The sequence below is a fragment of the Poecilia mexicana genome, unplaced genomic scaffold, assembly GCF_051168715.1.
Source record: "Poecilia mexicana isolate PSO_F unplaced genomic scaffold, ASM5116871v1 scaffold_3, whole genome shotgun sequence".
NCBI classification, from domain to species: domain Eukaryota; kingdom Metazoa; phylum Chordata; class Actinopteri; order Cyprinodontiformes; family Poeciliidae; genus Poecilia; species Poecilia mexicana.
The window spans coordinates 10,622,398-10,881,817 of NW_028263372.1; the positions used below are offsets into that span (position 1 = coordinate 10,622,398).

Consider the following 259,420-nt stretch of genomic DNA (forward strand, 5'->3'; position numbering starts at 1 on the left):
AATGATTTGTTTTCAGCCCTGACTTTTGAAACCCCTAGTACAGAACGGTACAGTACATCATGCCTTTTAATTTTAATTCAAAGTTGCACATGTAGCGTTCTGTATTTCAATCCCAGAGAGATTATCTAGAATGTAAGAACAAAGAATATTTAATGTACATTGCAGACAAAGCCACAGTCTCTGATGGGCTGAGGCTGTACTATTGCAACTTATTCTCTGGAAACCAATTTTCACTTTCCACTTATCTCCACTGATAGGATTCCGAATGAGTTCTGCCGAGAAGAGAATCTACTCAAATTGTGCTCAAGTTTCCCCTTTTTAACCAAATATGCTGCAGAGTCGTCCTACAGAGGCGTGTCTGCAGATCCGACGGTAGTTCATGTTAAAATACTCGTGACCGGGGATGTGGGGATCCAGTTATTTGTCATTCCCCTTTCTTAATTCTTGCATCATTACTCTCTAATGGGATGATACAGGCAATACCTCGTGGGCATTAGTAAGTCATTTGAGCATCAACTCTGGCTCACGAGGAGGATGGACGCTTCATTTATCAAATCTCAACATGCAGATGTCGGGGTGTTGGCTGTGCGAAATGACAAGCAGCCCCCCAATTGGTGATCACCACTCGTTAAACACAAAGGTTTTTTTTTTCTCATCAGTTTGTCCAGATAGAGTCATATCTCACATACCACAGTCAAGCATAATAGCACATATTAGGAGCTTCACAGCAGAATGTGATAAGCACATACCGTCAGAGATCCCATTTAATATGAAAGTAGGACTGGACAATAAATCAATAACGATATATATTGTGGTAGAGACGTTATCGATATCAATAGATAATACATCCCAATGGAATATTCAACTAGAAACCAAAGCTGCACAGCATTCTGGGGGATGTAGGCAGAGGAAAGGCTTTAGCTTCTCGACCGCTTTCAGTCAGCTGAACAAGTTGGGTGGCGTCAACTACCTCATCCATTGTTTGGTTACCTAGCAACAACCTGTTGAGTAGCCGGCGCAGCAGCAGTTTAAGGTTTTCGCCACCGTGCCTCATAGCTGCTTAACAATAAAAAGAACGGTGTGGAATGGAAGCTATTTAAAACAGAAATAAAAAAGGCAAAACGATATTGATTGATATGAAATCGTGATTTATTTTCTAGCCATATCGTCCAGCCGTAGATGAAAGGTATATAGAAAAGGTATAGAATAGAATAGGAATAGCCTTTATTGTCCCATAGAGGGGAGATTCTATGGTTAGACAACAACACAGAGTCCCTGAGATCGACTATTATCTTTAGCTGTTCAAATCAGAAAAAGCTATCTGCAACGTGCAACAGCAGTCTAGATTAATTATATTTCCAGACCAGTTCTAGATCAGACTCTTCCATAAAAAAGCTCTAGAGGTGACATCGCTTCGGTCTATCCATCTGCTGCATCTCAAGTAAGGATTTAAGGGCCGGGTATTTTGTTAGAACGCCCTGACATCCAGTCGCTTTCCAGGTCAGAGGTCCTCAAGAGCTACTCTCCTGCAACTTTTAGATGCATCCCTTTTTCCAACGCTCCTGAATTGTTGCTGAATTCTCTGAATCAGCAGGTCATTCATGGGCCTAGTAATGAGCCATTCGATAAAGAAGGGACACATCTGAAGGTTTCTGAAAAGTAGCTCTCGAAGACCAGAACTTGGGTTGTCTTTCGATGGTGCCATACTCGTCCATTTTCAGAAGACAGATGGAACAGGTGTGCTTGAGATGTTAAAAGGCTCAGATAGTGAGTTTTTAAAATAAAATCTGATTCGTCACCTTTAGAAGTCACCCCTGTCAGGTGCTAAATAATGTTAATCGGTTTTATCAGAGTAAAGGTGGTCGGGTGCAGATGTTTTTAGTTGTACGTTTTCCTTACGTTCCATTGTTATACACTATTTTGTTGTGTTTTATCACATGAAATCCAAGAAAAATACTTTGCAGTTCGTGGTTGTAACGTGACAAAAAATGTTCAATTAGCAAGACGTTGTAAAGGAAGCTCAACCTGGTTTCTAAACCTTGATATTTAAAGGCCAGGACCATTGTTACATCCTTAAAACATTGAAAGAGACAGAAGGACCTAATACCAAATTCAGTTTTAACGAGACGTTTGCTGTCGTATCTGTCTACATCGTTTATTCTGTTTTGCTAAACGAAAAAAGAAAACATTTGCAGATGGTGCGTTGCATCACCTTGAATCACAGAATATTTATTTTGTTTTCTGTCAGTTTATATTCATTGCTAATGTATGACATTCTCCTTTTTAGGTTTTACATTTTACTTATTAGTTAAGCTTACTGGTATTCAGTTTGATAAGAAGAAAGATGACATTGTAACTTATTAGTGTAAGAAAGTAAAAAAAAAAAAGAAAAAAAAATCAATCTCCAGGAAATGCATGCTTCCTTTCATAGTGTTTAATATTTTGTGCAGATTGGGACTACTGTGCCTGTAACTGTAGAACAGCAAAAAATAAAAAGAATCAGCGTTTTTTTTGGCAGCTTTAAAAAATATTACACAAACTTGGAAGCCCTTTCAAGAAAAATAAATAATCCATCAGATTTTATGTGCATTTCAAATATACTAATGGATCAACGTCATCACGATGCATCCCCCCCGCCACCTCGTGTTTGCTTTCAGCGTCTAGCTTATGTTGCACGATATAAGTCAAAGGTTTATCACGCAAATATACAATTAATTTGAGATCCCCAGGAGCTCTGATGGAAACAGTTGAGGCAATCTGTGGACATATGCTGCTCATGGGTGGACTGTTTTAGATCATGACCCATCAGCTGCAGAAAGGCTGCCTCTGGCTATACGCCAGTATGTGAGTAAGTAAGCTGAGTCAGGAAACTCCTGCTACCAACTATGGACGCTTTTATTCATTCATTTTGGATTGCAAAAAAACCCAAAAAACCTCAATAGATGCCAACATTTGACTTGTATTGTTAATTAGGAGGGCTTTAACGACTTTGTTAATAGTTGGACGACAGCTTGAGTAAACTACATGTAGATATATCTGAGTTTTAGAAACATGAATTCATACCGGATTCAGTCTATCATGCAGTGGCTATGAAAAACAACAAGAAAAAAAATCCGAACATAAACCAGTAACCAGTATTTTTACGTTCTGTCAGCTAATGCATCGTCCTTCTTCTGAGCCCTACAATAATAGCTACCTGTGAAGCTGCGTTTCACAGCTCATTTGAAGTGAGCATCTCTCTGTGGTCATGAGACTGTAGACAGATCAAGCTCTAAAGCCCAGAACTAATGCAGAGCAGCTGTCAGATCCTCTGAACAACACAACATCCCTCTTTTTTTTTCTTTCTTTTTGACTCAGTTGACCAGTTGCAATCTAAAAACACACACACACACCTCTCAGAGCTGCCCGGAGCTGACTGAAGCTTAAACAAATGCATGACTCAATGCCGCTTTTTTTTTTTTTTTTTTCCCCAAGTATTGAAAGATTGTTATTTTCTCTTCTGTTCAACTATATTGTAAGCGTAGGTGCTGAACCGTACTAATTAAACTAATTGGAACATCAAGCGTTCGACAGTGTAAGTGAATCACCACTTTAATTAGTAATGACGCCCACATCTTTCATTCCAAGTCAGTATGTGGCAAACATAAATGTGCATTGTGTCTTAACTCAAAGCCAAACTTTTTTTCTTTTTCTATGCTTCTAAGTTTAATATAACATCTTAAAAACAAAAGGATGTAATAAAAGTCTGAGTGTATAAATCTAAAATATCACCTTAAACATTCCTTATTAAACCAAATTCAAACTTTCACATTAAAGCATATTGTTGCTGTCTGTACTGCAGACACTTACAACAGTATTGTTGCGCTGAAGCCATTAGAATGATTGGCCAGCTTCTTGCTCTTAAAGCTGAATACATCAATGTAGCCACTGGCTGTATTGACCTTTAGTGACACATACACACATACTTGATTAAACGCAGCGTGACGTTTTTCACTTTAAGTTTTAAAGTGCCTTTAGCATATAACCAATCAGTTTTGATCTAATTTCGAGTGTAGTGCATTTTGTACAAAATTGTATTTCATATTTAACTGTAGGAAAAGCTTAAAAAGCTGCAAATTAGTATTTTTCTTCACACTTCAAATGATTCTGTATGTTTTTGGGGGAAAAAAAACACTCAACGAGGGACAATAACAAAGATTTCGGTCATGGCATTTTCCTCAGTTATACCGTTATTTAAAATTACAGGGTAATAACTTTGATGAATGGAAATGATATATTTTAAGAGTGTTGCAGGTACAGTGGGGAAAGACTTGGACTCGAGTTACACTGGAGTGGACAAAGCAAACACTTGAGGCGGTTAATAGATAATAAAAACATGTTTATGCTAGCTGTAGCGACATAACATTCAAACTAATCGCTGTATTGTCGATTAAATGATATGTTGTTTACTTAAATTACAACTTCTTTCTCTCTTGCTGATAGGCTAGCTCTGCCACCACAAAAAACGTCTGGATTATTTAAACTTCCTGTTCATACAGAAAGTCAACATTTTCTGACATTGACTCCCTAAGCAGGGCCTTGCACATTCTGTTGTGATTTATAGCTCTGGAACATGTTTAGTGTTCAGACTTGACAACAAAGCGTTTAAATTTAGATTTAGAACATGATTGTCTGCTAATATTAAAATTTTCTCTCTCTGCTTTAGAGAGAAAACAAAACTCTAAACCAGAGATAGGGAAGAAATAAGCACTTTGATTTATTACTTGTCTTAATGTTCTGCTGTCTTTCTTTGAGAATAAATACATTTTTATTTTTGTTCTATATTGGATAAATATCATGCTTCATAAGTTTTAAGCATATTTTAGTGCAGCTGGTAACAGTGTTTGTATGTTGATTTTTAAAGAGGATGTTTTATGCATTTCCCAAGCACACAGTGCCACTTTATAGCACAACCAAGCAACTGTGTTACTTGGAAACACTGCTTAAATCAAAAAATAACTTTTTATTGTTCTCTGATGCTTTAAAATTGGAAGCTCCAACTCTTTCCAACCATACCACCAACCATACCACCATATGCTGATATCATTACTATGATATCAGCATATCATAACAACAACATTATGCAAACAGTACAGTTTGAATTCGTATCCAGGAGAAAGGTTATAGATTGAATACATTCCATGGATTTAATGACTTGAAGCAAAAGACTTGAGACTAGATTTTAACACTGGATTTAGACTCCAATCAGTAGATACCATCTTGCAAACTCGAACTGTAATAGGTGGGTTTTAAAAATGTACATATGTTTGAACTTTGTATTTACTCTTGCATGAACCATTTTCCTTTTGTTATTTTTTTTGTCTTACAGAGAACTGTTCTTTTTCCTGTGGAAGGCAACTGGATTTAAAAGTCTTTCAGCCTCTGGACAAACTGTGGTTCTAGTGATTGTGAACTGGGCTTCTGTTCTGTCATTCAGCGCCTGAATATGCTCGGCTCGCCCATGCTCCGTTACAAGCCAACCTCTTCTTTCACCCGATGATAAAAACAATCCACAGGATTGCCATCCATGGTTTCTGCGCTAATCAAGACTGTGTTATTCTATATTGAAAAGATTTGCAAAGGAATGTTTACAAAGAAATTGGCAAACCCAATTAAGAAGAAAGAAAGAAGTGAAAATAAAGAGCCCAAATTAGCCGCTGATTTGCAAGCACATAATCAAACTCTCTCAACCACTTTAAAGACAACTGTCAAAAAGATTTCCAAATGCTCTTCGGCACGTAACATATCGCTTGAAGAGGACGACGGAAAGAACGACTGCTCATCGTTGTCACCCACTTTCAGCTATCGTGTAGCTATAGCAAATGGACTCCCAAAAAGTTCTCTTTTTTTAAATAATAATGAAAGTATCTTTCCTGAGGTTCTTTCGATTGACAGCAGTTACTCTGACTCCTTGAGTGAGACAAAACCTGTCCGGAGACTAGATGAGCATAAATCACACACTATGCCAGTAAGACGAAACAGGAAGAGCCTCATCAGTTTAGCTCCCTCTGATGGCAGTTCGGAGGGGGAACGGGTGGAACGCTCTAGTTTACATACGCTTAGGCTGGGGGCTCTACGCAAGTTAAGGAAATGGAAAAAGAGCCAGGAATGTGTCTCCTCAGACTCCGACGTGAGCAATTGGAGGAAAACCCTGGGCATACGAAGCAAATCTCTGGATCGTGCTGGACGACAACAAAAGAGCTCTACCCTAGAGCCTGGCTCTTCCTCAACAGGTTGCATCAGTCAGACGCAGGATGTAATGGAAATGATTTTTAAGGAGCTTCAGGGGATCAGTCAGATAGAAACTGAACTATCTGAGCTTCGTGGCCATGTAAATGCCCTTAAGAGCTCAATTGATGAGATCTCCAGCAGTGTGGAGGTAGTTCAGAGTGAAATTGAACAGCTTAGATCAGGATTTGTCCAGTCAAGAAGGGAAACAAGGGATATCCATGACTACATTAAACAGATTAGCCACCAAGCTAATAATTCAACCTTGCGGTTTCTCAATGTTCCTGAAGAGAGATCAGAAAAGACAGAGAGTGTAATATACAAAATATTGAAAGAGAAAATGGGTTTCACAGATGCCCATAAAACAATTAAAATTGAGCTCGCTCACAGGTTAGGGCAACAAAGAGAATGTTCTAATGCAAAGCCTCGTCCTATTATTGTCATTTTTGCAACACCCCAAGACAGAGACGTAGTCCTTAAGAAATGCTACAAACTCAAAGGTACAGGGATTACAGTATCTACTGATAGTTTAACAAATGATGGAAAAGACAGGAAAGACAAAACAATGTCATCCTCTCAAACATATGAAAGTATGGATATAAAAGTCTCAGGAAAGGAGAAAGTAGTAGAAAGTGACGACTGGGATTCAATGGACAGTGATAAAGAGCTGGATGAGTTAAGCAGGAATAAATATGCAATGGTTATTTCAAAGCCTGTTCACAAGTCCAAATCAGAGAAGAGGCGGTCCCATGACCACAGCAGGTCAGGAGACGTAGCAGGCTACTCAGGAACAGTCCACTATGCTGACGACTCGTACTATGACACAGACAAGCATGCAAAGGCTTACTACTCTGATATGACCCCTGGATGGCTTTCTCAGAGTGATTATTCAACTCCAAAACTTAGTCGTTCAGAGTCTGACTGTTCAAAACTTTGCCAGTCGTACTCTGAAGATTTTTCAGAAAGTCAATACTTCACACGAGCAAATGGTGGCTCCCTCCTCTCCTCCTCAGATCAAGAACTGTGGCAGAGAAAACAAGAGGACATGGCCTCCTCTTGGTATGCTAGTCCCAGCCATCCTCATGATAGTCAAACATATGAACATAATGAGGTTGAGACTACAGAAACTATTGATAGTGGGGTTAGCAACGGACTTGTCTGCATGTCTGGGGATAGAAGCCACTACAGTGGTTCACAGGTATCATTACAAGGTGATCTTTCACCATGGAAAGACTGGCATCATTTGGAGCAAGGAGCTGACTCTGGCTTAGAAGCTTCAATAGAGGTCAGTAGCCCTTTTGACCCATCAACTATTCCTGGATTTCCAGAGAACATTACCAAGTGTCAGGAGGTTGATTTGCAGTTTGAAGGAGATGAGGAGTTTATGATGCTTGACAGAGAAGCTTCTTTACCTCCTATCACCACCCATATTATTCCTCCCATCACAGAACGGGAAGCTGTCAAGACTTCTTCCAGGCAGTCAAGGGAAGGATGTAAGGTGATCGCAAAAGAAAGCACAAAGATATCATCAAAAGAAGCCTCTAAAGCTGCAGCAAAAGTGACGCCCAAATCAAGTAAAGTCACTACTCCTAAAGAGGAGACATCTAAAATATCGGCAAAAGAAAACACAAAGGTTTCTGCTAAAGGTTCACCTAAAGTGACATCTAAAGCGTCCCCTAAAGAATTACAGAAAGAAACATTAAAATCAGCTGTTAAAGAAAGCTCTCAAGTCGTCCATAAAGACAATTCTAAATTTATACCCAAAGAAACCACTAAGCCTATAGGTAAGGAAGTATCTAAAGTGACATCAAAGTTAAGTTCCATTGAAACTGCTAAGGTCACTCCTAAAGCAATCTCAAAAGACAGCCCTGTAATCACACCTAGAGAAAGCCCTAAAGAGTCACCGAAAGAGAGCCCTAAAATAACTCCAATTGATACCCCTGTCTTGACTCCAGATTCAACCCCTAGAGAGTCCCCTAAAGAATCCCCTAAAGTCATTCCTAAGGAATCCCCCAAAGTCATTCCTAAGGAATCCCCCAAAGTCATTCCTAAGGAATCCCCCAAAGTCATTCCTAAGGAATCCCCTAAAATCATTCCTAAGGAATCCCCCAAAGTCATTCCTAAAGAATCCCCCAAAGTAATTGCTAAAGAGCCCCAGAAAGTCATTTCTAAAGAGGGTGTAAAGGCTGTTACTAAAGAAGTTACCAAAGAAGCTTTAAAACCACCCCCAAAAGAGGTTCCAAAAGAGGTGGCTAAAGCGCCACCTAAGGAAACAACTACAGTACCCACTCAGGAGGTTTCTAAGATTCCACCTAAGGAAGTTTCAAACATAGCTCCTAAAGAGCCTTCTAAAGTGACCCCCAAAGAGCCTTCTAAAGTGACCCCCAAAGAGCCTTCTAAAGTATCTCCAACAGATGTTTCCTTGGTAGCACCTAAATCAGTTTCTAAAGATGTTGCCAAGGAACCCTCAAAAACAGGTGCCAGTGAAAAATTCCCTGAACTTGATGTTAATCATAGCTTTCACCAGGCTCCGAGCAAGTCCTCAAGCATGTACCGTAGCCAGAGTGAGATACGAACAGAGAAAGTGGAGGAGGTTCCAAAAACCTGGAGTAGTAGACTTAGTATCGATCTAAGTGAAAAGTCCTTTGGCTTTGGCTTTGGATCCACTCTCCAAAGAGCTAAGTCTGCTCTGGAGGTTGTTTGGAAATCTGGCTCCCAAGGCACCCCTGCTCCTCCAGAGGAACAAACAAACTCTTCTTCCTCATTCATGGGGCGTTTTCGAACACTCTCCACCTCTACTGCAAATAATTCCCCTGCTGCAACAGAACCGGATGTTCGTGCGGAACCTGTCTTCAGCAAGGCAGAGGAGGAAAATACAAGTGCAGAAACAGGAGAGCTATCTGTGGACAGTGAGACTCACTACGTTGAAGTGATGGAGCAGGTACTAGCTAACCTGGAAAACAGGACTAATGTTAACGAGAACCAGGACACGGACGAGCTTGCACAGGAATGTGAGACTTCTCAGGACTATGATGTGTCTGATGACATTGAGCCCTCTCAAGACAATGATGCCTCGCAGGATCTTGAGGCGATGCACGATTTGGAGGCCCCGGGTGATTTTGATGCAAGTAATGAAACCCGAGTTTTGGAGTATGATTGCAGCTTGGATGATCAGTACGAAGAAGAGTACAGTGAGGATTATGACAACCAACTCACCGAGGACACTCCTGAATACGATGCAATGGTTGAGTATGTGGATGTTGAAGAGCCTGATGAGACTGAGGATAACGATGTAACAGAGGAGATGGAAGAGGGTGCAGAAGAGTTGTATGAGGTAGAGGAAATAGCCGAGGAGGCTGTTGAAGTCTCTGAAATAGAGGAACAACAACAACAACAACAACAGGAGGATGAAAACAAGAATGTTCCAGAGGAGAAGCCGGTGGAGACGCCACCCAAGAAGCGTGTTCGACCCACATTCAAGGAGGCAGCACTGAGAGCCTACAGGAAACAGATGGCTGAACTGGAGCAGCAGATTCTGGCAGGAGGTATGACTTTTCCCTTCTTAACCTTTATTATACCATCACTTTGATTTTTTTTTTAAGTTCATGAAGCCTCAAAAAAGTTGTAGTATGTCTATAATTTAAAGGTACTGAAAAGTGAGAACCCCAACTAAATCTTAGTTATGCATTCAAATTGTCTTCAAGTTTTGTACTTACTTATTAGGTAAGTACATACAGTATATATACATACATACTGACAAAAGGAAGAAACTGTTGATTAAGACTTATTTATTTTTAAAGGTAATGTGAAAGTGGGTTAGCTTGAATGCAGAAAACACTGCTTGTATGTCATTTGAACCTGTACCATTTATTGAGTCCTCAGCATTCTGTGGTCATAAGAAAAGTTACAAGTATATATTTAAAATCTCACAATGTTGATCTGGTGCATTTACAACAAGTTGCACAATGGCATCAGTCAAAATTATAATGTTGATTGCTAAAGAAATTACCTGGCAGGAGTGTTTTTTAATTAAAACCAAGTCATCGAGCTTGAGTGTCATTTTTGCATGGGGTACATTCAACTTGTGGGCTCCTTAACATAACTATTTCAAAAGTAATGCAGGAAGGAAACCTCTATGGGATGTAAATCTAATAAATGACCATTATGTATGGTATGAATTGTTGATAATTTTACACGTTTTAGTGAAATCAGTAGTAATCTTACAGTTGATAAACCTTTTGAGTTGAAAGACTGAAAAGAGATAGCTATGTGTTACAGGCACCTTTTCTTTTTTAGATTAATGCTTTATAGTTTGTTACTGAAAGAGCAAAGCTAAAAGCACCATTGTGGCTGTTGCCCAAATGAATATTCAGAAAAACGTAACTACCCTTCTAGCAGAAGATTTTAATAACATAAGCAAGAGATTATCATATACCTTATGTGATCTTATAATATTCACCTTTTGCCCTTAATTTAATGGTGGGCCACTTTTCTAATTCATCTGGTTGCATTAAGCTTTTGTCTCTCTCCAGCCTTTCTTACCTTAAATCAAGATGGAGTATAGATGACAAGTAGAGGTGTGCCGATCGATCGGTCACCGATCATAATCAGGCCGATTTTTGTGAAAAAGTGCATGATCAGTGATCGGCGATCATTGGCTATTGTTGCCGATACCGATCGTCTCATTTCCAACCTGCCTGTGCAGCTGGTCTCCTCTTTCCTTCACTCTGCGGAAATGCGCAGCAACAAATCCTAAGCGATGTGTAACTATAACACACTGAGTGAATGGGGAAGCTTGCGTGTTGCGGCGGAAAATTGAAGCAGTCAAAATGCATCAACACAACAAAGCTAATACGACATAAAAACAATGAGATACTTGATGGAGTTTGGCTACATCGAGGCTCACTGCAGTAAAAAAGACATACAGAGGATCAGATAGCAGGTAAAGCAGCGCACAGCTACAAACACTCACCCGGATTAGCATGACGGTCAGAAAGCTAAACAAATAACCCGCAAAATTATTTAAGTCTTCGAGCTGCGATGTAAGACGCTGGTTCTGCTCTCGCTGTTGAACCGCTGCTACGCTACAGGTAGTAATATTTCACAGACGGAGCGCCGCTTCTGCTCCACCTGGTAGTGACTCTCACCGAACCTCTGCTTAAAGCTGCAGCATCTAACCTAAAAAAATAAATTTTACATACGCATTAAAACTTTCGCTGTCCTAACATGAGACAGATAATCTCTAAAAAAATAATCGATCTCCTCCCTGATCTGCATAATTACTCCGCTCAGTCAGAAACAGCCACTCAGAGCTAGCAGTAATCAGCTAGCCGCCATGCTATCAGGAAGTTTTCATTCAGTAACTCTGGATTGTTTATTGTAATGGATCCTGTTTTTGCCTTTGAATGTTAAGTTTTATACTTGAATTTTTTTGGCAATGCTGAGAGGTTTTATTTTGGCTCTTTGTATTATTTAGCCTCTTCAGAGCCTTCATATGTTATCAGTCTGTTAAAGATAGTATTATCAATACCAGTACAATTTGCACAATGCCTGTTTTGTTTAGTTTTCTTCTTGAAAAAAGTTATTAAAAACAAGTTTTTGTCTAAATTAAGGTGAATTCATGGTTCCTTTTTCCACATAATGTAACCGGTAGTGTTTATGATAAAAAATAAATAAATAATAATTATGTGATCGGTATCGGTGATCGGTATCGGTGATCGGCCCTCATGGGTGATCAGTATCGGTATCGGGAGGAAAAAACCTGATCGGCACATCCCTAATGACAAGGTCAAGTTTAACAAATAAAATTGACTCATTGATGAAACTGTTTTCAACAGGGCATGAAAAAAAACCTTCCGCTACAAAATTTTCTGTTCCTGCTGCAGATCAAAAGTTCTTGACCCACCTGGTCCCACCATGATACTCACAGTAAGGTAGTTTAGGTCAGCAATACAGCTTGCAAATCAAATCTCGCCATCCCACAGGCTGCATGGAATAAACATAGTAGGAGTGAGAATAATCGGACTCTGAGAGCTTCGTGTATTCTTTTTTCACCTCCTAACATGGACTTGTTTATATTCTAATTTTATGGGGCAATGGACTGACTCTGTTCTTTTTTTTTTCCAAATACGTTGTTGAAAGAAAACACATCCTGGTAAAAATCCCTGTTTTTTTACATAATGAAAGAAACTGAAAAAAATAAATAAAACTTTTTACACATCTTTAATGAGACATATAACCTGTACAATTCAACCAAAGAAATGTTTCATTGAAAAATGACTGCTAGATGGAACTGAATATTGTTACAGTCACCATGACAACACTCCAGTTCTATTTGAAGAAGGGAAACCCCACATCATGATTCGGCTGCCGCCGTGTTTTACTTCATTTGGTCTTCTACCAGTGATGGACTGTTGGAAGGGCAGTAAAAATAACTTTTCAAATTGTTTCTTAAAAAATGAGGTTTGCTTTCAGCACACCATAGCATGGAATCACAGAAAGGCTTTTATTTATGCTGGGTCCCACATGTTTTCTTTGGTACAAAATATTTCTGTCTTTAGCGCTACAGGAGTTTGTTGTCACACGTCGAACACAACTAATACTTATCAAAAATTCTTTCAGCTCCTTTTACGATACCATCAGTGCCTCTCGGCTGCCCCACTCTCCAGTTTCTTTCTGTCTCATTTCTTTCAATCAATTTTGAAGTCCAGTACTTACAATATATGATGCTGGGAAATTGTTCTGTCCCTTTGTACTGCCTGAAAAAATAAAATGTTCCTCTGTTACTTTACACACTTACCCTGGCAAGTTATTGCGGCCTTTATTTTTTAAATATATTTTTCCTTTAATAGATTACTTTCTGGCTTTAATTGAATTGTAAACAATATTAGAATGAAACCTAAAATTATTCATACTCCTGGTCACTATGTTTCCTTTGACTAAAAGTTATAGGTTTTGTTTTTAGTAATGTCCAAAAAAAGGTTTATTTCACTGATCGTTTACTAAGAATTTTTTTTTTGTGTAAATAAACATAAATATATTTTCAGTCAAAAAACTTTTACATTGTTTTGTTCTCCCATCTCCCATCGGCTGAATGAAAATACATTTAAAAATCTGGCAAACAGAAATAAGTTTGGGGCTAAATTGTGTCCAATTTGCTACCAATCAAATTCCTCACAGCCACCGCACTCGCCTCTCGCTCATGGTCCAGAGAGCCCCGTCTGGCCTGACTGCGAGCTACGCAGGGAGTCTCAGCGGCGTTGCTGTACTCTTACATCTGTCTTCAACCGGCTACAGTAGAGTCTGCATTCAGATGCTAATTTACACCCCTCAAGGGCATTTTGTAACCAGGTCAGCCTCGCTAGGAATATTTATAAAGGCCTGATGCGAGTAAAGTTTGTTGTTTGCTCCTCGGGGAGCATAGGAGGTAGACCCTCTTTATGCTTAGTGCATCACTTCCTGATACAGTGTGGATATGAAAAATGCATATGCAGAGAATCCGATGTACTGTATTTCCATCCAGTTCAGCACATTGTCTGATTTGGTATGTGGGAGGACAAGGAGAAAATCTGTGTATACCTTACACACAATGTGGGGAAGTTGTGCCTTTCAGATTAAATATTAATATGTACGCCATCATAGCCTATAGATGAGTCGCTACTGCACATGATGCCTGTAATTATTTGTTGGGAGAACTTACTTTTACCTTCTGGGCATAAAGTCTGAACTGAACCTGTGAAGAAATCTGTGCAGTTTTCTGCAGAAACACACCAACCTAAAGCAGATGTTGTCATGAAATGTTTCGGAGACCGTTCTTTACTGATTTTGAGAATTTTCTTCTTGTTAAAATATTTCACCACATGTTGTTTTCAGAAAACATTTTAATAGGATTTGGATAAGAATGATCAGAAACATGGCATTTGTGCAGTTGAAACCTGATATTTGCATGCACTTTGTGAAAAAGGTGACTGTCTTTTTCTTTTACATACACTGTGTGAAAAAACAATACATTTTTTTCCTCTTGCTGCCTGACATTAAAAAAAATTACTTCAAGAGCAGTACAAAAATAAAGATTTCCGATTGCAAATGTACTCGAGGGAATGCCTGCTGATGCTAACGCTAAAGTGTTTCGCTATAATGAGTATTTCTACAGCGTGAGGAATAAGGGGAACACTTTCAACCCTGAGAACATCTTCATAAGAAAAGGAAATTAAGTATGAATGTTGAAGAAACATTGCCCTGCGACACACTGGCGACCTGTCCAGCGTGTACCCCGCCTCTCGCCCGGAACGTTAGCTGGAGAGAGGCACCAGAAACCCTCCTGACCTCATTAAGGGACAAGGGAGTAAGAAAATGGATGGATGTATGGATTGAAGAAACATCTCAAAACATCCGTTAGGTCACGTTTCAGATTGGGCACAGATTTGTCCTCCAGCTGGAAAATGACCCAAAGCGCACTGTCGAACTTGTCACAGAGTGATGCAGTGACAACAAAGCCAATGTTTTTGGTGTGGTCATCACAAAGGGCTGATCTCAATCCCATAGGAACAATAACCTACAACCTTAATCTGTTACACGAGTTATCTCAGCCCAAACCTTTCACAAACTGTTGAGAGAAGTTTTGAGACAGATAACTTGAAGCGTTTGACCAAAGCCATGGAGTTTAAAGGGCAAATTTAGACGTATGTAAGCTTTTGAACTTTATAGAAGTTAAATAATTATTTAGAAATGATTATTTATTTTCATTCCTTAGTCATTAAGCAAATAGTATTTTGACTGTGTAGTGCTTTGATTTAGTGTCAGGCAGTGATGAAAAACAAATGGCTGGCATATTTTTACGTACAAAATGTTCAGAAGTTCGGGTTTGAAATATGTGCCTATTATAAGCTCAGTTTCCTCCGTTTTATCTTCCAAATTACCATGGTAATTATCATCAGTTTCAAGACATTTTAAAGCTTTTTTATTTGATTAAGTATCAGAATAAGGTTTTGGAATAACTAAAGCTGTTTTAGGCGGGGGGTGGGGGGGAGTTCACTCAACACTAGTTTTTCTTTTGTTAACGTGCAACATTAGAGACAGACGCGGTGACATTACCTCTGCTAAGGACTTGGAGTTACATGCAGCCAATGAAGCCAGGTAGAGTTTTGTGTTAATCTCCAGTCATGAATGACTTTCTAATGGAGTCTATTGGATCTTACTTTCTGCAAAAGCCAGTCATATGTGAGCCTTACTGGTTTGAGATCAGAGATTCTTGTTGCTAATTGTATGGAGAATGAAAAGCTTCTTTGACAAAGTAAAATTCTGGATTAAGTAGGGTAAACAACAGACTTCTAGTTATGCTTCTAGCATTGACTGACGGGATTGAGTAGAAATGATGATATTTAACTTGCACTCTAATGCTGAGAAGCCAATAAACTACACTGCTCAAAAAAAATAAAGGGAACACTCAAATAACACATCCTAGATCTGAATGAATGAAATATTCTCATTGAATACTTTGTTCTGTACAAAGTTGAATGTGCTGACAACAAAATCACACAAAAATCATCAATGGAAATCAAATTTATTAACCAATGGAGGCCTGAATTTGGAGCCACACACAAAATTAAAGTGAAATGTTCCCTTTATTTTTTTGAGCAGTATATAATTTACTTTGTGCGCCACAGAATCTCCCTGATATATCGGTATTTTAGAAGAGCTCAATATCAAATCATGTGATTTTCTTATACTTAAAAAAAAAAAAAAAAAAACTTCTGTAACTTTTTTCTTGACTCTTAAAATATGGTAGCAATATCGGTCATTTTGAGCAGCCTGGGGAAACCCATATCACCTGCATATAATCTTCCCACTTAGAAGGAATTGATATCCATTTTTAAACTACACTGCAGACACATCATCACTTTCAAAAAGGTCTCTTCCCCCCAAAAAAATTATCTTATATCAAATTTGCTTTACAGGAATATGGATCTTAAATTAAAGCAATAAATTATTAATCATGCAGAGATTAAAAAGCATATTGCATCTCATTTCCTGTATTAGGTTAATTTAACGTAATTCTGAATTTGGTGTAAGAGCTGGAGTGAAGTGTTGGCCTCTATGCTGTCTGGGAGGAACTTTTTAGGACTTTAAGGAGTTGTCATACAGCCTGCTAGAAAATGCACAATAAGAAATGCCACCATACTTTTATAGTAGAGCATAAAGTGTTTAGGGCTGTTGAACTGCTGGAATATGAATCTCTGCTCCAGTCTTAGCACTTTTGGAGCCCTTAACAGTCTTTTTTTTTTTTTTTTTTGTGGCGTCATGCTGCTTTGTGAACAATGACCTACTTTGTGCTGGGGTGAAACACAAAGTGTTCTAACAAATTACATTTAAGTTTGTGGTTGAACCTTGATAAAATGTAGAAAAGCTTCAAGGGTATAAAGACGATTGCAGTCTCTTAAAGTGGTAGTATTATGTATTTTCCAGGCACATAGTGCTTTACTTTATACCACAATCAAGTAACTTTGTTGCGTTCAGTCAAATTGACACCTTGAAATTGGGCTCTGTCTCTGTCTGATTCAAGGATTCCTCAAACATGCACAAAACAAATATCAAAGCAAAACTCCAGGTATGTTTTTGATGAAGGAGTAATATTATAGCATGTTTTTTTGGAGTGATAATATACTGCAGGCTTTCAGAGACTATCATAGAACCCGTCCTGTTTTTATGTAGCTGCTTGAAAAAACCTTCATGCCCTGCAGCGATGACATAGTTGGATGGTAACTGTAGCATACCTTGTCAAAGCACTGACAGCTGAAAATCTGTAAAAAAAAAATATATATGTATATATTCCATGAAAACACTTGTCACATTGATTTTACAAATCTGGTGATGAGATACCGTTTTTTTCTCCCTGTACAGGCATTTGTATTTGTAAGCAAAGGAAAGGGTATATTGCACCGCTACATCTGGACTCGTGTCAGTCCCCCTGGTTGCGTTCGGGGAGACATTGGTCAGTTCTGGTAATGCTGCCAGCCAGGTGCAAGTTTTACTGCTCCACAGAGCTGTGATCTATGTAAGGTGTGTTCCTGTGTGTCAGCAATGAGACTGAAAGAAGGATTTGTTACTGCAGCTGTCACCTCCACAACACTTCGTCCCTTAGCACACACACACACACACGCACACACACACACACACACACACACACACACACACACACACACACACACACACACACACACACACACACACACCCCACACGCACACACACGCACACACACACACACACACACGCAATCACACACACTGAGGGTTTCTATCAATCAATTACATTTTTGTTCCACAGATTTAAGGCTCCTGTGAAATTAGGTTTATATCAGCAGCCTACAGCCTATCTTTGTAACCTGGCTTTATCTGGTGCTGCTGCAGACTTACAGGTAGAGTAATGCCTCTATCTTATAAGGCTCTGCTGAAAGGGACTCAGTTGATTGCTGTCCGTAGTACGGCTGGCAGCTTACCTCTCCTTGAGATGCAGTTTTCTCAGCTCGCCTTCGGAGTTCATGTCACAAACAACATGATTGCAAAGAACAAAACAACAACAGAAAAAAAACCCCAACAAAATCCCTCACAGAGTCAACCTTTTAATTAGTATTTACAATCTACCATGTGCTGACTGGGAGACGTTTATCGCAGCGCTGTTATCGCAGAGCTTCCATGAGGGTCACTCATCTTAAAAAGATCTGGACTTGCGGTGAGCAGTAATGGCAGTAAAGCTCTATCACTGCCCTCTGGGTCGATATGCAGGTTCAGTGTAATGGTTACGTGAAAGAGTTATTGACGAATATTGTTTTATCCAACAGTTTTTGCTTTTAATTAAACCGATCAAGCACGATGGAATGCAACGCATTAAAAATTGAACACCAAAGCTACTCCGGCTCGCGCCCTTGTTTATGAAGCAAACTTATAACGACGAACAGCCTGCTGGGCTGTTATAATCAGAATTAAAATTTGATCTTTCTCTTGCGAGCAGCTGTAGTCTCTTAGTGACGCATTATGTCCTGATTATGCTGTCGTAAAATCACCTATGGATCACCAGGACAACAATTAGACATTTGCTTTCCTAATCTCCTGCTTTGGTCTTTAAAATTGTAACATGAGTCTAAGTGATTATACCTGCCTAATGTTCCATATCTACATGAATATGAGGTTTGACTCAGGTGATGCTATCGATTAGAGGCCAACACTTTTAATGACGATTCTGCAATTCCTTAGTTAAAAATACCAATCGGGCATTACATTATGATCACCTTGTTTTGCTCCAAAACCACCCTGATCCACCAAGGTCTTGACTCCACTGGACACACTGAAGAAGTACCATGGCAACCAGCACCAAGATGCATCATAGCAACTAGCATCAGATGCTATGGCATCTGCTGTCATACTTGGTCCAAGTCTGGTCCAGAACTGGATGGACCATAACTCAAATGCTAAATTTCACTGAGATCTCTGTGGCTTCTGGAATTTGGTATCAACATCTTGAATTCATTGTTTTGCTGCACAAACACTTCCTGAGTCACCTTACACACAGAGGCCATTATCCTTCTGAACTTTGCTGCATTCCTAAAAAAAATGTTGAAGAAAAATTTAAAATCCCTACTACTCTTTTTTTTTTTATCTCGCTCTCTGTGTTGGTTACGCTATACACAGACCCGTTTCTATAGCAACTGACTGAAAACAACTCCACTAATTTTTAAGGATTTAACACCAAAAAACACCAACATTTCCCACACAAAGAACAGTATCACGTTTTCACGCTTGATGTTTATTCTGTGATTATTAATAAAGGATTGTCTGAACACAGCAATGGATTAGCTGATTTAAAGAGAGTTGGGTTGTGTGTCACCTTTTTTTGTTTTTAACTGAACCGAAACACACGAAATTCCACAGCACATCTACATGGTAAGGTAGTCAAAGTCAAGCTAGCATAACTGACCTACTTCCCTCTCCCTTGCCATTTTCTTTACTAAAACATTTTACTGACCTTTGACTTGTGACATCCTTGGAACTTGTTATCTAGTTGTGTTGCCAATTAGTAGCAAAGCACTGCATCCATTTTTCTTTTGTATATATCATGCGTACATATAAGATTTAATGTGTTGTCAACTTGACAGCAAAATCAGTGCTAGTCATCGTCCGTAAGCAGTTTGTTTGGGATTTTGGCTGGGTGACGTTGCAGCTTGTCTTTTGTGACTATTGTGTACCAGGAATACCCTAACCTACATCTTAGCCAATTATGTGACCTTATTATCAAACTATCACAATTTGGTCCTGGCTTGCCCATTTCTTCTACTTTCAGCTATGCATTATGAGGAAATTCAGGTTTATTAATTTCACCTGTAATGATTTTTAAATGTAAGCCAGTAAGTATTTCAGGTGTTGCTACAGTCTTCTCCTCACTAGGTTTTTGTCCCTCTCCATGCACTTTGGAAGTAGTTGTGCAGTTGTACCAGAAATGTTTAGATCTTGCTAATCTTCCACCAAAAATGCCTGCTTTACAAAAGTCCTCTGTTGGTTTCAAGCTGCTCTTCTCTCCAGAGATAATTTCTCTAAGTCGCCTGTCTCCGTCTCCGTTTCTGCAAAAGTTTCTTGTGAAGACATAACTGTGTCGTCAAACGACGAAAAGTGACAAAGTTTCCAAAAGCCCCTGGCATTTTCCAGCTAGCTAATCCCTTCTAACATTTTCTCCTCTTGTCATTCTCTCCTTCCAGACGCCAGTGCTTTGGATACTCAGGTTTTGCTATTTTACATCATCTAATTGGACACGTGTGATTTTCTTGCATGTGCATGTGTCCTTGTGTCAATGTGGTGACAACTTTTGTACCCATTGTCCATGTGCACGTAGCTGTGAGTGTTTTCTTTAAGCTCGGTGAAAGGTGAAATTTGTATGGATTGAAGAGAACGCAGCATGTACCATTTTGTAGTCATTTTAAGCTGATTTTTCCTTTATTCAGCATATATGTATTTTTTTAAATGATGTGTTTTAAAATAGGCTCTTGTCCAGTGAGGAGGGAGAGTTACACAATAGGCGAATCTTGCCTGAAGCATCTAGTGCAGCAAAGCTCTCAGTCTTGAGTCCACAAATTACACCGTTGTGGAATAATTTGGACCTCGCCTGTAGTGATTCCCTCCTTTCTCCCTGTTCTGTGCCACTCTCCCCCCCTCCTCCAGTCCTTTATCCAGTCCTGAACTGACATGCAGTTTCCCAAGCGTTGTCATGCTGTGTATTTTTCATTTCCTTTTTTTTTTTATTTTGCCACTGTTTGTTCTTGTTCTGTGTGCTCTCCTTGTACGTCTAGTCTTACACTGTGTCTCTCTTCTCTACAGCCTCGCAGTATTTTGGATCCCAAATTGCTTGGTTTGCAGACCGGAGGGTGAGTGGTGGCTCATGTCATGATCTGATTGGTTCGCCATTACACAAATGGGACTTCCTGTGTTCTGTGTACTGTGAACTGTTCCTTTCAGTCTCAGGATCAGATCACTGAAATAGTGCAAGCAGAGAGTTTTTCCAACTGGAGGATCATGTTTCCTGTTTTTGACACACGACAGTTAAAGTGAAATAAAAATACTAAGGCCTTTACAATGTAGTGATGTGCAGACATTTTAAACCACGTTGCTTCTAAAATGTCAAAAAACTGAAAAGTGGATAGATGATTTTTTTTTTAAATTATTTGGAAAACATCCGATTGTGCTATTTTTATTTTTTTTATTGAACTGTGATGTTGCCAACCCTTTTTTTAAATTTATTTTAGCTCAGATCACTCAATTTGTGGATGCCAATGACAGTAAAAGTCAATTCAGCAGATCAAATATCAATGTATAACTAATATTTAGAGGTGCTTCAGTCAGAAATCGAAATAAATTTTTGCTAATTGGATCTGACTTGGATCTGTCATTGGAAGGACAAATACAGAGAACTTTTTGTTTACCTAAAAAAAAAAATGCTCCAAAACAAATAAGTCTCACTATTTGGATCCTAAGCAAACATAATAGCACTTTTATGCCTTTTTTTTTTTTTTTTTACTTTATTCTAAAAGTTAAAGCTGTTAAAGGCTTAGGTCATTTGCTTTGACAAAACAGAACCCTAAAATTCACACAATATTGGTATCGGTCAAGAAAATTTCAAATCTGTGCATCTCTAAAATGTACTATTCCCACTGATTGTGTCATGGCTTCAGTCTTTTGTGATTGTAATATTGCACACAATGATATTGTGTCGATTGTGATACAGTATATTGTGGAGCTCTATCAAAAAATTTGCTTTTGTCTGATTTGTCTGTCACACTATAACTTTTTTCTTTTTTACCAGGCTTTCAAAATACTGCCACTCCACTGATTTAAAAGCGGTGTCGTTTCTTTCAGTGTTTCTGCATTTAGCCCAGTTGGCGCAAGCACCGAGCCAACCAACACCTCAAGAAAACAACTCAATAACTACAAACTCTTATACTTCCTAATAAGAGTCAGGAACAAGTAACAAATCTTTAGTATCGCAAGAAATGTCACGGCATCTTAACGTCGCGGAATCTCACGGCACGAGATCCCGTTACGCCCATGCCGAGCAGCTGGGCTGCTTCCTCGGATAGAGTCAGCCCAGAAGCCAGAGCAAACGCACCGCTCGGCGTGTCACGACACAGGCTGACAGAAGAGCTTCAGGAGCTTTATCTGTGTGGAGGCATTGGGGCCCCCGATGTCATGTTGAGGTCATTAAAGAGGCTTTGAGTGACAGTTAAGGTGATGCCGGTAAAAGTAAGTCTGTAAAGGCAGGGGGACAAAAAAAAAAAAAAAAATCACTTAGAAGACAGAGAGACAGATGGAGTGTTGAGCTGCAGTAGATCCTCTCTGTTCCTCTGAGATTTTTTAGAGTACTGTAGGAGGTTCGCACCATGCAAAGCGAAGGGAATGTGGGGGTACGGCAGGTTCGGAAGGAGGCATGATCCATGGCGTTTGCTGGCTGCGTAAATCACGGTCCCCCTCCCCTTTCGCCGTAGTAATGTTCGCCCAGCATGGCATTATTATGATATTAATACCCCTTAAATCTGTCCACTTCTACAGGGCTGGCAGTATTCTTTATGGTATTGACAGCATGCCAGATCTGCGCCGCAAAAGGACAGTGCCTCTTGTCCGAGACCTGGTGAGTCATCTGCCTCAACAAGGTTACATGTGATTTATGTCAAATCTATCAGCGTGACCCTATGTTATACCACAGTCGGGGAATTCTGTGCCGTGTGAGTTTTGGCCTCTGCTGAGCACAACAATATCGTCTCTGACACCTTGATAGAACGCTGCTCTGCTTTACAGAAGCAGATTTAGTTTGCGGTAACTATAGGAGACAATGTTATCGGTGCTGAAGTGAGATCTTGCACAGTGTGGTTTCAGGTCACTATTAAAACACAAGATTGATTTTAAAAACTTGGATCAATCATGGTGTAGGAAGTAACTCCAATGACTGGAAAATGTATAAATATACACACTGTACAGATGCCACACTTCAGTGCATAAGAACATCAGACTAATTCTTAAAATTAAAAATAGCCTTAGTAAACATGAAGTACGCTTTTTAAATGGTGAAAACTGTCCAAACCAACCTCGTCCGATCTAAAATTCATCAGCTAACTTTCATTAGACGCATTTCAGTTTTACAAAAAAGGCACAGGCCAGATTACAGTTACACCTGAGGAATCAAGATGTCACCTAAACGGTGCCCGTCTGACAACATGAAGTAGGCAAAAAAGTCTTAATAATGAAATTGTATTTGGTTTGGAAAGGGTTTCATGCCATTTTCTAAGACTTTGAGACACCAGTGAATGATTGTCCACTAAACATTAGCATATGTGACCTCAAACTCACTTATCAAGCTACAAGACAATAACCTGAAATGTAGCAAGAAGTCCATAAACATAATAGCTGATAAATGACCTGTTCAAGTATGGGCTCAGTTGATCATGTGGCATGCTTTTAAACAGGCTGCTTAACCCTCCACTGTGGCTCAACCAAACTATTTCTACAAGAAAAAACTTAGAAGACGCTCAGTGGCAGTTGTTGCCATCAAGTTTGGAAATCCCATTTGTTACATTTAGGAGGCTTTTATTTTGTTCACATGTGGCCGGGTTGGTTTGGATCGCCTTTTCACCCCATGAAATTCAGATCATCATTTGGACACTGTCTGACAAGAAACAGAAAACTAAAGGAATCTGTAAGAGGGCAAATACTTTTTCACAGCACCGCATGTTAAAATAATAAACCTTGGAATATTATTAGACTTACATAATGTCAGTTAAAAGCTGAAGTATTAATGGAAGACTCCTGAGGTGCAGGAACGTTAACCGTAGCTGTGTAACTCTTTTGCTTGATTAATTAGCCCAGAATGAGTAGTTAAAAAAAAAAATGCATCACAGTGAAGCTCCACCATTTGTGTTTTTTTATTGCAACATAATGTGTCGTAAAATGTCCCACAGAGAAGCTTGTTGCGGCGAGGCCCACTTTAGCACTGTGCCACATGGTTACTCTTTCTGAGAGGCGGCAGGCTGCGGCGATGCCAGTAATAATATTCATGTCTGTTTCTGTCTGTATCTGTCTATTACATGCCACAACACGCGTTTGTCTCACATGTGTCCGTTTCTCCATCTTCATGTACCCAGAGCCTAAAAACCAAAACGATAGTACGACTCAAATCTGGAATAAATCTGTTTGGTGTTCTCTCCCAGTTTCGATCGATCAAAGTCGTTGCAAAATGCTTTTATTTTTTTAACGCAGATGATAATGCAGCTTGATGTCATGCATATGGATGCTGATGAATGTTTTGTACCACAGTGAACAACATGAGTTGATGCTGTATTTGTTCATATCTCTCATTAAATTTAATAACCAACAATGTCTTGGTAAGTATGGGTTGCCGTTTTTTTTATTTTTTTATTTTAATTTTCTTTTTTAATCTTATTGGATTATTTATATCTTTTTTTTTTTTTTTTTACGTGTATATTTGCCATTCCTACATGAACCCATAAAAGCTATGGGTGATATTTTTCAGTGAGTTGTCAGATTTCAACGTAGCTCTCGCCAGTTGTCGTCTTTTATCGCTCGGCAGGTGTCGGGGTGGGGAGGGGGGGAAAAAGACCCCAAAAGAAAGTAAATAAAAAAAAATAAAAACACACTATTTACCTCGAAATGTTGACAACTCAACCCAAAAATATATCCAAAGAGACTTCATTGACTTCTGATTTAACTGTGTGAGGCTTTTAAATCATGTAAAAGTGACACTGAGCAAAGCCTTTTACACGTGGGATGAAGTCAGTGGTCAGCAAACGAATTGGTCCCCCTCTCATGCCTCCCCTTTGTCAATGTCCCCCATTTGCTGTGTGATTGCTTCAGGGCAGCAACAGCGCCTTTTTTTTTTTCTTTTTATTTTGGTTATTTATTTTTTTGTCTTTGTTTTTGATTGGAACGGTCAGCAGGGATTCCCCGCTTTTATGATGGAAAATTAATAACAAAAGTACATAAAAAAAGAAAAAGAAAAAAGTTAATCATCCATTCTCAAAGCACTGACAGATTATTACCTCTGGACGCACGGTCTTTTTATATTGTATTGCCCGCAGCAACCTCAGCAGTGCTGGTGCATGTTGATAAACTTACATCAACACTCACGGTTCATGTAGAGGTCACATTCCTCCCCACATTCTCCATGGCTACCATGGATCTTTACCATAGCTGGGCCGCGGAGACGAGAGGGTCGTGGTAAAGACAGATCCAGTATTGTCAGCTGTCCATGTCTGCATTCCTCTGTTACATAACTCCCCTCAGTCTGGGACTTATTGACCTTACGCTCACCCAAACGCAGTAAATTTTGTAATATGAGAGCTTATTAACACGTGTGTGTGTGTGCGTGTGTGTGTGTGTGTATCAGTGTGTGTGTGTGATTTGTGTTTATTTTGTGTGGGCGTGCACAAGTGTATATTTTTGACTGTCTGAGCTGAAGAGTGTGTGCATATATGTACAGAGATGTGAGAAAGCATTGGTCTACTTAAAGATTTCTCCTGTTTTTGGCTTTTACCTTGCACTTTAGTTACTCAGATCATCAATAAAAACTTTGTGCCACACAAAGATAATCAAACTTGGGCAGCTCTTCCCCTTAATCCATGCAAAGTCTGGTTCTAAAATGATCATTTCACACATTTTATATATATATATATATATATATATATATATATATATATATATATATATATATATATATATATGTGTGTGTGTGTGTGTGTGTGTGTGTGTGTGTGTGTGTGTGTGTGTGGGAAAAAGTTGCCTAAATCAACCAATACCTCAACGTTTAGAATTAAGACCCATGTCTGAGAACATGAGGAAGGCCAAAGATTTTAAAGAGCAACACAACACGATAATCTAAAATGAGGAAACATCTGAGTGGCGCCACCTATCAGTCTGGAGTGGAATGCAAAGCCATTTCCATGAGGCTCCAGTAAAGCAGTGAGTCATTACTAGGTCTGTCACAATAACTAATTTTGCTGGATGTTGGAAGTTATTGCAATAAACAATTACATTGTTGCCTTTTGAGACCATTTTCAAATAATATAGTGGTAATGGCGTAATAAAGCAAGAACACATTATCAAGGATCAAGAGACTTTTAAGTTCTTATCAACATTTAACACTGGAACTGAAGGACATTTTCAATATCCAAAATAAGCACAAAAAAAAAAAACAAATAAAAGTAATTATGGAGTCTCTGTAAACAAAAATGTCCTTCAAAAAGAAAAAGGGGGGTGGGGGGTTATAGTTGAGACCAAAGCATCAGACTGAAGACTTTTAACATCCAGTTTTTGGTAGAAAGAGAGAGAGAAAATAGAAAAGCAATAAATCATACAAATGGAAATTATTGAGCTTGTTTTTAATTTATCATGTGATTAATTGATTTATTGCTCATATTGTGACAGGCCTAGTCATTACCTGCATCCATTTCCTATTGGAGAAAACATAGACAGAGGAGCGCCTTCACAGGAGTGGCCAGCCTATTAAGATTATTCCAACAGAGCGTCATTGACTGATCCAGGAGGCCGAGGAGGAAATTCAAGACCTAAACCACTGCTTGGAAAACCATCATATTAAACAAGGTGCCTTTGTGTTTTCACCTGAGTTCCCCCACCAGGAAATCCTAAATTAGGATGTCTGGTCATCAGTCTGCAAAACTTCAAGCCCCGGCACCTTATGCAGCAGGACAAGGAAGACTTCTCAAATTGAAGGTTTTGGAGTGGCCTAGTTGAAGTCTGTACTCGAATTCGAATGGCAAACAGACCTTAAAAAGACAATTTGCAATTCTGCAAAGTGTTGACCAAGCTCCCTTGGGAGCAAAAAACACTCGCTGCCAGTTGGAAGTTGCTGCTGAACAACAAATTTATGAATAATTTTTTAAAATATATTTTATGTATTATTATTATTATTATTATTTATTTTATTTTTTTTTATGAAAGACCAGGTTGATTTGGATAACTTTTACCCCTTACTAAACTTAAAAGCATTATTCAAACCCTGCAGTTTCTTTCAATTAAGGTTATCTTTGTCTGAGAATATAAAAAAATAGAGACAAACTTGTAATTAAGCTTTTTATAAAATATCGCGTGTGACAAAAACAAAACCAGGAGAAATCAGCAAAGGCGGCTCAATCACTTTTTTTCTCACAACACTGTGTGCGAGTCTGCTCAAAGTGTGTGTCTGCGTACGTACATCTGGCTTCACCCATTCACGAACGTGTGCGTCTCGTGTGTGTTTCTCTTCGTGTCAAACCAATGTGCAGAGCAGACAGCAGAAAATATGATCAAAGCTTCATCCAACAGACAAATGAACAGAGATGCCAAGCATGACTGCAGTTCGGTTGCGTCCACTGCATGAGTGGATAAACAATCTCTCTTTATGCATAGCTGAATTGTTCTGGAGAGCTCTATGCCTCCACCAGCAGTCCTGCATGGCGGTTAAGACACCTCTGCTCTCAGTAACAATGAACAAGTTTAAGTCTGTCTGCTGTTTGTGTTTTCAGCCATGACACTCGTGCTACTTCTCTAAGTCAGTCTCTCTCTCTCTTTGTTTTTAATTTCCATTCACGAACACTTGGAAATCCCAGGCTTTGGTAAGGACACTTGTTTCCAGAGTCAATTTGGTTTAAATATCTTTTGGCAAAATGATCCCACGTAATCGCTTGATTTCGTCATGAAAACGTCTTAATAACAGAATGCACCATATCATGTTGAAATTGGACCCTGGTTTTCTCTCCCTCCGACAGACCCTCACTGCTCGAAAGGCAGGCATCTCGTTTGCTCTGGTGAACAGGTCAACCCTGAACAACGAGGAACTGGTGAGTATGCGGAAACCGCTGTTTTTCTGTCCATCTACCTTGTTGACAAAGCGTTGATGTTTATGCAATCCATGGCCAGGTCCTCCGTCTCTCACGGGGCAAGCAGAGGGCGAATTCAGAGTTGCTAGTTGAGCCAAAGAGCATTTTGTTTTTGCCTTGTTAGAAAAAGACAGAGTAACTTTAGGCACAGTGAAAACACACAAACGGATACAAAAACTGTTTATTAAGCCTTTGCAGCTGCAAATTGTTTTGTTTTACTCATGTCTTTACAAAATAATTGACTTATTCCTGTACATAAGTGCTATATTGCTAAAAGTATTAAGACAGACTTGTAAATCAGCTCTCAGTAGCTCAAAGAGTTTGGGCCTCAATAGCTGTGTGTCCATTGATCATATAATCGCACAATTTGATATTTCAAAAATCAATTTACTTGATGGAAACTCGGCAATTTAGAAAAAAAAACTAATCTTTTGATAAAATCCTTTGCCTCAAGGATGAGTTGTTTATTTTTTTGTCCCCACGAAGAAGACGACGACAGGAAGTAGTTGGGGCATCACGGCATTGTGTTTTTTTAATGACTTATCAACATGCGACTTTAATTGTGTTTCTTATTTAAGGGAAACTCTGCAATTGTGAAATTGTGTTTTTCCAACAATAGCAAAATGCTGAGCAAAGTTTTTGCTCACATTTGTAATGAAAACGCATCTATGCAAAGTTAGGATATCAGCTTTGCAGAGGGTTCATTGCTGAAATGTCCTACCTTAGTCATCCACATAATTAACTGTAATGTGTATCATTAGAAAATAGAAGAAATGAGAAAGATCAGCAACTTAAGTAAAGGGTCAGGAATGTCAGAACAATAGTGTAATCATAGCACAACTGGACGTTATCGTGTTTAAAACCTGCTGTCTGGAGAAATGATTCACATTTCCCTGTCCGGAAAACTAAGAAATCGTGGTTAGATGATTCTTTTATGTTGCAACATGGCTGCACACCAGTCCACAAAACAGTCGATAAGGACACAGATGACCAAGTTTGGTGTGTGTCCATTGATCGTTGACCTCAACTAGACAGGATGAAGTTAAGTGGAGATGGAGAGAGTCGGGCCTTCTCGTTCAACATTGATGAAATGCTAAACCTTGTTACAGCTGAAAAGGGTGACCTAACTTTATATAAAAGCCTGTGTATTGAGGACCGGACTGTCATTAAAGTTCATTTATCTGTAAAAGCCAGTGTCTCAGTGGTCTTGGCAATAAATCCAATCTCTTTTTCTTTCTCTTGATCTGAGATAAATGCAGCAGTTTAACAAATTGGCCCCTGTAGAAAGCATTTCCTTCCATCTGCTGTGCTCTTAACAATTTGGGCGAATTCGGAAAATTAAGTTAAAGCTCTGACATTATTTACACAACGCTCGGCGCTCAAAAAAATAAAAAACAAACAAACAAAATAAAAAAACTGTGCAGTGAGGGTGACTGAGCAATGGAGAAAGGGCAGAATGTCTCAGTCGATGGTGTGAGACACTTTTGTGTTGACCTCTAAAGCTATCTCGGCATTAATTGATTCTTCCCTCCCTGAGGGAAAGATGGCGTAACAGGAGGCAAACAGTAGGAGAGCGAGCAGTTCCTCGGTGAGAGAAAGAAGCGCGCGGTTTTATATCCGCTGATGTGCAGCAAGCAGCTGGCTAAGCCTGAAAGATTACTAGATTTAAATGAGCTCGGCGCGCACGCATTTCATCTTTTCAAGAGACCTCGGTGTGGCCTTCATTGGTGGAAACCGACTTGTGTGTGTGTGTGTGTGTGTGTGTGTGTGTGTGTGTGTGTGTGTGTGTGTGTGTGTGTGTGTGTGTGTGTGTGTCCCACTTACGTGATCAACTTGTGAGACGTGGCCACCTTAACATCCTGCCGACTGACTCAGTAGAGATGTGACTCTTTCAATGTAGATCTGATTCTTGGGTTCACAGTTTGATTCAGAATAGGGCTGGACAATACGGCTGAGCAACATATCACGATATACGTGTTTCTTATCAGTCGATATCGATAATTATTGATTTGTTTCTTTTGTTTTAAATAAACAAAACAAACGAAGGTCATGCCTAACTGGTGGCATGACCTTTCCTGTTTTATCCTCAGTTTTCACTCGAGGCCGTTTTATTTGTAAGCTGTGGCGAAACTTAAACAAGCGGTTGCTAGGTAACCAAACAGTGAATGAGTTAGTTGATGCCACCAACCTTGCTTATTAGCTCACTGTGAGAGGTTGAATAGCTAAAGTTTTTCCTCTGCCTACATCCCCCACAATGCTGTGCAGTTCCGGATCGGAGTTCAGTGAATATTCTACATATTGCATCTTGTATCAGATCTATTGTTTATCAATATTGATAACATGTCTGTCGTGATGTATTATTGATTCATCATCCAGTCCTGCAATTTTTAATTCAGAAACCAATTTTTTCAACTCAAATGCTCTGAATATTCTAGTTAAATGCAGTGAGTGACAACAGAATGACAGTGTAAACAAATAGCACATTTATATAAAACAATTACTTAATATCAGAGTCAATCAAAATACACACACGGCCCTTTACAGTGGCCAAGTGGATGCGACTTCCTGCACACTCGCAAATGCGAGCCGCGAAGGTGTACAACTAAAATAGATTTTTTTTTAGCATTTTACAATCGATTCAAAACTCCCAGGACTAGGATTTACGATTTCCCTGCACCTCTGTTGCAAAGTCATAGTCATCGGTGCGATAATAGCTGAGGAAGCAAAAACGACGTGCACGAAACGCACGCCTCATCTGATGTTTTGGAAAACGAAGAAGAAGAAGAAAAAAGGCTGACTCTTGGTGATCTTTGGCGTCTGTGCTGCACTGCGAACTTGACATCCAGGGATTCTGATTCGGGGCCACCGAGGGGAAGAGGTTTATAATTGGTCGAGGCGAACTGGCTTCCGAGAAAAGCTTTAGATTGTGTGCGCTCTTGGTAAGTAGGACAAGCAGATGTCAGAGTTTTTATCAGTTGCAATAAGTCCAGCAGAATGTTTCGAGCTGAGGGAATACACTCCACAGCACGCCGCTTAATAGGAGGAGACGGGAAAGAGAGCGAGGAAAGGACAGAAATTAGGAGAGGAGGATAGAAAGCAGAGTAGGAAATTATTTGTCATCGTGAACCCCCCCTCCTACCCCTGGCCATGTTGAACAAACTGCCTTCCCTGGAGAAACGTTTGAATCTATTCAGTCCTTTCTTCTTCCAGCTGCTTCTTTGCTTTTCTTGCCTCATCTTCGATTTCTGCTCTTATCCTTTATATTTCAAACGTGATTAAAATGTCCGTCATTATTGACGCGGGGTCCCGTCTGTTGGCGTGTTTCTGTAGAGCAGAAGGGGACTCTGCGCGTTGGGCCAGAATAGCTCGGCCCGCGCATCCGGTCCAGGTTCTGACGTGACCACAGCAGCCTTTTAACAATGCCTGTCGACAAAAAACAGAGAGGTCGTGTTTACCTGTCCGGACGAGGCTCCGACTCTCACGGAGTGGGGAAGGAAGCTGCGGTCTGACAGAAGCCAACGAGTATCTGGGAATAAGACGTGATGTGCTCCTGTAAGTCTGTTCAGATATCATCAGACATCTTGTTAGCGACAAAACGGACCAGGCTGAGTGGAGGATGCTGGCGCGAGAAATCTTCCCAAGTTTTCTTTCTTTTTTTTTTTTTTTCTGTGTGTGTGTAATGTGCTGAACAGAAAAAGAAATTGGCCAGAAGGTTTTACTTTTCAATAGGGATCAGACGAGTGATCAGGATGTTGTGTCTGATGTCTGAGTTTAAAATTTTGTAAAGGTTTCACCTGATCTGTTCTGAACTCTCATCAAGAACTAAATACAAGTGGATATAAGAATAGTATTTTCAATTTTAGTTTTCTTTTTAGCCATTTTGGACATTAGCGGGCATTAATTATTTATATTTGCACATTTACCAGTGAAAACTGTAATACATTATAATTTTCTAGTATGATACACAAAAAACATCAAAGAGAATTAAGAGAAACATGTACAAAGATACTTGAATTACGTCAATAAAAATAGTCAAATAATAGCTATATTACAGTAAACCTATGTTTACACCAACTACAATATCACTTTCCCTTTGAAATTTAAAAGTTTAATGTTAGTCCAACTTATTTCTGTAGGTGAAAGATTCCAAAAGTATGTCCTTTTTACCGAGAAAAACAGCATTAGATGATCCTGTTGGTCTTCAGTAAAAAAATAAATAATAATAATTTAGAAGTAAACCTAAGCCAAGGAGAAATTGATCACAAATTCAAAAAGTTAATTTGATACATGGAAACTTAATAAAACAATCAACACTGAGTGTATTTTGTATGTTCCAGTATAAAATCATCAAACAGGGCTTTTCACTTACACTTTAAAACACGAGTCTACGCAAAATTTAAAGTAGAGATTTTTGTTTTTTAAAGGTCTCATTTCTGGCGTTTTGTATTTGCCATTAACTGTATCATCATGTCTAATTTTACTAACACACCATTATGTAGGGATGCGTTAGTGTTGGGCTCCATAAAGTCTGCCAGCATTTCTACATCTGGTTTGTCCCAGACAGACAGACTGAAAGCTCAAAACCGACGAAACGGAGACAGTCCTCTTGAAATCCGCTGAACATCTTGCTCTCACGCGTTTTTGTTGAGAACAGACATATTGGACCGTCTGGCTGCAACGTTGCTACCAACTGCGCCACCATTCAGTCGTCAACAAAGTCTTCTGCGCCAAAAACGTATTACCATACTTACAAACAGTCCATTCTGGTCAGCAGCTAATTTCTCTATGCAGTGCAGGGCAACGGGGGAGAAAAGGAAAAAAAATAGCATGACTTGTGCTTAATGAGGGGAAATTGCAAAAATAGTTAAATCCAAATAGGCTGCAACAGGATGAGGTGACTAGCACTGTTGGTGGAGAGGTTGACGAGGACAACGGGTGGCGAAATCGGAAAGGACAGCAAGATTAGATCTTTTGTTTTTTTCTCTCTGTCGTGTTGCTCCCGGGCGCAGGCTACAGCTGTTGACCACCTCTCACCGTGTTTGGTACAAATCTCCAGGGTTACCTCACAGGGTAACACGTCAGACTGGCACGTGCAACACTCTCCACGTATCTGCTGCACAGCTAGAGAGACGGAGCGAGTGAGAGAGATTGGGAAGAGAAAACTCACACCATCCGTGCGGTGATCAGAGATGCATTAACACAGATCCGACGTTCACACACTATCACCGAAGCAGTTGGTTTGCTGGTTGGAAATGACGGGCTGCTTAGCGGCCCAGACATTTCATTGAGGCAAACAGAAATGGAGAGGGCTCCGTGATTTCCCAAACTCGTCAAAAATTGAATTTGCTCCTCGCTCGCCCACAGGCGCTGTTGTTCGGTGCTACATTTGGTGAGTGGCGGTGCTCCCGGGCCGCGGCCCCCTGGTCTAACATATGCGCCTGCCTTGGCCGAATCCCTGTCATCTGCTCGACTCTTAGACGTCGGATTAAATGCGGGAATCTCCCCCGTCTCCGTTTTATTAGAGGTTCTGATGCGTCGGGCCGTCTCTCTGTTGTGTCAGTGAAGCTTCACCGTGGCGTTGCTATGCCTTGCTAGCCGTGTCATTTAATCATCTCTGCAAGTGAGGGTATTTCAAATTGCATGTGTGTATGCGTGTGTGTGTGTGTGTTTCTGTGTGCATGAACAGCATTTGTGCTGAAGTAAAAAAAGGTACTATTCAAGTGTCAAAGCGCTTGAAGGTGGAGGGTTGGTGGTTGAGCAGCCTAGCTCAGTAAAAGTAAAAAATGAGCACCTTTCAGAGATTTATTCAACTTTCATACATCTCTCACTCACTCTCTTTTTTTTTATTCTTGCTCTCCCTCTCAATCTGTTTATTGCTCACTTTTAAAAACCTTATTTACAACATCCATTGATTCAGCCTTCAGGAACTGGCAAGACTTTTCCCGTTTTCTGGTCCTGGTGGAAGGCGAGACTCCTGCAGAGACGCATTCAATTTGAGGAGAGGCTTCGGTTCTGGACATTTCTCTTGCTTTAGCCTCGAAGCCACTCAATGGAAACAAAGCCTGTGAACAAAATGTGCTGTGAATCTTGAGTAATCTGTTGTAAGTAATCAGTTATGAGACTTTTCAAGAGAGCGCCCTCTGAACCCCCCTGATGGGATACGTTTGGGAAATTTGATTTGATTTGTTCCACAGTTAGCATTAGACACAGATAACCTCAGTAAGTACACTCTAACCCTTTACTTATTTAGGAGCAACACTAACCTGGAATGTTGTAAAAATGCGATCGGCCCTTAAATCCTGGTTGTGCCAATCTTGGCAGCAGGAACTGCCATTAAGTGTTGGCAGCAGCTGACGTTGAGTCTTTCACGTCAGTGTGGATGACTTTTGGCCCGCTCTTCTTTGCTGAAAGTTTTATCTCAAGCACAAATCATTGGTTTTAGGTCACGCCACAGCATCTCAGGCCAGACTTTGACTGGGACAGTAAAACTTTTGTTTTGGCCTTTTTTGACTCATTTCTGTGTCCTTTTTCTCCCAGTCTTTAGTTCTTATTGTTGAATCATGAACCCTGACCTTAACTGATATTAAGCTGTTGCTCACAAATCATGTCGAAGAACAACGTTTTTTTTTTTTCAGTTATCCAGATTTGTTTTGTTTTCCTAAATTCGTTTTATGATCTGAAACATTTCACTTTGACATGAAAACAAAAATAAAATGAAATCTATTATGTACCAAAGTGGACTTTGATCAGGATTTAAGTTTTAAGCTGCAGCACTGAGAACGTAATATTTCTTTTAACTGAAGCTACTGAAGATATTTTCGTTTGGACTCCAACTATGACTTTATTGTTTAAAAATCTGTTTTCTTGTTGTGTACTGATAAATACTGAGGGCTTCACAATATGCTGGACATCTCAATTTAGCTACCACTTGCTTTTATTAACTTCTGGAGGTTTTATGAAACATATTTTCCCCAGCTCACTGTGCCGTGCTAGTTTAATGACATCAGCCGAGTCCCTTCTCGTTTCTCGTGGCAACGGATCTTTTTTTAATCACCGCCATCACTTCTTCTTACTTTCCCCCTCCCTCCCCGTTCTGTCGCTTTCAGAAACTGCATGTCTTCAAGAAAACCCTCCAGGCCTTGATCTACCCAATTTCCTCAACTACACCCCACAATTTTGAGGTATGGACGGCGACCGCTCCCACCTACTGCCACGAGTGCGAAGGCCTGCTGTGGGGGATCGCCCGTCAGGGCATGCGCTGCTCGGAGTGCGGCGTCAAATGCCATGAGAAGTGCCAGGACCTGCTCAATGCGGATTGTTTACAAAGTAAGGGAGCACTGCAATTCACACTGCAACAACTCCAAAGTCTCCGGCAAAGCTTGTTTAGTTTTGTGCAAACGAATTTCAAAGGTGTTCTAATTAAGAAGCCAGTCTTACACTTTTATTGGCAAGCTCATAATCACACAGGAGTATTTTCTCCTTTAATTTAGGGATTTTGATTCTGTACAGTTTACAGACTCGGATAATGATGGAAACAATAATTAATGATCAATAAATTCCTGATACTCTGATATCTCATGATGACACTTGAGTGACTCACCGAGATGCATTTATCATCTTTGTGGCTAATTTCTGTTCTATAAAGCCATTACTTGATTATGAAAGAGGTGGAGGCAATGTCACACTGTGCGAGAGAGGGAAGTGACTGTAAAGCACTGCATGGAAGGCACCTATTACTCTACACTGCTGCTTCCTAACGATCTGTCACAAAGTATAAATCAGATTTTTACTTTTGTGTTGAATGTCTGTTTTATACTTACCACCAATGACAAAAAAAAATCTTTTCTGAAAAATTCACTAACTGCATAATTCTTGTTAAGTAGAATAAGATAAGTAGTATTTGAAAAGAGCAGAAGAAATCTTATGTTTTCAGAACAATATTTGTTGTTAATCTGTTGCTAGGAGATGAGCGTGTCTTTTTGGTAACCAAGTGCCACGAAGTAAACATTTTACTTTTGCAAAAGTAAAAATCAGATGCAGTGCATTAACACGACATCAGCTTTCTGCTCTGTAGTACATTAAACATCTGCCAGCAATGTGCTTCTGATCACGAACAGTCTTCTGATCATAATCAGGAGTTTGTTCACCCAACCAACTCCCTACATGTAATGGGTGGTGCAAGTTGCTACAATCGATAGTAGCCACACAGGCTCAACCGCTAGAAGGAAACAAACACACCCAGTACAACGCTTTCATTCTGTTGGGGGAGAGGTTGCCAGGCGACTGTGCCAATAGGCGTTTCCAAAAGCCAGCAGAGAGTCCGAGCAGAGACTGTGAGCGCGAGGAGAAGTTTTGAGTACAAGCGTCACAAGTTTTGAGAAGAAAGACATGAAGTCCTGCTTTCAAAATAAAAATGCAAGTAAAAGTGTTAAAAGTTTTGAGACCAAAATCATGAAATCCTGCTTTAAGACTGAAAATGTGTGCTCTTGGATTATAGCAAAAAAAAAAAAAAAAAAAAAAAATCCCACCTATACATGGTGTGTCACCGTGTGAGCCACTCTGCTCATTACAGCATCCAATCAGCTCTGGTTGTGAGGCACTCCCTTGTTGTTACCGGGTAGAACGCTACCCGGTAAGAACAATGTGACTCTTCGGGATGGTCCCCTCAGCAACGCGCGCACGCTCTAAGTGGATTATCTACGCCCTGGCTGTTCTAAAACTCTGTGTTTCAGAACACTTTCATACACGTACAGAAATGCCATTTGTAGTTTGAACTCTGAGTTATCTTCAATCTATGCTCATTACCACACAGCAGATAGATAACACTCTTATCAGATATTAGTAAGAGGCCATTGTTACATGTGCCTCCTTTGTCACACAGACAGATCCAAAAAAAAAAACATTTTAGATCTGATAAACACGCCAGAACTAACGCGCACTTTGTGCACAGATCAGATCGCTGAGAAAGTAAAGAAAATAAAGAAAAAAAAGAAGGAAAAACTAACTAACACTATGCATTAGATCTTGTACTCAACCAAATCTTCTGGACCAATTTTTAGGGGCTGTGGAGAAAAGTTCCAAGCATGGGGCAGAAGACAAGACTCAAAATATCATCATGGCTATGAAGGAGCGTATGAAGATCAGGGAGAAGAACCGCCCGGAGGTGTTTGAGGTGATCCAGGAGATGTTCCACGTCTCCAAAGAAGAATTTACTTCCCATCTGAAGACAGCCAAGCAGGCTGTGCTGGACGGGACCTCCAAGTGGTCTGCCAAAATCACCATAACAGGTGGGGCCTGCTTTCTTAGGACAATGCACAAACATCTGCCAGTGTTTGGTAATTCAGTAATACATGCAGTCAACAGAAAAGTGAGATGAATTTGTACCGATAGACTACCAACAGTGATCTGAAATGGAAAATGTTTTTATACTGATTGACTTTAATTTCTAATGAGTCCCTGTCCACTTGGTCATTAACCTCTAACACAATATCACCAAGTTCTATGCACATTTAATTAGAGTTTGACTTGGCTGTTTTGCAGAAGGGGTTAAAAAATTTAAAAAAATTTAAAAAATCATTGAGATCGATGGTTTATTGGTCTGCTCAAGGTTTATTGGTCCTCTCTGTCATTTTGTGGAACCTGTGGAAGCACAGGATGCACTTATTTATTTTCATATATCTATAGCTGTGATTTAAAGAAAAAAGACACAAAGTAAGCAGTGGGAAGGTTTATCAAGTTGTCCTTGTGTTTGACAAATCTTAAGTGGTTGTATGTTAATTACAGAACAGGCTGCCATAAAAATAGCTATTTTAATCAATGAGAGTCTGCTTGTGTCAACACAAATTAATTACGTTTTCATTCATGCTTTACGTAGAGTCCGGTTTTATTTTTGTATATTTATTCAACTTCTGCATGACAAAAATACCACCTACTGAAATGTGGAGGTGGCAAATTAACACAGATAGAAACTAAAAACCAATTTTATCAATTAATACGCGAGAAAAGCAGATTATAGTAAAAGTTTCTGTTTTACCTGACGAACATTAAGAGTTAGCAGTGCTTATGTTTGTATAGACTATAAGTAGCAATTTTACAATCAGATTGTTTGTTTATTTATGAGTTCATTTTATCTGTTGCTGATGGTTGTCTTTAAATTATTGATTCTTGATAAACCTGTAATACAAGTTTTGCTTCCATGCTTTACTTTTTTTAAACAAGCAGCCTCGGTACTTAAATGCTTTCAGAAATAATTTTATTAAAATAAGCAAACAAACAAAACAAAAAAACAGCTTTTTCTATCCAAAGAGGTTCAATAGGTGCTTCTAGGTTTAATTTAGTGATTCAGTGAGACGTTCATGTTTGGATCTCCTAGTCAAGGATCGCTTGTGGTTATTTAAATGAGCGACTTTGAACACACGCACTTCCTCATTTGCCGCCTGCTGTGGGACGGATGAAATCCCAACACAATTCAGATGAAGTAGCCACTGACAAGTAGTTCAGCATTTAGTTTGAAGCGTCCTAACACCTTTCTGCACTGGACTCGCTGTTCCTTCAGGAGGCGTTTGATTTTGAGATTTCCTGAAGCAATCAGGCCCCAGACCCCCATCCCACTAGATCCTACCCCCCCCTCCACACCCCCAACTCCTGTCAGCTTTTGGGCTGAATGATATATATATGTACCTTGAATAATTTAGTCGGTGACTTATGCATATTTAATGCTGCAGTGTCCTTTTTCCCTTTTTATGGTGCTTGTGAAATACTACAGTCTTTCTGTCTCTGCACCTACTAGTCTGAATCACTGCCCTTTATTTGAAGCCAGGAACCAACTCAGCAGTAAGTGCACTGTAGCAGAGGGAACTCACACACTGGCCAGAATCTGCTTTCAGCTTAGATTTAAGAAAAGGGTTACAAATAACATTATGAATGAAAGTGCAATTATTGAATCAAGGGCTAAAGTGTATTTATTTTGCATGAGGTATAGCACTGGTGTTCTTTTTACTCTGTGTTTTCTTTATGTTTCTGCTTTATGTCTGTGTTTCCCTGACTTGAAATGTTCACTATAAAAATTATTCACCCTTTTTGGGTAGTCCTTTTTATTGATTTTAAAAATAAGTCATGATCATCATAATTTAGCTTTTCTGACAAAAAATATTGCAAAAATCAAACTAGATGACCAAAGTTAAAACAGATTTCTACAAAATATTGATGGTTTAATAAAAAAAATATGTAGCATCAATTAAGCGATGCTCGCTCTTCAGTCTGAGATTTGGCCACTAGAACATCCACCTTGATGCCAAAGTTTTGAAATCAGGGAACTTTTCCCCGAATTGAAGTGAATAGTTTTCAAATGCGTCGTGTTTGCTTGCGTCAGAGAGCTTTACGATAACAGTCTTGTTATCAGAGATATCCACTATTGTATTCCAAAATAAAAGTAAATAAAATAAATGTGCTAGTATCACTGGAAATCAGTCTGAGTGTTACATAAGCAACCCAAATGTGCAACTCTTCCCCTTCTGCTTTCTGGTAGACTGATTATTGTATGTGGGTCACAAAGACGTGAATTGTAGGTCAGTAAGACACAGCTGGCACTCTAAAAATCCGGCTTGATTTAAGCAACGCATTCCATGTGCAAGCGCATCTCGGTAAATTTGTTCATTCGCTAGATTGATTCAGTAACTCAGGTCAAATTCATATGGATTCATTTCACACAGAGTGATATATTTCAGTAGTTTATTCTGAATTTCGATAGCAAGGCTTGCAGGTGTTGAAAACCGAAAAAGTTTAGCTTCTCAAGGAATGTGATTGCATAAGACCGACAGAAAAATACAGTTTGTTCTTTGTGTTTAAGTCGGTTCCATGGCCAATCAAATTCATTGAAGCAGGTGTTGGTACTGTAGTAATGAGGTACCAAATCCTGCTGGAACATCCAATCCATACTTCCATCTCTGACTCCCTGTGCTTTGTGAATTTAACCCAAACTCTTGTGTAGGTATTTTTCTTCACAGTCCTCATCTGCTGTCCTCACATTTTACTTTCTGTCACACTTTTTTATCTTCCACTCAACTTTCTATTAATTGGCTTAGTTTTGGGTCGCTGTATTAGGGCTCAGAATACTGGGCTTGATGATGGCAGACTTTAAAATCAAATACTTTGAGATTGATCCTAAAATTTATTTTTGTGAGTATTCCACATAATTGTGTTCTATATGAATATTTCCATATTAAATTTTTTTATATGGAATTTTTAAGACCCTTAATTGTGTGTTTTCATTAGCTCAGTCCCCAGAATTAACAGGAAAACACACCAATAACTTTCAACTCTGTGTGGAATGAAACTATACAATATATGAGTTTTACATTTTGGACTGGATAAAGAAAAACATTGGATGATAATCTTATTTTTTGAGATGGAAATATACGCTGGTCCACTGAGTAAGGTGAGCGGCTGATCTCAGCTGAACCGTGTGAAGCTCTGAGGTCAGTAATTATATCAGAAATGAAATTAGAATGACAACAAACTGAAATGATGCCGTTGTGGAAAACAAAAGGATTATTGTTGCTTCTCTCAGGGGAATTATTAAACCAAGCTGCATGTGTTAGAATGAAAATAAAAAAAAGGTCTACAAATACTTTGCAGTGTCATCTCCAGCTTGCTGTAAATTGTCATCATTCTGTCCAATATCTACATTCTAGCACACAAAGGAAGAAATGGCGTTTCACATAAAACGGCTGTTTTTGTCAGACAGCTCGAGTTTTATGTAAAAATCACACAGCACTGGCAACTGTGTGAAATTTAAATCCCGCTGAAGGATGGTCAACACTGTAACTTTTTATTAGAAAGTCGGGAGAGGGAAAAAAATTACGGCGCCTTAAAGCGCTTCTATTGTTTTATCTGCACCATCTGCAGTTTTATACGTCTCATCCTTCTCTGGAAAGAAACAACAGCCCCGGTTCCTCTACGTCGTCCCTTTGTTTACGACTTTCCAAATTATTTCCCGAAGACTTGGTTAAATTCTACATCTGCGATGTCACCGGCATGAAAAGATGTTACGACGCTTCACATAGCGTGTTGATACGACGTCTTCCTGTCTTGTGTTCAGTCATGTGTGCGCAGGGATTACAGGCCAAGGATAAGACGGGATCCAGCGACCCATATGTCACGGTCCAGGTGGGGAAGACCAAACGCAGAACCAAGACCATCTTCGGCAACCTCAACCCCGTCTGGGATGAAAAGTTCCACTTGTGAGTGCTTTTTAATAACGCGACATTTCTTTGACCGGCTAATCCGTCCCCCGCCGGCGGGATTAGGAGTCTGTTTTTGTGAACCTGGAGTCGTTCGCAAAAAAGTTGTTTCCTCTTTCATGATTAACCAGCAGAGCGACGCCACATGCCAGCTGTGGTTTTAGAAATTCAGTTTGTTTTTTTCGGGGTTTTTTCCATTGGTTTGCTGCTGCTGCTGCTGCTGCTGCTGCTGCTGCTTTGGGTTTATGTCTTTGGCGAGTAAAAATGTATCTCAGTAATCTTTTACTTTTAGATTGACTCCACACTGTAGTATTTCATTTCTGATAAATTTGATGATTATGACTTGCAGCTTTTGAAAACCAAACATGCAGTGCAGCGCTGTGGCCCCCCGGGGCTCCCCATGCGGTGGCCCTCTAAAGAGCATTAGTTTCTGATCGGGGAACCCCACTTTGCCCAACCACAGACAATGTTCAATGTTAATATGTACACAAACATCAACTTCTAGAATGTTTTCCTTGAATTTTGTTCAATATTTAATAACTATCACATTTTCTTGCAGCGTGAATGCTGCCTCATACCTTCTGATTTAAGTCGGCCAGGCACTGTTAGATGTTTTTTATCTTTTTACAACAGCAGGACAGTGAATCTGATAAATCTGACGGGCATCCAATCAGAAAGATGGGGATGGTAAATAACATTTAAATTCTGGTAAATATGGTAAATGATATTTAAGTTATTCTAATACATATTTTATAGTAATGCTTAAAAAACAGATTAGATTCTGTGCAAAAAAACCAAAGAAAAAAATGTGATTTAAAAAATGATGAATTCCATTTTTTGCTCATTTCTTCCCTCCATCTTCCTGAGCTCCCCCTAGAACACTCCTGGAGCCCACACTGAAACAAAAAGATCCCCGACCAAGTATTAATACAACATGTTTTTTATTAAAAATTATATTAAAAATCATTTTACTTTATTCTTATTTGATCATTTTCTCAGAAGCTGAAGTTGGAATGTTAATCAATTGTTAGCAAGGATCCTTTAAATGAACAGAAAACATAGTTTGAATGAAAATGACTTGAAAAATGGAGAAAATAAAAATCAGTAATTTAGTTATTTATTTAGAAAAGCCTGCAGTAGACACAGAAGCATTATTACTTCCCGTCCATCATTTGTTTTGTGTTTTTACTTTTTCTCCCCATAGCAACCTGAATGTGTTGCTGGATTCTACCGGTGTGCAAGTTTCTAGGAAACGACTTTGAAATTTCTCTTCATCCCCTAACGAGAGGCTTTGGCTTCACATCGAAAAAGGTTGCTATGGTTACCTTAGCGCATGCTGCTAATTATTATTATTATTATTTTTTTCTTTTCAGGAGCTTCTGAGTTAAATAATGTTTTTCTTAAAACTATTTCCAGTTTATTACCTAAATCATGAGCACAGCATCAATAGCTTCTCTCCTTTGGGCCTGTTCCAGCACTAATATTAACGCTTTAAAGCAAAGCAACGCAGCATGGCTGGGTTGGTCTAGACAGGTGCAAGAAAACCGCAGGCGATGCCAAGGCTTTGTTTTGAATGTCTTCATTAGGACGTCGTTTGCTGCCATTTCTTTTTCTTTTCTTTTTTTTTTTTTTTTTTTTAATTTAGCGTAACAATGAACTCTTTCCCACAATGAGCCTACCGGGTATTTATTTGTCTTACGAGCCAGTGGAATTATTTCTCTTTTTATCACAGGGGCCGACTTTAATATTAATTTAAAATTGATGCGAGGCTCCTCCACGTCTTCTCCTCATGCAGTTGGTCAGTAAAGCAGCATCTGTTACGACAAACAATTTTTGTATACCACGGAGATTTTCTGAATGTTTCGTGTTTGCAGGCTAGCCTCCTCGCATGTAAAAAAGACTCCTGTGGTGGCTCCAATAAAACGCTTTTCCTTTACTACAGGGATGCAGATTAATAGTGCGATATATTACTGTGTGCTTAGCAGAGACTCTGGCCCCAGTGCAGCAGCAGCAAGCAGCCTGTGCTTCTCCTAGAAAGAGATTAGTTAAAATAAACCCAGTGACAGTCAGAGGTGGGTAGACTACCCAGAAATTGTATTAAAAGCAAAATGTAGCCGTCTGAGAAATGAGTCAACTATCAAGTAAGAGTAAAGAAGTGTTTGGTGAAAAAGTCTATATTCAAGTACTGAGTAACTGAGGAAATTATCAATCATTTAACATTTAAAAATTACATCATGAGATGGAGCAAAACATAAAGTTAAGTGGAAAAGTTGGTATCTGTAAGGACAAAAATGACGACCATTCATAAACGTAACAAAATCAGGCGAAACAAAATTTTTCCAAATCAGTTTCTTTAAATAAGAAAAAAATGTTTGAAACTTCAACATAAACTGCAGGTGTGTGTCTGTGTCTGGTCGTGCTTGTCCCTTCATTCAGTGGGGAGAGAATCCAGGAATATTACTGAAGAGTAGAGAAACTTCATAATGACGTTACTCAAGTAAAATTTAAACGTGCAGCGTAGTGAAAATACTTCTAAAAGCAAATATAATTGAGTAAATGTAACTAGTTACTACCCAAAGTTGGTGACGTTCTCACACGGCACGTAATCGAAGAGAAATGCAATCTGTTGGTTTCAGTTCTGGAGCATCAGAGCCCGACTCTGTCTAACGTTTCAGTCTGAGTTAAGTTACAGAAAAACGATTAGGGACGAGAATTTGACAAGTGTTTTGCCAACACGTTCATGTCCCATTAGCATTTTAACATTTTGTTAGGATGCAGCCTTAACTGCAGTGTATTTCTTAGATAAATTGGCCCCAATTTTCTTAATTTTGGGAGTTTATGATTGGCTGATACCAATATATGAAGTCGATTTTATCTGCATCAGCAAAAGTCTAAAAATCAGCCACTGTCTTCTTCTGCTCTGCTGTGAGAGAAGTTTGACTGACAGACCGGCCATGTCTGCACATTTACATTTATCAATAGTCACCCCACTGTTCTTGCTATGTTTAGTGAAATTTAAAATAATAATAATAATAATAATAATAATAATAATAATAATAATAATAATAATAATAATAATAATAATAATAATAATAAAATAATAATAATAAAATAATACGTGGTATCGGCTAAAATCAGATTACAACACATCAGGCTTTTTTATTGACAATTGGCCAGGAAACTGCAATCGGTGAACCGCTAGAATTAATTTGGACTTTTCAGAGGACATACTAACAAAGTGGTGCACAAAAGTAAAGAACCTTAGCCAATTGAGACCAGATTTGACATTTTCTTTATTTGATTTTTTTTTACCTACACACAAAATGCTTTCCATGGCAGAAAACAGGCTCTTCATATGACCAGATCCTACAGTTATTCTGCTGTATCTCTCTGGAGACATGGTACATTTGGTTTGCAAAGCAGAACTGAAAAAAGAAACAAACCCCAAATAAACTAAGGGTATTTTAAAAGTTGCACTACTTAAAAAGTTATCAGTCAGTGTCTGAACCTAAACATGCGATTTAGCTTCGCTCTGTTGATTACCCCGACCTGAAAAGCTTCGACTCTCAGTGGCGTGGCGTTTCGGTTGCTGTGATTGCGATTTAGCTAACCTGGTGAAATCGTCTTCTGACCCACAGCGAATGCCACAACGCTACCGACCGCATAAAGGTGCGCGTTTGGGATGAAGATGACGACATCAAGTCACGGGTGAAGCAACATTTCAAGCGCGAGTCAGACGACTTCCTGGGCCAGACCATCATCGAGGTTCGCACGCTCAGCGGAGAGATGGATGTTTGGTACAATCTGGGTATGCTGCCTTTTAATCTGACGAACACACGGCGTTCTGACGAACCGATTGCTTTTTGAGTTGTGTGTCATAGCTGATATTATGATGGCACTGTGTTTTTCCATTAGATGACAAGTTCACAAACATCAGGAGACATGCTGTCCGTTACAATTCTAAATACAGGATCTGAGGAAAAAATAGTGAGATGTTTTTTATTTAATCGAAAAAAAAAACTAACAATACAAACTCAATTTGAAATTTTAAAATAAAGGAAAGTGAGCGTTACTCACTAGTGATGTGTTTTTCTTTCAAGCCAATTTTTGTCACGCTAAAGCACATTTTTATATGCATATACTTTTTTACAATTTCCTAGAAAACTGTAAAAATTAGAATATTATCAAAAAGTGATTCGGGGAGAAAAGTTAAAATCATGTGTAGATTCACATTTCACAGAATGAATTATTACAAGCTTTTATTTCTACGCTGAAACTCAATTTCTAGAAAGTCTTGAATTACTTGTGACCAACAAGAACATCATTTAATACAAAAATGTATTAAGAAATACATCTATTTTTTGCATGATGTACACAGTTATGGGGAAAGCCTACTGATATGAGGCTTGACAAGCAGACAGTCATTGGTAAGTAAGGCTGTTTATAGGACGGCGTATGACAGCACGGAAAGTTGAGTGGAAGGAAAAAAAGTAGAAAATGGTGCACAAGAGCAGGGATAACTTGAGCCTTGAGGGGATTGTTGTAGAAAGAAAAATACATGCAAGATTTCAGGGGAAACTTACAAGTAAAAACTTTAAGACCCATTAATACAGACACACACAAGTGTAACTTTGAAATCCCAAGTGTTGATCCACTCCCGAGCTACTTTAGATCCAGTGAAAAGTTTCCAGTTTAGCGATTATTGCAGGAGCTTCCGCAACACCTCAGCAGAGCCACAGGCTGATGACCTCCATATGTACCACACCTCATTAGAGCAGCAATTCATGCAAAAGATCCAAGTAACGAGTTCATACACTCTGCAGTGCATGCACGTCCTGTTCAGTGGGACAACTTGTCTGTTAGCAAAGCCGTTACTGTTCTGTTTGTCTTATGTGGTATTCTAAAGCTTAAAGAGGAGGAGCGGTTCACATCTGTCTGTGTGTGGCGAGCGCACGAGATCTGTCTGAATCGAGTCGGTAAAATAAATATGCGCTCCAGTGATATTGGGACGTATGGAGATGCTGCTGATCGCCGTTCGGGTGTCACACGTAAACCTGTCACAATGATCAATAAATCAATTAATCGTATAAGTTAAAACAAATTCAATAATTTCCATCGGCATGATTTATCATTTACCTCTTTTCTACCAAAAACTGGAGGGTAAAAGTTTTCAGTTTGGTGTTTTGGTCCAAATTGGCTCCTTTTTTTGTGGAGGACAAATTTGTTTACAAAGACCTCAAAATCCATTTTATTTGTTGTTTTGTTCACTTATTTTGGATATTTAAAATGTCTTCCAGACATAGAATTTAAAGTGTATTAATCTTTGAGAATATGTTCTCGCGTTATTATTACGCTATTACCATTACATCGCTTAAAAATAAATGGTCTCAAAACAACAATATTATCGTTTATCGCAATAACGTCTGGAACAATATATCGCCCAACAGCATTTGTTACGTGACACATGCATGAGGTCAAACGCCATCATAATGAATTCTTCCACTTCCATTAAAGTCCAATGACTGGCGGCTCCTCTCTTTATTTGCCTCTCCAGCTAAAAGGAAGCAATTTGTGGCAGCAGTGGCCCCTGGCCGCCACCGCCGCTGAGCGCCTTTTTAAACGTTCACAGCGAATGTTTAAACAGGACGCTGCTGCTATCGGCGCCCTCCTCTCTGAGCCTCTTGAGCCCCTCTTCAATCTGGAGATTCAGTTTTTTTTTGTTTTTTTTTTCTGCATTTGAAGCTCTGTTCTCTGTCACTTTGTCGTGATATTATGTTTCACTTTCCTGACTCTTGACTAACTATCTCCAGAGGAAATTTGGCCCATTAGACAAGGAGAAGATCTGAGGGCTGTTTCAAGCCCCCGCAGTTGTGAGAACGTTGCGTGTTTAAGGTCTTCGTTTGTGCGCGTGTTTGTGTCGTTTGTGTGTGGGGGTTTTTCTCTACGCTTTCCGAAACACGAAGTGTTTGTAGATTTTAAAGCTGTGAAGCTGTGAGTAGAGATGTCTTTTAGGGCTATCAGCTTGTGATGACACTGTTTTTTTTTTCTAGCATGTTTAAGGACTTTTACATTGTAACATTGAGAGATTTGGATTTTAATCTCTTAGTGGTTTATATATCTTGTTTTTTATGTTGGCAAGGATGTTTTAACGTCACTTCTCCGACTGGAGACATTTGCTGGCCTGTTTTCCATATAAAACGTGGTTTTTACTGTAGGACTTTAGAGGATTCTTGTCTTGCTCTACCATCTCCAAGTTCACGAAAATGTAAAAAAGCCGTAAAAAGACAAACAGCTAAGTGGAAGCGTGTTTCAGAAAATGGTAAAATGCTGTCAGATGGGTGTCGGCCATTTTCCTTTCTCATTTATTTTATACCCAATGTTTTTTTGTTGTTGTTTTTTGTTATATTTCTGTTTCATGCAGGATGTTTTGCATTGAGAATTTGTCAAGCAGCACCTACGTTGGGAAAAAAAAACTATTCAGAGCCAATTACAATTTTCTACAATCAATTGTCTCCAATTAAGCTGCACCTTAAGGACCGATTGAGACTTTAGCAACAGTCTCAATTAGTAATAATTAAATCCTTATTTATTACCGAGGGCACCACTGCTGTTTTAAGTTCTACAAACATAATGACAAATAAAACATCTTACTTCTGAATCCACTGAGTCTGTTTCAATAAAACTTTTTCTTTTTCTTTTTTTTATAAATAATATCTTCCAGCAGGTCAATTAAATTGGTTTATTGCTTTAGAGTTAACAAGTCCCACAAACAGATCAGAACCAACACAAAGGGCAGTAGAGTGTTATGCAAAATATCCAGGACAACAAATCAAACACAGACACAGAAGTGGTGCTTGTGTTGCCGTCCCATTAGGGTTCTTTTTGTGAATTTTTCACTGGAACGTAGCTCTAAATTATTAATGGAAGATTTGCCTTTGTTTTTTTTTGTCATGGAGCATATGAAGAATATATATTTTTTTAAAATGCAGCTTAAGAAGAAGAAATACCCGAGTGCAGTGCTACTTGACATGTTATTGGCTGGTGCTTGCAAAGCAGTCGGCCATTTTCCTTGAAGCTGATTGGCTGTAGTGTCTCTCTGGTGGACATGAGGAAGACTTAGATGATAGCTTGTCTCGTAGCTATCATGAGACAAGACTGTTTCCACGTTGCATATTAATGCATCTTAACGTATACTTGGTGGCGCGCTGCATGGTGTGGTGGAAGAGCAGCCGCCACACATACAGAAACTAGTCGTCAACGTGGCCGTCCTGGGTTCGGTTCCCAACCTTGAGGCCTTCACTGCATGTCTTTCCAACTCGAGAGCATTTCCACTGACGTTTCCCGTCTTTCTCACGTGTAACAGATAAGAGGACCGACAAGTCTGCAGTGTCTGGTGCCATCAGACTCAAGATCAGTGTTGAAATGAAAGGGGAGGAGAACGTGGCGCCCCCTCATGGCCAGTACACGTGTCTACATGAGGTAAGTGGCAGAAGTGATTTTGTTTCTGCTAATTTTGAGCTCTTGCTCCGGTTCAGTCACTCTTGAGGCTTAGCTGGGCCTGGGCTGAGATGAGATCCCTGCAAAAACTCAAGATTTTACCATTTATTTTTTGTCTAGTTTCTAGTGTAAATATCTGAGTACACCTGAAGTGGACTGAAGTAAAATTTCAGTAAGATTTAGGAGGTCGTTCTAAATCAATATTTCTGTAATGTTGTTTTAAACAGTACTGGATCCACTGGAAGATATGTTCCCCTTACAATAAGACATTTTCCCCATAAGTGAAATGATCGACCAGTGGAATGAGCACTTTTTAAAAAAAATATTGTGAAGGAGTTATTGACTTAAAGCAAGGTAAAATAGCTTACTGAAAAGTTGTTTGCAAGTTAGTTTTGTTCTGTTTCATGTTTACTGAGATATTTGACTAAAAATTAAACAAGAATAATTTTTCCAATAATTTTTCTACATCTACATAATTAAACTGCTTTCTTTAAAATAAATATACCACAAACAACAACTATTGATATTGCTGTTGAAATAATATCTTTACTATTACAGTTTTGACAACATCTGACGCTTGTTTTTATTTTAATATTGACACATAGATATATGCAAAGACATAGAAACACACCATCTAATTTCCATAGTTTGTGATTTCTACCGGAAAATATTTCCAAATGGCAAAACTTACTTTCCTCATCTTTCTTGTAAATGAGGGAGAAGAACAGCAACCCTCTCTTCAGCCAGCTGACTGGCAGTACGCATTAACATTTTGGTTGTTTTGAAATCGTAGCGTTGTAAAACCTCATCACCGGCCTAGCATTGAAAACTCTGTTGCAAAAAGTTTCAAATCTCTTTTTCTCTTGTCGTTGTTGTTTTTTCCTCAACAGAACCTGTTCCACTACCTGACCGAAGTGAAGAGCGGCGGCGTGGTGAAGATCCCGCAGGTGAAAGGGGACGACGCGTGGAAGGTCTACTTTGACGACGTGTCTCAGGAGATAGTGGACGAATTTGCCATGAGATACGGGGTGGAGTCCATCTATCAGGCTATGACGTTAGTACCTCCCTGATCTATGGCCTTTTACCTCGTCAATCCGTCATTGTCTCATCGGGCAGAGTGGAGGGGAGCGTGGGACGTTGGGAGGAGAGCTGAAGGAACAGAGGAGCTGTAAAGATGTCTCCTCAGCAGAATCGGAGCAGGGAGAGACAATCGAGCTCCTCTGTCCGTCTGATTGATTAGTTGTTGGTTAGTGGAGGAGGGGGAAAAACTTCAAACCGGGCCCTGGTCGCATTGATCACGGGAACCCGTTAACGGCCTCGTTTCCCCCTCTGGCTGTCTCTCTGATCAAGCGTTACCTTGGCCTTCCACAAATGTCAATTTACTTTTTCTTTTTTTTCTCTTCCATTCCCACACACAAACACAAAGAGACATGAAAAACTCTACTTTAAGAAATAAATTATGGCTAAGCTAACTATTTATCAATAGCTAACTATATTACATTACACTACATGTAATAATTTTGTTGAAGTAATGAGTAATGATGCCGTCATACATGTACCTCATTTTCTAGATTTTTTTTTTTTGGGACTTGAATCACACTTTGAAAAGTTTGCCTCTGCCATCTGTAATGCGTCTTGACCATTTACTCGTGTGTACCCTTAAGTGGCTGATAAAATTAGTTAATTTAGAAGCAATCCTCTATTTTCAGACCACTGATCAGAACAGTACTGGAAGCATTTGAAGCATTTGGCCGTTTCCCTGGAGCTTTACGCTGCTCATTCAGCTGCATCACTGTGGCTACACATGTGGGGTTTTTTCCATTATTTGAAAGCTTAAAGGATGATTTAGGTCAGGGGTGTCAAAGTCAAATGGATGGAGGGCCAAATAAAAAATTTAGCTACAAGCTGAGGGCCGGACTGATCGAATGTTCATTGAAATTTTTTTAAATGACGCATATAGTCTAGTGAACCTAATTGAACCTACTGAAAACCTAACAAATATATTCCAATATGATCAGATAGATAAAGCAATATTTTCTTATGGCTCTGTCAGTAATCTTTAATTTTCAACAGACACAACTGAAATATTTTTAAAATATAATTGGATTGAAATACAATAAAATAAAGTGCAAAAATCTATTAATCCACATATGTCAGAGTCAAGGCATTTAGATGTGTCGCCGGCGACACATCTAAATTTGCAGTACCGTAATTCCGCCACACGTAGCGCTAAGTGGAAAAATTCCAACGGTTTCTGAAAGGGGAGACGTTGCACTTTCCAGCAAGTATCGGGTTAATACGGTAACTTCGCAGCTGCAGCTGCAGAGAGTGTAATTAATCCGGGGGGCACTCTTTAATAGACGGTATATTTCGGCAATAACTTGGTGGATATTGAAAGTTCCGGTTGTTATGGATACATGGGTAAGTACATCATCTCACAGAACATTTAAAGAACTACTTACAGTTCAAATAAGGAAGATATTTTTTTTCAGACGGGGTGCCGGCTTGCTGCGGTCTGCGGGCCGGTTCTAATAATAAATCAAGATCATCCCAGGGGCCGTAAAAAACCTTCTCGCGGGCCGGATGTGGCCCGCGGGCCTTGACTCTGACATATGTGATTTAGGTCCTTCAAATTATGACAGTAAGTTGGCGTCAATATCCTCCATTGTGAAGATTTGTTGTCTTTTTAAAAGTTTCTGTTTCTTCTCTTAGTTTTGTTGAATCTTATAGTAGAAGTATTGCATTTTTTAGTTTACATCAAATTTCTTATTTAGTCAGAGCACTTGTATTCAAACCTCCTGAAAGTTGAAGTGGAAGACTTTAATTTACTTAATTTAGCTTTCAATCTAGTAAAATACGACCTAAATTGTTATTATAAGTCTTGTTACATATGTGAATCAAATTTTTCTACACACAGTTTTTGTCACTTTAACACCTAAACTGTAGAGACCTGTAAGTTCAGGGTGCTAGTTTTAGCTAAATGCTAGCGTGAATGTTTTCAAGCCAAAAAGATATTCATCTATAATGAAAATAGTTAACAACACAGCATGACTGGTTTGATTTAAATAGTTTAAAGTCACAGTACATCCAGTTTCAGGAGTGTAACAGTAGATTTGTATGGAAAGCTAATCTTGTGACAGATTTCCTTTTTCATATATCACCTCCCTGTTACTTCTGTCACAAACAGCTAAAAGTTTGAAAGTTCACATCATGGAGCAAACTAATGCCAACAGTACATTTCTTAAAAAGAAAAACATCTACAAGGAAGAAGCAACGAAAGAACAAAAATATGAATTCAAGATGTAAATGTGACGTAAGCCCTTCTATATAAAGTGTAAATGTCTCTTCCTCTCCTTTTAAGGCCTAAAATTATGATAATTTGTTTCTTTTATTGCTTTCTAGGACTTTGTGGGAATCCTGTTCAGAATAGTGTTCAATCCTTAGTGCAGGGACAGACATTTTGAACTTTGTTAGCAGCCTTTTTTTCTAGTTTTCTCCTGGTAAAAACACTTGGTAGGCAGTACCAGCCACTAGCTTTGCAGTCAGTATTCATGAAACGTCTTGCTCTTATTTGGACTGCCATCAGAATTCATGTAATAAAAGTTTTTTAGAGCTAAAACTAAACAAATGAATGTTGGAAACGTGGAGCACTTTTCTCACCACAGGTTGACTAAAGATGTTGCATTAGCAGGTCTTTTAAAGCCTTGTGTACTTAACCATGTTTCAGAGTTTTATTGCCCATTTCCCATTAGACCCTGAGCATATTTGATTCTCCTCACAGCAGCTCCTTTATCAATCGGCCTGCTTTCCCTGTAGGGCCATCATGTCATTGGCTTTCCTGTTAGCTCTGCAAAGCTGCTTTTAACAATCTCTAATCCGTCTCAATAAAAACAAAAACAAAAAACAAAAAAACATCTCTCATTAATAGCCACAAGAAATGAGTGCAGCTGCTGCAGCATTACAAATAATAAGTAATCCGATATCACTAAACAGAATAATCACTGTTTTGGTAGAATTTCTGTTTTATTTCCCTCAATAAGAGTGGAAAAGTTTGCAAAAGTAACGTAAAAATTTTCTTAAACTCTTAAATGAATGTGTCTAAAAGTTACCAAAGTAATCCTAATTCCACATGTAATAATGAATAACAGATTTTTTTCCAAACTTAAGTATATTCTAACCGCCTGCAGAAAATAAACTGTCAAGTACATCAGTGAGCTTTACTTACATAGCACCTTTTACAGGTCAGAAACCACAAAGTGTTTTACAAAATATAAGACAGAAAATAAGAAAAGGAGAGATAAAATGGTGTACATGTGACATAAAACAAAAATAAAGCTAATTGAAAGGCAGTCTAAAGAAATGTGATTTTTAAAAGTTAAAATTCAACATAAATGGCCGCAGCAGCTGGAGGCATCCCATTTCTGTCAGTCCATGAATGCATCACAATTTAACAGGACAATATCCACAAACAAGCAGCGTCTGCATTCCCACTAATGATTAATCTCAGGAATCCTCCGATCTTAATCAGATAGAAAACTCATACGGTGTCATCAAAACCAAGAACCGCAGAGAACACAAAGAACCTGGTGATACCTGTTCACAGCTGGCAGAACTTGGTCGGCTTCGTAAGTCACAGAAAATGTCCATCTTGAAGCATTTTAATGTTTTTTTTTACAGTAAATACTTTACTTTGTTCATAAAACACAGTTTTTTCCAACACCTTTATTACTTTCCATCGCTTAGAAACAGATTTGCACATTTTTTCCCCTCGCATCATGATGTAGAACAGGATGCTTAGTGTTCCCAGAGCATTTACGTGTATAGAAATCGAAGCCAATATAATAATTGATGGTTTAATCATGTTTTTAAAATTCACTGCTTCGCTTTTCAACACAAACATACATCATCTCCTTTGCTGCTTCGGTACGGTGTGCAGTTTTTTTTTTGTTTTTTTTTTTTGAGGAGGAGTTGTTTCGGGTTTGGCGTTCGACGCATGCTGGACTGTTTTGTTTCTCTTACATAAAGAGAAGTGAGGGGATGGGGCGGGGTGGAGGCGCTTTTTACCGGCTCCATCGGGTGGAGTTAATGCTCCGGGCCAGAAACTTGTTCAGAATCGCTGTTCCTTCTCCGGAGCGTTTATTACGCTTCGTCGGGAATGCGTGATCGCCCTCACCGTTACAATTTCTGCTTTCATCAAAAAGCCTCGACTCCCAGTCGCTCCTAACATGACGGCCGCATAAATCAGAGCAGCTGTGAGGAGTCGCTCTCTCTCTCTCTCTCTCTCTCCCCCCCACCCACACACCCACTCATAAGAACTGCAAGCGCGCACTCCTTCATTATCCCTCATCTCTCTCCATCACTGCTCCCCACCAGCTGCCCTCACCTCCCAACCCTCACTCCTCATTTCATAATATCTTTTTCTCATTTCTCTCCCCCTGACCTCCTGCCGTCGGAAACCCTAATATCCCGTGCGAAGGCGTTCTCATTGGCCGCTGAAGACCGTAGCAGGGAAGCCACCGGGTTACACAATGCGACCCGTCTCGAAAATTGGCTCAGGAAATCCAGCTCTAAAAGCATCATGGGAATTCGGCGGATGCCATCATCACTCTCCCTGCATCACTCTCTTAGCTTGCCTTACCCCAAGTGCTGCTGGGTAATTTGGAGGCTGAAAGCAGAGTAATTAAATAGGCCTTCCAATGAGAGCATATTTGTGTTTGCGTGTGTGTGTGTGTGTGTGGGTGGGTGTGTGTGCATGGACTGCACTCAGAAAAGGGAAGGGAATCTATAATCGTTACCCCACATAACTCATGAGGCAATGACTCACTGTGTGCGAGATATTCTTGGTTTTGAAACCTGTTTTTATTTTCCCGTCCGGCACCTGGCTTCGCAGCGCCGCTTTAAAATATTTATAAAGAAATGTACTACAACAGTCATCGGGTGTTGTGTAAAAAAGATTCTCTTTCGTGCGATGAGTAAACGTGAGCCTCAAAATAAACTTTGCTCAGCCTTCGGTTTTCTGCGTTCAGTGTCTCAAACATTCAGGTGTTTGGTTGCTGCGGGTCATGCCGGAGGCTCGTGAGACGCCTCGGATGTGTGTTGTTTACTTAAACAATAAAGAAACTATTATCTCTGCATTTTCTGGCGCAGGGTGTTATCTGTAATAATTAGACTGGATTTCCTCTGCCAGGATTCATGAATGTGACATAAACAGGCGTTTCATGTGGCTTGTAAAGCAGCACGATTGTTTGGAGTTGTTCAGAGGAATCTGCTCTCTTCGCTCATTAAAGTGCACTTATCTGTTAAAGCAAGAAATGTGCCAGGTCAGAGTTTTTGCACAATTAGCGTGGTTCTCAATGCTAGCCGTAAACACCGGTTTATACCCCGGTTTATAAAATGTGGACTGTTACCGCAACTGTGAGATTTTCAAAATGCTGAAAACTTTTCAAACTATCGTGTTTCATGAAAGAAAGAGGTTGGAAAGTTCAGATGGATAAAGCAGAAAACCTTTGCCATGGAGCATCCAGCCTTCCTGTTATCTCCTGAACCCACATAGTTTTTGTTGGGGGATGGGGGAAGAGGCTTCTGCTATGAACCCAAAAAGAGACAAAACCCACTCTGAGATGCCTCTGGTTTTCCATAATTTTACAATCAAGCCGACGACGTGCATGTTCACATCAACTTTCAAAAATCAGGCTGGCACAGCCACATTTCATAGTTGAGTGTACCGATTGCAGACATTTCTTAAGACAGATTCCTTCATTTCCCACAATCCAAGTGGATACTCTTAAGCTTGGTGAACAAGTTGGGTGCCTAGCCCCATTTTTTTTCTCCACCTGCAGCCGCCGTACGCCTGTTAGTGCAGCACAAAGTTACAGTCTGGCTGATGTACGTCCTCGCCACTGGCTCAACCTCATCATCGTCTTGGTGACGCATAAAAAACAGTCTGATGTGAACACCATTTCCCGTTGAGCTGTTTATTATTGGAACACCAAGTACGCGGTCGTAAAACTTTACCTGTGGCCAGACAGTAAGTCTGCATTGAGCAAATGCAGACCTCTGCGGACTGAAGTACTCCTGAGTGTCTTGGTGGCCTTAAGAGTGGCTGATATATGAAGAGTTGCACATAGTTTGTGCGTTGGACACCTCACTTTCTAAAGGGTTTTATTTTCTGTTTAGTTCCTACTCTCAAACATCACCGCTAATGAAAAAAAACTCCATAGATTGTGTCTAGTGATGTGCCTGTATACTATCGTAGTGGCAAGAAATGATTTTTGTCCAGTAGGCTTAGTGCAGAGGTGTTTTCTGTGTGTTTTCACCTCAAATCTGTCTATAATCAATACATCACGCAGTCAAGCTTCAGCGCCAGTTCACTCCTACACAATCCAGCTGATATGGGGGCTTTGACTTCCTCGCTCAACAAGTCAGAGGCCTGTCGATAGAAAGTTAACTTCGGACACGCTTCCCACCTTTGCCGTTTCACCCAACGCACATAAACACCAAAACGTAGCGGTCTAAACTACCTGTTATCCTGTCTTTTAAATAGCTTCTCCATTAACCTGGGTTCGTTTTGAAGAGCCAGAGAGCGTCAACGTTAGCGCATCCGGTTAACGCTAGCGGGCACACCAGTCCTGGCCGGTCAGGATGAAAATGTCCCACTCATCTCACTGAATATCTCTTGCTAAAACATTTTAGCTTCAGGAATCCACATCTTGGTAGAAATCTCTGACAGGTTACTTTGAGAAAAATAGCGGCGATAATTGGTTTAAAAGTGCTAATTACAGCTTTTGGAGTTGCTCTAATTCTTCAAAAGACGCCTCAGTCCACTTGCACAAAAACAGCCTTGAGTCCTCCCCGCCAGCCCCAAAAATAAAATAAAAACCGTTTAGAAGGTGTTGACTTCCAGAGAAAACCTGAAATCCCTCCCTTAGACAGCTGAACTCTCTTCACACCTTGACATCCTACTCTGACAGCTCACATATGACCTTGATGGGCTAATGACCCCACAAGAGGTTTAATGCTCAGGGCTCCCTTTTGCTATCAGTTACAATAAAAAAAAGAAAGACAAAGGCCTCTTGAATGGAAAAAAAAGATTTGTCTTCAGTGAACTCGAGTGTGTCTGGTTTGCTTTGTTTAGCTCTCAGGTTGACTGATTATCTGCACAGCGATACAATTCTTCCCCGTACAGTGGGAGGTCTGAATGTCTCCGAGTTAAAAAGCAGCCGACACGGAAGAAAGATTAAGCGTTTGAATGATAAAACCTCTTTCAAGATGCAACACTGTGTGAATGTCTACATTAATACAAAGAAAAGGAAACTTTTTTTTTTTTTAGCCTTCAGCCCTCTTGGTGTTTTGGTTCATGCATTATGCAGCCCCCTCATGTCATTACCAGTATTTGACAACATCTCTGATTAATGATATGATTTGTTTTGGCCACTGAAGAGACTTTTTTGGACTCCTGGCATTCCACCTCTTCTGGCAAAGGTAATTGTTCAGAACATTAACAAGAATCCTGTGACAGTCGGCGGTGTGAAGGTGAAAATACAGCGCTCCAGGACTATTAAGCAATGCGTCTTGTTGTTTCTTTGCCTTCAACATTTTCATGCATTATGAGGCTGTGACATTATATTTTAGAAATAATAATAATAATAACAAAAAACTCCCACAGATATTTAAAGGTATATGATGGTTTTTCGATGCAGATGTATATCGCATCTAATCAATGCTTTCTAGAACAAGGTTTTGCTCTAATTATTGCTGCAAGTACTCTGAGAAAGATTGGAGTTAGGTCTGGACTTTGACTGGGCCAATCTAAAACATAAATATGTTTCGATTTCATTTCATTAGGCGATAGAATCAACAAGAGTGATTTAACAGCGTACGATAATCCTCCGAATTGAAAACCTCTTCTTTCCCCTACGTACCTGCCAATATGACTCGACGCCGATGGCATTCATTGACGTTTGCGTCTGTAGTTTGTAAAAAACGTTGAAAGGGGTTCATGAGATGAGGATGACTCTTTCAAGGCGCTCTGCGTGCGTCTCCCTGTCCGGTATTTCTGCACGTGGTCGTCGTCTATTTCTTGGCAGCCAACGGATAAAAGCGTTTCTCTTCGACTCTCTGAGACTCTTACAGTAAGCTGATGGCTGTTTGTTCTCCTCTGCAGGCATTTCTCCTGTCTGTCTGCCAAGTACATGTGTCCCGGCGTGCCCGCCGTGATGAGCAACCTGCTCGCCAACATCAACGCCTACTTTGCTCACACGACCACCACCACCATCACCACCGCCTCCGCGTCTGACCGCTTCGCCGCCTCCAACTTTGGGGTGAGTGTTTTTTTTTTTTTTTCTGCCGCTGAATTGTCAGTTGTCTTTTTTTTTTTTTTTTTTACAAGCTTGTTAAACTTTCTGGTCTTTTTCTGACACCTTTGTTATTCCTGTGCTAGTTTACGTTCAACGTTCTTAAAGGAATTTATACTCCTTCAAATCAAAACTATTTGGCACGCCTCCCAAAGTCATTCATTCAAACTTTTTAATAAGCTAATGTTGCAAGACCCCAAATAATATTTTCGGGCTCCGAGCCGAGTCTGGCAGCATCGCTAAACAACTTCATTTTACTCCAAGAAGTAAGAATGAATCACTGCAGAAAGGCAATACCACAGACCAGGCGGTGTTATAATTTTTTTTTTGGCATGGAGCTTTGGGTGGAAGCTGAATTATTCAATTCTGATCCCAACAGAGGGAAAAATTCGTCAAATTGCTGGACCAGCTGCATAACTCTCTGAGGATCGACCTTTCGAAATACCGGGTATGTAAGAATTTTTTTTCTTAAAAAAAATAATAAATAAAAGTATTGGTGTTTACGTGTGTTTGCAATGAGATTTTATAAAAAGAATTTATTGAAAAATTGTGAGATTTTTGATATTTTCAACATTTAAACCTTGAAAAATGACAAGCGCCTGCTGTGTATTTCTATTATATCCAACTGTTCATTCAATGCAGCCCTTTGCGAACGTATTCATGTCCATTTATGTTTTTATTTTTTTTCCACATCTTGTCTTAGAACTGTGCTGTGTTTGTATGTATTCACCCTCCTGCGTTGTTACTGTGTGGAGCCGCTGCAGTCACAGCAGAAAGTCTTTGTCTGCGTCAGATTTGCAGAGATTTTTGCCTTTTATGCAGAATTGCTCCAAATCAGATCAGATTAGAGAAGATTTGCAAACATCCATTTTAAAGTCTAAACATTATTATCCTCTTCTATGATTAAATAGACTTTCTCTGGTTGTTGATTGGTTTTGTTCTGCTGGAGGGTGAACTTCATCCACATCTTTTGATATTCAGCTCCATCCATCTCATCAGCTTCCTCATCCCCACAGCACAATACTGCCACCACCGTGTTTTCCTCTGGCGATGACACACAGTAATTTACAGATTTAGTTTTCCTCCGTATGTTACTAAAATGTATCCGGATCACCATCCTATACCTACTTTTTTTCTTCTTTTTTTAAATAAAATGCATAAAAAAAATACCCGGTTGCTATTCAATAAATCTAACTCATAATTAAATCGCCATCTGATATATAATCCGACACAACCCGTTTAGTAACAAACTCCCAAGACTTTGCCATAGATGCTGCTTTTTCACATCCGCTCAAGTTTTAAGTAATAATAGAAAAATGCAATAAAACAGTAAAATCTATTCCTGCCTCACTTTTCAGGTTGTTTCTTTTCAAAAGAAAATGAAAACTATATGCCGTTTTATATCCACACCACTGTTAGATGTAACCTTTAAAAGGATTTATCGCGATAAAGCTCAATAAAAGAGAATAAAATATGGGGCTACGTTGGGTGTAAATGTAAAAACGCCCAAGAGGTGTAAGTGCTTGAATGTGCTGCCTTTGTTTGTTTTTTTTTGTTGTTGTTTTTTTTTTTTAGCCGCTTGGAAAAGTGGAATCTGTATGCTTACATTACTATATATATATATATATATATATATATATATATATATATATATATATATATATATATATATTCATGTCCATGAATATATATATAATATATATATATTATTTGTTGTGCTAAATTATGACGTGTAAGACAGCAGCACACGTTGGTAGTGCCGGTGCATGATCGTTGCTAGTTATGGCTCGTCTGCAGAAGCAGAAGGTGTGATAAACGCGGCGGATAAAGGTTGTTGTTTCAGATTAAAAATTCAAATTGAGATGAATTGCTCCGCAAATGCCTCCGCAGACCCACCGGATGCCGTAAATCAAACGACATCAGCTGAAGTGTAATTTGAAATATTTATGTCGCTGAAATGCTGATAAAAAAACAAAAAAAAAAAGGAGATTTTGCAACTACAGTGTGGTGATGAGAGGCAGTCATGTTTCCCTCCCAGCCATAGGGGCTCTTCTGTTTGTGGTTGAGCTGCAGTGTCATCATCATCATCATCACACCGTGCAAGAGCTGTAAACAGGAGCTGCTGCTGCTGCGAAGTTGGAAACTTTAACGTCCTGCAGCGGCGAAGCAGCTCTTCCAGTGGGAATCGCCCGCCGGTGATTATCTCAAGAATATTTACCAGAGCAACATATCACAAAGCAGCTCGCCGTGTGTGTGCGTGCGTGTGTTACGTGATACCTGAAGTTAATCCAGTGCAATAACAAATCTTTATTGGAGATAACAGCTTTTATTGAACGGGTTATCTGAAAACAGAGATGTATTGATCCACGCCTGCAAAATTATTCATTTGAAAGTCTGTGGGGGCATTCTCGAGGCCGCCCGCGCTGTGCTGTAGGGAAACGCGCGTGACCTCACGCTCACACCGACTGACTGGGAGAAATATTGTCACTTTACAAGGTGTCGTAAAATGCCGTCGCCCAGCGGGGGGCACTCTCACTTGTTAGCCCATATACGGGATGACACGGGTTCATTTGTCATGGCCATTACTTCAGTGATTGCTGCTGAGTGATAAGCCTCGGGGAGCACCTCTCTGCGCTTAATTATGGCGCTTTATATAGGATTTTCTGGTTGACTTGTTGCAGAAATGGCACAAATGTGTTTGATTTAACCTGCTGTCACCTTCATGTATTAATATGATGAATGCTCAGGCTGCGCGGCGTTGCCGCCGCCCCTCGCATGACATGCAGCCTTTATTTTTTATCATCTTGTTCGACGGCGGATAAGATCCATCGGCTGAGGTTAAACGGTGGCGGGATGTTTTATGCAAACAGGATTCCAGAGCAGCCAAGTCTTTATGATGTAAGAGGTGAGAGGAAGTTCATCGTTTTGAACTTTGGAAGTTTTACTTTACGAGAGTTATGGAGAATCTGAGGATTTTTTTTTTTTTTTTTACACGTGTGTAAAACTAATATTCACGTAACCGAGAAAGTTTTTTATTGCAGAGACTCGACGCTGTAAATTGCTGTTGAATATGTGCAATTTTTTTTTCCATTTCTATAATAAATCACTTCATTTTTAATAGCAAACTCAGGCATTTACTATATATGAGTCCATAAATTATAAACAAAGGTTTTCTTGATAAAGAATGAATTAAAGATTTATTGTGCCACCTCCAGAATGAGATTATTAACAGAAAATTGAAGCTCCTGTTATGTGGAGTTTGCGGATGTATAATTTGTCCATAATCTTTATCCTTCTTTTAGACATTAGGTAAAACTGGAGCTAAGCAAGAATCAGACTAATTATGGTTATAAATCCAACCGCAAAAAGTAAAAAAAAAAAACTTTTCAATTTTGGACTTCATTAAAATTATGAGACAATCAGAAGTAAAGTAAGTAGAATATTGTAGATATCAAATAACTTATCAAATCAGTCGCTGATTGGTTTTCCATGACATAAACATTTGGGCTTAAAGAGACAGTAATCATTTTGTAGATACACATCTGACTTCAACAACTTTAATGACTAAATCTGACATATTGTTTCTCTTATTACTGTGAGATTTAGCAAGTAGAAATAACTTTGGTAATCCTTCCCAGCCGAATACAAGTTTGTACTGACTTAACTTCAAACAGTGAGAAGGAAAAAAGGTGCATTTGTCTCTTCATTCAGGAGACAGAGAGAAAAAGAGAGAGAGATTAATCGCACTCTAGCGCTGTGATTAATCACAATTAATCACTACGCCTAACTTTGTAAGCTTGAAATGTAGAAAAATGCACATAAAAAAAGAGCTTAAAGCCTTACATCTTAGTTTCCCAAACTTTCACCCTCAGGAAGGTTTAAAGAAGCAATTTTGCTTCAAACTTAATTTAGAAACGTTGAGCTTCACCGGAAGGATATTTCATCATCATAACAAGTCAGCTACGAACTACCTTGATTTTATCCAAACATCTATCGCAAGTGAAATTTACCTCTGAGTACATCAGTCTGACTCTCCTTACTCCTCCTTTCACACCCATTTTAAACTCTGCATTGTTGACCGCAGTACAAGACCGTGTAATGTGCTTCTGTGAACTAGTTAACTAGTGTTAGCTAGTCTCTCTAGCTAGTTAACCCTTGTCTCTGTAGCTAGCTTACCTTGAGGTTAGCTAGAGAGGTTTTTAAGTCAAAATAGGTAAACGGTAACACATTTATCATTGACAGCCCTGTCTGCTCATGACAATTAATGTAAAGAATTGATGTAAAGAACTTCATTTCCAGAATAATCCCTAAAGAGTTAATCCTGTTAGACAGCCAAACCCGTCCCGTATTCCTCACACGCTGTTTTATATATACACACACCGTCTGAATTCATCTCCTGCTCATTCATTTGTTGTTGTGAAGAGCAGATATTACAGTATGCGGGCACAATCCAGCGCACACTGTGTGCACAGCGTTGTGCATGTTCCCCCGCTGACAGCATGACAGCGTGACAGTAAGCTGAAGCTGAAGGATGACCCATTCACCTTTAACATGGCACAAAAAGCAACACGTTGTCGACTCGGGGGTTTTTCTGGGGGGGTGGGGGGTCGGGCATCGCTTTTGTTCCTCTGTTTTGCGCAACAGTGTGAAGTCCCCAGTGATTACAGAGCAGCAGGTACGACGTTTTTTCCGAGGTGGGCTGAAGTCACCAATAGTGAGGGGTACGACTAAGAGGATTTGGCAACGGAGGTGGATCTGAAATGGATGAAGAAGAAAAAACAAAAAGTGTGGAAGGATGACAGGGAAGGAGAAGGGGGTGAAGTGAAGGAGAGACGGCCCCTGCTATCGTCACACGGCCCCGGCTGTCTGCCTGCGAGAGAAAAGCCTCGGCATATCACGTCGCGTTCACCTGCCAGCCCTGCCCTGCTCTTGTCAACGTCGCCACAGACCAGCGGTTCACGCACACCCGCCAATCCACAAGGCGTTCCGTTTTTTTTTTTTTTTCGTGGCGTCCCGCAGAGCCGACCTGCCACTATTCCTCTGTAATAAGATTCAGATCTGGCTGCTCCGCTCACTCACCATATGGATTTCCCTATAATGTCATTCTGAGGGAGATTGAGTTTGCTTTTGTAAAACAGAGGGGCTTGAATCAGCAGAGAGAGGGAGCTGGGAGTGCAGCTGTCGCTCCACATTTTACCACATATGCATTTTTTTTTCCTCCTCCTCCTTCAGCTTTGCTTCCGACGGCGCTGATGCATGGTGACACCTTGTATAGCAAATCTCTGCTAGCTGGGATTTTGCAAGTCTCATTCTGGGTAGAGCATTAAATCGCTGGGTGTGTGTGTGGGGTGGGGGTGGATTCACGAAGCAGCGTGGTCTTTGCCAAGTTTTTTTTTTTTTTTTTGTGGTTTTCCACGAGCCGTTTGTTTATTTCCGCACTTGGAAGCAGATTTAGATTCTAACTACAGGCAGAAGCAAACACGAACCAATAAGTCCAGGAAATGAGAGCAACTTGCACGGACCTGGTGTCAGGTCACAGTTCTTTAGCCACAAACACAACAAATGGAATAAAATCGTTAAAGAAATATAACAAAAAAAAGTTACATTTTTAATAACAAACAACTCCAGGTACTAAACTGACCCTCGTTAAAGGAGGAGGAACTATATATTTTGCTATATATAGACAGACAGATACTTTTATTCCCCATTGGGTAATTGATTTGTGTGCCTCCATCACACCCTTCAAACACAATTTTGATAATTTATTCCTCCAAAAAAATTATTTTGCAAAAATATCAAGCACATTTACTGCAAAAAGGTCATTTATAGCTTCTGTTTTTCATGAAAGTTTCTCTCTTCCTTCTGCTGTGCTTTTAGCCGTTGGTATTTTTTTCTCCTGTGCCATCTACGTAACAGATATGTGGCTTTGGTGTTTCAGAAAGTAAGACTCTCTTTCTGAGGCTTTAAATTACATTGACATAGAAAGACTTTCCTTTACATTTAAACGCAGAAAAACTCATTTAAATGTGGGCTAACCGAAAGTTGCTATTTTACGTCAGATCTGTATGCACACCTTGTTTCAGATTTAAACAGATGCACAATGTTTGCACACATTTAGCGCCTTTAAATCGACCCAAGAAATATCAGTGTTCAGAGGAAACAGTAAGGATCTGTCTTCTGTTGGTTTTGTATCTGCGACATTTTCTTAAAAAGGAGTTCAATGATTTTTATTTGCTGCTTTCAACGTTTTCTTTTGCTTCCTGTACTGACAAAGAGAAAGCAAACCACAAGTCATCCCAGTTGCACAATTATCCCGGTTTTCTCATCCTCACAAGAGAGGCGCACGAGAGAAAACATCATTTTATCGTTTCTCGAGGAAAGAATTGTTTGGGAAAACAAAAGCTTCGTCTGCACAGTAAGTATTTGGGATTATCTAGTTCTTTGTTGAACAAAACCTGCATAATCCAGATCTTGCCTTTGGAAATGCATGACAGACAATGTGGAGAATCCCACCAGTGTAGACGGGTTTTTATCACCTGTCACGGAGGGCGGGAGATAAGACGCCTTCCCGGCAAAACCGTCGAGAAAAACGTGAAAACCTCAGAAGTCGCTGAAATGATTGAATGTGTAAAGTTTTTTGAATGTGGAAAAAGAAAAGAACGAGCTACAGAACCATATTTACGGCGCCATTGATGAGTATTTGCAACGAGAGACGAGGAATTCTCCGCTTAACGCAGAAGTGGGTCACGGTGGCTGCAGCTATTTGCATCTGAGTCATCACGCCTCTCTCTGTATCCGTTTTCCTTTTTTTTTTTTTTTTTTTTTTGCGGGAGATCCCTTGAGCTTCCCGGTTCAGATGAGACCACCACATGCGCACGCTGGTTCTGCTTTGAATCTGGCAGTTTTATGTTGGTTGAACAATCTTATTAACCACAAAACACACAGCTATCAGAGCGCTGTTTCAGATCAAATATACCCATAAACACTCAGTGGATTCAAGCAAAAACACGACTACGTAAATGTTTGGAAATACTACTCAGCAGAAAATTGTTACATGTTGCATTTCTGGGTTAAAAACTTTTTTTTTTATAGCTGATATTTTGAACGATTGTTCAGTTCAATAACTTTTTTTTTCAAATACCACTTCACAACAAAGTAAATTAAATAAATAACCAACTAAAACTTCAACCTATATTCAGTAGTTTAATCCAATTACTACTTAATGCAGCGTGTTTATTTTTGAGACTAAAAACTGTGATTTTGTCACATCACAGCCACAAACTTCAATCTACATTATTGACTGAAGAAGACACTTTGGTAAAATGAGACCAAGCGTAACTTTTTCTTTTTGGTCTACAACAAACTTCTCTTACTCTTTATGCTCATTAAAATGACACATCTGTGGCATAACTTGGTAACTGAGATATTTTACAGTCTGTAGTTGTGTAAAACAATGAAGGTATGCACTATTAAGAATTGATTCAGATTATAATTGTATATCACACTTTAAAAAAAAGACAAAAAAACAGTCTAAACTGTAGATACCTTACCTTACAATTACCTGTTTTGCACAGCTTTTTTAAATTTATTTTTTGCATTAAATATCTTTTAAACTTCTGAAGGATTCAGTTTTAATTGAAAAAACATAAAAAAGTTCAAGTTTTAAAGATATCTCAGCAAACCACTGTACAGACAGCCCTGATCTGATCATCGTAAATTAAGATCGAATTCAGGGAATCATACAGTGGCAGATGTTTCCGCGCCGATATTTAGCATGCTGTTTAAATTACAATGGCCTGACTAAGAGTCGTTTCCACACATTAGCTTCAAAGCTCCATATGGTAAATCGCATAGGCCTGCATAAACTCTGGAGGTGGAACTGTGAAACAGTTTGAAGTTGGTGATGATTTGCTTCCTCTTCCTCGCTGTGTGAACTGGGTTTTTTTTTTGTTTTTGTTTTTGATGATAAGCAGTTGCTGCTGCTGCTGCTGCTGCTGCTGCTGCTGCTGCTGCTGCTGCTGCAGAGTTTGGGCGCTGGTCCAAAATAAGATCCGGCGCCGACAACACCAGAGACAAACACCTCAAAGCTCATCAGCATCACTTGCTCCCTGTCATCTTTCTAAGGCACTGATGATGTTTGTCTTGACTTTTGGCTCACAGATGGATTCCCTGCTTTAGTTTACTCATCTGCTGGTGCCAAAAAAAATAAGTTATTTTTTTCTCAATCTCTCCTGTGTTTTTGTTTGTTTGTTTCTCTTCCTGTTTCTTCTACTGAGGTTGCTTCTTGCTGTCACCGTCTCTTTTCAGACAACAGCTCAGATAGCTCTAGCTCTCTTTTTGACGTTATTGTTAACATCTGGAAAAAGAACCCTCTAATGTACAGCGTTTTTCAGACAGCATATCATTTATTCCCCTCTAGCGTTTTCACATCATGTCAAGTTGCAGTCAGCTCCATGAAGTTTATCAGAAATTGTAAACCAGTGCTGTAATAGTTTTTCACTGTAGTTTAGTTTTATTTCATTGTGACTTTTTCTTTGTCTAATTCAGTTTTTAGGGTGGGTTTGCTAGTTTTCACATTATTAGTTAAACGTTGCTTAGTTATTGTCGTAGTTTTAGTTTTTTCCATACTTTTATCACAATACTTAATACTGAAAGTATTGGGATGATGCATAATAGGGTAGGGTTATAAATACTCAGGAAAAGATACCAAAAAAAAAAGTATTAAATCATTGATGGGACAACATATCCCAACTATAAACTATATTTGTGGCCATTTTGCGGATTAGCATAATCAATTTCACATCACGGAACCAAAGGATGTTGTATCTATAATTTCAGTATGTTTTAGTTAGTTTTATAAATGCACAATATAGTTGCACCTAGTTTTGTTTTTGTTTTCTTCCCATTAATTACTGTTTTTATTCATTTCAGCTATTGGAAATGTTTTCTCAATTTCAATTTTTGTTATTTCATTAGCGTTAGCTAACCAGTTATCAGTAAAACTTGTTTTCCTGAATCTATCACACTTTATGCACACACTTAAAAGCTAAACCCTGAGGCCTTTTTTCGTCCAAACGGAAGTAGAAAATAAGACTTTATTTTTAGTGCGTAGATTTAAATTCATCGTTACGTGATGGGTCAGATGGAAGGCAGAGCGAAAAATGTGAAAACCACGTATTTTGGAGTGCGGCTTCAGCTCTTTTCGATGTCATTTCTTATTTCATATAAATGCTAATGTCACCATCAATATATTCTCTGTAAAATCAGGAGAGCTTTTTCTTACTTTACATGAAAATGCTCCAAACTTAGAGAATTACCCTATCATGCCTCTTTGAAATATGCACAACAGACTTAAGTCAGTGTATTAAAGCTGCACTGAGTGTGATACTATGAGTGTCTCTGACGCGTCTAATATTCAAATTGTTCATTTGTATGCGGAAAGGGAAACAATGCAGTTCTCTCCATCTATACTGTGTCAATTTCTAGGTTAACGAGAATTTCTCTTGAATACAAGCTGACCTAAAAGTAATTTTTTAAATAAAAAACAAAACAACCAGTATGGTTTTGCATGTTCATAAATGCAAAACCATATTTTCGGTGTAATCAGTCAGTCGCATTCCTTAGATCTGTTAAAATAATATTATATTTATATATTTTTTAAAAACAACCTTTATTAGGTCTTTAACGCCCTTTTGGATTCAGCTGCAGAACCAGCTGAATCGTCTCAGGCTGTTTTGTCTAAATTAAGGGAATTTAAAAAGACTTGCAGGCAGCCACATCTGGCTGGAAATGATATGATTGGCTATTATTGTCCCTTTTTTTTCTTTTACTTAGTGGCTGGTAAATGTACTATTTTTTTTCTACACTTCGGAGAAGATGAAAAGTAATGGACGATGTGGGAATAGCTGTGTAAATCATTTGTATATTTTATAGTGCTTTTGATTTCACGCTCAGATTTTGACAATGCTGCAGTCAAAGACATAAATAGTCCTTGTTAGATATTCAGTAGTGAAAAAAAGAAAAATCCTCTTTGAACAGATATAGCACATATGGTCTCTGTGGCAGCAAACAAAGACTGAGGAAGTGGATTATATGGAGGGCAAAAAATCTAATCTTGCCATTTTATAAAAAGACATCAGCTATTGATTCTTGCAATAAATAGATTTTTAGTTTTAATCTTCTCAATATTAAACTTTCCACTAGGAAGAATCAGCAGAATAACAACTCCTCCTCTAACAGCCTAGCAGTTAACGTGACGTAGCTTGACGTTTAGCTTGATGCTAACATTCTTCATAATGGTTTGGTTATTCTGCGTAACTCGTTACCAGCTCGTCAGATTTTTTTTAATCAAGTGCTATTTTTTAAGGGGTCGGTGTATCTTCAAGAAAAAAAACAATTCATAATGACATTATTTTTGCCTGAAGAAAACGAGGTTGCTACTTTATAGCGTCAACACAACAGATCAACTGAAACATAAATATATGCAGCTCTGGAAAAAAATTGAGAGACCACTTTAAACTAGAAAATTCCTGAAGGAATTTAAATGGGGCCTGCAGAAGCTACAGCTCGCACATCTGTGCAGTACTGACATGCTTGACACTGTTCATCACCAAAGTGCAATGATTGAAACTTTTGCCAGGTCCCTACGACTAACCAGGTTCACTGTTACGATGTACTGATTGAACGTCATGCACAGCGAAATCCACTCCGACTGACGATTATAAGCTTCCCACATGTGATTCTCACTCACTGTCCGACAAAAAAATAGAGAGTGGGTAGTTGTTTATTTCTAGAAGTTTTTCAACCTTCATACTAAGGATTTTTATTCACACTCAAAAATTCAGAGGAATAATAATTTTATGTAAGCAAAATATGGATAGTCACAGGAAATATGTATTCTTCCCAAAATGCATTGTGAGACCTGTCACTGCGCCTGCTTGTGAGACTACACACTATACCGCTCTCTGGGCCCCGTTGCTATGGTAATTAATTATCTGCACCTGGGCTGGCTCTCTCTGTCAGACAGTATGTTGGAGACAGTTTCTATACTTGTGAGACACCCAGCGTTGGTCTCAAGGACCCTGACACAAAAGCACAAGGCCTAGCAAAATTTTGAAAACATTTTACAGGAGCAGGCATGTGTATCTATGTCATGACCGACTTTTAGACCAATAGGGCGATATTTGTGCCTGTGAGGGGGAGTTAAAAAGAGTTTTGGAGTTAGAAATCCACTGTGCTGTGTGTGTGTGTTTCAGAGATAAAGATTACTGATTCTGTGAGACACTCAGCCTCGATTTTTCTCGTTTTTCTCAATTTATTTCGTCATTTTAACTCAGAATCCCACTAAAAGTAAAGCTCCCTTCTCAGGATCAAGCTGAACGTTTTGATACCACTTTTGTGGAGGTGCACGCAGCGGTACGGGCTGCATTAACGGTGATGGGGAAAAAAAAAAACTATAATAATAAAGAGACATTCTATTGGGTGTGGAACAATAGGTTCCTGCCATGCATTGCATAGCAGGACCCAATGATCAGTTTCTCTGATTTTACTTTTTATAGATCATTTATAGTAAAATGAACATTGTTCTTTTATTCTATGAACTACTAACATCGTGTCTTCCAAATACCAAGCAAACATTTAGTGTTTATTTGCAGAAAATGAGAAATGGTCAAAATGGCGAAAGAGATGCAGCGCTCTCAGACCTCAAATAATACAAAGACAACAAGTTCATATTCATTTAGAAGCAACAATCCTGATGTTTTAACTCAGAAATGAATATTTGGTGGAATAACCAGGAGGTTTTCAATGGGGTTCAGTCCAGCGGTCTCTTCATTTTTTCCAGAATTGTTGGAAAAAAAATATGTACTCCCCTATGAATAAAAATAAATTAATGTTGGGTATGCGTTGCTGTTAATAGGGAGAATCATAACACAATAGCATTTACGCTTCTGGAAAATGGGAGCAGTACTACTGGCTATAACCTCATTTCATAATAATGCCGTTTGCATATTTTTAACACGCTGATAACCATGACGAATTTTCTCACAACAATCATGTTGTGCAATTTTCATCTCGCTACGTCTTCACCAGGGACTCACAGAAGCCTCTTGCAGCGTCTTGCAGACAAACCATGATGAAACACTTCAAGAATAGAGCAGTTCCTGTAAAAGCGGTGATGCGAAACGGCATCAGTAAGGCAGAAAAAACAAACAACAGCAGAAGCCTCTATTGATTTTTCCTTTTCTTTTCGACATCAACAGCCAAATATAGCATATTTGCTCATAAGGATGCGTGTTGTGCTCGTTTGCCCGGCGGCTGTTTACTACTCTTTCACCTCTAAATTCGACTCTTCCTATTAATCATGAACACGGAGGACAGAAACTGTAATTTCTCAGCAGGCCGCTGACTGTTTGTGAGACATTTAAAGGGCCTGCGCACTGCTTTCTTTCCACTAGCTTTTTTTAGACCCTTCTGCAGTTGTTGTCAATCATCTGTATCCGTTTCTTCCGTCAGCTCTCGTCCTGAAGACGTCGGGGCAAGTCTGCCTGGGCTGCTCGTCGTTAATGTCAGATCTCCCCGGCGCTCCCGTCGTAGACCTCGGAGGCCACTGTTGAGATGGGGCGCTCTGTTTTCCGAGCCCCTGATGTGAATTTATTGACGCCGTCGAGGAAGAGATGCAACAAGAACGTTTTTATTAGAGCCCGGTGAGAGCCGGAGAAGTAGGATAATGCATGGAGCAGTAATGTGTTTCCTCTGAGCTGTCAGAGCTTTATATGCTCCCCCCCCTCCCCGTCACGCTGCTCTGCGCCGCCTGATGACTTCATGGCCCTAAAATAGGGATTTTCATCAGTAGAGGCCTCCCCTGTCCACTAAATGATTAGACAGACTGTCATGTCGCCATGATTGCTTGGCATTCCTCGGTAATCAATTTTCCTGTTTTTTCTTTTTGGCCGTCTAAGTGATATGACGTGTCAGGTGGAGTTGTGTGACGGTGCAAGGCTGCTTCCAGAAAGATGTCCTCCTCCCCTCATGTTGTGTGTGTTTTTTGCTCTCTTTGCTTGACTGCAGGACAACTTCCCGGCAGGAAACCCGGAGCGTCTCCAGGACCTGAAGTCCACTGTTGACCTGCTTACGAGCATCACTTTCTTCAGAATGAAGGTAACGTCCACATTTGAGAATCTAAAAATCCAGACATTAAGGGGGGCAGTATTGTGTATTTTCCAGGTATCATCATTTAGCATCATTTTATAGCACAATCAAGTAACTGTGTTGCCTTCAGTTGTTCTAGAAATTTGACTTCATGGTTTAACACCTTGAAATTGGCCCTTGGTCGCTTTAGGAAGTCGGCACATCTCTCCTGCTTCAACAACATTTTTTACCAGTGTTGCACTAAGAAGTAGCTCCTATAATGAGCTCAGCAGAAGCGTAGTTCCACTGGGTGTTTGCTAATTGCTTCTGGCTAGTCTGAAGGAGCTGAGTGGGGGAACAGCTGCTCTTGGAAGCTTGGGAACTGCAGCTACTCACAGCATCTTCGTCTCAAAGACAGAGCTAGGTCCAGTGATGCGTTTTGCTCAGCTGAATGGTTGCCATGGGAGATTAAAAGGTTTCTCAAACATGCATGAAAGAACCAAGGCAACACCCCAGGAATTATTTTGATGAGGGAATAACATTATAACATGAAGTAAAGCTAAAAAAAAAAGTCGATTTTACACAATACTGCCCCTTTAACACAGCTTGTACTTAAAATATGACAGGAATGTATGTGCTGTATGTTATATTTGACTCTGACAGTTCCATTGCCATGACGATTTCTTACATTTTCTGACACAAACTGATTGTGTTGCTCCTCTTGAGGCGAGTGGTGGTGCAGGGGCTAAGCAGCGTTGGCACACACACAAAACTGTCACAGTTTTGTGTGTATTCTGCAACTGAATACTTTCTGTTGCAGAAAGAAACCAACTACGATTCCAGCTAATTCTGAATAAATCCATTTAAAATCTGAACATTTATTATCTTATTACTTTGTTGTTGCACAAAGCTAATAAATTGAGCGTCTGCTCCAGAGCTGCTGTCTTTCTCTGAGGTGTTGACCTGTTTTCAACAAACAACCCTCATAGTGTGTTTAAAATTATCCCTGCCATGGTTCCAGTGGCCCTTTGAAATGCCAGTGGAGGTTATTTTGACCCAGTGTCAGAGGAGCCTTAGAAATGACAAGTGTGACATTTAAAAAAGGGCTACTCTTGCTAAATTTCTCTCTTTGTTTTATGTATTTGTAGTAGAATAACAGTGGAATTAAAAAAATAAAAAATAAAACAAAAACTTCCCATTGAAAAGTTAATCTCACAGCTACTTCTGGCTCGTTGTGTATTGTACACAGAGGTACTAATGAGTTCCCATCATCCATTAATGTTATGCCTGGATCCTGGTGTTTTAATTCATTTTAATGAGACCAAGAAAGATCATTTAAACCTGAAAAATTGTATTCGATGATACAGGATTATTCTAAATGTGAAAACCACCACTCTCACTCACATATAAAATGTAATTATTTAAGACCCATTTCATTTATTTTGCTAGTCGAGATCGAGATGCACGTCCTCCTTTAAAACAGCTTCACAGTCCTACAGATGCTCTGCGGGTCGTAGCGACCGCTCGACCGCTCTGGAGTCAAAACGTTCCCACCCTTTCCTCATTCCTCCTCCTCCGGCAAACTACAGGATGCTGACTTGTTTCCAGGCTACAAGAAAAGCTCGGCTCCTTCCAGCTCCTTTCTGTGGGTGGGTTCGGCGCACTGAGGCAGAGCTGAGATGGCAGCTGTGAGCGGAGGAATGAAAACTGTCACTTTAGGTCATCAGAGCCTTCACTCCGGGCCGTACCAATGCTGAGCCCTACTGTGTGTACATGGTGCACCGCTGCTCACACACAGCCACGGCCTCTGCCTATATGCTGTGACCCGCAGATGCACCTAAACGCTGGAGCATCCAACACTGGTTGGGGTTCATTTATTAATTAGTGGATCAAAAGACTCCCGATTTGTTTAAACATTTAAACAAGAATTGTTGCTACCGCTTCAAAATAAGGCTCCCCTTAGAGAGCCTTAATAAATAGCTCATGGATATGTTATTAATTCACTTCTAGACGCATTATAAATCATAAATAAGTGTTTATTATGCATTAATTAAGGGCGAGAAGGTGAAAAATCTACTGTTTCTTGCCAAATAATGAAACAAGTCTATTCACTTCTTTATTTGACCTAGAGTTGTCATGCTAAACGTTTTAGACTACATTATAAGCACAATAAGCATTTGTAAACATTTTTTTTTTAGCAGAAAGTCTCTTCCTCACTGTTGTAAACAATTATTTTATTAAATGAGTATTCTATTGGTTATTCTGATGATTACTTGAGTAATCGAATAAAAATTTAATAAAAAGAAAAATATTGGTAAATTCTTTAACCAGTTATTTTAAGGATAGTTATTGGTCCCCAGAAAAACAATACAAACCTGGACATTATTATAAATCAATGAAATTCCCCTTGAACTTGAAAATTGAACGTTATGCTGCTAACACTTAGCTTTCGTCAGCGGCTCAGAGGCGGAAGTGAGAGCTCTGCGCAACATAAATAACACGGTGCGCTAAATAATAAAACGGAATTTGACGAAGCTTCGAGGCAGGTAAATTCTCCTCGAGGAATTTTAATAATTGAGGTTCTCGAATCATTCGAGGAATCGCTACAGCCCTAAACCATTATTAGTGATTTATAAACTGTTTATTCATGAATGGATAACATATCTGTAAACTATTTATTAGCGATGAATAAGGAGAGCCTTTTTGAAAAGTGGTAATGAATTATTGCACTGTTAATACCTTGTTATGAAGTGTGAACAGTGGCACAAAAAAAAGTCCTTTAAAACTGCTTTGTGGTTGTGCACACCTTTAATAGAGAAAGAAATTAGAATTGCATCAACCAAAACCATGTTTTTATCAACTTTTATCTCCTGGACCGAGTGATTAACTTCCCCGTGTTTTCTGGATGGCTGTCAAACCGAACCACCAGGTGATTACTCCTCCTACAGTGACTCTCTTTTATCATCTCCTGATTGTCTCTGACGTAAATTAAAATAATTCTGGCCACTGAGCCGCCGCCGGAGTGATTTTAGCACGGCGCTCTATAAGCCGTCGTGTCACTGCCCCGAAGCTGTTGCTAGGCAACTGAGTTGCACTAGGAGCAGGTGACACAAAGATTGGCCCCAAAAACATCCACAACAAAATTTTTCCGGTTTAATCTGTCGAATGGATTTCGATAAGATTTACAATGTTAACAATTGAAATGTTTCACAGGTTAAATAAAAACACGTGGAACCAAATAATGGATGAAAAAGGGTAGTCTGAGCATAAACACATAAAAAACTGTCGGGCCTGTCCAATGTGCTTCAAACATTTTTGTTTTTATTTTGGGGTAACCAAGGAAAGTGTTTGTCCCCCCTGTCAGCGCTGCTTTACACTATATAGCATATCTTTGAAAGCTGAAACAAATTACAGAAAAGTTTCCCACGATACAAAGCCAGCAGAAAGTTAATACTTGCTGTTCTTTCCCACGTTCTTTCCAACTGTGTTTTTTAAATGATTTCAATCTTGTATAAATTCTTCAGAGACCGTTTTGTATTTATGCTTCTGCAGGTACAAGAGCTCCAGAGTCCACCCAGGGCCAGCATGGTCGTAAAGGACTGCGTGAAAGCTTGTTTAGACTCGACGTACAAATACATTTTTGACAACTGTCATGAGCTCTACAACCAGCTTCTCGACCAGGTAATCCCGGTTTGGTTTTGTGTTTCTACCTCGACATTCAATGACAGAGATCGTCATGGGAACCAAGCCGCAGTCTAGAGACAAAGATCAAGTTGTGGATCTTACGTTTATGGAGGAGAGAAAACACTTCCTGTTTAAAGTTTGGTGAAAAATGTTTGTCTTCAGTTAAGGAAAATGAAGTTTTGATTGAGCTAAGTTGACAAAGTAAAGAAAAGAAGCTGCAAAAGATATGATGGCATATGTTGACGAATCAACAAAGTAATCACGTTTCTTTATAAATGTAATGTATTACTTATAAAAATATTCCTATTTATCCAAATGTTTTGATGTTTCCCGTGATAGTTTGCTTCAATACTGGTAGCATTTTGCTTCCGTAAAACTTGGCAGTCTTATTTTACCGTAGCCGTAGCTTAAACCTGACATTCGCAACAAGTCCAGGTTGTGCTTTTTATACGTTTTTGCAGCCGCTCCATTTTTCCCAAAGTGGAATCAGCACTTTGCTCGACCTCTTTTGATTTATCCTATTTAGCTGCAGTTGGCACTTTTTTTTTTTTTTTTTTTTTACAGCTGAGACTTTTGGTAAGTGGGTGAGAAGACAGCTTCACTGACACCGGTGTTCAGACTGTTAGAAAAAAAAAGGTTTCCTGCTTGTCTTTTGACAGAAGGGGGAATGTCCCTTGTTTTAATACTATTTCTTATAAACAACGAAAAATGAAGAGAAATTTGTCTTTAATAGCTCGCCGTCGCGCTCTCGTCAAAATACTTTTATCAACATAAACCTTCACACCGTCATAAAAGTTACATCTTCTCTCTCAGTTTCAGTGTGTTTGTATTGATAGGTGGCAGTGTTGTGTGGGCGGGGGGTATAAATCCATCCCATCATGGCTGGAAATCAATAGTCTGTATGTCGCACCTGGCATTTACCAGGCTGTAAAATGTTCAGCGTTTATTGCAACTTTGACTTGAAGAGTCTGGAGCCAAGTTGAAAGCAGGTTGGGGGTGGGGAAGCCTTTCTCAGACAAATTTATTTAACTGATTTCATCCTTTTAGGGACCATGTTGATTTCTCAAGAGCACAAAAACTTCTTTAGGAGTGATCAAGGGCCATTCCACCATGGCCCGCATAGCTCCCAGTCATATCTGTTTCCATCTGTGAAATTGAGGGATGTGCAAAACAGTTTGGGAGAAATGAAGTTAGCAAACAGAAGCTATGAAAACAAGTGGAGGTTGCTGAAAGGGGGATGAAGCTGCATTTGGAATGCTGAACTCTGGCACCCTAAAAGAAAATTGGTGATAAGTGAGGATTTATGTTATGTTTGGAGGAGAAAATTTAAAAAATCTGGTACCACAGAAAAGTAGCTCGGAGACCAGCACCCTTCCCAGATATTTAAAAGTGGTAAACCCATTGTACTTGTCCCTCACAAAAGTAATAAATGACCTTTGCTTAATACGACTGTGACGGGTGGGAAAGGCTTAAATACTGACATTGCTACGCAATAAGACAAAAACTGCTAAATATTATTGTTCTTGTTTGTTTTGCTCATTTCGACAAGGTACTGACAAAAAAAGAGAGTTGTGGCTGAAATTATGTTTTACGGAAAATAATGTTTGTTTGATACAATGTGTGTACATACAACCAGATGTTCTGTACTGACAGAGGACACATAAGGAAAATCTTTCAGCTACACAAATAACAACTGCAGTGACCTTGGTGGTGTGGCTGTCGACTCCCTGCCTGAGCTGTCTGCCCTCGCAGTAGCAGAAACCGTAGCAGTTATGAAAGATAAAAGGAAAAAGTGCAATGAAGAAAACAGATTTTGATGAGTTGGGATAAATTCATTCTTCTCAACCCCGTTTACTTAGCTATGTTTCCTGGATTCTTATTATTTTCCACTGGACATGTTCCGATTAGAAATGTTGGTTTTGTCAAAGGAAAAAAAAAGTTCTCTTTTTACAGTCTTTGATTTGATAGAAATTTTTCGTAACCTCCTTTTTTGTTGAGAAACGTGTATTTTATAATTACTAGTATGCTTAGATAAACAACAGCAGAGCAGATTTAGTTATGTTTTGCTCTAAATCAATTTTGCAGGGCTTTTAATGCTAGGCTTTTAAAACGTTAACCACCACTGATAGGGAAAAAAAAAAAGGCTTATTAAAACATCTGAATGATCTGAATGAGAGCAGTTTTCAGATTATGTTGTTCAGCCGCAAAATGCTTTTTGTCACCTCGGTTTCCTGCTCTTTTGGTTTCACTTCAGAAAGTAATCAGTCAAAACGCAGGGCCGCCCAACTAGTTTTACGGCTTAATTCTTAAAACGAATAGCCTTCGCAATGACAGCGATAACGTCGTCTTAGGTTGCGAGAGGCTGGAGTCTCCTCAAAAGCTGAATAATACGCTTCCTTTGTTTAGAAAAGCCGAAGGGGTTGTAAGCAATTACCAAACTTCTGCGACAGACACTTGTACTAATTACATTCTCATCTGCCGCCGTTTCACAGTAGAGAGACTCTCTATCAACGTTTTACTGCGTGGATGAGAAAATAACACATCAGCCTCAACCTACAGCAAGCCCCGACGATAAATGATTATGTTCACATATACTAGGTAGCCTCTGACACGGCAGAGAAAACCCATTCCAGACCCCAATTCCCAAATCGCTAACTGTGACTGAGTGTGGCGACATGAGAGCAGACGTCCAGGCAGGCGGGGAAATATCTGGGCCAACAATGAGGCATCTTGCATACCAAAACAGCGAAGATGTGTGCCATTTGTGGACTGCAGGAAAGGGGGATGTAGTTTAAATCATACAGAAAAGAGAGGACTTGACAAAAATGACAACAACAAGAATGAGAATGGAAGCAGACAAAAGGAGCGCATGCTTGTTTTTATCGGGTTCACCCACTTCAAAAGAGTCAAAATGACAGAGTATACAACAGAGAAACGTGGAAGAAAGGCAGCATGTGCATTTCCTAAGCTTTCAGAGGCAGTTGGCTGATAGATATGCAGAAGGGATCCACATTTCTTCCTTCATTCTTAAAAAATGAATAAAAGAGAAAGATGAAGACTTCTTTCATTAGAAAGTCTCTTTTTCTTTCTTAATCCTCCTGTGGTTTTAAGAGATGGGGTCGTTAAGACCCTACGAGCTTTTTACTCTGTGCGCAGTCTGGCAGGGTTGCGCTGACCCCATGTGTGCTTTTACGAGTTTTTTTTGTTGTTGTTTTTTTTGTTTTGTGAGTGCGCGGTTTCGGAAGTTGACAGTCTGACGGGACAATCACACCACTTCCCAGCTGTCCGACTGACATTTTCCGCGCTCCTGGTGAGCATTGGGCGAAGACCGTGGCAGGGTTAAAGAAAAAAAACAACATAAAATTCCTCAAAGAAGTGTTAAATCTGGTAGAAGAAACAAAGCTTTGTATCCCTGACAAATTAATAAAACTGGAAACATATCATGAAGGAAATTGGTTTACTGATTCAGTGTTGAGGGATAGTTTCACATCATTGCAAGATCACTTCCAAGCCAGGAAGTCCACCAACACCCAGAGTTTGAGGCAATTTCTACAATTTTCTGCAACAAGTAATGTAATCTCCAGATCAATAGCTATGGAAGAACAAACATAACAAAACGAAGTGTAACACGCCTCACTCTGACGTGAATTTGTACTTGAAACCACATTATTTATTTATTTGTTCGTATTTGTAGGCTATGTTCTTAGATGTACATGGTGAGATAATAACAACAAACAGTGCATAGTATAATATTTAACACAACTACAGCTATATAAATCCAAGCAATACACATTTAATACATCAATAAGACAACTTGTAGGAGTTTCAGTTCTACACATTGCCGATGCTCCTGGGAATTTGATTATACTCCGTGAGACCAACCTTTAATCAGAAATCCAATATTTCGTGACACGTTGGTAGAATTGATCAGAAGCTCGATGTATGCTAATGCCGAATCTTCCCACTCCAGGAGCCTGAACAAGCAAATAATCATTTTAAACCGCTATGTACGCAACAGAGGAGTTACAGACAAGGACCGTTTCGACGTGCCAACACTACCCACTAAAGTGTGGAAACTTAGCTTAGACTCTGTGCTTTTTTTTTTTTTTTGCTTCCTACCATAAGTGCAATTGGAGGTGGTGTATTCTTGGCTGTATAAAGACAGCAGACCACTCAATCACCCCTGACAATGTATGTGGGCTTGCCGCAAGTGAATACCAATGAGGGAAGGGATTCTACTGCACATTTTAGTGGGATGTACACTCTGTTCCACTTAATGGCGATGACACGACCTTCAGTGTCCTTTATGTATGCATATCATTAGACTAAGATGCTCTCACACACACTGGCAAAGACACTCACCTCCTGGAGAGACATTATTTTACTTTCTTTCCCCTAATCACATGGGATGGAAACCACAATTACAAGTTAGAGCTCTCTAAAGTAACCACCTGTTATTTATCATTAAATTATTTGTTTTCTTCTTTTTTTTCATTGTTATTTAAAAGGGACGATGCGGATTACTTAGCACTTCAGTCCACTGTGTAAATATGTCACGTTTAGTTATAAGTGCTCATTTCTATATGCGTTCTCTGGCAGTTTAAACGTATAAAAATTGCATGTGCAGTAAGTTAGTGTGTTGCACATGATCTATAACGATTGAATTTGGAAATTGATTGACGCAAATCTGATTCTGGTTAATTAATTGCATTTTGGGTGGTAAGTCATTACATTTGTATTCCCTCCTCCTAGATTTTTGTAATTTTTGATGACCACCATATGTTTTACATATTCATGAGGCTGGTATGCTGGTCGATTTTGCAATCTTGTTTTGTGTGTTGTTTGTAGATCAGGTTTGCATGTGCTATCAAGTTTGCACCTGTTTGTGTACCTGCAAACCTTTGAGAGATCAGGACCAAAGTGAATATAGTATTCTTACATGGTTGCTACTACAGTTTTTGTGTGTACAGTATGTCCTCCCTAAACAACATGCATTTATCAAACCTTATAAATTGCTAACAGTCTTTTTTAAATTTTTTTTTTATCCATGTTTACAATTGCTTCCACGATTTTTACCTCTAAATTCTTGCAAAATTGTGCATGGGTCAAAAGTTCAACACAAGCTATCATGGATCCACTTGATGTTGTGATTGTCATTTTCATCTTTATTCAGGAAAAAAAAAAATTGGAAAATACAATTGTTGGTAAATAAAACTTGGATGAATTTGATCCTCTGTTGGAATGGAGTAAACTCACTCCAGGTCATCAAAGAAGAAGAAATACCTAACCTGCTCCGGCTAAGGAGATTAGTGAGGAATGTCTTGACTTTTGCAGAATCAGCTGTGAACTCTCTCTCTCTTTGTTTCTTGTCGGTGTGAGATTGAATTCCTAAATGCAAAGTCAGCAAGGTAACGTATCAGCATGACGAGGTGGAATCTCCATATATTTAAAGCATCAATCCAGAGACTAGTTGATTATCTTGGGAATCAATTGCAGTCAAAAAGATTATGTTGAGATTAAATTAATTTATTTCACCAGACACACACAGACACAGTGTCAGTGTTGTTGGTATTGTCAAATAACATAAACATGGGTTATTCAAGAGCTAATTTGAATATGTTTTGTTTTAATAGAATATATCTGCCTCCAGAAATACAATAGTCACCGCCCTGTCATGTATAGAAACAAGAAAACTCACCCAGGATCCATTTGAAGGGTTTACTCTTAAAGTCTAGATGGTCTATAAATTTTATGTTCTCCAACTAGTTTGTGCAAGTGCATAAAGTGTAGTGATGTGCTTAGTGAATGGTTCTGTTCAGTGTGCAGAATTAATTATGCAAACCAGTACCTGTGTTTTCTGCAGAGTAGACTTTTCCCTCTCTGATATGCAACCTGCTTATGGCAGATTGAGCGACTGGGATGGTTACTTTCTAATTGGGGAGCAGTGCAGTCATACACAGTGTGGGGGTGACAGATGGCAGTGCCAGTGAGCGGTTTTGGATTTCACACCTTTCACCGTAACGTTGGAAGAGAGATTTCCGCAACAGGCTGTGACAAAACATCCACATATACAACGTACAAATACAGCATCGGTGAAAATACCTTTAACAGTCAATAAAAAAGTTATAATCCAGAAGATATTAGAGCTTATTGATTTAACAACAGACCATGTCTATATCTAATGTAGGCAAAAAGTGTGTTGGGGTCAGGACTGCATCAGAGTGTGGTTTGTTACCTTTGCTGTGATGTCACTGTCTCATTGACTTATTTATGTATTTATTATCTACAATAATTGTCTCGAGAATGAGATTCCAATGTTCTACCGTTTCCCCCAGTTGGTCAGATGATCGTGAGCTGAATTATTCAGAAAACAGGTCAGGCTGTCAGTTTCACTTTTAGTTGGACGCATTCTGCATCACTGTATAAAGACAGAACAATGGTATTACTGCGTTTTTGCTGTCATAGTTATGTGTGTCACATTAATTCTGTAGCAGTGTCTCAGATTTGCATCATACATGGGATGTGAAACCTATTGCAGTTATGTGTAGGAATTTTGTCTAAAGATTGTAGCACTCTGACTCATGTAGTGATCAAATTGTGTATGCTAGTTTCAGCTGCATTGTGAGGTGATTCCAGAATTTTATGTTCCCATAGAAACATGAAATGAAAGGCATATATGCATTAGCATAATTGGGATATAATATGTTGCTTTCTATTCAGCCGGATAGCCTTATTATAATAGCAGAGATATAACAGGGGTTTTTTGTTATGCAGCTCTTCATTGTATAACTCATATGTCACTCAGTGAAGCATTTAAAATCAACCTCTGTTGTAAGACCATTTTCATAAACTGTGTTCTTTTGACCACGAGAGGAATAGAATAGAGTTTATTTCTACTTTAAGATATTATACTTTTTTGGGTCCCCACAGTGTACTGTAAGCCTGGCGGGCCACCAGGCTTCACTTGTTCCCCCACCAGGCCCTAGGCCCTATATACATCTATCTATCTATCTATCTATCTATCTATCTATCTATCTATCTATCTATCTATCTATCTATCTATCTATCTATCTATCTATCTATCTATCTATCTAGATAGATAGATAGATAGATAGATAGATAGATAGATCTAGATAGATCTATCTATCTATCTATCTATCTATCTATCTATCTATCTAGATAGATAGATAGATAGATAGATAGATAGATAGATAGATATAGATATAGTTTGCATAGGTTCAACCAATAAGTGTCTGCAATGGGTTAGAAGGCAAGATGCAAAATTTTGCTTACAAACTGCAGTAGGAAAAATACATTCAGCAATTGTGCAATTGAAATATTATAAATTTTTGTGTTTCTCCTAACTAGTTTGTGGGAATAACGTAGCCAATTAATCTGGATGATCTGTTAACGTCAAATCAAGTCCGACGATCCCATCTCGATGTTTCTCATTATCACTGATGTCAGACTTTCAGCACACCAACTACCTTTAACCCAGTTTTTTTTTTTTTTTATTTTAGCAATTTGCATATGAATGTCAAGTATCAGATACATGCACACACCCTGCAAAACACTGCAATTACCCATGCAATTCCATTCTTTGTCTCTTTGCTAATTCGGTGCTCAGTGAAGCACTGCTTCACCCCTCTTTATCTAAATTTCCTTCTCCACAGAGCCGGAAACAGGAGCTTCCCAGAGAGGAGCAGGGTCCGTCTATAAAGAACCTGGACTTCTGGCCAAAACTCATCACTCTTATGGTATCTGTAATCGATGAGGACCGCACAGCCTACACACCAGTCATTAATCAGTATGTACTTCTTCATTTTATTTCACTTTGCTTTTTCTTTTTTTCCTTTTGCCAAGGCACCCAGTCATTGATTAGTATTGTGTTTAATCAAATACGTGTTCAAACTGCATTTAGGTCGATGCCGACGTGTTTTATGGGTGAATGCTAATCTTATTTGGGATTAAACACCTTTGTCAATTTCACCTGAGATCTGCTGAATACTTCCTAATTGAAGAAAGTATATAAATATGTATAAGTTGGTAAAATATTGACAAACATGTCAATAAATTTTACCATATAAGTCTGATTTTTTTCTTACTATATGATTAGTAAACTAAAGGACAGAAAATGTCACTCTAAAAAAAATACAAGTAGGCCTGTCACAATAACACATTTTACTGGCCAATAAATTGTCCCAGGAGTTATTGCGATATACGATAATGTTGTTGTTTTGAGACCATTTTCAAGTAACATAATGCTAATGTCATAATGACGCAAGAAAAAATGATCAAAGATCAATAAACTCTCATTTCTAATGATCATTTAACACTGGAACCGGAAGACATTTTAAATGCCAAAATAAATAAACAACACAGGAACAACAAATAAAACGAATTATGAAGTCTGTGAACAAAATTGTACTTCAAAAGAAAAAAGTACTAGTTGAAACCAATGAACTAGACTGAAGGATTTTGTCATAAAATTTTTGGTAAAAAGGGAGAGAGAGAAAAGCTATAAATAATGCAAAAGGAAATTATTGAATTTCTTTTCATTTATGATGCCATTAATTGATTTATTTCTTATTGCGACGGGCCTGTGCACAGTCTGTATTGGAAGGGGCACAGACTGGTAGCGGTGGTCCCATTTTTATTAAACAATGCTCTGTGGAGAAAACCTGCATTGTGACATCCGTATGGATATCACTGCAGCAGTTGTCACGTGCAACGTATGACAGAAAAGAAATGCCTTGAAGAAATCTGAGCTGATCCCCTGGACCGTTCGCCACTCCGATACCAATCTGATGGGATATGATTGCATCGGCAGGAAATGGGTTCGGCCCACAGAGAGCGAGCCTCTGAAACCACAGGGCCAAAAGGAACTCCTGTTAACATCCTGCCTCTATCAGATGCTTTATCACACCTCCCTTATGCTTGTTGTTAATTCTCCGACTGGTCCGATGTGTGTTGGTGGCAACGCATTCAGTACTGGGTCTGTTGTTAAAATGTAATGGCTGATGGTCGTATGGTATTATCGGGTTAATGAAACGTGGCCAATGATTGTGTTTCTAGTCACTGCTGTTTTTTTTTTGTTGTTTTTTTTTTTTTTAGAGCTGAACTATTGTAAAAGCAGTAGTAAAAACTGCCCAGCCTCCATGAGCATTCGTTAATTATTTATATTTGGAGCAGAGTTGAAGTTGCACCATGTGTGTGACAGCGGTTGCTGTAAAACAGGGTTTTACTGGGAAAGGTGAAATGACCTCAGTGCTCTGAGAGTTTTGCCTGTCATGTTTGTGATTGTTGTCAAAGCATTTCCAGATGCAACATGTTTCATGGCGGACAGGAGTCTGTAGCTCAGTAGGATAAAACAAAGCATTTTTCTGTAGCTTCGTTCGTTCGGTGAGGTGTGAATGCCCAATCAAACTCTGACGTGGACCAAAAAAGCGAACTCTGCCTAGAAACCTTAGTCTTGATTCGGTCAAAATGAACTCCGGCACGGTTTGAACATGTATGTAGATGCAAGCGAACCGGAGACCGCTCCAAAAGCAGGAAGTGAACGACAGCCGTGGGGCATTTTGGGGTCAACGGAGACTAAATAAATGCACGAGTCTTGCACTGTGGGGAGAAATAGCTTGTGATCTTTAAACTTGAGATAAAAGAGAAATCCTACAACCGCTAAAATTTGACTCCACTCCATAGATGTGAAGAAGGAAGTCGCACTGGTCTTCTCCTGAGGTTTCTGTCTCGTTTCCTTCAGTAGTTCTTGGTGCAGCGCCACCACAGGCAAGGAGTTTGGATGGTTTGACGCAGTGCAGTGTCAAAGCAAACCGCACCTGCTGAAAATGTAACAAAATGTCGCAATTTTGGTTCCCAGTCCAACCGAGTCTACCAAACTGTCAGGTGTGAAAAAAGCCCTGAATCAACAGCAGACATTTCAGACGATGCTGTTTCCTTTTAAATAGCTCTTACACCCTAATTATAATATGTTTGTTAGCGTTTCGTTTTAATGACACGGGAAGTTATCAGGTAAATAACACTCTCATGTCACTTTCCTGCAAATCTTAACATTGCAGGATGCAAAGTTTGATTTCAAGACTTCCAAAAATTCCCAACATAAACTGTAACAGCTCTTATGTATCGTATACTCAAATGTCCCATCTGTACTCTTACACTTTATGCAGACAAGTTAATTTTTCCACTAATTAGTTGACCTCTGGTCCTTTATCATACACAGAACAAAACTTCATGCTGCAATATTAATTGTGAGTCTGACCCGGTAGCAGACATGCGTTGTGCCGTCGCTCACTAAATGCAAAACACGTTTCATTTTCCAGTGCAGGCCAGCTGATCGCTGGTCATCAAGCTAGAAATCATCATATTCAGGTCACCAGCTGATTTCTCTGGGCAACTCTAAAAATAATCTTATTAGGACCACAGCGAGCCTCTGTGTTATTTATTAAAACAGGAGGGAGAAAATAAAACTGTTTCCTGTTGTAGGGAAACAAGTCTTGTCCTATTCATATGGTTTGGTGTAATGTGATGAACAATTTACATGGCTTGGGAAAAAAACAAAACAAAAAAAACCACATTAAAATGTTAGCATGTTTGTGTCCCTCGTACACACGCAGCGCCGCTCTCCTTTTTCCTTCTCCTTCTTCTCGCTGATTTACGATGCTTATTAGGACTTTGTTTATGCCTTGAGCTTTCTTCTGCTATACCAGCTAATGACAGCTTTGCAATATTCATGCTCGGTGTATCCACCTTTTTTTTTTCTTTTTTGGTCAAGTTGAAGATTGACAGTGAGTGTGATGCTTTCCTTTTTTTTTCTTTTTTTTTTTTTTCCCTCCACAAACTTGTGAGTGGACTTGTTGCCTTTAAATAATAGGCTCTGCAGCCAGAGGGAAATAGCTGTCAGTCTGTTGCTCTCTGCTGAGAATATTTATGTGGGAACAAAGCCGCTGGAAATTTGAGGCAGTAAACTGATCCGCAGAATTGATCTCATGATAGGAAATATAAAACAGAATGCTGCAGTTGTTTTTCAAAGTTAAAGAAAGAAGAAGAAGAAGCTGCAGCATGCCGGGATGTCCTTAAAAAAAAAAATCTTGCTTCAGATAATGCTTCTCTCCGGCAAAAAGTAAATTGTGAAGCAATTCCAAACATGTGCACTGACTGCAGATTCATATTCATTTCCACTATAAAGCGTTTTCATTGCATGCCTCAGCCGTAATGCGCCCGAGCGGGTGTATGACGAGACTGAGGAATAATATCGGAAGGCAGAAAGGTTTTCGAAATGGTAGGAGAAGGACAACACCAACAGTGACTGGCAAAAATAAATCAAAATTGTTTATATTTAGTTTCATTAGAAGCTCAAACTTTATGTAGTTTATTAGGATTTTAAGTGGTAGGTTATAAAAATGAAACGCACGATTGGCAAGTAGAATAAAATTAACTCAGGTTTATTTATTTTTTTAACCAATAGCATTTGTCGTTGTGACATGTTTGTGTGTTTAGTGTCCCTGAATCAATAAAACCCGAGTCAATAATTCAATCACAGTAACACCTGTGGATATTTCGGGGTGAGTCTCCATGACAATAAAGGCTTACCCAGTCTTTCTTTCTAAGATGTCTCAAACTTTGTCAGGTTGGCTGTGAAGAGACCTCTTCAAATCGTTCCACATATTTAGAATTTGAGTTAAGTCTGGATTTTTATTGGGTCAGTCCTTCCAACAACGGATTTGAGCGCTTCTTAAAAGGTGCACCGCTTCCAGTCTACGCACTCTCTCCCTCTGCCAAAGCGAGTTGCCACAGGCAACTCCGGCAGGTCAGTTTGAGTGAAAGGCCGCGTCTTGGTAGGTTTGAAGTCCTGCTGTCTTCCCTCGCACTTTTTTTTTAAGAGATGCTTTGAATAATTCCTCTTGAGGCCTTCAAATATTAAACCGTCCCGTAACCCGGTTGTACATTTGAATGCAAATGTACAACACAGTTTTCAGATCGTTGTTAAAAGAAATGATAAGGTTGTGTTTTCAGAGTGACAAAATGTGACAAAATTTCAAGGATGTGAACACTGTTTAATGGCACTTTATGTACACTGTAAAAAAAAAAAAAAAAAATCTGAGTTATGGTAAAATACCGGCAGCTGTAGTTGCCAGAATTTTACTGTATTTATACAGTATTTTACCATAAATTCTTTACTCCTTCTCCATATGACTTCTATTAGATGATTAATCTTGCAAGAGGATTTTGTTCTTTTTTTTTTTTTGGCAGGGGAGGGCATTTCATTTGCTGTACGACACAACATAGTCTCCATAAATAAGTGAAATATTTCCAGATAAAATCACCATCTTCGGGGCCGGCTCGGCCATCCATAAATGTCCTCCCATCGCTTCGCCAACCCACGGATAATTAAACCGACGACATCTCGCATTCAAGCTCTGACTGGAAATCCATACACATTCAAAACAGATTACTTGCCAATTAGGCCGCCGCCGTCTCTGTCTCTCCCTAAACGCGTTGATGTTTCCTCCCACACTTGCTCTCACGCCTCGCCGTTTCTCTCCCACTTGCCCCTCGGCTCAACCAAAAGTTTTGGGAGTGGCAAAACGGGGGTTGAGACTGAGAGACAGAGAGACCAAATCCACTTCCACATCTGCTAAGAGAGCTGCTGGAAAGCCGGAGGAAAGGGGGGGGGGCAGGACGTCAGCGTCGTCCGGTGACCGTCACGTGGAAGCATGAGGCTGATTGGAATTTCTCTCCATCCCGACAGGTTTCCGCAGGAATTGAACGCGGGGAAAATCAGCGCCGAGATCATGTGGAACCTGTTTGCACAGGATATGAAGTACGCGATGGAAGGTCAGTAAATCTGTCAATCCGTTATCACGTGTGTGTGTGTGTGTGTGCAAGTCTGATGGAGCGAAAGAATCAGATAAAAGAGCTCCACCGAATGGATGTTGGTCAGGAGTGTATTGTGTCAGCTAATTAGCAGCTTTACTGCCATCTCATTTCACTCGGCCCTGCTACGGTTTGAATGTGCCACTCTGCTGTGTTCCCTTAATTGGCTGCTGCTGAGAAGTGTTTCTTTTTCTCGGCTTTGTCCCGCATGTGGTCAGCTTTACTGCCTATCTAGATTACACTTCCCCCTACTTATCGATCCCTGCAGAGAAAAAAGGAAACTTCTTTAAATCAAGATAAACAGTTGATCAAAGGCACAGCGAAAAACTGATCCGACGCTCTGCTTTTTTCTTTGTTTCCCTTCCTGCGTATTTTTGTGCCTGTGTAGTCCAGCAGCTCTTGCAAGTAATTTTAGATGGGGAAATAGAAAAAAAAAAAAATCAACAAAGAAGAACCGTTTTGTGCTTGATAAGGGGACCTGGGTGAGATTTGTGTTGTTCACTTTAACTGTGACGAGAGGGCTATGTGAAGCGTCAGTGGGTAACAATACGTCGGTAGTCATGAGTCACGAGGTTTAAAATCCGAAAATGTGTGACAGAAACGCAGCAGCCATTGCAAACAGTTCCCCTTGCATTGTCCTGTGTGTTGTGGAGATGAAATAAGATATTTAATACACTATAAAATGTTGAAACTTTTTTTTTTTCTTCACCTTCTGAGATGAAATTACATTCAACAATTTCTGTTTTAAGTCAGTCGGGAATACCGACGTTATTTCCATTTGCCTAATTCAAGAGGAAATAGAGAGAATTTTAGATTTTTTTTTCCCTCAGTGTTGGGAAATGTACATAAACTGATACTTCTATGCATTTAAACAACTTGAGTTTGTGTAGATAAAGTCACAGCTTTGTGATCTTTCACGTCAGTGAACCTTGAGCACACTGCATCTTGAGTCAGCATCTCAAACACGCTGCTTGTGTTTCCGTACAGTAAACACTATTTTTGCTTCGGCCGTAGCGATTTAATACCAAATTCACCTTACATAAAATCCACTTTTTTTTTATATGCCTCCCTCTCATAAGCTTTGAAAGTTAAGTATTGATTTTGTTTTAATGTCTCCATCCCGAAGAGAGCAGGGAATCAAACGCTAAATCTCAAATTGCTTTGCTGCTATGAGGGTGTTTCTTTTTTTGTCGTGAGCGTTGACTTTAATCCCTAACTCCTACTTTTTTATTTTTTACTTTTTTCCAAACCCAAACTCCCAGAAGTCGTTTGCCTCCTGAGTTTGGTCTTTTAAGTTGCTCACTTCTGAATGTAACTTTGTTTAACATGCAGTGTGGAGGTGGAAGGCTGAGCCGATTTATTAGGATTTGGGCTGCGAATGTATGAAAATAGGCGTTTATCCAACGCAGATAGAAGATCAGTTCTTCAGTATGAGCTACTAGGGTAACATTTGTGAAACTGAAATTGTCACTTTATGAGGACGAGCTTCAACATATGATGAATTACCATGAATCATGGCTGTCGACGTGAATTTTGCGGCTTCAAGAAGGATCGAGAATTCACATCGAGAAAGTCCATTTTGAATATCTTAATGTGGCTGAAGTTAGTTGAAATCCTTATTTACATCTTGAGTGTCTAACAACTGAGTTACTTTGACAATTATTTTGTTTGGTAAATCTAAAAACTGGCTATTTTTTTTACTGATCATTGTGAGGAGAGATGAGAAAGACTTTGAACCAGTTCTTTCTAATGTAGTTGTATAACAAAGAAACAAAAAAACTGACTCATACAGAAGAGCTAAAACCTTATCATCATTTATTTATTTCTCCTTAACATCTCAGTTGTTTGTGTTTCTACTATATTTTATGTTTATTGAGATATACTTAATTTCTTAACGTCTTATTCAGTTATTTGACTTGGCTTGGAGAGTTGCTGTTTTTTGTGCAACAAAATTCTGATTCTATTTGGAGACCCGATTCAGAAGCCTCACGTTTTGTTTTCATGAGTCTCTTCTTCTGTTCTAACGCCAATGATCCTAAATATAATGTAACAAGGACGCCTCAGCGTCATCTTGGAATATTTACAACTTTTTTATTTATTTATTTATTTTTATTTTTTTAAGTCAACCAAGTCTATGCACAATTTGGAGACGTGTGCTCCACTCCACGGAGTGCCTTTCACATACTGACGTCTCTTCACCGTCGGCCCCTTTGTTGAACAGTATTTATTAGAATAGATTTATGATTCGCTCAAAATTAATTTAACCGTAATGTCCATAGCATCCTTGCTGCCGAGTGTGTTTAATCAATTTACTTTGATTGCTGCCAGCCTAGTGTGAGCTTGATGAGGTTGTAGCCTTGGTAGGAGGCCAGCGTAGCTAATCGCCACAGATAAGCTGCTGCTAACAGACACCTAGGAACAGTGTGTTCCAAGCCATGATGCCGCCACAGTAATAAACCCCCACAAAGCCACAGCAGATGTTGTGTGCACGCAGAAAACAGCAGGGGAACTATCATTGTTAAGACAGTGAGCTGTTAATGCATCCCCCCCCCCCCCCCGTACCCCGAAGACTTCTTTATGATTCTGCAGAGACCCTTAATGTTCTGGCAGACTCCTGATGTTGTGCTGACATCTTTGTCTGGCAGGAATGGGAGCCAAAAGAGAACAGAAACCATGTTGCTTCTCAGAAAACCAAAACGCAGTCGGTGATTTGTGGGTTTGGTTGTTCTGCTAATTGAACTCATATTCGCCCTCCGTGCCGACTGAAGCCGGACAGAGAGCGTGATATTTGATGCCTTGATGGGTGCGTAGTAGAAGGGGCAGGAGCAGGTCTGCGGTGAGCGTTGATGTTCTTGAAATTGCTGTTTAAACCACCAGGAAGTGATTAGCAGAACCAAGCAACCGGCTCGTGGTCGGCGCTCTAAGTGCTTTGCCTTGAACTACAGCGTTGCAACGTTTACATGTCGAGGCAGCAAATGAGATGCTTATCAACCCCTTACACCTGCCGAGTTTTCTTACAAGGTTTTAAATGTAATTCGCTTTAGGTTAGAATGAGAGGGTAGGAGTCAGGATGCAGATGACCTTCTTTTGCGTGTAATTTATGTGTTTTATGAACTCCAAATTTGGTCTGTGGGAATATTTTAGAGCACTTCCTACTCCCTCTGCTGCCAAGCTTTATGAAGATGCTGATTTCCTTTTTGCAGTAGGACTTGGCACCTGCCTGCACAGCTGATAATACCAAGACCTGCTGTAATGCCAGAGGTATGGAGCGTTATGCTGTAGAACACATGGACAGACGTTTCAGCAGGTAAACAGTTCAGCAGAAAAAAGGTGTGATCCATTAGGTTTTATGTAATTTATAGCTCTGGAAAACATTAAAATGATCAGTTTCTCTGATTTTACTTTTCATAGGTCTATGTTTGAGTAAAATGAACGTTATGTTATTTCTATGAACTAGTTACATGCAGAAAATGAGAAATGGACAAATTACCACAAAAAGATGCAGCATTTTCAGAACTCAAATAATGTAAAGAAAATTACATTGATGCAATACTCCACAGTGTTTGTGTCACTCACGCTGTTTCTGCTGCGGTTTGTTTCATTCTTCTTGCAGATTTGTCGACCTCTACCACACGCGCCCCAAACCACCGACTGAGCGCTCTGTGCATGTTGCTATTGATCTCATGTAGTTGTGTTTTTGCATCTGCTTTGGAGCTCCAGCGGCCCAGCGTTCAGAGCATTTTCAGCAAACGAAGCCTAATTGGTCTTCTGATTCCAATTTAGAAACGGCAACACCTCCGAACTACTCGTCGAAGCAACGCAGTGGAACAATTTCAAATTGCGGCATGATGTCCGTCCGCGTCACTTCTCTTCGCAGTCAGGGATCGTTTGTAGGAATTACAGTAAATCAGTGGCGAATAACACAGAGAAAGTAGTTGCATCTCTCTCTCTTTTTTTTTTCTTTTCTCCCAGTGCATGTCTGAGTCAGGGCAGGAGAACATGTGACCACACAGGGTGCCTCTGACTGCTGTCACGGCAGGTTTACGTTGTGTGTGTGCTTGTGTGCGATTTGCCCCGAGGGCGTCCGCGTTACAAAAGGAGATAAGAATCATAGATGCACTCAGTCACATACACCCTCCCTCTCGCTCCGTGAGCCCGACTCCTCTCTCCCTGCTCGGCCTCCTCTTGCCTCCACTTGTCATTGGCCCACAGTGACACGTGCCAGGAGGAAGACATGACTGTCATGTTCCTCCGAGGAGCACTTTGTCTGAATTACTGCTCATTTCTGGTTCATGGTGCTTGGCTTGTTGTACTTTGGGGTTTTGATTTGTTGTTGGTGACGGGCTTGCGTGCGTCTGAAGGACAGTTTGACGTCTCGTAAACCCCAACGTGACGCGGCTGCAGATACTCCGAAACGTATCGTCGTCTCCGCTGTGAAGGTCTTTTAAAAAACCAAAAAACCAAATGAAGATAAAAATGTCTTGGCTAATTGAGTTCATGTTCAATGTTCAGAGTAAATAATGTACGTAATGTGGCAGAATGTGATGCAGGTTCAACATATGGACAGAAGAAAAGAAACATTGATCTGAATAATTGTTGCAAATAAAAATATATATAGGGAAACTGTCTTCTTTTATTATTATTTTGTGAAATGACTCATAAGTCAGACTAGATGCACTTTTTGTGGAACATCACAATGCCGAAAGTTGAACTTGTGAAGCATACTTTGAAAAATGCCTGAAGCTAAACAAATTGCTTTACAGCTAATCTGAAACAAAACAGATCAGACAAAGAAAAAATACAATAAATGTTTAGATAGAAAACTGAAAACGGCGAGATACACACTGCTTTTATATTCTATTGGAATAAAATGCCGAGGTATAAAGACGAGTCTGGAGTCGTGATTTAAGCGTCTCTGTGGTCTGAGCAGCAGCAGCAGCTACGTTTAGTTTTGCAAACGTCCTGTCACCTTCAGTTTTCAGTCTGGAGCTTAGAATATCTAAACGAGACGGGCCGCCTGACCGGAGCGCTCTTACGTTTGTGTGAATGTTGGGGAAGATCCATTAGCCCTAAACCGGACCGGGCCATGCTGCTTGAAACATTACAAGGAAATAAAAAGCCTGTGCAGAGATTCACTCAGACTGGAGAAATGTGTTCATGCTTTCTGGTGCCAGTTTGAAGATGAGCTGCAGAAATCTGGAATATCAATATCTTGCCACGGACTCTCAGTTGGAACTAGATCTGAACTTTGGCTCCTTCCTCTGCAAGTCGTTGAGTGTTGTAGTTTGGGTGCAACACATTATCTTTGTTTTTGCTTCTTTTTGGAGAAGTTAGAGCTGTGGAACTTAATGTAACTTTGAAGCAGGGTTGGTGTTTGTGCAAAGAAGGAGGCAACAGACAGAGAGTGGGGCGTCTCCACGGGAATCTCTAATGAGACGCTTCAGGAGCTCGGGTTTCCCACAGAATTAGAGGGAGGTGGCTGCAACATTTATGAAAGAGAATTACTCTACATAAAAGGACTGCTGAAACAAAACCTCTGGAATAGCTCTGTTGTGTTTGTAATCTCTGCACCACCTCCTGTTTAGAGGAGGTGATGAGCAGTGTGTTGTCTTTTCGCCTATTGATCTGATGACCAAAATCGGAAGAACTTTCCCTTGTCCTTCTCTGACCAATGATTGGCAGATCAAAGGTTGTCCTGCTCAGTTTCAAGGGATTTTGACCTCTTAGGATATTGGAATACGACTTAAAGATATATAGACTGATTGGCGTAGTCTGGGAAACTTTCCCTTAGCTTCATACACAAACTGACTGCGGCGGCCAAACACAGAAACAACAATCCTGCTTTCATTTGTCCTCAAAAATATTAAACCATTTCTCTTCTTGCCAGTTAATGTTTTTTTTTTTTTTTTTTTGCTAATTGTTACATCGACAGCACAGAGTTCTTGACAATACCTTGACTTCACATAAATGCCTTAGTTTGTATATCTTCTTTATTTAACCCCTTTGTTCTGAAGAGCCTTTTGGAATCAGTGCAATTGGACCCAAATTTGGGGCGAGAGTTTTAAGCTAGTGCTAATCACTGAGTGTTTAGCATTTTGGCTTTTCTTTGACCCATTAAATTCAATTAAAAAATACTTTAGTGAACCAAAAAGGCAAATTAAATGTTGTTGTCACTCATATTAATTCAAGAGTTTTCAAATTGTATTTGTTTTTTCTTTTTTACATTTTTCTTCCATTTAAAAGCTATTTTTTGTTTTGAATAGCTTTAAATAAGTATCATTTCTGACACTTATTTATACGATTTCCTCTTGTCGGTCAACCTTTTAATTAAAGACTGCTGTTTTTCTGAATAACACCTGGAAACAAACCATTTTACTCACATTTTCAGACAGAAGTGCACTGCAGTATTTGCTGCCTTTGTCCTTAAATAAGGGTCGCTGGTCCTCACTGACTGAACTCAACACCACTGTTATTTTCAATACGCACCTTTCAATTAACAATTCAGTGAGATCAAATCATCAGCAGGCGTTTTATGACTGTTGCTGTTTTTTTTATAGTACCCTATTATACTAGACGAGTATTTACCATGAATACATATAATCTGTATCAATAACAGTGACTCATCTGGTTAATGACATTCGACATTATTTTTAACAAACCTGCATAACTGATAGATTCTTAAATGTTTCCATGTAAATAAAGAATGAAAATATAACAGTTATTAATTTTCTTACCTTTTTTTTATATATCTAAACAACATTCATTCACAAATGAGTCTCTTACTCTCCACAGTCATTCACATTTGTAATAAGATGCTGGTAAAGTAATTTAGACCAAGGGGGACATTTTTGTTCACTCCCACATGAATAAATGTACAATGTTGACTATTTGAGTGACAACCTAGGAAAGCTTTTTCAAGTGCCCCCTCTCACTGGGGGCAAACTGGTGTTGCATTTTGCATGCAAGCCAGGCGTTTTATCACGTATACACATGTATTTACGGTAAACATGTAAACACGTATGTATTGGGCTTGTGCATGTCTGGTTGCGTGGGTCGTGCGGCGTCGTTCGCATTAAGACAAATGGAAAAGGAAAAGAAAAAAAATAAACCCTCACAGTGACCTGTTTACATAATAGGGCACACAAGACTGTCAGAGCGGCTGACAGAAAGCCTGAAGGAGGTGGGCTGGAATGGTCCTGCTTTGTTCCTCTGTAGGCATGTTTGTCTGCGCATTTGTTCAAGCGTTCAGTTCTACATGAATGGATGGGAATAAAAAAAAAAAAAGGGAAAATGTGTGTACGTCTGTGCTGTGCATGCACACAAGCTCGCGGATCACCTAATGAAGTCTTTGATGCATCCTCTGCTTCCTGCTCCGAGGCCTTTCGAGCCGGTGCCGATGCAGAAATGGATGCTGCTAATTTTAGAATCTCTTGAATGTGTGAGGGAATGTGCAAATGAGAGAGGTAGCCAGGAAGACGCAAAAAAAAAAAAAAAAATGAAAGAGGATTTATCGGCGACGGGGTGATGGGTCTTTATCAGAGCTTATTCTGTCGTTCGTTCAGCCACAGTGTCACAGAGAGTGGGTGCTAGAGGAGCGAAACGCTGAAAAACCGAGGCGGTATGCAAGAACAGAGATTAATGTAAATGAACTGGGAAAGCTTGCAGGACTTTTGAGAATACAAGTTTATTTTGCCACCATGCAGAGTAATAATGGATAGTAAGTATGGTAAGAAAACAAATCAAAACGCATCTCTAATGCGGACATGTCAGAGAACTGCGACATGCCCGGGGGAAATTGCTGCTTGCATTTGTTTTGTTCTCTGAAATCAAATTTTGCAGTCAGAAGCTCAACAATAATTTCCCTGAAGTGAAAATTGTGTTGGGGAAACTCAGACCAAATTCCAACAAGGATTGATATTCAATATGGCTGCTTTACATATATTTAGGTGAAAAAGAAATAAAAAATATCTACACTTATATTTGTGAATGTGTTTCATGTGTATGTAACTGGATAGGATTAGCTGTAAGTAGAAATAGAATAGAATAGTTGGCACCAGAAAAACAAGAAAATGCTTCCAATGTTCCCAAAGCTCCGACTTTCAACACAAATTGAATGCAGTGAAAAATTTCTTTAAAGCTATGTAATTATTGTCCCTTTCATTATTATTGGAGGAATTTAAAAGTGTGCGTTCACGAGGTTGATTGACATCGCTAAGCCCCTCCTCCTGGGTCTGATTGGTTGTTTTTCACCGGGAGCTGTGCGTTTCCTCAGACGCCAATAGCAGCACAGGGAGGAGCTGGAGGAGATCGGTCTTTTCACAGATTATCTGTCTCATATTACACCGTCAAGACATGGTGACAGCTTTAACAAACACACATAAAAAAAAACCCCATATTTTTCAAAAAATAAAAGTTACAGACAGCAGCTGTAAGGAGTTGTATACATTTGAACCAGGGACACCGACATTTTTGGAGGCTGCCACTTATCTCAACAGATTTAAATCTTAATTCTTCTTGAAGTTTCCTCAACAAGAAGACAAGTGGCAGCAGAAGAGTTTCACCGTACACAGTGTATATCCTCTTGCGGCAGTCTCTGGGGCATGTCATTAAAGCAGCAGCGCTTCAGCAGCCCATTAACTCATCCTCACACACCAAGTTGTGCCTCACTCCATAGAATATTTTTGATTGAATATCAATAATGTAACTGAGCAGTGGCAGATTTGTGTCCACGCAAAGCAGTGCTTACAGGGCTGGAGCCGGGGCTTTGATTTTAATGTTCCCGTTCCACTTCTTTGTGCCGAAGCCATTATATCACCGGAGTTTATGGAGCACTGACGTGCCGTTTAAGCCTTGCAGGTGCTGCGGTTAGTTCGCTCATGGAGAGTTCATTAATTCTTTATAAATCTTTCCGGTGAATCTAATAAAGTCTGTCAATCTGCTGAGAAAAAAAGAAGAAGAAAAAAATAACCAGGCTTTATAAAATGTGCCTCTTTATAACCCCGTTGTTAATGATAATAAGCAATCCATTTGTCACATGACCATTAGCGACTCGCACGTTTGCTTACTCCTGAATTCATCATGCTTCTGTTGAGCCCCATCTGTGGGGCTCGGTGTCTCCTCGTGTTCCCCGCGCTTCAGCTGAGCCGTGTCAGTAGGCCCTGGCGACGCTGCTGAGGAGGAACCACGCGACAGAACTGGGTCAGAAACTAAAGATGAATGAATTATGTCACAAAGGAAACCTGGGCTGCCACGGGGTAGGAACTCTTCTCGCTCAAGTCCTTTGTCTTAAGCAAATCTGGCCAACCTTGAGCTCCCGTAAACGCGTTCGTCGAGCGGTAATTGTCGGACGGAAGAGCCGCGGTGGCGTTGCAGTTCATCATATTATCCACGGCGTTTAAATCAATGAGGCAGAGAGAGTGAGTGAGTGTCCCCCGTGAGCCTGCCGGTCCCCGTGGGCCGCCTCACACGAGATGACATCCTCACCAGGGATCTTGAGCCGACTCTTCCCCCAGGACAGCCCGCAGAGTTTAGCACCGGGAGGGCGGCCGCTACCGCACACATGCATCAGTCTGCGAGCGAACAGATGTAAGCGTTCGAGCCTACACACGTACATACAGGAGCAGATGGAAGGTCCAGATTTAACAAAAAAAAGTGATTAAGGTGCAGTCTTACTGAACTGTTTCATCATGCATAGTTCTGGTCATTTACATACACTTATCCTTGATAACACTGATGTCATGTTATAATTAGACAAACCTTTTATTATGACTTTGTACTTTTTTCTTACTTTTTCTTTTTTTTGACAATGGCTTCATAAGGGTATATATATAATTCACACATATATACATGTAGAGTTTAGGGGGGAAAAAGACCACAGCACTTGTTTTCTTTTAATTAATTTCAGGTCTGAGAGCACTGCGTCTTTTTTGTTATTTTGACAGTTTCTCATTTCCTGCAAATAAATACTCGATTTTTGCTTGGAGTTTCAGAGACATGTTGTCAGTTGTTCATAGAATAAAAGAACAATGTTCGTTTTACTCAAACATAGACCTATAAACAGAGGTGTGCCGATCGATCGGTCACCGATCATAATCGGGCCGATTTTCGTGAAAAAGTGCATGATCGGTGATCGGCGATCATTGTCTCTTTACCGATACCGATCACCTGCTTCTCATTTCGCAGCCTGCTTGTGCAGCTGGTCTCCTCTTTCCTTCACTCTGCGCAAACGCGCAGCAACAAATCCTAAGCGATGTGGAACTATAACGCACTGAGTGAATGGGGAAGTTTGCGTGTTGTGGGGAAAATTGAAGCACGTCAAAAATGCATCAACACAACGAAGCTAATACGGCATAAAAACAGTGCCATACTTGACGGAGTTTGGCTACATCGAGGCTCACTGCAGTAAAAAAGAAATACGGAGGATCAGACAGCAGGTAAAGCAGCGCACAGCTACAAACACTCACCCGGATTAGCATGACGGTCAGAAAGCTAAACAAATAACCCGCAAAATTATTTAAGTCTTCGAGCTGCGATGTCAGACGCTGGTTCTGCTCTCGCTGTTGAACCGCTGCTACGCTACAGGTAGTAATATTTGACAGACGGAGCTTCGCTTCTGCTCCACCTGGTAGTGACTCTCACACCGAACCTGCTTAAAGCTGCAGCATCTAACTTAAAAAATACATTTTACATACGCATTAAAACTTTAGTTGTCCTAACATGAGACAGATAATCTCTAAAAAAATAATCGATCTCCCTGTTCTGCATAATTACTCCGCTCAGTCAGAAACAGCCAATCAGAGCTAGCAGTAATCAGCTAGCCGCCATGCTATCAGGAAGTTTTCATTCAGTAACTCTGGATTGTTTATTGTATGGATCCTGTTTTTGCCTTTGAATGTTAAGTTTTATACTTGAACTTCTTGGCAATGTTGAGAGGTTTTATTTTGGCTCTTTGCATTATTTAGCCTCTTCAGAGCCTTCATATGTTATCAGTCTGTTAAAGATAGTATTATCAATACCAGTACAATTTGCACAATGCCTGTTTTGTTTAGTTTTCTTCTTGGAAAAAGTTATTAAAAACAAGTGTTTGTCTAAATTAAGGTGAATTCATGGTTCCTTTTTCCACATAATGTAACCGGTAGTGTTTATGATAAAAAATAAATAAATAATAATTATGTGATCGGTATCGGTGTATCGGCCCTCATGGGTGATCGGTATCGGTATCGGGAGGAAAAAACCTGATCGGCACATCCCTACCTATAAAATATAAAATCAGAGAAACTTATCATTTTAAGTGGTCTCTTAATTTTTTACGGAGCTGTATGTCAGTTTAAGCAATAATAAAAATGTTCTGAAATGTAACTAAGTAATAAAAAGTTAAAGCTGCAGAATGTAATTTTGATAAAAAAATATCTTTTATTACATATTTATTGAAACTGTCACTTATATCGTGACAGTTTGGTGTGAGACACATATTGTGTGAATGAACTTGAGCTCCTCTCTGTGCTCCCAGTGCAAACTAGAAACAACCAATCAAAGTCAGGAGGCGGGTCTAAGTGCTGTCAATCACAGTATCGTATGATGCTGCTCATCCACCCCAATCTCCCCCCTTGCTTTTCTTTCTGCTACTTTAGCAAATCCTGTCATGAATGCTCAGGCTAGTTAGCATAGCCACCAATAACAACGGATAAATGTTGCGTTAGCACAAGTAGGAATAATTTTGCCTTATGTGAAAAGAAGAGTGATTATGTCACACTGTTTTTAATTCTTGATTTATTTATTTATTAATATAATTGTTTTTTTTTTTATTGAAAGTTTGAAGTTGCGCAGATCTCTGCCTTTCAGTGAAAGGTCGGTGAAAGGCAGAGACCTAAAACCAAAATTGAGTTTAGTTCTGAATTATCACCATCTGCATGCAGACTCTGTGCCACTTTGTCTTTCTGTGAGATTTTGCATCATTTATATCTCACAGTGAGCATGAATGATAAAACACATTTCAAGGCAAATACCAGTGCCGACAGCTTTAAATCACACACACATTAAAACATGCACAAACGTGGTGATTTGCAAATTTTTTTTATTTAATTTTCTTTTTTTTTTTTTGTGACGGTTTATGCGAAAACCACCAGGCAATCTCTGGAACCTGGATTTGCATAAATCAACGCCGAAGTTCTCATTAATATGAATGGAATTGCTTCCTACCATTACAGCTTTCCAAAGACAAACACTTTCTCCTGTCCTGCAGAGTGAACTGTGGTCCAGGAGTCCACAGTTCATCAGTAAACGCTGAATGAATTTGTATTTACATCGAGGTCATTTGGAAACTGTGGAAATGTTTATATTAGTTCAAATAGTCATTTGAGATGTAAAAGATTTAAGAGCAAATCTCCTTTCATGGTAAAGTCAGCCAGTCCCAGTGTGTTCTGTTGTAGTATTTCTAAAAAAAAAAAAAAAACTGCTCTCTGGGGTCTCGTTTCATCAGGTCTCTCCTTTATTCAACAGTCACATTTGGCCAAGTGAATAGGAAATCAAATCTTAGGACTTGCTTTCAGAATATGCCGAGAGCCAATCTCTGTCTCCATTTTCTGGCGAAATAAAATCATCTTTTTTTGCTCCTATGCTAAAGCATTTCGAAATACAAAGGCTTCAATTGACAGATTGCCATTACTACAGGCCATTTGAAGCCACTGTATGAGAGGGTTCATTCTTTATCCATGGCATTTATCTGCGATGATGCACTTGTTTGCGAAGGCTAATGATTCCTTACTGTCGATCATCTTTGAACGTGGAGAGCCCTCGTCCAGCTTTAATTCCACCCTGTCCTCAACGCCAGGGAGGCGATTTGACTGGGAGACAAAAGACAGAAACACTTTTAATAAGAATTTTAATTAGCTTTACATTAAAAATGCATGATCTCCAGAAGTTGAACATGTCGGCGCTTCATGAATCCTTTCCAAGCAAGTCTTGGAACAAATTTGACTTTTAGGGGGCAGCATTATGTGTTTTATGGCACCATCAAATGCTGCATAGTATTAAATATGACTGAAACAATTCAACTTTGTAATTTAACACCTCGAAATTGAGCAATTATCTCCTTTAAAAACTCCCGCTCTTTCTGAAACTCCACCTTCAGGAAGTGGCCACAACGTGGCTCTTCTAAAAACCCTCTAATAATGTTTTTCTGCACAATCACTCAGCTGACCCAACAGGTGTTTGCTAATTGCTGCTGGCTAGTCTGAAGGAGCTGAGTGGAGTAGATGGGTGGGATGGGAGCTGCTTGGTGAGGAAACGGCAGCTCAGAAGAGGAGCTTTGTCCTCAGAGGCGGCGCTCGGTCCTACACAGTCCTACACAAGCTCAAAAATTTAGATTTTTACACAATACTGTCACTTTCATCTCTGTCACAAGGAAACAATGCTGCTCCACTGGTCCAGTGGAGGTCCAGCATCGACTCCACTGGACTGTGAAGGAGTCCTGTTGTGTCTTGTTTAACAGCAGATTGTTTATGTTCTGTACCTTTGCAAAGTGGAGCCTCCATTTAATGGGATTTGTTTCTCCAGCACATTCCACAGATCAGGAATCTGGAAGACAAGTCAACACCTCAGATTGTTGTGCTCCAGAAACCATTCCTTGACCATTCCTTTCTTTGTGCCACGGCTAATTAGCCTGCTAAAAAATAATCCACAGCCACCAGCCACTACCTGTGTTCATCAAAGTGGAGGACATTTTTTTATTCTGACACTTCTCTGTCAGAACCAGCAGTCATTTCTTCAGTGGTTGGAATTAGAAAAGCAGGCAGCACCGAACAAAACACGTGCTGATCTCTAATTTTCTCTCTCTGACCTGACCTCCATGTGCTTCCTTTACTTTAGGTGATGGAATGAGGGTGTGTGAAGTCAGAGCCCACTGCAGAAAGGTCGCTTTGTGTGTGTGTGTGTGCGTGTGTGTGTGTGTGTGCGTGTGTGTGTGTGTGTACCTAAGCTGTACATGCAAAGCTAGCAATGCCTGTGTGCTGGCTTAGTTATTAAAGTGACACAGCCACAGTAGATCCTTCGGTGCAGGCGCTGTATTACACATTCTCTGCAGCCGGATGAGCGCCCGTCCTTCCCACCGAAACAATCTGGACTCATATTCACAAGGTTTAGGCCACCTGCTCCCTCAGTGACACACGCTGAACCTGTGAATCCAGGTGAGACCTGGGCAATTTCAGCCCACAAGACTGCTTCAGCTAAGAAGGTTAGGTGCTGATGGGAGCAGTGACATTTACGAGGGTTTATTTTTGAGACGGCAAATTCACAGTGAATGACATCACTGAAGTTTTACCTTTCTACAATGTCCAGATTGTGTCTAATCTTCTAGGTTTTGTTCAAATTTGCTTGACTTGTATTGTGTTTTTTTTCTAATGGCTTCAGTAGAAGTGCTTCTCCAGGCACCCAAATGTTACTCATGTTATGGGACTAGCGAAGGCTTGTTACGGCCCCAACCAGAGGTTGCTCTGTTTAACCACGTATTGCTTGAGAGAAGAGTCAGGTTCACCGAATCTGAGGCTAAATTTCTTAACCAAATTAAAAGCGTATTGATCCCTCCGGTTTTGGGGGTAAGTCTTTGCGTCAAGTAAGGATGTTCATGGTGTTAGACACGTCAACCAATTTACTGATGCGATAAACCTGATCTGGAAGTCAGTTTGGTGCAAATACTCAAAATATGTTACAGCTAACGAGCAAAGTGTCATCAGGAAAGTATACGACTACACAAATATGTACAGTGCTTTTAAAAAGACCCTGAAAAAAACCAAGATTGCTAAACAGAACCGCTGGAAGAAGGAACCTGAGGCGGTTCTGGTATCTGATCTGGTTACACCTTGACTAGATCCGTTTGGAGATATTCCAGGATATTCCATGAGGAGGAGCTCAAACCTGGCTGTAGGAAGTATACATCCTTTCATGGCCTTGGCCAGAACATCCACTGAGGGGAGATTTCAGTATTTTACTTCTGTGCCCGTTACCTCAGCAATGATACGATAGTTGGTTCATAGTCTTCTTCATTTTTGGTGGGTAAAAGTGTTGCATTGCACCTTTTGACTGAATTGAGATACAGGTACATTAATAAATATGCATGTGTAAATATTTCCTTTTGCGCTCCGGGTGACAGGCTGCTATTCATCACTGTAAGCACCGAAGCACTTATCGGGATTAAGGGGCGCCAGCCGAGGTGCCAGGCTCCGGATTCAAACGAGGCTTTGATGTCGGTGTGGATGCATGGCCGGGGTTTATGAACTCTATTCGTGTTTGTGAAAATGCTGCCTTTATTTCTGCTAATCAAAGAGGCGGTGTCGTAATGGCGGCGCGCTAAATTACACTTTACGCTGTTGGAATTAATAAATGTTTTCCAAGGCCTTTAATTTGACCTTTTTGTATTTAGCATTTTGATCCAGGCCAAACTGCAGCAGACACTCTACCAAAAAAATATTGGCGTCTGCATTCTGAATAAAGTGCTGTCTGTGCATAAATGTGAAAGAAGACCCTGTGCAACACGGTGAAATAAGATGATGCTCATAGAGCGAGGGGGTGGGGAGGGGAGTTGCCCTGCAGATAGAGGCTGGAGGAATGTCGACCCGCCTCAGGTAAACACAGAGATTACGACATTTGTTCTTCACCTCATCAGTGCTTTATGGAAATCATCACCTGTTACTGCCGTTTGCAGACATGAAGAGGCAATGTCCTTCAGCAGCTATAAGAAAGCCTTGGTCAGGCATTCTCCTCCATTCTGTTCTGCAATACAGAGATCCTTCCTCTGCAGTAATTTAAAACAGAAACATACTCCCCAGTTGTCTGTTTTCCCAACACAGGCCTGATTAATGGTGCCAAGTTTAAAATGTTGGCCTAACTCTGAGTGGTAAGTAGCTACAGTGAATTTTCCTTATTATTTTCTTTGAAACAGACCATGAGGTGTTGAGATTCTTTTTCCTTACTTTGTGTTGTCAAACAGGTTCTGTTCCTCTGAGTGTACTGGACTTAATATTCTATTAGTGGCTGCAGTTCCGGAAACCTTCTAGTGCCACATAGCAGTGAACTAAAGTACCGTTATGTTTTAGGTCCATGTTTTGTCATATGGATGTCTCCATAGAGGGATTATTTGTTTGTAAGCCCTGCGGATTGCGCGCGCAACTCGACTGCAGAAATAGCCGTGCGGGGCTTTGAGCGCTCACTGGTTACCATGGTTACTTACATTTATCTTGCTGTTTTAACATTAACGTTTTAACATTAGCATGTTGTCAGTCAGTGTTTGTCACAGCGTGATGAAGTGACTTATTCTACCAAACTGACATTAGTGAATGAGAAGCGTCTTAATGACCAGTAAGCATTAAATACAGCCGAGAGAAAATGGCACAAATGTCACTAACTAGCAATAATAAAGCAACTTTCTTCATGGTGAGGTAATCAGCTTTCAATGACGTATGCTGAGTCCTTCTAAAACCAACATGGTGAGCAATAAGGGCACTGGAATATGGTTTTCCTAAAATGTTAAGTTTTTATTCATGTATATAAAAAAGAAATTCATATTTAGCATGTGAAGGACAAATAAAATACAATAATTTCTTCCTGATTTTGGTCACAATTAGGGGGATTATGAAGATATAGCTGCATCCATCAAGGCAGGTGATAAACGAAGCCTTCAGGAAATAAAAATGCAGAGGATTGAACGGGAGGCAGAGCGAGGTACAGAGACCTCTGACAACTACCACATAGTCTACTGTTGTATTTTCTACCGTAACCCTGCTTTAAACATCACCACTTCCTCCGTGACCTCTCTGTTTCGTTTCTGTTGAAAGTATTTGCTTGGACTGGGTTTAGTGTGGGGCATCGGGACAAAGGGGTTCAATATTTACACTTTTTCAGAATTCACCTTTTTTCTTTTTTCTTTGTGGCCTTTACCTTCCACTTCTGTCTGATATAAAATCCCAGTATAAAAAAAAAATCACCCCAAGTCTTTGCAGCTGTAACGTGACCAAATCTGACAAAGTCAGAGCGATTACTTTTTCAAGGTCTTCCAAGAGGAGAAATGGAAACTTCTCCATAAAAGCGGCGATACAGCTTACCTGAGGTGCTTCATCAGATAACGGCACCAGAAGAAAATGTCTTACCTCTTGCAAAGTCCCTGTTAACAATAAAACGTACAGCAATGGGATTCAGTGCTATATCAAACCAGCAGGATTTTGTATTATTTAAGAGCCGAAACCATTTACATTACGGCTCTGCCTTTTGTGTGCCCGCGCTTTATAAAATGGATAATTCCCTTTTGGCTTAAGCTGTCATTCATATTCAAAGTACCTCCTGGTGTGAGTCCTTCTCTTTAATTTTTATTTAGTTTCTTTAAAATGCCATATTTCAGTCAAACTGCTGCGGTTTTGTCTCAAAGCCCCCCCGCCTCCTCGTCAAACATCTGTCTCCCGCTGATCCGAGGATAGTAACTCTTTCTCTCTCTCTCTCTCTCTTTTTTATTTTTGCTTCTTTCCATTCTGAATTACACCGGTATCTACGCTCTGAGTTACCCTCCATCTGAAGTTCTTTGAACAAATTGCAGATTTATTCTGTTTTGCCCTTTTTTGTCCAACTTCTGTGTTTCGACTCATCGAATTTTAACATCAGACAAAGACAAGCCGAGTAAAATCTAAAACAGAATTTTGGAACTTAATTAAAAATGTAGCAAAAGGGGAAAACAACAACAAAAAAAGATCTTCAAGTCAATCTGGTTCTTAAATTTAAGAAGTAATTCTCCCTTCATTTTAATAATCGGTTGTGCCACTCTTGGCGGCAACAGATGCCATCAAGCGTCTGTCGAGGAACTCTTCTTCTTCTTCTTCTTGGCAGAATTGTGTGAAATCGGTCTCAGCGCTTGGAAGGTTTTCAAAGCATCTCAATCAAAATCAAAAACGCTGGTCAATCCAAAAGCTTCGCTTTGTGTTTCTGAGTCAGTCAGAGGTGAACCGGCTGCCACAGGATTATCGTCTTGCAGTCCAACCCAAATGTGCTGAAACCCGACCGTCATGAAGTCACGGTTGGACTTTCTCGTTGAGGATAACTTGCAGGAGAAAGGAAAGTTCGAGGTTCCAAGTCGTCAAGGTCTTAAAGATGCAAAGCAAACCCAAAAGAGCCCAGTACTGAAAAAAAACGTTTCTTTGAACCAGCTTTAAAAATTTATTCTAAATTGCTACAGCTAATTTTATTGGTTTTGCTCCAGCTATAATGGTGAAATCATTATTGTAGTTAAGCAAAAGTAATAAAGTAGAGTATTTTTTGCTTCAAAGAAACATTTTTTCAGTGTGCTGCCAAAATTATATTTGAAAGTAAAAAAAAAAAAAAAGTGTTAGTGTTACTTTAGCTGCATCTTCACTCAAACAGCTGCACTTTTTTCTTCTTGAGAGTTCGCAGAGTAATTCCCCCCCCCCCCAAAAAAAAAAAATCTTGAGATTCATTGAAATGTGCTTTGGTCATTTGACTTGGAATAAATGATTAAAAGTAAAGAAAAAAAATCATTCAAGCTGCACAGCATTCAAAATCAAAATAAATAGAACTTTTTCTGCCAGAAACAGGAATTAAAGAAAATAGAAACCAAAATGTAAGTAACAGAACTACTCCAACATGCTGTCAATATGAGTGGCGTGATTCTGCAAAACATAAAACTCGCCTTTGTACAACATATATCAGTGTTTTTTTCTTCTCTAAGTGCCTTTCCTGCATGGCTCGCTTTCTCCCTCGGTTCTTCCTCTTTTGTCTGATCTCCCTCTCCCTTTCTCCTCCGCTCTCTCTCTCCCTCACTCTCTCTCTCTCTTCTCCTGGATTTCCTCTGTCCTCAGCTGCACCGTCGCCATGCGTTTTCTCTCCAGGGGGAATTCCTCAGAAATGTTTAACTCTCTTTGAAATTCCTACAGTGACTCAGCAGACATGTCAGCTGATTTGAATAGCGCTCCGCTTTAGCGTCGGTTTGTTGGCGATGATTAAAAAGACCTTCCTTTGTTAGGACAAAGTTGGGCACATTTACAAGCTCGGTGTTTATTTTCTCATGCTTTAATAGCTCAAGGCTTTATTTAAAGAAAAAAAAAAAAAAAACTGGGCCAGAGAGGATGTTGGCATGAAAGCATCCGCCGCTGCTCCGTGCCTGATGTTCGTGTGCGTTTCTGTCTGTTCTTGTGAATCTTTTAAGACGCTGTGGAAGGAACAGTACATGCGACGTCCGTACGGCTAAAATGTTGTGTTTTGTAATTTGTCCCAGCTTCGTCTATTGCTGCCCATAGTGAAATGTTCTCCTCTCCTCTTTGTGTGTTTGCATTGCAGAGCATGACAAGCATCGCCTATGCAAAAGCACAGAGTACATGAACCTTCACTTCAAAGTCAAATGGTTCCACAACGAGTACGTCCGCGATCTGCCGGCCTTCAAGGATGTCCCACCTGAGTATTCTCTGTAAGTGGTCATTTGCATAAGAAGATACCCTTTACCTTCTGTAGAGATTAAATGCTGGCCTAGTTTCTAAATTTAGATCTCAGTTTCGTTAAAAAAGCTGAAATAAAGGGTCTAATTTTTCATGAACTGGAACAAAATCTAGTCAAAGTTCTAGAAATGGTCAAATTTTGGATTGGATTAAAAAAGTCAAGAAATCAAAATTACAGTTTATTTATATAGCACGTTTCAGCATCAAGCCAGTTCAAAGTGCTTTACATCATAGAAACATCAAAGCATCATAAAGTCACTGATTGTGAAACCAGTAACAAACATAATCAAAGTCATCAACACACATCAAATATATTGATCAATTTTCCAGTTATTAGGAGTCAAAAGCAACTGGGATTTTAGCCTTGATTTAATTTCAGCTGATTTGCAGTTGTTCTGGAGAAGTTCGTTCCAGATTTGTGGGGCATAGAAGCTGAATGCTGCTCCTCCACGTTTGGTTCTGGTTCTGGGGCTGCAGAACAGGACAGGATGTGAACATCCGGATAAATCTTTAAAAAAAACAACAAATTATTAGGAAAATAAAATTTATTAGATCATGTTGAGCACATAAACAGAGATTATCGTAATCATTTTATAAAGTTGGTTTATGACAATTTGAGGACAGTCACATGCAAAGAGTCTCATTTAAACCACTTGTCTAAGTTACAATTAAGACTCAATCAGCCAGTGTGAGATTTTGCCGTCATTCATCAACTTGAATGAGACTGTGATCGGTACGACTGTTATTTCTAAGGATTTTCTGAAACCGAACCGAATGAGGTGGCAGCAGCTCTCATCGATCGATTACAACAACAATCAGCGCTGCATTCGATAGCCGTGAGACGTTTACTGAAGCTCGTTAACTCCTGCGGTGTAGAGTAAGGATGCAAGAAATTCCCATCAAGACACCTGCATGTCTGTCCTTCCCCTCAGCACATGTTGCACGATGACAAACATTTATTAACTACAGAGAGGAAAGGCTTAATTAAAGCAGGTGGAAGATGGATGAATGTGTAAATGGAGTGACTGGTGGTTTTCCGATCCCCTTCACGAGGCTTTATGCTGATCAAACTAAAAATGATCCGAAATGAAATGAAAGTGAGGACAGCTGCCAAAGATCCCGCTTGACTTTGGAGCTAGGCCTGTCACGATAAACGATAAATAAATTAATCGCACGATAAATTAAACCTATCGACCTCATTTTAATTATCGTCTCTTCCTGCCGTTTTTTTCTTTCTGTTGATGACACTGAATAAAAAAAGGCTCAACTCCGGTGTTCTCCACTGACCCTCCCTTCCTCATTTCCTTAGTGTAATGTCCAGCTCACACTACACCAGTTGTCGGCTGACTGTCGGCCCATTTTCAAAACCTGAGAGACACATTAGCGACAGAAATCCTAGGTACAACGGTTCGATCGGGTTCGTCATGCCATGTGGTGTCCAGCCACCTGAGCACAAAATAATGGCTACAAGTCCAGATAACTAATTTTAAAACCAGGCATTAATCAATGCTTTACTAGAATCTACCTGTGATGCATGTGGCTAGAGTCAGCGTAAAGTCCTGACTGAATGAAAATCATTATAACCTATTTATGTCACGTAACGAAGAACAGCTGAAAACTTACTGGATTTATCAGCTGCGGTAGCAATTTGGCTCCAACTCCTCCCCTTGTCATTTCTATATTCTTTCTCGAAATGTTGAATAAATATTATTGTTGTTTTCACATATCATCTCCAATGTCCGCTGGATTTTGGGTTGCGCCGTGTCAGCTGTTTCGGATTCCCCTCCGTAATTTCCCCTCAGAAAGCACAGAGGAGAATCCGCGCTTTCTGATTGGATACCTGTCACATTCAACATGCTGCGTTAAGCTCCCAGTCGGGGAAAACCCCCGATTTATATCAGAGCGGCCACGACGATCTACCATAACGCACCACACACTGCAGGATGATTGGTTACGAAATCACCAGCAACAATCTTGGAACGCCCAACGATCTAAGAAAATAGGGGCAAAAAATCGTGTAGTGTGAACTATTGGGTCAGGATGTGCCCGTCTCCTCTATTTAAATCTAGTGATTACTGAAGGGTAATACATACTTCATAATATGCACTCTTTTGGTTGAATGCAGTATTTATTTCCACTTTGGCTTTATGTTTAGTTTTTATTCAAGAATGTTTGTCGTTAATGGAGACAGAGAATCCATTTTATTTTTGTTTTTGGTTTTGTTTATTTAGTTTATCAGTTCCAGTGTTATGTGTTCTTTTGAAAATAAAATGTATCTATGGCAGGAAATCACATGCATTATTAGTCATTTTCATTTAATCAGTGTCAACTGGTCTTGAAACAATATTATCGTTTATCGCAATCATTTTTTAGACAATCGCTCAGCAAAATTTGTTATTGTGACAGGCCTATTTGGAGTGTAAAATGGCAATGCCCGCGACACTTTCTCGACACGTTATGTAAATATGGCCACATGAATAACTGCCATGTTGTTTTATTAAACGGTTTGTGGAATAAAATCTTGTTTGAGTTGCAGAGTCGGGCGACTCACTGGAAGCAAAGCGCCAGCTCACTAAGAGTGCCATCGTTATGATTCTGTATTAGCCTCTTGTTCCTATAGCAACCATCAAAGACAGAAGCAGAGGTCTGTCTTTGGGAGAAAACATGCATAAAATGGTACAGAAAAAATCTAAAGAGTTTATTATAAAAGCAGTTACCTTTCTGCTGCTCAACAGGATTATTCCGATAATAATGATGATTTGATGTTGAACTAAAGCGAAGCGTTTTAAACACGGCCTAAAGGATAAGCATTGAAAAGTCCAATAAAAACAGAACAAGAGCAAATTGAACATAATTTTGAATCTTACCACAAGCTATCAAAAGAACTGTAATGAAGCTCAGTGTGGTACTTTTATGCGGCTCGAGAAGATTTCAAAACTGTTCTAAATTTATTTCAGCTGATCGCCAGAATTATTCAGCAGCGCAAATGAGATAGAAATTCAAATCAGACTCCGAGTTCAGATCGATCCTTTAATCATTCGTCGTGTTCGTGTGATCTGATTCGTTGCAACAACGCCTCAAACGCCGGTTTCTGATGACGGGACGCCTTTTGCGGCTGAGAAATGTGTTTATCGTTTCGCGTGCGTAACCTTGTGCGGCAGAGCAAGGATGGCCGTGGTGTAAACACGTGTAGCGCAGCGAGGGAACGCCATGCTCCCTCCCGTCCGACCACTCCATCAGATTAATGATTCGCCCGCCTCGTCTCCGACGCCGTCACTCAAACACCGGGTTGATTCTACCAGAGGCTCAGCCTGCAGACCAGACACACACACACACACACACACACACACACACACACACACACGCGCACGCATACACACACAACTCCATACCACATGCTTCTCCTCCTCTCTCACCTTTCTATGTCAACACACCTGTTTTGTTTGTTCATTAGCTTTGCCTTAAGTGGCAGCTGTCCACAGATTGGGAGTAGATTTATCTTGAGGGAGCAAATTCAAGTTAAAGACGTTACTGCACAATTACAGCACTGCTAACATGGCTGTCGTCTTTTATTCCTGTCTGAACCCGGATGCCTGATCTCTCCACAGTCTGATACCTCATGAAAATCCAGAGGTGGGCAGAGTACCCAAAGATTGTAGTCAAGTAAGAATAGCACTACTTCAACATATTTAAACTAAAAGTAAAGAAAAAAAAAAGAGAAGCCATATGAGAAGTTACTCAAGAAAGAGTAAAGTAGTCTGTGGTAAAAAAGGCAGAAAGTACTGAGTAACTGATCAAAACATCAATCATATGTAAAAATTACATAATCAGATGGACCAAAATATAAAGTTATGTGGAAATGTAGGCATTTTAAAGATCAAAATAACAATAATATGATTATAGCACTTGTGAAAATCGGGCAAAAGAAACATGTTTCCAAATATTTTATCAAAACTTTAACAAAAACTGCAGCTTTGTTAAAGTTTTGTTTGTTTAAAACAAAAGTCTTCTTCCATCAGTGAAGTTATTCATTGTGGATTGAGCACCCAGAATTTTTTTTTTAACTCAAATAAGAATAGTGGCACTTCATAATAAAATTACTCAAAAGTACAGCATAGTGAAAATACCCCTGACAAGCACTTTTCCCCAAGAAAATTGCTTAAGTAAATGTAACCAAGTAATTCTAACTAGTTACCACCAAACTCTGTACAAATCCCTGCAGGATCGGTGAACCTCCTATAAAAACCAAACATGAATCTACTTTTATTGGGAAAACGATCAACGTCGTGAGGCTGACGTGACGAGGTGCCGTCATTCCTCTCATCCTGAGAAATCACAACAGCATCCAGCTACATGTCCTTCTCGCCTTGCAGGTGGTTCGAGCCCTTCGTCATTCAGTGGCTCGATGAGAACGAAGTCGTTGCCATGGATTTCCTCAACGGAGCACTTGAAAGAGACAAGAAAGACGGAGTGAGTACGGCACTGAATTATTTCTCAAGAAGTAAGTTTTATTTTTATCCAGCTGTCCGGGCCACTTAACGTCTGCTTCCTTAATAACCACGACAGCCTCCCGAGACCGAATTTACATTTTGAGGAGAATTGCGGGTGGGGGGGGTTTGGTAGGATAAAGGAAATTTTGCACAGTCAAGAAACACCTCTCGCCCTGAGACGTGACAAGACAGGAATATAAAAGAAATATATCAATTAAAAATTGATACCAAGGAAGGAAGGAAGCATGTTTTTCAGAGCAGAAGAGGCTTCTGAGGGACGTGACAGGAAATCTGCAGGAGTCGCATGGAGCTGCTGCGATAGGCCGATGCGTGACCACATTCCTGCACATTTCTATGCTTATTTATTCCGTTTATTGAGATTAGTTGGAATCGTCCCTCTGTCTGATGCTTTTAGACACCCACAAAGCTTTTACAAACTGCTCTTTTCAAGAGATGCTCGATGCACAGCTTTATATTCATCACTAAGGCTAAAATCTATTGAGTTTTTATATGCTGAATAATGAACGCAGTTTGATAAAGTCAACCTTAAGTGACCTTTTATAAAGGCTTCAGAAAAAGCGGTGGGCCAAATTCAGTCCTTAAGGGTCAGGGTGTTGCATGATTTATGAGTAATTCTCTATTTAAATACACTTTTTTTTTTTCAATTTTCATATAATTAGTTGAAGTTGGTGGCAGATATAACAAAAACATTTAAATCTACGAAACTAGATCAGAACTAAAGTATCAATTTCATAAAGTCGTGACATAATGATAAATTTTAGAACTAGAACAAGAATATAAAAATGTAACTCTCTTCACATTATTTTCTAAAAACAGAAAAATGAAACAGGGATTCCTCACTAACAGCTAAAAGTTACAGAGCCATTTTCCTTTGCTTTAAAAAAAAAAAATCTACAAATTCAGTAGAATAAAGATTTTTAAATAAAACCCAACTGAGAATTACAGCACATCTCACTTTCAATAAATATTATAGCTTATAGGCCGTTTGTTTCACTTCTCTGACCTGAACTGCATGACTATGGAACTGCTTCCATAGTCAAATAACAGAGGTGTTCATGAAAATATTTGAGAGAAAAAAGACTCCAAAGTGCTGATATTATGTTGAATTATTCATTCAGTTATTGTAACTAAAGGAGCTCGACAAAAATTTTCTCTAACTGATCATTAGTTTAAAAAACTGGGACCGGAGGTGACATTGTGTCTGTAAAAGAGAGAGAGGGAGCAGTCAACTATAAGGGGCCGTTTAGGACAAAATTTACGTTTTGTCTCTCACACACTACCAAAAAGTCTCGCATACTCCAAAAAAGTTGCCTCGCATACTCAAAAAAATTACGTTTTGTCTCTCACACACTACCAAAAAGTCTCGCATACTCCAAAAAAGTAGCCTCGCATACTCAAAAAAATTACGTTTCGTCTCTCACACACTACCAGAAACTCTCGCATACTCAAAAAAAGTAGCCTCGCATACTCAAAAAAATTACGTTTCGTCTCTCACACACTACCAGAAACTCTCGCACACTCCAAAAATTACGTTTTGTCTCTCACACACTACCAGAAACTCTCGCACACTCCAAAAAAGTAGCCTCGCATACTCAAAAAAATTACGTTTCGTCTCTCACACACTACCAAAAACTCTCGCATACTCCAAAAAAGTTGCCTCGCATACTCAAAAAAATTACGTTTCGTCTCTCACACACTACCAGAAACTCTCGCACACTCCAAAAATTACGTTTCGTCTCTCACACACTACCAGAAACTCTCGCACACTCCAAAAAAGTAGCCTCGCATACTCAAAAAAATTACGTTTTGTCTCTCACACACTACCAAAAACTCTCGCACACTCCAAAAATTACGTTTTGTCTCTCACACACTACCAGAAACTCTCGCACACTCCAAAAAAATAGCCACGCACACTAAAAAAATACTAAAATGTCACACACACAAACGTTAACTTTCTCGCACACATACACTACTAACAGCTCGCACATTCACAAACGTTAACTGTCTCGCTCACATACACTAACAGCTCGCACATTCACAAACGTTAACTGTCTCGCTCACATACACTGCTACCAGCTCGCACACACACACACACACACACACACACAGACGTTTATCTCTCACATACACAAGACTAAAGTTGAACACACAGTACTAAGACTCGTTTTTTGAATGTGTGAGAGCGAGACTTTTTTTGAATGTGTGAGAGCGAAACTCTTTTTGAATGTGTGAGAGCGAGACTTTTTTTGAATGTGTGAGAGTTGTCACGGAAGAGGCGGGGCATAATTTTGGATCAAACTGCGCATGCGTAGATCCTAAACCTTAAGTTTCGATTGTTGACTCACTGTATGTTCTATTACTTAGTATATTTGTGCTATATATATTTTAAATATATATAGAACGTTTAATTTTCTTGTAGATTAAATGTGCTATAGAAATAAATGAATTTGATTGATTGATTAAAAATAGCAAAATTGCTGTAGTACAATCTGTCCACTGGGTGCCAGCATTACAGGAATTATTAAGAGGTCTTGTGAGAAATTCTGTTCCCCCGTGAAAATCTGTTCCCCCTGTGACGGGAGCGCGCATTGCAGCCAGAGACGTGGATCCGGTGAATCTGACCATTTTCACGGCGCTTCTGATCGATTTCTCGGTAAAAACTACTCATATGATCATATCAATGTGTAACTTTCAGTTTAATCGGCAGCTATCAAAATAAAAATACATACATAAATAAACGAGGTCCGGTGTGGAGGTCTTTTTTCGCTGTTTTGTGTTATTTTGAAAGCGAAGAAAATCGATCTTTTTTCAGCTTTTGTCTCGTAAGCCTGACAAATAAAAGTCAGTCAACAAACACAGGTTCCCAACACATAGTGTGCATTTATAATTTTTCATTTCTGATGAAGGAGGAAGGAGATTAATATACCTGCAAGATCTTTTACTTTGTTTTCAAAATATTTGCACTATGTTTGACATTTGTCCTTAACATAGTTTAATATAAGGTAGCTATTGAAAGATAGTTTCAATATATTTATATATATTTAAAAACACAAATATACTAAGTAATACAACATACAGTGAGTCAAAAATGGAAAATTATAGTTTAGGATCTACGCATGCGCAGTTTGATCCAAAAATTATGCCCCGCCTCTTCCGTGACAACTCTCACACATTCAAAAAAAGTCTCGCTCTCACACATTCAAAAAACGAGTCTTAGTACTGTGTGTGTGTGTTCAACTTTAGTCTTGTGTATGTGAGAGATAAACGTCTGTGTGTGTGTGTGTGTGTGTGTGTGTGCGAGCTGTTAGTGTATGTGTGCGAGACAGTTAACGTTTGTGAATGTGCGAGCTGTTAGTGTATGTGAGCGAGACAGTTAACGTTTGTGAATGTGCGAGCTGTTAGTGTATGTGTGCGAGACAGTTAACGTTTGTGAATGTGCGAGCTGTTAGTAGTGTATGTGTGCGAGAAAGTTAACGTTTGTGAATGTGCGAGCTGTTAGTGTATGTGTGCGAGACAGTTAACGTTTGTGAATGTGCGAGCTGTTAGTGTATGTGCGAGAAAGTTAACGTTTGTGAATGTGCGAGCTGTTAGTGTATGTGTGCGAGAAAGTTAACGTTTGTGAATGTGCGAGCTGTTAGTAGTGTATGTGAGCGAAACAGTTAACGTTTGTGAATGTGCGAGCTGTTAGTAGTGTATGTGAGCGAAACAGTTAACGTTTGTGAATGTGCGAGCTGGTAGCAGTGTATGTGTGCGAGACAGTTAACGTTTGTGAATGTGCGAGCTGTTAGTAGTGTATGTGTGCGAGAAAGTTAACGTTTGTGTGTGTGTGACATTTTAGTATTTTTTTAGTGTGCGTGGCTATTTTTTTGGAGTGTGCGAGAGTTTCTGGTAGTGTGTGAGAGACAAAACGTAATTTTTTTGAGTATGCGAGGCTACTTTTTTGGAGTGTGCGAGAGTTTTTGGTAGTGTGTGAGAGACAAAACGTAATTTTTTTGAGTATGCGAGGCTACTTTTTTGGAGTGTGCGAGAGTTTCTGGTAGTGTGTGAGAGACAAAACGTAATTTTTGGAGTGTGCGAGAGTTTCTGGTAGTGTGTGAGAGACGAAACGTAATTTTTTTGAGTATGCGAGGCTACTTTTTTGGAGTATGCGAGACTTTTTGGTAGTGTGTGAGAGACAAAACGTAAATTTTGTCCTAAACGGCCCCTCATAGTCAACGTTACACAGCTGCACTTCAACAATATTTCACTGATATTTCAGAACAAAGAAAAACAATTACAAAGTTGGCTTTGTAAACTGTTTTCAGTGTTTGTTTGTTTTTTGAGTGAGTAGCACAGCAGCGATGCATTCATAGACCCTTCCATGAACCGTAAGACCTCCAAGACTTCAAGCATTTCCAGATACAACAAGTCCCTTGGCGGATGAAATTGGACGTGTAAAACAGGGCAACTTCACTGGGATAGCTTAAGCTTCCTCTCATCCACTGGTGTCTAACTATAAAGACTTTGAGCTACTGATGTGCTCTAAATACGCCTCCATAACAAAAATACATCTCTCTGCGCCTCTAATTCCTTTTTAAGCACCTCGGCGATACTGAAAAGTCTTATTTCAGTCAGTTTCCATTCTAATGTTTGCTGTTCTCTGGTAGAGCTTACACACGTTGTGAGTTTAAAGTTAGGAAAACTGTACGATTTCCGGTGTTCCGATGACTAATCAAAGAGGGCGAATTGGAAAGTCGTCCGATTTCGATCACCAGTGGATTTTCTTTTGAAACACATCCACCCGTTTTCATGAGGATGAGGTCTGGTCCCACGAGGACCAGAGCTGCCATCCCCAAAAACCTCAACGTGTAATGTCTTCGTTGATTTTCTGACTTATTCATGTAGCGCACATGTTGTCTACTTTAGTATTTCAATTCACATACACTCAGAATTTCAGTCACATTATTAGCTCACACCAGCTTTTACTCAATCTCTCCTGAGTCGTTTGCCTTGTGTTCTCTCTCTGTCTGAACTCTGGCCCCGTCTCCCTCCCTCTGCTTCAGTTCCAGCAGACCTCGGAGCACGCCCTCTTTTCCTGCTCCGTGGTGGACGTGTTCACTCAACTAAACCAGAGCTTTGAGATTATCAAGAAGCTGGAATGCCCGAACCCGCAGGCTCTGGCGCATTTCATGTGCCGTTTTGCGAAGGTCAGTTTTCCTCGCACGCTTCCCGTTCCACCGCTGAAACCTTCCAGTTGAGGTGTTTGTCATTAATCCGGGCGGATTTGTTTCGCGTACGTCTTGTGTTTAATATGAGCGGCGTAATAGACTGCGTTTGCTGACCTAGTAACAGCCGAGCAAACAAACAGTAATTATAATATCCTTTCTACTCCTGCAGACTATCAACAAGGTTCTCTTGCAATATGCTGCAATCATTTCCAAGGAGTTTCCATTGCATTTAAACAAGGAGAACGTGGTGAGTGCATTCTCATTCCCTGCCGAATACAAGCAGCAAAGTTGCACCGAAGTTATTTTTGGGGGATGTCGAGTGCAAATCTGGTAACACACACACACACACACACACACACACACACACACACACACACACACACACGCACACACACACACACAAGAAAAAATAGTTTTCCATATTCAGTGTCCAGTATTGGTTGGCATGGAGACTATAAAAGTGTTTTTAAGTATGACTCTTTGTGCAGAGCTTTGCAGTATCTCCTCTAAAGCCGTTAACATCGTCTCTATTAACGCGAATGAAACAACTCATTTCTCGCCCGTGGCTGACGAGGACAAGTCATTGGTATTTTCTCGGCCTATTGTTTAAAGTGACGGATGGCTAAACACACAGCTTTGTGAGTGGCCTAATTATTCACATTGGATTTTGAAGCTGAAAGGAGAGATAACAGGCAGTGAGGGAGCAGATGTTTCGTTACAGTGCTGATGGTCTCATTACGACTGTCCCAGAGAAGAAAGTAAGGCGTGTCTTCCCTTGACAGGACTACAGTGACAGATGACGGGAAAAATAAAGGAACTGAGATGTGTTTGTATCCAATTAGCCCCACCACAGGGCCAGGGAAAGGTATTCACTCACGCGTTTTGTCACTTAATAATCATAAACGTGTGTTTCAGAAGGATTTTAAGTGCCAGAGGAGCATGTAACTGTGAAGCAGAAGGAAAAAATACATGTTTCTGAAGGCCTAATGACCTTTTTGAAAATTGTAATGTTTTTTTTAGCTACTTTTAATACAAAATAGCTAAACACAGCAATGTTGAGCTATTTTTAGCTATGTTTTTAGCTAAACATAGCTGACAACATAGCCATGTTTAGCTAAACATAGCGATGTTCAACTATGTTTTTAGCTATACATTGCTAAAAGTATAGCGATGTTTAGCTATGTTTTAAATCCAGTGCAACTTTCTGTCCTCCAGGCCTCATATAATGAGTAAACTGAGTCCATCTTTGTGTAATTTAAGCTCAATAAAAATGCTGTTGTTTTGTGGCAGACTTTGAGGTTTAATAGAAAAAGTTGTGGAGAAACTTAAATCAGGGTTTGATTACAAATATTCCGATATTTGGAAATCTCTTTAAAATCTCTCATCAAACTAAAAAATAAAGAGGGCACGACTTCTAATGAACCAAAAAAAAAAAAAAATTAGAGGTCAGTAGTAATTCAAGGAGAGCTTTTCAACTCAAATGGAACAATTCTGTCATACAGTGCAGACCCAAGAGAAGGGATTGAAATAAATGCATATTGTGTTGTGAAACTACCTTGTCAAATTTAAATACGTTCAGAAATAATTACAAGACTTTAAAATATATCTCCACAGACACTCTCTGTCCAATTTGACTGACCTTGATTTGCTTTGCAAAAGATGGACAGACATTTCAGTCTTTCAGCACGGAAAAGTGTTAGAGACATACCCCTGATTTGTGTTGGTTTATAAGAAACTTCTAAGAAAAATACATTCTAATTTGTGGTTTTTGCAAATCTTTAAGTTCTGAATGTTTTTGCGAAGCATTGCATGATCTCTAATGTATTTTTGTGCATTGTCTGCTTGTTCTTGTTTACAACCCAGAAGGTAAAATAATCACTCTGTGCACCAGGGATGCACCGATCCACTTTTTTCCAGTTCCAATACCGATATCTACATCTGAGGTTTAGTATCGGCCGATACCGATCTGATACAGAAAAACTGTGCTGAAATGACTCGAAATGCTTCTTTTTAAAACCAGACATAAATATACACTTAAATACACCAATAGTTTCACAAGCTTGATCAAACATGGAAAAACAACACAACTTTAATTCATTGGGAGCAAATAAGCTAGTGCAAAATAAATAATAATGAAACTGAAACTTCCAAGAAAATAGTTTATTGTAAGAGTAGATCTGTCCTTTTGGATTGGGCACATTGCCACCGACAGCCAAGCTAGATTTTTTTTTTTTCCAATATCAGGACCAATACAGATATTGATATCTGTATGTGAACGTTGACATTATCTAGCACTGGAACCATTTCTCTATCCAAAAAGAAAATACAGATGTCAGGTTTGCTTTTAGATCACTTGAATTATGCCAAAGTCCTGCTCCAAAGTCTTACTTAGGTTTAGAATATCTAATCACTTCCACACAGGTATACGCTCATAAATCTAACAGAGAGTAATCCATCAGCAGCAGAGACACTGTTGGCTGCTTTGGGGGGGGGTTTGAAAGACACCAATCATCCTTTTCCTGTGGGGCCAAGGATTATAGTATTAGTAGTATTCATTACTGAAATATTAATTAAGACATTTCGTATCGCCTTCTGTTGTGTTTTCTCGTGAGCAGGCGACTCGAATAACATACGAGTCGCCGAGAGTCTCCAGATTTATTCTGGGTGTCTGTAAAAAGTGGCGTGATTAATGCCTGTCATCTGTTAAACTTGTTGTGGAGCAGAGAAATCGATAACGTCTGACACATTCAGTGCAGACATTTCTCTCCTCGTTGTGTTATGTATTGCATTTCCCTGCTGACTTTTTGAGCACAGACTTTACTTCTTTGTATAGATGATGTGTCACGACGTGAACGCTGATGGATTTCACGGTGGTTGCCCCTATCATTTTTCTTTTGACACTTTTTTTTGTTTGTTAAATTATCATTATTATTGTGTTTCCAGTTATATTGGCTTATCATGGGCTCTCGGACTATAACAATACAATCACAACAGCTGTCAACAGCTGGACGGCGGAGTGGCATTAAACATGAAAGAAAAATCTAATCACTTTCATTTTGACTGTTTTGCAGCCGTGCATAATTCTCAACAACATCCAGCAACTTCGAGTCCAGCTGGAGAAGATGTTTGAGTCCATGGGTGGGAAGCAGGTCTGTGCATTTACATGTGTTGCTTGTGAATGTTTTTTTTTTCTGTTCTGTATTTTGAAGTTACTCCATATCCGACGGCAGCGTCAGGTTTAGAGTAGCACCTCCGGGGCTGCTGGGATGTCTTGAGAAGTGCTTCACTTGGAAAAATTTGAACCAGCCAATCTGAGATCCACATCTGCGATGCAGATTTTTATTAACATGCAAGTGCTTATTTTTTATTGCGTGTCATTAAAATTGATTCAAGTCATCCTTGATGTCCCGATGTCCGTCTGTTAGTCCTGTGCTTAATAATCTCCTCTGAGTTGTTTTCTCCTCTGTCTCTTAGCTTCCTCAAAGCCCCAGCTACACTGCTCTGGATATTTTACAAATAATTTTTTTCTAATTTTTAAAAAATAAATAAATAAATCTGCCTATATGCTCCAGAGGATTCCTGTAAAAAAAAAAAAAAAAAAAAAAAAGTCAGATCTCTGTCGTAGCAGCTGGCGGTGCCAACGTTGGCATTAGAAAAGCCAGAATTAATTTGTTGTTTCTAATATTTCCTGGACTTTCACGCCACACTAGGGTTGCCAGCTCTCTCGTTGTCGCCTGGACGTCCCATATAAAGGAGCGACTATTCCATCTCGTATTTGTCCCGTGTGTTGAAAGCTGTTTTTTGATCCTGGCGGCGCTCTTACAGATTCCAGATCTGACATGCGGCAACATTGCATGTCTCTGTTTTGTGCCTAATATGAGGATCAGTACATGATTCCTGTCAGAAACATTGCAGATAAATATGTCTGATAAAGAGAAATTACTATTTGATTGTTCAAAACGAGTCCATCCAGGATAAATCTGTCTGCAGTGATGCTCGCTGTCAGGAGTTTTTGATTAGCCTTTTTTTTTTTTTTTGATTAGCATTAAAAAAAGACAAAGAACAGAGCACAAACTAAACATAAAATAATTAACTAAATCATTATTGTGATATGAACAATTATTTCCTTGTTGTGTCCCTGCTGATGGCTCGGTTTTGGGGGGATGATGATTGTGTGTGTTTAAAAATGGAGAACAAAATGGACAACGCTGAGCGTCGTGTTCATCAACTTACAGCCGTCTCTGACAGTGAAGACATTTTGTACGACTTAATCCTCTCTCTAAATCACTTTGGATTATAAAGTATTTCTGTATTGACTTGAACTGAACTTTGTGTTGTGCTTTTGGCTACGGTAGGCCTGTCACAATAACGAGCTTTACTGGACGATATATTGTTCCAGACGTTATTGTGATAAACGATAATATTGTTGTTTTGAGACAATTTCCAAGAAATATAATGGCCCAAATAATAATGCAAGAACATATGCTAAAAGATCAGTAAACCTTAGATTTTAATGAACATTTAGCACTCTAGCTGGAAGACATTTTAAATATGCGCAATAAATAAACAAAACAACAAATAAAATGAATTTTGAAGTCTTTGTAAACAAAATTGTCCTTCAAATCAGGGCCAGTTGAGACCAAAGCATCAAACTGAAGACTTTTATCTACCAGTTTTTAGTAGAAAAAAAGGAAAAAAAAAAGATAAACGATAAATCATGCCAAAGGAAATTGTTTGTTTGAATTTATCAGGTAATTAATTGATTTATTGATTATTGTGACAGGCTTATGCTACAGTGTGTCTCTGGTTTAAAAGAAAGAAAGAAAGGAAGGAAGAAAGGAAGGAAGGAAGGAAGGAAGGACGGAAGAAAGAGAGAAAGAAAGAAAGAAAGAAGGGAAGAAAGAAAGAAAGAAAGAAAGAAAAGCTGGCAACCCTAGTTTACATGTAAATCCTTAAAATAGAGAGAAAGAAAAAAAACTTTGGAAAATCTTTTGTTACAAATGTTCAAATCTCAGTTTTTCCTCACTAAATATTGTCACAAACATATTTGCAAAATATCCATGTGGCTGTGGGTCTGAGTGTCCCCGAAACTACTTTCCCACCACTAACCCTGTGTTTATATCCTCTACCCGTTTTTTGTTAGTGTTTTGCTAAATCTCTAAATTCTGTGTTGCATCTTAAATCTGGGTGATCTTTTCTGCTCCCCTCTCGTTACCCCATCGCCAATCTGTCAGTGCTTCCAACCTAAAATCTCGCCCCGCCGTCCCCACGATCTCTTACAACTTCAGCTGCATGTGTCTCTGTAGTTTCTAACACGTGTCTCGCCTTGCATTTTGTCTCCTGTCGTTGTGTCCTCTGTTCCCCTCCGTTTCCTTCCTGTGCTCTCTCTCTCTGTCTCCAGGAGGAGGGGGTTGTCTCCTTCTGTAAGGTGTGTGCAATAGGACTCATCAACAGCCCTTCTCGCCATTTACCAAAATATTACAACTAAGCACTCCACCACACCCGACCCCCTATGCCACCCCTCACACTCCTCTGCCTCTCACTCTCCACCAGTAAGCATGTGCCACAGAGCATACGGAGCTGAAATTACCCATCACCCTTCTGGACAGGCTGCTTAAGCTCGCCATCCCCTGCTCTCTGGAGATTCCGGCTCAAATCATTGGATCCCATCGTTATTTTAAGCTTCCTGCTTTTTTTTTCTCTACTTTTTTTTTTTTTTTTTTACCCCTCTGCCACTTTCCTCACTAGGCTGGTTATTTTTAAATGTTGTTTGCCCCTCTGTACGCCGTAAAAGACAAAAAGGGAAGCTGTAGGCTCAACGAGTCGATGGCTGTGGTTTGTGTTCCTTCTTGTTCATTTTCCGAGCTGCAGGCACAAGAGCTTTAGACATTTTTTTTTTTTTTTTTTTTTGTGAGGTGGGAGGGAGACGACTGTGTTTAATGAGCTTCTCACACACAAACTTCCCCAGATGTGCCCTCTGCAGACGAGCTGCTGTTTTGCGGATCTAACCCTGGATCACTCAGACGGTGTTATTTTCAAACGCATATTAACTAGGTTTGATCGATCCTGAATAAATGAATGGAAAGTAATTTAAAGAAACAATCAAAATGTAAAAAATGACTACAACAAAAATGCCACTTCCGGTAAGGGATAAATCAGGACTTATTTCCACTTGATCTAATTGTTTGGAGATCTTACCCTGGATTGCTCACATGCCATTATTTTCAAATGCATATTGATAATATTATGCTTTTAGCAATACTGGTTGAAATAATTTAATGTAACTTAAAAAAAAGTGAAAATTACTACAAAGAATCCCATTTCTGGTAAGGAATAAATCAGAACACCCTGAAATTTATTTCCAGTTAACAATCGAACTGTTTGCAGATCTAACCATAGATCCCTCATAAGCTCTCATTATTTTGTATTTATTTAAAGCATATTGACTCCACAAAAGTTAATTTCACCTTCTAAAAGTCACATTTTGTTTGAACTCTAACTTACAACCAAGAACCGCAAAGTCTATTTTTACTAACCCTGCCTGTGAGTTTTCTCTTTTCAGATGTGAATTTCTCACTGGTTTGCTCCGTGTAAATTTCACTATTCGTCACAGAATCGTTTTCTTTCTTTCTTTTTTTTTTTCTTTTTTCATCAGTAATGAACTCGCAGATGTAAGAGTGCCAGTGTAATTACCCAGAGCCGTTATCAAATCGCTGCCAACGACGGAGACTTACAATAATCTCGCGCAATGGCTTCATCAGCGACTGATCTCCCCAGATTAGCATCGGACTTTATTTTGGGGCGTCCCCGCTGTTTGCTGATGTGCTTCTCCCGTCCTCGATGAAATGGCCGTTTGCAAAATCTTTCTTTACTCGGCTCTGGAGAGTCGCTTTGAGTCATCTGTGCGGCGGAATAACAACCTGCCAGTGAGTAGATATTGGACTGTTGAAACAGGGAAAGCGAAGTGAAGCTGGGCAGCAGCTGATAGGCTGTCAGCCAGGGGAGTGTGTGTGTGCACTCCAGAGAGCCCTGCATGCCAGTCAGTGTCGATGGAAAGCAGCTACCATGGAGAAGCCAGGTGTTCCATGCATTCCAAACAGGATGTTTTCTTCATATTACTTATAATGAGCAGGGATTTTTTTTTTTTTTTTGATTCATCAAGAAAGGTCGGTGCTTACGTAACTCGATGCGAGAGATGACGTTCAAGAAATCTTATTTGCGTATATCGTTAAAATAGCTGATTTCCCGGATCTGACTCCTCTGTGAAGTTGCTTATAGTCGTGTTTTCATTGCTGCTTTCTAATCGACAGTCAGAAGATGCGATTGGGAAAAGATGAGCACACACGTTTGGTGGTTAAACTTTTTAAAACGACTTAAGTTTAATCAGCTAAAGACACTAGCTACTTCTTTTTAGGTTAGATTAGATTTGGTTTAAAGTATAATCAGTTACATCAATTAGTCCCTCTAGCTTTTCACAAATCTACAAAATTCATTCAAAATCAAAAATTTTTTTCCAGATTTTTAAGTGACTGCTCCCTCAGCCTTACCTGATGTCAGGCTATAGTCCATGACCGATATGGCGATTAATAAAAATTCACATTTATTATCATGAATATCATAAAAATTCCTTACACATATTTCTAAAGTAGCACCACAAAATCTATGATTTTGATTGCCAAAAAAAACAACATAAAAAACATAAAAACATTCACAAAATTCTGGATGAATTGTGTGAAAAAAATGCTCATTATTTATTAATTTTAAGAAACACTTACTGAAACAAACAGCGATTTGTTGATACTTTAATAGTGCAATTGGTTTTATGAATGCATTCTGGTACAACCGGCGCTTTGAGGACATTCAGATTTTTGAATGTAATTACGAAAACATGAGCTCCGTCTATTTTGCAGTTTGTGTGTCAGCCAGATGTTTTTTTTCTTTAGAATCATTCATAAGAGTTCCAGCTGGAGCACAACTAGGTATGGGCTGCTTACCAATATCAAGATATACCAAAAGTTAAATTTTTCTTACACCTTTAGAGTGCAAAGTCTTTTTATTTGGGAGCCAGAGGGTTTTTTTTTTCTGGCTGTTTGGAGTGTGGTATTGCAGCCCCGCCCATCCCCCCACCTGTAGCTGCCAAAGAAGTCGGTCAGCTGGCTGACATTTCCATCCTGCGGAGGCTGTCATCTGGTGAAACAGCACTCCACAATCAAAGCATCATCTTCTCTTCTAAGGAGTTTAGAGGGGATTTGGTTTATGTCACAATTATTTGGCAGCATTGAAGACACATTGTGACAGAGAGAAAAAAAAAACAGCAAGTTGAAAATCACAGTTCCTTAAGCCACCAAAACAAATATTAGAGCTAGAACTGGAGGAGGCAAGTGATAGATTTTCTTTTTTTTCTATGTTTCATTTACTTTTTTTGTTTTTGCTATCACTTGAAAAGATGTTATCCGTTACTCAGCCAGTGAAATAACAACCTAACCTCAATAGCCAATTTTCCATGCGACAGAAAAATATCACACATTTACAGAGGTATGAATCTGTCTTGTTCACGGTGCAGATAGAGGCATGTGTACAGAATCACAATGTCTATGAAAACATAGGTCTACATACGCGCTTCCCAGCTGAGTCATTTGCCATTAGGACTGTGTGAGATGAGCGGCTTCATGGCTGAGCTTATCGGCTCCGATGTGCTGGTCATGCATGCTGCGCCGTGCTTTTACCTCATATTCAGCACAAATACATTCACGTGTTTAATCCTCTCGGCATAAAGCCCAAATGCCAAATGAAGACAAACATGAACACTTGTGGGGGCATCCATCATGTACATATGCTCACATATGTTCACCGGCCACTTTATAGGTACTAACTTTGTTATTCTAACTTTGGAGCATGGTGCATTATCCTGCTGGATGTAGCCATCTGAAGATTGGGTACATTGTAGTGATAAATGAATGGTCATGGCCAGTCACAATACCTGGAGCCCTGCCTATTTGTGGTTCAGTATATTTGGAGACTCACCTATTTGCAGATTTTTCTGTGAAGCGCAGCTATAAGTTATTCATGGAAATGTTTTTCTTCGTAGCGCTTATCTAATATTTGTGAGAAATACTTGATGTCCTTTTGTAAAACACAATTTTCCTCGATTGGCTGTGACCCCAAGAGCAGAGTAAGGCTACGGATATTCTCTGCGGATGTTAGCTTTTAGTGCCGAGATGCTTTCTACTGTCAATGCATGTAAAGGTATATTTGGTGTTTGTACTATTAAAGCATTTAGTTATACGCTTTTTTTAGAGGGAGTCTCAATTATTCATGTACTGCGGTCCCTAAGCCTTGCAAATATCAAGGGTCCCCTGTAGATTGTGTACTTCACACTTGTCAAGGTTTTTACAAATCTGTCACTGTCCCAGTTTGGTGAGCATTTGAAAATTGTTCTTTGACTTTCTTGTTCTTTGCTGACAGTAGTGGCACCACTTGCACTCGACTGCTGATGTAACAGCCCTAATGTCCCTTAAGTGCTTCTATGTTGTACATTCAGAGATTGTACTACTTTGATGGTTATTTGAGCTCGTCTTGCCATTCTATAATCTCAAACCAGTCTAACTATTCTACTCTTACATCACCAAGACCTTCTTGTCTACATAACCCCCATTTATTGGCTATTTCCTCTGTCTTGGATCATTTCCTGAGAGATGGATATGTACTCTGCAGTAGATTAGTAGTTTCTTAAATACTCCAGACCAATTAATCTGGCACCAAATTCAACACCATGTTCAAAGTCACTTCAATTTCCCTTTCTTCCTCCCTTCTGATGCTCACTTTGAATATCACCAAGTCACCATCAACAAACGTAGAGGCCTAAATGCTTCGAGTTGCTGCCATGTCATTGACTAAATCACTGTTTTTGCAAGCAATTCACCTGGTTCGCCTGATAAAGTGGCCGGTGGTCGTATGTATCCTGGACATGCCATGCATGGGCATTTGAATGATTTATTGAAATTTTGGTAACATTTTTACTGTCAGCTTATTGAAAACATACTCTGAGCTCAGTTTTGTTCTGTGTTTAAATAGTAGCTAACTGTTCACTGCCCTTCATTGCATCCATATTACACTTCAATGCAATTGACGTTTTATTTTTTCTGTATTCCCCGAGACATAGCGAGTTGTAACTCATGTAGCGGTCCCCATAGCTAGCTCCCTCGCTGCTGTCACCATGTTTTATGACTCGGCAAGCAGTCCTAATTACAGCGCTCTTAGGTGGGATGTGCATTGGTATTCTGAATACAATGGGAGGCAGAAGGAGCGAGGAGTCACCGGCGAGCACCTCCCTCCGCTCCCCCTAAAACAACCCCATCACAATAGAGGCATCCTCCTGAGACACAGGGCTCTAGTAAGTGTGGACTACTATGTGGAGTGCGTAGATGTAGTGACTGCCTGTCTCTCCCTCTGCACTGACAGCTGGATGCAGAGGCCAGTGATCTGCTAAAGGAGCTGCAGAATAAACTCAACACAGTCCTGGATGAGCTCAGCGGGGTGTTTGGCTCCAGGTGGGTACTGGTGTGACTCAAAACTCCACGTGTGCGAGTTTGTAACGAATCCTTTATGGTCGGTCGATGCATCCATATTTTTTGTCCCAATGAAGGGAAATTACGCCATGAGGGAGCTTTTTCATTGTCAGTCTCAAAATTTAATTGACTCAAGCTTATGCTTTGTGAGCACAGCAAGTCGCGAAACATTTCAGCGTGAAGAAAAGACGCCTCTTCTCTGAAAACCTCTTTTGTTGAGCTAATGGGAACAGCAGGACTCAGAAAGCACCTACTCAAACATCGACTGCTTCAACCGAGACAAAGATAAAGCCATAAAAAAATAAAAAAATTAAAAAAAAACCTCTTGTTGTGTGCACAGCTTTAAACCTGTAATCGAGGACTGTGTGAAGCAGATGAACCAGGAGCTGGTCCAGATGAAAGGACCAATTAAAGGGAGCAATCCTGCCATGGATGCAGAAACCGTCTTACGGCCTCTTATGGACCTTCTGGACAAGAAGTGAGTACCTGTTGAAGGCATGATGATAGAAACTGTAGTAGGAGTTTTATTTGTCAACTTGCATGTTCTCTGGCAAATTAATCTAGAGTAGCCAAAGAATGATTTTGTTTGTCACATTCTTGAGCAAGACGCAGTGAAAGTGGATTTACTTGTTACTGATAACATACAATGATGATCACTCTGTTTGTCAAATGGAGGTGTGGACTCCATTTGGCCCATGAAGGTGAACTGTGGTCTCTGGCTCTAAGATGTTAGCAGAAGGTATCTTAATTGCTCTATTTTCTTAAGTAGAGCCACCATTAGTGCTCAGATAGATGAAGATTTGGCAAATTTGGAGGCTAAAGACCCCCATGTACTTCACATGACATGTCGAAATTGGTTCTCATTGATGTAGACGTGTGACAAAAATTGCGTCATTTTGTTCGCAGAAAGGCACATACCTGCCAAAGTCGACACCAGCCCCGGGTCAAACTGTTTCGACGGAGCTCTGTGCAAAGTGTTGTGTGATTGGTCAGACGTTTGTTGCAAATGTGCGCTGATGGTAACGTTGGTATTTTTGCTTTAACCTGCCTGCTTCCAGTATCCAGTTTTTGTATCCGCAGGAGACATGGATACTTTTGATTCTTCACTAAATAACTTATATAATGTTAAGACTGGTAAATGGTTAACAACTTCTGGATGGAAACTGTAACGTTGTTGATGGGGAACGCCGTTGTCCCACAGCTGGTTGTATAAAAGTTGTCTGCAACTTTTATACAACATCCCCAGAGCATGTGTCGGCACCTCAGCTGTTCAGCTTCGGATGAAATATGTGGGAGCCTTTAGTCAACACCTAAATTTGACTGTTTTGCTTCTCAAATCATTCCTGCTTGGGCAGGTTGCCCTAGTTAAGAGAGTCCCAAGCCACATGGTCTGAAACATTGCTTAGGTAATTGGTTCATGTCTCAATAACACCCATAGCTTCCCAGTCACCAAAACCATCAAAGAACCTTCGCTGGGTTGCCTTCTTTCCCCGTCTCCTTCTAACACATTAACATATCGCTCTACCTGTCAGTTGTCATAATGTGATACTTGAGCGATGTCGATTCGTGCCATTGGAAAGAGAAAACGTCTCTAAAGAAAGGGAGATATTGTAATGAGAAAGTCTATCAATTCAACTCTTAGGGCTCTATTTACTCCCAGGGTTTTCTTAAAATGCAATCTTAAAAGAAGGAAAAAAAAGTGCCAGAGCTGAGCTTGGAGAATCATTCTCCTCCATTTTTCAAAGCAACATAGAGGCCAATGGGGTATTATGAGAAATCCTCTTAATGATATGGAAATAGAAAATCCTTCCTGCCGATTCTGAGACCCTGCTCGCACAAAGGGGCGAGATTAAAGCACAAAGCCCCAGCTTTTATTCTCAGTCACAGGTGTTTTCATTTTTTATGAATATTATACATTAAGACATCATTACGTGAAGCCTTCAGCTGTGTTAGATCTGGTTAAGACACGTGCTGAAAGTGTTGACCTTTCTTTCTGCTACTTCCCAGTTTGATGTTGTTTGCCAAGATCTGTGAGAAGACCGTGCTGAAGAGAGTCCTCAAAGAGCTCTGGAAAATAGTTCTGAACACCATCGAGAGAACAATCGTTCTGCCTCCGCTTAGCGACCAGAGCGTGAGTCGATCACCTTTAAATCGTATTCTCACATTCACTTGTACCTTATTCTTATTTATTGGTCACACGGCTGGGTTTTAGAAGTTCGGCTCACTATTACATTGTCTTATTATGGAGTGAACTGATTCAGCATATGCATGCTCATCAGTGCGCAGTAATGTAAATGGGACTTTTAGATGGAAATCGCTTTAACACAGAATGTTTATTTCTTTCAGTCAAGTTATATTTTGAGATGAATATTGGTTTTGAAATCGACTGAACTGTGCTACTTGATTCATATATTTTTCACGTTAGCACTGTTGCTAAAATGGTTATATCTGCACGGAGTCCACGATTTTTGATCCGACTCAGTAAAAGTTGCAGCTACAGGTCTTACAACGAGCCGTTCATCAACAGAATTCATATCTGTTTTTATGATAGCGCTCGTATAAACAAAGCAACCAAACCAAGTTCTGTAAACACAGACTGTAACGGTAGCTTGAAGCAACATCACATCTTCAGTTAAAGTATAAATAAAATGTTTAATTGATACTTTTTCCTAAAAAAAAAAAGAAAAAAAGAAGAAATTAATCTTTGAATTTAACCATTGTGGAGCGTTAGATTTACAAACAAATATCCTTGACTTAAGGCAAAAAAAAAAGAAAAACATTTTAATGGATAATAATATAACCCAAAATAACTTTATACAGCATTTTGCCATATGAAGTTACTGAATTACCAGCGCTACTTTAAAATTCATTCATTGATATAGGTTTTGTGTTCCTCTCTTGCCTTTCTTAGTCTGTTCACCACATCAGTCTCATATGACTTTATTCTTTCATGTACTCATAAAAACATGTTTGTGTGTTCAGCAACAAGGAGCTCAGATGATCTTTAGTGCTGCCAAGGACCTGGGACAGCTGTCCAAACTGAAGGTAATCCAGTAATGATCCTGTAACAGATGTTTGCATGTTTCACCATTCAGTCAGTTCATAATTCAAAGCTCATGCTTGACCTCAGGTCGAAGCTGCTTTTTTAACTGCTTATGCACACATTCAACCATCATGTATCACGGATCTGACATGGGATGATGTTGCCCGGCAACATCTCGGTTATTATGGATTTGGATTTAACAAATGCATTAAAACCGAGAACCCTCATATTTTTCACCCTACAACCAACTAAGTGTTTCATCAAGAGTAGACACATTGACTCATAAATTCGAATAATCTTGTAATTTTTTCTTCGATAAATACCCACTTATGCATCAAGAATATGCATTTTTATCAAATTTTTGTTTCTCTCCAAAAACAGCATGAAATGGCGTGATGCGTTTAGAGAACCTGGTGGGAGGTCTCAGTTGTGTTCAGCGAATATGAACATGTGTTTTTCTCCTTTGTGCCTGCAGATCACCCATCAGTGTAAAGCGTCTGGTTTCAATCTCTAGTTGACAGATTGTTTCATCTCTTTGCCGTTTGTAATGCATTGTTTTGTGGGATTGGATCTACTTTCACACTGATTCCCTGACACCTATTGGAGAATAAAATTGTGCTTTAGCAATGATGCGTTCAAATCATCTCCTATAGTCAATCAAAACTGTAAAGTGAGATTTAAATACATATATATATATATATATATATATATATATATATATATATATATATATATATATATATATATATATATATATATATATATATATTTTTTTTTATTTTTTTTTTTTTATTATTATTATTTTTTCCTCCTGAGGGGTGAGAGACAAAACTCTCGCACCCTGAATATGTATCTTTTAAATTGATATTGATTTTTCTCTAACATTCAGAGTCGGTCTCATGCAAAACTTTATGGACTGTCCGCATTCTTTGGACGCGGCTAAAAATTTGGCCGAGCATCGCGGCAGCGATTACTTCAGTACTTCAGTTTCTCCGTCTTCCTATTTCATAAAACATTTATCGCATTCTGGTGGTTGTGCAGCGTAAGGAGTACCGACACCTGGGAAATAAAGTGGTGCCAGAACTTATTTACTGCAGTCAATTCGGAGGTCAGGAAAGCTCCAATTAGAATCGACAAAAACATTTTTCATGATTAAAATAGATTTTTAGCACTCTGATGTAAGAGGGGTGAAGTTTATCACTCAGCGGCGTAAATGATAGTTATTACCATGACAGCGGTAAGCATCTCGAAGCTGAGAGTGTATGAATGTGATGTTGTTTTCCTCCTCGCTGCTCTGCTCTGCTCACTTCGGTGTCCCTCCAGGAGCATGTCATCCGAGAGGACACCAGAAGTCTGACGCCTCGCCAATGTGCCGCCATGGACCTTGTGCTTCCCACAATCAAGGTAAGTTTTCTGCTGAGTTAAAAGAAAAAAGATGGCACTGAAAGTCTGAAGATGACCTTTAAAAAGCAGCAAAGTAGATGCAAAAAAAAAAAAAAAAAACTAAACAAAAAGTATGCAAATGAGTCAATCAGAATTATAGATGCAAGAAGCAGTTAATGTTTATGTAGAGCCTCAGATCCTATATGAATACATCCATCTAAAGGATGTAATAAAAACCTTCACAGTGACGGATCTTCGCACCTTCTAATAATGGGGGGGGAAAAAAGCAATTGCAACACTGGGTGGAAGGCAGATTGAAGGCTCAGCTCTATATAGATAAAAAAGAAAGCTGTGGTGAAGTGCTCGCTGCATCATGAAAACTAATTGATTTTTACCGTCACCATAGAAACTACCTGCAGGTTTAGATCAGTCACGTCATTGGGACTCTTCTTTTTTTTCTCGCCAAATGAGAACGGCATCTGAGCTCTGGAAAATTAACGAGAACGATCTGATCACATAAATATCTCCAGGGGCTGCATTATGCAATGTGACGCTGCATTCAACGCAAAATAGGAAGGATTCAATTCATTAAAAAAAAAAAAAAAAAAAACCTGTTGTAAATATTGGCATTTATATATAATACACATATTTTCATGGTGTAATGAGACCAACCTTATGAGAAGTCTGCAGAAAATATTAGTTTTGGTGGATCAACAACAACCAACAAATAAATAAAACCATAAACCAAGTCGCTCACACACACTTTCATTCTCTCAGTGATTATGTCACTGGCAATATTTCATCCAGACTGACCTTTAAACCTGAAAAAAAAAAAAAAAACTAATGGGGGGTAAAATGAATGAATGCACTCATAAAAGGCTCTATATGTGGCCCGTTTAACGGCGGCTCAATAATTCCTCCTCCATCTTCCTCTTTGAACTGTGACCTGAGAGTTGTTGTGGAGAAACGCTGACTCGGCTTTGAACTCCATCACAGCCAACGTTGGACGTGCGTCTCTTTAACGGCTGTTTCAGGTCGACCAGAACATTTTTTATTTATTTATTTATTTTTACTTTTTTAGCCCTTACATGCATTAAAAGGTTGAGTTAGCTCAGCCTTTTAATGCATGTTAATCACTTCCTTCTATATCTGTGGGTGTTGATGGAATATAAGCAATTTCATTGGTTTTTAGTGTGTCACTTTGTACTGCCCCCTAGTGGTCCAAAGTCACATAGTCTCCAATCAGCAATACCTCAATAATTTCTTGCCAGTCCTTCTCCATGACGAATGAATAAGTTGTCTAACTGTTAGCTTAACATTTAGAGGTGTTAGTTTTATGTTGGAAAGCAATAGACAATTAAAATGACCACCACAAACCACTGGCTTGCATCAAAACTTTACTACTTTTGAAGATATTTCTGCAGCAGTAAATAAATGTTTTGGTAGTCAAGTGGGGTTTTTTTGTTTGTTTTTTGTTTTATATACATCTTATTAAAAATGTCATCGAAAATCATTTATGCCCTCCTCCGATAATCAATAAAAGAAATATTTCACAGCAATTAAGCCCTTGCGGTTATTGCTGATCAGCTTTGAGGTCAGGAGTCCTGCTTCCCCTCACCATGATCTTTAGCTTCCCTCCACAAACTATCACAGTCAAGTCAGGACCTCAGCTTGACAGGTCCAAAAAGTAAATCACATCACTTCCTGTCAGAAGAAACAAGTTGCTTTAAAGCTGTAATTTTGGGATCCACATTTGTAGTTTCCAATACTTTTTTTTGTGTATATGGATGGATGGAGGAACTCACAGAGGTCTGGCATGAAAAGCAAAGAGTGGATGAAAAGTAGAGAAAACAGAGATGTGGGTTTTTTTTGGTCTGTGTTTTTGCCAGAGGCAGGTTGATATTTTAGGCCAGCGACTTGTCTGCCTTTAAAGCCACAGGCAGAACCATGTCAGTTCCCAGCTGGGAAAAATGACACGTATTCCAATATGTAGCAATGCTTATCTTTAAAATGATTTTTTATTTATTTATTTTTCCTGTGCCCAGTGATAAAACAGCAGCTTTTCATCGTTGGTTAAAACTGCAATAGACTGCAGGGGGGGGGGGAACTCAGCTCAGAGACGAAGGCACGATTTCTGCAGACAGACGCTGGTTCTCCTTAGGATTTACCTTCATTGGTGTGGAGACATACTGAGCAAATCAAGTGAAACTTTATAGCACCGCCTAAAAGTAGAAAAGCCAAATTTATATGATGCAAGCAGACAAGCAAGCCGAAAAAAAAGAAATCTTTTGAAATAATCCAACATGCATGAGCGTAGCTCCTATTAAAACCTCAGTCATGTTTTCCCTCCACCTCCTTGCACATCAGATCATTTTGTAGTTAACATGTTGGTCTTATTTTATGACTCGTGAGGCGTTCATGGGTAAGAACATAGCGCCTCCTACTGTGCTGGAATAACAGGAGCCCTGACAGGACAGCAGGAAAAGAGATCAAATATTTACAGACATCTTGCCTGGGCTGGTGTTGCCATGTGTGATGAAGATGCAGCTCAGATGCTGGTTGCCAGGTTGACTTTATGGGTTTGTTGCTTCTTTTTTTTCTGCCCAGAGCCTGTGGTAGATGTGGAACTTCAGTGTCTGAGAATATAAATTTTGATTTTATTTCATTTCAGTTGAGCTGAAAAAGTGGAACTCTTACACAGCGTACATTTCTCACGGAGTTTTAAATGTCAAGTTTAATGTTCATTGTAATTACTGTGACTTTCAGCAAAGGTCAAACCCTCAAATTTGAGTTAGTCAGAAAATCTGACAACAACAACAAAAAAAACATCACAAAATAAAAATGTCAGCCTACAGAAAAGTACATTCATTTTCTGAACGCTACAGTCACCCAACACTTGGAACACTTGGTTGGAGCTCCTTTGGCTTGATTTATGGTCAACAGTGTGGGGAGGCATGGAGGCAATCAGCTTGTGGCTCTGCTGAGGTGTTAGGGAAGCCAAAGCTGCTAAAAAAACAAAAACCAAACAAAGCAGAAACACCAGGATACTGGTGACACGGACACTGAATTATCACTGACTGTGCAAACGTCACACTGGGCCTTAAATAACTTGGCTTTTTCACTCTTTGTAACTCTGGAAACTTGATTCTCAAGGAAATGGGTAAATTTACCTTCACTTGAAAACAGAACCAGAGCACCAATCCTCCCCGTTTCTCTCCTAATCGTCTCACCCAGAGGTGACAGGTTTCTTAGCCTGTTCAGCGGAGCCTTCACATCAGGAACATGGCGGTCACAGTCTGTGTCCTGGATACATTTGTGTTTGGTGGCTCTTGAAGAATTGATTCCAGCTCCTATAAACTATTGAATGAGGGTTTCCTTTACCGTCCTGTCATGGCTCCTATTATCTCTGTTGCTTGTGCGCCTTTATTGGCCACGCTTTCTTCTTTTACTCGTATTTCTATTAAAGAGACAGTGTTATTTAAAATCAACTTTTTTGAGCTTTACATCAAGTTATAATGTTATTCCCTCATTAAAAACATGCCCGGAGTGTCGCCTGGATTCTTTCATGCATGTTGGAGAAATCCTTGAATCTCCCGTGGCAACCATTCAGCTGGATGCAGCTCTCCCCCACGACTTCCTCACTCGGCTCCTTCAGACTAGCAGCAGCAATTAGCAAAAACTGGTGGAGCTGCACATACACTGAGCTCATTATAGGAGCTACTTCTTAGTACAACGCAGGTGAAAACGTTAAAGGGTTAATGGAGGAACGATGTTGTGATGGCAAAGTGTTGGAAAAAGCAGGACTTTCTTAAAGAGACAGAGACCCAATTTCAAAGTGTTAAGTTACAATGTCAAATTTCTTTTAAGCCATATTTGATTCATACAGGATTTTTAAGATGACATTTAGTTAACATAAAATGATACTATGTGGCTGGAAAGCCCACTGCACTGCACCTTTAACATGGGCATGGCAACACTCTTTCATCTTCATGTTTCTTTAATAGTTGACATTTGACATTTTAGGTTTTTGTTTTTTCTTACAATTAATTACTTGTTCAAAGCAAAACCACAACACAGAGCGTTCCCACAGATCTGTCTCCAAGTTCCAATGTTCTCTCTCTCTCTCCCAAACTTTGTTTCCTAATCAGGTCTGACTTCATCTGTCCGCCCACTTTTCACACGTAGGAGTGGGGGCAGCGTTTCAAAAGAGAGCAAGCTTTGTTTATCCCCGGCCACCACACTTATCAGCACCAAGAGCACTTCAGCCATCTAGGCAGCAGATTCAAATACTTAGTAATTAGCTAGCAAAGTAACTATTAATGTTTTTGTTGGGTTTTTTTTTTGTGTGTGTGTGCTTCTTGAGTTTGAAAATGCACATTGTCCATATAATCCTGTCTTATTTATTGGCCATTTGCAACTTGCTGCTGTGCAAAACAGCTGAAGAGGTTTTCTTTTTGAATTTTTTATTTTTTTTTAAATCCTACGTTCCCTTTGAAGAGCCTGGCGTAATGGGCGTCTCTCATCTTTTCTTGCAGCAATACTTCCATGCTGGTGGGAACGGACTGAAGAAAACCTTCCTGGAAAAGAGCCCTGACATGAAATCGCTCAAATACGCTCTCAGCCTTTACACTCAACCTACAGATGCCTTGATCAAAAAATATATATGCACCCAAAACTCTCAAGGTAAGGACTCGGACAATGTCTTTCAATAACTTCCCCCTCACCCCCTAATCAATAGTTAAGTTTGTTTGTATAGCACTTTTCAGGAACAAGGCAGTTCAAAAAAGAAACATAGTACAGTAACCACTTATGAAACGGCAATAAACATTACATTTTTTGTCAAATGCCATCATCAAAATATTCAAGCAAACATATCAAACATATACTGGTCAATGTTCTAGTTACTACGAGTCAAAGGTCATTCTAAGCAAGTGAGTTTTTAGCCTTGATTTAAATCGGTGTTTCGGTTCTTTTGCAGTTTACTGGAAGTTTGTTCCAGGTTTGTGGTGCATAGAAGCTGAATGTGTGTTACATGCCACCATGCTCCATATCCACTATATCTGGATTAGTCTGATTATGTTGCGCTTGAGACGATATTTATTGCAATTTCGCTCTAAATCACGTCAAACTCGAGGCCCGTGGGCCAAATTCAGGCCGCCGTAGCTGTTTACGTGGCCCTCTAGAGTCCAGGCTTAACACTAAGTGTGCTTGAATATCATGATTTCAGTCAAATCAATGCAGTTTGTGCTTTCTGCCAAATTATATCATTCAGACCCTCCAGTTTCTTGAGAATTATCTTGGAAAATCACACCAAAATCAACAAACACCGACACTTTTTTTTTTTTTGCGCTAATGCATAATTGGGGAGTTTATTGCAGATTTTTCTCAAAAATAGTGAAAAACTGTTTTATTTGTACTAAGCCGCTGCTTCAGCCTTAAATAATATCAGATTATAGTCCATGATCTATGTAAAAAGTTCACATTTATGGTCGTAAATAAGCTCAAATATTCGCAAGTATTTCCAAATTAGTACCACAAACACTTTGATTTTTACTGCAAAAAAAAAAAATCACAAAAAGAACCACAAAATATTCACTAATATTATTTAATTTTAAGGATATGTTGATATTTTAACCTGCGACAGACTGGCGACCTGTCCAGGGTGTACCCCGCCTCTCGCCCGGAACGTGAGCTGGAGATAGGCACCAGCACCCCTCCCGACCCCACTGAGGGACAAGGGTGAAGGAAAATGGATGGATGGATGGATGATATTTTAACAGTTTTATGAACGACTTTTTTCTTTTCAATACATTCTGGCCCTACCGGCCCTTTAAGAGCATTCATGGTCTCGATTTGACCCAAAACGAAAATGAGTTTGACACCCCTGCTCTAAATAAAATAAACTGAATGAAAGTTTTGGAACATTGCGCTTAAAAACACAACGCTTAGATTCAGGCTCCAAGGAAGCTACTATAATAATAAATAAATAAACAATAAACCATGTTGGAAGTAGCAGAATGAATGTGAAAACAGAAGACAGATTGTGATGTGTAGATGATACTTTCATTTGGCGCCTGATAGTAAATATCCATATATAGCGTGCGAAGTGGCTCAGCGAGAGAATATTTAGTGTTTGCTGTTATTCTCCGTGTCTCTCCAACGTCTGCCTGAGAACGGCACCATTTTTCCTCCGTTTGTTTTTAGTTTAAGCTCCGCCGTTTGAAATTGATTGCTGCAAGTCCAGTCGATCCCATCGGTCTCAGCTGTAGTTACGTCGTAGTGTTCATATCATCGTTAGGCATCTGTTTTCATCCCTTCCCGTCTTCGCACCATCCATCTATTCCACTGTGAAAAGAGTCATTTGCGCTCCGTTAGCCTCAGATATTTAATTCCATTCTTTTTTTTCCATGTTTTTTTTTTATATTAATATTCGAAGCGCCGCTTTTTGACAAATGCGTTAATGCAAATCTTAAAATCCCCTGTGCTGCGGGTTTCTCCTTCTCATCATTGACCTCATTTATTGTTGTCTCATTTTTTCTGCCTTTACATGGAGCCCCCCCTCCCCAAACCCCCTCTGCTATAACTCTACATAACAAGGCAGAAATCCCCTCAGGTGTCCAAATAGCCCCACGAGGGACTTGCGGCCCAGTGGGGCATCGAAGCTCATAGCTCCTGCTTGCCTCAGTGTGCTTAGCCTTGCAGAACGCTCTACAAGGAAGCAGAAAGGCTGCGGGAGGAGGCTTGTCTGGCAGCCAGCAGGCCAACCAGCCTGACTGGCAGATGGGGCCGGGTTTGCGCGGCTTTTTCGCCCAGTGCTATTTCGAGTTTGCTCCGTGTTCCTCCTCCCCCCTCCACACCTTCCCCTGCCTCACCCGTCTCTCATCCCATTTCGACCCCGTCACAGATTTCTCGCCGCGCTGTCACTCTTTATCTGCGGCGGTCCAGTAAAGATGTCCTCAGGTAGGGAGGTGTGCTCGACGGCGGCGTGTCCCGTGGCGCCGTTTTCATTAATCAGCCGCCCCTGTGCTCCGACGGCGACGGCAGATTGTTTCTGGTTTGGTTCTGTCAAAGTCGCCCTCACGGTGTCGCGGTCTCCGTGAATTAGGACGTCATGAAAAGATCGTCTCGTTCAGGAACTCGTTTTTGAAATGAATCACCTCATATTGAGTGTTTGTAGAGGCTGAGGTTTTTGTTTCAAAATCTCATGTTTTCTAAGAAACTGAATTTGTTTTTTTTTATTATAAGTGAACAATCTTTATACATTTGTAATGAATCTATAGTCATAAGTTTAATATTTTTTAAATTAATGAAATGAAATCATCAGTGAAACTGCAAATTTATTGAGGTGAAGTTTAACAGCCACTTATAAATACTTTAATTTACAGTCATCTCATTTAAATGGTCTACAGCTAAAAGCCCAAACATTTAATAACTGTGAATATGGAGAGGGAATAATATTAGTGCAAAAAATACAGATCTAATCAACATCTCATCTTTACTTATCTGTTTTTTTTCCTATATTACCACTTTTTCTCAGTTAAACTCACCGTTGTATCATAACCACCTTTGCTTTTTTTTCTTTCTTTTTTTTATCTTCCATGTGGGACATTAATCCCACTCTATTTCTACTCCGTCTGCTTATTTATTAAATTATCTGTTATTTTGTTAAAGAACACATGGGACCTTTTAACCAAAATGTGTAGCTACAGGAGTTTTTTTGTTGTTTTCTTTCTAACCGATCTCGGTGAAAGCAGTTAGACAGCTGAAATGGGCGGAGCTCCCCCAAATTACACAGAAACTCTTCGTAATCGCCCGTCCCTCTTTGATCAAACTGTACCTAAGGCGTGACGGACGCTGCCTGAATAGATGTTTCCTCCTTGAGGTCGGCGCTTCGGTTCTCTCTCGACTGGTTGGTTTCACTTCCTGGTTCATCACCTTCATGCTGTTGTAAAAATAAATTGGTAACATTTTATTTGTAAGGTTGTGCACAAGACTTGCATGACAAACGTGACATAACAACAACACGAAGGAGTCTTCATGAATGTTTACGACTGTTATGAAATCATTCGGTAAAAAAAAAAAAAATGACGCTTTTAATGTAGAGTTACATTAAAACTTGCATCAAAGTCCATTAAAATGGTCAAGTTTGCATTAGAAGTGTCATTATTTAGCGAATGACTCTTCATGACGACAATCGTAAACAATGAAAACTCCTCCATCTTCATGACGGGTGCTAAGTCATGTTTATGGCATAAACTCATTTTCCAAAATTGTACCTGTTGAACTTTTTCACTTTTTTTTCGCATCACAGTGTTAAACATTATATCTAAACGTTGTGGTTGTTGGTCTAATGTTGTCCTGCCTCTGTTCCAACACTGGTTTTCTTCTCGGTTGCTCTGTTTGTAGCGGCAGCCATTTTGTCATCAGATGACCTGTAGAAGAAAATATTCCTAAAGCATGATGCTGCCACCACTATGAACTTGATTTGTGTTTTGTATGTAAAGGTAATAAAACGGTTCGTTGTAATTAGCGCTTATGATTTGTATTTTTTATTTTTTTTACAGATTATCTGCATAAAAGTCTCAAAACAGAGTGACACTAACAGCAGAATAAAAATCACACTTTTTCTGTCAGTAGCGCTCAAATAAAGTGCTGTTAGTTTGATTTTTCAACATTTATTTCGTACAACTTCTTTTGTTTGAACAGTTTTGTGCTTTTTTCCCTTCTAAAACTTTAAATGATGTTTATATTTTGTTTCACTACAGCTTAAAACAAACAAAAAAAAAGAACGATTAATTATCTCCTTTTCAAAAGAAAAATGTATTTTTTTCTGGCTCCATAAAGTGTTTTTAGGAGTGTTTTAGAGCAAAATAAAAGTAACTGTCCCTTATAATTGAGTGGATGGCAACGCTGCAGTGGATTTGCAGAAGTGAGATAATCTCTCCGTTTCTGTGTGATTGATTAAGCAGTGGTAAAATGAGCAGATAAAAGCTGGCTCTGCGTTGCATTTCTCCCAAACTTTATTCCTTCTTTATCAAGACTAAAATACAAACAGCCCAGTTCTGTTTACTGATGGGGGGGGTTGTGGGCCACACAAGTTATCGGGTGTGAAACGAGGCTGGATGCAAATAAATCCCACCGTTTTCAGAATCATTTTGAAAAACAATGATTTTCCTTCCTTTTCAAAATTATGTTCTACTTTGTATTTATCTGTTGCATAAACTCGCTATAAAATACATTGAAGTGTGCCGCTGAAATGTGAGAAAATCTGAAAGCAGCTGAAAAGACGACAACGTTTTTATGCAGCACCGTACAGTAAAGATCATTTCTATTCCTTTTCATCTCCACTGTGATCATTTCTTGACGTGGGATATTATATTTATGTAGTTTACCTCGTGTTTTCCATCTGCTGCGCCATTCCTTTTCACAACAAACACATTACGGTTCAGTCCTGTTTTTATTTTTTTCTGTCTGTTTTTGTTTTGCCTGAAGTCAAAGCCTGGCAGCGTTTGCTTTTCTTTTGCGATTGGAGTATAATCTAGTCTATCCTTCACGTCATAATCTTTCTGCTTCGACATGGAGAGGTGTTTATACACAGCTCTGAGGAGATATTTCTGGATATCTCATCTATATACATTTATATAAAAAAAAAAAAAAAAAGAAAGCTTCACCCACAGGTTTGGATTGTTTGCTGGCGTCTCCTCTCCGTCTTTCTGCTCTTCCTGGCATCCTCTCCGCCTCTCTTCCCCGCCGTTCCACTCCGGTTTTCTTCATGCCTCCCTCCAATGTTCCCGTTGCTGTTTTTGGTGTGTCTCCAGGTCAGTCATCCAACGGATCCGTGGGGGAGGTGTCGATGCAAGTGACTCTCGTCTCTCACCCTGGCACAGGAGAACACAAAATCAGCGTTAAGGGTAAGCGTCCTCCCACGCTCGGGGCCCGAAGAATCACAAGTGTTTCTCTGCCGTCCCGCTCCTAACGGGAGCGTCTCGGCTGGAAACTGTCCCTGCAGACAGAAACCGAAGGTGGAAAACACTTCAGGTTGAAGTAATCGCGCTGAAGACCGTAACTGTTTCAGACACGGGCCTGGTAGCTTGCATTAAACTCAACCTTATTTATAAGTGTGTGTGTTTTGTCACAGAGCTAGCACAGCAGTATTTATCTTGAAACATTTGAACAGCTGTTGGGTTTATTGCAATTAAATGGAGAGGACTCCAATCCTGACATGATGACTTCTTCTGCCGTACCGGCGTCTCACCACTTTAACAATTTGATATTCTGACGGATCTCGTCGGGATATAGTAGCAAATGTTTACGCGTTCAACCAAGATGATGAATAGGCAAACAGTTTACTTGTTAGTTTTTTGCGTATCGATGTTCTGAGCTCCATTTACCGCGGTTACTTTCAAGTCCGAAAGGTTCTTTAAGACAGATTCTAAAATGTGGGCGCTAATAAATATGTCTTTATATTTTTAATGTTTGATTCCTATTATGTGGATTTCAGAGTTTGCTCATAAAGACGGGACGTGTTTGATGTGATATTATTTAAGTAATCTCACAGTAGCGTTACCGCGTTAACGTACTTGCACGGTGTACTAAGTGAAAAATAATATTGCTGTTTTAGGAGCTGCTGGTTGTTGTTTATTGAGTTTCCAGTTAACATTTCGTGGCTCTGTGCTTTATATGGTGTCTGTTTGTGTTTGGTTGAGATTAAACCAAACTTCAGTTTATCAGCTTGTTACGGCCCCCCCTTCGTGAGGAGGAGGGGAGTAACACGACAACCACAAAAACTTGACAGAGTCCGAGTGAATGTTGTAAAAAGGAGGGATTTATTGATAACGAAAATCCCAGAAGGCTCACACAAACTGTGGGGGAGAAAGGGGCGGTTAGGTGGTGCCAAATCAAAGAAACTAATAAAACAAAACAGGGCCTAACTACCGTCTGTGCTAAAGAAACAAAAGAAAACAAAAACCCTGCCTATCTAATCTAACAAAAGTTTCCACCAAAACTTTACATGGGTGGCACCCACCTACTTACCTAGTGTGTCTAACAGAAAAAACACCTACGTGATGAAATGTACAGGGTACCCCAAATTTACCTCACCCTCTAACTCCCACCACAAACCTTCACACAAAGAGCAACAAGTCATGCGTCGGGTAACAAAGCCAGTTGTAGACCGATCTCCAGCTGGGCTGCTTAAATAAGGCCTCCCTGGATGCTGATTGGCCCATGGTTGATGAGGATCAATCAGGGGAGATTGACACCAGCTTTCCCTAGTACCTGTGAAGAGACAAAGGGGGAGGGGAAAGAGAAACAAACAGCCTGGCAGGCATGTAACAATCTTGTCTTTGTGATGTATCGTAACTCTATATTAATGAAATCACTATTCCAGAGATGCAACAATTTGAATTTTGTGGGCAATTTTACATCTCCAGATTTTGTACATCTTTGACCTACGAACTCTGGCATTAGCTGACACTATATCATTATGTTGTACGAAAATATGAAAGCATAATTCCTGCAAAAAAAAGACTAAGCTTTCCTGATATGAACTGTCTTAATTTGTTTTACATCACGTCAGAAAAAGAGGCGATATCGAGCAGCTGTCCTATTATTTTTAAAACAAGACAAAATTATTACATTTTTAGCTAATCCCTGAAGATGGGATTTCCTGAACATCTTTGAAGTGTGTGTGTGTTGATTTAGATGTATTGAATTGTGCATAGACAGCTAGCTTAATGTATTCACAGTGTCCTGCTTCACCAATAAGTTAGGCACAATATTTTTCTCCATGTTGTGTATTGTTTAGTTCATAATGAAGGATTAACTCTCCATGTGAGCAGCAATTTCAATACTTTCAAGGGCCCCCAAATTGAATTAATCAGACAATAAGTTATTCCATCACTTTCACTTTCCTATGTTGAGTTGAAACATAAATGATAAGCACCGGTGCAAATGTGTGGTTAACTAAACCAACAGCTCTTCATATTAGTCTGTCAAAAGAACCATGATGCTCTGACCAAACACTTCCAATTCCCAGTGGTTTTTATTTATTTTTCTGCTGTTTTACTTTTTAGCGGTACAAGAATAGGATTTTTTTTTTTTTTTTTTTTTAATCTGTCATGTACGATAAGAAAAAGAGTGGAAAAAGGTAAAACAGAGCATGTTTGCTAGGCTTATGCTTTTTCTATTGCTGGTTTAAAGCCTTGGTTTCTCTCACCACCTGAATAAACTGTAACAATGATTTGACATGTCTTAGAAAGTACTTTTTAAACAGCAGCTTACATCTCCATTGTTCTTCTGTCTTCATCTTAAAACCACTTCAATGATACTGGGAAAACAAAAAATCCAACTTTGACTCTTCTTTTCTCAGCAATAGCTCCCACTCTACATTCAGTTATTGGAGAAATATCACATTTTTAAATTCACTGCTCTGTTTTTTTGTTTGTTTGTTTGTTTGTTTTGTTTTGTTGATTCTGCAATTATTTCTTCTTCATTTCAGTGGTTGGAATAAACAACCTCACGTGGCAGACCAACGCCATGTTCCGGCCGTTTGTGGAGGTCAACGCCATTGGTCCACATCTCGCTGACAAGAAGCGCAAATTTAGCACCAAGACCAAGAACAACAACTGGTCGCCAAAGTACAATGAAACATTCCAGTAGTGAGTATCAAACTCTGTTTGATAAAGGCTTATAAAGGTTTGTCCTTTGTTTTTTTCTGTTTTTTGTTTTTTTTTGTCTAAATATGATGCAGCTGTAATTGAGGAGTTCTTTGAGCTGTTTCCACCTGTCCCTTTATTACCTCACTGGGAGGATCTAACTTAAGGTTTAACGAGAATCCTAATTATAAGTCCCTAATGTATTTCTGCTTTAAACAACAACAACAAAATTTAAGGAGCAGCTATTTGAAGAGGACTGAAGTCTTCAAATGCAGCCTGCAAAGCAGAAAGCCGAGCCAGGCGACGTAAAACCACGATTCAAAAAGCCAGAATTTACTGCATGTCACTAACTTGTAAAAAAACAAAAACAACAACCAAATCTTACTGATATTGTTGACAACGTTTAAAAATTTTTTACACTAGAAGTCTTCAGCACATCCCAAAAATCCTCAAATTACCTGTAAGTTTGGAGACTAAAAAAGCCTCTCTGCCTGTTTCATTCTCTTTTCACTATTGTAGCTCAGTGCACCCAGTAATGTCATGTTGAAATATGGCTGTGCCATTGGAGATGAATAACCTTCGCATTCAGTAAGCTTATGTAGTTTACTGACCTTATTTTCTGGGGTGCAAATGTTTCCAAAGCTTGACCCGACCAACTGAAGCAGCCTGGTTCTAAACGACTCTGGGCCTTGGAGGCCCAACATCCCGGGGTAGTCCAGTTACTCTGATGCATCAAAAGGACCTCAGATCTGGGAAGACAATAATTGAGCCTTGAGCTCAATTGTATGTCATTTTCTTCAGTTGTATATGGTTTATGCTGCTAGGATGAAATAGATTAGCTCACCATTTTTCTGATAAAATGCAAACACTCTTGGCTTTTTTTCAGCCACGATGTGAGTGATCTAGAAGACTTGGCTGCCAAATGTTTGGTCTAAGTGGAGACGTTCAGTGGCTGAACATGACTCCATTGTCTCATCATTGTCATGCGTATAACAGGGAACCTTTTCACAGGAAAAATGTCATCCAGTCATGATTGCTTACTGACATTAAATCCAACTGGGAACAGAGACGAATGCCAGCGCCCCCCCCCCCCCCCCCCCAAAAAAAAAGAAAAAAACCTGTTTTTGCTTTGCTCTGATGCAGATTTCAGAGCAGATTGGTATTAATTGCTTCCAAGGTAAATATGAATAAAGAAACTGTGACGTTGCGCAATAAGGTTTTACAGCCCATTAGGAGTTGTTCAGGCATATTGGTATTTACTTCATCATAAACACCAATGTGCATAAAAGTGAAGACTTTAATATATCCATATGATTGGATTGTATTAATAGAGCACAAAACATCAGAAATGGATAGTATCTGCTTTTTATTGTCAGCCAGTGTGTTTTATATTAAAAGCAGCCATATTACATTCAGTCTTACAAGTCAGATTGGTGTGAACAATCTGACTTCCTTACATTAATTTCAAATTCCTAGGAACATTTTGTTTCATTATTCCAGCTTTATTACTGAAAATTTTGGATCTACATTGACTGATTCTGAAGGGTCAATGAATGAGGTTTTTTTGTTTGTTTGTTTGTTTGAGTTTCTTGTATTAATTCATAAAATAAAAACAAAAATTTCTGCTATTGTGCCGCACCAAAACGGCAATGTTTGGAAAATTTGACATTTGTTGAATGTGTATCAGCTATGAAAACTTTGAGGGCCGTCTGCAGCTACATGCAACTCAAATCCATTACAGCTACAAATAAGATCACAAAATGTGTGATGTATTTTTTTATTTTTTTTTAGTCTTGATTTTAATAAATGAAATCTGTATACTGTCTTAAAACTGAATAAGGGAAGAAACCTTGCACAAGACAATGATGTACAAATCCAGTCAGTTACTTTATCCCAGTAATCTTTCTCAAATTTAAGACCCAATTTCTGCTCCTGTTTAGAAGAAATGTTTATTCTTCTTTTCTTTTTTTTATTTCTACTTGAGTAAAACTATGTTGAAGTAGTGCTACTCTTCATTTTTGGGCTCTTTACCCTAAACCCTGTGATCCGCTCATCTCTTTCAGTATTCTGAGTAATGAACACGGTCCGGAGGTCTACGAGCTCCACGTCTCGGTGAAGGATTATTGCTTTGCCCGCGAGGACCGCATCATCGGCATGACGGTCATCCCGCTCCGGGAGCTGGCGGAAAAGGGCAGCTGCTCGGCCTGCTACCCGCTGGTAAAGAGCATCACCATGGACGAAACGGGCCTCACCATCATGAGGATACTCTCTCAAAGGACCAACGACGAGGTGGCCAAAGAGTTTGTGCGTCTCAAGACGGACGCCCGATCAGCGGAGGAAGTGTCATAGTCCGGAGTAAATTAGGCAAAAACAAAACAAAAAAACAAAACAAAAAAAAATGCAGTATTAAGAGTCGTGTCGTCTTCAGATCGGATAGATGCGGGGTGGGGAATAGAGAGAGCGCAGTCGCGCGGCCGTTGTTTGCGATAGATGCCGGATGCGGCATCAGAACAAGTTCGTCCAAAGAGAAGGGAAGCGGGCCCACAAAGTGGCAAAGCAGCGAGAGCGAGAGTCGTGTTTGTTTGTTTTTTGTGCATGTGCGTAAAAACATCTGTTGGAATGTTCATTTTAAAACTAAAAGTATGTACAAGTGTTTACTTACCGTATGCTCACTATTAAGTACTATATTCTACGAGTTATTGTAATGAGACATGGATACCTTTTGTACAACATTTAGTCTTTTTGAGCAGAGATTTGTTCCAATAAAGTGCCAAACCAGTGAAAAAAAAACAAAAACAACAAAATTAACATATATGAATTATGGTGAAGTTAGTATGTTTGAAATTTGCTCGGTTATTTTGTCCGGTGTAAGTAATTTTTTGACCGTGTGGCGTTTTGATTGTTGCAGACGTCTTGATTTCGCACCCTCGGCTTTAATTAATTAATTAATTTATTTATTTGTTTGGCTTCCCGTTCTTCCACTCTGCACTGTTGTGCATGTCTTCTTCTCAATCATGTCTTTCCCATGTTTCCACAGTGACCGCCGAGCAGGGTCCTGTCCCTCGCCTTTCAGAACTGTTTGTATTTTACGTCGACCTGAAGTCAGATTGTGTGTTTTTGTTTTTTTTTAAATGGCGATGACTGCTATGTAAACCCTCGTAGATGTTTGTAATTTTATAACCGTGACAATGTTGGCGAGAGCCTCCAGTGCTAACAGTCTTAGCATAAAAGAGTGGAATTTTATTTTTTAGCGTTTTGTTTTGTGTTTTCCAGGTTATGTTTTTTCGCTTCCAGCCTTCCTGAACGACCACTGTGAACATGAGCTTTGGAAGGCAAGCTTAACACGACATTGCTTACACCACTTTGTTATTGTTTCCTTTTTTTTTTCAACAACTTTGTTCCTGATAAACTGCCAAAGTTATATTTAATATTTGTACCAGAGCAATTCATTACATGTATGAAGGCATATATGTAACGTGATCTATTACTTTTTTTGTTTGTTTGTTTGTTTGTTTTTTTCCAAGGCTTGATATTTGATTGTTGATAGGGTGGTACTAAGATTTTTTTTTTTTTTTTTTATTTCCTGTGAAGCTGTTTAAAACTATAAAGGTTGCACATGTTATTTTACACATTGGTTACTTCGACTTTAATCATTGGAATTATTTTTCTTCATAAAGGAAAGAGTCTAACATTTGGTAAATATGCAACATTCCTATGTATTGCACTGATGGCAAATTGTATGTCATGTAAATATATTTAGTGAGATATTGTAAAAAACAAAAAAAAACAAAAAAGGAAAAAAGTCTACTTTTCTTCTATGTGCATAAAGTTTGTGCAAAAGTGTTATAACATTCGGGTCATTTTGAATAGTGTTCCAATCTTTGAGCCAAAAGTATATAAATGATGAATATTTGGTAAATGGGGCCGGTGCACCATAAAACCACAGTCAGATCTCAGTTATGAGACGTGATCCCTTGTTTTTAATTGAATTGTTTTTCCTCAAAAAATTACATCTGCACTACAGTGCCTTGCAAAACCACTTGAACTTTTTCACATTTTGTCAAGTTACATTCAGACTTCAATAAATAGTAGGAGTGTAACGGTACACACACACACACACACACACATACATGTTTGTTTGGCTATCTTTGTGGGGACTTTCCATTGACTTCCATTCATTTCTACAGCCTAAACCTTACCTTTACCCTTTTCCTAACCCTAACCATCACATACCTAACCCTAACCCTAACCAAAACTCAATTCATACCTTAGCCCTAACTCTGACCCCTGACCCAAAAACAGGGTTTCCCCTCATGGGGACCAGGCTCCGGTCCCCACAAGGAGCAATTGGTCCCCACAACGTAGTATATGTCAGGAAAATCGTCCCCACAAGGTATTACAAACAAACGCGCACACACACACACACACACAAAATCACGCTCCGGTATATGTTCAGGTTTTATAGTCATGGTTTTGTATATTTTGGGTACGCTGGCAGCAAAATAATATAAGTAGGAATACTTATATATAACTACTTATAGGAATATAAATTACTGCTGATTTTTTTTTTCAATCAGCAGTAAAAGAATATTTTTTAATTTCTGAAATAATTTTTCAGTGAATAAAGTAGCATAAGCAGGCAAAGTCATTGCCTGGTTGATATAAGTAATAGTATAATATAACCAGTTGAAAACGGTCAGTGTTAATGTTTAATGACCTTTGAGTAAAACTGTGACCATATTTGAGAATAAAACATGGTTCAATCTCTTCAGAGTTGTTTTGATATATTGATAAGTGACCCAGTTAAACCTGGAATCAGCAATACGCAGCTGTTGATAGTAACACAAATTACTCCAACCTGCATTTCATGCGATCCAATTGGATACTACAGGCAGCCATTTTGAAGTGAGTTGATTTGTCTCCAGTTATTGGGTTTATGTTCTGCTTCACCTTGTTTCGGATGACTAGTGTAAATAAGTGCAGAGTGAGCTACATGCGTCTGCGTTTACAGAGTTTTGGTTCGGTTCATCTATGATTTATCACCGTAACTTGAGAAATCTTATTGTAACAAAGCTTAGTGACAGCTGGGCGCCTTCTCTGTTTGGTCACTTTAACCGTCCAAACGTCCTTAAGAGTTTGGAACCCATGAGTTTTTTACTCTGCGCTTTTACACAATTTTATTTTATTTTTTTGTGTATGTGTGGTTTCGGTAACTGACAGTCTGACAGGACAATCCCCCATCAGACGGTAAACGTGAACTGTAAAACACTGCATTGCGCACATAAACAGTCTGCATGTGTTCATCTTTTAGGTTTGAATATGTGCACCGTTACACCCCTAATAAATTATTTTAGTGAAATAAAATTATGAAATGTTTTTATTATTTTTTTTATTTTTATTTGGCATTTGTATTCAGCCGCCTTAAATCTCAAACCCCTTAAATAAAATTAAGGGAAACCAAATGCTAAAAGTTGTGTATATGTTTACTGAAGGACCATACTTTTAAATAATATCCCAAGTCGGGAATATTTCACTACCAGGGCGTATGAGGGCCACTGAGGATGAAGAAAAGGAGTACATTTCTTCACAAAGAACATTTTCTAGAAAAAATTTTCTAGAAAAAACATGAAAATTATGAAACTTCCAAAGGTCATAAATCTCCAAGATTATGTGTAAAAAATCTGAGATTTATCTAAGAAACCTTTGACTTTTCAGCAAGATATAAAAGGATTATTTTAAGTCAATAATTCCTTAATACTGATGAAAAAGTACTTGTTCCACTGGCATACTATATGACTTACATGTATTATTACTAAAGGAAGCAGCCGGTAGAACTGGAACATTTTTCATCAACATTAAGGAATTATAGATTATAAACAATCTTTTAGCTTGCTCAAAAGTTACTTGTAAGTTAATTTTGTCTTATTTCAAGTGTACTAAGATATTTGCACTAGAAACTAGACTAAAATACTTGGTAAGGTTTTGTGTTTTTCCTTTCTAAGGTTTATATATATATATATATATATATATATATATATATATATATATATATATTCAAATGCAAGAAAGACAATTAAGCTCTAGACATAAATTCAATAGACATGGCAGTAAGACCTTCTAATTTGACTGAACTTCAGTTATTTCAAAACCAAACAAAAAAACAAATGGGTGAAAATTTCCATCCAGATATCCAAAACTAGTAGACACATACCTTGTAGCGTACATGCAGTTGTAATTGCCAGTAAAATATGCTGGCAGCCTTCATTCAAGGCGGCTGAATACATACGAGTCGCACTTTAGATTCTTATTTGTAAGATAAATTTAAGACACATAATCTTTTCCTTCCACTTCTCAATGATGTGTTACTTTGTGTCGGTCAATCCCCTGACGTCTCAACAAAATTAAGCTTTGACGCTTTCACAGGACCAATGTGAGAAAGTTGAAGGCGCATAATTGCTTTTTTTCAAGCCACCGTACATCAAGTCATAATGTTGCTCCGTACAGCCTGGCACTCCTTCTTTTGGCTCTATAATCTCCTTCATTTCCTTTTATTACTTACAACAGCTCTAAAATTCGCCAGCACAGATTTGTAATAGTTCACGCGAGGCTTAAATTGCTCTTTAATGTTTGCTCCTCAGAGTATCGCAGCAGAGCTCATGTTTTCACCTCTCCAGCAGCAGCGAATGAAACACTGCCAAGGAGTTTGAATGAAGCGGTTACAAGCACGATACGGCAAAGTATCGGCGCTGGACTTTTAAACGCTGGAAATGTCGTCTCAGACAAAGCAGAAAACAAACAAAAGACTTCCAAAAGCTCACGCAAGAGGTTGTTGTTGATTTTTTTAGCTGTTTTCAGCTGTTTTCTAGCTTTGGATTTATCTGTCAAAAGGATGGATGCAGTGGTAGCTGTTTTATGTGGACAATATGGCTCACAGCCCAGGTTGGCAAAGCGTTGGGGGCGGACTGAGCGCTAGGGAGTATTTCTTTGAAAATGCTGACACTCAGTTGAGCTCTAAACATGTTTTCTATTGCTTTTCAGATGGGGGATGTGGCGTCATGAGCTATTTGCGCAAATATCTCTCACCATGAGTCACTTATCTGATTTGCAGCATCTGCAAATGCAGCACTTCAGTGGAGGATAATTTCTTTTTTTTTTTTTTATTGCTTATTTGTGGAAAATAGCGAACAGTCTAAACTGAACTCTCCCCGTTTATTTGGTATTGTGACCGAGTCCGATTCTTATTGGGTTGTGGGAAAAAGTAGCTCGCTCTCATAAATGTTTTTTTTTTTTTTTTTTTTTGTGGCTCAGTTCTTGGAAAACGCCTGCAAAATATCTCTGTCTTTAAAAGCGAGGCAGCTTTCCATGTCACACTGATACCGCTTTTTTTTTTTTTTTTTTTTTGTGTCACTGAAACCTCAAATTGTCGCAGGTGTCTGAAAACGTGATGGGAGCATTCCTGCAGGGAGAGGGCATATCTGTCTGAAATGTAGCAGAAACCTCACTTAGGAACAGAGCTCACAATGAAAGTTGGATTGTGGCTGCAGGAAGACAACAGTGCAGAGAGATGTGAGTGAGAGTTAAAAAGTGGAGTTAGAGAACCGAAAGAATAGTTAAAATATGAAGAATATTCTAGACAAGTCCGGTTTGAAAACCACAGAGGGAGTGATTTTTACTAGCTGAAGTCGTTTTGTGGAAATGCCAAGGCTGTACTTTTCTTTTTGTTGTCTTTCTCCCTTTCTCTTCCTTTTTTTGAAATCATGCTGCGTGAGATGAATGTTTCCTTGTTCCGTCATGCTCTACTTACTTTCAGCATTTCCATCCTCACCCTCACGAAGAAATGAACATCTGTGGGCGGAGATAATCTCACCATAATTTGTCACCTTTTTTTCTTTTTTTCTTTTTTAAAAAACAAGCACCATCTGCGGCACTGGGTTTCTGCACTTGACACAACACGATACTTTAGGGAATTTGTGTGTCAATCAAATGAAGGGCTGTCCGTCAAACGTTGGCAGTTTTCACCACAGGCTGTCTAATAGTTTAAAGCTCCTGCAACCAATGAGCAAGACAGTCAGATAAAATAAATCCAACTGACAGTGAAACTTCCCCCTTTCCTTTTTAGTCTTACTTCAGGTCTAAGAAGGAGTGTGATTCAAACAAAAGGAGATGTTTAATGAATGCAAAAGAAAAAGAAAACGCAAGATCTGGGACAAAGTTAATGATGGGAAGTTAAGATTTGATAAACGAAATAATGACGCTGTCGAATCCACCGTCTGTATCGGCTTATCCTTGCAGGGTTGGTAGTGGCGTAGTTAAACGCAGCACAATTTTATGTTATTTTATCTTATGAGACAGACACATTTAATTCCAATCAATATTTCTACATACTTTGGTCCAAAGTGGACCTGCTAGGATAAGCGGGCATGGACAACGGATGTATAGAACCTAATAACTTTAATAATAGTAAAAAATATTAACAGAGAAAAACAATGCAAAAAAAAAAAGACATCAACAGTTGTTTTTGTCTTCTGTATTTTGGTCGTATTGTACTGAGCCAACTGGAAAATGAATGACCTCAGTGAGTTTCATCGAGTGGTAGAATTTGCAGCAATTGAGCAAAAAATGTAGTGACTATAAAATTGAACCAGTAACTCAACGCCTCTTTTTAAAAACCACATTTGCACCAGAAGATTTTATTAAAAGCCTTTGTGAAGTTTTCATCCTCTGTCCTCCCCAAAAATATACTGAGCTCCCTCACACCTGACATGGTTGTATGTTGCCGGTGACGTCGTTTTCTTTCCTTGCCATTCAACAAAGAGACAGGTTGGGGGGAAAAGAGAATCATGTCATCTCTGAAACCAAATATACAATAGAAAGCAAGCACACCCCTCTCACCTTTGTCTTTCCAGAAGGCAGATGATATGAAAACACTCACCTGACTCAGTCCCCCAGTAAGGCTGCCAAGATGCAAAATTGCACTGACCCACACAACCTTGACCTCTCATTTGCATTCTGTCAGCTCTGCTGGGAATTTTATTTATTTATTTTTTGGTCATTATCTGCAGCATGATGCAGAGGACAAGCTGATAGCGGGGAAAACAAACAAACAAACAAAGAAATATATCAATCTTTCAGGATCTGTTTATTTTGGTTTAGTTTTTAGATCAAATCCCTTAAAACGAAGCCTGACGTTCCAGGAGCCATTTAAGTGAGGAGAGACAAAAACAGCAGCGAAGATCAACAAGAGAAGGCATTATCCAGAAGAAAGGCGGGTTGGTGTGTGTGTGTGTGTGTAGGGGGGGCACAGGAACATGTCCATCTGTGTGATAATGCGACGCTGCCAGCTGTTATGTATGAGGAACAGCTTGACAGCCGTGAAGCCTCCAACCTGGACTTCTCTGTGTCCTTCAAAGCAGAGAACTGGTTATTCGTCAGAGGAAGATTGATGGAGCTTTCCTTGGAGAAGGATTATTCTCTTCTAGCATGGATTTTATTTCAAACCAGACAGAAAGTCCAAATTGGAAGGTCTTTTACCTTTTGGGCACAGACAGACTCGGGTGACTCATGTAGGTTTATTGGAAATAACTTCATATGACTTTTTGCGACAGTCAGAGGGGCTGTGCTAATGTCGATTTATTTTTTATGGTATATATATTTTTTAACACATTTTAATTCAGCAGTGTCATAAATCGTGTTTCTGTCACTGTGTTCTCACATCATAAAGTTGATGGAAAGGAGAAAGTTTGAAACGACTTCCTCAATTTCGCAAAAAAAAAAATTTGGCTTTTCCGAAGAAGAGTGAAAAGGAGATGGAAACACATTTACTGCATACATTCTGACGCATCAAACATTCGCCTCACATGTCGCGTTAGATGTTTGCATTTCTTCCTCTGCGTCTCCGTACGGCATCTAACATCGTCGGTAGTTTACATGGTAATTCTCCATTACAGAACAATTGTGACTTATCCAATAGCAACACATTTCTTAAAAAGCCTCTCACCATTTTTTTGAGATGTGTGGCCCATGCTAGTTTGCAATCTCTACTTCCTGTTTCCTACAGCCATAAGTACCATCAACATCTGATGAAGTTAAGCTTTGATTCACTCCAAACCAGTGTACGGAAACATGCCTAACTCATAGTCTCTCCCTCCCACACCCCCTTTTTTGCAACATTTTAAACGTTCACCTAACATTTAATAAGTTTCTTTCAACCGTATTCACACACCATGCACTTTTTTCACATTGTTTTGCTTGGAACCTCAAATTTCCATGTTTTTTTTTATGGAGTTTTAACCTGTTTAAGCACTTTAATGGTATGGTGCTTAGACAGAAAAATCACTCACATTTGTCACAGATGAAAAGCTAAACAGTGTGACACCTGTATGTATCTGCTGCTATTTGATACCTTTAAATAAATCCAGTGAAATCTGTTGCCCTTGAGAATCAGCTTACAAACAACCAAGATGGCTTCCTGGTAACTCTAGGAAACATTGACTGAATGCAAAAGCATGCAGTACCTTTTATACTTTAATTTGTTTATGTTTCATTGTCTATCTGGTCACAATGTTTAAGAGTTGGTGGGTGTAGAGTGACAAATGATCATTTTTAACAGGTCTCACTCGTTTCAAACGTTCCAGATCAGGATTGTTATCAGGGTTCAGTTAAACAGACAAACGATCTCTCGCAAAGTCTAATTAAAATATTTATCACCCAGGTTAGCTTGACTGCAAGCTAATTTGAATATTCTGTTACTCGAGGCATGCATTATTTGATTTTATTTATTCATTTGGGACGTTCGATTTTCCTGTTGCAAACGGTTCATGAGCTCCAGGGTATACAACATTAAATTGTTGTGGGTGTTAAAAAAATTACAAATAATTGATAAACGCCTCGGTTGATGCATGAGGAACCCGGCACAGATGATGAACACAATTGACTGAGTCAGGATATATCATCAGGTTACTTAAGAGATTAAATAAATGTTCACTTGTGTAATGAATTGATATAATGACGATTATAAAGCGATAATTTATTTTAACAATTTAATTACAATGTGAAACCAGATTAATGACACACAGAGTGATTATAATCAATGACTGCTGCTTCTTTTTGGAGAGAGAGCAAAGCCTAATCCCCAAAAAAGTTTACCCTCCTCCTACCACACCTGTTGGCCTTCTCGGAGTAGAGCTCCGATATTTGTTTGTAATAGATGGACATGGATAATTATACTGAAACCTGATGATTAATACTGACCGCCGCCCCTTTAGCTACGTTACACTGATGGACAAAGCAAGTTGTTTCTTTCAGGAAGTCAGTATTTTTAAGATGTTGTTTGGTTCTTGATCAATATCTGGGTGATTTGTCTTTTTCACTTTTTATTTTATTTTTTTTAAAAAGGGTTTCCATAACTAGATGTATCTGGCAAAAAAATGTGATTTGTGGATTTGGAGTGTCACACCAGAAAAAGATTGGTAAGTTCACAGAGAGAGTTATTCTTTGATATTTTTTTTACTTTAAAATAAAAAATGTACAGGTCATAAACAACAACAACAAAAATACAGAAACAACTGGATCAGAATTATGTGGACAGATGGACAAGGAATAGAGAGTGGAAGTGTTCAGCGGGACTGGTTTCTCGAGCGTGGAACTGGTGAGTCTAATTAGCAGAATTTGGAAAAGTTGTGCCTAAATCATGAATTATAAGTTTTTGTGAGAATGGCTAGTTAACACAAATAATCTACCTCAACTTGATAGGACACTAATGTGTCCCCAAAAAAAGCAAATCTATTTTTTTAACCATTTGCTTTGCCAAATGCAACCTAGATAACAGCGTTTCTAGGCAACATTGCTGCGGAATCTGTTTTCACCCAGAAGAAAGCCTTACACCGTTCAAAGACAAAGAAAGAAAAGTAAGAACTCAGTTAAATTTCTCATTTTGCTTCATGAAAACCCTTCACACAGATTCATTGTTCTTAAAGTTGTTGAAGATATTCGGCGTCTCTCTCTGAGTGTGACGAATCATGGCATCGCGCGTGTTGTGCAGTTCGGGCCAACGTCTTCAATCACAGCAGAAACGAGAAGACCAGAACATGACTTGAATACGTTACTAGTTGAAAGTTCATATTCATTCATTTTGAACGAGGAGGTGCGTAGAAACGTTTGACCAGGGCTGGTATTTCATAAACAAAAGAGAGAGTCAATAACTGTCAATGATGATGAATTGGGGTTTGAAAACTCGAGTTAGTGCTCACGATATAAAAAAAAAAAAAAAAAAAGTGTCTGGAGTATCGCTGTAAGCAATATGAGGCAGGCAGCACACAAAAGTGCAAAGGGACCAGAATCAGGGAGTTCTCACGTTATCAATCACTCCTCTTAACATTTAGCTTCATTAGAGAGTAGAGAATGATGGATTCCCACATAGCAAACCTCAAAGCTTAACTCTGATTCAGGCTTACAAGTTAACACCATGAAGTGGATGGCTGTTAGAAACCAAAGTTATCAAGGATTTTGAAACCTCAGTCCAGTAATTCCCACTTGTATGAAGTTGGGAATCGTGTTTATTTCTGCTTAAATGCTTCCATTTGTAAGGAAAAGCCAATAAAAAATGTGGGGCGTGCTCCCCAGCAGCAAGAGGAACCAGGATGTTCTCTCAAGCATTACAGGAGCCTCGGTTAGCTAAGTGAAGAAGTTAACATGTTTCACTTTAATCATTCAATTCAATAAACTACATTAAACCAGATTTAGCTTGAAAAATAACCTGCTTGGTTTACAGAAAAATATATCATGACACAGTACTTTGCTGCGCAACCCCACCCGCAAATAAAAAAACCACCAAAAAAAACCAATTCTTTACAAATGTGGCATAATCCAAAGGTTAATAAGCATTTTCTCCAATGAGTTCCAAAGATTTATTGTCAACAACCACTGAAGTATTCCTCCAACAAGTTATACATCTAAAACCTTATCTATTATATCCATAAATCCACCCACTCACCCGCAGCCCTTGAACTTTTTTGTCATGATACTGACTGTCTGTGTTTTGATCATTTTTGAGTTATTTGTTGTTGTTCACAACTTTTCAGTCATCAGCTGATTTCTGTGTTAATTATCTTTGTTTAACCGTGCCGCTGTGTTAGCAAGGAGCGCGGTAGGAGGAACGCGGCAAATGTCACGGTCGGACAGCAGGGCAGCCGGGGTGGTTGTCCCATCAGACCATCAGTTTACAAAATCACACACAAAAAACTCTCAAGATTTCAAGGGGGTTAACTTATCTTTGTTCATTTTTTTGTTGAGCTACTTATCTGTAAGATTCTGTTTGTGCAGTTAGGTTATTCTTATATGTTAGTCTTGTCACTCATTTTTTTGTTTTGGTTCAGTTCCTTGTTTAGTTCACTGTGCTGGAGTTAGGAACAGGGGCAGCGACAGTCTCCTTTCCTATCATAGTCCTATTTTAAAATATCTCCATTTTGTACTTTGCCACATTAGAACTACAAATGCCAACATGACTGTAAATTGTATGATACAACCAACCCAAGAAGAATCACATATCTGTGCCAGATATGATCAAAATTAAACTTTCATTCCAAACATTGTTTGTGGAAAACTATGACTGCACATCACCCATGACTCACCGTCCTCATGTTAAAATGCGACGGCGGCTGCATGATGTTTGTTTGGATGCTTTCCTTCAGCGGCAGGAAGGAAGCTCTTGAAGTTGATTGGGGAAGAGGATGAGGCTAAATACTGGAAGAAAACCATTTTTGGGGCCAGCAAAAGACTGGGCATGGAGGTTCACCCTCAAGCAAAACAACCACTCTAAATATACAGAGACACAGTCAAGTTCCAGATCTTAATCCAATTAAGAATCGGGAAGAAGGTTTGAAATCGGTCTTCATAGACACTCTTAGTCCACTTTGAGCATAAGATATTTTGCAAAAAGTTTCAGATGTACAAAATTGATTCCCCGATAAACTTTGACCTTAATTGAAGTAAAAGGCAGCTATGACAGGCGTTGACTCAAGGGGGATAGATAAAACTGCACTTTCAATGTTTTATTTGTAAAGTATATTTTTTAAAAATACAATTATGCCTCTGTTTCCAGCCAGCTAGCTTCGTTTTTGTGTCACATTGGTACGTGGAGCTTTCACCTTCTTCCCTTTCCAATCTAAGGGTAATTACAGCTTCCTTCCCCTGAGTTATTTCCACTGAACCAAAAAAAGAAAAGATCTATTGTCACAAAAGGGAACCATTAACTCACAGAGGTCACCCGTTAACTTGTTGGGCGCTAAGATCTTATGGTCATTAGACACACAGAGGGGGTTACCAACGTGACTTCTGTCAGAGCAGGCAGGACAATGGCTCTCTGCCGACCGGATTCTGATGGACGCAGCGCTGAATGTGAACCATGACACCGAGCAGTCAAAGCCACTGGCTCAGACCGTGCCGTAATTGCTTTCACCGGCTGACAGTTTTACAACAAACAGTCATGATGTCTAGGGAGGGAAAAAAATATGACATTTTCCTTTACAATGCAGTCATCGGGCTGTCGCTTTCAGTTTACAAATATGTGTTTTGTTTTTTTGTCTTTTTACATAAAAAGGAAGCGCTTGGATCTACCAAATTGTTTGGTAGCGAGTGCATCACTCTGATTTGACAGTTTCTTCCATTTGAAAGCCTGCAGCTGTCTGGCCCACATGAACAGCACTCTGAAATGTCTTGGCTGTGACCGCTGCTCGTTTGAGGACTTTGAGCAGGACGTATCTGTTGCTTGCGAACTTCCCTTTTTAAAACTGGAGGGTCCCTGAATCATTTATGTGGCAACCCTTAAGTACCTTTTTTGCAGCAAGGTTTATAGAAAGGCTTAATAAATTATACTGTTTTATTATTATTTTTTTATCCTTTTCTCTTCTTGAATAAAGTCTTGGCCTGACAAATCATCAGCGTGATGAATGTGTCTGCCTCCCTCTGTCTGCGCCCGCCCCCTGAAACACAACAAAACACAGGCGATGCATTATTTGTATTGTTCACTCGTAAATCACCTGCACAATTTCAAAGGGAGAACAAAGGACAAGTCTCGCCCTGCGTCTGACTCACTTCATCTTTACCTCATGGGAGTCCACAGAAAGGCCATCCCAGTGTCCAGGATCGCATTGTGTGTGTGCGCAGTTTTTTTTTTTTTTCATGTTCTTTTTAATACGACCAGAAAATGCAGAAATGATTTAAAACCAGGCTAAAAAAATAAAAAACTAACAATAACAAAAATCGCATGTTGTCTCTCGCTGGATCATTTTCATAGATGACATCCAGAGGTGCTCGATGGAGCTCCGGTGTCTCCGACTGCGAACTCGGCACCCCTCCCTCATACTGCGGACAATAATCTGTGTGTAACAAAGGGCAGCGAGAGCTTGGAGCGCCGCAGGTACAAGCTCTGAGAGGAGGAGGGACTGAGGGGAAACAGTCTTCCAGCAGAGCCATCTGTTCATGTGTAATTACAGTGCTGAACCTCAGCCGATTGCTCTCTGTACATTCTGACAGTGGGACCTCCTGACCGGCCCAGAGCCTGGCTGAGAGGCAAACGAGCGTCTTGGATCACGGCTCATGGTTTAAATGAAGAGGCAGCTTTTAAGCAAGAAGCGTTTGCAGTTTAATACAAGTGGAAATATCGCCGTACAGATTTTTCTGCTCAAGTTGGAGTGTAAACTCAACGTTGAACGCTCAGCATTTTCCGACAATGTTTTCTTGCTCTTCTGCCCAAATTGTCTTTGTTTAGCCACACATGTCTCATAGGTCACGGTTAGCGCCACCCTAAGGAGCAAATACATAGCGGCACACACCGCAAAAACACAAAATCTTACCAAATATTTTTGGTCTAGTTTCTAGTGCAAACATCTTAGTACACTTGAAATAAGACAAAACTAACTTCAAAGTAACTTTTCAGCGAGATATAGGAGCTTGTTTTGAGTCAGTTATTTCCTTTGGGAGATGATCTCATTTATGACGTCTTTCCAATGTTGCAAGTGAAATAATCTGTCAATGGAACTAATAATTTTTTAAATCAATATTAAGGAATTGTTTACTTCCTGATAAAATTATTATTTTTTCTCTCTAGTCCCACTGAGAACTTTCTCAAAAGGGGGTATTGCTTTAAAATGAATGACTTTGCACAGATCGGTATCATAACCAGAATTTGACTGCATTGTACGTTAAACGGGATCAAGCAGGAAATTGTAATTTAACTACTATTTTTGTGTAAATTGGGTCAGAAGCATCAGAAAGCGTGTGGTGAATCTTCCAGCATTGAGCTTTTGTCAGTGATTCATTATTGCTAGTTTTGACTGTGCAATAACACTTTAAAGGGCAAAACAACAAAATCCCGTCTGCTCCGACTTGATGGTAACAAGACAGTAAAGCGGTGGACGTTTCACAACAGCGGCACATCAAAATGGAAATGGCCATCATATGTTCAATATTGGACAGAAATCGCTGATTAAGAATGGCAGTTGTCAAACACGTTTGTAATTATGACGCCTGCCTTACCAGGGCAATGATGTTCTGCCTTGCAGGCTAATGAGACACTGCATGAAGAGGTGCATAATCTTACATGCAAGCATTAGGCCTTAGCATTTGCACTGTGACAGTTTTACCATTAATCATAATCAACCAAAGCCCTTTACACTCGATACATTTCAAGTTTGCTCATAGCTCATTTTTCCCCATGACATTTGATGTGATAAGTGTGTGCAGTTTGCACAGTGGAGTGTGTTTTTCTGAGTGCATATGCGCATCTGCAAGCCTGTATGGGTTTTTTTTTTTTCGTGTGTGTGTGTGTGTGTGTGTGTGTAATTTACTGACTGACTGGCTGGATCCAACATGACATTTTGGATTCAGTCAGGTTCCCACACTTGCGAATATCAACAGTGACGGCTTAAGAATCGAAGACGAACAACTACGACCGCAAGTAACCGGCGCAAGGATGTGCTTCCCCACTTGGAAGGCGGCTATGTTTCGGTTTGAACACTGGCCACCAGCAGTCTGCCTCTGTTTCTGTCCAGACTGCAGAGGATTGAGAATAGCCCTGCGGCAGATGGTCAGTGAGTGTTTTCATCACTTCCCACAAAACTGCTTAAGTGTCTGTGGTTATCTAAACGGACGTGTGGCACTGCTGCATGCCGTGCTGTTCCTTCTCCCTCTCCCTCTCCTCAAAATATGTATATCCACCCACGACGACAAGAATATGCAAACAAACAATAACAAAGAACTGCAAGCAGTCCGCTACTCCATGGCAATTTTTATGCAGTGTTTCGGCATACAAATTTTGAAAGGAATTTACTTCTTGGTCTTAAAATGCAAATTCATGCATTTATGTATGATTTTTTTGATGATGAATTTCAAGTTTCTAAAGCCCTACGTTCAATGGCAATGTGAATTTGTCAAAAATCGCACATTAAGGCTTTTCCCAGTTAGGCATGGAATGGCAATTATTATTATTAAGGTGAAAAAGGTTCAGAAAAACATCTTGTAATGAAATGCCAGAAAAAGTGCAGAATGAACAGCGTTACCTGCAGCTGCTCTGACTGCGGAGAGTATAGCTATGCAGTATACCCTGCATAGCTGCTGCGATATATTTTACTCTTATACCACCAGCCAAAGGGTTGAAAGAAATTTATTGCAACTTTTTCTTCATAATTGGCTATTTTGAAATGTTTTTTTCTTAAAATGATTTAGTCAAAAACACAGCTATGAGGTTCAGTACCACCAATCAATTTTAAAATATGGTGAGCTACAAGTACCTGACTAATTAACTTCCACATCTTAGCTTATTTGGTCGATTACTTAAGTTTGCAAAGTTTTACACAAATACTTTGTTTTATGTACGTTTATGCACCGTACATAAACGTACATATGTACGTTTATGTACATATGTACATAAACGTGTACATATGTACACGTTTATGTACATATGTACATAAACATATGTACATACATATATATTAATCGTTGGTAATCGGATAATCGATTACCAACGATTATCCGTTGGTAATCGGATATTACCAACGATTACAAGACTATAACTGTGTGATATATTTTCTTTCCAAACCTAATGAGATGCTGCCTTTACAGTAACTGTGAGAGAGCTGATGCATAAAGTACAGCTTGTGTTCTTCAAGTGACAACAATCTCTTCTATTCTCTGTAAGTCTAGGACAAAGAGCGGGGTTGCAAAAATAATAATTTTCACACACAAAAAAAAATCCAGAGCTACCTAAAATATTCTTATTCTTGTGGGAGAGTTTGTGTTATTATGATCTGATTAAATCAAATAACATTTCACAGTTCTAATCCCAAAAGGTGTATTTGGTGCAAAAGTGACCAAATGTGAGTAAAACATCTATACAGAGAATAATCTACATTCAGAGAAATGCTTACATCTATCAGACGATGTTATTGGCTCCATGATGTAATTTACAAGATACATAGACTCAGGATAAAAGGTCTTATTTTTCTTATAAGAAAAGAAATGTAAACTATGTGGAAACTTTTAGTCTCTCAGACCATTTAGACACTTTAAGTAACTGAATCCACAATACGTTTTGTGCTTGGCAAAGGAATAAAACACCCTTGGGAATGCTGATCAATTTCCATCTACCTTTTTTGCTGCCTGGTGGAGAAAACTGCCCCGTCACAACTGTCTGAAACTTCGGCCCTACAAACAAAACGGTCGCAAGGACAAAAAGCCTGTCAGTAAACTTTAAGATAGTTTTTAATGTCGAAGAAAATGACAGAAAGTCTGCAGTCAGCGTACAGCTTATGTAAGTGGAACATGTAAACAAAACATGTGGCTCATTGACTAGATTATTTACTGTCTTATTTGTTGTTGAAGTGACATTTTTATTCTTATCATGCCAGCACCATTTGATCTACAAAAGAATGAAGCTCCAGTTAAAATCTAATTATTATGGAAATCTAATCTTTACACACAGACATCCTTGTACAATTTGTGAATACAGTGCAATTAAATGGCGCGAACCAAAAATTAAAACCAACTGAAAACCATATGATCTTTCAAGTCACTGAATGCTACGTCATCCTCCCCAGGTACAGGGTCTGCGCCCAATAAATACATACATGGGAAAGAAATTGAGTTTACTTGACAGAGCCTGGAAGCGCAGAACGGGTGAGTCAGTTTCCTATTGATTTTTCCTCTCTCCTCCAGTCCTTTGATCCTCGGAGACGGAGGAGCGAAGGAAGGAACCCACATGTTGAGGGGCTGGCAGATGAAACGATGGGGCTCAGCCTGAGATTTGAAACCTGCGCAGGAAAAAAAAAAAGGAAAAAAAAGCGAAGCTGCTTGTTCAGTTCTGGATTCTGCTGACCAGCTTTACGGGAGCGGGCCCGTCTCTCCCCTTGAGGGACCGTCTCCACGACATGGCAGTTAAAAGCTCATCTGGCCTCCATGTCTCCATGTGGCTGCGTGCGATTTGGTGGAGCAGCCCTAATAACCTTTATGGAGCTGCTTGAGACCCGGCTAGCTGCCTGCATAGTAATGTCAGCGCACACAGAGCGTGGAGCTCGTAAATCAGCTGAGGGCTCTCCGGTTGTGCTGGTGTCCTCGTGGCTTCGTTGCCTTGGAGACCCAGAACCTTCTCCGTAGAAGTTCGCGAGTGTGTATAATTAGCACTGTTTATGGATTATGCTAACCAGTTACGTTTGAAATCACATGTAGCATTTTCAGACATGGAAAAACAAGATATTTTTGTTTTAAAAATATATTTGTTAAAAAATATTGGACAAAATGCATTTATACTTTGTAGTACTCACCCGTATCTAACCCTATATTTCCATAAGTAATATTTCTACAAGCAACAAGTAGACCTATATTGCTAATAACACTAAACAAAAATGAATTCATTAATAAACTCAGGAATATCATGTATGAAAATCTCTTCATACAAATAAAAAAACAATGCTCCCATATTGTATTCAGTTCTATTTTAACATCCAAATGTGACGTTCAGTTGGGAAATCCTGAGCTTATTCAGCTTCTTTAGCTTCATTAGCATCCTCATATAAGTGCAGATTCAGAATAGTTTACTACTGCCTTTTTGAAAATAAACAATATATCCTTATATGTAGTCAAAAACTACAGAAAAACTAGCATTTTTTCTGGGACCAGGAAGTTACTGTAATTTCCTCCCAACTCCCAATGTTAGTAATTCAGTAAAATAGTATTTGAATTGTATCAATGTTTTTTTTTTTTTACTACCTCTGCCATGCCAGAGGACTGGCTATGATCAACAATGTGATCCCCAAGTTGCTCTGTCTCTGTGGTTTTCATGGATTTTCAGCCATGTGGGTTCAGCGTTGCTGGATGGCTGCCAAAAAAATTACCTTTGCAACACAAACAGAAAATGAGGGTCAAGCCTCGGCCATCCCGGCATCAGACCTCTTTAACGCCGCCTGCAGATGAGAGCTGTTGGAGACAGCTGCCAAGGAGCCTGATTTAAGTCGAGCAGCCGCTGTTTCTTTTATCGTTTTAATGGCTGCTCTCGAGATGACGACCGAACTCCTGTGGAACTAAAATGAAATGGGAAATTGTCTTAATGCGTCCATGTACACGTCCTCCTTGCTGTTTTTTTTTTTTTTGTTTGTTTTTTTATCGCATTCACAGATCAGTGCACCAATTTGCACAGCATCACTTTGCATTTCTTACATCAAAACAGGAAAGTATACATTACATTACATTACATTGCATCAATCATGCCTCCCATTACGGATGTTATTGTCCACGTAGATGGCAGCCTTAGACCACTCAGCACCTCCGTTTTCTTTCCTACTGCTATCTCCACGAGTCCCGTGTGTGAATGATATGGCTATAATAATAATAAATAATAATAATAATAATAATGATAGGGGCAGATAGCGCTGCAATTCCACACCACATTTTGCAGACACGTGGACCTAAAAGCATCTCATGGATATTTACTGTAAAGATCCACAGCGATGATCAGGTCGTGCCTTAACTGCTCAGCCCTCAAGTCATTTCTTTTGCCGCTTTGTTTAAAATCATTAGGTCAGTGCTGGTGTGCTGCAGCTTGAACAGCCACATACCCTTAATACAAAGTTTACAGAATAATTGCTCTGTTTACTGGTTTACTGAAGCCTAAGAAAGGCTCCGGCTTATAAATTATGAATAAACTGGCTGCACAGTTGTCACAGAGTACAAACTGCTTGCTGAAGTGCAAACTATTTGCTGTTGATGTATTGTTTTCATTGCACCTGCCTTGTGGGACTATATTTTGTCTGTCTTCTTCTAAAATAAATTTACTTTGCAACATTATGCTTTTCAAGGCATATGAACGTAAAGCGCATTGTTTTCAACAGTCAATTGGATCATTTTTCCAGCTGAGCATTTTTTTCAACATAGTCAAAACTGACGTTATTGTGCAAGAGCAGAAACAATTACCACGTGCAATGTGTTTCAAAACAGCTGGGTTTTTTGTTTTGTGCAACCTGTCCGACCAATTTTGTTATTAAAAACACAAGGATTATAAAACAAATGTCTAATATGCTTCAAAAGAGCCTGAATAGTAATGACTTGCATTGGAATATTTGTAGATACTCATCAATAAGCAGGTAGTAGGTTCAAATTTCAAATATGCTGTGACTTTTTAGTGTGGAGTTAGTCTGGTTATCATTCAAAATACAGAATGTGGTAAGACTTAACATAGTAGCGGCAATAAAAGATGGTGCTGGCAGCATCATGCTGCTTGGCTCCATTGGCAAGAGTTGATCGGTTGATGGATAGAACTACATAACCAGCAATCAGCAAAAATAACCTATTACTAGACTGGAAAAGACTTGAAACTTGGGCAGACATTTACATTCCAGCAGAACAACAACTCTGAGAGCTCTAACAGAATAGTTTAATTTAAATTATGTTTATTAGTTGAATGTGGAAAATCCAGACTTAAATTCAATTGAGAATATGTAGTTAGCAGATAGAGCCCAAAAGTCAGCTGTCAGCCATATTGGGCAGCCATTTTCAGGGTCAAATTGGCCACAGTTGGCAAAAAGGGAACGGTTCATGTGTTTTAGATCGTACCATTGATCCTCCAGGCTGACGCCATCCTGCTCCCAAACACATCAATGGAATATTTTGCTTTTTTTTTAATGGGTAAAACAGGAAGTGTTTGCAAGAAAATGTAGTTCTTTAACAAACTTATACAAAGGATGCTGAAAGTAATTTTGTCAGATAATTTTTTTTTTTTTTTCAGAAAAAAATTTAAAACATGCATCATCTGACTTCTTCACAATTATACTCTACTTTGTGCTGTCATATTAAATAGCCACTAAAATACATTAAATTGTGGTTAGCTATTTCACAAAGTGTGTAAAATTGAAGAAAGTATAAATTTATTCGAAAGGCATTGGACTCGGACAGAATATAAATGACTGGATAGCTTGTCCATTCTATGGCTTTTTACAAAAGTCTTGTCAGTGTCTCCTTATGTCTGGCATTTTTATACAGGAAGAAACAATCACACAGTAATCTTCTGCTGTCCCACAAAGCTCAGGATCAAGCAAAAGCGTTGACAGAATACGTGTGATTTGTCTGCAGACTGCCAGGGAAAGTCATAACCTTCAAAAAGGAAATGGACATAACGTGTCCATTTCAAATAAAACACAGAAAAAACATTTTTCTTGTGGGGTTATGACTAAACTAAGAATTAGCATTCCTCAAGTACTTGCAGAAATCAGTGCAAATGTAAATTGCTCCAATTATTCTTATGGTATAAATAATTGCTCAAGCATTGCAAGGACTTTTAACATACTTACTTTTAATTTCCAATATTACAGCTATGTTTTTAGCATTTTGGCAAAGCTAAAAACAGCTTCACAACAGATATCAACTTAACTGAATTCCACATTTAAAAAAACTGACTAAACAGGTCATAAATGACCTGTTTAGTCATTTATGACTAAACAGTCATAAATGTTTAGTCATTTATTACTTTTAAATAAATGTCTCTGTTTTATGTCTAACTTCCTGAACTAGCTAGCTGTGTGCAGTGCTAATGCTAGCTTGTACTTGTTTGAACAGGGAAAAAAGGAGATTTGCTTTTAGAACATTTTAGAGGTTATTGGTTTGTTGGACAACAGTTGTGCTTGTATCTTCTTATATGAAGAAAAAAGTAATGTTTTTGCTGCTTCTTGTATAAAATTACTAAGTTACTAAACAACTAGGCGCATCCACACACTTGTTCATCGCTTGTCTGGAATGCTAACGTATTTGGTTTTCCTCTCTTTCTGTTAAGCTTTTTGTTATATTTTTTAATATCATGAAATGACGTGATAAATGAAATAAAAATGTGTGCATGAGCTATTGTAAACTAAGCTTTCCTCCACACAAACCAGCTTCTCTAAAGCTGCTTTCTTTCTAAGTTGTGATTCGTATTCTGCTGCTTTTACTTTGGCCAGTTTTCTCTGTAGTCTTAAACTCAATTGAACATCTGCAGTTGGGTTTTCTTGTTTTGTTTTGCCCTTTTCTGAACTTACTATACTGGGCAGTCGGTGTTTTACCTAAGCCTTTATAAACTCCAGTGCCCTGCTTGCTAGATACGTGGCACTCTTGCCCACTGCTGAAGTAGGTCCACTTGTTCTAATGCACTGTGTGTTTCCATTTGCCTCTGGCCTTTTTTTTTGTCTTCTTCCACACTCTGTAGCACTATTTGTCATCTTCACACCAGCATTATGGCCGACCAGGATTAGACCCCACACAGTAGTCAGCTCTTTCAAAACTCAGTCTATATTTGCTAATCCCTGCAACCTTACAGCAGGACACCAATGACAGAGCTGAGCACTGCAATCTCCTCCATTTTTGCAACTGTTTTTCTCTCATTATCTACTTTATTTCTGGACTTGACCCAGGCAGGCGTGTACGTGCAGGAGCAACCCATCCATCAAGGTCAGCAGGGGTGAGCAATTTTGCTCCTGTAAATCTCTCCATCTCTTGTGAAGTTAACTAACATGCTGTCTGTTCACATATTAGATTAGATTGGCGCTGTGATTTCTTAACAATTTATTATTTTTATGCCAATTGAATATATCTTTTCATGCCCTTTAAATCGAACAATTGAACTGGGTTGAACAAAAACGACATTTTTGCTAGAGAAACTTCAATGTCTTACACTGACTTACTAAAAGTATATTGACACTAATTTTTTTAGGGAGCATTTTCTGTGTCCATGGGACACTGGTAGAGCATTAAATTAAGGAATCCAGAACTTGACTTGAGGATGCATTTCTCAAAACTTCAAGAACACGTAGTACCTGCTAACAGCTTCGTAAATCTGCTTCCTAGTGACTCACACAAAAATTAACTAACTTTTAAAATTGTTCAAACTTTGTCATCTTGTTGATGATTGATCACACTAATACTTGGTCAGTGACAGCCAATTAAAGATGTAACGTTGGTTATTTTTAAGCATGGCTGTTGATGGTCTTCGGAACATGATGTCGGTGTTGGACCGGCCTCGCTCCCGTCCTCTAGCTACGAGAAGCTGGCCGTGACTTTGTGAGCAAATCTAGATAACAGCCATGTACTATGTGATGTGAAAAGCACGGTTGTTACACACATTTGGAGAGTGGCGAAAGTGGGTCACTTAGCCCACTGAGATTCAGCTTGTACCATTCACTGATGTGGAAATAAGTCTCTTGCATTGGATCAAACCATCAAGGCTGCACTACCAACCAGTGCCACAGTCAGCACCCAGCTTTGTGCTGCACAAACATACACAAACGAGGAAGCAATTTTCTTCCCATCCTTAGTTTTAAACAGAAATCTGTCATTTCTAGGCTGTAAAATCTGCTTGATTTTTATATGTGTGATTTGTCCTTGTTCTCAGTTTTTTTTCCCTGTACTGTATAACTCTTTTACATTGCAGAATTGCAGAGAACAATCCATATTATCCTGCAGCCACAAAATCAACGTGGCTACGTCTTCTGATGCCAGACAGTACAGTTGTAACTTTTGTGTTCCCAAAAACTTCCCAATGTGCTAAAATGGTGCAGTGCGTGTGGACATCTCAACTCCTATAGCTCTGACATCAGGGTCAGACTTCGATATGATACATACATGAGTAAACCTTTTCTGAATGACCTTTGTCAGATGGCAGGGAGCCAGTTCTTCACTCTCACCAAGGTCTCACTGGCAAGCAAAACCGCAGATGTGTGTGTGTGTGTGTGCGCGCGTGTGCGTGTGTGTGTGTGTGTGTGTGTGTGTGTGTCGCCTAAAACTGGAAGCTTTAATTGCAACGGTTGGCTCACAAGAGCGTCTGGATCAATTCAAACGAGATCTTGTGCAAGGCCAGTGAGAAATTTTTTGCTGAATCTCCAACCAGCTCCATCTGGTAGAAGAAGAAACTTAAATCCAAAAGAACTTGTTCTGTGCTTAGTTACTACAACAGCATATCAGTGTTTTAATCAGTTCATTTTGTTACCCTAATATTTTAAGTTCAGTCAAATTGATTGATTTTTGATTGATTTTGTTTATTTGTTTAAACTTATTTTTCCTCCAAAAAATGATTTAGATTATTTTGTTATAAACCAAATCATAAAATTTCACGATGGCACACATAAACAGTGGAGTTGCATGTTAATAGTAACGAGCCTCGACCAGTAACCAGAATGCATAGGGAGCATCTGTAAAAAACAGATTTAAAGTCTTTCCAAAAATTCTTGGTACTGCTCTGTACTTTCTGACATATTGATACCAGATGATGCATTGCTACAACGACCACGCTTCTTGTGCATGGTGAGTCGGGGTAACGTGTGATATGTTTCCTTTATTTTTTTTTTCTTTTTGACACATCAGATTTATCATGTGGCTCAAAAACAAAGGTTTAATTTCAGTCTAATCTGTATGTTTGCTGTCTCATACGGTAAATATGTAAATGGGACTTCTTATGGCATTCTTGTTGCTCTTCAATCAGGACCAAATTTGAGCCTTACACCACTATATCTAGTGAACAGAACACCCAAATAGCTTCAATTAAACCCAAAGACTCTAGGAGTTGCCACTTTATATAAGATTATAACGTTTTGCCCCGGGTTGCGGTGGAGGAAATTGGTGTACAGTACATTTTAAAGCTGGACGCCCCGTGGGGCCTAATTGTGGTTAGCCAATGGTGAATGGAGAGCAACACGAAGACCCCAGGGGAAAGCAGAGGTCCAGGCAAACAGTCTAAAGTCATTACTGACAGCTCCTTGTTTTTCTCTGTCAGCCATTCCCCTGTGAGCTCACCTACAGCTGTGGTATATGCTACATTAAGCTTAACAGCAGATCGCACATTAAATCAAAATCCAGATACCTGTGTGTAAAACTAGAACAATGGCTGTTAATTATCCTCCTTTTAAACATCTGTGTGCCTCACTTTTTCTTCCTACTTCATTGTGTTGGCTGCATTTGTTCAGGTTTGGATATATATATATATATATATATATATATATATATATATATATATATATATATATATATATATATATATATGACGTCGTCTGTGTTTCCTTTTCCACATTCAATATGGCGGCATTATATTCCAGAGACAAGCTACATTTGGTCTCCTTTTTCTCAGTAGCTAATACCGTGACTTCACTGTGCTGCTTCCCTGTTACCCCACCAGTGCACCAAACTCACACACAGAGCGCTAAACCCACATCCAGCTGTTGCCCAGTAGTAGTTTGTCCTCATTCCCATCTGGTCTGGTTGGACACGATGCACTGTGATGTTACTGCTTTGAGAAGTTGAAGAATTTTGTTTGCTAGCTAATTATTCTCCATCTTTGTTTTTGTTTTACTTGGTAGTTTAGTTGAAAGTTTCTAGATGTAGAGCTACTAGTATTGTGCTGATAAATTCACGTGTTTCGAAGAGAAGTTGTTTGTGTTTTAACGTGTGCAGTGTTTGCTGTTTGGAAACGCCTGGGCACAGATTCACTGCAACTATTGTTCATATAGTACCACCAGGTGGTACTTAGTGAACAAAAACCTGAGTAGACTAAACGGTGTTTTGCTTATTTATTCCCAACTTGTCTTTAATGAAGCCTAGGCGTAAATTCAACCTGGGAGACTCTCTTCAGCCTTCCGGCATCATCGATTACAACACCTGAGCCAACCAGGACCAGATCATCGCTCTGCTCCAGCTAATCACCTTGCAAGAGCTCCTTCAAAAGGCCAATCAACGTCGGAGCCGTGCTTCGACCCACCTCCTCCCTGTCTCCACCCTCATCCTGCCAGGCATCTTCCAGGCTCCCTGCAGGCTCCTTCCTCTCAAGGCTCCTTCCTCTCTAAGCTGTGCTCCACCACCAGTGTCTGGGCCCGGGGGAAGACTACCCTGAGCTTCGCCCTGAGCGGATCATCCAAGCTCGCAGCGATTCTCGGCTCGCACGTCTTCCGCCGGTGTCCGAGCGCCAAATTCTCAGTCCAATAAACCGTCTAACTGCTGTTTTCTCTCTCCGTGTGAGTCTCTACAGATTAAAATGGCTACCAACTGCCCAATCTGAGCCCAGCAAATTCTAGTTAATTGGTTAATTAATGCCCTTCTTACCCAGCAAGTTTGGTGGATGGCCATATCTTGGTAGGTCTGTAGTTATACCACCCATGTTTCATTTGAAGCATTTTAGCAGTGACATGGAGTTTGAAGTACCAGAATAAAGCAGGATGAATACAAGTTTACGTCACTGAAATTTTCCCAAATTCTCCTTCAGCTTCACATTTATACAAAAATGTTTTATTTGTCTATTACCTAAAATTCAAATCAGACACAGTTTCTGGCTCCTACGTGACATTTGAAAAGTTCCAAGGACTTTGAATGCATTTGTAAGACACAGAATGCCCTATAATACTACTAATGCAACACAGTCCAATTAGATCCAGTTTATTTTTGCTTAAACTGCTGAGAGTATCTCCAGATACTCTCATTTTCTGCTGGTGCCTTTCGCCAGGGGAGGTTCCCATTGTAGTAGCACAGGCAGGAGGAGGCAGAATGAATGGGCCGTTTCAACATCTTCACTCAGTTATTTCCCCACAGGCGGCGAGCTCTCCCTCATTAGCACAGCCCTCACCTGACTTCCTGCACTCCCCTCGCCTGTCTCTCAGGTGAAATATGAACCCAGACGACTCTGCGTTGTTGCTGGAGGAGAGAAAAAATTTCAGGGTGGCACAATGCAACAGAAAACGAAAATCCAGGCCCGTATTGTTTGTACGCATTACGTGGACGCAACCCTCCCAGGGATGTGCATTGAAACCTTGATTGGTGATTAACACTAAAGATAGTGAGACTGATCTCTCTGTCACTCAGCTAGAGCTTTTATCTGACTCTGAAGGGGATTGTGGCATGTGATGTCAGCTCATTGCTCCCGTCTCAACTCTTGTAGGCTTATCTGACCATCGCCTCCCTGAGTCAGTGTTGTTGTTTTGTTTTTTTGTTGTTGTTTTTTTTACACACACTGTTGAGTAGAAAGAGTATACTCTTTGGACAGTTCTCCATTAAAGAGACACAATTGTATATATTTTTTCTTTTTGAGATAACATTTTCTTTGAACATCATTTTTTTTTTGTCAGTCATTGACAGATCCTTCAGAGGATAAATACAATTTTTAGGTGCAGTTGCTGATACAGACCGGATCTGAGGGCACCAGAATTCACAGCTGTCTTGTGTCTTCCATGGGAGTGGCACAAATTAAGTTGCTTCGTTACTAAAAAATAGTGAGAAATGACAACACTGCCCCCTGCTGGCTACTCTAAAGATTGCACCTACAACCATGACCTCCGGAAGCTCTGCTGTTGCTAGCGTTGTGGTTGTTGCCTAGCTACAGTACGAGTCCAAATGGAAGCTGACAGGTCAGTTACCAACATGACATAAATGTATGCATACTTCATTTCAGAGATGTCACACTTTGTGTATGATTGGATTTCACCTGACTGATTGGGAATGGTACACTCTAAAGATTATAGCTTCTGAAATTCATTAATTTTGTATTTATGCCTCTTGAATTGAGGAAATTCAGTTTTTTCCCCTATCACTCAAAAGTCTCAATGGTGGGGAAAGGAGTATTTGTCTTGTCAAATTTTAATGTGAGTCGTTTTTTGTTTTTTCTACATGTAGAGAAGAGCTAAGTCTGTTTACAGTATAAAACATATAAAAATTTAGAAAAAATAATAATCAAAAAAAGAAAATCATAAAAAGAAAACACCAATTTTATAGGAGAATGAGATGAAGTTTGGAGCCATAACAAGAACAACAATTGCAGAATAATTTTAAAAGATTAAGGATTGATATGAACTGATGAGAATATTTTTGTATTATTTCAATTTCTTTATTTTGACATTTGTTGTGTTTTTGGTGTTTTAATGTTACTCTATTTTGCTTTTTGGGACCTTTATACATTATAAAACCGCCTCCTGGTCAGATAATGTACCTGCAGTAACAAACACCACATTGTTGTTTTTTATTATTTTTACAACATTTTGTTAGATACAATACAGAATCCTGCAGCTAACAGCATATAAAATATACTGGAATAAAAATAAAACATAGTTTATTAACCCTGACAATAAACGTGAATAAAATAAAACTTTTTTAAAAAAATGTGAGCTCAGATTAGAAACAAAATGATTGGCTTCAACATTTTGCCCTGTTCTTTAAAAGAAAAAAAGCTGATAGGGATATATTTATTAATGAAGTGATTTTTGAAGGCAATTGACTGAACAACACTTTATTCATGGCTTTTAGATTAAAGGGGAGTGAACATAAATATTGGCCTAACTTCAGATTCATATGTATCTATAAATGAAATATGAAAACCATGAATCATGTCACTTCCACCGCCCATCTACACACAGTCCTCTGTGTTAGTCAGACTCATAAAATGAAATAAAATCTGAATGAAATATGTTGACATTTCTGTCTGTTACATGACATTTAAAACAAGAAACTGTATTGAATAAATAGCAAAACACTAATGAGACATTATGTGTTTCTATTGATTTAAACACGAGGATAAACAGATCACCCCCAGAAAGGATACATTTATTGTTTTACTTTAAACTTTTTGTTGGTTAACCATTCGATTGATTCTAATATTACCACAGAGAGTTGATCCAATTATTATTATTATTATTATTTTTATATCTTGCACAGTGATGTTTTAGAACAGTGTAATCAGGTTTGATTAGGACAAGAAACAAGTTAAAACAAGATGTAGGGTTTTAAATATTATTCCTTAATTAACTTAAATAATTATTTCCATGTGCCATTTCAAAACCATCATTTATTTATTTATGAGTTTTCCTGTACAATGTTTGCCCAATTCTGACCCAGTTATAGAGTCCTGGAAAGTCCCCACGTCTTTCAAGTTAATTTGGAGGTTGTGCAATCCTACAATTACAAACTTCACCCCAGAGGGATTTAATATGACAAAATAAAGTCAGAAAAATGTGGCATGCCTTTCTTTGCATTCAGCGCCGTTTTTGCTCATTTTACTCCATGTGTGAAGCTAAATCTAAATAGGAAGAACTGCATGGATGCTCATGCATTTACCGTGAGAGTGAACGCTGCAACTCCATCGTTCAGCCTGAAAGTGGGAACTCTTTTCTTTTACAGGTTTACTTTGATTGGAAGCTAAGTACAAGAAAAAAACTTCACCCAGGATGTGAAAACTGACAAAAGCATAAACGTGCTTTTGTCAGAGCAACAAAAGCACGTTTTGTGTTCAAGAAACATTCGCACGCAAAGACACACCGAACGGATGACTTTTAACTGTCGAGGTTTATTTACATAAGACAAGTTTACAGGCAATGTGAGATTTGTTTTTCTACATTTGCACATGTGGTAACACAGGAAATATCTCCACAGAGCACAAGCAAAGCACATCCTTTGATCGATTTCTCCGAACAAGCCAAGCTTTTTAAGTGTAGCTTTTCCCCTACAGTGAGTAATCTCTCCATGGTCTCATGGGCTAAGAAAATTGCACTTCTTAAAATGTAAATATGACAGGTTAAAGTTGATTATAGCCCCTAAAAAGAGGCCACTCTTCTGAGTGCTCCTATAATTTGATAGTATGGTCTGTGGTTGCTGTCAGCACATGGTGGCGGAGGCGTCTGATGCGAGCAGCAGAGTTTACAACGCAGCGAGCGCACTGAGAAGCAGGACAGAGTCGGCACACAAGAACCAGAAAAGACGAGACGGTCCCGTCCTGAAGCGGAGTGAAATATTACTGCAGAAAGAATAATAACAATAATAAAATCTGTTCACAGTGAAGCACCAGAAAGTACAGAGGCAGAACCGAGTGGAGAGATTAGAAGTACAAAACGAGACATCATCTGTGCATACAACTTGTTTGATTTACTTTTGAAAATGACCACACCGAGCAGCAGGTGGCATGCTTCCTAATGATGGCACCAACCTTTACAAATTCATGCAAAGATGACCTGAGTTGAGACCTCCCTGTCAGGAAACGGCAGCCTGAACAGAGGAGTATGAAAAGTGAAGTGGAGGGAGTATCAGAAGTCTTAGCTACTGTAGTTAAAAAGCAACTTTTTTTTTCTTCTGATAACTTATGTTTTTTTGCTATAAATTTATTACCTATTACTTATTATTTAATCCCAATCCTCCTCCCTACTACATTTGTTCACACTTGCATTCAGGAGCCACCCTGTGCCTGTAATGAGTAAAGATCGTTTCTCAGTTAAGACAAAACCGTTTCTAATTCTTTGGGGGTAAATCTATGTTCACAAAAAAAAATTTTTTCCAGTTGTTACAAAAAAGGTGCAGCATCAAGAAGCTGATCAGAACCAACAAACGTGAGGTATCTTATTTTAATAAATCCCTTTTAAATTGGGTATGCTAAATGAGATAGATGATGTTTTATTCTCTCTGAAAAATGTAATTGTTCCATGAGGAGAACAGGTGTCCTTTAAACTGAAAGCAGGTTTTCTGTGAACCCCTGTCATCATGACTGCAGTCAGACTACAAAAACACAGAAAAATTGAAAAATGTAGAAATCTACCCATATTTTAACTTTTTTTTCCTTTTTTTTTTTACATTTAAAATGATTAATTGAGCTGCTGGACAGATGTTTTCCTGTCAAATTGGCCAAATTCACATTAGATTTGGATTGTCGGCCAGAACACAAAACAGTGGTTTTTGTTTTGTTGTAAAGTGACAATCAAAAATAATAAATGTTACCCTTGTAAAAACAAACACATCTGCTTCTACCGACATCATAGAAGGAATGAAGCAATTAAGCATATCTGTAGATATTTGATTATTTTCTGCATGGTCGCTGTGCTGCTTGGATTTCAGTAAAATTCGGTCAAATTTAGCTGAAACCGATCACCAGGGAAACAGACTTATGAGAAATGCAACGGATGCACCTGCATTAAAACCTACACTGTTGCCACAATTCCAGCACAATTCCAGCTGAAGATGAGAGGGAAAGATACAAAAACAAGAGGCAAGTCAGAGGGCAACACAGAAAAGGAAATATTAACAGGTTCCTGGAAGTTAAAGTTAAGAATTCATATTTGCTGTTCACAGCTGGATACATCATAGTTTGGGGTTCATTACAACCAGATCAATGATTAAAAAAAAAAAAAAAGTCACATTTTTACAATTTCCACCTGATCCGTTCAATACTTTCTACCTCTTCTGCTGAACTCATTAACTCAAAAATCATAGTTTTGTCTTCAGTGTCACTATTAAAAAAGCATTTTGTGAAATTCTGCCATGGAAACCTATTCTTTGTAACCAAGCTAGGTTTTTTTTTATTTATTTTTTTTTATTGCCAGTTTACATTTGTTGATGGGAAAGAAACGTACACAAAAGCAACTGGAGGAGCAGTTTGGAATATTTACCTCTTATAATAAAGGCTGTTGTAAGTCAAGAAACAGACTGAAAATCTCTGAGTCGGGGAGAACATGCTCAACAAGTTCTCTATGTAAAGCATTTAGTCAAAGTCCCGAGTACAGGGACTAAACTTGCTCAAAATACACTGAGGGAAGAAGGGGAGTGAATTCATGTTCCTTCAACAACATAAAATAGGAACTTTTAGCACCTTTGCTAATTTACCATGACGAATCACGGCTGAGAGTAATGCTGGAATGGTTTTGAGATATTCAGTCTTTTTAGGATGATTTTACAGGATTCAGAAATCTCCAGGGGCGATACGACTCAAGCACGGCTCCACTGGTTTGCCTTCGCTTTCAGACAGAGCACATCATCATAACATGAGGGGTATTGCTGGCAACACGCTACAACCCCCCGCCCCGCCCGCCTCCTGTCAATTTGTTCACAACTGACTTTTTAGTTAGCCAGTGAAGCAAATATGCCGTGACATCAAAGATCGGCTGCAAATGAAACTGGCTTGGCACTTCAATTTGTTCAATTGCAGCAGTATTTCCGTGAGTTCATATTTTTTTATATATATATATATGAACGATCCCCTCACTCCTGCACGTTGCAATTAATCACTCGAGAACATTCATTTCTGTCGATAAATTAACTACAGAGAAAATAAAACACAATCACAAATATACATTGGAAAGCAAGAAATAAAAGAATAGACTTCTTCAAAATGTACTAATGCTGTATCTGAGATGACAAAGGTTAGGTGTTAGAGGAAACAGTGTTTTGCTGATGGAAACACGCTGAGGTGCTTCTGGAACATGTAATAACTTGGGTTGAGCTTGTTAGACTGTCGCAGCTGCACAGAAACGCGCAGAAACAGAGAAAGGAAAGAAAGGGAAGCTTGGGTCTGGCTTAATTAGAAAACCATTGGAAAGAAGACAAGCAATAACTTGAACTTTCTCACATTCTGCCACGTTACAGCCACAAACTTCACCGTATTTAATTGGGATTTTACGTGACACAGCAGCACAAATTGGCACACTACAAATTTCAATTTGTTTTTTTTGTTGTTTTTTTTAAAGTTCGATGACTAAAAACGGCGAACCTAAACTTCTCCACAATTTTCTCTCTGACCTTGAGTCATTTTCTTCACCGACCAACTGGATTTATACAAAATTAAAGTTCACACATGGACAATTCACTAATTTGTTAACTTCTGAAGGAAATCAGTGGCTATATTTTATCAGGATGTCATATAATCTGTGAAAATCAATTATGTGCAAAACGACAAGATGTGGTTCCAGTACTCATCCTGGTGGAACGCCACAAGTATACTTTATTTTGTGGCATCAGATTAAAGGGTACTGAATACGACCACATGCCCTTTTTTCACATTTTGTTGGTAAAAAGACCCCCTTTTTAATCATTTGTCTTTCCACTTAATTTATGTAATTACACTAGTGTTGGCTGTTCATTTTTCCAAGGTCAACACACTGAAGTGTGTGTGGCTGTAAAGTGTCAAAAAGTGAAAAGACGGAATAATATTTTTGTAAGGACCTGTGTGGACTGTTACAGATTTCCAAGTTTTAATTTAGAAGGTCATACTTGTTACTAAGCAACTTGTGTTACCAAAAAAAAAGGATACAAACTTATTGTATCCTTTTTGTATAAGAATTACAGGTCTTATAAGTAAGTTGTAATATCTATTTACAGTTGTACAAACCAAAGTTTCCACCTTCTTTCCATCACAAGTAAAAAAAATTTAAAAAAAAATCTCTCAAATCAAATCATAGAACTTCTAGCCTTCAGAAAGTCTATTTATAATAAAGGGCAGAATGGAAGCAGCTGAAAGCTGTGATACAGAAGGCAGAAAACAATGACACCAGCTGCAGCTATTGACGTGTTGAGCTGCAGAACTGTCAAAAACTCACAAACATCTCATGCCCACATCCACAAAAACGTCTGAAGCAAACATTCAGGTTTGACGAAGTATCCACCGAGCACGAAGGCTTTTGGTTGAGCACAGAAAATGCAACAGGGAACTTTTACACAGAGAGACAAAATCCACAAATGGCTAAAGGACATACATTCCTTGTTTCGATATAAAAGCACGACCGCAGAGTCGCCGTCCGATGCTTTCTGTTTGCACTGAGTCAGACGAGTTTAGAAAAATTGTCGTACAAAGGCGCCAGTTAAGGGTAAAACAAGCAGAACAACCCTTGAGAAAAGAAATGAGGTAGTGACGTTGAGACAAAAAAAAGAAAAGAAAAGAGGGATGCACCAGTCCTTGTGAACACTGCTCCGACCAATAATGACATCAAAATGAATCGGACCGAAAATACAAGAAATATTTTCAACATCTTTTTATTCAAAATCACATGAGCATAAATACAAAAACTGGGGTCATTTTTCCAAAGATTTTGCTCTAAAAAAATATTTGCTCCCTTATAGATGTCTTTTTTTTTTCTTACCTTTTTGTCAATCTTGCATGTTTCAGATTACCAAATCAACTGCACATAATCTAAAGAGGAGTTGTCAAATGACAAATCCTTTTATTCAGAGGGGGACAGTTATCCAATACAACCCGCCCCCCTTGTAAAGTCATGAGTTAAGTGTCTCTGAGTTTCCTAAAAAGCACTACCTAAGTTTGAACTATTATTGTTATTGTTATTATGTATTGTCTGGCCTTTAACAGGCCAAATTACAGCTAGAAGAACCAAAAGATCAGTCAAACAGAACCTGTCCCACAACGTGAAGTAGGATAAATGGTTTTAAAAACAAATACTGCCTGAATAAATTCAAGAGCAGATTGCAAAGTTACTGACAACCATCAGTCTGGCTGGAGTTACAAGGCCATTTCTGAGGCTTTTGTTCCCTAGTCAGAGCCATTATCCACAAAATGGACAAAACATGAAACGGTGGCAAACCTCCGTAGGAGTTAAGGTGGATCTTTGTCTTCCAACAATAAGAAAAACCAGGTGAAATTTGAATTCATGTAAGAGTTTCATATCATATGCTGATCAAAAGGAATTCAAACTTACAACCCCATTCTCAGGAAAGAAAAAAAAAACATTTTGGAACAGATGGAAAAACTCTGGACAGTTCTGGAGGATGAGCTTCCTAGTATGTCTGACATAAAACTAAAACAGCATTTGGTTTAAGTAACATCACACGTGTCGTATTCACAGATTCTGCTGTGTGACCTTAAACATGTCGTTCATGTTCGAAAACCCTCCAAAAGAGCTAAATTGACTTTCACTAAATTTTAATTTAAAAAAAAAAAAGCCTTTTGTATTCACTACGATTTCGTAGTGAACACACTACATTAAATTTGGTTTGGTCATCTGAAACATTTAAATATGACAAAAAAACAAAAGCAAAACAAACAAAAAAAAATCTGTAAAGGGGCAAACACTTTTTAAGCCACCAACCAGCCTCGTTGGAAGAGTTTTACTTTTTGTGTAACAGCGTTCTGACATCAGTATGGACAGAGGTGCATCCCTGCCGAGCTAAATCAGGAGGGTGGTCTGCAGATGGATTGCTGTGAAATCTCCCCTTTGTTTTCCCTCCAGCTTAAATGCAACCGATGTCAACATTGAGGTACTCTGATGTTAACACAAGATAGCCCCTCTGATAACTAGTAAAAAAACCATAGTTCCCCCCACTCTCCCAAATGGACATGTGGCTCCACATCTACCGAACCTTGTTCACTTCACTCTGACATGGTTTGTACTTGCACCGAATAGAAAATATACACAGGTTATAAATGCACCTAGAATATTCAGGCACCTGAGAACCTCCCCCCCGGTACCCTCCACTCAGGAAATGTTTGTATACGGTACGCAGGACCGGCGCTAGCTAGAATCCCTGTGTGAGTGTTTGGACCCTGAGTCTACAGGATGTGGGTGTTCTGCACTCTGACATAGTAGTGAATACTCTTTAAGGCTCATTTCTCAACGACACATTGCGGGGATATCAATGAAGCAACACACCCTGACACAGCTGATGAAACCCCGTCCAATTACTACATCACTTCCTGTTGTAATGTCCTCCCCGAGTGGAACGCCACTAACAGGAAGTGCCATCTATAATTCACTCCCTTCTGTTCTGACCTGAGTGAAGTTGACCCCCACCTCAAACGTTTGTGCAGCAAAAATTTTCATTTGTGCCGATATCATTTTAAAGATATTAAGAAATGTTTCCAGGGGTCACGAAAGGTCAACTAGCGCCTGCACCTCCCCTTTCTTCAAACTGTGTCAATCAACTCGACTACATTTGTGCTGGTTTGCAAAGACTTTTGTTTGTGCTGCTTTGGCTTTGAAGATATTAATGAAAGTTTAATTTTATTTTGATTTAGTAAAAGTAGGGGAGAAGAGGAGCTGGTTGACCTTTTGACCTTTAAACTTTCATTAATATCTTCAAAGCCAAAGCAACATAAACAAAAACTTTAGCTGCACAAACCAGCACAAATGTAGTCGAGTTGATTGACACCAATTTTGTCTGATTTGAAGAAGTTGGGGTGGGGGGGCGACTTCACTCAGCTTCTGCTCTACTTGTATTCAAACTTTCTCATCTTCTTTTTGTGATCTGGAAAGAATCCACAAGGATGTAGAACCTGAAACAGTTCTGGACCTCTACAAAAAAAGAAAGAAAACACTTCTTATGTATACACATATGTGAAATGATGGATTCAAAGTACCTATAAAACTATGCAAGGAAGAGAAAGAATTCCAGTGATAATGTGCATAAAAATATTTTTTTCATGGATTCTTCCTGGAAAAAGAAAAAAAAAAAACAGTCTGAAATGTCCCTGTGTGGATGAAAGTTAAGGGCACAGATATATGTGAGCAGCTGAGGTAGAGTGCACAAAGCCGGGGCTGACGAAGGGTGCAGAAGGTAGTCCGGCAGAGATAGCCTTCCCTGCAGCGGACGGGCAGTGTCTGGAGTCCTCCATTTCCAGATGCTCAGGTTTCAGCATCGGCCTCGGAGTCTTAGGAGAGTGGAAGCCATTGGTGAGGCGTGTGTCCGGCTGAGGCTCCCTGTCGCCATTCTGCTGTCGCTTGGCGCCTTCTGCCTCCTCACTGTGACGAGCCGTCAATGTTCTTGAGGGAAGACTCGGGGGACTTTCAGCTGCCGAAAGGTTTTGGAGGTGCTCCGCCTCTTCTTTCGGCGAACTCGGCCGACTCAGAGGGGAATACAGGTCCTCTGATAACGACGGCCCCCGGGTGGTGTTAGAATCCCGCTCGCTGCCCTCCTCCTTCTCCCTCCCACTGGGGTCTGACAACTCAGAGTGCACAATGACTTCTGCCTCCACCTGGTTACTGCACAGAGACGTGGAGAGATGATCATCCGTTTCCTGCAACACAATGAGGCTGCTGTTATTTTTAGGACTTTCAGCTGGCGATTCTCTTTAACCGTTTGTAAAGGTGACCTATTGCGTTCCTTGAACAAGTTAGGATAGGTCCATTTAGCTTAAACAAAACATTGCTCATTGCATTTTCTTGCATAAAAAACGTTAACGTTTGAGTGTAAACTCAAACGTTAACACTCAAACGTGAAAAAGCCTGCACGCAGATATGCAATTATACAACCTTATATCTTTGAAAAGCAAAAGTAGTGCCTCCTGCACAGCCAACAAGAATGCAGCCAGTGGTTTCTGAACGTTAAGTCAATAGCAAAATGCTTATATTTTCCAGCGGCCATTGTATAGCGTATACAGCAGTAAAACCAGCTAGCCAAACGTGCTGGAGCTCCACTTGGGTTGCTTAGTAACGGACTGAGCTTTGCTGGGTGTTTATTTCTTTTTAAGTGCTTGGGTTTGGAAGCAGTAGAAACCCAAATGAAAGTACAGAAACGTCCAAAATGCTAATTTTCCTAATACCTCCGTTTAAACACATCCTACCAAAAGTTGATATGGATTCAGATCAAACCGTTTATCACTAGCATTAGACTCAACAAGAAACTGTAGATCGTTGGATTATGCCTCTAGCTTTAAAAAGCGATTCATATGGGAATACTCCAATACACTTGACCCAAAATGTTGCACAAATGGAGTTAGAGGTATAAAAGTACGCAAAATTCACAGTTTGACATGTATTTGGACTTCAACCAAATGCTGGAATTCCAAAAGTGCTTCAAGACTGCATTGTGAAGGTGTCACAAAACCCCTAACATCTTAACCGGGGCGACTATAAATTAGCTTCAACGTGCTTTATTAAAGGAAAAGAAGCAATTAAGGTCAAAATAATTACCAGTAATAGTTGGATTTGCCCCTTGACATGAACATAATTATACATATTTTTTTTTCATTTCTTTCTACGGTACCAACCTTGTCCTCAACCTTTTCAGCCGTATAAAATGACATCTTGCGCATGTTTATTACCACCTCGTTAATGTCAGACATCTGAATGGATTAAAATGTTAATTAAGTGGATTGCTGGCTGCAAATGTATATACAAATCTGATGCCAAGAGAAGAAAAATAAACAGGTGCTTTTCTTCACTGCTGAATTGTGAGTGTGAGAACTAAAAAGCAATTAGTATGAAGAAAAAAAACCCCACATGAATAAATTGAAAAAAATAGATTACTGCTGTGATGGCCAGTAATAAAACACGTGTGACCTCACTAAGAAAGGACAAAAATATTAAAGGAGAAAGAAAAAATAAGAAAAAAATTAAATTATTATCATCATAAAGAATCTGCTGACAATAAAACATTATTTTTTGTCTGCTTTGAAGCTGCAAAAATATGTTTCCATGTTCAATCCCAGACAAACTCTTTCTTGAAAAGAGGAAAACTGACATGTTGACACGCTTTAACAAAAAGGAAGAGGCTCATAATTGAAACATAAAAGTCAGTGTGCATCACTGGTTGCGTTACCATGCCGGTCGCAGTAATGAACATGCTTAGCGCTCCATTAATCAGCGCTGGAGACTCGTCTGTTATGGTGTCTCTGTATCGTGTGATCCTGTTGACCCAGTTATGACTCACAGAGCCATTCCAAGCAATCTGCGAGAGAAACAGCATATCAGAGGCTTCAAAGTGAGAATAGTCACTTTATCGACACATAAAAAAAAAAAAGAAAAAAAAAAGAAAAACTACGTAAAGAACTACAGGCTTTCCCCCCCTCCCCCTCCCCCGCCTCCCCTTGAAGGTTTTGACCTTCGGTTCAGGTGCAGGAGCATCGTCCCCTTCCCCCCGGATTAGAACTTGCCATCAGACTCTGTTCCTCTGGGTCTTTTGTCGGCTGCTGACCCGACTCCTGGGTGCCTGAAGGCATCAGCGTCTCCAGTTCGTGGCTATCGCTGCACTCGGGCCCACTGGCTGGAGCAGGGCAGCCGCCATTCCTGCACTGAGGAGTCACGGCGGTGGAGCTCAGGCCTCCAGACGGCTCTCTGTGAGGGGTTGGAATCTGACCGTTAGACAAAGAGACCAACACTTTGGAGGCAGGTACAGGATGGCCAAAAAAAAAAATACAAAGACAACAAGAGATTTACAAACGTTAAAGAGGATATCATATGACAGCACATTTTAACTCCTGATTCACACATTGGAGGAATCGCAACAGGGAGGGCTTTAGAGAACAGAGGAAGATTAAAAGGTTTCCAGGAAATTAGAGACAACTACTTGAATAATCGTGAATTATTTGGATATCTATAAGCAAGAGATTATTACAATAAAGAATTCATAAAAGCACTGGACTAAGGAGAATCTCATGATGTTTTAGTTAACTGTGCAACAACAATCCAATGACAATTACCAGGAATTAACAAAGACTAACACTCACTCAAGTGACGACGTAAAAGAAAAGATGGAGAGAGAAATAAATACTGAAATAATAAACAGGGGCACAGCAATGTATGTGAAAAAATATCAAAGTGGAGGGAATTCTTATGGAAAACTCACTCCGCTAAATTAAGAGTACATTTTTCAACAGGAGCCTTCTATGTTGATCAACATGTAAAATGATTGATAATGCCCATGATCATATATCCAAGACATGTTCAAAGATAAAACTGTTTTAATAAAATGTAAAAAAAAAACTAAAAAAAATTGGACAAAAAACCAAAAACCTCTTGCATATAATTTGCTTTTGAATGTTTCTTTATTGAAGGAATGATACATATTTAGTTGAAATTCTAATGAAGACTTACAATAACAAAGAAACAGGGAGAAGCAGAGACTCTAAACTGATGGGCTGGAATTAACGAACAAATCTACATAATGGAGAAACTGACAGGACTGTAAGTGGAAGAAGAAGAATCCGCTGTCTGAGCCGAGTTGATGTTCCAACCAAGAGCCTCTCACACAACTTTTTTCTACGTTAAAAATCACAGATTCAGGAGGAAGAGCAGAGCTGCTTGACCTCCCGAGCAACGCTTTTATAACTGTCTTATGCAATATTAAAATCTCTGAAGAAACTGACTTTTATGATTTCATCTACTAAAACCCAAAGTTATCGAAGCTAACAGAAATAAACGCTTCTAGCATATCTTTCTAAAGAGCTGTCAAATACAGGAGTTTCCCTTATTTTTAACTGGATCACCGAAATACCCTTTTAGTTGGGCTAAAATTGATCAAGATCCACCTTCAGGCTGTTCTTAGGGATTGTAACTAAAATAGAAAACATGCGTAGAGCGTAAACACTGACCTGGGTTTGCTGTTTCGAAAGCTGAAACACATACAGAGGAGGATGCAAATAAGTCCCAAGCAAACACCGACTATGATGCCTGTGACTGCATGAATGTCCAGCTCTGGCAAAACAGGCAAAGCAGAAAAAAATTAAGATTAGGATAAACATACAAATTTCACAATAGAAGATGGGTAAAAAAAAATATTTCATCCTGCCACCGAGTTTCATATTTGACTTATAAATCACTAGAAACATTATTTATTTTAGCTTTAGGGAACACTGCAGTGGCTGGAATGAGGGCTAACTTGAAATCAGCACAGTTGAGACAGGATGGACTTATTTTTCACCTAAGGTAACGTCAATGCTTCGTCAAGACATTTGGCTGTATTCGACTCGTGGAGAGCAGACCTTCGTTCATGTTCATTCATGCTGGGTATTGGCAGTGTGGATTAGCAGAAGAGGACAAAAACAGATGGCAGGAAAACTCAGCCACCCACCCGTCTCCAGTTCCATTCACAGTGGCACACGCAAACAAGATAACGTGTTACTCTGTTCACTCGAAAAGTTTCAAAGTAAAAGGTAAGGAAAAGTGAAAGATCATTTTGTTTGTTAGACAGTTTATATGGTCCTGGTTCAATGCTTGCATAAAGTATTCAAACGTTCTCATTGATGTTTTATGTGATGGAGCGAAGCACAAAGAAGTGCACGATTCTCAATTGTTTCACAAATAATAGAACATTTGCAGGAGAGAGTTTCTAGGACAGAATATTATAATGTACCAGTTCAAGCTCAGACATATTGGATGGAAAACACCTCTGAACATTAAACTTCAAGTCTTGCCCCAAACTCTCACTCAGTTTTGAGTTTGTACTTTTGACTAAGGACTCATGATGTGTCTGCATTAACATTTGTATCGTTATCGATAACTGGAACTGGGCCGACTTCAATGTTCATCTCCGTTTGTTGCCGTTTGTGTTTCAGGAAGGGGAGTGGAGGAGGTTGGTCATGTGGCAGTGACAGTGATGCAGGGCAGGACTGTGGGGCATTTAGCTGAAGCAGAGAAGCAGTATTCATACCGTACGTGGGCAGCGGAGTCTGAACATCCACAACGGGTGAAAAAGGCCCTGATCCCACTTTTGTGGAAGCTCCCACTTTAAAGAAGTACCGAGTTCCCCCTGACAAACCGCGGACCTCCACACTAAAGATGCCCCCTGAGAAAGAGAACACGAGCGACACCAGCTGTGACACAAAGAGCTGCGTCCAGTATCTCGACTAGGAACATGTTTCAACGCGCAATCGTTACTAGAGAACATACCATCCTCAGAGAGATTCCTCCACTCGTCTTCAGGCTCGCTCAGGTTGACGGTGTACAAGATCCTGTAGCTGACGATGATGCCATTTGGTTCCAGCGGAGGGCGCCAGCTCACCAGCACAGACGAAGAGTTCAGAGCTCTCAGCTGCAGCTCCTCAGGTGGTGTGGACGGCCCTGAGGGAGACAGGAGGATCAGGTAAGTCATCAGAGCCCAGAAACGAGGCCTCACACAGCTGGGGGGTGTTTATTGTCTTGGTGAGGGATTTGACTCGCCGTGCGACAGCCATATGTGTCCTCATGTCCCTGCCACCTGGGTACAAGAGAGGATATACTATGAGGGCAATAGGGGGGAGAGGCTTAGGCGATGACGCACGTTGGAGGAGAATGTGAAGAGGTTAGCCGGCGCTATGACGACATAACCCCACCCCTCATTCAAATTCAGCAAACAGGGGCCATTGGCCATTTCCACGCCTGAGCGCTTAATTAGTCAGCCAGTTATTAGCAACTGCTGCCAAACGCGAATCTCCATCTGATCAGTTCATTTATTGGTTTGCTATCTGCACGTAATTACTTCCACATATAACATGATCCATCAAACTGCCAGAGGTACACACAGTGCAGATTATTCAGGCCTCCAAAAAGAAAGAGCAAGGTGAACTTTTCTTTCACTGGAACAGAAAAAAAGATGAACTTAAAAAAAAAAAGAAAAAAAGAAAAAAACACTCACCGACTGCCACTTGCTGCTTCTCAGCAAGAAACATTATCAACTAAATTTCTTTAATCAACTCACTCAAAGGAAGCTGTGGATGAGTGTTGGCGTCAAAGAGAGCCAAAAGAAAAAAAAATTAAAATAAAGAGCTGAGACTTTTTTAAAAAAATTATTTTTCCACCAAGTGGATGCAAAACAGTTCATACTTGTCGTATTTGTTCTGCTCTGAGGATACTCACGGTCAGGCAGGGTGGCCTCCACCACGGTGCCGCTGAAGGGTCCTGCAATGTTCACTCCATTAGACCGCACTGCCAGTTCATAGTGGGTAAAAGGCCTCAGTCCCCTGAGCAGGATCTCCAAAGAAGAACTGCAGAACATCAACCAGTCAGTCAACGACCGTACCATGTGCTTTGCACAGCTTTCATGTTTTCTCTCCTCACACAAAACCTTAAATGAATTCTATTCTATATTTGTTGTTGGGATTCCTATGGCGCATTTTATTTGGCCAAAAATAAGTCTGAGCAATGTCTACATGATTTATGGACATCTAAGATAGAGCTGAGTGACATTTAGTGGAAAATGTTGTTTAGAATGAGTTCAGATGATCCTTAGAACCCAAAGGATGCATTTCTGCCAGCCCCGTGAAGTTCGCTTTAACCAAAACTCTAATTTATTTGTCTAAAAACTCTGGTTTGTTTGGGGAGGTGTGAATGCACACTCAAAGTCTGATGCAGACCAAAAAAAGCAAACTCTGGCCTCACTAAAACCATGCTGCCCAGTGGAATAACTGCTTTTTCAAACACATTTGGACATATAAAAATTGTAACCTTTATTTTAACAATATTGAAAACTGTCTCAGACACTCATCCCGATCTTCCCACCTGGTGTAATAAGAGACCAGAGAGGCGTTGGTGGTTCCTGCCGGGCTGCAGCGCACTGTGTAGTTGATGATGCGCACGTTGATGAACCGAGGTTTCTCCCAGCGGAGCCAGACGGAGGTGGAGCTGTTGGCCGTAGCTTGGACGCTGCTGGGCGGCAGCGGAGGGGACGAGGACGGCCCAGAAGCTGCAACACAAGCATGCGATCAACTCCATGCAACGCCAGAAAGTGCAAATGTTATTCTGGCGCCATCGACATGGAGACGTCACGTTGGGTTCTTTTACTGTTTAGAGATGCATGTCTCTAAAGGAAGTCTTACGTCTTCCATGGATCTTATCCGTCCTTCCCTTCCACACTGCAGCTGCTCCATCTTTTTGCTTGTCGAATGCCCAGACCCTCACCTCATACTGCCGGTCAGGAACTAATAAAACGCAGAAGAAACATCCGGAGAGACGTACTTTAAAGTAGTGTTGCATTTTCTCTGACCGATACGAGACGAACGTACAAAGATCTGTCAAAAACGGCGTATTGTTAGATTTTAGAAACGATTAACATCTTACCGAGCCCCGTCAGCAGGTGATGCCTCGCCTTCTTCCGAAGCCTGATGGTGTGTGTGTGCGGCGTTCTGTCTCTGGTGGTGAACCTGTCGGTTTCTGCTTCCCGATAGGAGAGCTTGTAGCCAGAAACCAGCGTGTGATTTGGTGAGGGTTGCCATGTCACATTCAGAGTGGTCACTCTGGTTCTGACCTTCAGCTCAGAAGGAGCAAAAATCACTGGAAAAAGATTTTATTTATAAAAAAAAAAAGTCAAGATTAGCCCATTACAACACTTTCCCCCTTCAACTCAGCTCGTTGAAATATGCTAGTACAACTTTTAAAATATATTATTTTGATTTTTACATTATTTGTGTGATCGGTTTGAGCCAAAATCAAGATTAAATTATGAATTTGGTTAACTGCTCAGCCTCGTTATGGTGTTTATCATCTTCTGGTTGACAACAGTTTTTTAACTGAGTTTAGGTCGGGTGAGATTGCTGTCCACTCAAGCTTAGTGATAAAGTACATTATAGTTTTCCAGAGGGACCAGGTGCCAAATCTAGTTAGAAAATAAAAATAAAGAGTTTGAAGCATGAAGTGCTCTCAAACCTCCTGGTAGATGGACGACCTAACATTATTCAAACATTGTTTTCATTTATTGCCATAATCCAGACTGTTTCTTTAGTTTTTTTGAGTATTAACAGGTATGAGCCTCTAAACTGAGGTAATATTTAATATTTAAAAGCCTTCTGTGTGACACGTTGCCTACTTCTTGTTTTCAAAATGACGTATGAAGTAATTATCGTATCGCAAACGGGGACACGAGTGAGCCACGCAGTCTCTGACCTGTGCTGTTGTCACTGGGGCCGCTGCGAACTACCGTCTGCTGCTGGACCCACTCAGACGGAACACCAAAGCCCACAGCGGTTCCAGCTGCTATCCTCAGTCGGTAAACCTGGTTTGGGCGCAGCTCCCTGAGCGTGAACTGAGTCTCGTTGCCTCTCAGCTCCACTGAGAACACAGTGTCCTCTGTTGAAAACAAAGAGCACAGAGCCACAGGGGCTTTTGAAAGAGAAAGTGGACAGGTACTGTTTTTTTTTTTTCCATTATTGTCTTTCAATAATGGAAAAAATTATATTTTTGAGAATTTTGCAAATTATTTCTAAAATAGATGTGCTGTTTCTGCTTTATATTATCTACGGAAAATTGTTACGGAAATAAACTCCACAGAGAATTGGGCTGATAAAACTAACCAACCTGTAACAAGCAGACATTGGTTTAATTGTTATTGTTCTGCATCTCAGAAAAAAATAAAAAAATAAAAAATCTTCCACTGGATAGGGCTTGCATTGTTCCAGATATGGACATGGTTGTCTGGAAATATGTTAGGAGATTTATGATGAAGTATGAATTTTTAATGGAAATGTTTATAGTACCATCTATAGGCAGAAGTTATTCTAATGGCAACACTTTTAATGAGTTAGTTACGGTGTGGTCGATGTGTGGTGGGACCAAGAGTGATTTTAATTTCATGTCTTATTTCACCGCAATTGTTAAATTATGTTTTTTCTTTGACATTAACATCATTTGTAATGGAAACACAACAATAAGGCAAATTCATTTTAATTTGATCAATATTATTAAATAATATTAAGGTGTAAACACTGTTCTGCAACAGTGTTTACTGTTGCAGAACAGTAAACACTGTTGTTTACTCTCTCACATGAACTCTTGACATGCTAAGAGTTCATGTGAGAGGGCGGGGTCTCAGGGCCGGACTCGGTAGGTCGGGCTTTGGACCCGTATATAACTTCCTGCACTTCTAATTATTACTGCTACGTTCCACAGATTAGTTTTCAGTGAAGATTACTCACTCTGATCCAGCGCACTGTAATCGACGCGGTAGCGGGTAACGGCCCCTCGGCTGTGCTGGGAAGTCAGCGGCTGCCACACCAGCCTGATGTCAGTGGGGGACGTGCTGGCGACGGAGAGCTGAGGAGGTGCGCTAGGAACTACGAGCGGAAAGGAGGAGACAAGCCAAGCTAATTGCACAGTAAGACCAAAAACGTTGATAGAGTTTGACAACACAGCAGTGTTTAAAAAAAAAAAAAAAAAAAGATCCATTTGTAGAAGCAAAATGAAACTGAAAAACAGAATGTGAACTTGATTTTGCCAGTGAGGTAAAATTGAAAGCATTTTTGCATGGGCAGCACTGATTATTTGCGAAGACCTGCAGCCAAACATGTGTTCCCAAACCCGGTTAAATTGGCTAATCGCTGTCCACCTCCGAGTAGACCTGAATCACTCAGATACAGCTGAAACACAAACACGCCTTAAAACATGCAGGATGTAACACAGCTTTTCAGTCCGAGCACAGAATGACCTTACTTTGTAATTCTTTGCTTCATTTATGAGTTTAGTTTAATTTGCCTTTTATGAAGGTTGAAGTACTCACCGTCCTCAAGCATCTCTATGGTTATCGGCAGCGATGGAGGACTGGCTCCCATGGGCGAATACGCCACCACAAAGAAAGTGTAGGCAGTATGGGGGAGGAGCTCTTTGACGAGATACTCTGTGGTGTCGTTGCTAACTGCAAACGAAGAGTCCTGAATATCTGACCCTAAAAAGAATGAAATTCATATCAAATATGTGGTTTTTTTAAATTTTATTTTATTTTTTTTAGCTCCTTACCACATCCGCTTAAAAACACCAAACCTGCAGTGAATTGGTAGTGCACAGAGTAGGCAATGATTTGGTCTGTGTTGTATTCGGGTTTCTCCCAGGAGAGCAGGGCCGTTGTGCTGGAGTGCGGCGTAGCAGTCAGGTGGCGAGGGAGGCTGGGGAGACCTTCCTTCACGATGACCGTCAGCCTGGCCGTGGCGCAGGCTGTCCCGAGCCCGTTTTCAGCGATGCACTGATAGTAGCCCGCGTCCTCCAGAGCCAGCTGGTTGATGAGCAGGACCCCAGGGCTTTGCACCTTCATCCGCCTGAAGGACCTAATGGGCTGGCCGTTCTTCAGCCAGTGCAGCACTGGGAAAGGCTCCCCAGAACTGTTGCACAGAAACCTGGCGGTGTTCCCCCTGGAGAGGGACACAGACTCCGGGGAGTGCACAATCACCGGAGGGGCTGTTCAAAGAAGAAAGTGGAGAATCCTCCAGAGTTATAGCTCAAATCCAGACTGCAGTTTTAAAGAAGAGCTTAGAAATCCTTGTTATGCACACACACACAAAAAAAAAAATCTATTATTTTACATTACACTCTTTCAAAATATCATGCTTACTTGTTTGGGACAAAGATGCATTTTTGAAAATTTCCCCATTTAATTCATGTTTTAAATTACATTAGGCCTTTAATACTGTGAAGATTTTGATGGGGACTATCCTCACTCAATCAGCTCTGAGAAATGTCTCAAGGTAAAAGTCAGCATATAAATGATGGTGCAACATTACTCTTACCAGCAACGTGCAGCTCAGCAGCAGCAAAGACAAACTCTCTAGTTTTGGGCTTGTTGGCTCGGCAGACGTAGACGCCGGAATGGTGACGCCTCGTGTCCCTAATCACCAGGTTTGTTGCCAGGACGATCACGTCTGTGGAAATGGGCTTTCCGTCTGATCAAAAAAAGAGAAAGCGATGTGGAGGGTCAGCACAGAGAAACTGCTGCTGGTAACTGACAGGAGCAGAGGTCTTTATTTCAGTCTTACAAATGCCAGAGAAATGTTACGAAAGGAAATACTTTGAAGAACACAGGACATCGGATCGGATGGGAAACCTCACAAAGTGACCGACGACGCTCTCTGGGTTCGCAGAGATGTCTAGATGCAGAATTAACAACCACACTCTTAAAATAAGCATGTGGTTATTTTAAAGTCATGGTACTCATTCGTGACTTCCTTACCGGTTAGGAAAACATGTCCAAGTTACTGCAAACAGGCGAATTTACAACTTCTCATCTCACCAGCAAAATTTAAGGAAAGATGATAGGGTTAGGGTTAGGTTTGGGTGCTTAAGGTTTAATTTGGTTTTGGCGTTAAGGAAAGGTCTAGCAGGGACTGAAGCCTCGGGGCATTGAATGACACTAAGCGGACTAGACGGGTAGCACCAGAAGCTGTGAATAAAATACATTTCCACTCACTTCCAAAGTGAGTGGAAATCTTTGAAAGTCCTACCTTGTCTGCTCCATGACACCAGTGGTTTTGGCTGGCCTTGTGCCACACACTCCATCACAGCAGGATGGCCGAGCACCACCGTGGCATTCTGCGGTGGCGCAACAATCACAACTGGGCCTGGGCTGTCAATGGAGCCTGTAACAACACAATAGTTTATCTAGTTTATATACTTTGGATGAACATCATTATACCACTTTTTAGACTCCTGTTCTTCCAACCCAGAAATGAAATTAGACCAGAGGATACTTAGCAACCCTGAACAGGAGCCCCTAGTTTAGATCATTAGATTATTTTTCTTCTTCTGCTCTTTCCTTTGATTTGTTATTTCATTTGTATTTCCTTTTAATTCCTGCAAAGCACTTTGTATAGCCTTGTTGCTGAAAATGTGCTCTATAAATAAAATTACCTTTACCTTTAATATCGGAGTACACTTCAATATAAGTATTGCAAAGACAAGATCCTATGCTTTAAATTTGGTGTAAAATGTTTGTAATGTTTCAGTCTAGAACTGCTAACATAATCTAATTTAATATTTCTTTCCACTGGACATGTGAGTGATAACAAAAGACTTCTTCATTCAAAATTACGTACTTGCAACGTAGCTCAACAGATTCAATGAGCCACTACCCGAAAGGCTGAAACAGGAGGTGGTGTGTTAGTGACGATGACACCTGATAGTGCAGAGTATTTGGCCAGAAGGTCGAGCCGAAGAGAAGATTGCACAGAAGAATAAGGCTTTTCAAGGGCCTCTAAGGGTAAACCATTATATCAGGTCATAGAACGGTTTCAGTTACCGTTAGCGACAAAGAATGCTATTCAACAAAAAATGTCTTCATGGGTTTAATAAGCGCTCGTTTCTTGATCACAGCAAAGTCGCTGAGGTCCAGCAAGTGTTAATGAAAGGAATAATCTCAGCAAAAACGGTCTTGCATACTGTAAACACATTACGCATTAATCATTAACATTATGTGCAGCAAACCTTGGTGATACAAAAGGCTTTAAGTGGGTCATGCTGCCTTTGCAACAACTTTCTAGCAGAGGGTGCCTACAAAGTGATGGATCTGATAGGTGTGGGTGTAGTGCACTGCCAAAAATAGAAGCCGTAGCAGAAAACAGACTGGAGAAAAACAATGAAAACCTCTGGCAGTGCCTGTTGATGTCTTAAGTTTTCCTCAGCTTCTGAGGCATTTCCGTCTATTACTTCAACACAAAACTGCTGAAGCGTTCCTGTGGGCGTTGAGCTATTCCATTCATGGCGCTGAAACGGAGAGGCGATAGCATTAAATCTGACAGAGGCCTAATGTAAACAGACAGCGTTGCCAAGTGCCTCCATAACGTTTTGAAAGCAACGAGCCATTTTCCAGGAAAACCTGAAAACATGACCTCTCTGCAGTTGCAGATGAAGAGGTGCATTGATTTATGCAAGTCAAAGCACTAAATGCTGAACAAATCTCTGAAAGGCACAGAGTGTACGCGTGTTTTCAACACTCTATTCCAAATCATGCTATTGATTTTGCCTCTGTTTAAGGTAAAGGAAATCAGCACTATTGTCCCTGTGACAGAAAAAGCAACAGAAACATGCCTCTATGTCTACCGGACTGTGGCACTTAATTTAAGGAAGTGTCTTAGTAGCTTTAAAATGTACCTCTCAACATATCTCAAGTATCTACAGTTTGCATATTTTGTCAGCCTTTGCAAAAATGATGCAGTCAACAACAGCAAGCCGTATTTATGTGCCGCTTTATCCCACCTACAGCAGAACTAACTTGGAGAGCAAAATCAGCTGTGCTGCCATGGTTCTGTTTTTTTTTTTTTTTTTTGTCACCTGAGAGTTCAACACATTCTCACTTTGTAACTTGATTTTAGAGTTACACTCAGTCAAGTCAATCAAAAATATCCCTGAGTTCCTCAGGGATGTGTGCTCAGTTCTTTGTTCTTTACTCTGCTGACAAATGACTGAACTCCCCTAATTTGCCACAAATCAACTCTTCAGTAATGGAAACGATACAACTGTGGTTTGACTCATCAGCAACACTATGTGGACGAGTGACTGCTCTTTACTGGCAAATGTCCTTTTTATGTACTTATATTTTAAAAGTCTTTGCTGGGAGAACAGATGTCAAATTCCTTGTTTTGTGTGCACAACCTTGCAGCTGATTCTGACATATTTGGAGTTATTTTTTTCTGTCTGTAGTGATTTTTCCCCTAGAAATCTCATGGGGAACTCCACCCTTACTGAGGTGAGAATGGCACGTATTGCTTTAGTTATTGTACTGGGGTGTTTTCAACCTTGTGGATGCATTATTGTAATATTTCTTTAGGCTGGCCACACCTGGAAGGTTCACTCCGATCTAATGTTTTCTTTATTTGTTGCTCTCACTGTTCTTTGAAGGAATCGCAAAGTTGTAGAAATGTCTTCGCAATCCTTTGTGAACTAATAGACGTGATTTATATTGTTTCTTGACGTCTTTGAGATTTTGACGTCTTCCTCTTTGCCCCTCAGGCTGAATCTATTTAAAGGGAATGGTTGATTGTCTGAGTCAGGCAGTGGTCAGGCTTCGGTGTGACTAGTGTAAGTCATTCAATAAATGTTGTTAGTCACGAAGGCAATTACATTTCACTCAGGGCCAGGTTGGTTTGGATAACTTCCGTTCCATTTAATAAATACGATCATCATCCATGGTGTTTTTTGTATGTTTAATATTTACTTTGGTACATTTTGAAACACTTGAGTGAGGCCAAAAAAAAAAAGTTAAAATTTGTTTTAAACATCAACCTTTATTGTGAAAGCCAATAGTTCACTCAAATGAATAACAATAGGAGACTGAGATCTTCAATACGAAGAAAAAGCCAACAACCTGACAGAAGATGAATGTTGCCAATGAACTCTGGCAGAATAAAGACTTCTGCATATTTCAAGCAAAGTAGTGTTGAAGGACAAGCACTTAAGATGTAAATGACTCTTGTATGTAACAGGATTCATTTACATTGAAGGTAAAGCTTTACAAATGAAATGTTTTTGATAAGAGACCATGCATCAATAAGTCATTTGTCAAATAACTTGATTTTAAACCCTAAAAATTATATTATATATAAATGTAGCTAATAATCTTCTGCTTAAAATCGAACAGAAGTAGCCACGGCTTCAAATGCAAGGAAGTTGATCAAGTGTAAAAGGAATCAATAGCATTTTAAGTGGAATATGTTAAAACTTTGACTTTCTCTGTTCATATGTACATCAGCCTTCATGCCTATTTTCAATAGTGAGAGCAATCAATGCCCTTTGACTTCTCCGCCTGCTCCAGTTTTGGACATAGCTGAAGAAACCCAGCAAGTAACACTACCCTCAGGAAACTCCTGACGCTCAAGTTCTTGGAATACTTTAGCTGATGGTCAACAACTCTCTATGGTATCGTCTGACCCACGTAGGTATAGAAATAGATTCTTCCATGTCCAGAAGGTTCGTATTTGAGGCAGCTGAAACAAGAACAATTTGTTAGACTTTGGATGAGCTAAATTAAGAAGTTCCTCAATCAAAATTGGGTGTCTGTTATTAGCCCTTAAGTTGTCTCAATTAATCATTATTACATTGACGTGAAATGATACATTTCAGTTTAGTTAGGGTGCGTTCACACTGCAGCCTGAAGTGACCCTATTCCGATTTTTTTGGCAATTCCGATTTTTTTGCCAGGGCCGTTCACACTGCCAGTAAATGTGACCTGTATGCGTTCTGTACGGGCAAACGACCTGAAAGAGTCCCGCATGCACACTAGAGTGCGCAATAGCGTCAGCGTTCTCAGTGTTCTGCCAACTGCCATAAAAAGAAGAAGTGCTCAGTGTTTGCGGAAGTAAACATGGAGGCTAACGGTGGAGCTTAGCTTACATATTTGAAGTTGTTGTCCCGCCGGAGCAGCATATTAACAACATAATCCTCATATAATCTGTTGTGTTTGTTGTTTTTCTTCCCGCTTGGATGTATCAGGACGCAAAATAGTGAGATTTGTTGAGAAACTGTGAAGTTCAGTTCAGATGAATGCGACCTGGACGTTAGGTCGCATTTGAATCGGATACGAATCGGATATGGGTCACATTCGAAAAAGAATCCGACCTGTGCTGTTCACACTGCCATGAAAAGATCGGATACAGGTCGCATTACGTCAAAAAAATCAGAATTGGGTCACTTCAGGGTGCAGTGTGAACGCACCCTTAGACTCACCAAATGTAGTCGTATGCAAGGTTTTTAAAACACATTCTTCAACAGGAGACATTTGCACCATTTCCTTGTTATTTGATAGTGTCGTCATTAAGCGACTTTACAACTAAATTGCAAATATAATTAGGGTCACTTTCAATTGGAAGGTCCCTGCCCAAGTTTAAAATTCCAGAATGATGTTTTTAGATATCATTTCAATATTTCTACATTATGATCGGTGAAACAACTTTGGTAATTGTCACCAGCTGAAAACAGGACATGCTTAGTCTGAATTCATGTAAAATTGTGTGTGCCTATTTTGATCAAACATATGCAAATACATCCGGTTTGACCTCCATGAGGTATCCAATTACATTAAACTGATTTTCTTGAACTAATCTTTTTTAAACTAACAGGTATTTCAAAAATCATATCCCCTGGTAACAGATACTACAACACACAGCTACCCTATTAGATAAGGATATCACGCTCCCTGAATAATAAAGCCAATACGTAGTTAATAATTGTATTGTCAGCATGCAACCTTTCGTGTAGTGCCACATTAATGTGATTTGCTTAGATGAATGACCTCCCTGGTGCCACAGTGTGAAACCAGAGGGCAGCTCTCTGAGGATCCGCTGAAGGTGAACAACAATCCTGAGTCACCTTGAGACGCAGAGCGCCGAGGATATGAAATGTCACTGAAACCGACACAGAGTTGATGTTCAGCCTGTTCAAGGAATAATATGGAGACTCAAACATTGCATTTTTAGTAGCTCAGCAGTTTTATTGATCAGTTATATTGACAATAATTGATATATCTGTCAGAAGTAACTCTCACATGAGGTTATATATGATATCCAATAGGCAGATAGTTTCCAACAAGTGCTGACTGATAATTTTGTATTCTTAGTATGGTTTTCTCCCCCCTCTTTCCTTGATTCTGTCGCCTCCCTTGCTGTGCTTTTGATTGTGTCTGAGACTTACTTGATTCTGGTCATCTTATTTAGCTGCAGCCTAAAATGAGCAGCACGACTCTCCAGCGGTGCCTGATTGTCCCACTTGGTCAAGCTGCCCTAGCTCTCCTAAATGCAATATTTCAACAAGGCATATTTTTTACAAGCTACATTTCTTACAGCATCTCTTTTTGCTCTATTCACCTTCCTGGATTTTACCCAAGGACTCTTAAAAGGAAAAAAATAAAGCTCCACTTGAACCAGGTTTCCTATTGAAACACGACAAAGCAGAGCAGCAGACCTCACCTGTCGTGACAGTGAGTCTAGCTTCGCTGCTGACGTTCTTCTTGGCAGAATTGGATGCAACACAGCGGTAGAGGCCCTCATCCTCTTTAGTCACCTTCAGAATCTGCAGCACCCCATTAGGAAGAGAAATGAACCTGTTGCTCCAAAGGGAAAGCAAAAAAAAAAAAAGAGAGAGAGAATACAATAAATGACTTAGTACACTGAACCATGAAGCAGCAGGCTGATGAACTCTACTGTTTTGTAGTTTTCCAAATTGGTTTTTCATGTAATGGAGATTTGACCTGACAGGACTTCAGTTACTAGCTGTACACTAAAACAGACATTTACCTAACTGTGTGTGCTGGTCTCTCTTTTCTGGTGAAACAACCCTAACACACTGACACATGGACATGAAGCTGTGCTGTGATATTAGGCAACAAGATGTTAGCACGTTTCTCCAATGAGCCCCATTGGATTGATACCAGGGGGGAACAAAGGATGATTAAAGACCTCCAACAAGTTGTGCTTCTAATTAAACCATTTTTCCCCCTTTTTGGCAGGGTACCTTATCTTGTTGAACAAAGCTGTCTGTGAATGTCGTTTGAATGGTAGGATGCACATGATGTGGGATGCAATGGATTGAAGCAGTCATGGAGTCCCAGCGTCACTCTACCTCTGCGGGCTTGACCTTCCTCCCATACAGCATTCAGGCGCCACATGGTTCCCAAGTTAAGCAATGCACATGGTCTGGGTTATATAAAAGCAAAGCAATTTGAGCTACAGTTGGCTGTTGGATCAGACCACACGAGCCAACCTTGCTGCTTGGATGCAACATTGAGCCTTGGCCCACCATGAACCACTGTTCCTTCCTTGAACCAGTTCTGGTTTGGATTCTGCCCAAAGCTGAACAGGAAAAAGTCCACAAGAGCTGCAGTTTAAGAGATGATCTGACCAAGTCAAAGCCTTTCGCTCACCCATTTCTTCTGCCTCTACATCATCAGGTTCCTGGGGAAAACTTTCACTTAAATAAATCCCACCTGCTGGCAGGCGACAGCGAACATAACCAAACCACGGCTACCTTAGCGGATGCAAAGAGGACATGAGAAAAGTTTAAAATGGAGGCTGATTAAGGAGAGGCCGTGAATAGGACAAGCAAATAACAAGAAAAGATGAACATGATGAGCAAAGGAGAGGGTGAAGGTTAACAGCAATTGAGGACAAGGAGATAATACCTAAGAGATGGCAGAGGGTCGGAGTAAGAAAAAAAATCACCTAAAAGCAAGAGGTAACAAAAGGAAGGCGAAAAAAACCTCTGTTTCATCAGCTATCCTTTGACTGATTTTTGTGAGAGGCCCATTAGTACGGCCTGGGGAGGGAGAACCACATGGCACCAATAAGACCTCTTAAGCAGCAAGCTGTCTGGAGGTCATGCTGCAATATAGCTGACATTAACAGTTCGATCTGCGTAATAAGACCGAAAAGAAATTCACTGACCCCATGGCCACAGCAAAATGTCTATTTCGCTAAGCCATAAATGAGAATATTTTTGAGAGCACTGGCAAGGGAGATCTTTTGAGGAGTCGCATATTTGAATTTTTTTATGTATCTTTTTTTGTTTTCCTTTGAGCACACAGAAGACTATTACAGACATGTTATGTTTCCACAAAAGTAATCTTCAGAGTCCCTCTTAAACATGTCGCTTTTAAAACAAGCCCTGCTCTCAGATGTCCCCATTTATGCCGGTCAGGTTTTTGACCAAGAGAAAGAAAATAAATCCTCGACTCAGCTTTTAAAGGATTGTATTCAACGTCCTGGCTACATCACCCTAACACTGAGCTGTAGTGATGGAAAGAAACATGACCGTTCAATAGGAGCGGACAGTTACCAAGCGTCAAAGATGAGTGTTTTTCTCACTGTCAGCAAAGACGTGCACAAACATAAATGTTACAGGGTTACATTGTCTTGTTTTCACTGAGGTCGACCCCTCAGCAAATGTAGATCCACATTAGTTGCAGCGAACATTATCATACTTTTTAAAATATGCTTGCTGATATTGGTCATGAGCAAAAGGAAACATATAAAACACATATTAAAGAGTATACTCTGCATTTCAGTCAATTTCATGGAACCTTTAGTTGCAAGTCGTTTGTTGTTCGTTTCTTGTAGTTTTGCACATCAAAAAAAATGTCAATTCTTCTTTGCAGAAAAGCTCTGCCTCTGTCCTGAGAGCAGTTCTAATGTTTTGCAATGAATTCTCAAGTGGATCCAGGTCTGGACTTTGACTGGGCCAGAAAATGATAAGAAGCTAAACAATTTTGTTGCATCTCTGGCTGTATGTTTACTGACACTCAGCTAGATGATGGATCTCTACTCCTGTCTTCGGCCTACCTGAGTAAAATGGTCCACCATAATTTTTCAGATATTTTTCCCCTAACAATTTATAAAAACCTGGACTCTCGTCCTTCACACTCCAAAATTATGTGCTACTCTGTGCTGGTCTATCGGGTAAAATCCAAATAAGATGTGTGACTGCAATGACACAAAATATTTTTTGCAAGGCACTGTGCAGATCTCCTTTTACCAACAGCATCTACATAAGAATATGAAATGCACTTCGGTCTAACACACAGCTTACCTCGTATCGTCGGTGATAGTCACTTGGTCTTTTTGCCATGTTATGATAGGTGTGGGTACTCCCTCAATCTGGCACTCAAACCGAGCAGAACCCCCGGTGGTCACTGTTTGTGGTGACGGCTCCTCAGAGAAGCTGGACAGACCTACGGAGGGAAAAGCACCAATAATGTATAACCCGTTGAATGAGGTTAAAACACCGATATAGGATCGATAATTGGTCGATTCATTGCCGTGTCATTATTTGGTTTAAAACGGCAACATGGTTTCAAAACATTTGGTGTCTCTTCAAACCAGTTTGGAATTTCTATGACACAAGTTATAACTCACTTGTCTTTGCAGAGACCTTTAAAGGTACAGTTTTAATTTAAACTAAAAGAATATGTGTGCCTGAGGAGTGATGTGAAGCACCAGATGGCAGCAGTGAGTAAAGTCAGTGAACCTTTGACCTCTTCCCCCCCACATGCTGGTGGGGGTGAGAAGAATGAACAAAACAGCTCCAAGTGTCCCCCACCACTTCAGCTTTAGTCCTGACTGCGATGAAAAGTACGGGGGTGGATCAAAAGAGAGAAAACACATAAAGAAGACCGAGGTGGGAGACCAAAGGAGTTTGAAAAAAAAAATTAGTACAAGCCAGCAGAAAACTGAAAACCCTAAATAAGACTGGTGCAGATAATGAAGCTTCTAGTTAAACTCACCCTACAAGGGACTGTGAGAACAAACAGGGAGGCGTCCGGATGAGATTCTCAAACATTCTGTCAATTTCGGTGACAGATTCTCTGTGTGAACAGATCTGCATAACTAATTCAGAACACATTTGTCCGACTTGGTGTCAAAAGTGTTCAGCGAAACCACGCATGCAGTTTTTTGAGAAAACTTTCGAGCTATTCGCCTGCTGGCAGATGTTTTACTGTTTCACAGAGGACATCTTTCAAACACTTAGGACAATACTCAGATGTAGCTATTTAGTATTGTATTGACCTCTAACATTGATTTAGTGACCTCTAATATTTTACACTGTACTTTAAACATTTAAGATATAAATTGTAGACATACAATACATTACAGGCGCTGCTGTTATGGTAACAACTTGTGAAGAGGACAGTGATATTCCTGATAAGTGTTGCTATAACAATCAGTTGGAAAAAAAAAAAAAAAGCACATCAATGTGTTTTTTTTGCTTAAATTTTTTATATTATTTATCAGGTAACTTTCCCAGGATGGGCCGACTGAGTAAAATTACACCAACAGCACAGCAAGGACTCATCCAACAGGTCACAAACAGACCCCACCATAGCATCCAAAGAACGGCAGGCCTCATTCGCCTCAGTTAGGGTCAGAGGTCACGCCTCCACCATAAGGAAATGACCTGCATGGCAGGGTTCCAAGGCATAAATCACTGCTGAGCAAAAACAACATAAAGGCTTGTCTCAGTTTTTCCAGAGCACGTCTTGAAGATCCCCAAGACTTTGGAGGAAACAATCTGTGGGACAAAAGCTGAACTGTTTGGAAGGTGTGTGTCCCACACACACCTTCCAAACGCTTAAAAGTAGCGCCCCATTTCACACAGGGAACATCATACCAACAGTAAAACATGGTGGTGGCAGTGTGATGGTCTGGGACTGTTTTGCTGCTGCAGGACCTGAACGCCCAGCCAAAACACACCAGCTGGATGGCTGAGGCAAAACAAGATGAAGACTTTGGAGTGGCTTGGTCAAAGTCCTGACTTGAATCCTATTGAGATGCTGTGGCATGACCTTAAAAAGTCCAACACTCCTCTACAGCTGGAAACAACCCACTGCAAGTCATCACAAACGCTTGATTGTTATTATAAGAACTGCATTTTGTGTTGACTTGTGTTGTATCTGACCAATAAGTAAATAGTTTTTAAGGTCTGAAACAATGACGTGTGGCAAAATATGCAAAATAATAATAATAAATAAATCCCTGAAAATTGTGAAAGTGGGAAACATTTCTTCACTCCATTGCATCCAAACAATGAATAGATGTTCTAGACAACATGACTAATGGAAACAGTTTCCATTTGTTTTTGCAGCAGTATGAATCATTGTTGCATTTTCTGTTTAAGAACACGTTTTGTCCTAAAACCAATGCAGTGAATCTGTGGTGTTGTCACTCAAGGTTTATCAACATGAGAATCTCGTCGCTGATCATAACAACTGCTGGCGTTAGCGACTCGCCGTCCGTCTGTCCGTTACGGCACTGAGAGACCAAAGTTTCCCGGTGTGTACACAAAGACTGAAGGACGTGTGGTAATAGTAGCAGAAGGGATCCGATTCATTTCAGAAAGATCCTGAGCTGCCAGCTTCAGAGGAGGCATTGATGATTAACCCCTGGCACTTCCTGACACATTGCTCTGCACCGTAGCCTAAAATCCCAGAGTTCCGCACCACATGCGGAACCGGCGCCTGACGCGATGCCAGACTGTCCGAGCGTGGGCGAGCTCGTGAGTCGCGGGGGTTTTGGGCAAAGCTGCTCTTTACCTCACAGTGTTCGGTCCGCGTCGGTGCCTGCAGACACACTCCTTGTGTTTGCATTGGTGGATTAACTTTGTGTATCTCCTCTCTAACGGTGTGTGCACACGAGGGTGAATGACAGCAGATAAGCAAGGGTGCACAGCAGCAAATGTCAATGAGAAGAGAGAGAGAGGAGAGGGGGTTGTTCAAAGAGGGCCCTTTGCCCGTATCACGATGGGACAGTGGTGACTGGCTGGCCTTCCACCTCTGATTCTTTCAAAGTAGAACTGTGTACATCTTTTTTTGTTTTTTTTTAGGCTCTCAGAATTCAAGATGAAATTCCACAGCAGATCCATCCAACACCCCAGTGATCACCCAAGGTGGTTAAAATCTGACAGTGGTGACAGCAGAGGTAAGTTTTCATTGACATTCTCACAACAAAGGCGACATTCCAAAACACAGCTATAAAATAGGATGGATTTTCAGGTGTACTGTAGCTGCAAAGCTCATAAAAATAAAAACGGACCAAATTGAGTTTATCCCTTTTTCTTTTTCTTGTCTCTCTTGACTTCCCCCCCCTGCTCTCTCCCTCTGTCTTTGTCTGTCCCCCTCTCTGTGCCCCACTCTTCGGCCCCTCGGCTATCAGATTGCAGCGTTTTTCCCCTCCCCTTGTGCAAGCAGATAATTCCACCCGTGACCTCTTTGCTACCCGGCTCTAGGGCTGAGATTGTGAAAGCTCATCAAGCATACCTCCAGCCTGGATGGGCTATTTGTAAAAGCTACCATGGAGCATGTGCGGCTCGGTCAGTTCGGACACGCGAGAAGGAAAGCCCTACAACGCTGCCAAAAGGAAGATTTTTAAAAAAATGTCTCCTTTATGGTACCACGCAGGTGTAAGTTTTGGGAAAAAGATTTTAAAAAATTTTAAAAAGCCTTATTGGTTTGTAGAAGGACATCATTAAATACATTGGGATTTTACAAAACTGTCTCATAATTACTGTAGGAAACTTAATTACTTCATGTTTAACAAACACACTGTACCTGGCCTCGTTTGTGTTTATTTCCCTTCTGCAAACAGGCTGTCTGCTGTCTTTGTCTACACACTGAAGGAGAAAAGAAAAAATCCATCGCTTTCAGAAACTGTATTTAAAAAATAATAAATAATTAAAAAAAAAAGGAGAGAAAGTCCTTGTCCGTCTCTATGCTTTTCAGGGACAAGCACATGATTCATACTTACACGGTGACTGCGAAACCAGAGCAGGTGGCTCTCCTAATGTGTTTTCACAGATGTGATCTCTGCTACATTCTCTCATCACTCTGATTCCTGCGAAGACACCGGGGGGGACGGGGGGACGAGGAGGTCTGCTCGAGATCCGACGACCAGGCAGACTGGCTTTGGCCTGCCTCACATCCAACGCCTTGTTTCGCACTTCTGGTTCGATTCAAAAAGTTCTTGCAGAGAACCCTTCACACACAGACTGAAAGATGCACCGACGCTGTGCTCACACTCCGGAAATTACGCGTGTTGTCATGACATGCGTAATGTATTGTACTGTGGTTTTATACGATATGCGCTACCAAACATTTTGAGTGTATTTGCAAAGTGAAAGTAAAATGTGACGCTTTTATTTAGAGGAAAATGTGATATTATTTGTATGGATTTGTATTTTGTCCCTTTAAACCTGATTCCCCTACAAACAGATCCACTTGAACTAGTCGCCTCATGTCATTGGTAAATAGTGTTGGAGTGTAAAAAACTTGAGATTTGGGTGGAAATTCATCTTCCAGTAGGATTATCCTAAACGTACAGTCAGGAAGTTACAATGGATTATTTCAGATCTGAGCAATTTCACAAGTTACACTGGACCAGTCAAAGTCTACACCTAAATCCAATCGAGAATATTTGGCAAAACTTGAATATTACTCTTTACACACACTCTTCATCCTTCCCCCTCCCTCCCCCCCAACTAAGCAGAAGCTGTATTTGCTGTGAAAGAAGTTTCTACAAAAATGTTACCTCAAACAGGATGAGTACATGTGAATGCCCACACTTTTCAGTTTTTTATTTTTTTGCAGTAATATTTCTTTAACATATAAATCTCTGCTGCCTTTATGGAGAGGTAGAGGAGTTTTAAGCTTAAATAATTGCAATAAAATACATTGAAGATTGAAACTGTAGTGTAACTACAAGGGGTGTGGATCCTTTTGCAAAGTCCTTTCATTATGTTAGAGGCTGAACTCTCCAAATTCTCCTTTGCTTTTTTTCCACCCTCTGTAGCATTTAATCTAACATCTCCCCCACCCCCTCCCTATTAGTACTTTAGTCCTTATTGTTCCCCAAAGAAAAGAGCTTCATAAATAAGCATGCAGCAGCTGACAAAAGACAGCAGATCCACATTGGATGGTGTCTCGTCTTACACAAAGCTAATGACTGAATAAAGAGCAGAACTCTGGAGTTTGAGGGAAAGTCAGTCCTTCGGTCAGACGAAAATTCCTATCTATCCCCTGCTGCTTCATATCACGATCTTCCAGCTAATTGAAAAATGGCACGGCTTTGTGCGAACCTGTGGGGTCGAGAAACACGGTCGTCCTTCAAAGAGCAGAAGAAGAAAGCACAAAGAAAACGACTTTTTCTCCACACGCTAGGGGAGAACAAGTGTCTGGCTGCAGAGGACAAGTTATTATTGATGCACAGATAAAAAGGCCGGTCATCAAGAAGCCAGAATGCCTTCATGCCAGGCGATAAACAGATCAAATACCTAAATGTCAGATTTTTTTTTTTTTAAACTGAAACACTGAATCAAAATCTTTACCACTGAGCAAGACTGACATAAACTAAGTTGCATAGAGGAGGCGCACCATGTCTAGCTGCTAATGAATATGCGCTACTTATGCCACATAAATCTTTACAAAATGACTGGTAAAGCTGGAACCAAAGGTTGTGTGAATTTTCCACTTAAACGTACGGGATTCTCCCACTTTGACTGTTTCCTACAAGTTGACAGCAACAACATTGTTTCCAATCTGACTCATTGTGGGCAAGAACTTCCATAATGCCCTCCTCTAAACAGCTGCAATGCAACTGTTAATCATACCAAAATGCCAGATGCTTGTACTTCTAACTTACAGTCTAAGATCACAATTAGAGCTGCCTAATGACGTACTATATGTAATGTGCCAGATCTGAGGCTCACATAACACTAAAAGTCCTTGTTTAGTCACCGCTGCAAACAAACACGATGAACCAGTTGTCAAAATCTGTCAAGCAAGTTTTGTTGTATTTAGTTTCTTTATCATTCTTTCCTGAAAATGACTCTCAAATTGAACAGCCTCTCTCAACCTCAGTTTTTACTGATGAGGAGTGCGTGAAGAATTAATTATGACCAACATGTGACAGGAAGAAGCTGAAGTCGAACCTATAATCTTCCGATCACAAGACAACTGCTCTGCCCACAGAGCCACAGTCGCCCCCATGCTGGGATTTATTGGATTTAGAAGTTAGAAGCCAAAATGGATCAACATGAATTTTGGTGTATTGTTGGCATCCTTTGACTCCTAATAAGGCTCTGGTTTCGAAATAAAAGAATTTAAAAAAAGCCATTCATACAAAGTTTGGGTTAAGATTTTGTAGAATAATTATCAGCATGAAAGTCACTGTAAGTTGGGACTTTCAATGTTTTGTGCCACTTTTAATTTTTCTTGGTGAAATGATGCATAGTAGTGTGTCGTTCAAAAGGGACCAACCCACATTGAAACTGTTTACGAATGGATAAAGTGGCCTAAAATCAACCAAACACAACTCAGAATTTCTTGCACTACATTTTAAGATAGAGTCCATTTCAGAAAACTGGTCAATTTGAATGATCTCTGCTACTTCTTATGAGAAAAAGAGTCAAATATCCAGCTAGAAATCAATCAGAAGCTTGTTGATAGCTGGCTTCATCACGGAAAACTTGCATAAGAGAAAATCCACAATGAATTCAAATGTGTGCATCCTGTTCCACCCAGATAAAAAAAAAAAACACAGCTGAAAAGGATCACTGGAGTCTGAATAGAGCCAACAAACACATGCAGACAGACATCATGTAAGGCTCATCTGCAGACAGGACTGAGCCTCAGCCTTACAGGAGCTCAATTACAATCTTCAAACGACAGCAGAGTGTTCTGTGAATTGCGTGACACCCACTTGCAAGCAGCACGTTGACAGTCCGGCTGGTCAGGGCTCCGATGGCGCTGGCACTCACGCAGCTGTAACTGCCCTCTACATTCTGGGGAGGCTGGCTGTCTGCAGAGGTGGGCGACAACAGGAGGGATCCGTTGGTCAAATACCGCAGGCGATCTCCCGGCGCCTGCGGCAGGATCTGGCCATCCTTGAACCAGGTGACATTGAAAAGAGTGTCGCTGGACCCCAGGTTGCAGTCCAGCAAAAGTGGCAAACCTAGCTCCAGAATCACATGGCTGGGCCCAGCACCACAGCTCAGTTCCACCGCCGAAACAGGCTTTTCTGTGTAGGAAGAGAGGAAAAAACAGATCAGTTCACTAGGATGTACCATGACGGGTCTGGGACAGTTTATCTTTACTCCATACAACAGTTTTACGACTTTCTACAAGGAACTCAGAATATATGAAAAACAAAGCATTTTTCCTCACTTGTCTAACTTCTTTTACTATGTGATAAATTTGGGAAAAACATCATACTCGCTACTTTGAAACATTTTACTCGTCTCTGCAAAGTTGGGAGCACAGATGGATTTAACAGAACATTTATAAAACGGGCCGTTCTGAAATAGAGTGGAGACCGTTTCTTGGAGGAGGATCTTTAAAAATGAGATTGGCACAGTAAGAGTTTATTGGCACCGCTGGTAAAGATCTGTAAAAAAAAAAAAAAAAAAAAGTGTATAAATCAGTCTGTCCCTGCAGTGGGATAAAATGAAAGACCAATTTTTAAAATGGGTATATTACTGAGAAGGGTGGGGGGAAAAAAATCACATATTAAGAAATAATTATTTCTGACAAAATCACAGCTTCCACAATTACAGACTTTTTCTACAACAATCCTTTTTCCAATATGACGATAGTTTGTCACGATTGAGCAAATATAGAACAGGGATTTATGAACCTGTTCTACGACTCTCTCTATTTGGTTTTTTCTCCATTTCATCATAGATTTACTGTTTTAGTCCTGGATACATGATAGAAGGCTGTTGTTTTGTCTTTTTTGATTTGGCCATATGTGTAGAATCATAAAAGATCCACTTACATAATGCTACACTCTTCTATAAGGTTCTCGCGGTCTTTTGAAGAGGAATGGGTTCACTGCATCAGCAACACAAACCCTCACGCACACCTAACCCTGCTTTTCTACATATTTGTTCTCAGTTTCCTGTAAACCCAGCCTGAAAACTTCAATCTGTTCCTTCTGACCAAAGTTTAAAGCTCCGGTGGAGTTAGGCAAACTCCAAATGTTTACGCTTCAGATGGGGAGACAGAAACGACTTCTTTTTGGCATGCTTCTTAGGCAGCTGGCTGGCATGTAAACAGTGGCTAATGGTTGTTATGGAGACTTGGTGACCTCAAGACACCTCTCGCTTTGCAGCGGTTCCCACACAGAACGCTTTGGAAGTGGATTTCAACTCCCGTATCGTCCCAATCAGCGACTCCTTCAGTGACTCCTTCCAAATATCCTCAATTTAAATGTTGCTTTTTGATTATTTAAAGAATAATTAAATTAAAAACACATTCATCTTCCCATCAGTTTTGACTAAGTTAAAACAAAACACTGATGTAGAAACATTGGTGTTTTACAGATTTGTACATTTTAATCCCCAGTGACTCCTCCACAAAAGCATCAGTGGTTGTGGCCATCAAGTTACATTGTGGTCACTTCCTGTTTTGAGGCAGGCTATACTCTAGACCAGTGGTTCCCAAACTTTTTCTTCTGCGCCCCCCCAGTGGTTTCCAAACATTTTCTGCGCCCCTCCCCCCTATGGATTACAAATGGCTGGCCTACAAGGTACTTGTTAAGCATAAGGTTCTGTATTGATATTAGCTAGTCATCTTTTAGCTAACATTACCTGCATCCAACAGCTTTACTCAACTCAGTCGGTTAGTTTGGAGGGAAAAACTGTGAAAAGTTCTTTGCGTTTTGCTGGTTTGCTGCCGTGATTCTAACACAAACCTACGTAGCTCCGCCCAGCAGCAGCAGGTCTCCTTCACAGCTGTAAACCCAGCGCGAGCGTCGTAGCGCTCATGTTGCTTTTAAAGGCGGCTCGGAAAAACAGGTTACAACATGTTAACAACGGATTAAACAGTTTTAACTGCTGATAAAAGTGACAGAGGACACAAATATGGGAAGTGTGGAAGCCTCTACTGTATCAAACTGACATAGGAATAACAGAGAGTTGGCCATTCTAAGGTAAAAACCCAGCGCATACAGTGTTCATGTTTTGTTTTGTTTTTTTCATCCAGACGGCTTCCCGCGCCCCCCCTGCAATGACACGGCGCCCCCCCTAGGGGGCGCGCCCCACAGTTTGGGAACCTCTGCTCTAGACAGTAACAACAATCTTCTGGTGACTTTATCATGTAGCCACTTTTCCTTAAAGTCTTTCTTTATTGTGCATCTTGAATCTACCACAGTACTTTTTGTTTTTCTAGAGTTCAATATGCGTTAGCTGAAGCCATTTGACTGCTTTTCTTTGAATCAGAAACAATTGACTGGATTATTTTTTGGTATAGTTGGCATTGGCTTGGTTTCAACGTAATCCCAAATTTTCCACTTCTCAAGTAGAGTGTGAACACAGCCTATACTGTCATTTCCAAATCCCTGGAAATCTCTGTATTATTTTCCATTTCTATCAAGTTCAAGAACCTTTTCTGCAAATCATTTGATAATTAGTTTAGTCTCTTCAGAAAGGGCAGAAAAGTGAAAGCACATCTCATTATGTGATAATACAGTACATTAAAATGCTAATCATCTCAATACAGCCAGCATAAATTGTTGTCAAATGCTGACTGATGTTTAGCGTTTGCTGCTACATTGCTTATGTATTTTTAGCAACTGTACTGCATGGCTTTCAATAGACTGATCACTGTTCTGAGGACAATTGATAACTTGAAAGTCAGCATCCTTTGCCATGCATTATGTATAACATGCACTTTGTAATATGTATGAGACCAGAGGAGGTAGTTCTCATATTAACCAAACAGTAAAGTGAACAAAGTACGTTTATCATTTCTTATTAAAGGATACGACAGCAAAAAAAAAGAAAAAAAAAAGATGAAAATCTTGAAAAATGTGTGCAGGCTTTTTGTGAAGTTGGCCTTACGGTGATTTGTATAAATCAGATAAACTGAATACAACAAGAACATTTAATCTCAGGAGTCTTTTCCCTTTGACTCTGTAGTGCAAAAGGAAAGTTCAGCTTTTCTCAAAGAGCTCTTCTAACACAAAACCACTATTTTTCCTCAGTCCTCAATCTTTTGCGACTGTTGGAAGGTCATCGTTCTCTTTCACTGCTTTTTCCCGTCACAGCCAAGACCTTTTTTTTTCTCCCCTAATAAATTTTAATTTAAATGTTTTACTTTGCCTTTACACTGACATTCATTGGCATTATACAGTGACTTGCCTCGCTTTGCTCTGAAATCACTTTTAACAAATTGCCCCCAACTGCTTGACAAAAAGAAATATTATTTTGTGAAGCAGCAAGATTCCCTGACGAATCTTAAGGCTTGTTTTTTTTTTTTTTTACAGTGTGTGGAGTAGTCTGATGGTTAGTAGCCATTACTGCTGAAGACATTTATTGCATCAGTAAAAGCTCTGGGTTGTCAACACTCATTCCTTCCTAAGGGAAGGCTAGCAGAAATGTGTACCTGGGATGCAAAGGAAGGATAAAACAAAGCAAGTGCTCAAGCCTTGGCAAATTAGAACAAGAATCTCGTTGCATCATTTTTCAAGGAAAAACATAATGCTGCTTTATTACAGCTCATCTTTGTTTCTAATTTGGCAGTCACACTGTGCAACCACTCAAGCTCAGGACTAGAGATTTCTGTCACAATTAAAGATTTTGAAGAATGAAAGATTGCTTGACCGCTTTGCCTTTCTCAATCAGAAAATCATCCTGAAGAATGTTCCTTCTATCACTTACAATTTCGTGTTTTATGAAACAACTTGTTTGGATGCACCTTAGCATTGTAACAGGAGTTGAAGTGAAGGTATTATTCTTCCAAGGACACAAGCCAATTGTGCAAAAAAATCTAAAACTGTTGCACTGGTGTGTTTGGAACAACTGGCAGGCTCACCAACATAACCCCACATAGGCACACAAATGTCCAAATAAACAACATAAACTTCACAACTGTAGATTATTAATGTCTGCCGTATCTTTTTGTTGTGAACGGTTTTGGTTTGAATTGTTTTACACCGCTGAAGTAAGTTAAAACAGACAGCTAATGTGTAGCTAGCTGTACGCTACCACCACTCCAAGAAAACAGTTTTATTTTCAACAAGCTCACAATGATATGACATCTTTCTACAACAGGTGAGGGAGGATCAGGTTTTGCTTTTGTCAAATAATTATTGCTTAAGCCTCCCATCTTGCCGTACTTGCACACCTACTGAAAACTGCATGTTACTCAGATTTAAATGTTTGGAAATCATGTGGTATAACACGGCTTGTTGTATGTCTATGAAGCATGTAGATCACTTTTATGCTTTCTCATTCTGAATAGTGCAGTTATATTTTAAATAATGGTGTGGAATTTGTTGTATTTTTTAGTGTGAGAATGCCGTCATGCTGTTTCTTATGCAGTCATAGTCCTAATTTATTTCTATATTTACAGATCAATTGATACATTGGGAGTGAAACTTTAAACCTCAATGAGATCTTCCAGGTAAGTGATTTTTTTTTTTTTTTGCTGAACATTTACCAAGTAGGCCAAGTCATCCATTTCACTTTCAGTTTCAAGCCTTCTGCATCCCGAGTGAACCCTTATCAGTTCAGACGTAGTGTCTGGACAGCATATCGTGCAGTGGTGTGGCTCTTGTGTGGCATAAACTGCATCTGGTATCAACGTGGAAAATTCTGCGTTACATAATGTCACGTCTTTGTTCCGACGACAATCTAATTTGAAAATCACTTTTATAGTTCATCTTTAAATTGGTCGACTTTCACATACACACAGAGCAGGTTACTTCCAGCTTCCCCATCTCTGCCGTCAGACTAATTAAGTTAATGGGAAATGGAATTCTTCCCCTGATTAAATGAGGCCTGACTCCCCACCATCACCTCCTGAGGAAGAGGTTATGCTGAGTGAGGCAGCTGACACATCCACACATATCTATACTGGAGAAGTAGAAAAAAAGCTGCTGTACTGATGTAACGACACACCCACGGAGCAAATGCAAAAATCAGTCAAACTAAAGACTTGAGCATGAGAAGCATTTTAAAGCTTCTACGCAGCTGGTAATGTGTTTCAACACAGACAGATCACCCCTAACGGCTCCTTGTATCCTCTCTCCCATTTCTAGTAATTAGGTCTCATTAAGTCATTAAAATGCTAACAGCGATTTCCCAGCTTACCTCAAGTACGTTAAAAATAATTAATCAAATGAAAGGTGAGTATGATTCTGTATCAGCCCTCGAAGAGGAAATAAGGGTGTGATTAAACAAGAGGAGGACATTACACAACTCTTTTCATTAATAAAACTTGCCACTTTTCATGTTATACTCGTTATATTCCATAATAAATCAAACAGTAGGGGAAAAAGCTCCGAAGATTTCCTGAAAAGAGGTTCAACACAATCTCCTGTCCTCTGCAGCAGGATTTAAAAGACCAGACGTATAAATCTGACTCCATATTCACGTGCGTCTGCTCCAGGAGTATTTGCTGATTTGAAGCCAAAGGTGTTCACATGCACGGTGCAGAGTCGCATGCGCCAACGCGGACCGACGCTGACAGATGTTGTAATGCTGACGCAACAACATCAAGCGTGACATGAGGTAATGGTGCAGTGAAAGGAGGAGAGGATGTGAGTCGTGGTCATTCTGCCAGTTTTCTTCACAAATTGTATCTGCTGGGAAAACTGAGCTGTTGCAACGAACGGCAGAAGAGCACAACAACAACAACAAAAAAAACACAGGTGATCCAAAACAGATCACGATTGAGCAAAAAACAAGTACTGAAGCATGAGAAGACAGAAATACAAAGGCAACACAGAAGAAAAATGGGCAAAAAAAAAAAGATTTTATTGTTTATTTAACTACTGCTTTTCTCAGTGCAACCAACTGCCCCCGTGAAGTCAGCTAATTAGAAAGCAGAGTCGGCGTGTGTAATTTAAAATTCAGCCTCAATACAGCTGTTCTGTGAACACCTGAGAGGTTTGTTCAGTTCAGGGATAAACGTCAGAGAGGGCTTCGGTGCTCAGTATCCTGAGCCGCCAACATCCCATGGAGGACTGCTTAATCCGTCATCCGAAAACGAAGAGTGTGGCACAGGCGCCGCAAACCTGCCAAGACAAGGCCGTGCGCCTAAACCGAAAGGGCCAGTGAGGGGCGCATCAGCTAAGAGGCTCACAGTAAGTCTTGATGAGCTGGAGAGATTTACAGCCCAGTTGGAAGAATATCTGCACCTGCTCCAGAGTCGGGTAATGCTGATCGGTACGGCAGATAGGTAAGAGGAAATCCACTTGCAAAAGAAACCTACAAGAAGTCTTGTTTTTACTTTACCACAAATGACGTACTGGCATAAAACCGGGTGGAATACACCTTAATATTTTTATCTGGATTCAAATTGCAGTTCTGGTCACACTAGCAAGAAATAGAGAAAAGCCATGAAATCTTTTCCCTTATTTAATAATTTACATCTTCTGAATTTTATGGATCATGAAAGTCCAATACTCCTTACCTTGTAATTTTTGTAGAAGGTATTTGGCATTGGTGCCATGCTGTCAGGTTTATCTGTCTGCAAACTCACGTAAACATACAGAATTTTTAAGAGCCACTGTTGTTGATCGTGCCAAACCGACTTCCATCCGTTAAAATCAGCCCAATGCAGAGGCCAGATTGATACTCGTACAAAGAAAAAAGCATCACCCATAAACTGTCATTAAGCCTTTAGGTACACCTTACACTGACTGCTGCCCTTAGCAGGGTGACGGGATGAACAATTTGACACCTTAAGAATTGGCATTGGTCCAATTCTGGACTACTGTTCCCAAAATAGACTGTGCTAAAATCAGGAAGGGTCTCCCGTACAAACCCACAGGTTAAATTGAGGCACGTATGCCGGCTTTGTAATCAATATCTGAAGACACAGGCAACATGATCTGCAGCTAAAATTGCCCGTGAGTGAAATCCATCAGCCTCAAACATTACTCTCTCTCCATCATAAAAACCCCCCCTAAAAACAAAAAGCTACACTTCCTGTAGAAAGGAGTTCCTGGCTTGGAGAGATATGGACAGTTTGCATAAAGAAAAACAAACACAAAAAAAGCAAAAACAAAACATTGCCCAGCACTGTTGGGTAAAAATCAGTGCGTCAGACTTTTCAAAATTTTGTACCACGTTTCCCTACAAGTGTTAAACCTCTCGCATCATACAGACATCAGTCTAAATCAGTTCAGCTCCTATTGTACTGCTTCCTAAAGTTAAGAGAAATTAAGTTTGTTCACTTCTTTATAGTATGCATGTCTCATTCAATGTGCTCCTGTTCCGAATGCTGCATGTATACTGGAATCAAGAGTCTGGAAAGCACACGGTTCGGCCACGTTCACATTGCATTGCTTTTCGCTGTGAAAATACAATCTTATTTTATTTACTTCACATTCAAGGATCAAGTGACAACCTAGGGGTGAAAAACCGTACGTCCTGCTCCAAAAGGGCTTGACTTTTTCTAATTTCTTGAGATCCGGCAACATCTTGGGCACCTCGATAATGGGCAGCATTAATCTGGTGTAAAATTAAAGTAAGTGAAAGATTTTCTACCTTAGTAGATATTTATTTCAAAAATAATGTATATAGTGATTGTCATTTAATGGCTGCGACACTTACCATTGTCTTTACTTTAAAAATATGCTGACGTCTCCTATTCTCTCTCGAAAACATTCTATTTGGTATAATGGTGGCTATCAAAGCTTTGTCGTCTGCAAAGTGTTTCAAAATTATTCATCTGAGCCATGAACACAATACTCAAGACTATGAAAAGAAGATATAATGGTCATTCCAGACTTACAAATTGGATGAAAGTTTGTACAGAGTCTTTTGAAAAACCAATTACACACTGTACATATTTCAAACTTGAACAAAAGCGGTGTTGAAATGTTGGCGTCATAACAGAGAACTGTTGAAGCCATGAAGTATTCATAGCTCAGTGTTGCAGAAAAGTTGTCACATAAATAAAAAAACAGGGTGTTTGGTAATAAAATTAAACAAAATGACACAAAAAATTAATTAAACAGTATCAATATAATAGGTAATTTCTGATTCGAATTAAAGTGCACAATGAAACTAAATTATAAACACACAGATGCTACCATCTGTACCATTGTCCTGTAAATATGCTAAATGGATCCATCAACAGCAATTATTACCACATATTTGCGCTTCCATATTTTTAAAATTGCATGCATGATAACACTTCTCTTGGAAAAAAAAAACTAGATTGTCTCAAATCAAGAGCAAATTAGTGTTTTGTCTCAAAGGTGCTTCTTTTTCTCACTTTCTAGATCACTAGTAAAATGTAAGAATTAAATAACCGACCACTTTTAAATGCTTGCGGTCAGAAATCAAATTTCAGCGCCCACCATGTGAATGAATCGATATTTTCAAGCCGCAGTTTTGATAACTAAAGCAAGCAGGGATGTGATAAATGCTGCAGGGAGAGGGAGCCTCTTTGGTTTCAACGTGAAAGTGGAAAAGCCTGTGCAATAACAGAATATCAGACTGTTTTCATCTACTATTGTCTAAATGTTTAGTTGTTCACAGAAAACAAATATTGATTAGTTTATTGGCTCTAGTTGTGGGCCAGAATTTTTTTTCTCTTCCCATTATACCACTGCTGGGATTTAAACTTGTGTGGATGAGTTTTCAGAGACAGTAGCTCACGTTTCGTTTCGCCCTTCAGTCGGTTTGTCAGTCAGCTGCGTGTGATGGTTGAAGGAAGCGCTGAACTTTTGCCCCCTGATCATAAAAGGAAAGTCAGCTGTTTGGGAATTATTCAGGTACAGAAAACAACTTAGCGATGACCTGGAAACCACTGGAGGTAGTACGATTTCAAATCTCCAAGGCAACCATCTTCTGCTCTTTTTGAGATTTGACTGTCTTGGAACCATCTAATAACTGAGTCAGCCAGTTATTAGATGGTTCACTTAAAAAAAAAAAAAAAAAGATCAATTATATAATTAGCTAACTTGATAAGATCAGCTCGTCAAGCTTCCAGTGTCAGTTAATTTTTGATTACCATTTACAGATGAAGCTGTATAATTTTTGCTTATATCACTAGTTCAACTATATTACAAGGATTTTGTAATTCTATGTAGCATTTTAAAGATGAAATTTCTAATTAATTGTATTAAAATACATAATTTCGTTTAAGCCTTAAGGATTTTCAAGATATTTCAAGGCAAGTCTTTCTAGATACTGATTTCAGTTCAGTCACTGGAATTTCATCTGAGGGAGTTATTTTATGTTTGTTTTTTTACACCATTTTACACTGTACATCAATCAAGTATAAACGCTTGGCAAAAAAAAAAAAAAAAATCCCACTCAATTAGCTGGATCTAAAATAAAAAATGTGACGAATAATCAAAACATAACAACATGCAGCACTGTGATTCAGCACAAGCTGAAACTATTAACCAATAACTTTCCGTGTCCTGTGGAGAGGAGCCGCAGTGAAGCTGTTAGTCAATCAGCCATGTAACAGCTGCTGCGTCGAGCGCGAGCCGTTCCAGCTGCGTTTCCTCTGACACAGATACACCAATGTTTTTCTCACACCAACTTACGGGCAGAAACAGAATCGCATTCCTAAAAAGCCCGCAATAATTCAAAGATTTTGGTAAAGTTGAAATCTACAGCCGCATAGTCTCTGTAAATGCCGTCTCTTCACGGCAGCTCTTTAATCGGAACTGAACTGAAATGTAAGGAATGTTTTTATTATCTCTACAACTAAAACGACACGATTCAAGGTAAATTTAATTTTGTGTTAATCACAAGGCTGCATAGAAGCGAATGGCTGAAGCGCCAATGTTTATAGAGTTAGGCCACATACTTCACATAAAATAGTACACATTGTGTAAAAAGTAAACATTTTATCAGTAAAGTCATGTTTTGCAATGCAGTGACTCCTAAAAGTGAGTTTTTGCTACCAACTGACTAATCAGAGTTAGTCAATCAGATAAACACAATTTTAATGCATGTTATTATTGTCTTGTTTATACACCGAATTTTGATTGTGCGGATGTTTTTGTATCTCGCAGTTGATCAATAAATATTTATTGACATAGAAGTATAGCCTGGTATATATATATACAAGTTAGAAATAATCTAATTTATTTGGGTAATTAAATAAATCAGTGAGCAAAATGATTTCAGAAAATCTTTCAAATACAACTGATTTTATTGACTTTTAAAATGACTTAAAACTATGTTCAATTAGACAATTTATACTCAGAAACACTGAACAGAGCCCCCCTAAAATAAACGTCTCACACCTATTGAATTGGTTAAATTGGAATAGTTTGTTGTGCTGATGTGGGGCAATGGGGCAAAGCGGAGCTAGAGAATGAGAGTTCCTCTGGAGTGTCTCCTGCCTGCTGCCCTATGTACAGTGCTCATTCATACCAGCCAAGCTTCCTCCAATCACAGAGCTTCTCTCCTGCATGCACTGCCCCCCAGCTGCATGGGGCCTCCAAATGACCATGTCAAGGGCCAGATTCATGCAAGAGTCAACAAGGCTTGCAACAAAGCTAACATGGGAGTAACACACCAGGTTCCGGATATAAACATCCAAATTCACAGCACGGTTATCCTACGGTAAGGAACCGGCAACACCAGTTTTTGAGGTCGAAGCTGTTGTTAGATCAACTGGCGTGAAAATGGACGACGACGATGTGAATTTAAAGAAAAAGCAACATGTGCGCTGGACACTTGCAACAACTTGTTTTAATCTCATTGGTCCTTTCTGAAAGATGAAGCTGAAGCATATCAATATAACGCTTCAAGGTCACAGATTTCACACAAGATCAGGACGAGGCATAACATAACACTGCATAAGTCATTTGACATCATGCACTGCAGTGAGGCTCTGATCAAGCTTAACATCTGCTCACAGCGGGATTCTCGCAAGATATTTCCTGTCAGAGGGCTGTAGTATGTTCTTTGAATAGTATGCTGCATGTAAATGAGGACCATTTGCATACTCATTACGAATGCACAAATATTTGTTAAGGAGATCCATAAAACGTGCTTTTTTTGGTTCTGTTGCGCAGGAAAATATTAGCGGGCTACAGGTGAAAGAACAGCTCAACAGGAAGTGTCAGAGAACTGCCTCTTCACACAGAGTACACATCGGTAAAACCTCGACAAATAAGCCACTTCTGCCCCTCCTGCATGGCCTCCTACAGAGCAACTCTGCTCTCAAGAGGCCGAGCAAACAGCATGGAGAAAATGAGAGCCGGTGACCTGCGGTTCAATTAGCAAGTGAATATTGCCAGGGCTGCTAACGCTTTCATAAGAACATGCTGCACCCTGCCTTTCAGACACCGACTGCTCGGATGGACTCGAACTGGATTATACCTCAACAGAAAACGGACGGACACAAAGGAGGGAAGCTTACTGATGTGACAGCGAACCTGTGCTCTGAAGCCAGAGGAATTTCTATACAGCCTTTAACCTAAAGTACTGCTCGCTAAATGCTTGACTCAGAACATGTCAGAAAGCTGAGAACCTGATGTAATGAAGTAAGATGGTGCTGTAAATCAATCATCTGTCTCAACAATAATAGGACTGTTCACTGGCATTAAAGTACAACAAAGTCAAAGCAGCAGTAGCAAAATTCAAACAGGTTTCGTCTCTTCAGGACAATGAGACGAATCAAAAACATTTGCATTAGAGAAATCTTAACATTTCTGTACTTTTACATACGGATGAAGAGTCTTTCTGGTAACTGAAGAAAAAGAAAAAAGATTAGACACCAAAGTCCGGCACGGTCATCTGTTGCACTTTGTATTGGTTAGTTTCTTGGTTTCCCTCTTAGCTGAAAACTTCTCTAAACATCCAACCAGTCCTTACTGAGTAGTCACCCTCCCAGCTTCAATTATTTGCCAGATCCACCTGTTGAATTTCTATCATGTCCCGAGTCCTACGTAGGATACAATTCCCATTTTGTTTTCCTTATGTTTGCGTTTATTTCAATAACTCAGTAATTGTTTATAACCCTGGCTACTTTGGTCCTCCACAATCATAATGTGACATATTGCATGGCACGTTACACTGTGCAAGTTTCAACTCCCGTCACATTGAACAATGAGAGACACAAACCTGCCACAAAATTATGTTAGAAAAGTCTGACAGAGATATTATTATAATAAAATGATGGTTATTAATCTACTATTCAACTTTAAAATGATCAGTCTTGATTATAGTGGTACACTTAACTTGAAGACCTTACACAAGAACAGTTTATTGTCAACTTTAAACATAGTTCACTTAAAACCTCAGCAGTTGCTATAAATTAGGCTATTTTTTTTTTCTAAAGACTCTGCTTTGGTACTTATTGTGTTGACAATTACATATTTTTACTCTTGTTTTTGGGGAGATAAAATTGTGTTAACACTAACTGTACCAGTGGGACATGTTACGAGCAAAAATGACGTCCAGACATTAGTCAATAGGTCCAAGGTAGTGAAGGAGAAGACAAGAGGAAAACATTGGAATACTCTGCTACATCTATCTCTAGGATCCACTGACCCCTAATTAGTGTTACCCCCCGTTTGGCTAAACTAACTTCAGTGAGACGCTTCTTGAAGTCATCTACCACACACTGAAATCGCTCTGAAGAAAATTGTCACACTCCTTACGTTCAACTGTGTGATTTTTTTTTAGAAGTCTGTGCTAGTTGCAACTTGAAGTCTTTTTTCAGGGTGAGTTTGTTTGGATGGACAGACTTGGTGTGTTTTTAGTAGTCTTCTATACTGCTGTCGACAGTAATAAAATGAGTGATTAATTTCAAATGCTTTTTTAAGGGGTTAAAAAAATGTGATCTCCTGATTGAAAAACAAAAGGTCAGTAGAGGGGTCTCCAGGGATGGATTGGTGCACCCCTGCTTTTTAATGATATTTTACTGATGCACACCTTTTGTGCTACAGCTGTGTGTGATATTAGGCATTTTAAGTGGGTGAAGGTGTTGTAATACCAAAAAAAAATTAAAAAAAATAAAAATGTTGAAGTTTTATTAAATTTTACTGTAAAACTTTAAAAAATATTTTTTCTCCAGATTGTATTACTTATTTTTATGACTTGAATTTTCAGAATCCTTAGTATTGATATTAACTATCTATGACCAAATACACATGACCAGAACTCTCTGTTTTTTTATGAACTGATGGATGTTCACCATGAACACATTGACGAATTGTGATGTTTACAGAAATAAAACTGGCAAACAGAGCCATATGCTCAGACATTTCAAGAGCCACTGTCACCAACAACTGAATAAAAACATGCACTAACCTTCACCATCACGCTGACTATTTAAAGCCGCAATTGCTACAGCACAAGGTCCCTTTAAAAAAAAAATCAACATATTCGTTCCACAAATATAGCTTAACCCAGGGCGTCTTTAAATAATATGCGTCCTAATTTAGTATCGGCTCTCTGGGGAATGGATCAAGATACAGTCACAAATCACAGCTAACACACTCAAGCTCCCAGACAAGCAAGGAGGAACACTGGGAACATTGCATTACCTAACCAAATACATACACACGAACACACATGCACACACACACGCACACAAACAAACAGAAGCTTAATTTGCCGTGTTCCATTAGCTGTTCTCTAAACAGCCTGTTCTATTGTTAAAAGTATCAAGATATCAGCATGTGTGTCAGAAATGTAAGAGGGATCAAAATTTTGCAACAACACTATGGATACATGCATCAATCTTTAATTATTTTAATAGCTTACAGCTGAAAGGAAAACAAAAATGAATAAACTTATTTGGTGAAGAGGAGTAACAGATGTGAAAGGAAAATCTTTTATGCTTGCATTTTAAAATGCACCATTTTTGAGAGAATAACATCTCCCTCCAGTGAGTGTTTGAATTTACATCAGAACTGCCATGAAAGTCCTTCCACGGGCGTTTTGCATCTATTTACAATGAAAATGTTTAGTACTTAAATCACTCAAGGGTTTACATCTGCCTGTCAAGGTTTTTTCAGCAACAATTTTACAAATTGACAAGTGCAGAGTTTGAGAAAACAAAAATGACAGCTTTTTGAGAGAATGAAACAAATGAATCCCTTCGGTTGCGGAGGGTCAGCAGAAGTTCTAAAACTTCTAATTTGGAAGTGTTCCATCAACTCCTACAGAGTTAAATTCAACACTTTGAAAGTGTCTATATTGGTCCACTCTGGATGGTGTAGAAGTTACACTTTTGAAAGTTTTATTTGTGAGAGCTGAATCAACACTCACAGTAGTTGAAATCAAATACACTTCAGTGTTAATCTACCCAACAACTAGTGTATATTGTCAAAAGTTAACACTATGAACGTGTTAATCTAACAGAACGGTGTAAAGTATATATTAACATAGAAATCTGAGTTTTGAAATACTACTGGCAGGGTGTGCTGTGGTGGCGCAGGGGTTAAGCACAACCCACATATGAAGCTGATGATAATTTAACTTTACAACATGGACACGCCTGCAACGGCGGAGCTAACAAGTTTCATCACCAGAGAGAGCGACTGTGTCATTCTGAAATCCATCTGACATGAAGTACAACAAACCAAGAGAAGAACAGAAACATTAGGCTACTGGTCACTAATGATAAAACAACACAAATTCAAAACATGTTAAATAGTCCCTAGAAATGCTCTAGCTAGTTTGCCATTTGTTGCCAAGTGACTGATGATGACGTTGGTGACAAGCTTTACCCAGAATGCACCTGGAGACAATAAGGCTGATTCATTCATTTCTGTCATAAAGTTAAATATAAGAGTGAAAATAAAGCCAGTCATGTGGCACAACATTTTATTCAATATTTTACACTCACTATGTCACTAAAATCAGTCAATCTGGTAAGGTTTTTAGCAACCATGAGTCAACAGTGGGGCACCCTACTATATAACCTACTGGGGTTGTTTTCAACAGTTCTCATCAGATGTTATAAAGAAAATTTGGGTCCCTGAAGGCATGTTCTGCCTCCCATGTGTGCCCCCTGTAGGTCCAGGCTGGGACCCTGCTGCGACCCCCACTCTATCTGTTGCTCCTTCCCTGATGTGATGTCACAAATATGTTACAATTGTGGGAGGAACTGTCTGATGTTGATTTCTAAATCAACACCAGACTGAATGTTGATTTAGACTGTTGGAGTTAATTTAGAAATCACCAAAGCAATCCAGTCCATTGCTTTTAGTTTAACTCTTTGGAACTCTTTAGTGAGTGTCAGGGAAACTAACACTCACTGACACTCATGTTGTTGAATTAACACTGTATTTTTAACATAAAACACTTGCACTGGAAATCTGACACTTCCAAATTTGCTGTGTAGTACTCCGATGTAGGGCTGAAACGATTCCTCGAATGATTCGAGTACCTCGATTACTAAAATTCCTCGAGGAAAATTTACCTGCCTCGAAGCTTCGTTAATTTATGTTTTATTAGTTAGCGCACCGTGTTCCGGCCGGGACTTCATTTGCGTTGCGCGGAGCTCTCACTTCCGCCTCTGAGTTGTTGACAAAAGCTAAGTCTCAGCGGCATAAAGTCCAATCTTCAAGTTTGGCCCGTGGGGATTTTATTGATTGATGATAATGCCCGACTTTTTATCGTTTTTGGGGAACCAATAAGCATCCTTAAAATGACTGGGGAATGCCTGGAGTACGGCAGCATTTCTCCTCAGGGGCTGCTGGTTGAAAGCGAACGGCGGGAAGAGCGCTGAGGTGAGCGGTAGACTGAACAGGGCGGGCGGCTGAGTAGCTGATGCTTACCGTGTAAATGTAGCTTTACCGACGAACCGCACAATAAATTTCATATCCCGGTCTGAAGAAACGGGTGGCGGAGCGCATCGTACATGGCTGGTAGATGAGTTTCTGAGTGTGACCAGTGAAGGTGTCGTAAATATCCCGTATTGCTTCCCCCCGTGTTCGTCCCCCGGTCTAACGGTTCGTCAGTCCGCTGGTCTATTTCCTCCCCTCCACCCCATCTTACGTTCGTTCATTCGCCCTCTCCTCCCACTCCAGGCGGCATTTCCCGTATTTTCAAACCCAAAGCGTGACAGGTTAGGTGGCAAGGTGAGTTTAATTAATCTATTAAACTCACTGAAGATGAATACATAAACTAAAAGCTGGATTGTAGACATTTTTTATAAGCATATTTGTGAGCCTGCCTCTTTGTTATTAAACTCAATATAATTTCAGATTTTTCTATAACTTTTCTTCTGGTTAACTTAGAAAGTGAGCTATTATTGTTACAGGTTAGTTTTCTAAACTACAAAAAAGCAACTGTTAGGGATGCTCAAATATGAAAAATTGGACTGATATTGATATCTGATAGTAACACCGGTATTATGCCAGATTTACCAATATTTCATTTTATAATTTTTTTTTATCCGATTACTCGATTAATCGTAAGAATAATCGATAGATTACTCGATTACTAAAATATTCGTTTACAACAGCCCTACTCCGATGTCAAGTACACAAACAGCTCAAACTAATCTTGAATATAGCTTTTCTGGAAAACAAATTTAACATATTTAGAGCAAAAGCTTTTCGGTGGATTTGAACAAAACTTATAAAACAAACTTTGAAGCTTCTTTAAAATCTTAAGCCTAAGATTAAGGCCTGCTTCAGACTAATTCAACAATCTCCTGTGGTCTCATGGATCTCTAACAACATTCAGTCAGTGCTGCATCATGGCAAATATAGAGGACCTAATTCATGTGTTATGGAAAACATTAAGCTAACAAGGTTGCCAACTAGATGTTCCCTCGTCGGTATGTCACTGTGCTTATGATTCTATTCTATTTGCAAAATGACGTTTTGTCAATTCAAAGCCCAGTCTTGCAACCTGAATTGGTGCTAATTATGGTTCTGTAGTTATTGGCATGAAAGTTGAATACATCATTCATTTTAGATGATTAATGAGATACTTGTGGTTGCAGGTAGAGCAGTAGTTTCTGAAATAAAGTAACATTTCACTGATATTCTGACTTACTAAATATGACTAAATTATCTTGCAGAAATGTTTAAATGTTAAATGTACTGTTGCCTCCAGACTCTAAAAATATATTTAACATAAAGGGTATATGTATCTTGTCAGAAGTTGGTATTAGCAATAAACAAACAAGGAAATACCCATAGATTAGTTCTTTAAAGATATAATTATAGTGCCAATTTAAAAGTTGTAGGGGAAATACTTTAAAGATGAAGTTACAGACTAAATGAGCTACAATAAAATGTGTGAAATGAGTGGGTATGTAAAATGGGTCTTCTCTGACAGATTGTCAACCCCAAAATGCCTCCCCACCCTTCCTCCAGCGCAACTTTACTGCCAGGTGCTTTAAGTTAGAAAATGGACTTTGAACACAGCACGGCTGTGTAATAAATGTTCTGTCTCAAAATCACTTTCTACCCATTTCTGTCAAGGTGACTAAGATTTTTATTGTCTACATTTTATTGCTGGCTTTACAAAAATATTTATCACATACTTTGCAAAAGGGTTAATTACTCAAACCTGACAACAACAAGGATATATTTCTTCTAAGTACTTACTATTTCAATTATATTTACAACCACCCTACTACACTCTCAAAATGAGAAATTCAAAATTAAAGTTATGATATAGAAATGTGAGTTTTAGGGTGATTTAATGTCTTATTTTAAAATATAGTACTCTATCATTTTTCCCCTGTACAAGTTCAAAGTGTTCTTTTGATTGTTTCAGTTTTATATCATCACCTGTGATGCTCCACAGAGACCCCATTAAAGAAATAAGCGTTTTACTGCGACACCACCAAAGGATTTATGAAGTACCTATTTGATGGTTCAAGTTTCCACTTCAGTCACCAGAGTCTGATCAAAGGTGTGCAGGAAACATTTTTATTATGACAAATGGCCCTGATAGGGAACCATTACTTTGATAATCTCCTAAAACCTTAAAGTTGAGTGTGCGGCATTCACATTCTCTGACTGTTCAAGCATTCCACGTGTAGTATTTTTTTCCCCCCATCTGGTCAATGTCACATTAGAATGAATCACCACTTTAGCTTGTAAAATGTGTTAAGCATAAATTGTACTACATAAACTGAAGCAAATGGATCTAATAGCTTCTGTGCAGGAACGTCAGAATTACGCTTGCATGCACAGATAACTTTTAATAGCTTATTTCAGTTTTTGACCATTTTTTTCCCACTACAGCGACTAATAAATGGCAAGTAATAAATGGTTCTTTGATCTAGATAACAGGTTTTCTGATGATCAAATACATTATTTTAAATATTACACTGGTTTGTGCTACATGCAGCAGACCCTATTTGAGCTACATGCAAGCCGCCTGCAAATAAATGAAATCCTAACACTTGAAATACCCTGAGAAAATGTTTGTAACTGCCTGTTTTAATGTCACTAAATATACCTTAATATGCATTAATACACACAGTAGAGACTCCCTTAGCATTACAGGAGAAGATAAAAAGATTCCTTATGTCCTGCTGTCAATCAGTGCCAAGTAAAAATGAATGATGCTCCTGGATTGGCTGCTATAATGCAAACACCAACCAATAGCGTCTCATGTAGCATTCTGGCTGGGTGTTTAAAGTGTTCCAAACCTACACATGGTAACTTATAATCAGCTTGATTGTAAAGCAGCTGACTGCAGGCTAGTTCCCCAACTACTCAGCTTAAAAACTAAGTAATTTGCTTTTTATTTTTGTGTTATTTAATGAAGGGCAGAAGAACAAACAGGGAACCTTTTCTGTACAAGAAGCCCTTACAGCTAATTGGTAGATGAAGTGAAATTATGTAGTGCTTTTATGACCACACTCAAGCCACATTCACACAGTTGCACACTGAGTGTCTTGTTCAAGGAGAGGTCAGCATTTTAGGGAGGAAGCTGGAATTAAACCCACAACCGTCTTATTTTAAGATGACTGCTCTTCCCATTGAACCACAGTCAAGGCAGGATGGTTAGAAATACTACTTAATTGACAATATGTTTGTTCTACTGTATAATTTTGCTTCAGGTTGTGTATCAAAATCAAAGTAGCAATAAATCAAGGTGATTTCTAAGAATATAGCTGGAGGAATTAATATTATTTTTGCAGCAGTAAGAATTAATGTTGCTTATTTGAGAAATAAACATAATCGGTTCATGTTGTACATTTTTGTTTAAAATGTTAAATTGCAAAATACAGTACTGCGTATTTTTACTACAGGTTATCATACCATGAGAATGTCAAGCCCGTTAGAGAATAATTCAGAATTAAAACAGTGAAGTCATTATGTCTAATTTGTATCTGAGAAAAGCTTGTCACTGACATTTTGTTAGAACTTCAGATAATGATGTCAACACATTATAAAGTCTTGCAAAAAAAAAAAAAAAAAAGTACCACTCCTGAATAACTACTGGTTTCTAATCTATGAGACAAACTAATTAAAATGTACTTGCAGTCAATCTCCTGTCTAGAACTCATACATGCTCTATTTGGTTAGTCTAAGAGGAAAACGCAGCTTGACGAATGCACCATGACAAGACCAGTGGAAGAGATGAATGTACATTTAAGTTTCATCAAGGCATATCACACTCTGCTGCTTCTGTGGAATTGTACCGGGGGGAGGGTGGGTGGATTGCCAAAGTGGGAGTTGGGGGTTTTAAGCTGGACAAAGCAGAAACTTAAAAAAAAAACTAGTGCACAGGCATAAGATAAATGTGAGTTTTTAAAAGTCATGCAGTCATACCTAATAAAAATGGTGTGTTTTTCAGGTCAGTGTTCAGTCACTACCTGTGACTCATTATTCTGAAAAGCCAATTCAGTTTCACATAAACCCTTGCATAACTGTAGATAATTATCTTTTTTAATAGCTGCAGAACTGTTTGACTAAACACAGGGAGAACAAAGCCGTCTAGACTTTTGTTAAAATCATTTGCTTGTGTTGTGTTAAGTGTAGCACACATATTTCCATTTGATTCTTGGAGTGAACAGATACACATGCTTTGTGCATGTAGGAATAGCCCTTGACCTCAAATTTGCCCGGCACCCATTAGGGCATCCCTCACTGTGCCCAGTGCTTACCAGCCTGTATTACCACAGCCACTTCCACTCAACACTCCAGTTTAGGAGGTCAGTGAAATGTGCTCAAAGATCTGCAACAAAATTAAGGTCACTGGTAATAATCCAAGCAGTGAACTATCGGACACATAATAAAGCTCATCAATTAAGAAGTCTCCCTGTTTATCAAAATCTAGTAAATCTGCAAAATGGTCAATGGGGTGGACAAAATGTTAAGAAAATTATCCGGTTGTAAAAACCTAAACTTAGTAAAAAATTTTATATATGAAAAACATTATAAAGTCTATTGAAACTTCTGAAATGTCAAAGGAGTGTCAAGAACACTCAGGCAAAGTTCCTTCTCCCAACACAAATTAGTACAAAATATTAGGTGTGTACATGTTTGCAGTTATCAGAATATTGATTTTTTTTAAATCAAATATCACTATTATTAGTAGTAGCACTGATAGTGGAAGCGTTGTAGTATTTTCATTTCATCAGCAACATACATTTTCTTGTCAGTGTCACATTATCTCTGTCTGCAATTGAAACACAAAATGCATCCAGCTTTCTCTGCATTGTGTCTTTTCAAGCAAAGAGGATATTGATTAAGGTTATTATGAAGCCAGAAATGATGGTTATTTCTCAAGTTATTTTCTAACTTGATGGTACACAAACAGCAGCTCCAATAGAAGACAAGAAGACCAAACAATAATGTCCCTTTGTCATTGATGGTTCCAGCCCTGCAGGGCTCTTCTTCAGGGTTTTCCCCAGTGTATTATAAGCCTGGCGGGCCACCAGGCTTTACTTGTGCCCCACAAGGCTAAGCATTACTTATTTAATTCTTTTAAAAATGTTAGCATTTTTTTAAGACTTTACAGTTGATGTTATGGTATTAACCTTCCAATCTTTCAATAACACATAATTGTCAAGTGATATTTTCAAATTTCCTGTCAACTTTAAACATATTTTTAAACTCAAAAACACAACAGACCACTGGATGAATGATTGCCCGAGCACCCCAACCACCAGTCTTAGCAAGTTTTCTGGGGGAAACCTTACACTTCATTCATTCTCACTCTACTTCACATGGAACAGTGATGGGTTTTGATCACCACGACCAATTCTTTGTAAGGGAATCAAAAGAGTTGACTCCCATCCGCTGCTCAGCTCTCACTCTCAGTGACTCTGCCCTGATCAAAACCTTGTTTTGATTGGCAGCATGTCTTCTCAAAACTAAATAACTAAGACTCACATCAGCACATCCATGCTGAGTCATCATATTTATTTGAATGAAACTTGACAGATTGGTCACCGAGTTTGGCTCTATTATGATTGCCTTTGGTAGATTTCTAAGCAGTGTTGTGTTCATTTGTTTTTGTGTTAAATATATATTATTTCTAAACTTTTGTGAGCAGATATTAAAGCACAAATCCTCACAGATTTATGGACCCTTTTTGTTCCTATAACTATTGTGTGAGGCGTTTCTATGTGTATCTGAACCGTGGATTTATTAATTACAGTGTGCCCACCTGTATGTAATTCAAAAAGCTGAGTTCCAAATGGTAAAAATGTACACAAGTTCAGAAGACTTTGAACATTTATTCCAACAATAATTGCACTCTGAACAATCACTGATAATTGCTTTTGGATTGTCCGGAGGCTCTTTTCTTTGGATTTGGATTGGATTAAGAAAAAAATGTTTCTGAAGACTCGAAGACAAAGCTGAAACAAGTGAAAAATATGAAAATGGTGTTTCGCAGAGCTTCACTCAAAATTAATAAGCTTGGCATAGCATAAGAGGGTAAATAATTACAATAGTATCCCAGGGTGATCAGTCGTGATTGACACGGTTGGCTTCCAGAGTTTTCATTTCAGAAAACCGCTCTTGACTGAGACTTGCACTTGAACTACAGCAAACATAAACAACGAATCAAAAGTCAACTTCAGGTGAAGAAAATATTGGGCCTCCAGAGCATACAAAATACTGAAGGGACTACATATCCCATCTAGCCTGAGAACAACTCAGAAATCCCTTGAATAGGTTTGAGAGTGTCACCGGAGAAAGAAAAATCTGGGTTTCCCTCCTGGACCTATGACCCAATTTCAGATAAGGAGAACACAGTAGATGTATGAATGAACCACCTGCTAACAGTTGCTATAGACATTAATGGCATTTTAAGCACACAGTAAATAAATTTCACGCTCTGTTTTGATGCAATGAACACTCATCACTGGACTATAAGATGATAAATTATGGAATATTCAACTCAACCTTTATTTCTCCATTTTTATCTCTCTTATGTAAGAATCCAATGCAGTTGCATGTGGCTTTAAACAGAATATTCCAAAGAAATAATGCTGAATACCAGATAATAATTATAATATACCAGCTTTCTATTTATCTAACAGTAAAATCCAGCTTGTTAGCTAAAGTATGCATGAGATATGAAGGATCATTTCATTACCAAGAATTGAGCTAATGTTAAGCTACTGAATACAAGCATTATTTAGTTGATCAGAAGCTAAACATTTCAAAGAATTAAAGCATAGACATTGAACAAACCATAAACATTTCTGTAGACTTATTTGATGAAATCACAATAGACAACCTACATACTAGATTTCTGGTTCTAGGTGTGATGGCCTCCATTGTGGGATCAACTCATGTAAAGAGGTTCTCAATGGGGGGGATTTTATTCTAACTTACTTGGGGCCTGTAGTGCGTGGTTATCCATGGCCCTCTATTCACTTATCAGATTAAGGTTAACAAAGAACACATTCAGCCTCCTTCTTTCCCCCAACCTTCTCGACTCAGCCTTTTTCACTTCCACATCAATTCTTGCACATTGTCCTTGCTTTCTTTGCAACTACTGATACCAACACATAATGAAAGAGACTCAAGTTGAAGCAGTACAAGATGCGAAACAATGTCCGGACACCAACAGTTGTTGAATGCGAATAAAGGATGTTTAAAGACATTTAATTTTAAAACAGCACCAAAACTTGCAGTATGTAGTGGAACGTAGACACTTTTTTGATTTAAGACACATAAAGCCCCATATGTATGGACCCATAAAATATACATTTTACTGAACCATCTGACACTATAAGTAAGCAAATCAGGCTTAGATATCTACCTGTCTGTCTATGGGTACTACATCTATTCAGACACACGCAGAATTCCTAGTATAGATTAGTTTCATGCCCTTGAAACCCATTATACATATAAAATATGATGTGCTGTAAAAAGTTGTCTTCCATCAACCTGTGAGACTATCACTCTTCTGTCCAACTTGATGATTTATAGGTTCTTAACAGCTTCTTGTTTGAAAGGCTTTTTTTCAGCCATTTAATTACAGATCTAGAAGTTTCCAATCTGATGCAAACTTTAGTTTTCCATCTGAAATGGCCGTGAAGTGATATTTGAAAAGCCTTACATAAAATTACCAGCTGAATAGTGAATGGAGGGAAAACTGGGAGGAAAAGGAACATGCCGGGTCTAAAATAAAGTAACTGTTTTCACCGAGCTCATGAATGTCTCTTTGCTCCACATAGACCCCATAATTATTAATACTGTGTGTCCTCTAGACGGTATAACTTAACAAGATTAGATTACATTGACAGTTAACACATGCAGACTTGCTAAGCATAAACACGTTGTGAGTGTCTGCTGGGGTTTTCTGTCTGTTAAGTCCTGTCATCTGATTGTTTTATGTAGAAATTAGTCAATCATCAAAACACACCAGTGACACTGTAACTGTATCACTGCTGTAAATGACATTTAAAAGAGATCAAGCACTCAAGATTAAGACTTTTTGCAATTTAATCCGTCTCATCTATTATCTGATCAAATATTTTTCACAAAATCTATTATTTTCTTGAATTCATTAGAATTACAGACATTTGAATGAGATAAGTTGCTTAGAAAGTTGCTGACATTAAAAAATTGGGCTATGCTTTTGTTGCTTTCGGGAAACAATGTTGCTGTAAATGTAGCTCTAAATCTCCTTTGACAGGTTAGTGAATTTGTAAACATCACAGTGTGCAGGTCTGTCCCAATAAGAAAAACTTTGGGTTAGTTATATATAAACCCCAGTTTACTGAACTCCACGCCTGTAAACTATGTAGTTCTTTTTAACTCAGGAAAACAGTGATCTTTATAGTGTATTGCTAGTACAGGCAAACATTTCTAACATTCCTCTCAATAAGTACTGGAAAACTACAGTCAAATTCTAATTAAATGTAAATGAATTATTCTATAGCTCACTTATTAAATTGGAATAAACAATAAATAAGTGTTACACAGTTATTCTAACTGGAGTAATCAAGGAGCAGACATTATTTTTGCAGGAGTAGAGAACTGGTGCTTTTACGTCTTAAATAAAAGCAAATCATGATATAGATTAATCGTTTTATTTTATCATTTGCAGACCTTTTGTGGGGGTTTTTGTGTTTGTTTGTTTGTGTTGGTTTTTTTTTTTTTTGGCGTGGATTAAAAAGATGATGGACAGAAAGCCAGAACTCACTTGTACTGAGCCACCAAACTTTCCCTGACCAGCTCAAAGCGCCGGCCGTGGCGGCCCCAGTGTGTTAACATTCGGGTCTTCTGCAACTTGACAACCCCGGAGTCCTACGGGCGCCTTCTTTGCTGGGAGGCAACCGAAGCACCGACACAACCCCCCGATCTCATAAACAAGCACAGAGGCCATGTGAGGTGAAGGCGGAATACTGAGGAGACGCAGCAAGGCGCAAGGTGCAAATTTACCCCCCAGCAGCTCTGTCCTGTCTGTTTGGAAGCCGACTTTGGTGCCGCTGCACTTCTATGTAATCTGAGCGGCCAGTTCACCCCGCCGAAACAAACACGCATACAAACAACCCCCCTCACCCTTCTCATGATTACAAAAAAAGGACCCTTACCTTGCTTGGTTGGACCCCAATACAGCGAAAGAAGACAGAACAGCCAAATTATACTCTCCACCGCCATGTACAGCCTTTGATTTCCACCAGCGGGGTAGAAGCGTGCGCCTGTATACAATCACATACACCGTAGTTTCAAGCCCTCACGGCGACATGCACACGCTGGAATCCGTTATTGTCCACGGCGCTGCGTAACGGAGTCTCTGTGTTGGTTTGGGTCTCTGTCGGGCAGCTGTCCCCGGGCTTTCCGCGCAGAACCACCGCATTAGTCGGGGCAGAGCTATCGTGTCTCTCGGCGCTTCAACGCCATGTTGCGAGCGAATGTTAAGCGTGTGTGTGCAAATGTGTGTGTGCTGCTTTTCTATCCTCATACCACACACATACACGCTTGGCCGCACACGTGCACACGTATCCCCTCACGCACGCGCCCGTTTACCAGACAGTGGCTGGCTGGTAGTCCGCTGGAGCACAGAGAAGCTGTTAGTGACACAAACACGCACACACACGCATACACGCCTTTCTCTTTTTGTTGGACTCCATGCTTTCCTCTCACCCTTGGGGGACCCGTTCATAGCAGACACGCTGCCGGCTAGAAATGCACTTGGAAATTTGTTACAACAAATGCATCTCACCCCCACGGCTGCCCGCAGTGGGGGTGATGGGAAGGGGGTCATCTAGTACAAGGATTCTGCATGTGCTGGAGCAAAATAAAGAGTCGAGAACGGTCCGGATGGGTGTCTGTGAAGACTACTAATGCGTTGCCCCCCAAAGGTAGTGATGTTTAGGAGCTCTGAACAAGAAGCTGCACAAAACGTGAGAGCAATTTAGATAACCACACATTCATTCTTAAAAGCTTTTTTGTAGCATTGTTGTGTGAAGCATGCACCTTTGTTAGTAAAGGAGATCAGGGTTTTAAGTAAAAGGGGGGGAGTGGGGGCAGGAGGGGCTCATGTGCTCCCTGAGTTTTTTAAAAAAGAGGTGGGCTGGTGAAGGGGATGGCTTCTTCTGCATCCCAATCAATCAACCAGCTGCTGCCCCCACCACTGCTCCATGTGCTGAGGGACCCACTGACTTTTGCATGTAAACACATAGCAGAAGCCAGCTGGAGCTGAGCCTACCCAGTGCAGACAAAGACTCGCCTCCTGCAGCGCCCTCAGCATCACTGATACCAGCACCATCCCCAACACTCACCAGCACTAGCAGCCAGGATGAACGCGGAGCTTTACTGAAGTTCCAGACCATATGACAAGACATTCTAGCAGAAATAACTCCCCAAGATAAAAGGAAAGTCTTGTGCTGATTTTTTTTTTATTCCACAACTTTAACATGTGCTATTAAATAAGTGTTGTTTTACTATTCTGGCTATAAATTCTTATGTTGCCTGACACAAAAAGAAACAGTGAAACAAAACCAGCCTGAGATGAAATTGTTCCTTCTGGTAATAACATATCACGTTACCAGATTTCCCGCCTCGCTGTATTCACTGACGCAGGATTGATTGGTGCTGATGAAATGGGATGGATGCAGCTCCCAGGTGTCTGATTAAAAACAAATGTCTGGGGTGTTGGATCATGAGATTGAGCCAGATAGAATTACTGTGTTCTCTGCACTTGTTGTTCAGCTCTAATTTTACTGTTTATCCTTCTTCCTCTGCTGGTGTAAAACACTGAATCCAAAATTTTGACTGTTGCCTCCACCTGATACCCCGTGGATTCAAGTTCAGTATGCAATTTGCACCTATGCAGAGGAGGAGATTTTTTTTTTTACTGCAGCACTAATGGCAAAGACAAACACAAGAAGAAAGCTTGCTTCTCAGTAATGTTTCTGAAAGCGAATATGCAGCAGCAACATTTAAAGCTCTATCCTTAATTTGTTTCCCCAAGTGTCCTCGCTTACAGTGCTTTGAAACTTTTTTGCACATTTTGTCACTCACTAACCACAAACCTCAAGGTGCAATTTACTGGGGATTGAATATGACAGACTAAGACAAAGTAGCACATAATCGCAAACAACTCAGGTCGGACAATCTGTCAACATGACTCCACTTAGTGGTGCACACCACAAACCCGCCCTTTCAAGACGAGTGGTAATCATTGTTGAAAGCAACCCAAGAGAGTATTTTTGAATGAAAGGGACAAAATAAAACAAAGTTGAAGTATTTAGAGTGCACACAAAAATCTGTTGATGCTAGAAAGGGTTAACCCAGCACCATCAGTCACACCATCAGTCAGAGTTGATGAAAAGATTGAAGGAGTTATGCAGAATTGTGCAAGGAAACCTGTGTAACTTTTACAAGAATTGAACCTGGAGCAGAAGCTCACCTTCTATCAAGACAGCAACCCTAAATGTAATCACTGCAGCTACATTTGTCAAAGCATATCATTGTGCTAAAATTGTCCAGACAAACTACAAATACACATCCAACTGAAAGATTTATAGATAAAACATCACTGCTCACAGATGCTCCCCATCTAATTTGACCTCGCATAAATTATTCTGCAAAAGATGACTGGCAAAACGTTCAACTTCTGGATGTGTACAGCCGGTAGAGACAAACCCCAAAAGATTTGCTGTTGTGTTATGCAGTCACAACAGAGGATTCTACAAAGCATTGACTCAGGGTTGAAAGCATATTCATCATGTCTCACCTTTTGTAGTAATTATATAACAGAAAACTTGTGTCCTTAAGGCTTAAGCTGTTTTGTACATAAAGGGTAAAACCTTCAATCTTTAGATGTGCAAAGCTGGTAGAGGCATAACTCAAAAGAGAAATCGTAGCAAAATGATCGTTTGGTCATTTTGCTACAATGTTTGATTCATCTACAAATAGGGAGGTTTTCTGTGAAAAATTTCGAGTTGCCATCAATAGAATAAAAAGTTTGTAGATAATTGAATCAGAGGGCTCTGCTGTACTCCTAAAGACTAACACCTGCATATGCAGTTAAAGATAATTTTGTTGAGTTTTACAGTTTTTGTTTTTTTAGATTCTTATTTGTAACAAAAGTCACAAACATTTTCAGACATTCCAGTTTACACCAGATCTAAAGATCTACTGTCGACATCTCAGGACCAAACACCTCAGTGATCCACCGGAGAATCGGATAGATCTGTGGGTCTGCTCAGCATACAGACACAAAACTTATGATTTACACACCAAACTCAAGATTCAATCAAGCTATGACTCAAGTCCAAAATAAATGAATTAAAATGTAATTAGTGGTGACTATTAAAATCCAAATGAATCTACTACTACGACCTCTACATGAGCTTAGAGTATAACACTGATTAAAGCCAGTAAAATGCTTTAAATTAGTAACTTCAGCAGGATAAAACAAAGGTTAATGATACAGCTAATGGTGATATTGATTCTATTTTCTTTCTACATTAGTTGCCTGATTATCATCCCCTTGTGTGCTTTTATCTGTTGCATTACTCAGAATAACTGCAAAATATAAACTCAGTGATTTAACACACTTCCTTTAAGAACTTTATTCCTGCAGGAATTACATCTTCTGCATGAGATTGGGCTGTCAGTTATATTAGTAGCCTGATAATATTTTCTTGTCTTTCAATATATGATGCCTTTCAATATATGATGCCTTGAAATAAATATTTTTTACAAGGAGTTTTCTCCCTGAAAACTCCTTGAATTTTCTCATATTTTATCCTGTTACTACTACAAACATAAATGTGTTTTACTTGATTTTTTTGTGAAATGCCATAATGCAGTAATCCAACAAATTAAAGTGGAAGTGAAACAAAACATGGCTGAGGAATTTCTTTCAGGCTTGGCAAGAAGTGCGCTGTCAGAGGAGCTGCCATGAATTAACAGTAGAAGAGATCCACAGCTCGGGGCAGGGGGAAAATCCGTTGTCACAATTAACTTTTAGTCGTGCGCTCCACAAATCTGGCTTGATATGCAACCGTGGCAAGGAGGAAGTCATGCTTCAAAGAAAAATTATCCCTTTCATGCATGAATTATGATCCTTTTTAATTTCTTTTTTTTTAAAGGTGATCAATTGTAATTTTCTCCAAATACAAAGTTTTTATTTGAAGAATACATCACTAGTATTGTTCTTTAGGGGTTATGATATTTTTTTTTACCTGCAAGAGTCGTCTACAGTATAAGGAGGGACTGGGTTGGTTGGCATGCTTTTTTGTCTGTCGGCCATATTGGATTTAACAAAAATAATTTCTTGCATTTGCAGCTGATGGCCAGTAGTTGATGGTGTATTTTATGATGCATTAGTGTCCACTTCAGTGGTCAGCATGCATTTATAACATAAAAATCCACAAGAAGTACAAGAAAATGGCTTTTAGATAGCTGTCCACTGTAGTGACCACTATGCATGAAACGGTTAAACAAAGTCTTGTTGGCAGTTTCTTGCCAAACGAGGTGGTGGAAAATTAACATTGCATATCGCACTGAAAAAAATGACCTTTTCCCTCAATGAAATGTGTTCCCCATGATGAAATATGTCCATGTGACGATGGATGGCGCTAAAACCATGGTAATCCCACAAGAAAACAACTTGAGCAGGACAATGACCCCAAACATGCAGCCACAGCTGTAACAGAATGGTTTAGATAAGGGGTCTGCAACCTTTACAATCCAAAGAGCCATTTTTGCCCTCAGGAGAACTAAAAATGGATACATTTACCTCTGACCAATTTTGATACTTGTGGAATATGCAGTAAAGAGAAAAAGCACAATTTTCAAGTAGTCATGTAAGTTTAAAACATAAGGACTTTTTTGAGATTCTGTTGTGGAAATTAAATGCATTTAAGAAAAAAGCAAAACTGATAAATCTGTCATGTTTAGGTGAGTGATCTGCATGTGTATATATCTTAAAAGATAGTTTTAAAAGGTTTATTAAAGAGCAGTAGCTGCGTTTCCATTACAAATGTCCGCAAATCTCTGTCCATTTTCTACTGATGTCAAAAATAAAAATGCAATTTCATATGTGATGTTTCCATTAAATTAATGAAATTAACATCACACATGAATAAGCTTGTTTACACAATAAATGTTTAAAAATCATTGAAGCAACTTATGATGTATGTTTTCTTATCTCAGTCATGGAACTAGCGCTCATCATCCATCAGCGGACATGTCGGCATCTTATCCAGGTGTTGCAACGAAAAGACCATTTTACTTGGGAGCGGCTAAGAATGCAGCATTTGGGGGAAATTGTAGTGGCGGATTTCACAGGTTTTATCACAAGGTTCAACTGACTGACAGCCAGCTCGTCAAATACACCAACCGATGATTACATGCAAGTGTGGAGAAGCAAACTCAGGCACTGTACCCTGGCAAAACATGCATTTGTTATTATATTTATATTTAAAAATCATTAGCAAATTTATTAAGACCAATTGTAGAAGGTCCATAGAGCCACTTACGACTCCACATTGATGCATATCTACGGCTTTGAAAGTATCCACTCAAAATTCATACCTAAATCAAATTTGGAATCTATGAAAAGTATTGAAAATACTTATTTACAAAAGATCACTGTCAAATCTGATTGACCTTGAGCTATTTCTCAAAAGAGATTTGTCTTAAATTTCACTTTCTACATATGCAGACCTGGCAGAGACCCACACAAAAAGGTGGTTCAACAAATCATTGCCTCATTGCTAAATACTAGTCTCTCTTCTGAAACTGTTACTTGTAACAAACAATAAAAAAAATCTCCCATTCCTTTTTTTCACTTCACAGTTATATTTAGTTTTGTATTGGTCTGTTAAATAAGTTTCCACTAAATACACTAATACAAGTTAGATTTTTATGAAATCACAAAATGTCAGAGTGAATATTTTTGCAAAGTGCTTTGTGCAGTTAAATTCTAATTTTACCTGCAAATAACAGATTTATACACTTCCTGTGCTGCAATGTTTACCATTCATTTTACAGATAAAATCCCAGAGCTTAAGAACAAATTCCTCAACAAACTCTGACTGTGGATAATGTAACATTTATGTAACGCTTTGTTTCTGAACTTGCGTCGGCGTCACAAACTTGTAGCATTCAACTAGATACACCTGACACTTAAAACTTGTCTGTTATTTTATTAAAGGGAAAAAAATAACCGAAAACAATAAGTGCTTGTGGCTGAACTGTAAATAACACATTACAGACTTGTAGACAGACAGTGACAACAGTGCCCCCATCTGGATTTCTGTGGTGTGACCACATCTCACCCAAACTGATTTCATTCCAGTCTGAAGCTGAATGCTAAAGGAGTTAAATGAATTTCTCATGAAATCTGCATTTCTTACATTTGTGTGTTGGCTTGGAACTGCTTGGTCAGCATGAAAAGATCTCCATAGAGACTAAGAAAACACCAAACACACATGGGAACAAGGTTAAATTATTCTCCTCAGGAGGACAAGGACATAGAGCTGCAAGGATACATCAAGAAGGAGTCACATAAGACTTTGGACAAAACTGATCAAGAATGACATTCATGAGTGATTGAAACTTTTTTAAAAAAATAAAATTATTACATGCGGGTTCTGAATTTTGTTTAAAAACAAAACATTTTCCACTAAGTTTTTTTTTTTCTTTTTTTTTTCTTTCCCCTCTTGTTCAAAAACCACAAACTTTAAGGTGCATTTTATTCAATTAAAGTTTTTGGCCAACATTCTAAAACATAATGTCGTGGAAGACAATCAGAGTCGATGGGGAGATGACTGGAGTTAAATACAGGACAATATAGAAGATAACCTGCTAGACATGTTGGCAAGAAAAAGGTCCCAAACATACAGCCAGAGAAAGAAAGGAGGGGTTTTGTTCAAACCTAAATTGATTTCAGCCCAGTCCCAAGACTTCTTTCTCCTTTCTTCCCCTTGATTTCTGTTCTTGTCTTTGGCTTTCTCTGTTTATTATTCATTCAGCGCTTCGGCAAACAGTTAGCATCCTGTTGTTTTATCAGGCGCTCCTCCCAGGCTGGAAACAAATCTTCAGAGTGAACCATGAAAGTTTATCTGTGTGGCATCAATGCTTCATTATCAGAATGATTGCAGGGGGGAAAGTATGACATTCCTTATCTATTCTTTGCAGACTAAAGTGGTTGTGTTCTGCTGGTGGGGTTGTTGGAGCCATGTGGCCTCATAGAGGACTATTAGTTTCTGAATGAGGCAAAAGGGAGAAGTAATCTGTTTTTGATGTCAGCGGTGTCCCTATTTGTTTTGGGGGGGAGAGGGGGGTAGAGGTCAAGCTAAAAGGATGAGCAATAAAATGAAATGAGTCAAAGAAGAGGTAAACATAAAGGACTTCACTTGAGTCATCTATATTGGAGTGTTTTTGTGTAAAGCAGAAACCCTTTCAGCTTCAAAACAGCCAATCATAAGTCAGTTGAGTCTTAATGTATTTAGATGCATCTGTAAGATAGTTTATTACATAGGATCTCCTCATAAGTGTCAGGATCATGATGTGTTCAAGACACCTCGGAAACCTAAACGATAAGCTCGTTTACTGATTTAACGCTGTAGACGCAATTTATTCATAAAACAAGCCTCATAAAATTCCGTATTTTAATGAACATGTTGCTCAATTGTGGTATTGAAAACACCACAAATTGGTTTTAAAAAAAGAGAACCTGTCTCTTCCGATAAACTGGCGCCCCAGTCTGTGCGTTCAGCACCATGGACAGGGTTCCGAACAGCGATTGGGTCAACAATTCAACGTCAAGGATTAAAGTAATCCCACCATTGGACAAAATCAAAGTGACAGCGGAGCTCTGCGCGGTGATTGGTGGAGGATTAGAATAGCCATAAATTATTACTGCTGCTACACCGTGCAGAAGATAGTAGTTATCTCCCAACAGCGAGGCCTTAGGCGGCGGTGGATTGGTATTCGCAGCGTGTTCGGGACACAGGTGAACTCACGGTATGTGTGTGTGTGTGTGTGTGTGTGTGTGTGTGTGTGTGTGTGTGTGTGTGTGTGTGTGTGTGTGTGTGTGTGTGTGTGTGTGTGTGTGAGTGTGTGTGTGTGCGTGCGTGTGTGTGTGTCTGTGAGCATATTAGACCGAGGAGCCGCTGCTCTCTGAGGTAAGCAGATTAAGTTTCCCGTTGAATCTGTAATTCCTGGCAGCTACAGCCAGCTCCCACATTTCCACCATTCGCAGTACGCAATAGCGCGTCTCATCCGCTTCCAGGTTGCGCGAGGCTGTCACCGGAATGCGCGCGCGTGCGCGCGCGTGTGTGTCTGCATGCATGATGAAAGCGGAAAGATTGAGTCGTTCACATCTTAGCAGATATTCCATCTTCCGGCAAAAGCCTGGATGGCAACCATGCTGTTCCATCCACTGTTAACCTCTTTTTTAAAAAAACTGTTAAGTGCAGCAGCTGTACGATTCACCACATTAAGTGTTAAATCATCTGAAAGTTACCCCGAAGTTCCCAGTTAAACCAACCTGAAGTTTCCTTTTGTTTGATAGGGCTGAAGGGCCTGGCGGAAGATTACTTCTTAAAGCAAACCACTACCGTGTGTCCTCATGGCTGGTCAGTGTAAATTGACATTCACAAAACATAAATAAATTCGAGTACATGTCTAACCATTGTTTAATTATTTACAGATACAGAGCCCAATTTCCCTCCTCTGCCCGGGTTTGTTCCTCTGAAGCCCTGCTTCTATCAAAACTTCGAGGAGATCCCTGAGCAGCACCGCAGCATGTGCAAGAAAATGTACAACCTGTGGATCTGTGAGTATAATCACACTTGGTGCTGGATTCACTGGCGTTTTACTGGCCTACAGCACTTTGTGAACTTAATAACGCTCCAATAACTTGTTCACATTTTTCTCATTGTGCACATGCAAACTTTTCTGTGTTTAAATGGAATTTTATGCGATTGAATAACACAAAACTGTATCATCTTAAAGTGGAAGATTAATAATAAATGGGTAAAACATTTTTCTTCTATTTACAAATATAAATCTGAAAAGTGTGGCATGTATGCAAGTGTTGGTTGTAGGCTTCTGAAAATATGTGCTTGCTGTACTATTGTTTGTATGTTTAAAATGTTATATTCCAAAACCATGTATTCTTTTACTTTGATTGCACAATTATGCCCTGCTTTGTGTTGCCACAGGAAATCCCTTTGAAATCCGACGGTGTAGTTGTAACAAAATGTGAAAAATTCAAAGGCTACAACATTTTTTGCAAGACACTTCGTATGTCTTGCGCTGCAAACTAACTCTACAAGTCATTTTTTTTCTTTCTTTCTGCAGGTTACTTTTTTCGAATAAATGCTAAACAGAAGGTATTTAATTTGTAATCGAAGCCGTTCACTTCTTTTTCTGGGCCAGATTTTAATTTGGTAAATCATGTGATATGAAACAGTAATGTGCATGTTTACCGTTTCCACGTTGTGTGTTTTTTTTTTTTTTAAGTTTCCACATTTGTTTTTATATTTTCACAGAAAATCTCAAACCAAAGAGACTTTGTGCATGGAGTTTTTTCTTTGATATTAATATTATTTAATTTGTCTTGTGTGTAAGTAGTGCGTTATTTTTTCCCCCCTAAAATCCTAAAACACTTTATTTTCTAATAGCTAAATGTGATTCCTAAACTGTTTGTCCATCCTTCATGCAATAAAAGCATCATATACTGATTATAAAAAAAGTCTAAAACCAAATCTGATTTTTACATTAGCGCAGGTTACCTCCCTATAAATTTTATTTACATTTTTCAAAACTCTTCTCTGCATGTGCATGAAGTCAATATAAGCTATTTTGTTCATGTTTCGCATTAAAAACCCGAAATGTCTCTGTGGCTCCTTTGCAGTGAACAGTGCCACCCTCGCAGTAAATTTCATCGGTTGCTTTGCTTGGATGTTTGGCGGCGGCGGAGTGACCAACTTTGGGTTATCCCTCATCTGGCTCCTGATGTTCACCCCTTGCTCCTACGTGTGTTGGTTTAGGCCCATTTACAAGGCATTCAAGTAAGTCCAGAATTTAAAATATGCAGCTTTCAAGCAATGTTCTTACTGGGTCTGATGATGAAATTGTTGCAAATCTGAAGAATTATTATAAAAGTAAATCATTCTGAATGCGACAGTGTCTTGTGTGATTTTATATTCTGGTGCCGAAATCAAGTATCTGTAAATTACAAAGGACATTTCCTCCCAAACATACACATGTGACATCTAAGTGTGCTGTTGTTCACTCTTTGCCAATAAGTGACACATCCTCATCTTTGATGGCAGCTCATTTTAATGAACATCAGCTTGAATTTATGTTAAATGTGTACATAGTTGCAAGAGAAAGTTTAAGTTAGTTGAAAAAGGTGCTTTCAATCAATCAAGAATGTGGATCCGCAGCCCCCTTTGCTGGAATTCGCATCTCTGATCCATAAAAACACTAAAACAAATTCAACTTTTATGGTACAAAAAAAAAGTATGTAGAAAAAGTTCGAATACATCCCATGTTAAGATATGCACCAGCATCTCTAAGTCCTGTTGAGGAGAAGCAATCATTTTTTATTTCTACATTTCTTTTTTGTTTACCAGGATGTGACTGAGTTCTTAATTCAAAATCCAAGACATTCTGTTGTCACTTAATGTGAAAATAGTGTGGCAGAGAATGCCAGTTCTTGTAGACATGCTCCAAAAATAGAAAAGCAAGAGAACGTACCTGTCAACTAAAGTAGATCTTCACAAGGCAGGAAAAGGCTACCACAAAAAGTGTTATTCAAAACCTGCCCATGTGTAGAGCCACATTAAATACAGCTGTGATTGATTAGTTTATCCATCTAACAAAAACCCTGAAGAATAAGGAAAAGGATGTAAAACTAATTCTTCAAACATCATTGATATAAAAATGCAATAAAGATTTTAGTGCGAGATAATGCCACTGCGTTAAAAGATCAATGAATGTGAAGGATTTTACACACGTCTCACCAAGGCTGTCGACATTCTTGGGCAATGTTTAAGATTTATATCAACCAGGAAAAAAAGAAAATAAAACCTGAAAAAATATATGGTAAAAAAAAGTGTTTTTTGTATTTTTGTTAGGACAGACAGCTCCTTCAACTTCATGCTGTTCTTCTTTGTGTTCATGGCCCAAGTTGGAATCAGCATCATCCAGAGCATCGGCATCCCAGGATGGGGAGTATGGTAGGAGTTAGAGATCTACACACATCTGGCTCACAATGAGATTTTTATTTTTTAACTTTCTCCTCCATCTGTTGTTGAACTAATTTGAAGTTGTTTCACCCATTTGAACGCTGTGTGATTAGGACCTAAGTTTCCAAATGTTCACCCCCTCCAATTTTTAAGACCACCTTGCCTTAGAGTTGCTGTGAGAAAGGATTTTTTAATTTTGCAGAAAGAAATATTAAAAAAAAGAAAACTGAACTTAGCTCCAGTACCACTGTTACCATCAGAAAATGGTCAAATATAAACACAAGTGAAGTTAATGTAAATAAAGCTAATGTGCTGCTGGCAGATAGTGAAAGAACAAAACAGAATTGCCAAATTTACAAAAAAACAAAAAAACAAAACAAAAGAAAACCAAACGTATTTACAATGAATGAAGAATTCATACCCCTTAAAAAGTTTAACACGTCACGTTACAACCACAAAATTCAACATATTTTATTGGGATTATTTGCACTACACCAACAAAATATGTGAAATGTTTGTGTGCATTGACTCAAATTAGCCAATTTGACAAAACATTTGGGGTATTTTTCTCTAACTTTTTTTTTCTTGTTCATAGAAAAATAACTTAGTCAGAGCATCAATTTTCAAGTTTTTTCCCAGACAGATGCTTAATTGTATTCAGATCTGGACTTTAAATTTGAATGTAAGAACATACTTTGATCTAAACTGCCAATAGATTTGGTTTTATGTCTTGTGTTGTCATACTGCTGGCAGGTGAACCATTTTAAACCTGGCGCAGTCTCACAGAAACTATACGTTTCATCAACGGATTCTGTTTCGTCTTGTGGTTGACGAGACGGTATCTGAAAAGGGGATGGATGCCTTGAGACGTACAATTTTACAAAGACAGTTTCCAAGAAATCGAATTCCAACATGAAAAGCAACCAAAGTCAATTTTTTTAATCCAAATGTGCCAATTGCTAAAATGTTTTATAAATTAGCGATGTCCATAAAATGTTAAACTTCATTTTGTACATATTTAAAATGACAGAGAAGTAAAAAGTCTTGACATTTTTTAAAGAATATAGAACAAAACATATAAAATCCCAAAAGGTTGAAGGTCACTTCTTTGGTCGTTGTCATATTTTATGCTTAAGGAGACTCACAGTGCCACCCAAATTAGATATACAGGGTTTTTTTTTTTTTGCCTCTCTTTGCTTCTCATAAAGATTACAATGTCAAACTCTCAGATATTGGCTCGCTATAACTTTTATGTTAGTCCTCATATTATAATTTGAGAGGTCATTAAAGAAATCCTGTAAATGTCACCTGACTCAGGCTGATGATCAGAAATGAATGTTATGACAGCCTCTATAAAGTTAGTAAATGTCACCATGTGCATCGGAACGTTCTTATCCATAAAACCTTAACTTTTTATATCTCAATACTTAAATCTATGAATATTACACCACTTAGCAGCCAGATGTTCAGCTCTGTAAGGTGGAGGAGCACCACAGAGTCCAATAAAAGACAGTTTATGTTCCCCTTTTTTTTGTCTGGATTCTCTGATGCTAATATTTAAATAATTAAATAACATTTATATCTTTTTGTTTTACAGCGGCTGGTTAGCCACCATCTCCTTCTTCAGCTATAACATTTTCATTGCTTTGGTCATGCTCATCCCAACAATCATGTTCACGGCTGTGGCCTCGCTGTCCTTCATTGCGCTCACCAAGGTAAAAGGTTTCACGGGTTCATTACTTTGTAGAGCCACATATAATAATACATAAAGAAGCCAAATAATGTATGTACTCACATGTATGAACCCCCCGGAGTCAATACCATCTAGAATCACTTTTTTTTTTGTTGCCATTTTGAACATCTTGAGAGTGATTTCTTTAGGTGTTCTCTTTTTGCAAAGATGCCAGAAGGAAAAATCTGGTTCAAGGTTTTGCGGAACATTTTGCTAACAGTTCTAAGTTGTTCGGGGTATTTCTATTTGTTTTGCATATCTGGTAGCTGTTCTGACCCCCTCCATCCTTCTTCACAAAATTGCTCAAGCTTTGTCAGATCAGATCCATCCTAAAGTTCAGTTTTGATAACATCTGACCACAGCACCCTCATCCACATGTTTGATGTGAAAGCCTTGTGGCAAGCTTATTTTATAACTGATAATAACTTTATATTTATTTAATTTATTTACTCATTTATTTGCGCCATCTTCAGTAGTTGATATTTTTATTATTGTTCTTATTTCATTGCACTTTCTTGCACAGCGATTCTAATTCTAATTCCAAGCCACTGCAGGAAACATTCCCATCATGCACAACGCTTTCCTGTATTCACAAGTCAAATTTTACCATCTTCTAATGAGGGGGCCTCCAATTATTCACTTTCCGTTTCCTCTACTTGGTTTGTCCTTGTGGCCAAATAAAAGCAGGACTAATTTTGGATTTCTTCTTGCTTCACTAACAGTTTTTCAGCCGACAAATCCTCCCATCCGAGCTGCCGCTCATCCACAGTTACCAAAGCTTTCCTAGTTACTTCTCTGATTTCAGCGGATGGTCATGCATTAGTACATTAGGAATTGTGTCATTGTGTCATTGTTATCATTTTCTAAAGGGTTGAACAATGCTTTGTGAGCAGTTCAAAGCCTGGAATAATATTTTATAATTGAACTCTGCTTTAAATTTTGACACATTATCCCTCACCGTGTTGCTCTCCTTGGTGATGCTGTTTGCTTGCTAAGGTTCTCAAAAAAAAAAAGAAGTTATTTTTCATAAGAAGCCGTATCGTTATTAATTCATAACCTCGTCTTGCCCCCAGATCCATAATTTCTATCGCGGCACTGGGGCGAGCATGTCCAAAGCTCAGGAGGAGTGGGCTACGGGAGCCTGGAAGAACCCCCACGTCCAGGCAGCGGCCCAGCAGGCCGCCATGGGGGCAGCCTCTGGAGCCATGCAGGATCAGTTCTCCAGCCCGCAGTACAGCGACAACCAGATGTAGCGGGAGACGTCAGCGATTTAATGCCAAAATGTCTCTTCAGAACATCAATACCATTTTACATCGAAAACAGAGTGGAGGAGCAGAAAAAAAGAGCAGTGAACATCTGTTGGTAGCCGTTTTTAAAAAAAATCTCCTTAAAAGGGCATTTGTATTCTTTGAAGTATTTTTAGATTTAATTTTCATAAAAATGTGTGCGTTTTTCACTCTGAAGAGGAAATAGGTTTCAGTACTGTACGTGTTGAGATGAGAGCCGTGCGCTGATTTAAAAACCTTTAGCAATAGAGATTTATATGAACAACAGTAAAAGTGAATGTACTTCTCGTGCTTTCTGTATATGGAACGTATTTTCTTATAAATATGTAAGAATCATGTATCCATGATTCATAGAGTTTATAGTATCTATAGTATTTATAGAGACATATTTAGTTTTTATTATATTTGGAATTTGCATGTAAACCAGAGATACTAATTTTGTAAACATATTTTGATGGATGATGAAAAACCTCAAACTTGTAGAACATTTACATGATCTTTAACAATAATGTTTGAAAATGCAAATGGATGTATTACAATTAAAAAAAATGTATTAATGCATCACTTTAAGTGGATTTTGTCACTGATAATCCGAACCTTGAGTTTTATTTTTGCTATTTTGTTTGGTACCAGACGATTTCAGTTATATTTCTCATCCTGAAAACATGACATTCATATCTCATGCTTAAATAAGCCTCATTATTCTGTTAAGCAAGCAGGAAACTACAGTTCCAGTTGAATGTTTATATGCATTCATAATTGGAATGAATTATAATTGGTCATTAATTTGGACTTTTACTAAGCTATTTAAACGGATGCTTTTCCAGGATGGAATAATTACATAAGACATACATTTTATTTAAGAAAATGGATAAAAGAGTCGAAATGATACATAAGAGACTACAGCATATGTACACACCCCCACTGTATAATCTCACTTAGCATGACCACACTCCTGAAGCAAACAGAAATGGTAGGATTAATTTTGATAGCTAGGTTTGTTGGATTTGAAGCAAAGTCAACAACATGGGATCAGGAACATCCAGAAGCTTAATATGAGCCTTTTATCGATCTTAAAATCAGTGTAAATCATGTGTGTTGGTCCCAATATAGTAAGATTACAAAATATAGAGGTAGTCCTCATTATTTATTACATCATCAATGTTTGTGCAATATACCTACTCTAGATAAAAGAAGAAAAAAAGCTCACAGCTAGTATGGTTGTCCTGAGGTGACGTCTTCATAAATACATCCTGCTATACTCAGATTTTCTTATTTGGTCAAAAATGTTTTCTTTTCCATGTGGTTTCACCTAAGATTAAAGTTTTCCTTTGTCATAACAAGAAATAGGTTTTTTTTGGTGGTGGGGGTCATCATGCTAATAATGTGAAGCTTTGGACAGCATCACTGGTGTTTTGGCTGCTTTCAGTTCGAGTCTCGGTTCTTCCTGAACATCTTAACCTTACATCAAACCTCCTGCCCAGACTCCCAAAAGCCACTCACCCCAGTCGCTGCAAACACTTGTGGGCAACAACTACAAGTTGATAAACCACCAATTCAAATGAACTCTGCCAAGACCAGTGGTCAAATATCCAGCTGGACTCAGGCCAGAACCTTGTAAATGACCACCAAGGACGCCTGGCTGAGATCCAACTCGTTCAGGAACACTTTAACCAAATGCATTAGACATTTAAGCCTGCGTGGATTAAAGAAAATCTGCAGCAGCTCCAAACTTTTCCACCCAGTTCTTGTTTTGGAATATAAAGATAATATGTTTTAAGCTGTTGAATTATTCCACCCTGGAAAAGTAAACGTTCAATTTGGACAACGCCAAAATGGAGCAGAGCAATTATATCTGCAGTCAGGTTTGGGGTTTAAAGATCAAATGCATATATTCTACTGCTTTTGTTTAGTTCTTGTTCTGAACTTCATCTTAGAGTTATTTTTGGACAAATAAACAGTGGAGTTAAAGAAACACTGACCCTTCTCTGTTTGCTGTATGACCACACAGGGGCGCTGATGGATCTTGTATGAAGTAAATAAATTCAGCCACCGAATTATCCTCAATAACCCTTCAGTAATACAAGAATACAGTTCATTTACCTCATGCTGCTGTAATGACAGGTCAGTCGTGGTGGTGAGCTTCCAAACAGGAAGGAATAAAGACGATATTCACCAGCACATATAGCTAAAGACAGCATTTTTACCACCACTGTCTGGGGTAACCATCATTCATCCAGGTTTTTGTTTTTTCTACGTTTGCTATTCATTGTTGTGCTCGAGTGTTTTATGATGTTTATCTCATTTCATAGGGATGCTCCTTTTTTCTGGTCATTAAAATGTGATTCATATTGTTTCCAAAACATTACACACAGAAAATGATGTTTCAGTCACACTGAAACACTGTCATTATCAGAAATCACAGAAGGCAAACGCTTACCTGTAGATGGCACTACACACCCATAATCCTGGTCCAGCGTTCCCTACAGACTGACCACCGGGGGGCAGTAGATGGCTCCTGTGTTTTTGTTTTTTTTTTTGTTTTAGAGGAAAACTCTGTACAAGAACATAGAGGATTCTGAGATACTTAGTGTGATTGGTGCCTCTCGCTTCCACTGAAGGCCTTCCTCACATGCTTCAAACAGCTCCTCTGACACACTGTAAACATAGAACGGATTAAAAACAGTCTAAATGGATTTATCGGAGTTTTTCCTTTCCCTGGTACCTACTGTGTGCCTTTCCCCAGGCTGTGAGAGATGATCGAATTACCCCGCAGAGTGGGGATGAAATTAGACCACAATATAGATGCCCAGAGGACCCACTAGCAGCCAACAACAAACTCTGTAATTGCTGCGCCCGCAGAGGCTTCTCGAGACAAGTAGTGACAGCAAAGAGTTGTGACATCGAGTAAACAGCTCCGTTTGACAAAACGCGTTAATTCAGGGTGGATCGACGCTCAGCACCTCTGTGAAATCTGTTTACAAACGTGAAAAAAAGTGGAGGAAGCGATTCACATCTATCATTATTTTACGCCTTTTAGTTGCACATTTGGATTTTAACGTGGGCTAGCTAAGGCTATGCCACAATGTTGAGCCTGTGAGTAAGCTAATAAGGTACGAGAGGGAAGGGGCTGGTCCCTCTATAGCGTGTCTTCTTTTGCGTTACCAGTTGTATTTCACAATATGCTGGATTTAAAATGAGTTTATTTATTCATCTGTCCAAACCTCAGCAATACATCCAACAGCAGAAATAAGGGAGTTGTGCACAGGAGACAAAAATGATAAGAACGTTGCAACGTCTGACATCCTCATTTGAATGTTTATGCATCCTGTTACAGTACAGACAAAAAACTTCAAGGTGTTTTTGTTTTTTTTAACAGGCCAACACAAACTTGTGTATTCCCGGGGAAATAAAAGTGGAAGGAAAATGACAAATAGCCTTAAAATTTTTCTTACAACTCGAATTTCCTTGACTCTTCTTCCCCCTCCTCCAGCTGCTCGCCTCAGGGGTTGCCTCGGCTGATTACTTGCCTCCACCTCACCCTATCCTATCCTTTGCCTCTTCAACTGTTACACTAACCAACTCCCTATCCTCCTTCGCTGTGTGCATTAATCCTGTCTGGGTTCTTCCTCTTCTCCTCCCCGCCCGACAGTGCCAACATCTTTTCCCCGGTGCACCACAGTCTCTTCTAAGAACTTTGTCCAAACCACTGAACCTTAGCTGTTCCTCTGATCTGTTTGTTTCTAATCCCGCTCATCCTGGTCACTCCCAATGAAAATCTTGGCACCTTTTCATTGTCACCTCCTGCTCAGCCTCTTGTTTTCCAGACAATGCCAGGGTCTCAGAATCACATATCACAGAAGTTATAACACCTTCCTCCTGACAATCGTTTCCATCTGCTGATGCTCTTCTTCACCTCTGTTTTTTTACGCCGCCTGCTGTTTTCGATGGTTGACCCCGGGTGTTTAAACTCTTGCCGCTGTTGCTCCTTCCAGCTTCACCTTTGTCCCTGCCTCACGATCCTTCAGACGCACATTATTCTGTCTTGTTTTTGCTGACCTTATCCTTCTTCCCTCTGAGGCAAACCCCATCTAAGTTTCCCTTCGCATGCTTCTGACCTTCACTGCAGTTTACAATGTCATCTGCAAACATCTTGATCTGCGGAGCATCTAGTTTAATCTCGTCTGTCAAACTTATCCCACCCCTTATTTGAACCCATCAGTCACTCTTTCAATCATCCAGCATTTTCTCACTCTCTGTTGAACAAGCTGGTCAAAAACTCTTCTTCCGTCTCTCCCAGACATTGCCATTCCTCTGCAGGTATGTCATCTGGACCAGCTGCCTTTCTACACTTTATCCTCTTCAAAGCTGTCCTAACTTCGCCCCCACATACTTTCCTTATTCTCTAATTCAATATCTATGCTCCATCTGTCCTGCTATTTCCCTCATTGCCCCCATTCATCAGCTCTTCAGAGTTCTCTTTCCACTCTCTCAAAAGATTCGCCAGCAGAGTTCATTTTGCTATAAACCAAACCTGCTGCACGTCTCTTCCAGCTCCATGTTTCTGGTTAGCCAAGCGGTACAGATCCTAACTGTTTATGTGTTTTCACACACTTACCCTTGATTACAAGGGTGTACTACATGTGTGTCACACATTGCTGTCAGTTTTCAAACAATCTATTCCATTTTTAAGTAATTACAGGGATGTATGCATGTGAAATTCAAAGTTACGCCATTCTAATGAGGTGGAGTGAAAACGCACATCATCTTTGCATTGCAGCTGCAGCCAGGGTAGAGCTGTTAGCAGACAGCTTTATTAGCTTAAACACAGAACAAACAGAGGATGTCACGAAACGGAACAGATGTATAACTCGTGGCGCAGAATCGTCTCCATCTAATTCTGCCTCTCCGACATCTCCACACCAATAAACAGACAGGAAAAGCAACGACAGGCGTAAACTGAAAAATGGTGAAAAAAATTAACAGTTATGATAACCCAAACCAAAAGTGTCTACAGCATTTCAGCTACAGTATGTGTTTTAAAATACTTAAAAAGTCAAAAATACCAAGCCATTTTCCACTTTAAAAGACAAACTAATCTGTATGATAGGATGGTTTTTTTTTGTTGAACATACCTCAAAATGCTCAAAGCTGTGATTGCAGAGAGAGGTGGTTCTATAATAGGTGTACAATGTATACAAGTCAATCTTAGCTCTGGCAAAAGAGCTACAATTAAGAAAAGAATACACCGGAAAACAGAAAAAAACATTATTAACAATCTCTTGCATACTGTCGACAACACAGTAATCAAACATCAGAACGTCTTCAGTCAGAAGCTTTCAAAATTATGTTTCCTTTAATGTGTCCAGTTTAACAATATGCGATCTGACATCTTAAGCCATAAAGATAAGCTAATACATAAAAATCAACATTTAGATCTGTAGACGCAGGGACAGCGGCCATATTTTATTATTACTCATTTGTGATAGTCCGCTATGTAAAGATACATTTGTCTCTCTGGTTATAACACAACCAAATGGGAAATGTCCATGGATGTGCTGGAAGCACGGGACATCTTAAGTCTCAGATGCTGAAAACACTGATTGCGGGAATTGGAACCAGGTGTGTGATAACTGATGGGCAACAGCTGGGAGAATAACAAGGCTTGAGAGGGAAACTATGAAAAGAAAAGATGGATCAAACGAAAACACGGCAACCATGATCTCACAAAGACAAACATGAACTAAAACAAAAATCCAGTAGAAAATGAACGGCTCAAACCCAAACTGAAGTTTTCTAAATGTGGAAAAAAAAACCATTTTGTCCTACAAAATTCACCATGTGTTTTTGATATTTTTAGATTCAGTACGACACATGGGAATACCTTGTGCCTGTCTTATAAGGGTCAGAAAATGAACAAAGCGACAGAACGTATTTTATGTGCTACAGTGTTTACCTGTAGAGTAAGCAAAATTAGCTCTGCTTTATCGTCCTGGCCAACTTCCCCCTGCTTTCAGACGACAGATTTTTAGAAGTTATGGTTGAATTTAAACCCGGTCTTTGTACTTAAAAGGATAGACGAAAACATGGCTATTTATGCTCAGAACATAGCACACAAACAACGTTTGAGCAAACCTGCAGGACTTCCTTGTGATCAGTCACATCAGGAGCGGTGCAGCAGAGTGGGATTGTGGGAAAGAATAAAGTAAGGCGCACTGGAAGGCCGTGTTTTGACCTAGAGCCGACAGTGGCTTTTTCTGTTTGACTTGTCGAGAGAGAGAGAAATAATGTGCTCTTTCATGCTGTTAACTACTTACACAGCCAGTCACGTTGACACACTGAAACACTTTAATAAAGGTGGACACACATACACACACACACACACACACACACACACACACACATACATACGAAGCCACGCAGCCACACAGGCGCGACTGTGTGTATTTGAGCAAATCCTTCACAGATTTAAGGTCACAGCACCAAACGTAACTCCATAACTGTTTCCACTGTCGACCCCAGACAAAAATGAAGCAGGGTCAGGACCGGCTGACCTGAGGTGCTCAGACAGATAGCAGTTTGCATAGCGGCACATGCAGCCTGCTGCCAGACTCTGGAGAAACATTTAAAAAGCAAAACGGTGCAAGAAAGATGTCAAATGATGCGAGAGCAATGTTGAGAACCCCAAATTTCATTTTTGACATTTGTCTTAAAGATAAGAAAGGTTAAAAAAAAAGAAAGAACTTCACTCTGAACTAGCTAGCCATAAAACGTAATCTCCTTAAAATCCTTCTTAATATCATTATGTTAATCTAGGTGTCAATTTGCTGCTATTTTGAATGAATGCTGCTTTTAACCTAGTTTATACATGCTGCTAATTTTAAATGCAGGATTTTAAAAAAGTAAACACATTAAAAGAAGAGTATACAGTGAAAATACTTAAATATTTACCATTACTATTGCCTTCATTTAACACTTAGCTGGACAACCTTTCTCATTTCAACATGAGTTCGTCTGAAACAAGTAAAGTAAAAATGGAGTTTTCCAGTTTCCACTACAGAAGTTATTGAAGATACTTCTAAATACTCACCTTGCTCTTTGTATGGTAATTACTAACTCGTCTTGTGTAATATTTCACTTGGAGACATAATGTGACCAACTGTTTAACTGGATCCGTCATCAGTCTGTCAGGTTTGCTGGTACTGCCAGTATATGTAGCTAATTGCTAATTAAAAATAATTTCTGTCCATTTCAACTCCACCTACCACTGTTCAAGCTTTATCAATGCTTTTTTTTTGTTGATCTTGAAAGCATGCGGCGTTATCATATAAGTCTTGTTGGCTTTGATGCAGCTGCATAGAATACAAAGAAAATACAAAGAGAAACTGAAAAAACCCCAAAACACAAGTAGTTATCCTTTGAGCTCATTAGCCACACTTGACAATACTCCATTCTGTAGACGAACATCTCCTTTGAAATCTCCAAGTGAAGTAGAAGCTGGTTTTGTGTTGTTTGTGCCGTTTTCATTTTACGATCTTCTGGAAAAAAAACAAGCTGGTTCTCGTACACCGATCTGCGGCACCGATCCCGGTTAGGAACTGGAACCAATTTGGTGGAAAACGCCTGTAAGGCCAGCAGCCTGGTTTAATAAGCGCCTCTGGCTCCAAACGATTCCCATTTTCAACATTTCCAATTATCGTCTAATTAGGTGTAAATTAGTCATCCAAGATCATTGTTTTGGATGCATGGCTGGACTGAATGGAATGCCTATAATCCAATGGGAGTGACTGACATGCTGTTTGGAAAAGATATGCCCCAGGAGGAATTTTCACAAAGGAACACTAGTGGCATGCTAATTATCATGATTCATGAGCTGTGCTTTGTGTCAATACGGTAGGTCATCAGTTTTCTACAAAACCTTTTTGTTGTGTGTGTGTGTGTGTGTGCGTGTGTGCGCGTGTGTATGTGTGTGTGTATTTGTTTTTCGTCCATCAGGTATATTAGGAACCGACTAAAACTTCTTCTGTTTTTTTTTTTTTGTCTGTGCTCCTCTCCTAACGCACACAGTGTGTCTGTGAAATGTAAGCACAATGTTCCACAAAATGTATATTCGAGTTCAAAGCATTTTATAGTATTTTGAATTTACATATTCTTCCCACCAAAGACCAGTAAATTAGCTTTAGCTTGTAAAGTCATCCCCGATATGAGGAAAGATAGCCGGTTACAATGAAACCAAAGAGATAAAAGGGTTCTGAGGACGGGGCTTTGTTGTTGGAGCTTGTTGATGAATGAAATGTTTTGAACATCACAGGGCGGAGATCGGCTTTCATACCGAGTCAGATGGGTCAAGATTAAAAGACGATCAGTAATACGATGTCTTGCAACCGCTGTAGCTAATTAGAGTTAACTTAGCATTAAATTAGCATAGAAGTTGCTCCTTTTTTAAATAATTTCTTAAGAAATTAAGACATTATCAAAGTTAGCGCTGTCAATCATCCTCATGTATTTGCTACTAAATGTGCTAATGATGCAAATGCAACATTTGTTGCAGGAAATCCGTAAATCCACCATCACAGATGGGCATCCTGACTAGCCTGAGCGTTCATGACAGCTGGCTGTACCAGCTGGAGCATAACAGCCGGTATGAGCAGTGCCACACAGAGGGGTGATTGACAGCTCTAAATCCCGCCTCCTGGCTCTGATTGGTTGTTTCTAGATGGCGCTGGGACCACCGGCAAAAGGCAGAGGAGCTTGATTCTTTGACAGATTGTCTCATAACATCATGTCGCGACATAGTGGCAGTTTCGACAAACATGTAAGAAAAATATATTTCTTAAAATTAAAGTTACAAGATGCAGCTTTAACTCCAGGAATGCTGCAGCTGTAGCCCATGTCCTGGTTACTTATGTATCCTAGAACACTGACTCCAGCTGCAGACCATGTCTTGTGAATCCATTGAAAGCATTTTCCTTTACAATCCTCTTAAGGCTACCAAAGTTTGTACCACATTTTTTCCTTCCACTCCATTTTCTACTATTATACTTAGATGCTTCAGAAGCTGCCATTATTAAGGTTGCTATATCAGTCTGCACATTCAAGGGGAAGGAACTAAGACATAAGAATGATGCTTCCCCTTGAATGGGCAAATAAGACTGTCACACATCACAGATAAAAAAATATGTTATGCGTCAGTAATTTTAATAATCTTAGTATGTATATGTGAAGGATGAGAGGAATAAAAACCCGTCACCAAGAAGGGGAGTCACCAAGCTGTCTGGAACGAGGGGCATGTTTGTCAGAGCTGCTTCCACCAGGCTGTGGAGTCACTGATCTGACGATGGGAGTCGTTCTTCCCCCACACCTCCCTCGCCCCGCCGACAGTGCAGGAAATGGTGACGTTGACGCAGGAGAATGAGTCTGGTGAAATATGGGCCTGTCATCAGGGAGAGTCTGAGCGCAGCGGAGCAGGGGCCGTCGCTCCCCCGTGGCTGGCTTGATCATCGACACTCCCCATGGAGCTAAGGGGATGACAGGGTGGGAGGAGGATGGGTGGAGGGGTAGTAAATGGAGGGGTGAGGGGTGTGGGGGGAATTAGAGGCGACCCGATTAAGGCTGGAAGCCTATCTTACCTATACAAGTTGTCCTCATTTGTTCCAGTTGCCTCAGACTATAAACACAAATACACCAACTTCAATTTCTGCCTTTCAGGGAAAGGAAAAGCCTTAATGAGAATTTATTGCCCCGTTGTCGAGACCATGAAGACTCCCAGGGATTTTTGGAAGAGTTGTACATTTGCATGCTCCTTAAAATTAATGACTTGGAAAAGTGAGGGAACTAAGACGTAAGAAGGATGCATCTGTTTTCTGTTTTTTTTGTTTGCTTGTTTGTTTTTGCAGCAGCAGACACCAAAGTGGAGACCCTTGACTCAGCGACGGCTTAAACTGCTCAGGTGATCTGGTGCATTCAAATAAACCTCGTATATTTGATATGAAAAGTCTTTTGTTTTGTTTTTTACACACTTTCAGTTTTCAGTTATCACATTTTAGCACGTTGCAACCACAAACCTTAATCTACATCATCACAATTTCATGTGAAAAAACACATAGTGTATTTTTTTGAGGTGAAAAGAAAACAAGTCGTTTCAGTGCAGTGACACTTACATTCCTCTTGATATTATTCACCCAACATTGCATGAAGTTCAGTTAATTATTCAAATTAGAGTAGAGATGTTTCTCTTTAAGGAAGCCCGTTATTAGCTGTGCTTCCACTGACCAAATAATTGCGAAATTTGAGATTTTGAAAATAAGTTTGCTTAAAGGAAACACGGCAATTTTAGAAAAAGGTTTTGGCGCTACGCTGTAATAAAAAAAAAAAAAAAAGTCTCATTAATGGTAAATTAACAGATCACATGTTAATTTGACCATATAGGTACAGTAAAAATCTGGAAACCACAGCTGTCAGTATTTTACCATAAATTAGCTATGTTAATTTGAAGTGTAGGGTGAGATAGTTTCATTTTTGTGGCCATATCAAAATTGTTTTTTCTTGCAAAACTGCAATGGAAACATCTTTTTATTTGCATCACATGAATAAAAAAGCACAAGACATGAAACTGAGTTGCTCATGTTAAAAGAGGGACGACATGAAATGTGCAGCCAGTGGTGTGGCAGAACGATTTTAAAACAAAGCTCATCCCTGTGTTAAAATGACCCTCAACACCTAAATCCAACAGAGAATCTGAGGCTGAAACTGATGTAGAAATTACTGTTCACACACTCTCCATCCAATCTGATTGAGCTTGAAGTATTTTCCCCGAGAAGAATGAGCAAAAACGTCAACCTCCAGATGTCCAAAGCTGGTGAAGACATCTTCAAACTACAACTAGAGCAGTACTGAGTGAGGACGGCTGAACACTAACACACCAACACAGAGATTTGTATTCATAGAAGAGGTTTTGAAAGCTGTGAATCGTTTTCCGTTTTTATCCCCATCAGTCACCACTTTGTGTAAAACCCAAACGAAGCAAACTGAAGTCTGCCGTAATGGTGAAAAATGTGGAGAAACATGGAGGCGTATGAATACTTTTGCAAAGCTCCGTCTAATGCCCACTTGATTCATTGTGGTGATCTAACATGAGAAGTGAAATATTTGTTAACTCTGATAAATGTGGCAGAGTCAGCTCTGTGTTCACGATTTTCCATTATCAAAACAAATGAGCCAGCAACTGCAGCTTCATGTAAATCCTTCCCTCTTTTTTTGCACTCTATTAAAACATCTTTGGCTGTTCTCTGTCTGCTAGCGTTTTCTCATCTGCCTCTATTTTTCACGTACAAATCCCTCTCATTCTTACCTGTCCCGTGCAGGAATGTGTTACTCCCTACAGAAATCAAGATTTCTCCACATCTTTGTGCATTTAATTAGGTTGCGGAGCAGAGACGGAGTCACAAGATGAATACTTGCAGATTTGATATTGTTGCAACAGAATTTCCAAACACTGGTCTCTGCAGAATTCACACATTGAGAATGGAGGTGTTTTTTTTTGTTTTTTTTTCTTTTTGGCCAATATCAACACACATTTTCTATTTCCACTAATTTTGTCTCTGCATGAACCCGCTGCAGTGAGGAATGACTCTCTATAATCACATATTCAAATCATGTTTTACTGTTTGAGGCCAGCTTCTGAAATGAGGAAAAAGAAGTTCAAACAAGGCAAACTTATGCAAAAGCTAATGTTTATTAAAAAATGTCACTTCGTTTTATAAACACATTTTAAATGCTGCAAAAATTGTTTCATAAAAGCTTTTCTGAATAATAGACAAACCGCCTCAAAACCGATCTTGGTTATTAAATAGAGATTTATT

General features: G+C 39.5%; 3 protein-coding genes across 3 annotated transcripts; 2 read left to right on the forward strand and 1 right to left on the reverse strand.

The window, feature by feature from the left end:
- The first annotated feature begins 5,385 nt into the window (after nt 1–5,385).
- Nucleotides 5,386–149,106, forward strand: unc13c (unc-13 homolog C (C. elegans)). The gene is made up of 32 exons (XM_014997266.2): nt 5,386–9,812; nt 20,013–20,035; nt 20,629–20,675; nt 22,354–22,432; nt 27,420–27,425; nt 27,579–27,650; nt 34,796–35,015; nt 36,749–36,976; nt 40,789–40,930; nt 44,569–44,738; nt 48,294–48,409; nt 49,318–49,481; nt 57,591–57,747; nt 58,160–58,228; nt 70,849–70,938; nt 74,461–74,589; nt 82,266–82,399; nt 87,359–87,444; nt 106,813–106,939; nt 111,341–111,437; nt 116,521–116,664; nt 116,855–116,932; nt 119,757–119,834; nt 127,147–127,235; nt 127,594–127,731; nt 129,261–129,384; nt 130,236–130,298; nt 131,620–131,700; nt 136,215–136,362; nt 141,498–141,590; nt 144,179–144,338; nt 146,399–149,106. Exons 1-32 carry the CDS (start codon nt 5,567–5,569, stop codon nt 146,682–146,684), a joined length of 7,884 nt encoding a protein of 2,627 aa, XP_014852752.2. The 5' UTR covers nt 5,386–5,566; the 3' UTR covers nt 146,685–149,106.
- Nucleotides 149,107–175,135: 26,029 nt separating this feature from the next.
- igdcc4 (immunoglobulin superfamily, DCC subclass, member 4) lies at nt 175,136–233,535 on the reverse strand. The gene is given in 21 exon segments (XM_088004149.1): nt 175,136–182,589; nt 184,113–184,241; nt 184,395–184,424; nt 184,426–184,627; nt 185,884–185,986; nt 186,942–187,076; nt 187,181–187,351; nt 188,126–188,253; nt 188,768–188,951; nt 189,085–189,186; nt 189,326–189,538; nt 190,148–190,330; nt 191,176–191,313; nt 191,757–191,921; nt 192,017–192,427; nt 192,757–192,909; nt 193,468–193,602; nt 198,922–199,055; nt 201,536–201,677; nt 208,195–208,512; nt 233,412–233,535. Coding segments are annotated over 21 exon segments (3,831 nt in total). The 3' UTR covers nt 175,136–182,058.
- Nucleotides 233,536–241,912: 8,377 nt separating this feature from the next.
- Nucleotides 241,913–247,526, forward strand: LOC106931125 (secretory carrier-associated membrane protein 5-like). The gene is made up of 6 exons (XM_015009063.2): nt 241,913–241,919; nt 241,994–242,119; nt 243,203–243,359; nt 244,431–244,532; nt 246,139–246,256; nt 247,347–247,526. Exons 1-6 carry the CDS (start codon nt 241,913–241,915, stop codon nt 247,524–247,526), a joined length of 690 nt encoding a protein of 229 aa, XP_014864549.1.
- Nucleotides 247,527–259,420: the final 11,894 nt, after the last annotated feature.

Coding starts and splice junctions, on each gene's coding strand:
- LOC106931125 (XM_015009063.2), top strand. Junction 242,120..243,202: donor AATGTACAACCTGTGGATCT/GTGAGTATAATC, acceptor GCTCCTTTGCAG/TGAACAGTGCCACCCTCGCA. Junction 246,257..247,346: donor CCTTCATTGCGCTCACCAAG/GTAAAAGGTTTC, acceptor TCTTGCCCCCAG/ATCCATAATTTCTATCGCGG.
- unc13c (XM_014997266.2), top strand. CDS start 5,567: ATGGTTTCTGCGCTAATCAAGACTGTGTTATTCTATATTGAAAAGATT. Junction 20,036..20,628: donor CCAGTGCTTTGGATACTCAG/GTTTTGCTATTT, acceptor TCTTCTCTACAG/CCTCGCAGTATTTTGGATCC. Junction 119,835..127,146: donor AGTCCATGGGTGGGAAGCAG/GTCTGTGCATTT, acceptor CTGCACTGACAG/CTGGATGCAGAGGCCAGTGA.